At 42.5% G+C, this 277,173-nt stretch overlaps 3 protein-coding genes across 20 annotated transcripts; 2 read left to right on the top strand and 1 right to left on the bottom strand.

Annotated features, from left to right (window-relative positions):
- Window positions 1–26,954: 26,954 nt before the first annotated feature.
- ANKRA2 (ankyrin repeat family A member 2) lies at window positions 26,955–40,753 on the bottom strand. 6 transcript variants are annotated; one of them, XM_043547793.1, is made up of 10 exons: window positions 40,625–40,750; window positions 38,185–38,194; window positions 37,321–37,729; window positions 35,031–35,189; window positions 33,298–33,363; window positions 31,569–31,666; window positions 30,772–30,897; window positions 29,138–29,204; window positions 28,940–29,020; window positions 26,955–27,500 (listed from the first exon to the last, which is right to left on the bottom strand). In XM_043547793.1, the coding sequence occupies exons 3-10, from the start codon at window positions 37,607–37,609 to the stop codon at window positions 27,445–27,447; spliced, it is 942 nt and encodes a 313-aa protein (XP_043403728.1). In that variant the 5' UTR covers window positions 37,610–37,729; window positions 38,185–38,194; window positions 40,625–40,750; the 3' UTR covers window positions 26,955–27,444. The 6 variants fall into 6 exon arrangements, with proteins under 6 accessions (XP_043403728.1, XP_043403727.1, XP_027682693.2 ...); XM_043547792.1 differs by lacking the exon at window positions 40,625–40,750 and adding an exon at window positions 40,416–40,552 and having other exon boundaries at window positions 37,321–37,731; window positions 38,154–38,254; XM_027826892.2 differs by lacking the exon at window positions 38,185–38,194 and having other exon boundaries at window positions 37,321–37,731; window positions 40,614–40,753.
- Window positions 40,754–40,894: 141 nt separating this feature from the next.
- On the top strand, window positions 40,895–57,057 carry UTP15 (UTP15 small subunit processome component). Of its 5 annotated transcripts, none has more exons than XM_037903035.2 (14): window positions 40,895–41,034; window positions 41,581–41,636; window positions 41,900–42,088; window positions 42,853–42,945; window positions 43,031–43,215; window positions 44,300–44,478; window positions 45,530–45,655; window positions 47,908–48,043; window positions 49,104–49,188; window positions 54,093–54,242; window positions 54,644–54,745; window positions 54,952–55,079; window positions 55,739–55,797; window positions 56,360–57,057. In XM_037903035.2, exons 3-14 carry the CDS (start codon window positions 41,999–42,001, stop codon window positions 56,581–56,583), a joined length of 1,557 nt encoding a protein of 518 aa, XP_037758963.1. In that variant the 5' UTR covers window positions 40,895–41,034; window positions 41,581–41,636; window positions 41,900–41,998; the 3' UTR covers window positions 56,584–57,057. The 5 variants fall into 5 exon arrangements, with proteins under 5 accessions (XP_037758963.1, XP_037758965.1, XP_037758964.1 ...); XM_037903037.2 differs by having other exon boundaries at window positions 40,896–41,034; window positions 41,584–41,636; XM_037903036.2 differs by having other exon boundaries at window positions 41,009–41,152.
- A 24,384-nt stretch (window positions 57,058–81,441) lies between these two features.
- On the top strand, window positions 81,442–272,703 carry ARHGEF28 (Rho guanine nucleotide exchange factor 28). 9 transcript variants are annotated; one of them, XM_037903021.2, is made up of 37 exons: window positions 81,839–82,015; window positions 95,904–95,947; window positions 132,196–132,343; window positions 135,355–135,648; window positions 150,966–151,149; window positions 153,103–153,283; window positions 157,339–157,411; window positions 164,537–164,589; window positions 169,361–169,421; window positions 194,064–194,194; window positions 201,841–202,142; window positions 204,646–204,835; window positions 206,498–206,609; window positions 209,439–209,519; window positions 210,265–210,307; window positions 211,782–211,905; window positions 212,944–213,070; window positions 213,443–213,498; window positions 215,176–215,227; window positions 216,706–216,853; window positions 216,946–217,067; window positions 218,048–218,188; window positions 219,898–220,148; window positions 223,092–223,214; window positions 223,908–224,025; window positions 224,941–225,195; window positions 226,246–226,322; window positions 233,405–233,583; window positions 234,619–234,707; window positions 236,878–237,060; window positions 239,468–239,596; window positions 240,386–240,474; window positions 243,958–243,996; window positions 244,083–244,130; window positions 247,275–247,763; window positions 249,427–249,697; window positions 271,575–272,703. In XM_037903021.2, exons 1-37 carry the CDS (start codon window positions 81,910–81,912, stop codon window positions 271,736–271,738), a joined length of 5,277 nt encoding a protein of 1,758 aa, XP_037758949.1. In that variant the 5' UTR covers window positions 81,839–81,909; the 3' UTR covers window positions 271,739–272,703. The 9 variants fall into 9 exon arrangements, with proteins under 9 accessions (XP_037758953.1, XP_037758949.1, XP_043402951.1 ...); XM_037903025.2 differs by lacking the exon at window positions 135,355–135,648 and having other exon boundaries at window positions 81,442–82,015; XM_043547016.1 differs by lacking the exon at window positions 209,439–209,519 and having other exon boundaries at window positions 249,427–249,654.
- Window positions 272,704–277,173: the final 4,470 nt, after the last annotated feature.

Here is a 277,173-nt window from a genome sequence, read left to right as displayed (position 1 = left end):
CCCCCCACCACGTGGCTAGCCCCTCCCCGCTCCCCCCTCCCCGTGGCTCACAGCTGGGAACATTTCTGTTCAGCCACAGGCAAACAGCCCAGCAGGAACAGGCACCTCTGAATGTCCGCTTAAGAAAAGCACCCTATTTCAACCAGGTGACTATGAATGATATCACTCTCCTGAGGATAACACAGAGAGATAAAGAACGGATGTTGTTTGAATGCCAGCAAACATACACTGCAATGCTTTGTTCTTCAATGATTCCCGAGTACGTGCTACTGGCCTGGTGTGGTAAAGTGTCCTACCATGGTGGATGGAATAAGGCTGCCCTCCCCAGAAACCTTTTGCAAAGGCTTTGGGAGTACATCCAGGAGAGCTGCAAATGCCAGGGCAAATTAATCATTAAACATGCTTGCTTTTAAACCATGTATAATATTTTAAAAGGTACACTCACCAGAGGTCCCTCCTCTGCCTGGCGGGTCCGGGAGGCAGCCTTGGGTGGGTTTGGGCGGTACTGGCTCCAGGTCCAGGGTGGGAAACAGTTCCTGGCTGTCAGGAAAACCAGTTTCTCTGGTTGTTTGCTGTGAGCTATCTACAACTTCATCATCATCATCTCCTTGTCCCCAAAACCTGATTCTGTGTTGCCGCCATCTCCATTGAAGGAGTCAAACAACACGGCTGGAGTAGTGGTGGCTGAACCCCCTAAAATGGCATGCAGCTCATCATAGAAGCGGCATGTTTAGGGCTCTGACCTGGAGCGGCCGTTCGCCTCTCTGGTTTTCTGATAGGCTTGCCTCAGCTCCTTAAGTTTCACGCGACACTGCTTTGGGTCCCTGTTATGGCCTCTGTCCTTCGTGCCCTGGGAGATTTTGTCAAATGTTTTGGCATTTCGAAAACTGGAACGGAGTTCTGATAGCACAGATTCCTCTCCCCATACAGCGGTCAGATCCCGTACCTCCTGTTCGGTCCATGCTGGAGCTCTTTTGCGATTCTGGGACTCCATCATGGTCACCTCTGCTGATGAGCTCTGCATGGTCACCTGCAGCTTGCCACACTGGCCAAACAGGAAATTGAAATTCAGAAGTTCACAGGCCTTTTCCTGTCTACCTGGCCAGTGCATCTGAGTTGAGAGTGCAGTCCAGAGCGGTCACAATGGAGCACTCTGGGATAGCTCCCGGAGGCCAATACCGTCTAATTGCATCCACAGTGCCCCAAATTCGACCCAGCAAGGCCCATTTCAGCACTAATCCCCTTGTCGGGGGTGGAGTAAGGAAATCGATTTTAAGAGCCCTTTAAGTCGAAAAAAAGGGCTTCGTTGTGTGGACGGGTGCACGGTTAAATCGATTTAACGCTGCTAAATTCGAAGTAACCCCTTCCCAGCTTGTAGAAAAAAGAGCCTTTAGCATTCTAGGGCTAACATACCTGTTTTCACAGACCCTCCTGCAGCCATCCGCTCTGACTTTGTCACAACAGGTAATAAGGACCTATCTCCTAGATAGAAGCATGACCTCTAATCTAGCATGAAAAGTAGAAAAGGATAGGATTTCTAGTTAAATTGCTGCTTATGATGTAGATGTTTTCACACAATAAAGGCGTAGTGGATTTAAAAAATAGGATTTCCAGTTACATGTTCAGTGAGCAAAGAAACAACATAAGTTAGATTGGAAATATTTTCTATTGCGAGGGAGGGTTGTAATGAAGGAGGCTGCAGGTCAACAATAAAGCGCTCTCTTGGGTAGTTGTGCTACTGTATTTTATTGTGGTGTGTATCGGCACCATTAGTAAATGTGGCTGTTGTCCATGCATAGTTTAAACAAAACTAACAAAAAAATTCACTGCATGTCACAACTGCTCACCATCATTTGATGATTCATGAATTTGTGTTTGTCATTTAAAACCTAATACTCCCATTATTATGGGCCTGGTCTGGAAGCTAGTAGGAGTTTTGCCTGAGTAAGGGACTGTGGGTTTTGGGCTCCTTTTCCTCTTATGGTGAGGAGAGGAGGAAATTAAAGTAAAAAGGGAGAGGAAAGCTACCAAAGCAGCTGTTCCAGCTGAGGATTTGGGGTATCCTGAGATTTTAAAATGAGGTGCACAGATACCTACTGCTACAGTGATGAGGTCTGTATACATTCTGATGGATAGATGGATGTCAGAAATGTATGCTGGGGAAGGAGCCAGGGAGCCACCGCTCTGCAACACCCTGCACTGTTCTTAGTTCCTGGCAAAGCCTCCCACTGGCAACCCTCCCACTCTGGAACTGCATACAGTCTCTGGCTCACAGTGATACATAAACCATTCATACCCTTAATACACTGTGGTCCCTAAATATTGCATATATTGTGGTTGCAATATGTGTCTCTGTAATCCCGTGCTAGATCATTCACTTATACTGAAAAACTCATCAAAGGAAGAGAGAGGGCTTTTTAAAACCTGTGCAATATTATTGTAATTTAAGGACCTCTCATTGATGCAAATGTTGGGCACATCTTGTGTTTGCATAAATGCATGGAACAAGGTTGTCTACTTTTCTAGACTGTTCTTTATACCTGTTATACATCCCTGACTTAGGGCTTGCTGCAGCACCCACTGAAGTCAGTGAGCATTAGATCAGGCACTTAAAGCACTTAATGGGATTTGAAAGTTCTAATGAAATCTTTCTGTGGAGAAGGAACTGAAAGTAAAACTCTCTACCCATGTAATCTGAGTGATACTGTACATACAGTGAAAAAATATTGATCTTTGTGAATCAACTTGGATAGTTTTAGAGAAACTGAAAAGAAAGAGCTAATTTTGTAGCTGTGGTACTGAACAGGACTTTATCTACCCTGATTCTTTTGTGTACTAAAATCTGATTTTAAGCAGTAGTTTATGGGTTAAAGAGCCCTTAGGCTGAAGCACTTAGCAGAGCAGAATACGTCCTTTTGACTTTTCTATTGTCATAATAGTCACTCTTCTTCTGTAATTACTTTTCATAAATGGCTCACCATTAGGGAATGATGGTGCCCAGCAGAAAGAAAACATTTACATAATGACAGGTTTCAGAGTAGCAGCCGTGTTAGTCTGTATTCGCAAAAAGAAAAGGAGGACTTGTGGCATCTTAGAGACTAACAAATTTATTTGAGCATAAGCTTTGAGCTGTAGCTCACGAAAGCTTATGCTCAAATAAATTTGTTGCCCTCTACACTGTGAAAATTAATATATTAGAGTGCCCACTTAATTCAGATATTACTGGGTTATAGCACAGTTTGGTAAGAAAGGAGTACTTGTGGCATCTTAGAGACTAACAAATTTATTTGAGCATAGGCTTTTGTGAGCTACAGCTCACTTCATCGGATGCATTCAGTGGAAAATACAGTGGGGAGATTTATATACATAGAGAACATGAAACAATGGGTGTTACCATACACACTGTAATGAGAGTGATTACTTAAGGTGAGCTATTACCAGCAGGAGAGCTGCTGCAGTCTCTATTCAAGCCTAAGTTAATTGTGTCCAGTTTGCAAATTAATTCCAATTCAGCAGTCTCTCGTTGGAGCCTGTTTTTGAAGTGTTTCTGTTGAAGAATTGCAACTTTTAGGTCTGTAATCGAGTGACCAAAGAGATTGAAGTATTCTCCGACTGGCTTTTGAATGTTATAATTCTTGATGTCTGATTTGCGTCCATTTATTCTTTTACGTAGAGACTGTCCAGTTTGGCCAATGTACATGGCAGAGGGGCATTGCTGGCACATGATGGCATATATCACATTGGTAGATATGCAGGTGAACGAGCCTCTGATAGTGTAGCTGATGTGATTAGGCCCTATGATGGTGTCCCCTGAATAGATATGTGGGCACAGTTGGCAACGGGCTTTGTTGCAAGGATAGGTTCCTGGGTTAGTGGTTCTGTTGTGTGGTGTGTGGTTGCTGGTGAGTATTTGCTTCAGGTTGGGGGGCTGTCTGTAAGCAAGGACTGGCCTGTCTCCCAAGATCTGTGAGAGTGATGGGTCGTCCTTCAGGATAGGTTGTAGATCCTTGATGATGTGTTGGAGAGGTTTTAGTTGGGGGCTGAAGGTGATGGCTAGTGGCGTTCTGTTATTTTCTTTGTTGGGCCTGTCCTGTAGTAGGTGACTTCTGGGTACTCTTCTGGCTCTGTCAATCTGTTTCTTCACTTCAGCAGGTGGGTATTGTAGTTGTAAGAATGCTTGATAGAGATCTTGTAGGTGTTTGTCTCTGTCTGAGGGGTTGGAGCAAATGCGGTTGTATCCTAGAGCTTGGCTGTAGACAATGGATCGTGTGGTGTGGTCTGGATGAAAGCTGGAGCTATGTAGGTAGGAATAGCAGTCAGTAGGTTTCCGGTATAGGTGTTTATGTGTGTGTTTATGTGACCATCGCTTATTAGCACTGTAGTGTCCAGGAAGTGGATCTCTTGTGTGGACTGGTCCAGGCTGAGGTTGATGGTGGGATGGAAATTGTTGAAATCATGGTGCAATTCCTCAAGGGCTTCTTTTCCATGGGTCCAGATGATGACGATGTCATCCATGTAGCGCAAGTAGAGTAGGGGCATTAGGGGACGAGAGCTGAGGAAGCGTTGTTCTACATCAGCCATAAAAATGTTGGCATACTGTGGGGCCATGCGGGTACCCATAGCAGTGCTGCTGATTTGAAGGTATACATTGACCCCAAATGTGAAATAGACAGAAACAAACACCCCCCATCCCCCACTGTTCCTCAGACATTCTTGTCAACTGCTGGAAGTGGCCCACCTTGATTATCACTACAAAAGTTTCCCCCTCCCCCCCGCTCTCCTGCTGGTAATAGCTCACCTTAAGTGATCACTCTCGTTACAGTGTGTATGGTAACACCCATTGTTTCATGTTCTCTGTGTATATAAATCTCCCCATTGCATTTTCCACTGCATGCATCCGATGAAGTGAGCTGTAGCTCACGAAAGCTTATGCTCAAATAAATTTGTTAGTCTCTAAGGTGCCACAAGTACTCCTTTTCACTTTACATAATGATATTACATTTCCTGTTGCTAGATTCGATGCCCTTGTGAGAAGTATGTTTAAAGCAGGAGTGTTTATTGCTGTTACCTACACACCACACTGAAGTTCTAGCTTGGCAAGACCTGAGTCATCCTCATAAATAGTCCTCTGTTCTGCAAGGATTAATGACACTTTTATGGCATTGGAACTACAGCCCAAGCCCTTTGCTTTACTAACGATTCTGAACAAATCTTAGGCTAATTAATGTTTGTAAAGTGCACTGAGATGCATAAGTACTATCATTATAATTCATTGTGCATCTATGCCAATTATGATTATGTAGGTTTTAGAAATTACAGACTCTATCCTCCCTCCTGCTCCTGGGCCAGTTGAAGATCAAAATGGCCTGGAGTAATTTAAAGCAACCTAACAAGGTCTCAGATGACATGCAATGGCAACCTCTGTGTCACGCCGAACCCTCTTTCCAAACACATTGGGTAATGCATTTCTTCCGCTGTTTCACAACCATCATGTGACTCTTTGTGCACTGCCTCCTGGTTCCATGTTTGAATGTCAACTATTCACAGCTGTTACAAATATGTTATTAATATTTTAACAATCCTATTAATTTAAAATGCAGAACTGGTGTGTTCCACTTCATTTTTTCCCAAGCTAAGAATTCAAAGCCATTTGAGAGTTCTGTCCTGCTGCATGTGACAGGGTGTACCAGCCCCACTCTGGTTCAGCAGGGGTTAATCCTACTCTGGGCAAAGGAGGCCATGCTCCCTTGGCTGTGCTGAGCATGCTCCAGTTGGAACCAGGATATAATAGGGAGCAACTCAGCTCAGTCTGGGCTGACTGCCAAAGGGAGTGGAGGTGCAGTTCAGTGCAGGCTCCTGTGGAAGGACTGCTGACACTTCAGGATTTGGAGGCCAGCCAGATGGTGGTGACCCATGGCCCCCAGGCTTCTGAGGCCACAGGGGAAGGAGAGACCATGAACTCGGAGATGACGATCTGCAGAGAAACAGGTAGGAAGTAACCCATAGGAATTTAACGGGGAATGGGTGGTAGAACCAGAGATTAGCGTGGCAGTTTTTTGGCAGGATCCCTGCCAAGCTGGTGGTGGGCAACCCTGCCACCGCCAGGGCCCTGGGTTGGGACCCAGTGGAGAAGGCAGGGCCTGGGCCCACCTACCCTGGCCACCACCCACTTCAAGGTGGCAGCCTATCCCTCCAACCCATCAGCTGCTAGGCCTCACAGCCCTGACAGAAAGAGCAGCCTGTGGTGTTTCGATGTTGCTTGTAATTATTAGAATTGGGAGCGCTGGCTGTTGGGAGTCTGAAAGGACAGGAAACAGAAAGGAGGGGGGAGGAGTTGAGAGGCTGGGAGAAAGCTGCAGAGAGTACAGCAGCAGCTTGGTAAAGAGGTCTCCACTTTGAAAATAAAGTCCTGTTGAAGCTTGTTAGTACCTTGCCTGGTTGATACAACACAGCCCTATTGGCTCTGGCCACTAGACCACACAGCCCTGACAGAAAGGGCAGCCCTATTGGCTCTGGCTGCTAGGCCATACAGCTCTGAAAGAGGAAGCCCTATTGACCTCAGACATTAGGCCACACATCCCTGACTGGGAGGGCAACTACAGGGAGTCTGGTCATTAGGCCACCCAGCCCTGACCGGGAGGGCAACTATTTGGGCTTTGGCCATTAGGCCACTCTGCCCTGACAGAGAGGGCAGTCATGTTGACTGTGGCCATTAGGCCACGCAGTCCCATGTGGGAGGGAAACCCCATTGCCTCTGGCTACTGAGCTGCACAGCCCCGCATAGGAGAGCCACCTTGTCAACCCCAGACATTAGGCCATACAGCCCTGAAATTACGGGCAGTCATTCAAACTAACCCACAAGACCAGAATGCCCCTCCACCTCTCCCACAAAGGGTGATGGGGTGTACCACTCTCGCGACACTGCAGTTGAAGCAGAAGAAATCTCTGGGTCCTACAGGAAACAAAACCGCAATACGGGTTAAATAGCTGATTTGATCCAGTGGTTTAAAAAAAAAAAAAAAAAAAAGAGCCACTGAGAATATAGAAATGTATTGACTATAGAAACTCTGCTAGGTCGCGGCAGGCCTGAACCCTGTTATTTCAAGAGAGTCCATCAGTAATGGAGGAGCCGACTGTCTAAGACCTCTTTTACACTGGCTTTACAACTACATTTAAACACAGTCAGTGTCAGATCTGCTCTGAAAAGTGACCTTTAAGTGACAGTGTGAGGTTCCATGTTTGTGTCTCAGTGATTTCTATAGCACCTGTGCTCCATTTACAAGTAAAAAGATATTTTAACTGCCAGTCCTGAAGACTCAATTGGGATCTAAGAGTTAAGCTGCGGTCTTTGCTTCTCATGCATTAGGACCCATAATAAAGGTTCTGCAGGCAAAATCAGACCCTCAGCTACATCTACGAAGCCATATCATTGTCACATTATGCCTGCAGTCATAATCGCTGGGTGAAACTATCTGCAACTTAATAAAAAATTATGTGGATAAAAATGCACAAGCTAGAATAGAATCCAGCTTCTCTGTCAACTGTGTTGTCTCTGCAGGGCTAACATGAGTAAAAAGCAGTGAAAACTCATTTTAGCCACTAAATGGGGCAGATATGCCTCTGAATACCCAAAGGAAGGATGTAGGTACCATTTTTATAGTACTTTTTTTCATAGTAGAACCCCACTTTAAGGTCCATTGCTGTCAAACTGGTTTCTAAAATTGCTTGGCCTCAACTATGCAGGCCACTCTGCCAACATTAATATTCTTTATTACTGCATGATGGCAATTCCCAAAGGTGCCAAACAAAATTGGGCCTTGTATAAGCACATAGTGAGAGAGAGTCACTGCCCCACATATTTTACAATCTAAGATCCCGATCCTGTAAAGTTACACAGGAGTGTAAGTGTTTGCAGGATTGGGATGAAACCAAAAACCAGATTAAGTGAGGGAGAGCTGGACAAAATATAATACCGAAGTGATAAGGGACAGAGCATGTTAGTTCCAGCTTTTGACTGGGCATTTTTATTTTTGTTCCCAGGACAAGGGACAAACAAGGGATACGAGACAGAGATATCATAACAATGATCATCAGTCACCCTTCTGGCTGCTTTGCACTGCTCAGACAGCACACAGGAGCTGGAAAACCTGGATTTGTGCTGGAAATGGCCCACCTTGATTATCATGCACATTGTAGGGAGAGTGGTCACTTTGGATAAGCTATTACCAGCAGGAGAGTGAGTTTGTGTGTGTGTGTTTTTTGAGAAAAAAAAGGGGGGGGATGAGAAAACCTGTATTTGTGCTGGAAATGGCCCACCTTGATTTTCATGCACATTGTAAGGAGAGTGGTCACTTTGGATAGGCTATTACCAGCAGGAGAGTGAGTTTGTGTGTGTGGTTTTTGGAGGGAGGTGAGGGGGTGAGAGAACCTGAATTTGTGCAGGAAATGGCCCACCTTGATTATCATACACATTGTGAAGAGAGTGGTCACTTTGGATGGGCTATTACCAGCAGGAGAGTGAGTTTGTGGGGGGGGGGGGGCGGAGGGTGAGAAAACCTGGATTTGTGCTGGAAATGGCCCAACTTGATGATCACTTTAGATAAGCTATTACCAGCAGGAGAGTGGGGTGGGAGGAGGTATTGTTTCATGGTCTCTGTGTATATAATGTCTTCTGCAGTTTCCACAGTATGCATCCGATGAAGTGAGCTGTAGCTCACGAAAGCTCATGCTCAAATAAATTGGTTAGTCTCTAAGGTGCCACAAGTACTCCTTTTCTTTTTAGGAGCTGGAAAGTTGCCTTATAGAGGCAGCTGGGGATCCCTCTGGTACAGGGGAATTATTGGATGGTGTAAAGCCATCATAGCCAGCTCTCTGCTAGCCAGTCACTCTTGTCTCCAGCAGGGATAGGGGCCGTGATTGGTGCAATGTGGGGATACGATGAGACATGACTGGAGTGTATTATGCGCCAGTAATCTCCAGCCAGAGGAATGGTCTTCAACAGACTGTTCCTGCCAGTGTAATTTAGAGCAGCCTAAAGGTCCCAGGATCGGTGTAATGTAGAGAAGTGCTGGCAGATTAAACATACTAAAAGGGCTACATGACATCCATCATTCTCTGGCTGATAATGTTCTGGAAGGGTTGGTGCATTCATTACATATTATCCCAGGATGCGTGCAAGAAAATAACTGGATTTCAAAGATACAGTATGTGAAGAGAATGCCAGCCCTAAGGCCACATTTTGTGTCAGTGAAATAAAAATGCTAACATATCATAAAATTGTGCTGGCTATGAAAAGGTCTGTCATCCAGCTGTATTCACCACCCTTTCATGCAGCTGTTCCACAGAACAAATGAATCCAAGTAACTTACCACCCATACAAGCAGTGCTGCTTGTTGGGTTTCTAACAGTTCAGAATTCCTTTGAGGTACCCAGGATTACTTAGCCTCCTTCAGCAGGAAATTCACAAAACATACAAATATCTGTGTGTGGATAAACTGCTGCAATTCACCTTCCTGGCCCTCTTGCTGCTGTGGCTACTTTGTGCTCCGGACTGTTTCTTTCTTTTCACCTAGTTTTGCTACTCTCCCCAGATCCTCTAATTTTCTTGTGTGCATGGTTGACTTCATCAGTGCTTGTCTGTTGAAGACGGATGTGCCCTTCCCTCCTGTATGCCTAAAGAACTGCTAGCTTCATTTGGTGACAAATCAACCTCAACTGAGAGATCTATTCAGACATCTTCCCTGGGAATAACCCCTAACAATATCTTTGATCTTTAACGTTCCAAGTGACTGGATTCTTAATTCACCCAGTTGATACATTCATTGCCAGACATTGCAGTGTACTTCCTGAAAGCATACATGTTGCACAGCAGGAGGTGCATGCAAGCGGAACTGCTATAACAATACTAATGAAGATCTGTCCAGTGCCAGGCTATGTCTACACTCCATGATTTTATACCATTGTTTGGAGAAAAAATTGCTGTCCACAATGGTCAGGGAAACTGTGCTGGAATGCTAACAACCATCTTTCTGATGTAGGAGTGAAGGACTGGAGCAGTCATCACATGATCAGCCTTTTCTTGTTTCCATCCCCCTGTCATAAGAATGATGAAAAACATTTTCTTTAGTGAGTCATGAGGCTATGCAGTCACATGTGGTTCATTTTGCAGTTTATATACAGCAGTAAATGAACTATTTAGGAGGAATAGATTACCTAGAATTGTGGAAAAACTCTGTTTGACTGCATCTTTCATTGGTGATAATATACTGCTTCCAATATGCTTGTCCAAAAATGAAAGCAATCCTAAAATAAAAATAAGAGCAATAAAATATCTTTGTCTCTAGTTTATTGCTCTCTATAAATGTTCTCAGTTGATTCAGGACTCAAAGCTTGCTTCAAAATCATATAAAATCAAAATCATATAAATGATGAGGCATAAGAAAAGAGGCACCTTCTCTATGGAAATCTAAAATTAGTCCTAGTTTGTCATGGCTATAAAAAGGGCAGCTCGTTAATGACTGACAATGAGATTGTCCTCAAGGCATGTTTACTCTGTGGAGCCTGCTTGAGATGGGCCATTTTATTTGCACAAGGAAACATAAGAGGTATAATGAAAACAGGCCAAGAATAAAGGATAGGAAGTGGACAGTTTTCAAATCTGGCTCACAGGATTCCTTGTATGGATACCAAACTACTCTTTTATTACTATTTAATGGCTGATTTTAGTCCCCTCTAGAGATCCGTAATCAGAATGTTTCTTCAGACCTGGATAACATTTGTAGACAAATGGTTTGAACTAGCTACAGGCAGTGAGCTAGATCATCTCTACATGAGAGACTGCAGAATGGCCAGGGAGTGGGACTCACAAGTTTTCCTTTACATCAGCCCTTTGGAGCATAGCCTACTCCCGCTGGTACGGCCAAGGGTTGTGGTCTTGCACCATGGATCTCAAGACAATGTGGAAGCCTGATACTGTGCTGCAGTACTCCCATTGGCTCCCCACCCATACCAAACCTATCCTTGGCTGGAGGGAAGGAGGAGTAACAGCATAGCATGCTGATAGGTTCAAAAACATGATGGAAAATCCACTCAGGGTTGAAGGGGGAGGAGGCCACAGGTCAGCAAACACTGGCTTCAGCCCCTCCCGGCTCTGCCACATCCCCACCAAAACCACCAAACAGCAAGCACGTGGGAGGAACTACCATGAAGAAAATGGTATATGGTTAAGACCCTACCTGAATCATAGGATGATCTTCAAATAATTGCAGCTGAGTTGCAGACAAGACATGGAAAATCGCAGATAAGTAATAATGGACCTTTATTAATAGAGGTAATTTGGAAAAGCCACAATAGACTTATTTATTTAAGAAAAAATTGCTGGAATGATATAAACACTCAACTATTATTATACCTGTGAATTTTTTTGATAACCAGACAATCTGGTGCATCTATATGACATTCATTTAAAAAAGTGACCAGTACAATATAAAATTCAGAAGACTGAAAGTCTTAACACAACTGCTGTAGAAATTGAGCCCAGTCACTTTAGCCATTTACATTTTTCAGGCATTGAATGTTAGTGCAGTACACCCTGCTATAGTGGTTTCCTTCATGCCCTGTCTTTCCTTTGTGAAGACTTGTCTGTACCGAAATACTGCACGCTCGGCCTCCACAGAATTAGGCAAGATCAAAAGTGATCCCTTTGCTGTCTCTAGAAAATGCTGTACAACTGCAGGTGAATCCCAGAATTTTCCAAGATCATTTAATGTACTAATGGGGGGAAAAGTGTGTGTTGCAAACCTCAAAATGTATGCAAAATTGTGAACTAGGCAAAGTAAGCCCATTTAAAACGAAATTGCAGTGAAAGCCTAATATTGCGGAATCTGCAATGTTTGCGATATTGTAAATGAGGTAGGACCTTATATATGGTCACTATAGATGGAAAGCCTTAAGTGTAGGAGGAGAGGGAGGGAGTTTAGAATACATTAACTGGGAGCTTTCTGAAGGGTACAGGGTACGTGAAAGATCACACCAAGCTGGGAGTGGATGGATGAATGAGGCAAAGGAAGCTAGCAGGAGAGAAGTTAATTTTGTGCCTTCTGCTGCTCCCATTGAAGCCAAATGACAAAGTGCCCACCTGGCTCCGCAAGAGCAGGGCCCTTTGCTAGTACAGGTCTTTAATAATCAGACTTTAGAGAGAGACTTGCCAGCAATGACATATATTGCTGTACTGTGCCTTGCCATTTCATCACTGACATCCACTCCCAGCCCACATCCTGATTCCCCCCTCCCACCCCCTAGATATAGACAAAGTGTTAAAAAAAAAAAAACCAATAAAATGCAAATAGAATAAGAAGTATCTCTAATCTGACACTGTTGTGACCCTTTGTTTGTCATCCCAGGTTGTTTTATTGTGGTTGGCCTGTGCATGGGTGCACATGCAGGGGAGCCAGGAGCCTTCTTTTCCCTCAAATGCACAGGCTAAGTTCAATTGCATTCTTTGCACCGGGGGATGAAAGACCGGCTCCCTCGAGAGGCCCAGGAGGCATGAGACATGGCAGTGGGGAAAGGGTAGGAGAGGTCATGTAGCCAGAACCTGCCTCCAACTCCTAGCTGGCCCCACAAAGGGTATGTCCACACTGCAGGTGGGAGCACGCCTCCCAACTCAGGTAGACAGACTCATGCTAGCAGGCTTTGAGCTAGTGCACTAAAATTATTGGTGTGGATGTTGAGGCTCCAGCAGTGATTCAGGCTAGGTGGCTCAACTCCCTATGGCCGGAGCCCCAGGGGGCCACACTGGAGTTACTCAGTTAGGGTGAACTGCAAAGAATGGGGCAGACAATCCCCAAAGCTGGTGAATATTCCAATATTTAGATTTAACAAACCAGTACAAAACAGCTTCTTTAATACGTTACTGGTTATCCAGAAGCCTTAAAGCAACCCAGTTTTAGGCCTCCACCTGGACACCCTAGTCAAATATGATGAGGATTACTGAAAATTTTATTCATAAGAAAGTTCTACCAATCCCAAAGGATCAGACACATTACCTCCCAGGTTAATGAATATTCCAGCTCTTACCCAAATACATGCTTACAGCCAATTCTAATTAACTAAACTAAAATTTATTAAAAAAGAAAAAAGAGAGGGTATTGGTTAAAAGAACCATATACATACAGACATGAGTATGGTTCTTGAGATTCAGATTCATAGTAGAGATGGTGAGTTTTGTATTTGCAAAGAGTTCTTTCAGAATTAGTTGATAGGTCATCGTCCAATGTTTATATTCAGGGTGATTCAAGGTTAGGACTGAAGATCTTAGCCTTTTGGCTAAAGCTTCCCCTGCATGAAGCATCAAGCAGATCTGAGATAAAAAGGATGAGGACCCCAGACATTCTTATACAGTTCCAGGTCTTCTTTGACAGCTGGGAGTGCTCAGGTGCACAATAGGCAATTATGGAGACTTTGAAATAGACCTGTTTCCTAAGCATCACTGATAATTAGCTATATAGCTTAACATAAGGCAATTGCCCATATTCCCACCATTCTCTGGTGATTTGCTATACATTTCAAAGAGACGCATACCGTGATTTACTATGTTTACAGATCATTTAAATGTTAATATTTCCTTTTGATCTCTGAATTAATAGCTATAGTGACAGACAGGAACTGTCTGTTTACATGGCTAACATCTAACACGATATAAATACACACACACAGTTAACATCGCCTCCAATTCTCTAACAATACAGGTTTGCACTTCAAAGTTCTAGCCTATCTAACAAGGAGTGGCCCTAATGACCATTTATATACTTTTCTAACATGGCTCTACTGGTTGATTCTGGGTCATTTAGCCTGCAAGATGCTTAACCCTTTCTGGCTATATATTGCACTTTGAATAAGATTCGTTGCAATTATATAACAGTGGAAGTAACAATGATTTGCATGGTCATATTCTAATTAAATAACGACACATCCCCCCAGGCTTGAGCTCAGGTGGCTAGCCCAAGTCTCTGCCAGAGCTGCAGAGTCCAAACAGATGTTTGTAGCGTCCCAGCTTGAGCCCCACTAGTGTGAGTCTATCTACCTGGGCTAGGAGGCTTGGCGGACATACCCATACGGGCTTACTCCAGCCAGCAGCAGGAGCTGCTTAAGGACACAAGGGGAAACCCCAGAGACTACCTTTGGAAGTGTCTTCTGTTTGGCTGGTTGCGTGTACCTGTCTCATAAGCACAAGTAATGAATTCAGAATGGGAGGCTGATGGACCAAGAAGGCAACAGCGTAGAGCCAAGAGTGCAGGGCCCCAGAGCAGAGAAGCAGCAGGGTAATATATACTGCCTAGCAGTTTTATAAAGTGCCTAGCACACTTTGGACACTAAATAAAAATAAAGTTACTCCCATTACTTGTGGTTGAGAAGAAATTTCCATAATGGACAGATTCCCCGCACCCCCATTAGCCATTATAGGGATTCTTGCATCTCCTTCTGAAGCATCTGTTACTGGCTCCGGTCAGAGACAGGAACCTGGACTGGATGAAGCACTGGCTCTAATTCACATATGCTAAAAGACTGCATGGTTTCTTCAGGCCTGCCAGTCACTACAAGCTACCACAGGGAGATGCATATGGATTTCAGAAAAACAAGTTCTTAAGTTTTATCTTTTGTATAAAACTCTCTTCACAGGATTGTAATCTCTTGTGATGTAAATTGCGTATCTATTTATATTCTCTTATGAGGACTATTAAATGAGACCTTATTTTTTAATAATGTAGATATTTAAAGTGTTTTATTTGCATTTATTCTTTACTTTTTATCTTTCCATCAGCTCTGCCTTCTCTCACTACTGCTGCCCCTCTAATCATGACCACAAGCCAAATAACAGTTCCCCTATCTAGACCATTAACTCTTGAAATGACATGGAAAGCAGAAGTGTTAATTTTCAGTTGATGTAACTAGTGCTGTATTTACTGCTGCATTACATGAACAGAGCTTCTCTTTTTTCTTTGGCTTTCATTAGCGTGTCTTTAAGATAGCTCAAGGCTGTCTTCCGCTGCCAAGTGAGCTCAGCCTGTCACTAACAAAGTAGCAGCTGTCAATGTATTGCAGTCACGTAATTTTAGCTCTAATTAATGTATTATGTGCCCTACGCAAAGTAGATCACAATACACTGCAACTTGGAAACATGGATGAACAGGAGAACGGCTTTACACTGCTCTGGAAATGTATTAGTTACTGCACCACATAAAACTGTAACAAGCAGTCTGTCCTTTGTGAGGCAGACTGCAATCCATCTAGGAAGGAAGAGCTGCTCTGGTGGTAACAGGTCCATGGTATGCAGAGTAGGGCTGGTCAAAAATTTTCTGTTGAAACTATGTTATCAGAAAACTGGGTTTTTGACTAATTTTTTTTTTTTTTGCAAATTATCTACTTTCCAAGGAAAATTTTGATCTTTTTGTCAGAAAAACAAATACCCCAAAATCAAAATATTTCAACTTGGACATGTAGCTCCAGAGCCTCATGGGAGTTGTATTTTAGGGAAACAAGGCAACTGTTCTCCTCTATAGGCTGAACTCCCTAGCCAGATTATGTCTCCCATGATACACCAGGGTCAGGGACTCCCACTATGCACCACTTCCCTTCTCAATATGTGAGACTGTGGTGTACCATGGGAAACAGTCTAACCAGAGAGCTCAGCACGTAGCGGAGACTTGGAGCACAAGGCTCCTGAACTGCAGTTCCTGTGATACACCATGGCAATATTTTCAAATAGAAATATTTCGTTTTTTTGAATTTCTTCAGAAAAAAAATCAGTTTTTCTGTGAAAAAACATTTTTGACTAACTCAAATGCAGAGTGGCAACACTGAATGTAACACTTAGAACTGTGCAGGGAAATTGTTTTCTTGTGCCATGAGAATCTGAGATATAAAACAAAACCCTCTCTCTCACATCAGGATGGAATGTTAAAAACTTGAAAATTTTTCCACACCAAAAATCCAAAAAGTTTTTTGGAATGGGTCAGTCAAAACATTTTGTTTCAATAATTTCTACATTTCCTTTAGATTTTGACCTTTTAAAATTTTATATTTTTCTTAATTAAAATAAATTAAATAATGAAACAAAAAAGGTTTTCAACCAAAAATGGAACTTTTTCTTTCAAAAATGCCAAAATGGGACATTGACAATTTGAAAAGAAAATCCAAAATGTTTTGAAATGGGAAATTCATCAACACCAAACTTCTCCCATGAAAGGTTTCAGTTTTGATAAATCGGCATTTTCCAACAAAAACATTTTGTGGAAAAATTCCTGGCTGACTACTAATTTGCAGCACTTCACAGTATGTTTTGAGCTTGATTTGCTACTCTCTCACATCAGCTTTACTTCATTAATGTCACTGGGAGTTTTTGCTGATTTACACTGGAAAGAAGGAAAATCCTTCATTTTCAAAGCACTCCAGCATCCTTGTGAGGTAGGTAGGGAAGCATTATTCTCATTTTCCGTATGGAGAGACTGAAGAAGAGAGATCAAGTGAGTTGGCCAAAAGGCACAGAGGGAGTCAGCATAAGAGCTGCAATCAAAATTAAGAACCTTCTGGTTTCCCAGTCCTATGGCCCAATCATAAGATACAACTATATTCAAACCCAGGATTTGGCTCACAGGTAACCAGTAGTACCATCAGAACCATATGACCCAGAAGATGAAGGCTAAAGAAGTCATTTATTCTATCAAAGCAAGTGTGGTGGCCTAACTTTTGGAATGTCAGCAACTGTATCAGGGTTTCTCAGCTTGTTCCAGTTTTCCTCCTTTAAGGTACAAAACAAACCCTTTTGTATTTTGTACCACTGTTGTTTTTTTATACTGAGTAGTGTTTACACCAATAAAAAAAAAAAAAAAAAAGAGAGCACTTACATGTGGACTAGGGCCACCCTGTTGAATACAGAACAGTAACAGATGTCTGCACTTTTTTTTTTTTTAAAAAAACTCAAATAAAAACAGTACAATAAAGGTAGAAGAGTTTTTTGTTTTCACTTAAACTCTCCCTTCCCAGTTCTCCTGCTCTTGACGGAGCCTCCCCCAGGATGCTAGAAGCATAGTTCATGGAAACACTTATCTATTCCCTATAGTGCCATCACAATTGCTACTGAGTGAAATTCAATTCCAGTTGCATTACTCTAACAGCAAAAGGTCAAGCTACAGAAAGCGGCCCTGACTTCAGAAAATAGGTAACTTTCTAAAGATGAACATAGTCATAGGCATTTGTATGACATCACTGTACAATCCACCAAATGGTTTGAAATTCTACAGCAAAAAAGGTAAAGACAATTAGTTTTTTCTACTTTGTTGCTTTCCATTTATTCTATCTTTCATCCACCCAATCTGAAAATCCAAGTTAGGTGAAATCACATTTTAAAACTATTGGACACCAATAAATAAATGTATTGATTCAATTTATTCAGTACCAACTGAAGGTTAAAACAAAATGTGAAACAGCTATTGAATGCTTATACTTTAAATGACCCCCTTTCTGTTATATAAATCCGCAGGGAAAAGGATATTTTTGTTCTTTATGCATATTTATATACCATAGATACTGTGACAGGGTCAGGCCAGATGGCTACAGGAGAGTAATTTTTTTTTTTGAAGCAAAAGATTTTTTTTATTTGCATAACACACTTACAAAGTAAAAACAGCAGCATATGCAATGTGTAACACAGCTACCAATCACAATTGTTTTCTCATTAGCTTCAGGGGAGGGAAGTGTTCAAGCTTGCCTGGGCCCAGAGCGGGGGGCTTCCTCGACTCTCGTGGTCTTCCACCACCTCGAGTTACCTGGCGCCACGCCCGAGCGTCACCAACAATTCCCTCCTCTGAAAGCACCCAACAAGAGGGGCAGGCTGTGGGGTGGACAATCCGGGGGCGGGGGGGGGCATGTGCACCCACATGTGAAAGGACCACTCTAAGGTGGTGGTGTCTGCAGCAGCAATGGCTGGGGCTGGGGTCCCTTACTCTCCCCCAATCAAAGGGTCAAACAAAGGGACCCGGACGGGGACACCGAGCAGAGAACCTCAGACAGCACCCACCGCTCCTCAAAAGCGTCAAGGGAGTCGGTGGATGCCGCCCAGAGGAACTCCGCCCGGATACGTGAACGGACCGAGGATCGGAAAACAGCCCCACAGTCACAGGAAACTCCATCGGCCAACCTTCTCTCTCTGGTTTTATAGATAGCCATTTTAGCCAGGGCCAGGAGGAGGTTAACGAGGAGATCCCACGACTTTGTGAGGCCACGGATGGGGAGTGCATAAATAAAAAGGTGAGGGGAAAAATGCAAACAAAAACGTAATAGGAGATTTGTGAGAAGCTGAAACAGGCTGCAGCCTGGCGCACTCCAAACATACGTGCGCCAGGGTTTCCCTCACTCCACAAAAGGGACAAGTATCTGGGACGGGGGCGAACCACGCCAAGTACGTGCCCGGGCTCACAGCTCCATGAAGGAGCCGCCAACTGATGTCCCCGACGGGCCTCGGAACCAAGGGGGAATATAGGCTGGCCCACTGGGGCTGCTCACCCTCCAAAGGTGGCAGAAGGTCTTGCCACTTTGTGTCGGGGCGGGACACTAGGGTGAGGGCGTGAAGGGTGTGGAGCACGAGCGTGTATAGATGTTTCCTTGGCGCGTTTTGGAAGCGTTCCGGCTGCAGTTCGTGCAGCCGGCTCGCAGTGAAGATGTGAGGGGGTCGATTGGGTCTGCGGGGCAGGGTCCAATTAAAAGGTCCGGCGGGCCTGGGGTAGAGGGTGGGCGGGGCGTGCCCTCGAGCAGGACCTGGTCGAGGTAAACTCGAGCAGCAGGCGGCAAAGCAGCCTTCGCCTCCTGAAGTACGTGCCAGGGGGTGCGAGGTCTGGAGAGCCCCATGCGCCGGGCGAGCGTCAGGGGATTCAGCCAGTCTCCCCGGGCGTAGTCCAGGAGGTCTCCGACTCTCGTGACTTCTGCCAGGATCAAGCTCTGGCGCACCGAGCGGGACTCCGCCACCTGCGCACGGAAATGGGGGCTGTGTAGCAGGGGCTCCGTGAGGAGATCTACCTCCTCGGTTGCGGCAACTTACCTGGTGGTTAAAAACAGTTTCCAAATCCGGAGGAGGTCCTGGTAGAAGACCGGCAGCCCCGAGAGGTCTCGCGAAAGATCTCCCGGACGGAGATAAAAGAGCTGCCGGTCATATCGGAGCCCATGGAAGCGGCGTAGGAAGGCATGCGCCAATATGCTCCACGTCGAACTACCTGCACTATAAAGGAGCCTCTGCAGGGCCTGGAGGCGGAAAACGCGGACCTGAGTGTACAGACACTTCAGGCCCTGCCCTCCTTCCTTCAGGGGCAAATGAAGAACTCCAACAGGGGCCCAGTGCAATCCTGACCAAAAGAACTCCAGAATCAATCTCCGGAGGTGGGACAGGAAACCCGGGGCCGGGGCTAGGGTGTTGAGCCGGTACCAGAGCGTGGACAGGACTAGTTGGTTAAGCACCAGTGCTCTCCCCCGAAGGGAGAGACATCGGAGTAGCCTCGTCCATTTCCTGATCCGCTCAATCACGCCGCCTTCCAAATTTTGCCAGTTCTCCGGCGGAGAAGGGTGCGTGGCAGAAAGGTAAACGCCGAGATAGAGCAGAGGGCTGGCACTCCACCGGATGGTCTGGAGCGCGGGTGGGAGGGAGCTTACCTGCCGCCAGCCCCCCACCGCCAAGCCAGAGCTCTTGACCCAGCTGACTCGGGCGGAGGAGGCTGCTGAATAGATGGCTTGGCATGCCTCCACTCGCGCCAAGTCGCCCGGGTCCTGGACCACGAGGAGGACGTCATCGGCGTACGCCGACAGGACCAGCCGCAGCTCCGGCTCCCGCAGCACCAACCCCGTCAACCTCTTGCGGAGGAGACAGAGGAAGGGCTCGATCGCCAGAGCGTACAGCTGGCCCGAGAGGGGGCACCCCTGCCGTACTCCTCGCCCGAAGCTGACCGGTTCGGTCAGGGTCCAGTTGAGCTTAACCAGACACTCTGCGGAACTGTACAGCATCCAGAGAAAACCCACAAACTGGGGTCCGAAGCCAAACGCCTGCAGAGTGCTCAGGAGGTACCCGTGGTCCACCCTATCAAACGCCTTCTCCTGATTTAGGGACAGGAGGGCGAACGACAGACCGTCTCTACGCCTGAGTTCCAAAAGGTCCCGAACCAGAAATAGGTTATCAAAGATACTGCGGTCCAGGATGGTGTAGGTCTGGTCTGGGTGGATCACGTCCGCCAGCACAGACCCTAGCCGCAGCGAGACTGCTTTCACTACGATTTTGTAGTCCGTGCTGAGGAGCGAGACAGGACGCCAATTTCGTAAATCGCGGAGGTCCCCCTTCTTCAGCAGTAAGGCGAGCACAGCTCGCCTGCATGAAAGAGGGAGGACCCCACTCTGCAGAGACTCGGCCCAGACGCTGACTAGGTCTGGGCCGAGGACGTCCCAAAACACGCGGTAGAACTCCACCGTCAGCCCGTCCATGCCTGGAGACTTATTAGTGGGCATACGACGGAGGGCTTCCAAGAACTCGGCCAGAGTGAGAGGCAACTCTAGCCGGTCTCGGTCACTCGCGCTGACCGTAGGGAGCTCCTCCCAAAGCACTTTGCAAGCACTAGGGTTGGTCGGGTCCAGGGAGAAAAGACTTGCGTAGAAGGCTCAGGCTCTCCCGCACATCTCCGCCAGTTCCGTGAGGGGGGGTGCCGTCTTTAGCCAGGAGGCAGGTGACATGTTTCTTGGCCCTCCTCGTTTTCTCCAGGGCATAGAAGAAGTGGGAGCCGCAATCCATCTCCCGAAGGAGGCGGATGCGGGATCGAACAAAGGCGCCCCGGGCCCGATGGTCCTCGAGGGCCCGGAGCTCCTCCCGCTTCTCCCGGCATGCTCCGCAGAGGAGCGGGTCTTCGGGGCTAGTGGCCAGATGCCTCTCCAGCTCTAAGATTCCAGATGCCTCTCCATTCCAACTCCTCTATCGCCGCATTTCTCCGTTGGCTGGTGCCGCGGGTGTAGTCGCGGCAGAAAAGCCTGGCGTGCACCCTCCCCAGGTCCCACCATCGCCACGCCGAGGCAAAGGCGCACCGCTGCCCTCGCCAGGCCAGCCAGAATTCCCGGAAGGACGTCACGAAGCCCTCATCCTCCAACAGGCTGTTGTTAAAATGCCAATAGGCCAGCCCCGGCCTCTCCGCACAGAGGGAGGCTGTCACAGTGGCTAGGTGATGGTCAGAAACTGGGGCCAGCCGAATGCTGGAGAAGTGGGCTCGTGAGAGATGGAAGCGTGATAAATAAATGCGGTCCAACCGGGAGTGGCTCGACCGATGGGCTTCCACCTGGACAAAGGTGAACGTGGAAGTGTCATCCGGGTGGTGGTCACGCCAGATGTCCACGAGGGAGTGATGTTCAACTATCTCCCGGAGGGTGTCCGCGGCGGCCGGGCTCTGCTCGGTCCCCGAGTGGTCTCGCTCCTCGAGGGTGGTATTAAAATCCCCTCCCAGGACCAGGCACTCGTGAGGATCTAAGGTGCCAAGGAAAGTGGACGCCTGCTGATAGAATTGCAGCCACTCTGGGCCCGATGTCGGAGCATAGACGTTAATGAGGTTAACGACAAGCCCCTCTATACGGACCCGGAGATGCAGCAGGCGACCCGGCACAGCCTCGGCGACCCCTAGCATCTCGGGCCATAGGTCGGGGGAGAACAGGGTCGCCACTCCAGCTTTCCGAATCGTGGAATGGCTAAAGTAGACCCTGTCCCCCAACTCCAGCCGCCAACTGTCTTCGGTGGTCGGATCCGTATGGGTCTCCTGCAGGAAAATCACAGAGTACCCTCCCTCCCGAAGGAAGGAGAGCGCCTGGGACCTGCGAAGAGCCATCCTACAACCCCGGGTGTTCAACGTTGCGATGGTGAAAGGTGTCATGGGGGGGGCCGGGTGGGATTCCCACTGGCAGGGACGCTCGCATCCCCCAGTGGGCCGCGCAACAGTCCTTGACCCATCCCGTAGGTGAGTAATTGGTCACGGAAGACACGGACCCGCCAGTAGGCCGCAGCATCCTGCTTCCCCGTCCCTTTAACTTCCCCCATGAGGGCCCTTGTGGCCCGGAGGATTTGAAAAAAATCCCCCTATCGCCGGAGAGCAAGCTGTACCTTGTTGCGGGAGCCACAGACATCCTCTAAAAACTTCCGCAGCTCTCCTTGCAGCTTATGGGGGGGTGGGATTACGGTTTCCCGGTTGTTCCCCAGCGGGGCTCTTGGTGCAGCCCTGTGGTCCACTAAAACGGACAAGCAGGGTGCGGACCCCCGACGGGGTGCCTGATGGGCTGGAGCTTCTAGGCCCGCCTCAAGCTCTGGGGCGATAGGGGGTGGTAGAGGGAAAACAGCAGCTCCTAATGGATTGGGGCAGGAGAACACAAAGGCTGCTCCCTGGGGGTCATCAGTTGGGAAAGGGAAGGAGACAGCCCCGGGGGCGGCAATGATATTGCAGGAGGTAAATTGGATAGGGGTAGGGACAGGGGCAGAGGCGAGGTTCTGGGTTTTGGGAGGCAAGCAGCTGGATGGTGGCGCCTCCCGATCCGGCTCAAGGGTTAAGGGGGTGGGGAGGGAGCTCTCAGTGACACTGGGCACGTGCTCTGTGGTAGATTTAGTGGCCACAGCATCAGGAGGTGGATTAGCTTCTGTAGTGCCCCCGCCCGGGAAGGAAGTCGATTGCTCCGCACCAACGAGGGGTGCCCCTGGCGACTCGTGCCCCGGCCGCATGGCGCCGGCTGTCACCTGAGCAGGCTCGGTGGTCGTCAGTGGGGTGCCAACAGCGGCTGGGTCGGTGGAGGAGTCCAGGGGCTCCTCGGAGGTGGGAGCGGAAGCAACAGTTAAGGGGAGGGAGCATGGGGAAAAGAGGGGTGGAGTGAGGTCGCCCAGATCGAGATTTGCTGGCAAAAGGTCGTCCTCCCCCTGGGCAACCGGGGTCAGATCTAAGGCCTCGATCTCCTCGAACATGGAGGAGGAGACACTTTCCACCGCCCCGGGGTTCTCCCCGCTGGCACCCGCCACGATGGTTGTCTCGGGGTTCACGGGGGCTTCGGGTAGCGTCAGGACAGAAGGGGCTTCCTCGAGGGTCTCGGAGGGGAGGGTCTCCCGTGGAGGGCAGACACTACCCTCCGGTGCTGCCCCGTCTTTCCCGGCTGACACTGGTGGATGGGACGCACTCGTGGGCAAAGCGGAAGGTTCGGCATCGGTGCCCCCCTTCCTGGTCTTCCAGGGGGCCTCTACCTCGGGTAGATGAGGCGGAGCTCGAGCCTTCCGCTTGCCTCGCTTCCCCTGGACTAGGGCCCAGCCCTTCATGGCGTCATCTGGGGGCTGGTTAGCAGGGGTCATGTCAGGGGGTAAAGGCGATGGCTCAGGAACTTGTGGGGGGAAAGGTGGGGCAGTATAAGGGAGGATTCTCCCTGGGGCAGGCTCTCTCCCATGCCTGGTGGTATCTACCACACCCTCCTCCATAGGCCTCACTAGCTTGTCAGCAGCAAGGGCGGGGCTCTCCCGCTCGTCTGGGCATTGTAGGGGAGGTGCCCCTTGGGCCTGAGCAAGAGTAGCGGTGGTCCGAAGAGGAGGGGGGGCGCGTTCGGGTGGCCAGGGGCGTCGGCAATGACGGGGCCGATGTCCTGCCGGGTCTCGGGGATCCCAGGTCCCCCTCTTTGCCGGGCTAAGGGGCAGTCCCTCCGGACATGCCCCGACACCCGGCAGAGGTAGCACTGGGCTTCCCCCATGGAAAAGTACACCCAGTAACAGGTCCCCTGGTGGGGGACTAAGAAGGACCTTTCGAGTGCCACTCCGTCGTGCGCCGCCGACAGCAATAAAAGTTGCACTTGCCGGCGGAAGGAAAAAATGTGACGGATGGTGGGGTCTCTGCAGCCCAACGGGAGAGGGCTGATAACAGAAACAGGTTTCCCCAGGGTGGAAAGGGCGGGTAGCAGGGCAGCATTGAGGAGAAAAGGAGGGACAGAGATCAGGACCAGACAGACGCCCAGGTCCTCTAGCGGCTCTAGGGGGACAAACACCCCCTCCCCCCCACTACCAGGCCCCTCTCCACCGCTTCCTAGGTGGCAGCCTCCGATGCTAAGAAGAAGACGACCTTCCCGTACATTTTGGAGGCTGCCACAATGGCCGAGGGCCCTACTACCCTCGCCAACGCCCGCACGTAGGTCTCCACGTGGGACGAGGCAGGCACCAGGAGGCATCGGACACCGTGCTTCCTTGTCATGGTGGGAAAGGGGCCCCGGCCGCTATTGATGGTGGCGGAGGCAGGGGGTGGGAGAGACGATGAGGCAGCAGGCGGGGGGGCTGCCGCCACCCAGGCATACGTCCTGGGGGCTGAGGGAGGGACATCCGCAGAGCTGGTGGAGGGGGCAGCGGGGGAGGACGCCATGGTTGGTGGCGGGGTCGCAGCAGTGGGGGTGGCCCCTGCCATGGAGGACCCAGTGGTTTTAGCGGGGCCCTTCCCCTTCTTCTTGCCCTGACCTTTCCCGCCGGCTGGAGGGGCTTCCCTGGAGTCTGGGGAGGCGATGGGCATGGCAGCGGTGGAGGTCACCCCGGTGCCCTCCATTGCCGATGCCCCAGCGGGGGTGGTGGCAGGTAGTTAACAGGAGTTGGGGTCAGATAGAAAGGGACAAGCTGTGGGGTGGACAATTTGGGGGGGGTACATAAACCACCGTACGCTTGTCCAGAGAGTCCTGTTTGGTTGGCTGGTGCTTCTGGTCCACGTGGTGGAATCAGGGCGAGCAGCTGAGTCTAGAGGCAGATGTTAGATAGCTAGCAAAGATGGCGGCGGGGGGGGGCGGGGGCAGTGAGGAAGGTCGTAGTGTGGGGGTTGGGAGGACACAGGTGGATCAGGGGGCAGCTCCGTGCCACACCCCCCGTGTCCCTACAAACACAATTAAGACACAGTCAAGGCCTCTCCCCACACGGGAGCACAGTTCGAAAGTTACTCAGTCTTAGCCCCCTTCACGGCGATTTGTAGATTCCCCGGGTGGTGTTCCTCTGGTGGACGGCCTTTTTTCTGTCCATTCCGGGTTTTCTTTTTTTCAGGAACAGCATTCCAGAAATGCCGGAGTAAGTGATAAGAATCCTCTCGACCGAAAACGGGTCCGCACACAAACAGCAAGCGGCTGGGTCCGGGGGCTGGGTCCTTCCACTCCCCCCCTCTGGGGAGTGGGCCAGCAGGCCCACCCTCTCTCGGGGGAGGGTTTCAGCTGAAGCAGCAGCAGCGTCAGAGGGCGGGCGGGGGGGGCCAACAGCCGGCCGGCAGCCGGCCAGCACTCTAGCAACAGCAGGAAAGAAAGAAAAAAAAAGAAAAAGGGAGGAGAAGTGGGGGGACTGTCTGGCCTGGTCAGGGGGGGAAGCCGAAAGCAGGGGCAAAAAGCAAGGAAAGCCCAGGCCAGAGGGCAGCAGCAGGAGAGCAGGCTAAGTAGGTCCCTTTTCCCTGGGTAAGGTGACAGGGAAGGTTCTAGAACAATCAGGAACCTTCTGGAGACAATTAAGACAGGCTGATTAGAACACCTGCAGCCAATCAAGAAATCAATTGCTAGAATCAATTAAGGCAGGCTAATCAGGGCACCTGGGTTTTAAAAAGGAACTCACTTCAGTTTGTGGTGTGCGTGTGAGGAGCTGGGAGCAAGAGGCGCTAGGAGCCGAGAGTGAGAACGTGGACTGGTGGAGGACTGAGATGTATAAGCATTATCAGACACCAGGAGGAAGGTCCTATGGTGAGGATAAAGAAGGTGTTGGGAGGAGGCCCTGGGGGAAGTAGCCCAGGGAGTTGTAGCTGTTACACAGCTGTGCCAGGGGGCACTCTAGACAGCTGCATTCCACAGGGCCCTGGGCTGGAAACCAGAATAGAGGGCGGGCCCAGGTTCCCCCCAAATCCTCCCAACTTCTGGTCAGACACAGGAGGACTCGACCTGGACTGTGAATTCAGAAAAACAGCCAAGCTGAGGACTGCCGTGAAGCTCCAAGGCAAGCAAATCCGCCAATAAGCGCAAGACCCACCAGAGTCTAAATTCTGCCCTGATTTACACTTGATACCACTTCAGTGAAGGTACAGTGTAAATTAGGGGAGAATTTGGCCTGGAATTCAAGCTAAATTCATTTAGCTATTTAAATTTGCCCTCTTGTGGTTCATTCACTTTGAAACAATGAAACCAGTATTTGTATTTTATTATATCTCTGGTTCTGACCCAAGGACTGGTCTGAGGAGGTCCATGAGCCTTCCCAAACTCTTTGTTCTGAGGCTAAGTGTATTATACATTTTACATGGTGTTAATTTCCTGTTTTCATAGTGTCCTGTTACATTTTTGAGGATAATTCTCAAACAGCGCAGTGTAAGGCACATGTAGTGGAAAAACAGTGCTAAGAATCGGAAGCTTTCTAACATTCTGTTTCAGAAGTTGATTTGTTGTTTGTGCAAAGATAAAGAATCACATTCTTTGCCTACTAGGGAGCCAGTTACAGCTTCCTGATTCTCTGCCTTTCCCCAGTGCAGGTTAAATCAGCTTAACAACTGCTCTAACTCTTCACCAGCTGGCAAAGAGATCCTCAAGGGACCATCTCAGCTGAAAATAGATGGGTTACAGTGCACTTTAGGCACTCTTCCGCCCACCCCGATGGCTGACATCCACTATGCCAGGCACTGTGAAGAGGGTGGTTTATGAGCCAGGTGTGCTGGTCTAAGACTGCTGGGGACTCCCTCATGCCAGGGGAATCCCAGCTAAGGGGATGCTGTCTCTGGGCCACTTGATTGGCAGAAAAGAAGCAGAGCAGAGAATCTGCCCCAAAGGTTTTAAGGACCTAAATCAGAAAAACTACTGAGCAGAATTGAGCCCATAATGCCTAATTGCTTCCCCACCCCAAAAAACCCCCCACAGTTTAATCAGACAAATACAGATACTGACCAAGTATTTTAATTCAACTGCATAAGATTTTGTAAACAATCACACACTGTGCACTTTTTTTTGTCCTATAAACAATAAAGAAACTAGTCTTCTGTGGTACACACCTAAAAATCTAAAACAAAGTCTATGTGGATACCATATCATTGACACAACCTAGTGGAATACTCTGTAGAAAGTCAACTACTGTACTTAATGTGAACATTTACACAGATATAATTATATTTTATTGAAGGTTTTCATGCAGCACACTGATTAATTTTTTTAAAATTTACATAATACATTTACAAAAGGATCAATCATCACAGATTTCTATGAACATCAGTGAAATACATAAAGAAAGTGTACTAAAAATCGTACTAAAACCAGAAAATATTTCCACTGAGGTAAAGTTAAATAAGTTAACAAGCCTTTATCACTGATTGTGGGGCTAAAACACAATCCAAATCTTCAGGCATGGAACAATTTTCTATTAACAGCAGGCCATTACTCCTTGATATTTTGAAGGAGCTGCAATAAATGAGCCTCAATAACCTGTTGAACTAAAGTGGAGAAACAACCTAGTTAATTACTGTTCAATGATTTCCAAATCACTCTGTGGTTGTATTTTACTGCCAGATGCTGACTTGTTTATTTTGATTAGATGATTGTACAGGACATGAACTAATGCATTACAGATTTGCATCACCTATGAAAATTTAAAGCATTATATAATGCAAAACAACGAATACACTAACAGAGGGCCAGTATGTTGAGTGAGAATGGGGGAAGCCATGGTCTGCGGCCTGGTTTGGAAATGCAGATGGGATAGGTTAAGGTAGGGCATGGGGGGATTCTAATCTATAAGTGGAGAGTGGGGGAGTACTAGGGGGTAAAATCATAGTCACAGTTGGAAACTTTGTAGTGATTTTCCTCAGTGTTCAGAATTTACACGCTGAACCCCTATGGGTTCCACATCTGAGTGATCCATGAAGTTATCAATTCCAACATAAGCCCAGGGGCTTTCAGCAGTTACATGCATGGGTGGGCTTATTTTTTATTCAGTTCAGGGGTTAAAAAACAAACAAAGATTTCACATGGTTCAGAAGCCAGGGTGACCACTGAAGAGGCCCCTTTTTGACTCCATACAACCCAAGGAGTGAAAGTGGATAGCCAAACTTTCCAGCCTACCGTGCAGGACCCCGGAAGAAATGCCCCCTCTCCCAGGGAATGTTTGCGGTTTTAGATGAAAAAAAATAATTTCAAAATAGTTCACAGAGGTAAGTCCAAGAATACTGTGGCTATTTAATGTACATGACAGCAGAGGCCTGGCCCAAGTGTCCAAAAAACCAAACAACCATGTCCCCCTCTCAGAGAAAGCTGGACCCAGGCTGAAAGTCTGCCTGGAGTGAGAGGGCAGCCTCAGCAGACAGGGCTCCTGTGTATCCCAACACACAGTTTAACGCTGTCTTCCTATGACCAAACCCTTGGGGGTGGTAGAGTCACTGCGCTCTCCTAGAATAAATCCCCCCTCTGGTACAGTTGTCTCCACATTGACAGAGGAGTTTATAAATTAGATTCACTGTTCTTGAGCCATGTCTTTAGGCACAGTTGGGAGTGTCTTTCTCTCACTATTGACCTGAGCTCATGAACTAGAGGTGAAAGACTCCTTACCTGTTACTAGTTCCTTGAACAATCCAGGTCTGTCCTCTAAATTACATATTGTAAGATGTATACAGCGCATGCTGCTAGAGCTAACATTTTAATGGACTTTGAAAGCACAAGTCAAGCAAATAAAACAACGTGAGTTTAGTCAATTAACATTTACATAATTAAGATGTTTAACTAGCCCATAATCAACTGGAAATAACAGCCTAACAGCAATCTAACCCATTTTGTGGCAGGGACTTTTGTCTTCTTACATCCGTAAAGCACTGTTACTGTAACTACATAAACAAACTGCAATAAAAATAGCCAAACCTAAAGGGCTCTAAATACTCACCGCTCCGATGGCCTAAAGCCACAGCCAAATCCATGGAATTATAACCAGAATCTGTCTCAATAGTTGGATCAGCACCATTTTCTATGTAAAATAGAAGGAAAAACCCCCTAAATTATGCAGTTAATTAATTAGTTGATCATTATCAGTAATAAAATTATTTTAGGTTTGATTTCTTAATGTTATCCTTAATGTGCTCACCTAAGAGAATTTTCACACATTTCACATGGTTTCCATGTACTGCATATAGAAGAGGTGTCCCTCCATTCTGCAAAAGAAGAAAAAAGACTTAGTCTTTGATAGCTGGAGTTCATGTATCTAGTTCAAAAACTGAACAGGCTGTATTGGTAATTCCCTCCTGATAATAAGAAGTACACGTATGTGAGTCCTTCAGAGAACAGTGGTCATAATGTGCAATGAAAAGGTCACCAGCTCTTCTCCAACTGTGGTTTTCTGTGTCCCCCATCTTTTATGGGTCTATTTTTAGGCCACAATCCTGGAAGTGGGTTGTGTCTGCAGACCCCTGTCCCTGTGAGGAGTCCTAGTGAAGTAAAAGGAGCTTTGCCTGGGCAAATCTGTCCCTGTGGGTCAGACTGCAAAACCTGGTTTGTAGACTCTTCAAGACAGAAACTGGCCCAAATTGTTTGGGTTTCCATGAAGGCTGTTCTAAATTATAGCAGCTTCCAACAGCCCAAAGGGCAGGAATTAGCAGATCAACTCCTACACAAGGGGTGATCATTCCAGGGCTGGTTATGCCAGTTCTATGCCCAAACTCTAGCATGGCACAAATTAACCAAACTACATCTCAATTCTGGGTCACTGTTTTTACTGCTATTGCTTAATACTGAGCACACTGTTGATGCGATATAAATAATAAATTGGCAGACATTTTTATTGCATTAATATGGAAAATATTTAACTTGTACAAAATCTTCTGAAGCACTGATCATGTACAAAAATTCCAGCCACTTTAGAAAACTGTCTGTAAATTCAAAATCTGAAAACTGAAACCTTTTCAAATGTGACTATTAACCTGAAATACATTCTCATCTCTTATTTATATTTTTTACTGCTGATATTGTTCTAAAGGAATCCTATGGTGAAATGTAAATAATTCAACAGTAATATTCATCAAACCATAAAAATTGATTAACTTGACATTTACGTTAAAAAAGGGAAAATTGAATAAGTGAATATTTTTTTAACGTAGACCTTTTCTCTGGCATGTTATGATGCAGGCTTTTTTGCCCTGATGTTTCTGACAGTGCAGTTTAATCAATGAATGACATCTCCTTTGAAATACAAAATTCACAAGAGTCAAAGGCCAGTTTCTGTCTTCTAAAAGCAATTACATTTGAAAGGTTACCTCAGCTTTTGCTCTCGTCCCAGAGATATTTTTTTCCTGGCTTCAAGGAGTAGCCCTCCCCCGTGCTGATAATATCATAGGTAATTCTCTGTAGTTTTCTGCATAAGGAACTCTTCTACAGTAAGTACTACTATAGCAAAGTTCTTCTGTGGCAAGACCACCTGGGTAGGGAACATCCCATAGTTTGGGGAAAAACAAACATTTCACCTCCCCAGAAGGTCCATAGGATGTTCTGGGGTGTGAGGACAACACTCAGGGTCCCCAATTCACAGCCAACAAGTGAGCCCAGGAACAATCTCATCTAGCCCTCCTATTTCGGCACAGTAATTAGTACACCATATCCTAGGTTTTCCAAGCTTACATTTCTGAAGACTTAACATGGTTTTCAAATCCATGTCAGTTCTAGAGTTTTGAGCAAATTTCTGACCAATGCACACTAAGATAATGTACACTCCAGTGACAGACTTACCCAGTCATATTCATTTACATCAACTCCACAATCAAGCAGCATTTTGACAATATCCGTGTATCCCTTACTACAGGCCAATGACAGTGCACTTTCTCGCCCTTTCCCCAAAATCTGAGCATCTGCACCCTGAAGAAAAAAAAAAAGGTTTTAACAGTCCTATTTAAAAACCTTACTGTCACAGTCTGGAGGGCCCTTTAAGACAAGCTGGGATCAGCCTTGCCCCTGATCTAGCCACAAAAGGGCAATTAGTGATCCCAGCTGGGTGCACTAGAGTTAGAGTGACAGACCCCAGCTGCAGCTCTAGAGACTACAGAGGAAGCAGAACTCTACTGCAAACAGAAACCCAAGGGATGGAGTGGGGGCGTAGTCCTAAAGAGACCCATAGGGAGTAAAGACGGCTCTTGTGGGGGTGGCCCTGAGATAGTCTTTTACTTACAAATCCTTCAGTAGCTGAATGGAGCAAGAGCTTTATTCAGATTTGTTTGGATTTTCATTTGGACCTTTCAGTTACCCAAAAGGGGATTTAAGCTGTATATGACTTGGCTGGAGAGCTGAGCCACAGAAGAGCTGGTGAGAGAAAGATACTTGCAGGAAGTGCTGCAGCTCACGATACCAGTGACATTATGCACTGATATAAGTCAAAGCTCCAAAGGTGAGTATGCCCCCACCACACTTGCCTTTTATTTCCCCTTTGTGGGGCAATTAATGCTATTACTTTTAGAGATGTAGTAGCATCTGCAAACTTATCAATATAAAATGAACTAAGGATTTTGAGAAAAACTGTATTTTCTCCTTACATTCTGAAGCAGAAACTCTACCACTGCTATCTGCCCATGTGCTGCGGCCCACATCAGAGGGGTAAAACCTTCTTCATCTTTATGGTTGATTACATTTTCTGTTTAAAAGAAAAATACAGTTCAATGATCATTTTTGCTGCTGTACTGCAAGTGCTGTTAGAGTAAAGTTTGTGTCAACATTTCTGTTATGAACAGCTACGTTTATAATTCTCCCATAAAGTCCACTCTGGCCTGACATTTTACATACAAAATCTAACCCTGACAGTGACAGAAATACACTTATCTATGCTGAATGTGGAGTCGGGGGAGGGGGAAGAAAACCTAGCTTCTGAGAACTCTCACATTTTTACAAATAAAGCTGCAATATTTTAGTATAAAAATAAAGGTCATTTGTCCATAATGTTGGCTATGTATATTCTTGGAGATAGCACAGCAGATGCCCCCAAAATAAACAAATGTTCCATATTAATAGTTTTTAGGCAATCTAAAATGTGCTTTTCCAAGGTAGTGAGCCATTCTAGTCTCTCAAATAAATAACATGTAAATCTAAGGGACTAGAATAAAGAATTGGCAAATTAATGTATTTGATTGGGGTTTTGTGCAGAGGGTTAAGTGTGTTCCCAGAAATGAAGGAGGGTGGCAAGTGTGTTTTTTGTAGCTGATTCATTGGCTGGATGAGTTGAGTTAATTTGTTCCTGATGGACGTTTGTTTTTTTCTAATACTGCAGAGTATATTTACATTGTTGTAAGATAAATTAGGTGTCAGGGTGCCCAAAGCTCTTATACAGGTAACTTTTTTTACCATTAGTTAAATCTAAATAAATATATGCTCAAATTTTTAAAAATGAATTTGCTTTCTCTGGATTCCCAATCCTTTGCTTCCTACAAAGGCGAGGCAGTTTTACTTGCATGAATGCCCAGAGAAAGCAAATTTGTATATTCAAGCATACCACCACCTTAGGCCAACAAACAGATTTCAGATGGTAATGACTTTCAGTGACTGCCTACAACGGCCAGATTCGTACCAGAGAAGTTTAATGTAAATGCTTGTATAGTCTGTTGAGCCAGCCAGTGAGTCTTCCATCTTCACACTAGTATAATTACTTAAAATGAGTGATTTACAGTACAGTGGATGCTATTTCACAGTTTATTTTACAGAAAATATCCATTATAAAATTACAATAGTTTAACTGCAGGATACTGCATAACTCAGATTTGGCATGATAAGCAGTGAAGAGCTGACTGAAACTACAATATAATGCTGTATAGGTTAATTGATAAAATTATGAGTATAAATACACTCACTCACTCTAGTAGGAATTTGTTTCAAACTATAAATGCAGTAAAGAACACTACGGTTAAATCATCCCAGAACTCATTTGCAAATTTTTGCATATCTCACTTTCACATTTTCTCTATATGCAGTCTAAAGGATTTTTCCCCCTGCTTCAGTACAGAAAATGGGAATTACATGTAATTCCCATTAACACTAGTGTTACTTTGCACACCCAAACTGCAGATATGGGAGAACAGACAGCTTTAAATGTACAGACAGGTATAAAAAAAATCCAAGTTAATAAAGAATAGATATCATGAGTTTATGGGGTTTGTGATAGATCTGTGGGGGATATTCTATGCAGCTCATGCATGTCGGGGGATAGAATCCAATGTAACAAGGTTAAAAATCCTCCTAAGAAAAGAGGAGGTTTAAAGCCCCTCAGACTCTCACCTTGTTCAATACGTGTGGCCAAATAAAGCATTTCCCCTTGAGCAGCCAGCTGGTGAACTGACAGAGCTGCAAAAAGAGCACAAATATGTATTATGTGCACATAAGGCATGGTCCTGCTCCAGCTGAAGCCAATGACAAAAGGAAGTGCTCATATTGATTTCAGGTTTGCAGTCTTCTTAAAAGTGGTTCCATATGGCTTAATATTTTTCCACCTATCCTATTAGAAGGGCAAAATATTTTCCATTGATGTTGAATTACAAACTCTGTTGTCAATATCTTCCTGAGATGGCTTTTTGCCACCCAGCTTGTAATTTAATGTCACTTTGCCATCAAGATTATATTGTCTTCAAGAATGTTTAAAGGAAAAAAAAGATTAAAAATACCAAAATCACTGATACACTGAGGACATGTTCTTTTCAGTTTTGAAACTATTAACCAATGTTTCCTCCAATGTTCCTTCCTTTCTGTTTAATTCTTAAATTTATCTCAGGTTTCTTCATCAGCGCTGAATTTTTATAGAGACCTGCTGATAATGGTTAGACAAAGGGAATACTCTCACTTGTCTTAAGAAAGCTGCAAGCACTTATCAAACTCTTTGTTCATTAGAATATCCAAAACACGCTGTGATGGATCACCTAGGGTTCAGTATGAACCTAGTTGACTGCCTGTTGAAGTCAACAGCATGACTCTCATTGAATAGAATAAGCACTGGATCAAGTCTTTTGTAAGCATACACAACATGACCTACTTTTCTACTGGAGAGGAAAATATTTCCATTAACTTCCCTCCCCCCACAATCCCCTCCCACAAAAAACTTGTGGATGGAATCAATTACAGCAGAGTGCTTTAATAATCTAAGAGCAAACATTTAAGGCCTTGATCCTGCAACATGCTTTGTACAGGCAGAGGGGTCTGCCTATGTCAAGCTCACTGTGGGTGTGGAGACTGAGGGTACAACCATTCTGTCTTGGGGAAAGGCCACAGTTATACATACTAACTGATAACACTTTGTGGTGTTTGCCAGTGGTTATCCATTAAATAAATGTCCATTTCACTGTTAGTTTGATTTCTCAGAAAGGATACACCTTTTATTCAGAAAAGGGCATTCTATGGTATACCTCTATATTCATTTGCCCAACAGGAAAGGGGAAATTTTGTCATCGAACTTGCTGAGTTTAAGAGGGATGTATGTTTAAGATTTCAAACTGTGGCCAGTTGTAGGGTGAAAACTCTACCACATTATCAGTTTAAGAATTTAAAAAAAATTAATTAATTTTACAACTTCCTCTGTCAGTCCATCTTCTGTCTCCTTAATTATAATGGCTACAGAGCAGAGACTGGCTGAATATTTATTATATAACATCCAGGACATTGTTGGCACTTACCGATTAATTAAGTTCTACTTGCTGTACCTACACTGATAACAGATTAACAGGGTTTTTAAAAAAATCAATACTTTCATTTAAAGACTACAAAGAATTAGAAAGGTCATCTGTAAGGTCTTCAGCTCAAGATTTGGATACTTTTCTGGAAGATGTGCTTAGCTAAAGCATAACTCATTGGCTTCAATACAGAGTGAATGGATGAAATTCTATGACCTGTGCTATGCAGGTCAAGCTTGATGGTCTATTCTGGCCTTATTCTATGAAAGGTCCCAATGAAAAAGCCAAAACATCTGACAAGCAGTAATTAACTTACGATTCACAACACTTACTATACCACAGAATACTTACAATTTACAAGGAGAGGTGTTGTAGAGACCTCATTTCCCCTATGTTTGTTAGTTAAAGTAGTTGACTGTTTTATGGGCGAAAAATGCTTAGTTGTTGATGGAGTGTAGACATGTCTTACTTGAATTCCAGGAGAAGGGGAAGTATGGATGTTGCATTCAGCTAAATTCAACAGGGAAAAAAGATAAATGGTTTTAGTGACTGTAAGAATGCTAAAAGGAAAGCTACAGATTCTAAATCAAAGTAGGATATGCTGATGTTATAGAATATTTAAAACCTGAATTAAATAAGAGTGATGGAATGTATTTCTTTCCACTATTAATTACATGTACAGAATAATAAAGTGAAAGGGCCAAATTCATCCCTAAATCAATGATGCTCTAGGGATGAATATGGCCTACAATCATCAAAAGGCCATAATGCAAATTTTCAGCCACCCGTCTACATGAATGGTTTCCTTGTTGGTACAGTTTCACAATTGCTTTAGCAAAACTACAACTGCATTGTGAACAATGTCTTATGACTATTGATCTAAGAAAATGGAGACCTCCCAAATTAATTGATGTCTAGCTGTTATAGTGTGAGGAAGCTAGAGTCCTAAAGGTCACTCTATGCCATGTTTTATCTGCACTTTGCACAGGCTTATTTTCCTAGCTTTCCATTAGATGAGCATAGGAACAGTAGTTTAAAATGTTATTTTATATACATTCTACTTTGGATCCCAATTCTTAGAAGTGGCTATATTACTTCTGAGAACTGAGATTAGAAGCCACAGAATTAAAAAAACAAAACAAACCCATCCACTTTAAATGTCAGAAGTCATAACTAGGATTAAGTTTCATTACTGGCTGAAGTGATTTGGCATTAGTGAGCAATAGTAATTAAATTATTTGAGGTTAATTAACGTGTCCAGTAACTCTGTAGTCATATGGTAAAGAATTTCATGGTTACAAATCTGAGCGCAAATTCAAGAAGAAAACTGATTAAAAAAAGCGTGTGACCCTGGGGCAAATGTAGTTCAAACAAAATTACATTTTACTTGTAGGTCAAACAGCTGCAGCTGTGGTTACAAAGTTAAATGCCCTCACCTGGTGGCCAAACTGCAGCCAAGTACAAGAGGGGGAAAAATGGAAACCCATAATGAGTCAAAGCTTGTATTCATTATGGCAAATTGATTAGATTCAACACCATGACAAGATTGATCACTGATAGTTTGATATAGTACAGAAATGTGAAAACTAAGTTTAAAATCACATATATTTAAAAAGTAAGACATAAGCCTCAGTTCTGCAAGCTGTTGTGTGAGCAGCCCAATGCCTGCACAGAGCTCCCCTCAACCTCAATGGGACTGCACACACAGGTGTTAGGGTCTGCCCACATGGAACCGCTCACAGAATTGGACCCAGAATCACTAACCACTTTCAGAAATAGGTGAAAATGACTCAACAAGGCAATTATTGCAATGACTGCACGTCTAGCAGCATTATACTGACAAAACAAGATCAAAAGAGGCCACTGTCAGCAACAAACTTATTTTATCAATATTAGGGAAAAGATAAAACTCTCTGAACTTCCCCCAGAAGTGTATTAAAGCTAACAACTGATCCTGCAATTCTTTCAGTGGGGCACTGTGTGGATAAAAGAGTCTACCTGTGTGCAACACATTGCAGGGTTGGGGACTAAGCCAGCAAAAGACAATTATATTCTCAATATGGCAGTATTTAATTTTTCCAAAAATACAGACATCTGCCTCAATATAGACTCATGGTCTAAGTACATTCATTTATGACTTTTCTTCAGTCCTGTTGCTTTTTTTAAAAAAAAGTCTGAAAGACATGTATATTTATGTACTCTCAGGCAGGAAATGAGTTTTGAATTAAGCCATTTTTGAACTGGATGTATAATAGAAATGTTAGGGAATAAATTATAGGAAATTGCTAATGATTAAAACATCAAGAGGTTAGGCAAGATAATTTTACAAGTCAGCTTGCATGCTTTGCAATGGAACTTGCCTCCTGCACCCAAAATTTTCAAAGACTTTAATGGGAGTTTTGGGTGCATAAGGAATACAGGAATGGGCACTACTTATATTTCCCTATGGAATCTTTTGCAAATAGAAGACAGTAGCATAATCATCCTGAACTTTGTTTTTTAGTTTTAAAACCACTCTAGAATGTTAGGAAACTATATGAATTGATCTATAATCCTGAGGACAAGAAGCAAAGAAAATACTGAAAAGTGAAGGGGGAAAGGGGAAGATACTCCACACACAACTTGTACCATAAAGTTCAACCTTTAAATAAGACAGACGCCACTTCAAGGTCAGAGTTGACCTGGTCTTGAATATTTTTACTATCTTCTTCATTCAATGACTTCACAAACCGAGAACAGACATTCATATCAAATCTATTAGGCAAAATGAATTTCATTCCCATGGCGACACTCTGAGCTGGGCCTTCTTCTGTGGTGGAGTCAAGCTGATGCTCTACTTTAATGTCTGTCATGCGAGACAGACTATAGCTGCTGGTGCACTCTTCCACAATTATCTGTGCCCCAACGTCTAGATTTGTTGAAGATGCCATGATTTAAATCTCAACTATGTAAAATGTTGCTTCATGGTTTCCAGTTGGTAGTGGTTTACTAGCATAATTTCCAACCAGTCAAGCAGTCTTTGAAGAGATCTGGACTTCAGAATAACCTACAACTGAACACAAATATTCTTCAAGTTTGAATATAATGTCACAACTTCATAATGAAATAAAAATACATTATTACGACTACTTTTAAAGTTGCTGCAATTATGTTAATATGGATACAAACTTCAGACCAAATCACAAAATCTGTCTTAGATTTTATTTAGTTTTTATTCAAACAAAATTCAGATTGAAGCAAACAACAATTGTACCTAAATAAGGATTTCAGGATTGGACCTTTTAATTACTAAGATTACAGTCAGCTCAGTGCAAAGAAATAAGACATAACATTGTTGATAACAAAGGATTTTGCTACTCTGACTATCATTAAGCTGTCCCCAGCTATCGCATGGAAAATGTGGTTTGAGGAAGCACTGAAAATGCGTAGTCTGAAACTCTGATTTATTACTATGCACCTGCCTGAAACACTCACCCTTTTAGTGGATACTCATCTTGTGAAGAAAGGATTAGGTGCATTTTATGACTCACTGAGGGAGGTGGTTCACTTTTTCCCACATGGACATAAGTGACTCACTAGAGAAAGAGAATCAAGACTGAGCACTAATGAGGTAGGAATCCTAGAATCAGCCACATCTCAGGAGAAGTCTTAACCTGAACTCTGTTGTTAATTTCTGTATTAAAGATATCCGGGGGAGGAGGGTGGAAGAGCTTGGTCTTTCTGACTCTATACAGTGCATAAACTTTGCTCTAAAGTAGCTTGAGAAAAGCATCTCCTCCTAGGGCCATATCTTGTAGGCTTCATTAAGAGCTTTGCCTCAGTAAGAACTGTAGGATTTGGGCCTAAGGCTACATACAGAAGGAAATATTTTTTCTTTGATCAGAAAAGAAAATTGCTCAGGAAAAATGTACCGTTTCAGTGTTTGGTAGTGGTTGTTTTTCTCTCCCATAGCATGACTGTGTGTCTCGGGTAGAAAACTAATCCTGAGTGTAGCCTGCTGGTTTATAGTGAAACTGCAACACAATTATTGGGCCTGATTCTGATCCACTCATGGTTGTTTTACACCATTATAACTCAACTGACTTACAAAAATGTAAATCAAAAATTATTTTTTTCTGATATCAGGACCAGACACAATGCTGTTAAACAAAGCTTCTAGATTTCAATAAGCATAATAATTCATTGAACCATGTGAGTTAAGTGACTTTACATCTCACAGGACTGTATCCTAAATCAAAGCCTAAATTGCCATAGACAGGATCCAGTTCGTAAGTTAGCAAGAAACAGCTAGATTGTCCTTTATCGTACTATATGTCACCTTGCAGAATCAAGAACTTAACAGAATTACTATGGCTTAGGTGAAACAAGCGGCCATCCATTTCACTGTACCTAGGAAAACCTTTTCCAGCTAATTTTGCTCTAAAGAAAGTGTATGTGAATTGCAATACATTCAGAACTAATTCAAATCTCTAACTTGTGTAGACAAAATCCAGACTATTATTAAACCAGAACAGAGTTCAGGATTCCAGACGTCGTCATCTTTTCTTCTAAATAAACAAACAAATAAATAAATAAATAAATGAAATAAACTCCAAGTGCTGGATCCTATAAAGGAGGAAAAATAATTTATGAGTTAGGGCATAGGGCTTGCAGTTAGGAGAGCTAAATTCTATTCCCAGTTCTGTGTTATCTTCGGGAAGTCGCTTATGTAAGTCTTCCTGGGCCCGTGTAAAATAAGGATATTTCCCTAACTTGCAGACATATTACAAAGCCTAATTTGTTAATGTTTATGAGCTACTAAAAAACTGTCACAATCAGCACTAAAAATGCCTATATGTAAATTAGACTGTGTAGAATTACATGTTTAGTTCCTCCAAATTCAGAGTCTTCTGTAATTCAGTCTTTCAGAGAGAACAAAGATGAGGTAGGAAGGAAAAGGAAAACAACAAGGTGGAAAAAGATTGTAAACATAAGCACAGAAAGCCTAAAATGGCAAGAATTTTTAATAATCATATGTTTTATTTTTATTGTATTTAGAATAAATAAAAGCACTCCTCCGCACATTGAACCCCCTACAATTATCTAAAATTATAAAAACAAAACTCAATTATGTCAGCTCATCCTTTGTACTAGGCAATTAAATACTAATACCCCCACTGGACAGAACTTTAGTTACTAACTCTCTTCAAAGGTCAAGTGAAACAAGCCCTGAAAGATAGTAAATCCAAGCTATTTCAGATGAGGGCAGAAAGGCAGTCCAGAGTCCTGGGATCCTTGTTATTATTCTAAGGTGGACTTGGCATCAGTGCCTCCAATGATTACATCTGCAGCAGTGTATTATGGAGGCAGGCTAGATTTAGGTTATTTATGACTCTCTCTCTCTCTATATATATATATATAAACCAACACCTTAAAATTTACCTGGAAGTTCACAGATCCTGAGTATAGGAGTCAACTGATCTCTATAACGTGTCCTGCTTCGTAAGCAAGCAACCACTTTCTACCCCAGTTCCAGCTTCCCACTCAGGGTAAGCGGTGACCTCCTGCAAACCACACTGCAAGACTCCTTAGGCGTGAAGTGACAAAGACACTAGCTAACGGCAGCGTGATCAGCATCCGGAACAGAAGTTCTACCCGCTGGGCCACAGCTTCTAAAGCAGCTGTTAATCTAGCAAGAGCCCCACGTTACAAACGCTGGTTGCACTGCACGTAGTTTCTGGATACAGCGATTGTTACCTTATTACGGCAGCGCCGCTGGCAGAGACTCGCCCAGCGCTGCCTGGGGCGAACCCTAGGCCCGCTACCGCCCGCTCGCAGCCACTTTAATACTCGGCCGCGAGCCTGGTGTCCCCGTTATTCGCACGGCGAAGCAGGGGGCGGGGAGCGAGCTCTAGGCGCGAGCCGCGGCAGGTCTCTGGCGTCGGCCTTTCTCACCTGCGGCTTCTAGGTATTATTACCGACGTTGTTGTTGTTGTTGTTGTCAGTAACGTCACTTCCTCTCTGTTTACAGGCTCCGGAACAATGAAGTTCCTCCCAACCACACGGGGCGCGCGGGTCCTGGAAGGACGTTCCCATTCACGTTACCAATAACGCTCGGAGCGATTGGACACGGATGGTGCCCTTTTCTCATTGGGCCCCTCAAGAGGTCACGCGGGTCAGAGACGTAGGTGTGAGAGGCGACGCGCTGCGTAGCGTAGCCCTGATGACGCAGTTCTTCGGCGACAGGACCGACCTGATGCTTGATGGCAGCCGCCGCGGGACACAACGTGACTTCTGTCTGCTGAGCCGGCACTAGGCTCCTTTGTCCGGAGCTCCCCCCGTGATATCCGGTCGGGACAGAGGATCCGGCTCCGAGGTGGGGATCGCGATGAGAGCGAGCAGCGCCCCGCCCCCCACATGCCCGGGAAGGAGCCGCGCCGCTCGGCCTGGAGAGCAGCCGGGCCCCGGTCTCTCCCGCCCGCCTCCTGAGGCTGGTGAGCTGCTGGCTCGTTCTGCTCCGGCCGGCGCTGCAGCTCCGCTGCTGGGGTAACGGGCCTAGATACCCCCGCCCCGTGCACAGCGCGGCGTGAGCCGGGCCCGACCGGCGTTGGGCTGCCCCGTCCCTTGGCCTGCAGGCGGGGCGTGCTGCCGAGCGACGGGGCTGCTCCTGTCCCAGGCACCAGGCGGGATCCCGCTACTGCGCGCGCCGCTCCGCTCCGGCAACTCCGCAGCTATTAGCTAAGCCGGAGTCCTGCTGCTCTGCCTGGGGAGGGGCGGTCACGGTGTCTGGGGGCGGGGAGGAGGTAGCCGGGTGGCGTGGAAAGCGGGGCTGGGGGTGGGGAGGGGAGGTATCACAGTGGTTGCGTTGTGCAGGCGCTGACTAGTGAGTCCTTAGTCTGAAATGTATCTACTATCTCTTCAGCAGTGCTCAGGGATACTGACATGTGTCTGTTGTGAGGAGCGTGGATGGAAGCTAAGGTGAGTGCACGTGTGATCTGATCTGATCCAGCTGCAACACTCTAGATGTAAGGTTGCTGTATTAACCTACTGCGTCCCTCCCCACTGTCCCCTTCAGCCTTGGCCCTTGCCCCCAAAACTTAGAATCAGGAGGCTGGATAAGATATTTCAGCACATTCATAATGGAATGTCACTTGCATTTTGAATTATTTCTCAAATACATTCACATTTGTTGTGTTGTTACGGTTCAAATTTAAAATTTATTGTAAACTCTTGTTTTTCAGCTGCACTTGCGATAAAAAGAGAAGTACCACTTTTGCTTTACCGAGAGTATAAAAGCAGGGGCTGCACTTGCTGCTTTTGGAACCTCACTATATGAAATAATGGCTAGTTATAAACCTGTAGTGGTTCAGTCATTTCCCAAGCTTGGTAAGAAAATCACACAAGATACTTTGTATTGGAAGAATTACAAGGTAAGAATGTATAGTTAATATATGGGGCTATAACTTAAGTGTTTTATGTAGCATTTTTTGCTTAAAGGTTTTTGTCTTGATTTTATGCAACAGTATAAATGGCCAAAACTTAAAAACAAAAAAGACTTTCCCATCCATTGTCATAACTGGTTGTCTAACTCTATGCACTTAATAGCAAAATAGCTTCAGTAGGGGTGACAACCTGACTATGTTTTTTTTTAAATCAAGTATCCATCTTACTTATGTAATGGGTTTGTCAACACTACAAGATCCCAGACTGACTTGAATCTCAAATTGCTTCCTATAATATATGCAGTTCACTCTAATAAAATATAGTCTCCTTCATTTATCTTATTGGCAATCATTACAATAAGTTTGTTCTAGTATTTTTTAAAATGAAAATGTATACCAGACAATTTAGGTATAATGTATATATCAGCATTTGAAAAGTACATATTTATACAGTATGAGCATGTTTTGCATTTTGGCAAATTCCCTAGTAATGAAGAACATCATGTTTAAAACATAAAATTAGAAACAAAAATTTCCTAAAGCAAAAAAAGAAGTGAAATTTGGGGAGGGGGAAAAACTTAAAAAAAATACAGCCATGATTTTTTTCTGTTCTAATTTATAAGGATTTTGTAAGTCAGTTTAGAAACTAGACCATGGTAGAGTACCATGTCAAGCTTTCATGTTTAAGACTACAGTTAATAAAAATCTTCGGTAACAATTAAATTTCTTTAATTTCACTTCAATTCATTTAGACTCCTGTTCAGATAAAGGAATTTGGTGCAGTGAATAAAATTGACTTCTCTCCAATTCCTCCACATAATTATGCTGTCACAGCCTCTTCAAGGGTAAGTTTTCATAATAAGTCCTATATCTCTTTTCAATTAGTGTTGTATGAGAATGTACTAATTTAAAATTTGTGATTTTTATTAGATCCATATTTATGGTCGGTACTCTCAGGAGCCAATCAAAACATTCTCTCGCTTCAAAGATGCTGCTTATTGTGCTACGTATAGAGATGATGGCAAGCTACTTGTTGCTGGCAGTGAAGAAGGTGTCATTCGGCTATTTGATATCAGTGGAAGAGCAGCACTGAGACAATTTGATGGTCACACTAAGTAAGACAACATGGCTTTATTCATTGTGTATATAAGCTTTCTCCTTTGTAAATTTTATGACTGAAATACCATGGAATACTTTGTGAAGGCCAAGACACTAACAACGTTCAAAAAAGAGCTAGATAAGTTTTATTACCCTAAATTTTAGATGCCAATTAAAATTAGCCTACAATAGTGTTTCTGATTTAACGAAAGGGAAACAAGGTTGCGGCCTGCCCTAAAGGAATTGCCAGGATGTTACCAGGCGGCTTGTCTCTGACCCGCAGAGTGCTCCCCAGAGCAAGCTAGTCTTGCTAACCCTTGAAAGGATACGGTTTCAGCCTTCCGTTCAAGGATGGACACACAAGCAGAAATTCTTCGAAAACAAAAGAATTAATTATTTATTTAAAAGAAATAAGTGGTTACAATATGTTTAATAAAGCAAGAAAGCATAGAGCATACTAAAATGCAGTAGAATTACATTTAAAGAATCATATAATTAAAGCAGCACACCAAAATAAAAGACACAGATTATAGTTCTAGATGTGATATAGGAGTATTCCGAATAATGTGATTACATTTAAATGATGTTACAATTTGATATTACCATTCTGCAAGCGGGGGCCAACCAGTCACAGAATGGAATGGGGTGGATGTCACTCAGACGCAGGCATCCTGCTTTGACAACCATACCCAGGCACTCCTTAACAAGAAATAATAAAAGTAGACTAACACTCACACCAAAATCCCTTACAACTTTTGTATAGAATTACTAGATTCCTACCCTATTTGAATCTTCCCTTTATAGGCAAAAGAATATGTAATTGTCCGTGATGGAGAGTTGGGTGGTGTTTAATGCTTATTCTAAGAAGAAAGTCAGTATAGCCTGCATTTTGTGATCTGTGCTTTTAATATAAGCTTTGAACCACTGAAGGAGTATCTGACTTGCAAGCTGCTGCACTATATCTTCCAGTAGCAGATATTTCATTAGTCAGTTTATCATATACCACTTCAGATTAAGTGGACACATTTTCCTATAATAACTCTGCACTCAAAGTTTGAAGCACTTGTAGTAATCTTGGACATTGTTCATTCTGGTTTCTAGAGCAGTACATGTAGTGGACTTTCTGTCTGATAAATACCGTATATTCTCTGGTGCTGACGATTATACTTCGAAGTTGTGGGATATTCCAAGTGCAACAGAAATTGTGTCATACAGCGAGCACACGGATTACGTGAGATGTGGCTGTACAAGTAAACTGAACACAGATCTTTTTGTAACAGGTTTGTTCTGTAAAATACTCGTCTGTCTTGAATTGGTCTCATATAAGGGACTCAAAAAAGTAGTTTCTTCTTGGTCTGGGTTCCACATCTTAAATGGCACTAATTCTCTCTCTTTCCTCTCCCCGGGATTCTCCTGCCTTTCATGTGTCATCTTTCCTTGATTTTTCTGTTTAAAATCTTGATTGTTTTCGCATTTATCTTTACAGGATGACTCTTGTTACTACAGTAGGACAGTGGGCTTGCCTCTTATACCAGTTCTTTGGGTTTTTTTGTTTTTTACCATGTTTCATCGTGAGTAGAACAGTACTCTAAGTCCTTTAAGGTTAATGATTCTGCTAAAATACTGATTAGACTATTTCTTTGGGTTCTTAAGAATAAGTAAGCAAGCATTCTACTTACCTAATACATCAATGCAATTGAAATTTTTTGCTAAGGCTTTAGGAAAAGATGGCACCAGTGAACATGGCTTGTGTGGTCTAAAAGTTGAAGTTTCAAAACTGGAATAAATGCAGTTTAAGTAGCTATTAGAACCAACTACTGAGTTTCCTGATATTTTCATCATAATCTAGATTAAATACCATGCACACTTACAGCACGATACAACTGATAACTCTTAACCATAACTTTACGTTAGTTGTGTTCTGCGTATCAAACCACTGGTTGGACTATAGTAATGCTTCATTACACTTGAAAGCTGACATTCCAAGTTTGTACATAGTATAAAACATTGGCTTCTAGCTCTAGTGGTTCTTGTGATAATTGCTGCTAGATTCATATGAATTCAAGGGTGGGTAGGAAGAAAAGTGATCTGAATGACATGGTTTGGAAGGTCCAGTGTCTTAGTAGGACTAAAGGTGAGATTCTTATACCATCTAAAAGATGAAAATTCACTTATGTAAGATACTGGCTAAGTGCTTTTCTGTTGGTCAGCAGTTCCTATGGACTTTGGTTTGAGACTGAACATTTCATCTTAAATGTGTGCGTGGGGTTTTTTGGTTCTTGAACTGTTCTGGGTTCTTAAATTAAAACTGTTCACTGGGGTATTTTTCAGGTTCATACGATCACACTGTGAAAGTATTTGATGTACGGACAGAAAAAAGTATTATGACTGTAGAGCATGGACAGCCTGTGGAGAGTGTTCTTCTCTTCCCTTCTGGGGGTCTTCTAGTGTCTGCAGGTATTTGAACAGAATGAAATTTCTTTCCTTTTCTTCTCCCCCTTAACCCACTCTGTGGCTGCAAGATATTGCATTTGTCATTGCTGAGACTGAAACACCAAGGCTGCATGCTTCAACTGCGTTATGAATTAATAATGTATTGAACTCTCGATTGTCATGCAGCTAGCCATAAGTGGCCTGGTACCAGCTGTCTCCGAGATCCCACTGTAGTAGTGAATTTGCTGTCTGTCCCAAGAGCTAAACTCAAGGAGTAGGTAGCAGGACATTCTCAGGAGAGGGTCTGCTCCCACTTGCTGTTAATCAAAACTAAAAAAGAAGCCTTTAGGACTGGAAACTGACTCTCATTGGCGCAGTGCCATATTGTGCAAGGGTGGAGGAATGGGATAAATTGTTTCATGGGACAAAGATTATTCTTGAAAGATGTGACTTTTTCCACCCCTGATCTGAAGAGCTAACAATCTTCATCTCCTTCAGGGTCTTTTTCCCCCATACTGCTTGAACACAAACAGAAGATCCCCCAACTCCAAACTGAGCCTCCATAATATTCTTATAGAGCAGGGGTTGGCAACCTTTCAGAAGTGGTGTGCCGAGTCTTCATTTATTCACTTTAATTTAAGATTTCGCGTGCCAGTAATACATTTTAATGTTGTTTAGACGGTCTCTCTCTATAAGTCTATATATTATATAATGAAACTATTGCCGTATGTAAAGTAAACAAGGTTTTCAAAATGTTTAAGCAGCTTCATTTAAAATTAAATTAAAATGCTGATCTTATGCCGCCGCCCCGCTCAGCCCGCTGCCAGCCTTGGGTCCTGTTCACATAGGATGGCAGCAGGCTGAGCGGGGCCTACGGCCAGAACCCTGGCTGGCAAGGGACTGGCAGCCAGAACCCCAGACCGGCAGTGGGCTGAGCGGCTCAGCCTGCTGCCAGTCTGGGGTTCCGTCCGCCGGCCCCGCTCAGCCAGGGTCCCAGCTGCCGGCCCCGCTCAGCCCGCTGCTTGTCTGGGATCCCGGCCCTGCCAACATAGAATGGGAACCTAGCTTCTCCCTGGTTCTAGCCCATTCTCTCTCTCTCTGCACTGAGCTGAGAGTGGGAGTGCACTGAACACAGGGCTGGGGGTGAAGGAGCAGGCTGGGGGATGGGGTGTAGGGTCTGGTCAGGAGCTAGAATAGGGGAGGGGGCTCAGGGTTGGGGCAGGAAGTGTGGAGTGCTTACCTGGGCAGCTCCCATATGGTGTGAAGGGTGCAGGTGGAATGTGAGGGGAGGGGGGGTGCAGGAGCTCCAGTTTGGTCCTCAGGGTGGGGGTGGGAATGTGGGGGGTGCAAGAGTCAGGGCATGGGGTGTGGGGGGGCTGAGTATGTGTGGGGGGGTGTAGGGGTCAGGGCTGGAGGGTGTGGGCTAAGGTCGGGGGGGTGCTCACAGCCCTCTTCCCAGAGTGGCTTATGGTAGGGGGCTGGCAGGGATATGCCCCGTCCCCACGGCCCCGTCCCCACCTCTTCTCCGCCTCCTCCTCGGAGTAGCAAGTGCGCTGCAGCTCTGCTTCTCCCCCTCCTGCGCAAGGGCCATCAGCTGATCGGCGGCAGGGAGGGAGAGGAGGAGGGGCAGGAACTCAGCACACCGGCGGAAGAGGCGGGGGAGGGGAGACCTTGCCTGCCCTGCAGCAGCAGCTGGCAGGACCAAGCTTCTTCACCCTGTCCCCGCGGGGGGGCGAGGCAGAGAAGAGTGGGCCGGGGCAGGCAGGATTTTTAATGGCACACTGCTGCCTGCCGGGGTCCCAGCCGCCAGCCCCCCACTGCCGGCCGAGACTAGGGTTCGGCAGTGGGCCGAGCAGGGCCAGAGGCTGGGACCCGGCAGGCAGCAGCGTGCTATTAAAAATCAGCTTGCGTGCCATCTTTGGCATGCATGCCATAGGTTGCCGACCCCTGTTATAGAGGGAAGTTACAAGTTTTCTCCTTTTTAACATCTCTAATAGACCGTGATTGACACCCATAGCTGCTATAACCCGAGTGATACAATGTTTTTCCTCCCAGTTGCTTCTAGAGGAAGTTCATGTCTCCTGTAGAGTATAAACTCAAATTGTTCCACAGCCATAATCGTAAGTGGACAAGGGTGGAGGCAGTAAACTTAGTGTTAAAAGGAAACCATGACTTTTTGCTAGTTTGTTCTTTTGTGTTCTTAACTTGAAAACTTATGCAAAGAAGCTTAAACGTGTACATGTCAAAACTGCTTTGCATGTGTTTCCTGTTTATAGGAGGCCGGTATGTTAAAGTCTGGGACATTCTAAGAGGAGGGCAATTATTAGTATCACTGAAAAATCACCATAAAACTGTAACCTGTTTGTGCCTCAGTAGCTCTGGGCAAAGGCTGCTCTCAGGATCATTAGACAGGTTAGTGTCTTTCACTATGATGTAACTTTTTAGGGGTTTTGTTATTTTTAAATTTGGGAAAAACACATTGTAGTTATGACTGCTATAGATCAAGGCAGGAGACTTAGGAAAACGCCAGACTAAAGTAATAAAAGCAATATTTTTCATAATAACACTTCAGTTACTGGTGCAAGTAATTTTGAAACACATTCTGGGGCCTTGTTCTACTTTTAATTGTGCACTTGTAATTCCCATTAAGTGGCAGATGCATAAATCATTCTGAGGGCCACGCACACAATTGATCCCATTTTAATATGAAAAGATAGCAACACTTATTAGTGCCTCTGATTTCAGTCTAGGTCAGAGTTGAGCCTTACATCAAAAATGGCAACCTCCACTCCACTCTTCATTCACATTAGCAGTTGTTCCCTACCCCCAAAAGTGGCTGCTCTGGTCCTTCCTGTCTACTCTTGATCCCTGGATTTAGTGACAGTTCAGCAGAAGAACTCAAAGGGAAACTATCTCCTCAACTTTATTCTGAGTATTTCCTTCTAACTCACTAGCAAGAGCGGTCCAAACAGGCAGAAGGAAATACCTAATGCAAGAAGAGCTTAAAAAGATAAAAGGTTCAGATGACTGAGCCATTGTTTCTGGCTTTTCCTTTGGTGCCTAGGGAAGGCAATAGTACGCTGACACTCTGTTCATATTCGGAAGATTATTTGAAAACTAGAAATTGAAATATTATTTTAAATGAAAGTTAGTTTCCGCAGAATCTGCACATCATAGACCACGTAAATATATCATGTAGGCCAGGTCTGGACCATGAGCCAAATGTTTGAACCACTACCATATGGTACAGCAAGTGTGAGAATTTGAAAGTATGAAATCCTTCTACAGGCAAGAGATCTGAAGAGACTAGTAAAAGCAGAATCTGTTGTACAATGAAGGAACTTTTATGTAAAATTTGTTGAAATCTCTGTAGACAGGTCTGTAACATTTGTAAGAGAGGTGAAATTACTGTAAAATATCTAGTCTGAGACATGGAAATGTAAAGTTGTAAATAAGTTGCTCTTCTGTGCAGGCATGTGAAGGTTTACAGTACAACCTCCTACAAAGTAGTCCACAGCTTTGATTATGCAGCGTCAATTCTGAGTCTTGCATTGGCTGTAAGTATAATATTAAAATTATTTTTTTAGGCTCTTTGGGAACTGGTGTATTTAAAAAAAAATTGTAAGTGGTCTACATAACTCACTTTAGCTTTTGTTGCAATTTCTAAATGTCAGAGGGATTCTGTGTGTGCAAGGATCACTGAATGAATTCTACACCTACAAATATTACCCGGAGACTTTGAGTATTACACATTAGGCTGCCATAACAGTCCATTGGCTTAACATGCTGTCCTACAGCTGAGTCTGGCACTTGTCTTAGCATTGTACTCTGAGCTGGGAGTGTCTCAAGAGCAGTGAGCTCCCCCAAGGAGTAAGTGATTGGGAATGTTGCTGTGTTCTGATCTTCACTTTATAAAGAAGGCTGTACTCTTTCTTGTTGGGGAGCCTTCTACAGCTCCAGCTGGAAGTGGACCAGTTGTTGGAGCTAGTTAGCAGCTGTGGAGTTGAGGGGACATGCACTAGGAGCCTTTTAGACATGGACCTAATCAAATAATTCACCTGCCGATACCTTCCTCACTCTCCATACAGGCTTCCCCTGTGCTGAAGGGTTAAAGATAGAGACATTAGAAACTAGTTTCCATAGGAGGAGCTATGGAAAAACAACCTCCTGGAACAGATTGCAGGGCCTGGCTTTGCTTTTCTCTGGCTGCCTGACAGCTCACTCCTACTGCAGGCAAAGCAGGCTGGGGCTGCTCTCCTGTCAGAACTTCTGCAGAGGAGGAAGGGAATGAGCTGCTTGGCAAGCCACCCCTTTACATTCCCTGCCTGAGAGTCAAGGGAAGAGCCAAATTCTCTGCTTGGTGGGGCTGAGAAGGTTGGTCAGACACAGCTCCCTTCTCCCACCCCAGTGGTAGTTCAGAGGGCCACCCTGATAGCTGGTAGAGAATCTGGCATCAATTGACTACCTCTTCTCCTTTCCCATAATGCGCACACCTTTCTTCCCCCCCACCCCCTTTCTCTGGCTCTTCTGGGGGTCTGCTTGTCTTGGCCCCCCACAGCCATCTCTTGGTGCGTCAGGGAGTCCTAGGGGGTCTGTGGTATTTAAATAAATCTGAGCCCAAAGAGTCAAAGGTGTTAACATGACCCTGTAACTGTACAAGATTAACAGTTTTAAACAAAGGTCAAGGTTCAGAGTATAGAGACCTCAGTCTGTTTAGTACCATGGCAAACATAAGAACTACCATACTGCGTCAGACCAATGGTCTGTCAAGTCCAGTATCCTGTCTTCCATCGGTGGTCATTACCAGAGCTTCAGGGTGAGTGTACAGAACAGGGCAATTTTGGAGATATCCACCCCGTCTTCTGGCAATCAGAGATTTAGGTTTGCCCTGAGCATGGGGTTACATTCCTGACTATCTTGGCTAATAGCCAGTGATGGACTTATTCTCCATGAACTAATTTAGTTCTTTTTTGAATCCACTTATACTTTCAGCCTTCACAACATTCACTGGCAATGAGTTACACAGCTTGTGTGAAGTGCTTCCTCTTGTTTGTATTAAACCTGCTGCCTATTAATGTCATCAGGTGACCCCTGGTTGTTTTTTTTTTTTTTTTTGTATTGTGGGAAAGGGTAAATAAATAAGGGTAAAATTTCTCTATTTTTTTTCCACACCATTCATAATTTTGTAGACCTCTATCATATTCCCCCATAATCATCGCTTTATTAAGACGCCCTAATCTTTAGTCTCTCCTCTGGAAATTGTTCCATGCCCTTGATCGTCTTTTTTTCCCCCTTCTCTGAGCCTTTTCCAATTCTAATATCTTTTTTGAGATGGTGCAGGCACAATTGGATACAATATTCAAGGTGTGGGAATACCATGGATTGATATAGTGGCATTATGGTATATTATCTTATTTTCTGCCCATTTCCTAATAATTCCTAACATAGTTAGCCTTTTCGACTCCATGCACAGCAGCAGCTGAAATTTTCTGAGAACTATCTACAATGATTCCAAGATCTATCTTGAGTGGTAACAGCTAATTTAGAAACCATCGTGTGTGTAGTTGGGATTATCTTTTTCTACTGTGTGTTACTTTGCACTTTTTAATGTTGAATTTCATTTGTCATTTTGTTGCCCAGTCACCCAACAAAGATCCCCTTGTATTTCTTCACAGTCCACTTTGGTCTTAACTAACTTGAATAATTCTGTATCATCTGCAGATTTTGCCACTTCACAGTTTACTCCATCTCTAGATCTTTAATGAATATGTTGAACAGCGCTGGTCCCAGTACAGATCCCTGGGGGACGCTGCTATTTACCTCTCTGCATTGTGAAAACTGAACATTTATTCCTACTCTGTTTCCTGCCTTGTAACAAGTTACTGATTCACAAGAGGAACTTCCCTGTTATCCCATGACTACTTAGTTTCCTTAAGAGCCTTTGGTGAGGGACCTTGTCAAAGGATTTCATATAGTCCAGGTACAGCAGGACCCGGTTTATCCAGTGTAATTGGGATTGGTGCCAGATTGGATAAACAAAAATTCAGATAAACCGGAGAATGAGAGTGCAATGCTACAGTGCCATCTAGCAGCCACAGGAGAGATCACCCTTTTCTGGATCTGTGTGTGCTGGTTGTCTGATTAACACAGACAGATGGATAATAGAGGGTCGGATGAACAGGGTTCTACTGTACACTATATCCACTTGATCACTGTTATCCACATACTTGTTGATACCCTCAAAGAATTCTAATAGATCGGTGACGCATGATTTCCCTTGACAAAAGCCATGTTGACTCTTCCCCTAACAAATCATGTTCATCTATGTGTCTGAATTATGTTCTTTACTATGGTTTCTACCAGTTTGCCTGATAGTGAAGTTAGACTCACTGGCCTGCAATTGCAAGGATCGACGCTGGAGACTTTTAAAAAAAATCAGCGTTACATTAGCTCACTTACAGTCATCTGATACAGAGGTTTTGTTTTTGTTATTTCAGCAGTAGGTTACATACTGTAGTTAGTAGGTATCCATATTTGAATTCCTTCAGAACTTTTTGGTGACTATCATCTGGTCCCCATGAGTTATTACTATTTAATTTGTCAGTTTGCTCTAAAACTTCTTCTATTGACACATCAATGTGGGACAGTACTTAAGATTTGTTACCCAAATCAGAGCTGTTCTTTTTGGGCATCTCCCCTGCATCCTTCTGCAAATAATTCATTTAACTTCTCTGCAAAGTCCTTCTCTTCCTTGAATGCGCCTTTAGCACCTCTGTCATCTAGTGGTCCCCCTGTCTGTTCGGCAGGTTACCTGCTTCTGATGTACTTTCAAAAACATTAAGACATTTTTGAATTGTTTCTCAAGTTCTTTCTTAAATCTTGTCTTAGAGAAAAGGAATATTGGTTAGTCTCTTATTCGGTCAAGGATCTGTCGTCTTGCTGGGGAAGAAAGGGTTCATTCTGTTCCGTCTTGTTTGGGAATTATAGATGCTTTCTTGCTTTCAACAAAATGGACACACAATTGGGAGAAGAGGTAGGATACTAAAGATGGCTGAAATACAGCTTTTGTTGACATTCTCAAGATAGAGGGTGGCTAGTCAGTCACAGATGGGTGCTTTGGGCTGGCAGATCAGCCATGACAGCTGTTACTGTGGACCCTGGCTCAAGTGCTTGGTCAGAAACCTCATCTGGTTGTTTGATGAGGCCTCTCTACTTGACGGTCTTTCTCAGGCCAAGCAGAGATGCATGGGCCATTTCATCTCATGCTGGTGCCTTGCAGTCCAGTTGATTTCAGGAACAGGTGAAACGCTAAGAGAGGGGGCAGGAGGAAGATAAGGGGGCACAGAAAGGAACATATGAGAGAGGAGAAAACAGAAGGAATTCATATGTATCAGGCTGGGGTCCTCACTGGTGCAGTGGTGATGGTCAGGTGTCACCAGTGGTGTGTCCGTGTCTGGATGTCACCATAAAAAAATCCCGCAGCAGCTGTTGTATGGTTGGTAGTCTTTCCCCTCCCACAAGTCTCCAAAAAGGGGTGATGGGCTGAATAGCCCATCTTCTCATTGCTTTGTCCACCAATTAGGCCTAATTTCTGGTCCCACGCTTCTCATGCCTTCCAAACCTAATCTTAATACAGTCCTCAGGTGGTATTAGCAGATCTTTGTTTAAATTAATTCTTTCTTTTTCCTCTTTCTTAAAGAGTTGTGTGTAACAGATCACTGACAATTTGTGAATGTTTACCCACTTTCCTCCAGATAAGCTTACAATTGGAGTACGATTCTTAGGCCCCAGTTATTACCAAAGGAGATATTTTGAATATCAACAGGAGATAGGGTTTATTCCTCTCCTCAAGTTTTCTTTTAGAGATTGAGAAAGCTAGTTCCATGTTGGGCTACTGGCCCTGACAATTCTTTACAAAGTGAAGAACATTGGGGTGGGATGAGAGTTAGGACGAAACCATCCTGTAGCTCTTTCAGGGTCATCAAAACATTTAGTGTTTAAAGCTAGATCTATTTATCTAAATATTAAGTGATAGTCAGAATAACACATATGTGGAAAGCAGTATTTTGAATAACTTTCATTCAGTTTTAAACTCTGCTATCCTAATAATCCCTCATTCATAACGGTTACTCAAAACGCCTGCTTTGTATTACAACTGTTTAATATATCCTCTTATGTATAAACTGGTCTCAAGAATCTGGGTATATGTTATACATCCTATATTTTTAACTTATGTATAAATATTCAAAGTAGCGTTCAAAACCTAGAACAGCAGAGGCTAATGCGTCCAAAAAATTGTGCTTAGATCAGCAGGCCTTAGTACTTGGGGGGTTTTTTATCAGACCTGTTTCATACAAAATATATTAACAATGTTTATATAACCTGAGAACTCTTCCTGCTATAGAAAGCTTCATCACAGCAAAAACATTTTGTTACTAAGTCAATTTCTTGTTTATTTTAGCCTGAAGATGAAACTATAGTTGTAGGTATGACCAATGGGGTACTAAATGTTAGACACAGAAAACACGAAGAAAGCAGAGAACGTTTTCCAAAGAAGAAACTGCCAGGATACAGAACCTTTGTAAAAGGAAGAAACTACATGCCAAAGCAGGTATGGGGGAGAGGAAGAAGAGTGTGTGTGTGTGTGTGTGTGTGTGTGTGTGTGTGGTAGCTGCATTCTGTATAACTCTCCAAAATAAAAATTGCTTTTAAAAAAAAAAAAAAAAGTCTATCCACCTAATATTAGTACGAAGGGTTTTAAAGAGAATAATCTAACTAGCTGTGCTGACCACTGTATTTTTAACGTGACTTTCCAAATACACAATTTTTTTTTCCCCCTGAAAACTTTCCCTGAACTCTGATAAGAACAGAAAGCACCTGCTGCGGCAAATTGCAGCATCTGGAAAAACAATATAAAGAAATTGAGAAGCAGTGTTAATGCTAACAAAACACTTAAAAAAAAAAAAAAAAAAAAAAAGTTTGCTCTATCCTGAACTGTCCTTTCAATTCTAGGAGGATTTCTTTGTCAGTAAACCTGTGAGAACTCACTTGAAAAAGTATGACAAACTACTAAAAAGCTTCCAGGTATCCAAGGCTCTTGATGTAGTACTTGAGGTAAGGCCATTACTGCTTTGTGTGTCAATACGCAGTGCATTCATTTGAAATTTATATTTACGGTACATATTATGAAATAATATAACTTTGAGACAGTGCTAGAAAGGGAAGAAATCTCTTTGTGTACATAGACCTGCTTATGCCTATGTAGATTTCATTTCATGTTGAAGATGAGCACTGGTACTAAACTCTTTACATACACTTAGGCCCGTAACAGGACACCAGAAATTACAGTTGCAGTCATGCGGGAGCTAAATCGCAGAGGAACACTGAAAAATGCACTTGCGGGACGAGATGAAACACAACTTAGCGTCCTCCTGGCTTTCTTGATAAGGTATCACTCACCTAAGTTACCTCTGACAAGGCTATTTCATAAGGCAGATGTTTCTTGTTGCCAGCTTTTGCCACACTTACCTGCAGACACCTCTTTCAAGACCATTGGAGTGAAACCCTGGCCCAACTGAAGTCAACAGAAATTTTGCCACTGACCTCAGTGGAGGCACAAATTTCGACTTTACCCCTACCATTCACAATTACTTTGTGTTCTTAATAGACTTGTATTTATATGGTAACTACACTGCCTTTCATTTATAAAATGCATGTTGATCAAGTTTGCTGCTCTGTCTCTTTAGAGGAAGTCTGAAACCCACCAAAAAGAGGATGAAGTTTCTTTAAACTTGCCACCTTGCCCCTTTGCCTGAAACCCTCCCACTCCACCATAATGAGTCTTGTTGTCTGAAGTTTGTGTTTTATCTTCCTTTATTTAAAAAGAATATTGCCACCTTTCGAAGCCCCAGTGCTTTTCCCACTGAGGGGTTGCCACGTGTGACTTCCTGATTATCCCATCCCTGGGACTTCTTTTACCCCTTCTTGTGAATGAAAAGTTGTCTAGTTAAACTTTTGTGTGGTAAGTTGTACATAAGTATAGGAAAACTGGTGGTATGGGAATAAATGGCTAGTATCTTAATTTTAAGAATTGCTCTGTCTCTGCAGGTATGTGGTTGAGCCAAGATTTTCCCCTATGCTGATAAAAGTTGCAGAAATGATTATTGGTAAGTACTGTACCAAAAGGAAACTCCTAGTATTACAAGCTAAGCTTACGCTATTCCAGAGAGTAAAGTTCTACATTTTGCCTAGACAACCAGCGTGGAATTTAAAACTGATATAATAAAAAGCCAGTGATCAAAGTAGAGATCAGAAAATTCCAAGCTTTATTTTTTTTGCCAGATGATTGATCAGACTATACACTTCACTTTGATTAATGCTCACTATAAAAAAGAGCATCCGTCCCAGGCTCTGAATGCCCTTGGCACTATTTTTATGTAGTTGTGTGGTATGACTAGCTTCCCCAACTTCTCCCAGTACATAATACCACAAGTAGTAAACATGTAAACAAAATTTAAGCCCCCTTCAGGCTTACTAGCCTGAAAGTTACTATAAGACTATATCAATAACTTTTCAGAAGGCTATTAAAATATTCTCCATCTTGCCACAAAGCAAAACTTAACAGAAATAACTATATATTTAAAAAGTAAAATATATGCTTATAAAATATGAACCAAGTGAAATGGATATCCACACATAGACTAACTTAAGTAACTTTCCTTCCTCCAGATATATATCTCCCAGTGGTTGGACAATCAGCAGTCATTGATAAACAATTCTTAAGACTCCAAGAGATCATAGAAAAAGAAATTGATTACCAGGCGGAACTACTTGAAGTTTTGGGAATGATGGATGCACTGTTTGCTACCATGACAAGGAAAAAGGCCACTTCTCTAGAGGAGAACAAAACTAATGGTATTTTGAGGGTTCTGGAACAAACTACGAGTAACTAACTGTCTAATTCCATACATCATATTTGTGGACAATTCCTTGGATTTGAAATCTGCGAAGCTTTCCCCAGATAACTTTTTTTTTCTGTAGCAGCTTTCAAAATACTACTTTGCTTCAGGAAATGGAAACAACTCCTGCAGAATGTGTTTTGAAGAGACTGGATTACTGATGACAGAAAGAATGGACCCTTTCAAGACAAACTTTCCATGTAATTTTTTGACCACCAAGATTTTAAAGTTTTATTCCAAAGCTATTTAACTACTAAAATACATCTTGCGGATCAGTACAAAGTGAGACTTTGTTCCTCCAAAAACGTCTATGAAATTCATTTTATATTGCTCCTTTTTTCTCCTCCTCCGTCCCCCCCCCAAAAAAAGATTGTTTAACTTTAATATACATCAATCCTGTAAGAATTGGTATATCTCAAATCTCAGGTACTTGGCCACAGGAATAAAACTAAGTATGACTTTGATATAGCTTGACTGCATTGTGGCGTTTTTTTCATTCCCTTTTCATTTCCCAGTTCAAATCTTTGGTATCTTAATAAAAAGCAATTCTCTCTGTCTCAGAAAATAGTGGATAATAGTGAAGCATTTTTTAAGGGTACAGGAACAGTCTGAGCTCAGTATATTGAAATTCTTGCAATGTATTCACTTTTGAAAAGTGAATGCTAACTCATAAGAAAACTCAATTCTAGGCAAAATAGGTTATTTGGATTAAGTTTTTCCCTTAAAGCAACTTAGATTTATTTTATTTTATTATTTTAAACTAACTAAATGACTCATCAGTGAGGAAATCCTCAGTTCCAGTTCCAGTATCAATATTAACTTTTGCTCCTTCCCCTCCCACTCTCCCCATATCTGCTGAATCCCTTCACTTACACTGTGCAATGTACTTAAATCTGCCTTATTGCATACGTGAATTGTTTGTTATAACCTGCACCACCCTTCAAGCTTCTCTGGAGTGATTGGGAAGGGAATTTTTTGTCTATATTGCAACGAGGCTTCTGGTGGTCAATAGTGCATATATGTAGGTTGTGGTGAGGACACAAGTTGATTTCTAACATGCATCTGCTCTGACCTGGATATGGAGGGTGACTGGGATACAATATGATCTGAAGCCTACAAAGGGTGGTACACATGATCTCGGTATCTTGGCCCGATGTGGCAGATATAGATATTAGTTGTAGAAATAAAATGAAAAGTTCATGTAGATTTTAGCTAAAATCCTGGATATCTTGCAGTTTAGAGCCCTGATTGAATCTCCAGCCTGCGTACCCATTAACATGTGCAGGCCAGTGTGTATTTTACTTATGGACAGTACACAGGGAGGGTGAAGGAGAAAGATTACAGTTGATACTGGGACACTGAAAACTTTGATTCCTAAGCATTAATTTATTGTATTTTGTTTGTTTTTGTTTTTTTAAACATTCCTGGAAACTTAGTCTGAATGGTGACGTCATTTTTTTTTATTTGGAATTCAATACATTATAAATTAATTACTTTAACATATTAATTTAATCCAGGTTCAATCACCTTCGAGACTTCATGTGAGTTGCAAGGGCTGCTGGCACACAGCTGGTGGGATGTGTAATTTTACTCAGGCCTCTTAGTCCGTAAAGTGCTCTTGAAATTTTGCTCACGTAATCCCTCTGGTGGGTGAATTTGAATCACAGAGGGGGATGTTTCTCTTAATAGCCAGATATTTTACGGTCTTACTAGGGAAAACATCTTGGAAAGCTGCTTTGGTGATGTCTAGTTTCAATCTCCTGTGTAAAGAAATCTGGGCCTGTGAAGCAGGTATCTGGAACTCCAAGACACACTATTATATGGAGAGCAGAGCCACAGGAAGAGGAGGTGCAATTAAAATGGTGGAATAACCAATAGCCCTGCTTTGGTAATTTAATGTGAAAAAAGAATTGGTCATCAGTGGATGTCTTAAAGATGAGCTTCCTAAGTAAAACAGTGGAGGTAGAGTGTAATTAGAAATATATAATTAAAACAGAAGCATGGTTTTCTTGTACTGCTAATGATATTTGAGATCTTAATTTTAGGAAGATTACTTAAATAACCTTGCAGGCTTTTGAGTGAATTTTTCACTGGTACAAGATTGTACAATCCTAAGATTCATGTCATCTTGCTTGAGAGGAGTTTCTCACTAATGGTAAGTCAGGTGGGCATTGCTATTCTGACACAACAGCACTACCAGAAACTGGGAGTATCTGGGTTGTCATCAGGTTCACTGCCCCGTACGGCATCAAGTTTCAGCTGGCTGCGCGTGTCTAATGTGATGGCTGCACCCACAGCTCCTACTACTTAACAGGATTGTGTTCATGCTATTCTGAAAATTACCTCAAGTCATCTGTAGTTAGCAGGATTTTTTTTAATACATTTACGTTTTTCTCTCAGCATCTGTAAAGATCAGGGTTATTTGTTACCAATAGGGCTTCTGTAATTTGTTTTCTAATTTTAGCATTCTAATAGGAGAGACTATCAAACTGAACAAATGACTGAAACAGATATCGACCAGTAAATGTCTACAATGGTCTGTCTTTATGTATGCTAGCATATGCTTTTTTTAAAGCACTAATGCATTGTTGATTGCAAATGTAAGCATACTTAAAGAGAAGCTAAGATTCTCATATACCATTAATCTTCCTGAAGTGCATGTACTACAGACTAATATTGTATGCCTAACAATCTAGTAATCCACAAACATTAGAATGCAGTAGGATGGCTTTACGTTGCTATAAGAACACTAACCATGTGTGTTGCCTCTTTAATGTAGCTTTCTGGGTGTATGTATGGGGCTTTTCTCACCCTAAAGGGGGCAAGAGGAAGAAACCTTTCATGTGCATGCTCCCTAGACCGGCAGGTCACTTTGGTATTACCAGGTTGGTACGTCTTTGAAATGCACAATTAATACACTTTCACCAATGCAGTTGTTATACAAAATGTGCATCTACCTGATTTAGGAAGGCTTTTGGTGGGATGTGTTCTGCAGTTGCCTCTTTCAAATAGCTTTTGCATCTTATACATTTGGTCCTCCCAAGCATGGATAATGTGGAAGGATGACAGAAGAGCGGCTACCAAGTCCCTTCTCATGCACCCAAAAATGATGCTGGGTTTGTGGGTAAAGTGTTAAACTTGTCTCTTCCCTTTCCTTTGTCACTTGAAATGCAGGGGAGGAAGGAGCGGGTGGGGCTGTTCTCTTCTCTGCCCCACCCCCAAGTTTACTAAAGAAAGCATTCGTCAATGAGAATTCTGACCTCACTTCAGTGGACGCTTTTTTGTGGCGCAATATGATTAAAGCTTTTATTGCCACTAAGTGTTCTAAAATTCTCTAGGACCAGCACCTTTTGAATATCAACTGTCGTCCTTTGAATGCTGTTACGTTGGACTATACTACCTTTAATCATATTACTAAAGCTACTTAAAATGGGGAAGTTGTAATAACTTAGACTGTAAATAAATCTATTTTTCCCCATAACATTGCTAGTAGGCTATTTGGAAGACTACAAAAATAGGAAACAACTGAAAGACTTCAAATCCCATTCAAAAGAACCATCACAAGTAAATATTTCACAAGTATAGTCAACTTAGCTTACCTTATTAGCCTCATGTTTTTTATTTTAACCCAGATATTAAGACCTTAGATATGTCATGCTGCTTGATCTAGAGAAGTTTCACAAAGTGTGATCTGTGGACTACTGCTTGTCCATGGAACACTTGCCGTTGGCCTCTATAGAGCTAGCTGGTTATGTTGAGTGTGCTCTTGTTTTCAGGAGCTAAACTTCTTTAGGCTAGCCAAAAATACATTTACTGCTACTCCTCCATGTGAACAATTTCAGTAGTTGCCAAGTGGATGTTACATGAGCACAATTGCAGCAATGGTGATGATTTGAGAAACCTTGGCTTTGAGTTCTTTTTTTATTAGCAATATTAAGCCCTTGTTTCTTTTGCCAGCAAAATGGAGTAAAATGGTGATGTCGCCACAATGGCCTGAAACACTGAACTGATACTTTGTTCTCTAATGTGGGCGTAGAGTACAAGCAAGTGGAGAAAGGGACAGAATGGTAGATATACACTTGGAAAGATGCAGCTCAAGTTTCAATCTATTGTGATAACTTCACCCTAGTCCATTCTTCCAAAGAGTCCTCCACCAAGAAGAGGAAAGTAGGGACCTGCTATTTACATGGGAAGTGTTAAAGCCTGTGTGAACCCAGATGCAATGGAAAAACTGTTGAGCAGCAAGAAGGAGGGGAGAAAAGTCCTTGGAAGAGAGGAGGTTGTAAATCTTAGTTAGATTAAGACTGGAAATTAGGGTGAACTGTCTTAAATTGGTTTTAGCTAAAAGACAGTCATTGGCAATGACATCGCTTATTTATTGAAGGGTGTAAAAAGTAAACTCTTAAAGGGTTCATTGCTAATACTTGCATGACTACATTGGAGCCAACCAGTACAGGTCTAAGCACACCTGGGTTTAGCCTGTTTGTAAGTATCTTGATCAAATGCTTCTAAATGTTTTGTTACTGTTTGGATGTAGTAAATTGCTTATTAGTTAGGCTTTTTAGGCATGTTTCGAGCAAGTGTATAAATACCATTTGGCCTTTAGATTTAACAAAGGAATGTATGGTTAAATTGGTGTTTGGCTTCTCATATCAGTGTTAGAATTATTAATATCTGAAATTAACAGGATCTTAAGATCACACCACAGCAGCTCATGCTTTAAGTTCTGGAGGCTCCTGGTTCAATGCCTGATGTGTTGGCCAAGATGGTGCCTGTTACATAAGCATTCTGGGCTTCTTTGGAGAGCAACTGTCATTTCCCATGCACCTAAGACAGAGGTCCCCAAAGTATGGGGGCGTGGCAGGGCCTGGGGGGGGAGGAGGGAGCATCACCCAGCCTCTTCTTGCCCCCAGCTCTGCTCCAGTCCTGCCCTAGGTCCCGGCCCTATGCCTGGCCCCGTCCCCTGTCTTGGTGCGGCTCCACTCTCAGCCGTGCACCAGACGCCAGCCTTGGCCGCTGGCTCCGTTCCTGGCCGAGGGCCAAGGCTGCGGGCAAGAGGGAGCAGAGCTGCACTTGGCTGCAGGTCCAGCTGCTAGCCCCCACTGCAGCCCAGCTGCGGCTCTGTTCCCACCTCAGTCCCTGGCTGCAGCCCTGCTCCCAGCCCCAAACCCACTCCTAGCTGTGGCCCCAGCCTCAGCCCCCTTACCCCTGTCCATGTCCCTTCTCTCCCCCTCCCCCCCAAGCCACGGCCCCTTCTGGCTCCAGGGGGGAGTGCCAAGAGGGGTAAGGGGGGGCATGACCCTCAAAAGTTTGGGGACCACTGCCCTAAGGATAAGAAGTAGGGTGTGATGCTGCTCAAAACGGTGATATTTGATTTGATGGGAGGAGGCTTCAGGGAAGTTGCATGAAGTTGTAAAGACTGGGCAAGGTGGGGGTAGTTCAGCATCCTTTGCCTTCATCACAGGGGTGCAATGGAGAGTCTATGAGGTTCCACGCTGACAAAAGGGAAAGCTTAGGGGCATTGTGGCTGAAGGATGAGAAACCAGAGCCTCTTAGCCTCTGGGTTTGTATTTCTAGTGAGAACAGCAAATGGCACCACTGTCTCTGGGTGAATGGGAGTCTCCTCTCCATGAAGCTTTATTCACTTTCTGATGTACTCGAATAATCTAGTCTTAGTTTTATAGCAAACCAGTGTGGACTGAGAGACAAGGCCCAACACCACCTCTGAGGTAAATCAAGTAGGTCAGTTGCTGGCAAGAGAGCAGTGGTGTGGCAGAGGAGTAAAGTAGTGAAGCCATATTACTCATTTTTAATGGTGGAGAGCTACATCAGCCACCCCCATTCCTGGGCTATCTGCCTCTGCTTCTTGCTCTTCTCAGGACATAATGCTATTAATAATGGTGCCATAAACCTCATGGCCTGGATTTAAAATCTCACGCATTCAGTTTGGTTTGCTGACTTTTGAGCTCTACCAAGTGACAGCCTGGCAAACCCAAATCTGGGAGCGTTACACCCAACTCGGGGCCACTCTCACTCGGGGTCCATCCTCTTGTAGCCTTGGAGCATGATGAAGCAGACATAAATTGCATTTTTCACTCAGGGAATGCCTTATCATACTCTGGTATCCTGTCTTTTGATTGTTGGAAAACAATCTTTTCCTGATCTGCCTCACCGAAGAAGCATCAACATTATATTGCACAGGTTTATCTGTACTAGAGACTTGTCTCTCCTATCACCAATTTGGGCATCATAATACCTCGCGAATACTGTCTGTGCATCAAAATGCTCTTAATGTTGCACAAACGCAATCAGAACTATTAACTACACTGCAGCTGGAGGTTAATTTCCAGACGGAGATGCACACGGAGTAGCTTTGCTTGAGTTAGGACACTAAAAATAGCAGTGTGGCCATAATGCCACAGGCAGTGTCTAGCACTGCCATAGCTACACTGCTATTTTTTAGTGCACTAACTTGCTCACAGCTAGCGCATGTACGTTTGTCTGAGCTGGCAATTAACCTCCAGTGTAGCTCTACACTCTTGTAAATACCTTACTTGTGTATATCATATGTTCACCAATAATACCTTTGTGTACATAGTCACCATCTTCTGCAGTGTTGTGTAAGCTACTGTTTTCTCTCTGGAGTTGCAATGGTACCTTCTGAAGTTCCTATCTTTTACAGCAGAGCCTTTGAACCCTTGGGCCTAGAGTCACAGCCTGCTGCTAATAGGTATGGTGAGAATTTGGGGAAAATAATCTTTCAGGCAGGGTATTGTGCTGTATTCCCTTTACTATGCAATATTTCAACATAAACATTTAAAAGAATTAAATTGCTGGACGTGTGGCGTGACAAAGTTCCTGCTCTACCTTGGGGGGTCTTGCGCTTATTGGCGGATTTGCTCACCTTGGAGCTTTATGGCAGCCCTCAGCTTGGCCGTTTTTCTGAATTCACAGTCCAGGTCAACTCCTCCTGTGTCCGACCAGGAGTTGGGAGGTTTGGGGGGGAACCCGGGCCCACCCTCTACTCCGGGTTCCAGCCCAGGGCCCTGTGGAATGCAGCTGTCGAGAGTGCCTCCAGGAACAGCTGTGCGACAGCTACAACGCCCTGGGCTACTTCCCCATGGCCTCCTCCCAACACCATTTTTATCCTCGCCATAGGTCCTTCCTGCTGGCGTCTCATAATGCTTGTACACCTCAGTCCTCCACCAGTCCGCGTTTTCACTCTCAAGTCCTAGTGCCTCTTGCTCCCAGCTTCTCACACGCACACCACAGACTAAAGTGAGCTCCTTTTTAAAACCCAGGTGCCCTGATTAGCCTGCCTTAATTGATTCTAGCAACTTCTTGATTGGCTGCAGGTGTTCTAATCAGCCTGTCTTAATTGTCTCCAGAAGGTTCCTGATTGTTCTAGAACCTTCCCTGTCACCTTACCCAGGGAAAAGGGACCTACTTAGCCTGCTCTCCTGCTGCTGCTCTCTGGCCTGGGCTTTCCTTGCTTTTTGCCGCTGCTTTCGGCTTCCCCCCCCGACCGGGCCAGACGCTCCCCCTGCTTCTCCTCCCTTTCTTTTTTGTTGTTTTTTTTTCTTTCCTGATGTTGCTAGAGTGCTGTTAGCCCCTCTGCCCCCTGCCTGCCCTCGGCCGCTGCTGCCGCTTCAGCTGAAACCCGCCCCCCCTGAGAGAGGGGGGGCCTGCCGGCCCACTCCCCAGAGCGGGGGAGTGGAAGGACCCAGCCCCCAGACCCAGCTGCTTGCTGTTTGTCTGCGGACCCGTTTTCATTCAAGAGGATTCTTATCACTGACTGCAGCATTTCTGGAATGCTGTTGCTGAAAAAAAGAAAACCAGGAATAGACAACCAAACAGAACTCTCTGGACAAGCATACGGTGGTTTATGTGGCCCACCGCCCAAATTGTCCACCCCACAGCTTGTCCCTTTCTATCTGACCCCAACTCCTGTTAACCACCTGCTACCGCCCCTGCTGGGGTATCGGCAATGGAGGGCACCGGGGTGACCTCTACCACTGCCATGCCCATTGCCTCCCCAGACTCTAGGGAAGCCCCTCCAGCCGGCGGGGAAAGCCAGGGCAAGAAGAAGGGGAAGGGTCCCACTAAAACCACGGGGCCCTCCATGGCAGGGGCCACCCCCACTGCTGTGACCCCGCCACCGACCATGGCGTCCTCCCCTGCTACCCCCTCCACCAGTTCTGCAGATGTCCCTCCCTCAGCCCCCAGGCTGTATGCCCGGGCAGCAGCAGGCCCCCCGCCTGCCTCCTCGTCATCTCTCCCGCCCACCGCCTCCGCCACCATCAATAGCGGCCGGGGCCCCTTTCCCACCATGACAAGGAAGAGGTGTCCGATGCCTCCTGGTGCCCGCCTCGCCCCACGTGGAGACCTACATGCTGGCAGTGGCGAGGGTGGTGGGGCCCTCGGCCATTGTGGTGGCCTCCAAAATGTATGGGAAGGTCGTCTTCTTCTTAGCATCAGAGGCTGCCGCCCAGGAAGTGCTGGAGAGGGGCGTGGCGGTGGGGGGGAGGGGGGTGTTTGTCCCCCTAGAGCCGCTAGAGGACCTGGGCGTCCGCCTGGTCCTGAACTCTGTCCCTCCTTTTCTCCCCAATGCTGCCCTGCTACCCGCCCTTTCCACCCTGGGGAAACCTGTTTCTGTTATCAGCCCTCTCCCGTTGTGCTGCAGAGACCCCACCCTCCGTCACATTTTTTCCTTCCGCCGGCAAGTGCAACTTTTATTGCCGTCGGCGGTGCGCGATGGAGTGGCGCTCGAAGGATCCTTCCTAGTCCCCCACCAGGGGGCCCGTTACCGGGTGTACTTTTCCACAGGGGATGCCCGGTGCTACCTCTGCTGGGCGTCAGGGCATGTCCGGAGGGACTGCCCCTTAGCCCGGCAAGGAGGGGCACCTGGGATCCCCGAGACCCGGCAGGACATCGGCCCCATCATTGCTGACGCTTCTGGCTGCCCGGTACCTGAACCTGCCCCCCACCCCTTCGGACCACCGCTACTCCGCTCAGGCCCAAGGCACCTCCCCTACAATGCCCAGACAAGCGGGAGAGACCTGCCCTCGCTGCTGACAATCTAGCGGGGCCTATGGAGGGAGGGTGTGGCAGAGATACCACCAGGCATGGGAGAGAGCCTGCCCCAGGGAGAATCCTCCCTCCCTTATGCTGTCCCACCCTTCCCCCCCCAAGTTCCTGAGCCATCGCCTTTACCCCCTGACATGACCCCTGCTAACCAGCCCCCAGATGATGCCATGGAGGGCTGGGCCCTAGTCCAGGGGAAGCAAGGCAAGCGGAAGGCTTGAGCTCCACCTCATCTACCCGAGGCGGAGGCCCCCCGGAAGACCAGGAAGGGGGGCACCGATGCCGAACCTTCTGCTTTGCCCACGAGTGCGTCCCATCCACTGGTGTCAGCCTCTCCATGGGAGACCCTCCCCTCCGCGACCCTCGAGGAAGCCCCTTCTGTCCTGACGCTACCTGAAGCCCCCGTGAACCCCGAGACAACTGTCGTGGTGGGTGGCAGCAGGGAGAACCCTGGGGCGGCGGAAAGCGTCCTCCATGTTCGAGGAGATCGAGGCCTTAGATCTGACCCCGGTCGCCCAGGGGGAGGATGACCTTTTGCCAGCAAATCTCGATCTGGGCGACCTCACCCCACCCCTCTTTTCCCCATGCTCCCTCCCCTTAACTGTTGCTTCCGCTCCCACCTCCGAGGAGCCCCTGGACTCCTCCACTGACCCAGCCACTGATGGCACCCCGCTGACGACCACCGAGCCTGCTCAGGTGACTGCCGGTGCCACGCGGCCGGGGCACGAGTCGCCAGGGGCACCCCCCGTTGGTGCAGAGCAATCGATTTCCTTCCCGGGCGGGGGCCCTACAGAAGATAATCCACCTCCTGATGCTGTGGCCGCTAAATCCACCGCAGAGCACGTGCCCAGTGTCACTGAGAGCTCCCTCCCCGCCCCCTTAACCCTTGAGCCGAATCGGGAGGCGCCACCATCCAGCTGCTTGCCTCCCGAAACCCAGAACCTCGCCTCTGCCCCTGCCCCTATCCAATTTACCTCCTGCAATATCATTGCCGCCCCCGGGGCTGTCTCCTTCCCTTTCCCAACTGATGACCCCCAGGGAGCGGCCTTTGTGTTCTCCTGCCCCGACCCATTAGGAGCTGCTATTTTCCCTCCACTGCCCCCTATAGCCCCAGAGCTTGAGGCGGGCCTAGAAGCTCCAGCCCATCAGGCACCCTGTCGGGGGTCCGCACCCTGCTTGTCCGTTTTAGTGGACCACAGGGCTGCGCCAAGGGCCCCGCCAGGGAACAACTGGGAAACCATAACACCGCCCCCCCCAATGAGCTGCGAGGAGAGCTGCGGAAGTTTTTAGAGGATGTCCATAGCTCCCGCAACAAGGTACAGCTTGCTCTCCGGCGATTGGGGGATTTTTTTCAAATCCTCCGGGCCACAAGGGCCCTCATGGGGGAAGGTAAAGGGACGGGGAAGCAGGATGCCGTGGCCTACTGGCGGGTCCGCATCTTCCGTGACCAATTACTCACCTACCGGATGGGTCAAGGACTGTTGTGCAGCCCGCTGGGGGATGTGAGCGTCCCTGCCAGTGAGAATCCCCCCCGGCCTTCCCCATGACATCTCTCACCATCGCAACGTTGAATACCTAGGGTTGTAGGATGGCTCTCTGCAGGTCTCAGGCACTCTCCTTCCTTCAGGAGGGAGGGTACTCTGTGATTTTCCTGCAGGAGACCCATACGGATCCGACTGCCGAAGACAGTTTGCGGCTGGAGTGGGGGGACAGGGTCTACTTTAGCCATTCCACGATTCGGCAGACTGGAGTGGCGACTCTGTTCTCCTCCGACCTATGGCCCAAGGTGCTAGGGGTCGCCGAGGCCGTACCGGGTTGCCTGCTGCATCTCTGGGTCCATATAGAGGGGGTTGTGGTTGACCTCTTTAACATCTATGCCCCTACATTGGGCCCGCAGCGGCTGCAATTCTATCAGCAGGCATCCTCTTTCCTCGGGACCTTAGATCCTCCCAAGTGCCTGGTCCTGGGAGCGGATTTTAATACCACCCTCGAGGAGCGAGACCACTCGGGGACCGAGCAGAGCCCAGCTGCCGCGGACACCCTCCGGGAGATAGTTGAACATCACTCCCTCGTGGACATCTGGCGTGACCACCACCCGAATGACACTTCCTCGTTCACCTTTGTCTGGGTGGAAGCCCATCGGTCGAGCCACTCCCGGTTGGACCACATTTATTTATCACGCTTCCATCTCTCACGAGCCCACTTCTCCAGCATTCGGCTGGCCCCATTTTCTGACCATCACCTAGCCACCGTGACAGCCTCCCTCTGTGCGGAGAGGCCGGGGCCGGCCTACTGGCATTTTAACAACAGCCTGTTGGAGGATGAGGGTTTCGTGACGTCCTTCCGGGAATTCTGGCTGGCCTGGCGAGGGCAGCGGCGCGCCTTTCCCTCGGCGCAGCGATGGTGGGACCTGGGGAAGGTGCGTGCCAGGCTCTTCTGCCGCGACTACACCCAGGGCACCAGCCGACGGAGAAATGCGGCGATAGAGCAATTTGAACGGGAGGTCTTAGAGCTGGAGAGGCATCTGGCCGCCAGCCCCGAAGACCCGCTCCTCTGCGGAGCGTGCCAGGAGAAGCGGGAGGAGCTCCGGGCCCTCGAGGACCATCGGGCCCGGGGCGCCTTTGTTCGATCTCGCATCCGTCTCCTTCGGGAGATGGATCGTGGCTCCCACTTCTTCTATGCCCTGGAGAAAATGAGGGGGGCCAAGAAACACATCACCTGCCTCCTGGCAGAAGACGGCACACCCCTCACGGAACCGGCGGAGATGTGCAGGAGGGCCCGAGCCTTCTACGCAAGTCTTTTCTCCCCGGATCCAACTGACCCTAGCGCTTGCAGAGTGCTTTGGGAGGAGCTCCCTATGGTCAGCGCAAGCGACCGAGACAGGCTAGAGCTGCCTCTCACTCTGGCCGAGTTCTTGGAAGCCCTCTGTCGTATGCCCACTAATAAGTCTCCAGGCATGGACGGGCTGACCGTGGAGTTCTACCGCATGTTTTGGGACGTCCTCGGCCCAGATCTAGTCAGCGTCTGGGCCGAGTCTCTGCAGAGTGGGGTCCTCCCTCTTTCGTGCAGGCGAGCTGTGCTCGCCTTATTGCCGAAGAAGGGGGACCTCCGCAATTTACGAAATTGGCGTCCCGTCTCGCTCCTCAGCATGGACTACAAAATCGTAGCGAAAGCAATCTCGCTGTGGCTAGGGTCTGTGCTGGCGGACGTGATCCACCCAGACCAGACCTACACCATCCCGGACCGCAGTATCTTTGATAACCTATTTCTGGTTCGGGACCTTTTGGAACTCGGGCGTAGAGACGGTCTGTCGTTCGCCCTCCTGTCCCTAGATCAGGAGAAGGCGTTTGATAGGGTGGACCACGGGTACCTCCTGAGCACTCTGCGGGCGTTTGGCTTCGGACCCCAGTTTGTGGGTTTTCTCCGGGTGCTGTACACTTCCGCAGAGTGTCTGGTTAAGCTCAGCTGGACCCTGACCGAACTGATCAGCTTCGGGCGAGGAGTACGGCAGGGGTGCCCCCTCTTGGGCCAGCTTTAAGCTCTGGCGATGGAGCCCTTCCTCTGTCTCCTCCGAAGGAGGTTGACAGGGTTGGTGCTGCGGGAGCCGGAGCTGCGACTGGTCCTGTTGGCGTACACCGATGACGTGCTCCTCGTGGTCCAGGACCCGGGGGACTTGGCACGGGTGGAGGCTTGCCAGGCCATCTGTTCGGCAGCCTCCTCTACCCGCGTCAACTGGGTCAAGAGCTCTGGCTTGGCGATAGGAGACTGGCGGCAGGTGAGCTCCCTCCCACCCGTGCTTCAGACCATCCGGTGGAGCGCGGGTCCGCTGCTCTACCTCGGCGTTTACCTTTCTGCCACACATCCCTCTCCGCTGGAAAACTGGGAAAATTTAGAGGGCGGGGTGATAGAGCGGCTCCGGAAATGGACGGGACTACTCCGATGTCTCTCTCTCCGAGGGAGAGCGCTAGTGCTTAATCAACTAGTCCTGTCCACGCTCTGGTACCGGCTCAACACCCTGGTCCCGGCCCCAGGTTTCCTGACCAACCTCTGGACATCGATTCTGGGGTTCTTTTGGTCAGGAACGCACTGGGCCCCTGTAGGGGTTCTTCATCTACCCCTGAAGGAAGGAGGACAGGACCTGAAGTGTCTACATACTCAGGTCCGTGTCTTCCACCTCTAGGCCCTACAGAGGCTCCTCTATGGTGCAGGCAGTTCGGCGTGTAGCACACTGGCGCACGCCATCTTGCGCCGCATCCGAGGGTTTCGATATGACCGGGAGCTCTTTTATCTCCGTCCGGGAGGTCTTCCGCCACACCTCTCTGGGCTGCCGGTCTTCTACCAGGACCTCCTCCGGACTTGGAAACTGTTTTTAATGACCAGGTCCGTGGCGGCCACCGAGGGGGTAGATTTCCTTGTGGAGCCCCTGCTACACAACCCCCAGCTCCATGTGCAGGTGGCGGAGTCCCGCTCGGTGCGCCAGAGCTTGATCCTGGCAGAAATCACGAGAGTCGGAGACCTCCTGGACTACGAGCGGGGAGACTGGCTGAATCCCCTGATGCTCGCCCGGTGCATGGGGCTCTCCAGACCTCGCACCCCCTGGTGTGTACTTCAGGAGGCGAAGGCCGCTTTGCCGCCCGCTGCTCGAGCTTACCTCGACCGGGTCCTGCTCGAGGGCATGCCCCGCCCACCCTCTACCCCAGGCCCGCCGGACCTTTTAATTGGACCTCTGCCCTGCAGACCCAATCGACCCTCTCACCCCTTCGCTGCGAGCCGGTTGCATGAACTGCAGCTGGTACGCTTCCAAACTGCGCCAAGGAAACATCTATACACGCTCGTGCTCCACACCCTTCACGCCCTCACCATAGTGTCCCGCCCCAACACAAAGTGGTGAGACCTTCTGCCACCTTTGGAGGGTGAGCAGCCCCGGTGGGCCAGCCTATATTCCCCCTTGGTTCCGAGGCCTGTCGGGGACATCAGTTGGCGGCTCCTTCATGGAGCTGTGAGCACGGGCACGTACTTGGCACGGTTCACCCCCGTCCCAGATACGTGTCCCTTTTGTGGAGTGAGGGAAACCCTGGCGCATGTATATTTGGAGTGCGCCAGGCTGCAGCCCCTATTCCAGCTCCTCACAGATCTCCTATTACGTTTTTGGTTGATTTTTCCCCTCACCTTTTTATTTATGCACTCCCCATCCGTGGCCTCACAAAGTCGCGGGATCTCCTAGTTAACCTCCTCCTGGCCCTGGCTAAAATGGCCATCTATAAAACCAGAGAGAGGAGGTTGGCCGATGGAGTTTCCTGTGACTGTGGGACTGTTTTCCGATCCTTGGTCCGTTCACGTATCCAGGCGGAGTTCCTCTGGGCGGCGTCCACAGACTCCCTTGATGCTTTTGGGGAGCATTGGGCGCTGTCCGAGGTTCTCTGCTCGGTGATCCTGTCTGGGTCCATTTGTTTGACCCTTTCATTGGGTGAGAGAGTAAGGGACCCCAGCCCCAGCCATTGCTGCTGCAGACACCACCACCTTAGAGGGGTCCTTTCACACGTGGGTGCACGTGCCCCCCCCGGATTGTCCACCCCACAGCCTGCCCCTCTTGTTGGGTGCTTTCAGAGGAGGGAATTTTTGGTGACACTCGGGCGTTGCGCCAGGTAACTCGAGGGGGTGGAAGACCACGAGAGTTGATGAAGCCCTCTCACTCTGGGCCACCAGGTAACTCGGAAGGGTGGAAGACCACGAGAGTTGAGGAAGCTCCCCCCCTCTGGGCCCAGGCAAGCTTGAACACTTCCCTCCCCTGAAGCTAATGAGAAAACAATTGTGATTGGTGGCTGTGTTACACATTGCATATGCTGCTGTTTTTACTTTGTAAGTGTGTTATGCAAATAAAAAAAACATCTTTTGCTTAAAAAAAAAAATTACTCTCCTATAGCCATCTGGCCCGACCCTGTCACAGTGGTTACTAAAAGATATCTAGGCTTTAAATTCTATAGGGATTCACTACATTTTTATTGCAGAAAGACAATGGAATATTTAAAATATGGTGAAATTTCTGTACCGTCTCTGTGAAGGGGCACTCTCTTACTGTGCCTTTCTTAAAAAGTGAGTACAACTCAGTTTAAAATAAAATGGATTCAAAACTCTTCCCATGTGAGCTTTTTAGAAATGCAGGCACACAAATATTCTGTCATTTCCATAATAAAGTATTTCCTAGATTTTTGTAGAAGAGTAGGGTTTTTTTAATCTATCTACACAACCTGTCACAAATTGTGCAAACAATTGCCTTAATGATGAAGGGTGACTTAAAATGGCAGTGCTTTTTAATTAACAGGTTTCCTGTGATGAGAGTTGTTTCTGGAGCACTCTGTGTTGCAAATTTTAATTCCCAAGTGGCGATTAGTGGGAGCTGTTCTCATTTTGAAGCAAATTAAGCCTGTATCTCATGTGCAAGAGAAGAATGACCTCCCTACTTTTGTAGCAGTCCCCTTCTTGGGGTAATGTACTACTTCATGAGATGAAGAAATGATCCTGTCCCCCTGGCCCACAATGATATGTTGATTATGTAATACTATCTTAAAAAAATAATTTTGAGTAAGGACTCAATTTACTTTTGCAAATTGAATCAATTAACACTCAGCAGATCAAAAGTTTCACTTTAAATGACAGGTGGGTTATTTCATAAGAGGCATCAAAGAAAAAAGCAGAGCCAATCAATCTGCATAATTTTTTAATGCAAAATTGCATAATAAAAAAAGGATTGTCCATTAAATTTGGCCTGTTAAATGGAGCCAACAACTCTTCTGTTCACCCACATAAATATTGCTATGTGACACCTTTATTTCCTTGGCTGTTATTCTCTAAATAAAGTAGAGACACACAGTGCCTGTATTATGGGAGTAACAGATATGAATGACCTTTACTTCCATATTTGCTGTGCAGTAAAAAGACATTCTATACAGCATGACAAAATTAAATAAGCATTAGTTAATTACATTTAACTGCATGATAACTCAGGTAACTTGATGCCAGGAACACTGCAAGCAGTCTATTTATCAAATATCCTGGATCTACATGTGATAAATACATATTTTAAATTGGGGAATGTACTTTTGAGTTAGTAATGCTAAAATCTATATTATCTCCCGGTAAACCGCCTTGAGCTGTGGTCTATGTTAAGCAGAAATAAATCTGGTCAGCATTTGTTTGTCAGCATTTGTCAGCAATGTGCAACTTTCCACTGTCTGGCACCCTGACTTTTGGGAAGTTTTGGCAATGAATAATTGGGCAGAAACAAGTTGCACAAGGGTGACTGGAATGAGGGGTCAAGTTCCCATCATGCAACTTTCTCCACCCCATAATGCCATCTCTATCCCATAATTTTCATGCCTGTTTTGAAAATGAACCTTTGTGGGACTTGTCATTGTCTGCCATCTCTGACCGAAGCATGGAGTGTGTGGAGCTCTGCACTATTGTTGTTAGCGTTGCGAGCACAGAATGTACAATCATCCAGTATTTTCAGAGCTGCAAGAAGAGCTGCGGGGAACATGATGATTTCCTGGAGGGCAGACTGCTGTGGGACAAAGTGAAAACCATTTCAAGGTTGTTGGTGGCATACATGAAGCAGCTACAAATGGTAGAGAACCACTTCTGGGCCCAAGAAATAAGCACTGGCTGGTGGGATAACATCATAATGCAGCTATGGGATGATGAGCAGTGGCTGCAGAACTTTCAGATGCACAAGTCCACATTCCTGGATTTGTGTGCTGAGCTTGCCGGCCCTCCAGCACAGGGACATGAGAATGAGAGCTGCACTGACAAGAAGTGAGTGGTGATCACACTGCGGAAACTTGCAATGCTGGATTGCTACTGATCAGTGGGAAATCATTTTGGTGTTGGAAAATCCACTGTCGGAGTCATTTGTCATGTAAACATGCAGGGCCATTAGTTGTCTGCTACTACACAGGACCGTGACTCTCAGCCATTTGTGGGACATAGTGCATGGATTTGCAGCAATGAGGTTTCTGAATAGCAGTGGAGTAATAGATGGCATGCATGTCCCTAATTGGGCACCAGACCACCTTGATACAGAGTACATCAACAGCAAGGGCTATTTTGATATGGTTATGCAAGTGTTGGTGAATCACTGGGGATGCTTTACTGATATCAGTGTTAGATGGTAAGAAAGGTGTATGAAGCCTTCATCTTTAAGAACACAGGATTGTTCAGAAAGCTACAAGAAGGGACATTCTTTCTCAAGTGGTGGATTACCAGTGGCGATGTTGAAATGCCAATAGTGAACCTAGGGGGACCCGGCCTACCCCTTACTACCCTGGCTCATGAAGCCATACACCTGCCACCTCGACAACACCCAGGAAAGACTTAAATACTGGCTCAGCAGGTGCAGACAGTTCAATAAGCTTTTGGCAGATTGAAGGGATGCAGGCATTGTTTACTCACAAGAATGGAACTCAGTGAGAAAAATATCCCAATGGTTATCGTTGCCTGCTGTGTCCTGCATAATATCTGTGAAGCAAATGGTGAAAAGCTGCTGCCAAGCTGCAGGATGAAGGTGGAGTGGCTGTCTGCTGAGTTTGATCAGCCAGATGCAAGTGCTATTATCTGAAGAGCTCAGCACAGAGCTATACGGCTCATGGAGGCTCTAAAAGAGTACTTTAAGAGAGCCACAGTAATGCATTGTGGTGTACTATGCTCTATCAGGCTTTGCAGTTTGGGGGCGTGTTAGGAATTGCGTGGTACTTGGTGTACCTCTATGAATATAAAACTGACAATGCATCTATTCATTTTGTGGTGTTTGCTGTACATTTATGATTATTACAGAGTGTCACTGATCCTATGAGTTGTATCAAAGTATACAATCGCAAGTAAGTTGGTGCTTTCAATACCACCAGACAGTCTGCAGCATATGTTGGGAACTTATAAAAATGACTTTGTTTTCCAAACAATAGAGTTCTATTGAGTAACAAAAACATTTTAAAAAATTCTGTGCAAGCTAAAAGCAAAGACATTAAAACTTTAATTTATGGAACAGAGCTTAAAGCAGGGGAAGGAACATTCATGTCCATTTTAGCTACACGTGCATCAACCGTGGCTTCTCAGGTCAATGTATATGAAGTTGTGATTGTCCTTAATATCCCCCTGGTGTGGAGTGGTAGGAGCAGGGATGCGTCCCCTGATGCCACATGGAAAGTTGAGGGAGGTGCTAGCCTGGAGCTCTCCAAGGGCTGCAAAGGGAGGTGAGTTCAGGACTGTTGAACTTGCAGGTCCACAACAGTCTGAAGTATCTGTGTTTTCTGCAGAAGGAAACCCCATTATGTCCTGGTACGTTATGTCCCTCTCCAACTCCTGGGCCTTTCTCCTGTCTGCTCTTTCCTTCTACATACAGTCTGCATTATTCATCCTCCAGGCCTTCTGTTCACAGCCTGATGCATCACTGGCTTGCAGGATCTCACTGAACATGTTATCCGGAGTCCTCTTTCTCCTTATCTGGCTCGGGCGTTCCATGGGTGTGGAGCGGGAACCCCTCGAAGCTGCACTGGCAGCTGCTACAGATAAAACACAGAGGTACCATTGTTAGTATAATCTCCCTTCTCTTGCTCCCCCAAAGTTTTAAACAAGACATGCTGATTGGCACTTCTCCTTCAGAGTGCTTTTTGCATGGTGTCACTCATAGCACCAGCCATGGTGAGTATGGCCTTCCAGAGGGGAGGGAATTGAGCTAATGTACTCAATGCTTTTTTTGCCTCTGTCTTCACTAACAAGGACAGCTCCCAGACTGCTGCGCTGGGCATCACAACATGGGGAGTAGATGGCCAGCCCTCTGTGGAGAAAGAGGTGGTTAGGGACTATTTAGAAAAGCTGGACGTGCACAAGTCCATGGGGCCGGACGAGTTGCATCCGAGAGTGCTAAAGGAATTGGCGATGTGATTGCAGAGCCATTGGCCATTATCTTTGAAAACTCGTGGCGAACGGGGGAAGTCCCGGATGACTGGAAAAAGGCTAATGTAGTGCCAATCTTTAAAAAAGGGAAGAAGGAGGATCCTGGGAACTACAGGCCAGTCAGCCTCACCTCAGTCCCCGGAAAAATCATGGAGCAGGTCCTCAAGGAATCAATCCTGAAGCACTTACACGAGAGGAAAGTGATCAGGAACAGTCAGCCTGGATTCACCAAGGGTAGGTCATGCCTGACTAATCTAATAGCCTTCTATGATGAGATTACTGATTCTGTGGATGAAGGGAAAGCAGTGGATGTATTGTTTCTTGACTTTAGCAAAGCTTTTGACACGGTCTCCCACAGTATTCTTGTCAGCAAGTTAAAGAAGTATGGGCTGGATGAATGCACTATAAGGTGGGTAGAAAGTTGGCTAGATTGTCGGGCTCAACGGGTAGTGAGCAATGGCTCCATGTCTAGTTGGCAGCCGGTGTCAAGTGGAGTGCCCCAGGGGTCGGTCCTGGGGCCGGTTTTGTTCAATATCTTCATAAATGATCTGGAGGACGGTGTGGATTGCACTCTCAGCAAATTTGCAGATGATACTAAACTGGGAGGAGTGGTAGATACGCTGGAGGGCAGGGATAGGATACAGAGGGACCTAGACAAATTGGAGGATTGGGCCAAAAGAAACCTGATGAGGTTCAATAAGGATAAGTGCAGGGTCCTGCACTTAGGACGGAAGAACCCAATGCACAGCTACAGACTAGGGACCGAATGGCTAGGCAGCAGTTCTGCGGAAAAGGACCTAGGGGTTACAGTGGACGAGAAGCTGGATATGAGTCAGCAGTGTGCCCTTGTTGCCAAGAAGGCCAATGGCATTTTGGGATGTATAAGTAGGGGCATAGCGAGCAGATCGAGGGACGTGATCGTTCCCCTCTATTCGACATTGGTGAGGCCTCATCTGGAGTACTGTGTCCAGTTTTGGGCCCCACACTACAAGAAGGACGTGGATAAATTGGAGAGAGTCCAGCGAAGGGCAACAAAAATGATTAGGGGTCTGGAACACATGACTTATGAGGAGAGGCTGAGGGAACTGGGATTGTTTAGTCTGCAGAACAGAAGAATGAGGGGGGATTTGATAGCTGCTTTCAACTACCTGAGAGGTGGTTCCAGAGAGGATGGTTCTAGACTATTCTCAGCGGTAGAAGAGGACAGGACAAGGAGTAATGGTCTCAAGTTGCAGTGGGGGAGGTTTAGGTTGAATATTAGGAAAAACTTTTTCACTAGGAGGGTGGTGAAACACTGGAATGCGTTACCTAGGGAGTTGGTAGAATCTCCTTCCTTGGAAGTTTTTAAGGTCAGGCTTGACAAAGCCTTGGCTGGGATGATTTGATTGGGGATTGGTCCTGCTTTGAGCAGGGGGTTGGACTAGATGACCTCCTGAGGTCCTTTCCAACCCTGATATTCTATGATTCTATGAATTGTTCAGTTGCATGAAGCTATGAGTATAGAGAACTGGTACCCAATACTGGCACCATTTTCAATAGGCAGAGGTGATTTTAGCTGATATTTCACTCCTGAGTTTGCAGCTTGGCACCGGATCATCTGTTGTTCTCTTTGGCCTCCTGATATGCCTGATGCATTACCTTTGGTCTCACAGCTGTGGAGAGAGAGCTCAAAAACTGAAGGCAAAGCAAAAGATACAGTAATTATTTTTCAAATGTAATGCTTCTAAAGCCAATCTTCTGACTTTTTTTCTACTGTGAGAATTAAATGCTTGAGTTCACAATTTGTAGGCCCATTTATTTCACTGGGACTGCTAACAAGAATAAAGTTATGCAAGTGCTCAAGTGTTTGTCGGATCAGGGCTTAAGTGACACTTCTCTCTAATTCAGTTATGAACCAATGTCCCAGCCTAATGCTAGAGGCCACTGTACTGTTGGAGATGAGATGTAAATGAAAGATCCTGAGCACTTATTTTCAAGAAAGTTTCCATAGCACTTTTTGCAAAGGGAGTGGGGAAGGGAAAAGAGATCTTCATTTGTATAAGTAATTCTTCACTTGCTTCATAAATTTTAATGAAGTGTGCAGGTGCCAGATGGATTGCTTGCAGATGAGAGGTGGCTGGATTTCAATGGTGGTGAAACGATCCCTCTGTATGCTGTCTGTAAAGCACATTGGGATTGGTTTGGATGAAAGATCCTATATAAATAAGTTGTTCTAGTAATGATTTTGCTGCAAGTCATCATCCGATTGTCTTATTCCTCCATGGATCTGACTCTTATGTTCTTTTCACTCTGAATTTACACCATAATTTATTCTCTTTTTCCAGCTCTGACATCTAAAAGACCTGTATGCAAGATTACATCCTGGTCCCACTGAAGTTAATGGGACCTCACTGTACCCTGGATTTGGCCCAGAGAGCACAGGAGGTGACAAGCTTGGTGTTAAGCTACAAAGAATGGAGGAATGAATGATGATCAGCAAATTCTGAATGCAGGTTTATTTTTCCTTGTGGAGGGCAAGGTTCCTGGCCTTGCAAATGGTGAGTACATCACCTTGTTCTGATCTCCTTGAGAAATCCAATTCATGTGGGGCAGGGCTGCCTTTCTGAGCTGTATTTTTGTTGCAGCAGGGTGATAAGTCTGCTTCTTTAAACGGGATGGCAAAACTATTTATTTTTAAATAAAAGAAAATGATGGGCAAGTAAGCCAATTATTACATTGAGGGCATCCTGTGCAAATAAATGAGAAGCTTGAGTCTTCCATTATATAATTTGAGTCTGGTAATGACCTCATGTTCTTAGCAAGGAGCCTCCAGTGTATTAACGTTCTTGGCCACAACTTTTCTATAAATTAATTTAATGTGTGATGTGTGGCTCTTGCTTTTAACACTGAGACAATTTTGGACCTAATTCTGTAGCTGCTCTCTATGCAGAATGTTTTGTTTTATTTATTTTGTGCATGCAGACAACTTACCAAGTGCTGTACTAAATGCAGACATCCTTGCTGCAAGGGGCTGGCAGTCTGAAAGGCACACAAAGATCAGACACAATAGATTGGAATCCTTTGAGCCTGGTAGTACATACGCTGCTTTTCAGTCAGTGGGTTAATATTGTGAACCTTGCAGAAGTGGGGTTTCAGGAGAGATCGGAATGAAGAGAGTGGGCACTTGGCACACTGGGATAGGGAGAGCACTGTAGGCACGGGAGAAAGAAATATTGCATATGCAGCAGGTTTATAGTGATTTCCCAGGCAAGGAACCAAAGGAGGACAATTGCTTTCCAGATAATTTTTATTTTTTAATTCCAAGGGAGGCTCCCACAGAGCAGTGACAAACCTGTAGCAAAGTGAACTTGTTACATTAGCATCTGTGCGTAGTGTTGGAATAACAGAACCTGTAAAAGAAACATAAAAATATAAATAAATGCCTGGTAAGGAACCACTTTCCCAGTTCTGCATACCTTTGGTCCAAGGTACACTATAAATTATACCCTTTGGGCTGATTGGTTACTACAGACTAATGCCCTCATAGGCTTAACGTGATTTTGGTGATGCCTGTGTAGATGGGACCAAACCATGTCTTAACTTTCTTACCAAACTGTGCTATAACCCAGTAATATCTGAATTAAGTGGCCACTCTAATATATTAATTTTCACAGTGTAGAGGGAACAAATTTATTTGAGCAAATTTATTTTAAGTGGATTTAGCGGCCACAGCATCGTGAGCTACAGCTCAAAGCTTATGCTCAAATAAATTTGTTAGTCTCTAAGGTGCCACAAGTCCTCCTTTTCTTTTTGCGAATACAGACTAACATGGCTGCTACTCTGGAACAGTGTAGAGGGTGCCTTTGGCCTACTGCCAGGTCAGCCACTTTGCGGAAAAGTCAACAATCAAGTCTGAGGGAAGGCTGGGAGACACTATGAGGATTTTCTCTTTGTCAGATAGAGGCAATCACAAAACATAATACAAGCAGTTTGAATGCGAGGTGAGCAATACCAGGGATAGGCACAACAGAGTCTGTGGAAGATTCTGTAGGGAGTACTTCCATCATGATGGAAGAGGTTGTGAATTCATCAGGACTAGTTTTCCAGCAAATCAGGTTAAGACTTATGAAGTAAGACACTAAAACTCAGGATAACCATAGTAACCTTTTAAAATATGTTACAAAATGAAAATTTGTGTTAAATGTTTGATTATTTTAATAAAACAGCTGATCCAATACCATTTTAAAAAATAGGTATGAAATCAAGAACAAAAAATTTGGCCAATTTGGTCAAGAGGACAATAGGTTATTTATCATTTTATTATCTATTAAAATTGTAAACATTAATAACTGATTTAAGACATCCCTTATTCTGCCTATTCAATGACACTGCAGTGGACCATTTCATTTGGGGATGAGACTAAAAAAAAACAACACAGGGAAAACTGTTAATGGTGGGCATGTAAGTGACTATTTTCCTTGAAGTTCTAACAAGCAGCTGCATAACGTAGTACAACAGAGATTGAGATTTTGTTGCCCATAAGGGCAGGTTGCCAGGGTTAGTAGGTGACTGTTAACAAAAGTTTCACTATAGTTGCACCTGTTGTATCATATTAGGAAAATGCCACAGACATTGACCAGTTTATACCTAAATAGATAATTTATCACATTAGCAGTACAAAGGGCATATATATACCGTACATGCAGGATGGTATGGAAAGCAAAATGTAACGTGATCCTTTAGAATGAAAGTACTATTATGTAAAAGACTATTGCATTATCTGGACTCTAGGGTATATTTTGCAAAGCCACTGTGTGGCTTTGAGCTAGTCAAGAAATCTTTTTGTATCTGTTGCCTTGTCTGTGAAGCAGGGATAAGAATATTTCTACACCTCACTGGGGCTGAGGGGCATAAGGATTAATGTTTGTGTGGTGCTCTCTGTATTATAGAACACAAACCATGCAATGATTAGTAATAGTATGGCAAATCTATGGCATTCGAAGAACGAACATTTCTCACTATGCACTCTAGCTGCTCAAAAGGTGATGGCGGACTGCAGGATTTAGAACTTTGATCCCAAAGCACAGCCTCCTACAAATTGAGTAAAAGGAAAGAAACGCTGCTAGATATATACAGACTATGGCATACAGTTCATCCCTCATGCCTTGTGAATCCATCCAGTAGAGGGCAGTGGTACCATCCTAGACCATGAATTACAAGCACAGCCATACTAGAGAGACAAGGTGGGTGAGGTAATATCTTTTATTGAACCAATGTCGGTTGGTGAGAGAGACAAGCTTTTGAAATAAAAGATATTACCTCACCCACCTTGTCTCTCTAATATCCTGGGGCAAACATGGCTACAGTAACACTGCATACAAACATAGCAATAGTTTTTTTAAAAACATTAACATAGCAATAGACGATATATAAGTTATTTTAGGATTAATAGGGCTTCCTTAGGGTTCGATGAAGGACATTGCGCATCATTGAGCTTTGTCTCTCTGGGTTGATGGAATAAAGGTTGTAACATTTCAGAGCAGAGACTGTGGCCCAGACCTCAAAGGTATTTAGGCACAAAACTCCCATAGAAATTGGTGGGATTTAGGTGCCTAAATACCTTTTGAGGAGCTGAGTCTGTCTGACTATGCATTTACAACAGTGTCTGTAACAATGTGGCTTTTGTGTGCTACCACAGTACAGCTGGAGCTAACCCTCCTTAACACAGTTCCTGACTTCCAAGAAGGGAAAATGCCATGGTGCTGCTCCCTGTAACCTTATTGCTCATCTCGTGATAGTTGATGGTTTTTCTTAAAGCCCCAGCTTCTGGAGGCTGGTGATTCCCTGAGGCCCTCCAAAGCGCGGGTGTGAGGGGGGGAAAAGGAACCTTTGAAAATGATTGCAAACCAGAAGGCAAACAAAGAATACTTAGTTTGGGGCCCTTTTTAATAAAGAAAGAAAGAAAGATAAAATCCCAGGATGCCTGGCAGCCTGACTCAAGAGTTTTAAACGTTTGGGGCCTGCCATGCCCCGCGGAGGGGTGCTATAGAGGCAGCCGGCCCCTTTCCCGACGTCTCTGTCCCCCTAGCTGGGCAGCGACCAAAGCTCCCCAGGAACTGGCAACAGGTCCAGCGCGTCTCGGGCGCTGGAGAGGACTGAGCGCGTCCCTCCCCCCGCTCAGGCGCGGGGGAAAGGCGGCGGCGCTCACACGCAGCGGCAGGTCCGCTGGGCTGTGCAGTGCCCGGCTCCTCCCCTCGGCAGCGGAGCCCGGCGGGCGCCGGTCTCTGGGCAGTGTAGGGCGCCTTCTCCATGAGCAGGTCTCCAGCCCGGCTTCCCGCCTCTCCTGCAAAGACCGGCCCGCCTGAGGCGGGGGCAGCCTGGCCGCCCAGAGCGGGGCTGAGCCTCCCTGCCGCAGGTAAAGGTTGCAGCCTGGCGTTTGCGCGGTGCCGGGGGCTGAGTGTCCAGCTGTGGCCCTCGGTCAGGTGCCTTCGCCCGAGGCGGCTGGTCTCGCCTCTGCTGCTGGTTCGCGTCCCCGGGTTGGTCAGTGCCCCCCGCCCAGCTGCGCTGCTGCATTGCGGGGCGAAGGGCTGGGGCGAGCCGCCCCTGGGGCAGTGTGACATGCAGGGTGCGGGGGGCAGCGCTGACCGCCACTAGTACTGGGGTCCTTGGAGGGGGTGGGAGGCTAAGGATGTGTTTGCCGGGGAAATCGCACACCCGAGGGAGGGTCTGCTGCTGCTGAGCCCATCACCTCCCTTCCAAGGGCGGGTCCTGCTAGGGAGAGCTCACGGGCCAGGTGTCTGTCCTAGGCTCTCTGTTTTTGTAGCGCGGGAGTCCCAGGATATTAGAGACACAAGGTGGGTGAGGTAAGATCTTGTCCTGGACCAACTTCTGTTGGTGAGAGAGACAAGCTTTGGAGCTACACAGAGCTCTTCTGTAGGCCTGGGAAAGGTAATCCCAGTGTCCCAGCTAGATGCCAGGTTGAACCGATAGAATATGGTAAACCAGGGGCAGTCCATTATTGTTTGTCCAGGTCTAAATTTCTTGGTCAAAGTGTAGTGAAGGGCCAGACTCCAGAGAAAATAATAATAATAATAATAATAAAAAAACAACAATGATGATAAGTAAATAAAAATATTTCAGGGTCCATTCAAAAGCATCTGGTGGTCTGGATTTGGCCCGTGGTCCACCTATTGCCTACCCCTATGCTAAGCTAAGGGACGATTCAAGGTGAACTGGCCTATTAACACCATAGGACAAAAAAAATCATAGGACAAAAAAAGGGGCTTAGTGGCTTATAGATTGTTGTAATAAGCCATGAATCCAGTGTCTTTATTAAGACTGTGATTTCCAGTGTCTAGCAAAGTTATGAATTTAAGCTCTGAGGCTGGTCTTATGAGTGTGCAGCTCTGACTGGGCTGTCATCGGGACAGCTGGTGAACCAGGTGCTGGCTTCCAGCCAACAAGTGGATTCCCAGAATGATTCTGGCTGGACTGACCCAGGGTGTGAAGGAAGCAGCAGTTATGCTCCTGATAATTTTTCCCCAAGTTTGAGCTAAGCACCAGCACTTTTCTTGTTTTGATAGTATCTCAATTAACAATTGAGTAGCAGAAGGCAGAAATAATAAGCTAGGACTTTCAGCGAGTCACTTACATTACAGCTGTATTGAAAAATGCTTATACTGGTACTTCTGAACTGGAGTCAAACGTTGTTTCAGCTGAACAGCAACAACAACAAAGATGAACCTGGAAAGCTAAAAGAAATAAAATTATGAAAGAAAACAGGAACAGTTTATTTGAGACTCTGATGGGAATGATAGGTTTCAGAGTAGCAACCGTGTTAGTCTGTATTCACAAAAAGAAAAGGAGTACTTGTGGCACCTTAGAGACTAACCAATTTATCTGAGCATAAGCTTTCGTGAGCTATATTGGATGCATGCCGTGGAAAATTTTCCACGGCATGCATCCAATGAAGTGAGCTGTAGCTCACGAAAGCTTAAGCACAGATAAATATGTTAGTCTCTAAGGTGCCACAAGTACTCCTTTTTTTTGTGTGTGGAATAGGATCAGATATGAGAATAGGTGTAGGAACAGGGCATTAAGTCTGGTGTCACTCTTGGAGGGAAAGAAAGGGACAACGTGGAAGGAGACAACATCTGCCATGTAGGATGAGAGAGCTGTGCCAAAGCCTTGAAGGTGAGGATGAGATATGTCAGCTTGGTGCGGTGTACAAGGGACCACCAGTGGAGGAATGTTAAAGGGCCATGTGTCAGTTTCCTACATAGACAAAGAGTTATCTTTGTCTTCACAAAACTGTACACATTAGCAAGCCAAAAACAAAAATTAGAGACTGGTATTTTCATAAATGTTTATACTAAAAATATATGTTTGTTTTTTTGGTTTTCTTCTTCCAGGGCAGTTTTTGTGTACTCGATGATAAAATAATTAAATTGATGAGCAGATCCTATGGTCTGGTATGTTTTAAAAATAAATGATCAGGTAATCTCCTGGTCTTCTCAGTTAGGCAGAAAAGCTTGAGTTAAAGACTAGGTTTTGAAGCCCACTATCAGTTATTTAATATACAGGAATGTTCGCCCAATGAGCTTAAAACTGCTGTCCTAATTCAGCCCAAAATCCTATTGGCTCCACTGGGAGCTTCCCCTGTGGAGACTTCAGCATTTGGGCACCAGGGACATTTCAGAAAACTATGGTTTAACTTTCTTTTAATCCAAATAGTAGTTTTTAAGTATGTGCTTCAGGGATGATAGGAAGGATGGTCTATGGCTAAGGCGCTGGGCTGTGATTCAGAGATCTGGCTTCAGTTCCCACTTTTGCCACAGACTTCCTGTGTGGCCTTGGGTCAGTCACTTAATACTTCTGTGCCCTAATTTCCAATCTGTAAAATGGGATGATGATAATACTGTAGACTCTTTGGGGAATATACTCTTACATAGAATGCTTAGTAGAAAGGGGCTAGTAGGTGCTATTGTAACACCAATAATAAAAATGATACCTGTACTGCTAGGTTTCATCTTATCATAGTCAAAGGTTATGGTCAAGTGATGAATTTCTGGAAATATTTATTTACACTGAAAGATCCTTTATTCTAGCAGCACTAGTTGGTGATGACATGATACTGAACCCAGGTTGTTCAGCAGGCTCTTTAGGTTTATTAAAAATGCATTGAACTGTATTTTATTGGTCCAGTATGGTTTATTATTATTACTATAGAGACGTAAGGCTTCCCAAGTCACCAGAATCACAGCCATGCTTCGTTGCTTTTACTTGCACAAGCAAGACTTTGGAGAAAGCTGCTGTAACTTGTGGCCTGGTGCAAGGTAAAATATAAAAGAAACATAAGACAAACCTTCTGTCGAGTGCCCAGCTTAGATCTGGGCTATGCATTGCACAGATATAGGGAAGAGGGCAGGGGGCTCAAGGGAGGAATGCTCCCTGTCCCCACCAGCAGCTGAGCCATTCCAGTGCAATGTATCAGATAGCCTCCATGGGCCCTTACGTAGCTGTGCTTGGTGGATGATGGGAGAACTTGCATGCTGCTATGCAGGCAGCAACACAGAGCAGAGCTCCACGCTGTACACAGGGTGTACATGCTTATACATCTGAAGTCCTTAAAAACACAGGAATTTTCCTATTGACTCTTCAGATCCTGCCTCAAAATCTCTCTTCAGCCTGGCACGTTATTACTATAGTGAACATTAAACGTTAAAATCCTGGTCTCTGAACAACTCCATTTCCCCGACACCAATTCACTCTTCATGAATCATTTCCATTTTCCAGCCAGCCATACCGCTTCTACAGATGCTAGCTGTGTGATATACTGCAGCCTGCATAGATGCCTTGTACTTGCATTTATAGACTGTAGTCAATTGTGATGAGGTCTGTGATATTTTCATATACGAGACCCAAAATAGGTTACAAAACAGTTTAACAGTACTGAAGGGAGAAGTGCATCCAGAAATAATAGTTAGAAGGATAACTTAAAAGGCTCGGTCTCTGCACCCAGCTCCTATTGATAGCATTTGGAGCTTCTCCATGGAGCAAGAGCAACACATAGCTTTAGGGTTATATCCGCATCACCCAGATGCTTGCACTCATTGTGGAAGTTATATTAACATTCACTGTGCCAAGGTGGGTGAGAGAACCTTCACTACATTTCTAGAACCTAGATATTTTTAGACAACAGAAAAGATGATTTCTTATTCCAGCTATCAACTAATGTGTGACTCCCTTTGTTAATATAAAAGTAAGAGGTCACACAACTCTTGTTGCCTGCTTAGGTGATGCCGGTGTCTGAGACAAAATTAAGGAAAGAGACCATATTACGAGGAGTGTGTGGTGTGTATGGTAGAAATGGATCTATTTTACTAGTACCTTATCTAGAGGTTGGGAAATGCTATTGTACGTCAAAAAGCAAATTCACTTTTGTTGCATTAAGATCATTTGAGCTGAGCTACATAGTTTTGAAAACTATGGACCCAGTTTTCAGAAGTGGCTGCCTAGAATGCAGATTCCTCATAATCATTTGCATGCATATATGAACGCTTAGGTGGACAGTTAATCATTATGTACACCCAGGAGCCCATTTGCAAATGGGATAGGATTTGCACATGCATTTCAGATCTACATTTGACAAGTTCTGTCTGTCTATACCCAAATATTTAATTTACAGGGTAATTTTGTAATGAAAACTGTATTTAGTATACTTTTAAATCATCTCATATATATTGCTACAACCACAGCTTTTCATGCATCTAAACTTCCTTAGATGTCACTTCTCAACTCTATTTACTGATTGTATTTTACTCCTTTTGGTTCTGAATGGCTTTTCTGAGCATCTTGACACTTTTCAGATAGTTTCAGTTTTTTCTTCAAAGTTGTACATTGATAACTTTAAAAATATATATTGATTTTTAACTTACTACAGACTCGTTGATACTTACAGTCTGAGTATCATTAAGATGGATACTGAAAGCCATAAACCAGGGGTTCTCAAACTTTATAAGGGGGTGGGGCCGCACTCTTAGGCCTGCTGTGTGAAAGAGGTCATCAGTACAAAAGTTTGAGAACCACTGCCATAAACAACAAGCTGAATTGTATTTATGATCAGAAAGAGACAATTTAAAAATAATGCCATCTTGCCCAACAAAATCTGCTCCCTATGACACTGAGTCATATCTGATGACTTTACTGACAAAAATGTTACAATTACTTACTCCTTAATTGCTCTGGAATGCTAACGTGGCCATGGGAGAGTGAGCAGAAATCCGTTCTGCCTCATACATCATTAACATAATTGTTTAAGCAAGTTTAAATTGCAGAAATGTTATTACTAAGGATGGTGGTGTGAATAAAACAACCACACCTTGATTCTTAGAGCTCAGGTTGGATTTGCATTGCTGGCAGTTGAGGGATGGGGGAGGAGGAAATTTCCATAGTGCTGCCACATTTTAAGGAAGATAGCAGGTAGAGTTGTAGATTAGTCTGCTACAGTCCAGGACTGAATATATATCCTTTGTGAGCCTTCGTACATGTACAGCTCACGCTAAGGAGGAATGGATTTTCCTCCAGCACTTCTTGTGGAACTTTCAAAGCTTGCAGAGCTCATGGGCTCCCCATTGGGAGAGGGAGGAGCAAAGGGAAACTTCATGCTTCATCCTTAAGAAATTAGTTCTGCAAGAGGGGGAAGAGAATGGGAGGGTGACTGCAGGAATAGCTTGTGGATTTTGAAAAACCTGAGGGAGTTTCCTAGCAAACCTCCCCCTCCCCCCCCCTTCACCCAGCAGTTAAAATTGAAAGCATGTATCGCTTTAGCCCAGGGGTTCTCAAACTTCATTGCACTGTGACACACTGCATGATTAATGCATGTCCCAGGTCGGGGGGGGGGAACCAAAGCTGAAGCCCGAATCCCATCACACTGGGGTTCATCCCTGGGTGTGGGGACTGTAGCCTGAGCCCTGCCGCCCAGGGCTAAAGCTGAAGCCTGAGCCCCGCCACCCAGGACTGAAGTGAAAGCATGCAGATATATAGCTAAAGTCACCTAAACACCTTAACTCTGTTCCATAGAGTCACCCTCAGAACAAGACAGAATGCTGAGACAACTTTATGTCAACATAGATGTATTTCAGCAATTCCTAATTTAGACAAATAGCATTCCCAGAGCAGCCTTTTCCCACTGCTCAAAAAGGCAGATGAACTGCATATTACAGAAATGTGATGAGACACACAGCTAGTATAGCTTGGTAGAGAAACCTCCTAAACTTTATTCATGAAGTTAGAGCACTTATGTGGAAAAGTCAAAGGTTGAAGAGGTGATGAACCATCACATTTAGTATTGGATTATATGTTTGAACACAGTTAGAAAAGCATTGCTCTAGCATTCACTTATTCAGTATTCTTACCAGTGAACAGTACAAGGGCAGAGTTTTTATGATATCTCCTGCCTATGACTGTGAGCTTTGTGGAACCTTTATGAAAAATGATGAAGAAAGAAACATTGGTTTTAATGGTGGTACGAAATTATTGCCCCAGTACAATGGCTTCTTTAGTATTTAAAATATCTTCATCAATAGTGTTAGCAAACAACACTCTTAAAAAGTAACACAGCTTCCAAAGCTGGTACTAAAGGAACATTTTTATTTTGGCTCTTTAAATATTTTCTCTGCAGTGCAACACAAAATAGTGGTGGCTTTAACTAATGAAAACACTAGTATTTTAACTGAGCAGTGAATTGGGTGATAATCTTCAGGAAGATAAGTGATCTTTTATTTTAGTCCCAAATAAGATGAGAAGTGTGTTTCTCTTGTTGATATGAACGGTGTTTGTAAAAGAAATTTTAATTAAGTTTCTCAAGTTCTCTTGATTTCAAGAGCAGACGAGTACAAAGTGAGGTGATCAAGACCTATGCAAGCTGCTTCATTATACATTTATAGGTAAGGGATTATTTTACTTCTCACTTTGAAAAATATTGGAATGAAGTAAATGACTGCAAGGCTGGTAGCTGTTCCCCACTCCTCCCCCCCACAGTTCATGCTATGCATCTTCATCAGAATTAGAATTAAGACTGATTTGAAAAACCTTGGTTATAATGGTATAAAACCATGCATTTTGGAATTAAGTACTCATCATATTCTTGCTTCAACTGGCTACTTTTTTTCTGTCACTGAATTATTTTAAGATCTTTTAGTTTTGGTCCACGGCAAGAAGCTGTGCATAAAAGTACATTCTGTACTGACTAAGAGTTGATCTCTGTGCAGTGTGTCCTGACAGGAAACAATGATAGTGCCTTTTGGTATATAATGTATTGTGGTTCAAGTTGCCACATATGTTGCAATAAAACAGTTCCTGCCAGCAGTATTTTACTAGAAATCTCTGGTTTTATAAGCACCCTTCAGAATCGCATAATTTTGTATAAGGGGCAGTAAGGGTATTGTGGGGTGAGGATGGGGGGTGTATGTGCACATATGTGCTCAGTGGAAGTATTTTCTTGCCTGCTATTGACCTTTACATGGGCCACTATTGTTAAAATACAAAGACTCCTTTTGTTTCATGTTGCTCCGTGTAGCAAATTGAGACTCCCTGGCACAGCGCCCCTGCTGGTGATCTTAGGAATTAGCTGTTTTCCAGCATATGGAGCTCCCTCTGCAGGCCAGTGTCTCGCCTGCTGCTGGCCCCGTGTCCCTCCCAGACCCCAGTGCCCTTTACCTCAGGGTTCTGCCTCAGCAGTACCCCACAGTCTGGGTCTCTCCTCCCCAGGGAACCCCCAACCCTCTAAACCCACCTTGCCTAAGTGGCTACTGCCAGTCGTCATCTAGCCCCCGCTCACCGGGGCAGACTGAAGTCTGTAATGGCCACTCATCATTGGCAAGGGGTTAGGACCTGCTGCCTTTGCCTATTTCCCAGGCCGTATCTCTGCAGCTCCAGTACCTCTGTAGGCCTTCAACAAGGCTTGCAGCCTGGGGTTTTACCAGGCTAGAGCTCCCCAGCACTGCTCCAGTTCAGGTACCTTCCTCTCAGGTAGCTAGCCCTTCTCCCTCCAGGGCTGGAGAGAGACTCTTTTAGCTCCTGGCCCCCAGCCCTCTTATAAGGGCCAGCTGGGCCCTGATTGAGCTGGCCACAGCTGTGGCTGCTTCCCCAATCAGTCTAGCTTGGCTGCTTTTAACCCTTGCCTATGGGAGCGGGGCAGTCGCCCCACTCCACACTCAATCGATCAAAATCAAATTTGGGGTGCTGGCCTCTAAAATAATAATAGGACTTGTATTCCTCAAAGTGTTTTACAAACATGTATTAAAGTATGGGGCATCACAATCATGGAAATGAGATATACATTCCAAGGTACTCATGGCTTTTAACTGCAGGTTTATTTTCACAGGTCAGCATTTTGATTTTAGTAATTTACAAATTATGGGATGACAATAGATCTGTGTGGTACAGAGGTGTTGGACCATTATGCAAAAAGGAACATGTAAATGTGTCTACACACATAACTTTGTATTCTATATACAGTTTAAAAGACAATAGAAATATGAATTTAATTTATCTTTTGTACTATACTTTATTCTGAAAGGCTTACAAACACTAAATGATGGGTGCTCCAATCCTGATTCTGAATCTGATCTAGGCAGTCAAACTGCTTACCTGTGTGGAGCCCCAAGTTTAATGGTGCAGCAGTTTGCCTCTCCTGGATCACAGTGCAGGACCTCATTTTTGGGGAAGGCAAGGCTCAAATACTGAGTTGCAGGCCAACTTGTGGGATCAGGGCCTTTGACTTTGGGTCAGAAAATATGTCCTTCTCCTTTTAGAAAGCATCTGTCACACAGTAGGTGCTGCTGCAATCCAAATAAGATTCAGAAAATTCTCCTTGAAAAAAACACCATTAATAAAGTAATGTCCGATGATCACCTTGTCAAGCACGATAAAAGGCATTATTACTGGAATTTCTCCTGTGTACTTTCCATTATCTAATTTCTCTAGTATGTACAAACTGAAAAGGTTTGATAACAGAAACCTTTTCCATTAACATGTTCTCCTCATGACACACTTCCATTCACATTTTCCAGTGACAGATTTCCTTCCTGGGTCCCTTATTAAAGGTACCTTGGTATTTGGAAAAAACACAGTTTTAAAAACTAAAAGCAGTGGTGTATTTAAAAAAAAAAGAAAAAAAGAAACTGAAATATAATTTAAGATTCTTGTAAAGTAAATAGGTAAAAATTGTTAAAATGTATCTTTACTGCGATAAAAGTAATAAACATTCTTAACCATCTCAAGTAAGTTAGGACACAAAAAATTCAATTTCCCTTGGGGAAAGTGGCAAACTAGACATTTTCAAAACCCTTTTTGGGTAAATTCTATTCTTTTAAACTTTGGGGATAATCACTGATAGAATTTACCTACAACAATTCTTAAATTCACAGATTTCCCATTTGCTCCAGTGGTAAGATAGTGTAAATTGATGTACTTGGTGCAGATTTTCTTAGATAAAGCGCAGATATTCAACTATATTGGACAACAAGCCTGTGCCTTGGACTTCTCCAAATTATGGCACATAATCATGTGCATTTTTTGTCAAGTTCACTACTGAACTGACTCAAATTTGCGTATAATGAGGAAAGATCTGATTTATAGGCTGATCCTGCGGCTATTGAAGTTTAATGGGAGTTTAACTTCAGTGGGAGAAGGCTGAAATTGGAAATTGTGGTTTTTTAAGTCCAAATCCTTCTCAATTTTCTCTCCCATCACCCAGATTGACCCCTGACACAAGGGAACTCATGTAGCTCCACTATGTGGAGGGATGTGTGTATAGCAGTGTAGCTACTGTCAGTGTAGCTACTCGTAGTCAGTGTAGCTACTGCCTAGTGCCTCTCAGTGCAATTGTGCAGTTGGTCTGTGGTGGCAGTTTGGCTTGGCATTGGAGAATCTGCTGCTTCATGAATCCTCCAGAGATGGTGGGTGATGTGGTGTCAGGACCCTGGAAATCTCCTCCATTCCTTAGGCTGTAGTAGTGACTACAGAGCAACTTTGTTCTGGTTCCATGGCCACGGTGGGAGGATTTCTTCTGTAGTCATAGAATGATAGAAATGCAGGGCTGGAAAGGACCACAGGAGGTCGTCTAGTCCATCCTGCCATGCTGAGGCAAGATGAAGTACACATCGACCATTCCTGAAAGGTGGTTTGTCTAGCTTGTTCCTAAAACTTCCAGTGGTGGGAATTCCACAGCCTCCCTAGGTAAACTGTTCCAGAACTTAATAGTCTTATAGATAAACAGTTTTCCCTAGTATCTAACCTGAATCTCCCTTCCTGCAAACTAAGCTGATTACTTCTTAACCTATCTTAAGTGGACAGGGAGAACAATTGATTACCATTCCCTATGTAACAGACCTCAACATATTTGAAGACTGCTATCATGTCTCCCTTCAGCCTTCTCTTCTATAGACTAAAAGTGCCTAATTCTTTCAACCTTTCTTCATATGTCATGTTTTCCAAACTTTTTATCATTTTTGTTGCTCTCCTTTGAACTCTTTAATTTGTTTATATCTTTCTTACACTGTGGTGCCTGAAACTGGACACAATACTCCAGCTGAAGCCTCACAAGTGATGAATAGAATGGAACAATTATCTTCCATGTCTTGTAGGCCAGTGTTTCTCAACTTTTTTATTTCTGAGCTCCTCCCCCGCAAAACATGTTATAAAAACTCCATGGGCCACTTGTGCCACAATAACTGGTTTTCTGTATATAAAAGACAGAGCCGGCATTAAGGGGCACCAAGCATGGTAAATGCCTGGCGCCCCATGACACAGAGGCCCCCATGAAATTACATTGCTCAGGCTTCGGCTTCAGCCCTGGGTAACGTGACTCAGGGCTCTGGGCTTCAGTCCCATGTGGTGGGGCTTTGGCTGTCTGCTCCGGACCCCAGGAAATCTAATGCCGGCTCTGCTTGATGGACCCCCTGAAACCTGCTTGTGGCCCCCCACAGGCAGGATGCCTGGTTGAGAACCACTGTTGTAGACAACACTTCTGCTAACATATCTCAGAATGACATTTGCCTTTTTTGCAGCAGCATCACGTTGTTGGCTCATATTCAATTTGTGATTTGCTATAACCCCCAGTTCCTTTTCGGTAGTACTACTGCCTAGCTAGTTATTTCCAATTTTGTGGCTGTGCACTTGATTTTTTCCTTCCTAAATATAGTGCTTTGCATTTGTTTTTAGTGAATTTCAGTGATTCCCAGCAGCCAGGTGAGTGACTTGGGCTTAGCACTGGGGGGAAGACTTGGATCACTTGAGTGGAACTTTTTCTAAACAACAACTGCCATCAAAACAAATGTGAAAAAAAAACAGCAAAGCAGAACTGTTTGCTTAGAACATTATTATTATATATGTTGATGTTAACAAGTTCCTATGCAGGAAGTGAAAAGAGGATCAATTAAGTGCCCTTTTGTTTCTAAGAAACATCATTAAAAGTTGGTGATTATAAAGTTTGTTTATAGACAATCACAAGTATGTTTTAAACCAGTACAGCCAGCATTCTACACCACGTTTAACATTTTCATAAGGCCAGGCAGTTTGCAGGTTATGGGTATTTATTAGAAGAATATAAAAATACTAATAGAACTGTCTGCTTGAGAAATTGATCTTTTGTGTAAATAAATTTAAAATTTAGATATTATTGAATTCTATGAGTTTGTTCTTGTTAACTCAGTGACACATTAGGGGTTCAATAAAAATTGTGTGTATTTTTGATCTTCATATGGGTATACATCTCATGTGAGCAAGATCATAGGTCAAATTCAATGCCTCATTGGAAATGTAAAAGCTTCTTAGTATGTTAATTGTGATTTACATTTTTGAAGTGCTATACAAACGATCATTAACCAATTAATCCTAATAACTGGAAGGCTAGGTTAGTAAACATCATTTATTAGGGGAAATTGCCATTCAAATGACCCACTGTATTTATATTATTTATTGTCTCTATGGCATCAACATTATGCTAGACACTTTACGTGTGGATATGAAGAGAAGATCCCTGTCCTGAAGAGCCTATGATCTAAATAGCATATAAATAAAGCATGAGGAAATGTGTGTGCTAGGTCCATGTTTAAAGTGAATTTTATTTATTGTGTGTGCTGTATACATGGTATGAACTTCACTTCCTAATAAATTAAGAGTTGTACAAGTCTGACCATTGGCACGACCATAATCCCCAAATTAGGTACTAAATTATGCCTCCTCTTGCATAAGTGCACTAGAATAGGAAGAGGACATAGGGAGCCCTGCCTTTCCCATCCCCCTGTGCACTCATGCAGAACGAGAGGGGGTTGGTGTATATCTCTTGGAATTATATCTATTGTGTGACCATAATTAGATGCATGTTTTGTTTTATTGAGATGCTACTGCGATTTATGTGAGGGTCAGTGTTCATGTTGTAAAAGAGGTTGTGTGGGTTTAAGTCTGATGGTCTATGGACTCCTTTATCTACATGGACAATGGGAGATTAATAGATTCTCCAGAAAATAGAAGAGAAACGTTGTGGAGATTCTGTTAGCTGGTATGTTGCCGCTCAAAAGCAGATGTGACATGCCTTTCATTTCATTGTCATGCATGACACCAAATGATGCAGTTCCTGCTGACTTGTTTATAAATATAACATGTTGGTGGCAATAACTGTGGCTTGATGAGAGATCCAAGATAGGAGGTAATGGGCTTCATCCTTTCTGAAATATGACACTTTTGGAAAACCAGTGTGTTTGATAATTCCTCAAGAAACAATTTTTTGCGTTACCTTTCGTAACCCTCTTTAGTCTACACAAACACGAGTGTGCTTCAGATGTTAATCTCAGTTTGGGTCAGATTCAGGGCTGTCTGCAGAATAACTAAAGAACCTTGTCTGTGCTTGGCAGTCAGAACAAGGCACCTTGAAACCAACTTCCTCCTCCTACCCCCCCCCCCCCCCCCCCCAACAAAACAAAACAAGAGCTTCTATCTGAATGTAGCTATTGACTAAATATTGACTTCATTTGACTACTGTTTGGGAGGGGTTAGCAGGCAATGCCTGACCTGTTAATCCAGACGTTGGTTTCAGAATGAGTACGAAATAGGGGGAGATCTACAAAGCTTATGGTGTGAAAGACTGGCCTTGGTTTGACATTTGTGCTCAATGTTCTTGCAAAGGATTTTGCCTTTTTGTCAAAATTGTGTGAAAATCAAAACATAGCAGCATGCCCAGTTTTGCTTGTGTGCATATGAAAAGATGGGTTGTATGAGACTAGTATAAATAATCCATTTGCTAAAGAAGTTTTTTGTTCATGGTGGAAACTCTGTAAGTAAATTTTGCAGTATGTAAAAGGGGAAACATTCCAATTATATCTGACTCATAGCAGGCTATCCATATGCGTGAGCAGGCTATGCACAACATGATCATATTATTACTGGAAAGGGTTCAACTTTAACAGCACAACCACATCTGAGTTGAGACAGCCTTCTTTTAGGACAGGCTTTCTTTTCTCTGTTTCAGTGAGTTGAGGAAGAGGATTTGTAAGTATATATGTCCGCCTGGGCTTTCTAAAGGCTTGGTTGCTTCCAGTTTGATTTTTTTCTAATTTTTAAAAAAATGTTAAATTTAGGGAATGGTCTCTGTGGATGCATTGGAAAAGGAAATCAAAATATAATACTAGAAATCAGTGTTATCTTGACTATATTAAAATAGTAATAATTGAAATTGATCATCTAAAATGCATTTGTTAAATTACTCTAAGCTTGTCACTTTACGTGCTTTTTTAGGTAACCAATGACAGACTGAAGCCTGTGGGGTTCTTAAATAAAGGAGTTAAAAAAAAACACACCCAAAAACCAGACACTTGATTTATGGTGTTAAATACAAGGATAGGTGCAACTACATCCCTGGATCAAATTTACAATTCCTTTCTCTGCCTCTGATATACTCAACAAGTTTTAATACTTCACTTATTGTCAATATTAACATCTTGGTGGCTGGACTCAGAAATGTTCACTGACCTGTTTTGTTTAGTTTACTGTGTATAGTATTGAAAAAAACACACAGCATATTAACTAGAAACGACCCCTCCTCCAGAAATACACATGCATTTCTTTTTCCCATGAGGTAAGAAACTGGAGAAGAACTGCACATTTGATAAAGTTAGTCTCTTAATGTCCTCATTCTGAGGATATTCAGACACCATGGTGATTGGCGTGCTATAAGAACCTAAATAGTATCAGTGCCCTGTGATTCAGTGTGTGATAATTACTCTGGTTTATTCTGTTTGTAGATGCTGTAACAATGAAGCTGAGCTGCACTGAAGTACCTCTTTATGTAAGTTCTACAACATTAGGCTTTTGCCCTAAGAGGCTCTTTCTTTTCGATAACAGCTTATTCAAGGCAGAATGAATGAAACAGAAAGCTGTTCTCTGGTTGACTGAGACTTTAGGCCACTGAATGTTGCTGTCTAATTCAGGCGTTTCTGGGGATAATACTCTTTGAATATTATGGCTCCCATTGCTGAAGTCAGTTTAAAATTCCCTTCATGGTCATTATTTTAGATTTTCTTAATTTCAATACTTAGAAACATAGATAATACTTAGGGAGGGAAACCAGCTACTCCATAGTTTAAAGTTGCAACTGTGTTTCTGCTATAAACCCAAATTTTTCATTGTCGTCCTCCCCCCCACTTTCCTTCCTCATCATATACAAAAGTCCTCTCAGCCTCAAAATTGGTAGTTTATATTTGGGGCTAAGGAACAGTTTTTCAACAAAATGTGGAGCGATTGGACAAGAAGTTTTTGCATGATGACACCCTAAAAATAGACGCACTCACCAGAGTTCAAAAAGCCATCTGACTTTGAAGCAAAATAAGACATACAGTGAATAAAATTTAGTTTACTGGGCTCCTTAGCTGTGATCTGGTGTCCAGGATGAAAAGTTAGAGGATTAAACTTTTAATTTCAAAAGTTATTAATGTTCAGATTTGTAATGGTGCTATCTGCTGCAGCAAGCTTAGTATTTGGTCATCAAAGGACTGCTGGAGTTCTGCTCTTTCATTAACAACAACAATATCTCTTTTCCTTGTAAATGTAGACCTCCAAATGTTGTAACCTGTTGAGAGCCTTATTGATGGAAGAAAGAGAAAATGGTTGCAAAAAGGCTTGCAGTGGGGATGATGAGCCTCCTAAAGCTCTCTGGGGGTTCTCCTTTTCCTGCAGACCTCAGAAAGTTCACAAGAAAGGGGGTATCCTTCTGATCCTCTTCTTTTCCAAGCCCTCTGCTCAGTCTAAGGGGCTGTAGAGAGCAGGGTTTGGATTGGTGGTTAGGGGCCAGGCATTCCCTCTTTCCTGTGGAGCTACTGAGCTTTTCAGGAGAGGAGAACCAGTAGTGAGCCTTAGGGGGGCTTATCAGCCCCCTGCAGGCCTTAAGAGGCTTGCTGGGTTAATCCCCCAAACTTTAGAATCAGTGAGTGCCCGTCACTATATTTGAGCTTTGGGAGGCTCATTGAAGGTCATCCTCAACCACACATAAACCTTAGTGGATTTCTTAGTCCCAGATAAGCCTATTTTGGCTATTTGGGCAGGGATGGTGTCAAGGTTCCTTCCCCACTCTGAACTCTAGGGTACAGATATGGGGACCTGCATGAAAACCTCCTAAGCTTATTCTTACCATCTTAGGTTAAACGCTACCACCACCAAAGTGTTACACAAAGAACAGGGGAAGTGCCCACTTGGAAACGTCTTTCCCCCCCAAAAAATATCCCCCTAAGCACTACACCCCCTTTCCTGGGAGAGGCTTGATAAAAATCCTCACCAATTTGCATAGGTGAACACAGACCGAAACCCTTGGATCTTAAGAACAATGAAAAGGAATCAGGTTCTTAAAAGAAGAATTTTAATTGAAGAAAAAGTAAACAAATCACCTCTGTAAAATCTGGATGGTAAATACCTTACAGGGTAATCAGATTCAAAACATAGAGAATCCCTCTAGGCAAAACCTTAAGTTACAAAAAGATACAAAAACAGGAATATACATTCCATTCAGCACAACTTATTTTATCAGCCATTTAAACAAAACAGAATCTAACGCATATCTAACTATATTGCTTACTAACTTTTTACAGGAGTTCTGATCTGCATTCCTGCTCTGGTCCTGGCAAAAGCATCACACAGACAGAGAGAACCCTTTGTTTCCCCCCCTTCCAGCTTTGAAAGTATCTTGTCTCCTCATTGGTCATTTTGGTCAGGTGCCAGCGAGGTTATCTTAGCTTCTTAACCCTTTACAGGTGACAGGGTTTTTCCTCTGGCCAGGAGGGATTTAAAGGTGTTTACCCTTCCCTTTATATTTATGACAGATGGTGTCCCTAGTCTCTTTGCTAGAAGCTGGGAATGGGTGATGGGATGGATCACTTGATGATTACTTGTTCTGTTCATTCCCCCTGGGGCACCTGGCTTTGGTCACTGTCAGAAGACAGATACTGGGCTAGATGGACCTTTGGTCTGACCCAGTATGGCTGTTCTTATGTTCTTATTGGAGGCCCCATGAGCATAATTTGGTTTGCAATTGGACAGTTGCCAACTATTCCTCTGAGGCTTGCTGGGGTGGTGGTTGTGGTTTGGGAGGGCACTAAAGATTCCCGCCAGGGTGAGCGATTGTGAGTCTTGCACTTTCTAGGATTAGTGGAGGGAGCTCCTGGAGCAGCTAGTGTCCTGATGAGTTTTGTAAGTTTCTCAGAAGCTGGAGTTCAAGACATCCCTGAATAGCCTATTAAGACTGGCATAGAGGGGTTGGGAGATGAAAATCTTCTAGGGCTCATGGAGGACCCTACATGCCTCCTTGGGCCAATGGGGGAGAGAGATGGTTCCTATAAACTGTAGGTCTTGGGAACTCCCTGACAGGCCTCATGAGGCTCAACAGGAGGTTGATGCAGTTACTCAGGTGGAGTCTATTTCTGTGCACCCCCCGTCAGATTCACAGGCGACAGGCTTCTTTCCTAAGGATCTTGCCAGTCATATTTTTCCCTGCCTGGATAATTTTCAATTAGATCTGAAAACAACCAAAAAGTCTGTTCTATCCTCTATGAAGGAGCCCTTGAGTAAGGGCATTTTCTTTTAGCCAGGTCCAATTAGTGTACACGTGCTCTAATAGAAGGAACTTCCAAGACGCAACTCCTGCCTTATTTGCATGGCTTTCATGGAAATCACAATCTAGTCAGTATTTAAACTAGATGTGAAAGTAGTTCTTTTGTCCATTTTCACGAAGCAGTTTTCTGGCTTTTTGAGTTTGTCTGAAATACTCTGATTTTTGGTCTCTTAAGAAGACTCTGAAGAAGTGCCTGCGGTGAGTTTTTGCATTAATTAGAAAAATAATGGAATTAATTGAGTTTCTCTCTTTTGAAGGAGGTTGGGGGCGGGAGGAGGGAGAGGGGGACACAGAATGAAAAATGATGATGCTTATATACTGAGCACATGTAACTTGAAAAATTCAGTGTTACATTGTAAGGTATTATGTCCAATAGGAGTAGAATTATTTTTAGCTCAATGTCTTCTCCACTCAGTCTGTTGGAGAATCTCACAATGAAAACTGGCAGAAAAGGAAAAACACACTGGTTGTACTTCAAGACTGACTTATCTACTTCGTATTAGTAGAGCCCTGAAAATACGCAGATAGCTATGCACCATTTTTGCGACTGGTGGATCCGATGCAGATACAGCCACGCAGGGCTCTATTTGCTAGTGGCACCTGGCCTGCGGCATCTGTCTTGGGCAACCCGGGGAGCGCAGCACACTCGGGGCTGGCAGCCAGTGGCTGGGACTGGGCAGCAGGTCGGAGTCGGGGCTGTCCAGCACCCACTCACCGCGTCACTTCCTGTCCAGCAGCTTGAGCCCCGTAGGGAGCACCAGTGTCCCCACCATGGCCTGGCCCGGCAGCACTGGCTAAGCACCTAGTCCTGGGCCTGGCCCGCCGGCTCCTGGGCAGCCAGGTGCGTCCCTGCCCATTGGGATTGGAGCAGGCGAGGCCCCGGTGCCCCACCCCTCTGCCCCACGGTGAGGCAACACGCACTGCTGCTGCCATGTGCTGTCATTTGTGAGCCCCCAGGAGCAGCACACGATGCAGTGCCCCTTTCCCCCAGCCCCCCGCTCTATGCTGCCCCTTCTCCTCGGGACCCTGCCCCTTACCCTCAGTCCCAACCCTCGCACTGCCTCTTCCCCACAAGACCCCGCCCCCCCCCCCACTCGCTTCTTTCCTCCTCGCCTCTCTGCTGCCTTCCCCCCGCTTCCCTCCACCCCCCCAGTCACTAGACCTTGTGAGACGGCTTGCAGCTGCAGTTGTGGATGTGGATACAGGTAAAAGACAGCTAGTGGATCGTGGGTCAGATTGCGGGTTGATCCTGGTGGATGCAGATCCACATTTTTGTATCTACGCTGGGCTCTACGTATTAGGGCTAAATGGGCCCATGGAGTGTTTGCTTTTCAAACTCTTTCCCGTTATTTTTAGCGTCTGTGTTCACTGGTATCCACTGGACTATACTGCCTCCATAATATGAGAATATCTGAAGTAAATATAAGACCGCCTCAGTGATGTATTCTAATAATGAATAATAATAATTAGAACAGAATGATCATAGGGTACGTCTAGTATTATGTTATCCTGTTGTAACTCTAATAATCATGAAGTTCAGGTAGGAGGTGAATTTTTAACCACCTGTGTGCAAGCTATCATTAAAAGCCTTCAGGAGGCTTATTGAGATTGGTATATGTAATGGAGTGTTATTAAGAATAGTCACTCAATACCTGAAATTCTTTGCAAGTCTAAGATCTTACCAGCATAGTATAGTCTAATCTGGTCAAATGAAAAATGACTTCTGTTTATTTTTTGTTATTTAAAAGGAAATATATTCAGAAAAGTCAGTCAATGTTAGGTTATCTGATTTTATGTGAAGTATAATGAAATACATATGGTCCATGTTATTCCTCAGTTTGGAGAATGCATTATCTTGATACATTTTCCATATACATAATTTCAGTGACAGCAACAGGATCATAATCTAATTACCACACCTATAAACGTCATGGTTTCAAAAATAAATTATAATGAAAGAGAAAATTAGAGGTTTCAGGCACATGTTTTTCAGCTAATTGAAAGACCCGTTTCCAGCTTCTCAAGAGCAAAGTATTACTGTCCACATTACAGAAGTTTCCCTTGTAAACCACACAAATGTTCAGGGTTACTCAAACCAATAACACCTGATTAATAAAATAACATCATGTGATTCTGGGTAGTCCATCTGTCCAATAATTAAGATACATCATTTGAGTCAATGTAGTTTTACAATGTAGGTAACTTGAACTTGTAATAGTATCTTTGTTTTCTTCTCTTAAAATTTATTATTTTAATTTTTATCTTGAACAGAGTAAAGTGACAGGGACAAAACCAGCATTTGATGAAACACATGCAAGATGTTAAAAGTAGGTCTGCCAAGTTATTAAAAAAATTAATCGCGATTAATCACACTGTTAAACAATAATAGAATACCATTTATTTAAATATTTTGGATGTTTTCTACATTTTCAAATATATTTATTTCAATTACAACATAGAATACAAAGTGTACAGTGCTCACTTTATATTTATTTTTGATTACAAGTTTTTGCACTGTAAAAAAATAAGAAATAGTTTTTTCAGTTCACCTAATACAAATACTGTAGTGCAGTCTGTGTATCATGAAAGTTGAACTTACAAATATAGAATAATGTACAAACAAACTGCATTCAAAAATAGAACAATGTAAAATTTTAGAGCCTGCAAGTCCACTCAGTCCTACTTCTTGTTCAGTCACTCAGATAAATAAATTTGTTTACATTTGCAGGAAATAATGCTGCCCGCTTCTTGTTTACAATGTCACCTGAAAGTAAGAAGAGGTGTTCTCATGGCACTGTTGTAGCTGACGTCACAAGATATTTATGTGCCAGATGCGCTAAAGATTCACATGTCCCTTCATGCTTCAACCACCATTCCAGGGGACATGTGTCCGTACTGATGATTGGTTCTGCTCGAAAACCATCCAAAGCAGCGCAGACCGATGCATGTTCATTTTCATCATCTAGTCAGATGTCATCAGCAGAAGGTTGATTTTCCTTTTTGGTGGTCCATGTTCTGTAGTGTCTGCATCGGAGTGTTGCTCTTTTAAGACATCTGAAAGCATGCTCCACACCTCGTCCCTCTCAGATTTTGGACGGCACTTCAGATTCTTAAACCTTGGGTCGTGTGCTGTGGCTAACTTTAGAAATCTCACATTGGTACCTTCTTTGCGTTTTGTCAAATCTGCAGTGAAAGTGTTCTTAAAATGAACAAAATGTATTGGGTCATTATCAGAGACTTCTGTAACATGAAACATATGGCAGAATGTGGGTAAAACAGAGCAGGGAACATACAATTCTCCTCCAAGGAGTTCAGTAACAAATTTAATTAATGCATTTTTTTTTTAACAAGCATCATCAGCATGAAAGCATGTTGTCTGGAATGGTGGCAGAAGCTTGAAGGGGTATACGAATGGTTAGCATATGTGGCACATAAATACCTTGCAATGCCGGCTACAAAAGTGCCATTGAAATGCCTGTTCTTGCTTTCTGGTGACATTGTAGATAAGAAGAGGACAGTATTATCTCCTGTAAATGTAAACAAATTTGTTTGTCTTAGTGATTGGCTGAACAAGCAGTAGGACTGAGTGGACTTGCAAGCTCTGAAGTTTTACATTGTTTTGTTTTTGAGTGCAGTTGTGTAACAAAAAAAATCTACAGTTATAAGTTGCACTTTCACGATAAAGAGATTGCACTATAGGACTTGAAAGAGGTGAATTGAAAAATACTATTTCTTTTTTTGTTTATCATTTTTACAGTGCAAATATTTGTAATAAAATATACACTTTGATTTCAGTTACAATATGGAATACAATATATATGAAAATGTAGAAAAACATCCAAAATATTTAATACATTTCAGTTGGTATTCTATTAACAGTGTGATTAAAACTGCAATTAATTGTGATCAATTTTTTTGAGTGAATCGCGTGAGTTAACTGCAATTAATCGACAGCCTTACTCAAAAGTTTTGAAATAAGGGAAGTCTACTATAGTCCATAACTGAAAATAATTGCTAACCTACAAAAAAGCAAGTGGCTGTATATAAGAAGCCAGGCTTTTTATTTAGCAGTAAGTAGCTATTTTTTAGCAATGTTATTGATTCTCCATATTAATCTTTAAGCACTGGTAGAGTAAATACTTCAGAAATATTTCAGGAAGTGTCATGCTGCTATGGGGGAGAGACGGTCATGGGGACAGTAAAACTCACAGAACGGAGACAGAGGGCTCAGAGAAATCTGTAAAGTACACTGCACTGAGACTCTGACAGATGCTGCACTCAGGGGGATGGGGTTTGGAGGACAGTGGAAGAGACAGGGGCATGTCCTTGAGATCCATCAGGAGAGAAAGCTCCAGTCTGGTAGGAGGGCTGCAGAACTGCATGGTGTCTCCCTCCCTTCTCACCTCCAACTGCACCTTACTCACTAGATACCTTTGGTCCTCAAAAAGTGCTTTCCTGAAATACCATACTGCTGTTTTCTATGACCCTATCGCTTACTCTGCTGAATTGAACAAGCATGGGTCATTGGTTCCAAGTTTCCCTTGGATTCTGACATTCTCAGTCAGTCCCCTTAGCTTATGTTTCTTGCATTATGGGAGGATGTTTGTAGTTTCTTAAAACTTTTCAAATGATTAGACGTACTTTGTTATTTAAAAACCAGACTTCCGGTGTTTGCCAGCTGTCCATTTAACATTATTCAGTGGTGACACTGTCATCTTTATTTATTTAAAGTACAGTTAGTCAGAAAAGTGAGTATGTAGAAATGATACATTCTTACTCAACAGACCTGCATCCTGTGTGTATCCACTGCCCTATATGCTTACTTTAGGGCTTAAGGCCCTATGTTCCCCTCTGCTGATGTGCATGAAAGGGAACAAATTCCTATAAAAACCTGTTGGAAACTATTCAGGTAGTGAAGATGTGTTGGCGCCATTGTATTCTCCCACTTCTCCCCTCAAGTCACTCTGGCCAGCTTTGAAGTCAGAGCTCTCCACAAGTTGTGGAGGAGGTATGCTGGGGCTGCAAAGGTGCTGGAGGCTCTAAAGCTGTGTCTACACTTATGGGGCCTGTGAAGTATATACACTGCATGCCCCCCAGCACAGGTATAAATAGCAGTGTAGACAGTACACCTTAGGTGAATAGAGTAAAGACATGCCAGAACCTTAAGGTATATACCCTACACCGCTCCCTGCATGCCCAAGCTGAGCCTCCCTTGTCTACTCTGCTCTTTTTAGCAGGTAGTGTCCTGCTGACTCCCTGCAGTGGGGAAAGGCTCCGGCAGCAGGAAGCTGCTGGAGCCTTTGCCCGCCACTAAAAGACTTCAGCAGCAGGGAAGGTTCTGGTTGGCAGAGGCAGGGGGAAAGTCTCTGGCAGCTGCTGGAGCCCTTTTCCCACTGCCAGAGCCTTTCACTGCTCTGTGTAGCTACATACCACAGTGTGGATGCAGCCTGCCTTTTACTGCTGCATGTAGGTACATGTACCCTAGACGCCACCACCACCACTATACACAAGGCCTGAGGCACCATCAACTCACAAAGTTGCAGATATTTCCTTGTAGAACATAACAGTGCCCCAGTTTGTATAATCAAGCAGATTCACCTTCTGTGCTGTGAAATCCTCTTCTGCTTCTGCGAGGCCGTTCTCCAGAAGGAGCCATGTTGCTACAGGGGAGAAGAGGCCAGGAGAGCAATTTGGAGATACTGGGTCTTTATGACAGGTTTCAGAGTAGCAGCCGTGTTAGTCTGTATTCGCAAAGAGAAAAGGAGTACTAGTGACACCTTAGAGACAGACCAATTTATTTGAGCATAAGCTTTCGTGAGCTACAGCTCACTGTAGCTCACGAAAGCTTATGCTCAAATAAATTGGTTAGTCTCTAAGGTGCCACTAGTACTCCTTTTCTTTTTGGGTCTTTATGTAGCTGTCTTGATATCCATAAGATTCCCCTACAACCCATAAGGATTGAGTAGGTCTCTCTTCCATCTTGTTTGGTAGTGCGTCGATCCCGTCCCTCCCAAAGGAACATTGGGACACTAACTCCAGTTTTTTAAATTCATGATGTTTCCTTGGTACTTTTGTGGGTTTTTGCCACACAGGAGACAGTTTGCTCCTGCAGTCAGTCATTACTGCTTTGTACTCCTGTAGCATTGCAGAGCCAATACAGCATTGTTTAAATGACCTGTTCCTCACTGATCATTAACAGAATTGTTAAAAGGAGAGTGTCAACTTGAAATCTTGTCTTAAAAAAAAAAAAAAAAAGGAGTTAGCAGAAGCTTCAGGTACTACATCTGCCCCTTAGTTTCCCTGACAATTTTTATGATTTTACAATCAAACTCTCCTATTTAAAAAAAAAAAAAAATCCCATTCAGTTCTGCTGTATTAAAGACCCATGTAAGCAACAGAGGAAATTGGCTAACAGGCTATACCAGGCAAACAGTGAAACTGACCATTAGAGCTGGTCAGACTTTTTCTCACAATAAACTTTCCTGCTGGGAAATGTGGTCTTGTCAAAAAAGTAAAAAAAAACACCAGAGAGATAATATAGATTTTTTTTTTAATTAAAAAAGAAAATAAGATTTACCACTTGGATAATTGAAAATGAAAAATTTCATTCTGATTTGACACTAAAAATAAATGCATTTGTTTTGTTTTGACAACAAAGTCATTTCGTTTTGGATTTTTGGAAACGTGTTTGTAAAAATGTGTTTCCCTTTCTGATTCTGGGGGCTTTCACTCACTTTTTTTATTCCCGCTCCTTTAGCTGTTAGAAGAAATTATGGAAAGGCCCAGTTTTCACACTTTTTACTCTGTTCCAGCTGGTAAAAGTTAGAAAATGAAGCAAAATATTTCATTTTGTTTCAAAAGTCTGAAACAAAATGACGGTTTTTGTTTCGAAATATCATTTTAAATCAAAATTAAGTGTGCCATCTAGAACTTGCTCAGAGCATATGTAGACAATAGTATGGTTAAAATGCTGCCAGCCATTAGCAGCCTGTTTGATGGAACTTTGCTGCTAGTGCAAGGGATGGGAAATTAGAAACAAAATGCTAATGTAGCCAAGATTTGTGTTGGCTGTTTTTCTCAGGAGTCAACGTACATATAGCCTATCCCTATAAAGGCATCTCTATATATTACAACTTACTTCAGTTAATTATAACTTGAGATACAATCTTCATTTCCTTCTGCAACTGTACAAGCATTTCAAAGTTCTTTTGATCTTTGATACCTTTTCAGAGGACGTTTTCTCTCTCCAGGGGTGCTTGGGCAAACACCTGGGCTAGTTAGGTTAATTAACTTCTTAATTATTTTCTTCTTTCAGGATATTTCTTTCTGGTAGGGTGAGTGGGCATAGTTCCTTAAGACCCAAACTGAAACCCATTACAGGTGTGTGTGAACAGGTACCTTTATAGTACATGGTATCGGAATAAGAACATACACAAAATTATGCCTGATTTTAAAAAAGTTAGTTGGCGGATCTTTTCCTAAAGATACGAGAAATGAAAAATGAAATAAAGGGAAAGTTACATCAGGGCTCCGCCCCAGGCCACCTGGGATAGAGAGTGAAAACAACAAATTCCTTGACTGACTGTCAAGGTTTTTGAAAGCATAGGCTGCCATACTCATGGGCAATTTTTAACTACCCAGATATCTGGTGGGTAAGAAACACAGCAAAACATGCATCAACCAAGAGAATCCTTGCTTATGAAAAGGATTGTTTTGTGAACAGTAAACACAGCATCATACCAGGGAGAAACGATAATGAGTCTACTCTTTGAGAGGGAGAAATTGTTTGAAAAAGAGAGAGTATGGAATTTTGGTACTAGTGACCATGAACTATATGAATTCATCATTATTTGTGTCACAGTATCCTCTAGGTGCCCCAGTCAGGGATCAGGGCCCCATTATACTAGGCACTTTACTCACATACAGTGAAAAGATTTTTCCCTCCCCCCAAAAATCTTACAATCAAACTACAGTATAATAGGGAATGGATGTTAGATTTCAGGAAAGCACATTTCCCATTGACTTCAATGGGAATTTTGTCTGAACGAAAACTGAATGAAAAAGTGCATGAGGACTAAAGGAGATTACCCTTTGGACTGGATAACCAACTCCTTCAGAAAAATCACAGGGAAGAAGGAGGATGTCCATGAGAAGGGGGAAAAAAAATGGATATGATATAATTCCACACTTGCCATTTACAGTGAAAAATTGTGTAGGCAGCCATTATACTTAGACCCATTTGGTAAATTAACTGCTGTTGTACATATGAATAAATTAAACGTGAAAACATTTAGACACTTGTTTTCATATTATCAAATAAATGGTTTTGGATTAGTAAGAGGAGCCCCTCTTAGAAGGAACAGAGCCCATAGGAAGGGATGGTGAGCATAGGCGTGTCACCTTGGAGTGTCACCTCGGAGTCACAGTTCCACCCAGATCTGTCCTATTGTACTGGGGAGGGTAACTTGTGAGATCGCTTTATGGGGTACAGCACACTTCCTCCCTCATGCTCCCACATGTCCACCCTATTCTGTTGGCCAGCACTTGAGGGGACAGTGCCATAACTCTGCCTACTCCCTGCCACCTTTCTCCTGGGAGACTGAGGGAGGCTCCTCTCTCCTTTTTGCTCCTGTGCTCAGCTATGTTAGGGCCAGATACAATTCTAGCCAATAGTTTGGATGTTCAACCAGCCCAAAGTAACTGTCATATTTAAGGGTGATTTCAAGCTGTACAAATGAAAAAACTATTTAATATACCTTTTATAATGTATGTTAATCTCCCATTTACATTGACTGATGCATAGAGCCCCACTTGCGGGGCTTGATCCAGCTCTGATTGAAACCAGTGAGTGTTGCTATTGACTGCTGGGTTGGGCCTTTAGTGGGTAGATGGGTTGGTGTGAACACAAAAGTGCAAACATGGTTATTGGCCTATGTTTATATGCAAACTCACTGCCAAAATAAGACATGCAGAGGAAATATATTTAGAACAATGGGATCTATTTTACAAGAGAAGGAATTGGAGCTGAAAAACCATGTCCCCCATCACCCTGACCACTTTGCTTGTATGGTGTATCCCTTTCCCTTCCCTTTTATTTAATATTTGGTCTTTAGATTGTAATCTCTGCAAGGCAGGGACTGTGTCGTCTTATGTATTTGTGCAGTGCGTAGCATATAGGGGCCCTAATAATTACTGGGGACTTTTTAAAACTATCACATTATATAATAATAAATAATCAAGGTTATCCATTTACAATGAAGTAAACTGAAGACGATAATCTAGCTAATGAGTCGTCTTAATTATTTCAGCTAATAGTAAAAATCAGAGGGCACATGTCTCTTCATGGCCCTTTTGCAAATCAAAAAGAAAAAAAAAAGGGTCTCTGATGGTTGGCAGTAAAACAGGTGAAAATTAGGGAGACGGGGAATTTTCAAAATTCCTCTCCATTATGCATTAAATATCATATTGATGGACACTTTCTGGCTGGCTGTTGTCAACAGCTCATTCATAAGATTCTTGAGGTAGCTCTTTTGTTTCTTAGATATGTTTCTATACATTTTGTATGATTTAGTCTAGGTAGTGTGTTTTAGCTTTTATTGGTGTTGTGAGAAAGGAAAGGAGAAATCTTGAGTGATACTTCTAATAATGAACAAGATTTCCCCCAAACTGTGTACTGAGTGGTGTGATGTTTAAAAACTGGTTTTATCACAGACAGAAAAATTGGGCTGGTTCGTCCAAGGCCTCCAGGTGAGCCCCATCTTCAGCCCGCAGCTCCACTGGAGTTAGGACCTGGCTGCCCTCTTCTCCAGCTATATTGATTACATCACCAAGCGGGAGAATCTGAAAACTCCCTGCTCCTTTCCCCTCAGACTAGCTGCCATTTATACCTTTAGCAATGTGAATAGTGTTGTTTTATGCTGGGTTTTTTAAAAAGAGATTACAGGGAGAAGCTGGTCATTGAATATTTCGGAACGATTTAATGGGCGCATCTGTCTGCTTTTATTCTTTAATAATTTTGTTAATGTTTGTGGTTGCTGTTTCTTCCCTGAGGCTGGACCATTAGCCTGTATTTTGAGTTTAAATAATGCTGACATAAAAGATCTTCTGAAGAGGTCAGGCAGCCTAAACAAGTCTGTAAGACACAGAGATCACTTGGCATGAGTCTTACATTTAGAGAAGTGGCTCCCGTGGGATCGGCTGTAGGTTGGTGGTTTTTAACCAGGCCTTTGTTGTATGTCATATGTTCAGTTGTTTAGAACATGAAAGACATTTGTCTTTACCTTGTTATAAAAATATCATTTTATGTTTTCTGAGCAACCATTTCCATTAAAGACTATTCCACACAGTGATGCCAATTCAAATATTACTTGGGGGAGAGAAAATTCAGGTCCCTCCTGCCCTCTGGCTGGGACCTTATTCTGGTCCCTGCTTGTCCCCTCCCCGTCAGGGACCTCGGGTCTCCCTCGGCCAGGGAGTCTGCCCTCTCTCTTATCCACATGGTGCACGAGCTGGTGCCGCCAGGATTCCCATGCTCTCTGCCATATAGGAACAGACTCCCTGTATGTAGGTTGCAATCCCATTTTGGCTTGGTGGTCTGGGCAGAGGTACAGCTAGGCCATATTTGAGTGTCATTGTGACCACATGCACCAGGTCGCAATGCCACTCACTGCAGTTTGCCCTGGCCGCCTCTCTGTATGGAGGGGTGGCCGGGTCAAATTTCTGTGGCATTGTGACCATGCAGCTGGAGCAAAGCTTTGGACTGCTCTGGCAGCAGCATACTAATTTAAAATGGGACCATTGGTTAAAAGTGGTCAGGCAATGCCTTCCCGTCTCGTCTCCTTGACTTATGGAACTTTGAGCAAACCCAAAAACCTTGGGGTTAGGGGAGAGGGTGTTTGTTCCCCTCAGCCCTCCCTAATTGGCTCCACTGATTCCACAGCTGAATGCATCTGATGAAGTGAGCTGTAGCTCATGAAAGCTTATGCTCAAATAAATTTGTTAGTCTCTAAGGTGCCACAAGTACTCCTTTTCTTTTTACTTTCACTAAGTTTTCCTGGATGTTCAGCCTAAATTTCTGAAGTTTGTCCCAGTACTCCCTGTTATATCTCTGTGTATCACAATAAATAACTCCTCTGCATCCTTGAGGATTACACCTTTTGAATACTCATAAACTACTAGGTTTCCTTGCCATCACCTTACTTGACACTTGTACAAGTTGTACTCTAGGAACTTAAGCCCTCAATCTTCCATTATGTATTGATCCCTTCAGTATCCTGGTAATTTTTATTGCTGTGCTGTGATAAATCAGAGGGATTTCAGTGTTTAGCTGGTAATGTGATGCCCAGACTTGAGTGTAATATTCAGGGTGTCTCCACACCAGAGTCCTATGCAAGAGGTCTTGTTACCTTCTTGCTGCATGACACAGTGTCCACCGTTTTTGTGTGCAACCATAATTAATTGTAAATTCCTGTCTTGTTTGTTTGCGTACTAAATCTCTCCCAGCATAACTGCTCTACATGCAGAAGGAGTGACTGAGCAGTGAGGTGGAACAGCAGCCCAAAGCTGGAAGGAGCAGGGTGAAATAAGGGGTACACCAGTTTAAATGGGACTGATAGAGTGAGATAGGGCCAGGGCATCCCCAGGTTGTGGGAAGATGGTGCTGTGGAGAGTTAATAGCTGGGTAGCAGTTGGTAATTAGGGATGGGGGTTTGACAGTTGGAATCAGGACCAAAGCGGGAACTTGGGGGTTGGGTTGTGGTGAGGAGTTTGTTTTTGTTCTGCCACTTTACTTTCCCTGAAAGCATTAAGTGATCTCATTTGTTGTCTTACTTTTGTTTGTTGCATTTTCAGCACAAATTTTATTTTAACCTCAGACCTTTGACACTGTGGGAATGTCTTCACTGCAGCATTAACTGGAGCTATCTATGCTTGAGTTACTTCTCTCAAGTTAGCCTGGCTTGAGTGAGGGCAGCTGCACAGAGAAATAACACTCGAGCTGAGGTGTCCACCCTGGTGCTGCACTCACTCATGTGTGGCACTAAGACTTCTGGGGGCTTTTCCTATGAGTTTTTTTGCACTGCAGTAAGTTGAGCAGCTCTATTATTTTTTTCCCAGTGAATTGTGGGAGAACTTGTCTGTCCTTTCCGTGCACATGGAGAATTGTGGGAAGGGTTTGGAGGACTTGTAGCACTCTAGCACGTGCACTGTTGCAGAGTGGTTGTGTTAGCAGCTGACGAGTTGTGCTAACTACAGCTTTAGCTTTTACTGGGGTTCTCAAACATCATTACACTGCAATCCTCTTCTGACAACAGCAATTACTACATGACCCCATGAGGGGGACTGAAGCCTGAGCCTGCCCAAGCCCCACCGCCCTGGGTAAGGAGGCCAAAGTCAAAGCCCTGCCATGCAGAGCTGAAGCTCTTGGGCTTTGGCCCACGGCGGTGGGGCTTGTGCTTTCGCCCTGGGCCCCAGCAAGTCTAACTCCAGCTCTGGTGACCCCATTAAAATGGAGTTGTGACCCACTTTGGGGCCCCAACCAACAGTTTGAGAACCACTGGTCCATACATCCTGCCAGGCCATCCAGCTCGAGTTAAAAGCACCATCACACTTCTGTTAAGGATTTTTGTGTGTGGATAGGATGTGAGTTGAGACAATACTTGTTATATCTTGAGTTAACTTTGCAATGAAGACAAGGACAAAGTATTAAAGCCACATTGGCTGGTCCTGGATCTCTTCCATTTCAGAGGAATTGTGTTAGGTTGTGCCATAAATAAATGGTCTTTTACATTCCTCTTGTCTTCTATGATTTTAATTCCTCCCTCATTGAATCTTCCACATGAAGGGCTAAATTAGCAGTTCCCAAACTGTGGGTCATGACCTCAAGTGGGGTCACTTTATCACCCGATGGGGTCGTGGCAATCCAAAGTGTGTGGAGGACACCATTTTATACAATGGCATCCTCTGCATAGTGTAACCTCAGATGCAACGTATAAATGAGGTCGTGCGGCATGAAAGACGCTATTTTGCTCTACAAAATGGCGCCCTCCATGCAGCGTAACCTCACACACACTGTATGCGGGTGAGATCGTGCTGAGCGGAGGATGCCATTTTTAAATGGCATCCTTGGTGCTGTCTGGGGTCACAGGAAGCAATATTTGTGAAAATGGGGTCACGCAGGGAAAATGTTTGGGAACTGCTGGGCTAAATCCTGCAGCTCTTAGGTGCGTGAGTTCCTTTCTACTTCTGTGAGCACATGTGAGCCTGTGTCAGCACTTCTCGGCTAGGTGGTGGGTTCAGCAAGCAGGAAGTACGGCTTGATCTGACACACCTGTTGTGGGAATATGTTAGTTCTCTCCACATATTTCTAGGACCAGTGAATGAGTGGACTTCACTGAAGATGATTTTAGGATACAGTTTGAGAAGAAATAAGGTTTGTGGTTTTCTTTTGTAAGAACTAGACGTGCTGCTGCTGCCAATCTGATCTTGCTTATTAAACGTAAGTAACATAGCTTCTTATGTTCACTATTTACACGATGAATGACTGCTTAAAGAGTGGCTCTCCGTCGTCTCTGTGCACATACATGCCAGCTTTCCCTGTGCAAATAAATATTTATTCAAAAGGCCTCTGGACGTGGTGTTAAGTAACTGACATGGGAGAGAGGTGGCAACAGCGACTGCAACATTTATTTTTCTTTTTAATGTGAAATAAATCAAAACCAAACTGGTGAAATTCCATATCAAAGGGCATTTTATGGGCCTTTAGCAGGAAATTCCTCTGCTAATGCTTCCCGACACAAGATAATACTGATATGTTATGCTCTGAGAATTGTAAGGATCCTCCTCACTCCTTTTTCTCTCTGTTTTGACATGAACTATGAGAACAGCTCTAAGCCTCAGCTGCCAGTTATCACCACTCTTCCACCTCAGCATCTTCTTGTGCAAAAGGGGAATTTTTCACTTATTTGAAAGAGGTTTCTATGGAAATTCTTCATGTAAATTTCATTGCAAAGCTTCATCATTGTGAAAAAGCATTTATTCAATCCAGTGCTTGATGTGTACAGCTCATGTGTTATTTTCAGACCCACCCATATGCTTGTAAACAAAACACATGCTCGAGGCTTTTTTTTTTTGTGAGTGCGTATCTGGAGCATACTTCTTAGTGTCTTGTGCACACGCTCACAACATAAACTCCAAGAGTTTGATTGTTAGCTGGTGTAAATCAATGTAATTCTGTTGACTTCAGTTGAGCTTTGCCAATTTAGACCAGCTGAAGATGTGGCTTTCATACACTCAAAGGACCATTTGTATATTACTATTTGAATTTTTGTAATAAGTGCATATGAGTAAACTTGTACAATTTATAACACTATTTCTGACATTAGTGTATCAAAGTGCATCCCCTGTTTCCAGGGTATTTGTGTTTATAGTTGATAATGCTTGTACATGTAATTTGGATGTGGAGGAACTTAGTTATTAGGGCTGTCAACCAATTAAAAAAAATAATTACAATTAATCATGAGATTTAAAAAAATAGTCACGATTAATGTCAGTTTTAATTGCACTGTTTGTAATAGAATGCCAATTTGAATATGTCGTAGAAAAACATCCAGAAATATTTATAATAAATTCAGATTGGCATTCTATTATAAACAGCGCAATTAAAACTGACATTAGTCGTGGTTATTTTTAAAAATCTAGTTAATTTGTTTTGCGTTAATCAGATGCATTAACTGCAATTAATTGACAGCCCTATTAGTTGTATTTATTCATTTCCTTTTTTAAGCAACAGAAACGGGGAAAAAACTCTTTTAAACTTTATGTAAGATATTATTTGTTATACTCTGCTCCTAAGTCAATGACTACACAACCTGTTGGGCTGTTTTCTCTTAACTTCTGGCTTGCTGGTCTGTGTTTAATTTAATACTCTTCCTCTTTATGTGTAGTTGTTGTTTTAATACCTGCTTAGCCTTGTATCCAGTTACATTCCATTCTAAGAGGTAGTCACATGCTTTTTGAACGAATCACCAGCAATTGTTTACTAAGCTTTAGCAGCAAAGGAAAGCATGCTAAACGTTATAAATGATCCTAAAGATATAGGTCATGTTTTTATTTTTGTCCTTGTTTTTAATTATTAGTTATAGAGCAGACAATATGCTTGGTTTGTGTTAACTAACCTTTGTTACTTAACCTGGACAAGGAGTGGCAGGTATTTGTCTCCTTTTGCTGGCTCAGGTTTTGTTCAGGTATTGTTGTAGTAACAGCTAAGCTTCGCTACAAAGGTCTTTGTGATGGCTCAGAGAAAATATTTTGACATTTTAACGCATTCTTATCTGACCAAAAAAATCACTGAGCTAAAATTTTTTTAAGTGATTTGCTTTAAAATATTTAGTAAGGCTGTCAAATGATTAAAAATTAATTGTGATTAATTGCACAGTTAATAATAGAATATCATTAATTTAAATATTTTTGGACGTTTTCCACATTTTCAAATATATTGATTTTAATTACAACACAGAATACCAAGTGTACAATAATCATTTTATATTTATTTTTTATTACTAATATTTGCAAGGTTAAAAATAAAAGAAATAGTATATTTCAATTCACCTAATACAAGTACTGTAGTGCAATCTCTTTATAATGAAAGTTGAACTTACAAATTTAGAATTATGCACAAAAAATAACTGCATTCAAAAATAAAACAATGTAAAACTTTAGAACCTACAAGTCCACTCAGTCCTACTTCAGCCGATCGCTCAAACAAACAAGTCTGGTTACAATTTGCAGGAGATAATGCTACCTATGCAGGGCTGTCCTTAGGCATATGCAGCATAAGCTGCTGCATAGGGCACCGGGAAATTTGGGGCACCCCTGGGTCTTGGTGTCCACCCATCTGCCTCTTCCTGTCCCTGTTCTGACCCTTCCTGCAGGCTCCCACAGCTAGCTGCTGCAGCCTGGTGACTCTTATTCCGGAGGAGATCAGCCTTCCTGCCTGCCAGACCTGTTAGCACAACACTGAAACTGTTAAAGAGCCATTCAAGTGGTAATGAAGCCATTTACCATGAAGCCATTTAACATGAAGCATTTGCCAACCCCTATGTATATATTGTCCGTTTCTGAATTTACTGACAAAAACAGTTGTGCATTACTGTAATATTTACTCAGAACATGTTAGTCTACAGGACCTTAGTTTAAAATTTGCTTTAAAAATATTTCATTAGAAGATTGCTGAAGATTATAAAATCATATCTCTAAAAAATCCTTGCATAGATTTTTAGAGCTACAATCTAAGCATTCATCTTTAGCCGTAAATGCTTGGATCTTCAGACACACAGTTTTTTTAAATAAATCCTTCAAAAGACCACTCTTATCTAAAATACACATTTTAATTTTAATTACTATAGTACAAAAAACTTGCTTCCTGTCCTTTCTGTCCATCCCTTTCTCCCTCCACCCTCCTGCTGAAGAGCGGCTAGCCCTTAAAGGGACAACACCCCTTTCCTTCCAGATAGCCGGACAAACGAGTTTCCCTTTCTTTACTTCTGATTATTGGATTAACTAGTTTTAAGAGAACCCTCCAGCAAAATCAGTACCTTCGTAAAATATAAAATTCTTTGTTATGCCTAAAATCTTTGGAAACGTATTTTTTAAAGTAAGTGAAATTTCATAAACATATCTGTAGTTATGGAGGTCACACAAAGTAAATTAGTGCTCCCTTTTTCTAAAAGCAATGAACATTATTATGATCACACTAAACCTCTGTGACTGATTAATTTAAAATAATGTCTTTCCTTCAGTGAGTTAAATACGAAGTAATCTGGAATGATTACTTTATGAAGGTTTAAGATGGGGTGGCCAACCTGTGGCTTCGGAGCCACATGCGGCTCTTCAGAAGTTAATATGCGGCTCCTTGTACAGGCACCGACTCCGGGGCTGGAGCTACAGGCGCCAACTTTCCAAGGTGCCGGGGGGTGCTCCCTGTTCAACTCTTGGCTCTACCACAGGCTCTGTCCCCATTCGCGCCCTCTCCCCTGAGCCTGCCGTGCCCTTGCTCCTCCCCCCCGCCTCCTGCATGCCATGAAACAGCTGATCGGAAGGTGCGAGGAGGGTGCGGGAGGCGCTGATTGGTGGGGGTGGAAGGCTCTGGGAGTGGAGGGGAGGTGCTGATGGGGGGGCTGCTGATGTATTACTGTGGCTTTTTGGAAATGTACATTGGTAAATTCTGGCTCCTTCTCAGGCTCGGGTTGGCCATTTAAAGAGTACATTTAAGAGTACATTTAAAATATAAAATCAGCTTAGAAATACTGATAAAGAAAATGTAAAACAGAGAAGAGCTGCATCATGTATTCCATAATACTTAATGTTGTATTCAGCAGGGCATCTGACTTGCCCTTACTACAAAGTTTTTGCAAATAAATCTCTGACAAATTTCAGGGTATATCAAAATACCTGTGACTGACATTTTTTATTCCCAAGTTTAGTGCTTTTAATTAGGTACCTTCTGCATGTCCAGTCTTCACCTTCTGGCATGCAGTGGAAACATGCTCCATTTTCTTTTGAAAAAACCTCTCTTCTGCAATTTCTTTCTCATGTCATTTGCTTCATTTGGGTTCAAGGATTTGACTGGAAGGGGGGTGAGCAGGGAGGGGGAAGGAAGGAGGGAGACAGTGGGGAGGGGCGGGGCCTGGACAGAGTCGGGGCAGGGCCTGGAGCAGAATAAGTGGGCTGGGGAGCTAGCCTCCCCAAGCAGCAGCTTCACCCACCACCCATGACAGCAGGTAAGAGTGGGGTGGCTCCTGCACACCCAGTGCACACTGCAGTCTCCTTAGGCAGGGGCCATATGCACAGAGCCGAATGCGCTCATGCCGCGCATTCTGTGTGAGGGACATATGAATGTTTAGCATATCTGGCATGTAAATACCTTGCAAAGCCGGCTACAAAAGTGCCATGTGAATGCCTGTTCTCACTTTCAGGTGACATTGTAAATGAGAAGCAGTCAGCAGTATCTCCCGTAAATGTAAACAAACTTGTTTGTCTTAACAATTGGCAGAACAAGAAGTAGGACTGAGTGGACTTGTAGGCTCTAAAGTTTTACATTGTTTTGTTTTTGAGTGCAGTTATGTAACAAAAAATCTACATTTGTAAGTTACACTTTCACGATAAAGAGATTGCACTATAGGACTTGAAAGAGGTGAATTGAAACATACTATTTCTTTTATCATTTTTACAGTGCAAATATTTGTAATAAAAATAATATAAAGTGAGCATTGTATACTTTGTAGTCTGTGTTGTAATATAAATCAATATATTTGAAAATGTAGAAACACATCCAAACATATTTAATAAATTTCAATTGATATTCTGTTATTTAACAGTGTGATTAATCATGATTAATTTTTTAAATCACAGTTAATTTTTTTGAGGTAATCATGTGAGTTAACTGCAATTAATCGACAGCCTTAATATTTAGACTCACCTAAATGGTTCATTACAATGCTGGAGAAGTATTGTAATGCTCAATTTAAAACAAAATAAAACAGCCTTCAGATTTCAGCTGGCACAGTCTCATACTATGTATATGAAGGAATTATTTGGTGAAATTGTCTGACCTGTATTAGGCAGGAAGTCAGGCTTGATTATCCTAATGGTGACTACTGTCCTTGAATTCTAGGCATGTGTGTACAGCACCAGCACAGTGGGGTCCTGATCTTGCTTAGGGCCTCTGTATGCTAGTGTAACATACATAAATACATTTATTATTATTAATAAAATGAGGTGTCCCCTGATTAAATAATGAAATGAGCTTAATGCAATCAGTAAACCAGGTTTATTTTAGCATACTGATGGTGCACAGATGCCTTAGTTGCTGGCTTTAAATATTTAAAATAACTATTCCTTTTTGGTGAGACTGCTTACAAATCAATCATGGAATGCAGTGGTTAGTATGTGTGTGACTATGTTGAATTCTAATGGCTGGTTACAGCTTACAGGGAGGGTAAAAGTTCCAGTTCAGTTAAGAGCTTATGGGAATTCTCCTCAAGTTGTTGAGTTCCGTATTTCTGGAACAATGAATATGTTCTACCCAATGTATGGAGCTATATCTTCCATACAGCATACCACTGCAAGTTTACAAGGTCTCTTCTCACCTTTAGAGGTGCATGTAATGTTGAGAGAATACTTTCCTTAAAATCTACAAAGTTTATATATAATGTCTCAAGCTATACCTAAAAGAACAATAATTTTTTCATATAGTTCAGTGAAGACATTTGTTGGGTAGTTTTAGGACTCATGCTAGGGGCATATCAATAGGATTGTAATTGTGTAATATTGTCTCCTTACATAGTAGAGGCTAGATTTGTTAAGGCAGCTGGGCAAATGTGCAGGCAAATATGAGTGGGAGTCAAATGCTTAATTTCCAGAGTAAGGGTTTATCTACACATGGTACTGTTCCTGATTATCTGTATGGGGTTATGGTAAATAGGAAGAAGGCACTCTTGTTTTGGAATAGGAGTGTCCATCCAGGAAGCTAATCAGAACCAACTCCAGTGGTAGCAATCCTTTGGCAGATTCAACCTGCAGTGCACACTGAAGGGTTGCTACACCCAAAGTCCAAAAAAAGGGGATGATCCCATAAAATTAGACAGCTGGCAGTATATATTGAGCACCCCTACAGATTTCTTGGGACAGCTATCTCAAAAAAGGGGCAATCCTGGGAAAACCTGGACAGGTAGCAACCCTACTCAAGTACAGCAGAGTGGATATCTCTTTTGCATTACATTTTTTTTCAACCAAAGAAAGGAGGGTGAAGCAAATAGAAAGGAAGAAGGAAAGGAAGGTGACAATATAACAAAATCAGTCCAAAGACGAAAATAAGTTTTTGGTTCAGTTCAGGATTAAGGCTGAAATTCAAAGTTTTCCTTACTTTATAATAACTTGGGGTAATTTAAGACAAAGTGATGTCCAGACCCATCAAAAATCTAGTAGTCCCTTCTCAGTCCTGAGGCAGTTACTCTTCCCCAACTCTAGTGTGTTTCCCTTATTGTCCCTCCCCCTTGCTCATGGGGAGAGGCATGTCTGCAGCCTCCCATTTGAGCAGAAGTGTTCCCAAACACTGCTGAGTCTTTTTGCTGACCTCTCTGATCCGTGTGTAGAGGGAGCTGACTACTGAACAGCTCACTCTGCGTTCTGAGGGATGAGCTGCTGCTCTCACATTATTGGTGCCAGATGTTTGGAGTTCCCTGGTTTGAAACTTCAGAGGCTCAGAACTTGGTGTTCCAGGAAGCTTGCCTTAATCCGCTCCTGGCAAGAACCAGTTCGCCCATCCCTGCTGTAAATTACCATCAAATTCCTCACACAGACTAAATCAATCTATATGTGTGAAAAACCTGTTTTTTCTATTTGATTAAAAGAAAGAGAATGCCTGGCTCTATAAATCCTGTTAGATGCATAAACCCTTCTAATCTCTTCTTTGGCTCCAGTGCCATGGCTGCATTTTCACTAATATGAGGTGTGCTCTGTTTTTTAAGCCCCAAATTGAGGAAATCAATGACACAGTTGCTTAGTCATGGATTTAATATGTTTAGAATTCGGTACATATGTTTATAAATGCTCAGTAACTTAGCCCTGCCCACACTCTGTCCATTCCTTTTGGTGTCTTAAAACTCTTTGAGCATTTATGTACTTGCTTGCACAAGTTATGAAGCTCTTTGGTTCTGTGTGAAAATTTGTTTGCCTCTGTATTTTCTGCCACGTGTATGTCTGGAACCAGGTTCTGTTCTTATTTACAAGGAAGGGAAGTCAATGGAGTTGCTCCTGATTTACATAAGTATTATCAATGAATTGAGATCAGATCTCTGTCCATCGTGTACGTATGTTTGAAAATGTAACTCTTGCTTCTCAGCTGGAGAAACTATTAGTAGTTTGCAGTAATATTTTAATTGAATTTAAACAATGAAATCCAGCCTAACTCTTGGTGACGCTCTTTGTTATTTTAGAGAGGACATGCTTAAAATTATAGGGTGCCAGGATTTCACCCTATAAGTTCAGGGCAAATCCCCATTCACTTAAAGAAGGCTAGGATTTCATCCATCTTCTCTAAATGCTATGGCTTCTTCTATTAAGCAATTTTTGGATGACAGCAGGCGGTCTGTGGCTGAATCTAGATATGTTGGAGCTGATGCCAAGAGGCTTGGAGAAGGGTTGGAAGGAGGTAGCCGTGTTGGTTCCTGCCTCTGCTGCTGTAGGAGTTTGATTAGTCTACTGTGTTTTCAAGTTGTTTGTAAACTAAGAGTCAGCTTGAATCCCTGGCTCCTTCTGGAATTCCAGGTAGCGCTGGTGGTCAGTACAGCCTTTTCTCACCTGCACCTGGTTAGGCGTTTGCAAACCTTTCTCTAGATCCAGACATTGCCACAATGCTCTGTGCCTTTGTGGCTTCCATATTGGATTACTACAGCAATATGCTCTGTATGGAAATTAGCTTGAGGACCATCTGGAAGCTATAGCTTGTGCAGAATGTGACTGCTCTTGGGGTTACTTGCAGGAACACTGTGTAAAACTGCATTCTTCAAAGTTCCCCTGACTTCTGTGTACATTTCTGGGTTCTGATTTTGTTGTATGAAATTCCATATGGCTAGGGCCCTGGTGGTCTGAGACACCTCCTCTCTCACCATGTGCTCCCAGGACAGCAGAGGTGCTCAGATTATAGTCCCTGGATGGAAACATATGAAGGATGATGGCAGAGTGTTTTCTGTGGATGGCCCTTGGGTCAATTTGCTTCCCAGCTAGGTCTGCCAGGACTAAATTTTGAGTATTCAAGCATGATACAAGGCCCCTTTCCTAGGCATTTGCCTAAGAGACTGAGGGACAAGAAGGCAGGGGACTAAATTTATTTGGTGGGTACTGAGGGGTGGGGTGGGCATGTTATATATGTTGATTGAACATATTTTTATGCATGAATAAATGAACAATGAAGATCTACTGGTACTACGTTCTTCCCCGTTAATCAGGAAACAACATAGATGTGCTTGGCAAGGGGAGAGGAAAGAGAGAGAGTTTGAATCGTCAATAGACAAATGAACTTGTGAAAGTAGTGTCAAGAGGGTATGTGATCAATTTACTAAGCACCATGCAAGTTCCTAGGAATCTGGCCAAGAGAAGTTCTGTGCTGTCCACAGTATCAAAGCTGCTTTGTATTCAGGCCACTTGGCCAGTTTTTCAGTAGAGGAGAGATCTGTGTGGCTTTTTTAATTTGGGGTTTTGGTACCTAAAAAGAACACTAGTAGTTTTAGATCAGTTCTATATCTTAAAAATGTACCCTTTGTGCAGAATAAATATGTCAATAAGGAAAACTGCTTAGCCATAGTGTCTGAAACAGACCTTGAAATACCCTTGGTTTTCAGGATGCACATCTGCCCATGAGTTTAAGGTTTACAGCATGGGATATTTCCTTTTAGTCTTCCTTTCTATCGGGCTACGAAGGAGTGGAAGATAAGTTCTGAAAGTATTAAAAACTTGATGCAGCCTCAAAGGAGTATTGGTTCAACAGAGGTAAGAGGATATAATAGTTGGAGTGTTCTATAATTTTCAATGTAATGCACAATGACAAATGTTGTGCACATCTTTAGAGTGAAAATATTGAGGGGGGGGGAAGGTTTTCTGTACTCTTTGTATTTTAATAACAATTGTAATTAATAAGTGAAGATTAACTTTTTTATTACATCTTTTCATTAGGTCTCTGCACCCTAAATGCACATTGCCCCCCATAAGTAATAACCACTTGTTTTACAGATTATATTTTAAAATAAGTCAATCATTTGAAGTATCAATTTCATGTACTATACATGCTGTAGAACTTTACTGTCCTTTTCACTTTTGTGTAGTGATTTGTTAAGGTTGTTTAGGACTGAATTGCATCCTTTAAATGTTCAGAACCCTGACTTTGCTCACTTTGCACTTTACAGTTCATGGGCTGAGACCAGATATGCTCTAGCTCAACCAAGCATAATGGACTAGATGCAGGAATCATGAGTGAAATTATTTGGCCTATGTTATGCAGGCTATCAGACTCACTAGGTGACTATAAAAGTCCGTACAGGTCTTAAAATCTATGCATCAGTGCCTTCATAAAGTTCAAGAAGTGAGTTACTAATGGCAGCATACGAGTTGCATGAGTAGTGGGGTGGCAACAGTTCTCAAACTGTTTCCTTTCCTGATTCTAACAGACAAGAAGCACCAGCAGTACTAAGAACATCACCTGTAAATAGGGCTGTCAAGAAATTAAAAAAATTAATTGCGCGATATGCATCCGATGAAGTGAGCTGTAGCTCACGAAAGCTCATGCTCAAATAAACTGGTTAGTCTCTAAGGTGCCACAAGTACTCCTTTTCTTTTTACGAATACAGACTAACACGGCTGTTACTCTGAAACCTAAAAAAAAATAGAATACCATTTATTTAAATATTTTTCCATGTTTTCTACATTTTCAAATATATTGATTTCAGTTACAACACAGAACACGTGTACAGTGCTTACATTATATTTATTTTTGATTACAGGTATTTGCACTGTAAAAAAACAAAACCAAGAGAGTATTTTTCAATTCACTTAATACAAGTACTGTAGTGCAATCTCTTTATCATGAAAGTTGAACTTACAAATGTAGAATTATGTACAAAAAAACTGCATTCAAAAATAAAACAATGTAAAATTTTAGAGCCTGCAAGTCCATTCAGACCTACTTTTTGTTCAGCTAATCACTCAGACAAACAAGATTGTTTACATTTGAAGGAGATAATGCTGCCCGCTTCTTGTTTACAATGTCACCTGAAAGTGAGACATATGAATCCATTTTCTCTGATAACCATGTCTCTTCCATACTGAGTATCTGCACTGAACATCTGTCACAAGTTTTACTTATTAAGCTGTGACATTATAACCTTACTCCACCCCACCGGGTCCCAAACTCTTTTGGGGAAGGTGAAAAAACCTCGACTTGGCCAGTTGGGCAGCACAAGAAAAATTTCTTCCCAGCCCTCAGGGAAAAAGGGCGACTAGCATGATGCTCACAGTGGATCGTGAAGGGACTTGGTCCTTTTTTAGATTTTAAAGATCAGAGGGTAGGTGCTGCCAGCCCAATCCAGGTGAAAGATGGCTCCCTGGGACTGTATGGGTATAAATATCACCACCACCACCTGGTCAGCTGGAAGGGCAGTGCCCCTCCCTAACCTGGTCAAGCTGTTTCCTGTTGCTCCCTGCTCTGCACAGGTAAATTTTCTGCCTTCCTCCTCTCTGCTACTAGTTGTGGGGGGAGCCCTTAAAGGGGCAACAACTACTTCCAGACAGCCGGACTAAGGCCCACTACATAAAGTTGTGTGAGCACGATAGTATATAATACGAAAAATTAGCTGATGGCTGAACAGCAAGGCTTGGGAGAAATCCAGTCTCCACTGAAGTCAGTGGCAAAACTCCCATTGACTTCAGCGGGCTGGGACTTCACCCTGTATTTTTAATATATTGTTCAGCTTCTGAAAGCATCCTTAGATCATTAATAATATACAAAAAGGGTATATATGTAATATTATTATTTAGCAGTTATATGGTGCATTATGTTTTCAAATCACTGTGTGAAGAGTGCTGATATTAAAAAATAAAAGTCAGGTTTAGAACACGTGAGAGATGAATTGTGCAAACACTATGTGAAACTTTTCCTACCAGTTTTGCAGAGCTCTGACACATGCACACTGATTCCACTTACAAGCTTAGAAATCTTCAGTCAAGGTTATGGGGACCTGCATGAAAACCCCCTAAGCTTATTTTTACCAGCTTAGGTTAAAACTTCCCCAAGGTACAAATTATTTTACCTTTTGCCCTTGGACTTTATTGCTGCCACCACCAAGCGTCTCACAAATATATAACCGGGAAAGAGCCCGCTTGGAAACGTCTTTCCCCCCAAAATCCTCCCCAAACCCTACACCCCCTTTCCTGGGGAAGGCTTGATAAAAATCCTCACCAATTTGCATTGGTGAATACAGACCCAAATCCTTGGATCTTAAGAACAATGAAAAAGCAATCAGGTTCTTAAAAGAAGAATTTTAATTGAAGAAAAAGTAAAAGAATCACCTCTGTCAAATCAGATGGTAAATACCTTACAGGGTAATCAGATTCAAAACATAGAGAATCCCTCTAGGCAAAACCTTAAGTTACAAAAAGACACAAAAACAGGAATATACATTCCATTCAGCACAGCTTATTGTATCAGCCATTTAAACAAAACAGAATCTAACGCATATCTAACTAGATTGCTTACTAAGTTCTAAGACTCCATTCCTTTTCTGTTCCTGGCAAAAAACAACACAGACAGAGAGAGCCTTTGTTTCTCCCCCCTTCAGCTTTGAAAGTTATCTTGTCTCCTCATTGGTCATTTTGGTCGGGTGCCAGCGAGGTTATCCTCGCTTCTTAACCCTTTACAGGTGAAAGGGTTTTTCCCCTGGCCAGGAGGGATTTTAAAGGTGTTTACCCTTCCCTTTATATTTATGACACCTTCTAATCAAATGCTGTAAAGTAAGAGAAACTTAGCCATTAGCTGACTGACATTGCATCACATAGGAATAGCTTTGCATCACAAGTAGTTTGCACTAAATGAAGACGTTTCTAATTACCCAAATAAAATAAAATACATTTTGAAGAGCAGCAGTAGTCTCCTTTATTACACATGTTTTCTAGGTCCATCATTAAAGGCTAAAAAAAGTCACAAGGTGTAACTAACATTGCTTTAGCTTTAACAAAATTATTAAAGCTAACATGGAAATAATATTAAGCATGTCTATAGCACAGTAAATGAACCTTATAAAACATAGACTACAATAAGGTCCCTGACTTGGAGAGCATACAGTCTAACACAGGACAACAGTGAAGATAAGAGGTTGTATTTGGTTCTTAATGAGACCCGTAGAAGAAGAGTTGTTTGATAGACAAGAAGTGGGCAACTGTGCTGTGCAGAGGAGAAGCACGATACAAGGCGCAAAGGCAAGAGTAGATGTGACCAAGGGAGCAGTAAGGAGGAGAGGATTGGGAGTAGCATGGAGTGAGATGGTGAATAGAAGGAAATGAACTGAAATGCAGAAGGGACATAATTATATAGGGTTTGAAGATGAGTCAAAGGTGCTTGTATAAGAGGCAGTAAGAGATGAAAAGCAATGGAAGGGATTCAGGGTGGTGAGTAGGTGATAACACGGATGGACCAGATTGGGAGATTCCAATGATATTAGCAGGAGTATTTTGGGTAGAATCAGGTGGGAAGAGGAGAGGGATGGTGTTACTGGAAAAGAGACATTTATTGTAATCAAGACACAAAATTGCTACTGTAGACATGGGTTTTACCAGAGGGAATAAAGACTAAAAAGATTTTTGTGTTATTAAGCAGGAAAATATGAAGAAAGAATCTGGATGCGAAGGGAGGAAAGAGAAGTTTGAGACTTGTATGTGAAGTACCTGGATCCAGTGCCAAACCAATCAGCCATCACCAGAAAATCTGGGGCTCCCGTTCCTCCTCTAAAAGCCCACTTTCCCTAGCATCTTGAATTTTCTGTAGTAACACATAGTGAAGTCTTCTTATTGCAGGATTTTCCAAATGAATAACCTAAGTGTTTTCCAGATACAATGTAGCTACGAAGATGCCTTCTTCCTATAAAATCTTTCCTTACAGTATTAAGCAGATTCTTCCTCTGTAAGGTACAGGCCATGAAAAATCAGTATCTTATCCTACATCCATTAGTTGTCCACTGCTTTTACTTCCCTTTTTTCCCTTTCCCCTTTTTGTTTTGGTGAGTTGTCTGTGAAAATTCTGAGCATCAAATAATATGATTAGTGTTCCCCATATCTTTCTTCTACCTTTATGTAACCTAAGTGTTTTTAAAGAACAGAACAATGTTGGCCACTGGGTACAATAATAAGCTACATTTTAAAATTAGAGTAGATTGATAAGACTAGAAGTGCTGTCATGCTGCATCTCCCTTGTGCCAGTCTGCTGTTGCAAAGTGGGTAGCTCTGGCCAGCTGGCCATGCCTGAGGGGAATCCCCAGGTGGTATAGCACTAATACAGGGAAAAGGGGGCAGGGAAAAGGGGACATGGCTGAAGTTTCCCTGTGCTCCAGTGATCTCACTGGATCAGCCCTTAGAAGACATAGGCATTCAGGTGTAACGTAGAGCAGTTCCTGAGGTGCTCTAAGTTATGCCAGGGACTGGTCCAGAGAAGTGAGTCACAAAGTTGGAGCTCATGGCTAAAACGGGATGTGGGATGTTCACACCTAAAGATCAACAGTTTGCTGAGTATAAACAAAGGTGTACAAGCCAAGCGAAAGTAGGAGAAAGCACTTCACAGGCGCGGCAATGTTTCAGACTAGCCTTGATACGCTAACAGATTGAGAGGTAGGAACAGATATGTATGTTTGTAGGGCACGTGTACACTACAAACTTTTGGTGACACAAGTTACTTTGGCATAAAGCTGCTGCAGTTAGTACATGGCTTGTGTGCCTGCATACTTTGCTCCTTGTGTTGGCACTGTGCATACTCACTAGGAGTGCTTGTTTCAGTGTGTGGTGTGGTGCCCCAAGAATAGGTACTGTCCGACTTTTGGGAAGATCCAGTAAAGCACAGTGGGGCAGAAATGAGTCGCACAGGGGTCACTAGGATTGCGGGGTCAAGTTTCAATCATGCTACTTTCTCCACCCCATAATGCCATTCCTATCCCATAATTTTCATGCCTTTTTTGAAAATCTCACAAACCCGAATAGGACTTGCTGTCTCTGACAGAAGCATGGAGTCCACACAGCTCTGCACTATTGTCATGAATATTGCAAGCACAGGGCGTGTGATCCTTGGGTATTTGCAGAGCCACGGGGAATGTGACGATTTCTTCAAGGGCAGATTGCTGTGGGACATAGCGAGAACCGGTTCAAAATTGTTGATAACGTTCATGGAGCAGCTGTAAATAATGGTGTGCTGCAGAAATGAGCACTGACTGATGGGATCGCATCATACTGCAGGTTTGGGATGATGAGCAGTGGCTGCAGGACTTTTGGATATGCAAGGCCACATTCCTGGATCTGTGTGCTGCGCTCACCTCAGTCCTCCAGCACAGGGACACTAGAATGAGAGCAGCACTGGCAGTGGCAGAGCAAGTGGAGATCGCCCTGTGGAAACTTGCAATGCTGAATTGCTACTGGTCAGTGACAAATCATTTTGGTGTTGGAAAATCCACTGTGGGGGCCATTGTTATGCAAGTGTGCAGGGCTATTACTTACCTCTGCTACTCAGCACTGTGACTCCAGGCAGTGTGCAGGACATAATGGATGGATCTGCAGTAATGGGGTTCCTAAACTGCAGTAGATCAATAGACAAGATGCACATCCCTATTTTGCTACCAGACCACCTTGCTGCAGAGTACATCAACTGAAAAGGCTATTTTTCTACGGTTATGCAGGTGCAAGTTGGTCATCGGGGATGCTTCACTGACATCAGTGTTGACTGGTTAAGAAAAGTGTATGGCGCCTGCATTTTTAAGAACTCAGGACTGTTCAGAAAGCTACAAGCAGGGACTTTCTTTCACAGCCAGTGGATTACCAGTGACAATGTTGAAATGCCATTAGTGATCCTAGGGGGACCCAGTCTACCCCTTACTACCCTGGCTCATGAAGCCAGACACTGGCCACCTTGACAGCATCAAGGGGAGATTCATCTACAGCAGTGGTTCCCAAACTGGGATTCGTAAAATGTTACAGGGGGTACTCAGGGAAAAATTCCCTAATGGTGGACAGAGCTGTCCCTAGGGACTCCGGGCAGAGCGGGCCAGCAGCCCGGAGCCCCTGGACTTCCAAGAGCTAAGCAGATCAAAGCAAGAATATTTATCACACTGAGGAGATTTAAATTTCAAGACTCCTTATAAGAAATAGAAATGGAGGTGGATATTTTTTGGAGTTTTTAAAATTAAATAGGCAGCTAGTATTGTTTTTAAAATTATTATGAAGAACAAGTTTAAGCTTTGTTGTAACATGCGTTGTTTGCCTGGACTGCTCAAGACTTGAATGCTTGTGTAGGAGGAACTCTTTGACTTGGCTTCTTAAATACCTTCATGCTGTTTCACATCTGATACTCCTTGATGAAACATAGGAGCCTTGTCTTATAATAGGCTTATTCAAAGTGATACAAGCTACGAAAGTGAAATCTTGGAAGACTGTTGCCGTTTTCATAATGTAATAAAAATACTGTAATGATAAATAATAATAAATAGTGTGTAATAAGCATGTCATAAAAACAAATTTTATATTTCCAAGATCACTGCTTTTATAATTTATACTCCGGTAAAGGAGAGAATCCCTGGAAATATTCATTTTTAGGAGGGGGTTCGCGAGACTTGACATTTTAGTGAAAGGGGTTCACAAGTTGTTAAAGTTTGGGAACCACTGATCTACAGGCTTAGCAAGTGCAGAATGACAGCTGAATTGGCTTTTAGTAAACTGAAGGGATGCTGACATTGCTTACTGACAAGACTGTATCTCATTGAGAAAAGTAGTCCAATGGTTATAGCTGCCTGCCATGTCCTGCATAACATCTGTGAAGTAAACGGGAAGAAGTTGCCACAGGATAGAGGGTGAAGGTGGAACAGCTGTTTGCTGAGTTTGAACAGCCACAGAGTGGCTCAATGGTTTAGGGAGGCTTTGAAAGAGCACTTTAACAGTGAGCCATAGTAATGTGTTGTAGTGTACTATGCTCTACCTGGCCCTGCAGTTTGGGGGCCTGTTAGGAATTATGTGGCGCTTGATGCTCATCTATGAATATAACACTGTCAATGTATCTATTAATTTTGTGGTGCTTGTTGTAGATTTATGATTATATCCTTGCATGTGTCACTCATCCTATGAGTTCTGTCAAAGTATACTAGTACAGCTAAGTGGGTGCTTTCACTACTACCAGGCATTCTGCAGCATATATTGGGAACTAATAGCAATTAATTGTTTTACAAACAATAGAGTTTTATTGAGTCATGAAAATACTTTAAAAATTCTGTGCAAGTTAAAAAAAAATACATTAAAACTTTAATAAATTTATATCACAGAGTTTAGAGAAGGGGAAGGAACATTCATGTCCATTTTAGCTACACATACATTAGTCATGGCTCTCACAGGTCAGTGTGTGTGAAGCTGTGGTTGTCCTTAGTGTGGAATGGTAGGGACAGGGGTGCCATGTAGAATAGTGGAGGGAGGCATGTAAAGAGGTGCTATACTGCAGTTCTCCATGGCCTGCAAAGGGAGGTGAACCTGACATTGAATCTGTAGGTCCACAAGAGTCTGCAGCATCTGCATTTGCTGCCAGAGAAGCCCCATTATGTCCTGATGCAGCTTCCTGGCCTCTTCCTGCTGGGACTCCTGGACCTTTCTCCTCTCTGTTCTTTCCTTCTCCGTAGTCTGCATGATTCATCCTCCAGGCCCTCTCTTCATGCTTTGATACAGCACTGGGTTGCAGGATCTTGGCTGAACAGGTCATCCTGAGTCTGCTTCTTTCCCCTCCTTATCTGGCTCAAGTGTTGTCATAAATATAAAGGGAAGGGTAACCACCTTGCTGTATACAGTGCTATAAAATCCCTCCTGGCCAGAGGCAACATCCTGTTACCTGTAAAGGGTTAAGAAGCTCAGCTAACCTGGCTGGCACCTGACCCAAAGGACCAATAAGGGAACAAGATACTTTCAAATCTTGGGGGAGGGGGCAGAAGGCTTTTGTTTGTGCTCTTTGTTTACACATGTTTGTTCTCTCTTGGGACTGAGAGAGGCCAGACAGAAATCCATCTTCTCCAATCCATCCTAATCCAAGTCTCCAGTATTGCAACCAGTATAGGTAAACCAAGCAAGGCGGATTAGTTTATCTTTTGTTTTATGTGAATTTTCCCTGTGTTAAGAAGGAGGTTTATTCCTATTTTCTGTAACTTTAAGGTTTTGCCCAGAGGGGGATTCTCTGTGTTTTGAATCTGAATACCCTGTAAAGTATTTTAAATCCTGATTTTACAGAGATGATTCTTTTACCTTTTAATTAAAATTCTTCTTTTAAGAACCTGATTGCTTTTTCATTGTTCTTAAGACCCAAGGGTTTGAGTCTGTGTTCACTTGTACAAATTGGAGAGGATTATTATCAAGCCTTCTCCAGGAAAGAGGGTGTAGGGCCTGGGGGGATATTTTGGGGGAAGACGTCTCCAAGTGGGCTCTTTCCCTGTTCTTTGTTTAAAATGCTTGGTGGTGGCAGCATATTGTTCAAGGCCAAGGCAAAGTTTGTACGTTGGGGAAGTTTTAACCTAAGCTGGTAAGAATAAGCTTAGGGGATCTGTCATGCTGGTCCCCACATCTGTACCCTAGAGTTCAGAGTGGGGAAGGAACCTTGACAAGTGTGAAGGGAGAACCCCTCCAGGCCACAACGGCAGCAGCTATAGATAAACCAGCTATGGATAAACCATTGTCAGCACAGGCACAACGAAAAGCAAAAGTTAAGATTCAGAACTCCCTTCTTTTGCTCCCACAAAGTTTTAAACAAGACTTGACACTTCTGCTTGGGATGACTTGTGCACGGCACCGCTCACAGCACCTGCAGGGTGAATAGGGCCCGCAAGATGTGAGAGAAATGAGGAGGAAATTGCTTGGTTGCATGAAACTATGAATATAGGGCAATGGCACTGGATATTGGCACCATTGTCCCGCAGGTGGTGGTGATTTTAGCTGATATCTCACTCATGACGGTAGCAAATACATAGAAAGCACAGCAGCTGCTGGCATCTCACAGCTGCCCGCACCTGTATGCTGCTAGTCTGTTGACTGCAACCGGGCCTGCCAAAGTTATCAGCGACTGGCGCAGGGAAAGCGTCTTATTGCGGAGACAGAAAATACACATTTAGCGACATGTTAGGACAATTCTGTCTGTGGCTTATTAAAAGTAATCGTGGCGACCAGCAACCCTTGTGAAGCAAGCTGTTCTTCTCTTTTAGGAAATGCATCTTCATCTAAATTTCCTCCCTCAGACGTTGCAGACATTTGTTATTGTTTGCTGCTTTCAGATCCCTTTCCTGTGCTTTTTTTGAAGCTATTGTACAGTGGCTTTTTCTTGGCTTGTTACTTTCTATTGATTATTTAAAAAATAAAACAAAAAGGGTGGCTATCTCTGGGACTTATATTTCTTCGATCTTGCACAATTGTACTAGAGCAGTGGTTCCCAAACTGGGGTTCGTGAAATGTTACAGGGGGTTCTCATGGAAAAATTCCCGAATGGTGGACAGAGCTGTCCCTAGGAACCCTGGGCAGCATGAGGCTAGCAGCCCGGAGCCCCTGGACTTCCAAGAGCTAAGCAGATCAAAGCAAGCATATCTATCACACTGAGGAGATTTAAACTTCAAGACTCCGTATAAGAAATAGAAATGGAGGTGGATATTTTTTGGTGTTTTTAAAATTAAATAGGCAGCTAGTATTGTTTTTAAAATTATTATGAAGAAAAATTTTAAGCTTTGTTGTAACATGCGTTGTTTGCCTGGACTGCTCAAGACCTGAATGCTTGTGTAGGAGGAACTCTTTGAGCTGGCTTCTTAAATACCTTCATGCTGTTTCACATCTGATACTGCTTGATGAAACATAGGAGCCTTGTCTTATAATAGGCTTATTCAAAGTGATACAAGCTACGAAAGTGAAATCTTGGAAGACTGTTGCCGTTTTCATAATTTAATAAAAATAGTGTAATGATAAATAATTAATAATAAATAGTATGTAATAAGCATGCCATAAAAACAAATTTTATATTTCCAAGATCACTGCTTTTATAATTTATACTCCGGTAAAGGAGGGAATCCCTGGAAATATTCATTTTTAGGAGGGGGCTCATGAGACTTGACATTTTAGTGAAAGGGGTTCACAAGTTGTTAAAGTTTGGGAACCACTGTACTAGAGGGAGATATTAGTGCTTTTTTTGGTCAACCAAGTGTTAACAATAAGATTGTTTCATTTGAAGAAAATTCTGAAATAAATTAGCATAAAATAAATTTCAGAATGCAGACATTTTTTATTTTTAATAGAATGTGCTCATGAATATTAAAATATACTGGTTGATTGGCCTACTTATTTTGACACACTTATTTATGCTTGGTTAAAAGTTGGATATTCTTCTGTAGGTATGAACTGCGATTACAGGAATTAGTTAAAATATTTTTAAAAATTAATCCTATCCATTACAGTTTGATAAATATAGTATTGCCTTCTGAACAGGGATGGATAATAGCAGATTTTTATTTGAACTACTGTTTTGTTGTAGAGCTGAAAAATAACCAGTAAACTTTTAAAATCTGAAATATATATTAGTAGGCTTATTGGCTGTTAGAACACTGCTGGGTGTATACAAAGTTATATTCCCTTTTCAGGGACAGATGACTGTGTATGCAAAGTTTGACAAAGATACTTACCTCCGAGAAGATGCTGAATGTTACTTTGTTTACAATGGATCCACTCAGAGACACATAACGTTTGCGGAGCGAATTAATGATAGTGCTCTTCAGTCCATCATTCCAGGTGAGCACTGTTGTTATATCATGTTTTTATTTCTCTGTCCCACTCCCACTTTCCTTTTTGATGTGAATTAAAATCTGATAGTTTGACATAGTTGTGTTTTCTTATTAAGTTTTTATAATGGGAAACATGGTACGGTGAGGTGGGCTTTGGGGATGAGTTTGTGTGGTTAGTCTTGTTTCTGCCCTCTTGTGCTTTTTGCAACACTATATATTGTTTGCAATGGGGGAGCAGTACAGTGCATGTGGTCTTCAGATGTGACTTGATGATTAAGCCTCTGTGGTGTCTACAAAACAAGCCAAGTCTTAGCTCAGGCCTTTTGCTACTGGACTTCTGAAGCCTGCAGAACCCCTCTGTGTCAGTCTGTGGGCCATCCCAGGATGTAGTGGTTAAGATCGTCCAGTTCTTCAATTTTGGCTTGATCTGGGGATTTTACTGAGAACTGTGGATTTGTCCAGGTCTGGGTTATGTGTGTGCTGCTCTGTGGCTTGCTGGGTATGGGGTTTTGTGGACAATTCCAGCCTGCATCGTATCATTTGACAAATGATATGAAGAGATTATATTATGGGAGGTAGATCCAAGGAGGCAGCGTTCAGGTTAAGTGCCTAGACCTGCCTCTGTATTTTAAGTGCTTGTTTTTATGGCCTTGGCCTTTCAGTGTTGTTTCTTTGGGTTGTGGGGGAAGGCAGAAAAAAGAATGAGAAACACACTTGTCGGTGAGCAAGTAAACCCTCTTGTTTCTGGTGGGGTGAGAAATGCCCATACTTATTTGACTTCTGGAATTGTTGTGGCGCCCATGAATGTAGTGCTACATCAAGACCTGGGTTGGAGTCACCTTGCAGCTAGGGCCACCATCCCTAAGAGCAGGACTGGGGAGCATCACTTCTTAATTCTCTTCTGATTTGAAGTCTTGTAGTAGGAAGTCATCAACACTTGTATTTGGAACATTGCCTAAGCTGATGATGTATGTGGAAGAGGAGTGGGATGCAAACATATGGTACTGGTGCTTCACAATGAAGGGTGTGAACCTGGACTAGCCTGACACCCCATTTACTGCCTTAAAAAGAGATTATCTCCTTGGCTGCTATAATACGGAAACTGATTGGTTTTTAAAAAAATATTATTTGTGAACTTTCTGTTTGTTAGTAAATAGCAGATATAAATACAGTCTTCCAGTGCAGTAGGCTCTGCTTGTTACTTGTTCCTATTTACTTATGCAATAACTAGAGGAGATTTAGATTCTGAAAACAGGCAGTTGATGAAAAGGAAAAATTCTGTGCTGTCCCATGACTGCTTCTTTAATTCACTAAATGGGAAGAGATAATCATGGAATAAAATGGAAGAAATGTCATGTTTTATTCCAGGGTATCAAACTAATTTTTTTATAGAGGAATGAATTTGTTTTTGAACAAGAAATAAAAACATAAGGCCATAAACTACACTCAACCTGCTGTCTATTCTTACAGAAAATAATGGGTGATTTAAAACGAAGATTGAGGGTTGAATAGTCTTTATATTGTAACAAAACTTTACTAAGCAAAGTTGTCAAATAAAAGTACTTTGTATCATTTTATGTTTAAAGACGACTGCTATCACTGTTCCTTGTTTACTTGCCCATTTTCTTGTGTATTTAATTTACCTGATTTGTATGAACAATTGTAGTATGCAGAAATCAGATGCATACCTACATTGTTTTAAAATCTACCCTTTAAAACTGTATCAGTAGGTTTCAGCATTCACTCATGTGAGATGTATAAGAACAGTGCACAGCTCTTGTAGAGATATTTCTAAGACATCACATTTAGATAACTATCTTTGAAACTAACCCTGGGGTTATCAAAAGAGCCTGAGGGAGTTAGGTGTCTAGGACAGTGGGCTCCTAACACAGCTGGGCACCTGTGAAAATTCTAGCCATAAATTGAAAACTTAAAATTGCTTTAAATCCGTGTTGTCAAAAATGTGGTTGCATAAATAGAGACATACATTTGTGGAAAGCTTCTGGGGAGGTTAGTGGGTATAAAATCCATGTTTAAAAAAAAACTCCTGGTGCTCCCACTCCTTGTTCCTCAGGAATCCCTTTTTTGCTGTCATCATTTTTCTTGCTTCTGACCCAAAGAACTGTTTCTGTGGTCGGTGACAGCAGTCACAAATAAAGGGCTGATCTTGCTAGGAGAGCAGAAGGGAGGTATAGAAAAAGTTGCCACTGGGGGCGAGTCACCATCTATACTGGTCCTCCACTGAAAGTTGTGATTTTTCCATTCATATGACTGCTACATCTTTAATTTACATGTCAACATCTGCTACCCTGCAGGTGACATCTGCTGCCCTGTCCATTCACTGCCCTCGGTTCTCTTCCCCCCTCCCTACTCTCACTCACTGTGACCTAGCAGATGTGCTTTGGGCATGGGGTTGGAGGTACCTAGCTGTGCTTGGTCCCAAAATGTGCATGCTGGGATCTGTTCAACTAGCACCCATGCTCAGATGCGGTCTGCCAATGACCACTTACCCATCTCCCACTTTCAATCCTGCTGATGAATACTGAGGACTTTGCAGGGTAGAACCAAGACTGTTAAGGGAATTCTAGGACTCAGATAATTTAAATTTACCATTTCACATCTCTTTTTTCTTTTTTTTTCTTAAATTACTGTAGGTGTTGAAATGCCCTAAGCCACCTCATGCTTTTGAATTGGGGCATTCAGCACTTACTGTAATCTGAGATGTGTTTTTAAGCAGACCATCTTAAAGTACCCAGGACTGGAAAGGCTGGTTTTGAAACCAAATACATCCATATAACTGGGAGGACATTTGTTATCAGTATAGTCAGTTTTAAATTTGTGACCAAATGTGAGTGATAGATTCCCTTTAACAAATGCATTTAAATGGAGGGAAATAAAATAAAGCAATGTCAGATACATTTTCGAAGTATTTCTTAGGTTAAACAAGAGATGAGGGAAGAGCAATATATATTCTAAAAGTAGCTAATGTGTTAATGATTGATCTACGTTATATTTCAGGCCATGGATGCCAAGAAACAGTTTCAGTCTCTGTGTTCATGTACACGAAGGGATATTCACCTGTGACCCTGGGCTGCTGCTCTGTCACTTACAAACAGAATCTGTCTTGCAAGTTATCTCATTTTCTGGTTAGCCACTTTGACTGCGTCACTTCTACTAGTCACCAGACACTACTCAGTAAGTTTGGGCTAACTGTGGAAGACTTGCAGTCACTGGATCATGATATGATGCTGGCCATAGCTCATGAAGAGCTGCCACCTACATGGAACGTCCTTGGAAATTGTTCAGAAGACGGTAGGATTTTTCACTGAAAAGCTTTTTACTGTAATTTCCCTCTACCTGTACAATTCAGACTAGTGTTTGTGACCTTTCATAGCAGATTCTGCATCCCTGTGGTTTTATTTTACTGTTATGATGGGCAACTTACATTTCAGAGAAGGGAAATCAAGGCTTCAGTTTGTTCCTGTATCATCACATTGTTATTGTAATTCAGTCTGTCAAAGAATCTTTTGTACCTTGACTCTCACTGTGAATTTAGTCCTTTTGATGAATAATGCCTGTCTACAACTGATGACAATTTTGGTGCTTCAAAAAAACCTAAGGATTATTATAATGCTTGCTGAGCAGGACCGGCTCTAGGCACCAGCAAAGCAAGCACATGCTTGGGGTGACACAATTCCAGGGGCGGCATCATTCCGGCCATCCTTTTTTTTTTTTTTTTTTTGGCTTATGCAGTTGTGCTCTCGGAGCTTGGGGGAGCAAAAAACCTCGAGCCGGCCCTGGTGCTGAGGAGCGTGAAATTTTTCTTTAGACCCACAAAAAAAAATTATGATGTCATGAAACAGGCAAAAGAATGTCACAGTACAGGAATTCTAACTAGTGACTGTGCATATTGTTTACCACGCTACAGTTAATAGTGATGCCTCACTTAGGATTGCATTGACCCCTTGAAGAATACATATTCTATAAGTTTCAGGGCTACCCTATACAAGATGGACTCCTCATTAATATATTAATATGCTCTGCTAGGGGAGCATGGGATTTTTTAGTGGCCGGTTGTGTGCTGAGAGAACGTAGAATGAAAAATAGCCATGGTACTTTATTTGAGCAGTATTACTAAAACTTTTGTCATGAAATCAGGTGAAATGTCGGTTTCAGGTTTATTTACAAACACACAACTAGGGTTAGGTTTGCTGAGGAGCATGAACTTTTTCTTTAGACCCAGCTGATTTATAGCTTTGCTTGTAAGCCATGTGAAATTTCATGGCTTCACGTGTTTTCCACTGATGATCTGGTACGTTTGGCTGAGTTTTGTTTTGAGTATTTGAAATTGTTCAAAATTTGAGGACAAGCACCCCATGTGAACCTAAGCTGAAAAAAGACATTTGGGAAACACAACCACTGAGTTTCAGCCAGTTATATTTATTGCACTCTCTGGGTGTGAATTGTTTCAAGACTTTTCTAATTCCACTATGTGTGTAGATAGTAGTGGATTTCATACTGCTCTGGGGTGTTCTTTTTGAAAAAAAGTTTTTCAGGAGATTGGAAATCTGTTTTAAAAAATGGTTTTAATTCATAGGATATTTTTCCCTACAAAATTTGATATTAGGGATATACCTGATTAGAGTTTAAAAAAAAAAAAAGTAGAGTGGCTTGTGTGGTGCATTGAATTAGTGCATGCATGTACGGAGAGTTGCTGGCTTAGGCAATAAGAAAGTGTGTGTTCAGTTGTTTCCTTCTCATGTGTAGTAAACATTGGTTCACATCACTAAACTACATTGTAGTTGAGCATAGTTTCTAATCAAGGGCTTGAGCCAAGGCCACATAAGGCCATGGGAATCCTCTCATTACTTCAGTGGGTTTCAGTTTGGGGTCCTAGCGAGGCCCATGTCTAAAGTATCAGTAGGCATAGCTATATTCTGAGGTAGAAAGCCAGGGCTGTGTTGGGACACTTGCATGGCACCTGCCCACACTAAACGTGCTGCAGCTTCAGTTACTTCTACTAGGCCGACTGAGTTTTAAAGTCATAGGGTCATGAGACTGTCTCAGCCAGTATTAGGCACTCCTGTGAAAATAGCAGCTTCCATCTAAATATCACTGGACTCTTCCTTTAATTTTTAATTACTGTCCAGCAAGTTTACTTCAAAATGCTCCTTTCATTCCGAATATTGCACTACTCACTACCAGAAGAGTCTGAAAGGGCTTCACTTTACCTTTTGTTTTCATACCTTTTGCACTTGCTTTCCACTTTGTTTGAGACTGACAAGCCTCAAATGCAGTGATAAAGCTGGGAAATGTGTCCCAACTACTGCATTAAATGTAATTGTTTGAAATATGTGATCACTTTGCCCCAAATGTGTTTCATTATCAGTTATATTGTGTGGATACTTTCTATGTTTTAGATTTTCCTTGTAATCTGTGTTTCTGTTTTAGTCAGTAACTAATGGTCAATAGCTAGTCCAGGGGTGGACAAACTTTTTGGCCTGAGGGCCACATTGGGGTTCCAAAACTGTATGGAGGGCTGGGTAGGGAAGGCGGTGCCTCACCAAACAGCCTGACTCCCGTCCTCTGACTACTTCCATCAGAACCTCCGACCCAGCCAACCCCTTCTGCTCCTTGTCCCCTGACCGCGCCCTCCTGGGACTTCCTGCCCCTTATCCAATCCCCCCCCGTTCCTCGTCCCCTTACCATGCCGCTCAAAGCACCAGGACTGGCAGCCACGCCGCCGCGCAGTGTAGAGCACTGTGGCAGGCTGGAGGCTCTCACAGCTGTGTTGCCCGGCAGGAGCTCGCATCCCCGCTGCCCAGAGCGCTGGTGGCACGGCGAGCTGAGGCTGCAGGGAAGTGGGGACAACAGGGAAGGGGCTGGGGGCTAGCCTCCCCGGCTGGGAGCTCAGGGGCTGGGCCGGACAGTCCCACGGGCCGGAGTTTCCCCACCTCTGAGCTAGTCAATCTTCCTTGAATACCACATGGAAGCATCAGCATGTGCAGGATCCCTCCCACCTGTGCATGGTGAACTGTTCTGAGCACATAACAGCTTTACTTAAAGTTCTGTTCTGACTTCCCGTTTGTTTCTGGGTGCATTTCAAGGCAGTGGTGACAGTCTCTAATGTGGTACTTATCTATCTGTGAAACCACCTCTCACCTTATACCTGTATCATGGTTGTTAAAATTAGCAGTGATTCTCTTTTTGCTGGTTCCTGAATAAAACTCCCCACAATTGGTAGCACGATTGGTGAGGGCCCTCACTTCTATAGTCATGAATGTAGTACTGCAAAGGCTTGAATTGTATTTATTTGGCAAGATAGGGTATATTCTTCTTTATATGTGTGCAAATCTCTTGCCAACACTAATAGGAATTACATACATAAATCAAGAAGAGAATATATCTATTCACTCAGGAAAATGAACTCTGATTACTCTTGTTGATCCCTTCTGATTTGGAGTGTCCTGAGCAGCTTTTCTCACAGTGCCACTGTTCTATACAGCTGTCTCTTGTTTTGTTTTTTTTTGCACCAGGGTATGTACACCAATGTAGCTACAGCTCTGCAAACCCCACATTGTAGGTGCACTGCAATGGTAAGATGGACCTGGCACCAAGGTGACTTGCTCTGCTAACTTACTGGTGTAAATTGCAGCAGTGCAATTCCCGCTTGTACTGTTGCAGTGTCTCTGCATCATGGGCATTTGTATTAGCTACATTGTTGTAGTTATACTGGGTTGCTTTTTCATAACCTATATGAGCTCTCTTATTCTTGACCCTTTTTAGCTCCAATGAAAAATGTCTGAATGGGTCCCTTATTATTCATTATTTGCATTTCATCTGTGCCTGGGGACCCCTCTCCAAACATGGATAATCAGGGTCCCATTGTGCTAGGCTTTGTGTGAACACCCAACCAAAAGGTAGTCCTTGTCCCAAAGAGCATGTAATCAAAATTGTCAGGGAGCATCTCTCTCACACTACTTGACAAGCTTACAAATTCCTCAGCAGCATTTTGTGTGTGTGTGTGCGCGCATAGAATTATAGGACTGGAAGGGACCTTGAGAGGTCATCTAGTCCAGTCCCCTGCACTCATAGCATATCTGCTGATTGACTTCAGTTCTGTCAACTTCTTTGTCTACACTGCATGTTTTTTTTCCTTTTCCCTTCACTGTGTCCTTTTCCTCTCATTTCTATGTGTATGGTTTTATTTTGTTTCTTGTGTTTCTTTTTAAAAATTCTTGTATAACTAATACCTTACCTTTCTCTTATCCCAGGCTGAGAACTGCTAATATACATGATTTGTTCACTAATTGGTTGCTTATCAGTTACTGAAAGAGTACCTACGTTAGGACTACACATTTATCAGACAAAAGAACTGTTTGTTTGAATTGTTAGTTTTCAAAGGGCTGCTGTTATCTATTTCCAGAGTGTTTATTCAAAGAAAATGACTTTAGAATGACATTGATGGAGGAAATTATTCTACCTTATGGTGTTTTTGGACCTCATTTTTTTTAATCAGTATTTAGAGACATATGGTTTGATGGAAATACAGTCAAAAGAATAATTTATTCATAAGAGTTTTGGTATTTGGAACCAGTTCTTGTAATCCCTTTGTAAGGTATAAAATGGGTTGGATAAAGGGAGGAATTGAATTGGCTACTGAGTGTTCTAAACAATCCAGGAATTTAATACAATCACACAGGTCAGAACTTGTTAGCCGCATTATTTAAACTTGAAAAAAGGAACAGTTAATAAAAACATGATCCTTTCAGGAAGCATAAATTATTATTGTAATATGTGGCTGTTTGTACACACAGAAAGCAATGTCACCAGCTACCGACATACATAATACATGAGGGGTCATGATGTTCTGCTTCACAGTCGCAGCCAGAGCTAAGGGAGACTCCATGCATTCAAATACCCCCCCCCTTTTTTTTAAAAATAATATGTAGCCTTTATTTCTGAAAAAGAAACCCTGCAGGATGCTAATCACTAATGTTGACTAAGGCACAGCATTTGTTAGAACTGGCCAAAAAATGAGAAAACGTTTTTCTTTTTGGTCAATTTTTTTTTCAAAAAATTGGATTTTTTCAAGCAGCTCTAGAATTCATATTTTAAAATACTTCCTGCGATAGGTACTTTTTATTCCCTTTATAGAAAACCCCTGTAGAGCAGAATAGAGATTAAGGGCTCTGTAGAAATTGCTGAAAAAAACCTATCAGCCCAAATAGACCCGTCTCATGGGCAAAAATCTGTGGGAGAGGTCTGGGCCAGGCGAGGAAATCTCCGCAAGGATCCCTGCACAGCATGTCCCCTATTTTGTTGGTGGGGTAGAATTTGTGGGGAACAGGCTCTGGGACTCACCCATACATTTTGAAGACCCATGGGTGATGGATGGATGTCCTCAGGGGTCTGCTACAGGGTGGAGTTAAGATTGTCTGGATGACTGTAAATGTGCTATTAATGAAATAATAATTTCTACTTCCTTTGTCACAAACCATAATAATTTTCAAGGTAAATAATGTTCTTTAAAGTTTGGAACCATTAGTAGAAGCAACATAATTTTCTGTTTCTGAATTTTCATGAATGTTATTCACCTTGAAAATCAATTATAGATATAGCAAAGGAAGTATCCTATGCTCATGTTTAATTTTCTAGCATAAACAACATTGATTTCCTGTTTCATAAATATGTCATAATTATTTCTTAGGAATAGCTCTTGTATGAGAAGCTGGTAGAGAATTCATACCCATTGCATTTATCATCTACTTTTCTGAACAGTATTCATTATTTCGTGACATTTTAGATCTTATCTACTTTTCTTTGTTTACTGGCATAATTCTCTTTACTAGTACTTCCTGTGATAGCAGCCATTCCTGATAAATCTCATTTATTCACACCCAGCTTATCCACATTGTATCCTTGCTCTAAATTGAACAAAAAAATTGTGTATATGACTTTTTCGCTTAATTTGTGTTAAAATTTGATATTTTGAGAAAGAAAGGTGGAGGAATTGGCAAAACACATGTATTCTCCTTCACGGATTTGGGAAAATATTGGGAATACTGGATGCATAATTTAGTTAGCATGGAAGACATTTCTGGTATCCCCCACTCCATATCCCACCCCATTTCAGATTTTAAAGGGCTGTTCGAAAAGGGATTGGACATTTGTAGAGATAACAAAAATATTGAGAGTTACAGTTGCTAGTGCTAACAAATTTTGAAACAGGCTTCATATTTCAGTGTTTAAACCAGTCTCTGACTACTGGGGATTAGAGGGTTTCTTGCATCTTCCTCAGAAACATCTGGTACTGACCTCTGATGGCGATGGGCTATTGAACTGGATGAGCCTTGGGTCTGCTCCATTATGGCAGTTTCTATTTCTTCTCGGTATTTGTTTTCGAGATCCTAAACTCTCTGCATTAGGCACATTTTCAGTGCTCAGTAGACAATAACAGCAATAATAATAAGCTAGACAACTTCTGAGTGTTTGGCTACTATAGAAATGGAAGGGAAATATCATTCTGCTAACAGACCCCGTGTTGCCTCACAACTTGTTGGAATTGCCCAAACAAGCAAACATAACTGAAGCTGTGGCTACACTAGAAAAGGTTTGCTGGCATAGTAGCAAACCCTCCTAGTGCAGATGCAACAACCAAGTGCTTTTGCTGATATAGCATATATCTGTTCCCTGAGTGAAATAAACTATACAGGCAAAAGAACTATTATGTTGTATAACTGTAGCTACACTAGTGGCATTTGCTGGGATAGAAATGCCACAGAAATTTTGTACCTGTAACTGACATTGCTATACTGGGAAAAGTTTCTAGGGTAGATTTGGCCTGTGTCTGAAATCCCCTGATGATTGCATGCGGGAGATTTTGTGCTGTGCCTCTATTATCATTAGGGCCCTACCAAATTTGTGGTCCATTTTAGTCATTTCATGGTTGTAGGATTTTTTTAAAGTGTAATTTTCATGATTTCAGCTATTTAAATCTGAAATTTCATAGTGTTGCAATGGTAGGGATTCTGACCGAAAAAGGAGTTATGGAGGGGTTGCAAGGTAATTGTAGGGGGTTGCTGTGCTGCTACCCTTACTTCTGTGCTGCTGGCGGAGGCGCTGCCTTCAGAGCTGGGCAGCTGGAGAGTGGCGGCTGCTGGCCGGGAGCCCAGCTCTGAAGGCAGAGCCACTGCCAGCAGCAGCGCAGAAGTAAGGATGGAATGGTATGATATTGCTAACTTTACTTCTGGGCTGCTGACTGCAGAGCTGGACCCTCAGTCAGTGACTGCTGCTCTCTGGCCGTCCAGCTCTGAAGGCAGCGTAGAAGTGAGGATGGCAACACCGCGACCCTCCTAAAATAACCTTGTGACCCCCTTATCCCCGTAACTCCCATTTGGGTCAGGACGCTCTAATCTGAGAAACGTTGGTCTCCCCCCACCCCCCTGAAATCTGTACAGTATAGGGTAAAACACAAAAGACCAGATTTAATGGGGGGAGAGCAGATTTCACGGTCCGTTTCAGGATTCCTTCCCCACTCTGAACTCTAGGGTACATATGTGGGGACCCGCATGAAAGACTTCCTAAGCTTATTCTTACCAACTTAGGTTAAAAACTTCCCCAACGTGCAAACTTTGCCTTGGCCTTGAACAGTATGCTGCCAGCACCAAGCGTTTTAAACAAAGAACAGGGAAAGAGCCCACTTGGAGACGTCTTTCCCCCAAAATATCCCGCCAAGCCCTACACACCCCCTTTCCTGGGGAGGCTTGAGAATAATATCCTAACCAATTTGTTACAAAATCATCAAAGACCCAAACCCCTGGATCTTGGAACAATGGAAGAATCAGTCAGGTTCTTCAAAGAAGGATTTTATTAAAAAAAAAAGAAAGGTAAAAATCATCTCTGTAAAATCAGGATGGAAAATACTTTACAGGGTATTCAGATTCAAAACACAGAGGATCCCCTTTTGGGCAAAACCTTAAAGTTACAGAAAACAGTAATAAACCTCCCTCTTAACACAGGGAAAATTCACATAAAACAAAAGATAAACTAATCCGCCTTGCCTGGCTTACCTATACTGGTTGCAATATTGGAGACTTGGATTAGGATGGTTTGGAGAAGATGGATTTCTGTCTGGCCTTTCTCAGTCCCAAGAGAGAACAACCACGTAAACAAAGAGTACAAAACAAAAGCCTTCCTTCCCCCAAGATTTGAAAGTATCTTGTTCCTTTTGAAAGTATCTTATTGGTCCTTTGGTTCAGGTGCCAGCCAGGTTATCTGAGCTTCTTAACCCTTTACAGGTAACAGGATGTTGCCTCTGGCCAGGAGGGATTTTATAGCACTGTATACAGAAAGGAGGTTACCCTTCCTTTAAATTTATGATAGTCCGTGATGCATTTTTCATGGCCGGGAATTTGGTAGGCCTCTAATTATCATCCTCATACAGGAATTTGCTATACCTATATAAATCACCTCATATTCATATTCATATAACTGTGTCCACATTAGGGGTTGCTTTTGGAATTGGAGAGTCCTATGGCAGAATTTAGACAAGTCCTGGTGAGACTGTTCTGTGGGCCTCAGCACCGCACAGACTCACTGCAATACCATAAGAACATAAGAATGGCCTTACTGGGTCAGACCAAAGGTCCATCTAGCCCAGTATCCTGTATTCCAACAGTGGCCAGTGCCAGGTGCCCCAGAGGGAATGAACAGAACAGGTAATCATCAAGTGATCCATCCTGTCGCTCATTCCCAGCTTCCGGCAAACAGAGGCTAGGGACACCATTCCTGGCCATCCTGGCCAAAATAGCCATTGATGGACCTATCCTCCATGAATTTATCTAGTTTTTTTTTTGAACTCTGTTATGATCTTGGCCTTCACAACATCCTCTGGCAAGGAGTTCCACAGGTTGGCTGTGCGTTGTGTGTGAATATATACTTTCTTTTATTTGTTTTAAACCTGCTGTCTATTAATTTCATTTGGTGACCCTGAGTTCTTGTGTTATGAAAAGTAGTAAACAACACTTCTTATCTACTTTCTCTGCACCAGTCATGATTTTGTAGACCTCAATCATATCTCCCCTTAGTCATCTCTTTTCCAAGCTGAAGAGTCCCAGTCTTATCAATCTCTCCTCATATGGAAGCCGTTCTGTACCCCCAATCATTTTTGTTGCCCTTTTCTGAACCTTTTCCAATTCCAATATATCTTTTTTGAGATGGGGTGACCACATCTGCACACAGTATTCAAGAAGTGGGCGTACCATGGATTTATATAGAGGCAACATGATATTTTCTGTCCTATTAGCTATCCCTTTCTTAATTATTCCCAGCATTTTATTTGCTTTTTTGACTGCCGCTGCACATTGAGTGGATGTTTTCAGAGAACTATCCATAATGACTCCAAGATCTCTTTCTTGAGTGGTAACAGCTAATTTAGACCCCATCATTTTATATATATAGTTGGGATTATGCTTTCCAATGTGCATTACTTTGCATTTATCAACATTAAATTTCATCTGCCATTTTGTTGCCCAGTCACCCAGTTTTGAGAGATCCTTTTGTCACTCTTCGCACTCTGCCTGGGTCTTAACTATCTTTAGTAATTTTATATCGTCTGCAAATTTTGCCACCTCACTGTTTACCACTTTTTACAGCTAATTTATGAATATGTTGAATAGGACTTGTCCCAGAACAAACCCCTAGGGATACCACTATTTACCTCTCTCCGTTCTGAAAACTGATCATTTATACCTACCCTTTGTTTCCTTTCTTTTAACCAGTTACCAGTCCATGAGAGCACTTTCCTCTTATCCCGTGCAGCTTACTTTGCGTAAGAGCCTTTGGTGAGGGACCTTGTCAAAGGCTTTCTGAAAATCTAAGTACACTATATCCACTGGATCCCCTTGGTCCACATGCTTGTTGACCCCCTCAAAGAATTCTAGTAGATTGGTGAGGCATGATTTCCCTTTACTAAAACCATGTTGATTCTTCCTCAACAAATTATGTTCATCTATATGTCTGACAATACGGTTCTTTATTATAGTTTCAGCCAGTTTGCCTGGTACTGAAGTCAGGCTTACAAGCCTGTAATTGCTGGGATCACCTCTGGAGCTCTTTTTAAAAATTGGCATCACATTAGCTATCCTCCAGTCATCTGGTACAGAAGCTGATTTAAATGATAGGTTACAGACTACAGTTAGTAGTTCTGCAATTTCACATTTAAGTTCCTTCAGAACTCTTGGGTGAATACCATCTGGTCCTGGTAACTTACTGCTGTTTAATTTATCAGTTTGTTCCAAAACCTCCTGTAATGATACCCCAATCTGGGACAGTTCCTCAGATCTGTCACCTAAGAGGAATGGCTCAGGTTTGGGAATCTCCCCCACATCCTCAGCTGTGGATGTGAGGCCTTGCTCCCCAAACACCCCATTTGCCAGGGCTTGTGCGTGGTCCTCAATAGGCAGCCTCACAGCCATTTTCTGCCATGCCTGCACCAGGAAAATCCTTCCACAGCCCAAACTATCGATTTGTGCCACTCTGGCCCTTTTACACTCTGTGTGTGTGTGTGTGTGTGTGTGTGTGTGTGTGTGTGTGTGTGTGTGTGTGTGTGTGTGTGTGTGTGTGTGTGTGTGTGAGTGAGTGTGAGAGAGAGAGTCTCACCCCGTATGACTTCGTTGGAAGAACTAGTGAGAATTAGTATCTTTAAGGAATCAGTTCTCTTGATACTTTCCAGGCTGTTGGGTGCTGGTTTAAAAAAAAAAAATTGATTGATGTAATCTTAGACAGGTTAGAATGATCTCTGAGAAAAATATCAGTTTGGACTCCTACTTTAACTGCAATGCCTAGAATGTCAGAGACCAATATTCAGGCTGTTTGAACGAGCGTTTATCCAAACTATATGCACTACTTAGATTGATTAAAGGATGTTATTTGATAGATGTACGATAGGCTAAAAGATGCTGTAGCCTGCACTACCCTTAGGAATGAGGGATAAGTGACTTATCTCAAAAAATGGAAGATACAATTGGGAGGACTATGGATCAATATTGGACAAGCAGAGGTCATCCAACCTAATCACATGGCACTAACCAAGGCTCTGATCCTCCAAAGACTTACTCACGTGCCCAGCTGTGATTAGTCCCACTGAAGTCAACTCACATGACTGTTCACAGTGTGTAAAGATAAGTATGTGTGTAAGTTTTTCAGGACTGCGGTATACTGAAGAACATTCTATAAACAATCTCTTTACCTAATATAAAGGCCTGACAATGCATTAGGAGTTCATAGGAAGATGGAGCCAGGAAAAACTGGAATCTGTCGGCCTGTTGTGGTCTCCGTCTTCTCTTCAAGTTACAAGTCTGGAGTTTTCAGTCTCCTTCCAGGAAATGAATGAGGTTCATAGCCCAGAAAGAGCTTAGTCATTTCTGTCAGAGAGAAGTATTTGTTTTGTTCTTTTATTGTTTTGGACAGAGGAAGGGATTCAGGTGCAAGTAAAAACAAAAGGATTTATTTAATGTTTAAAACAGATTGTTTGGCTCAGATTTTTATCACTTGAACACAGTGTTTTGGCAGCAGAATCAAGATCTGATGCAAAACAAGATCTAGCTGGCATATCCCCTCCCCAACACCACCTGCTTTGCAGCATCTAGGCCTTTATTAAACAACTGCCATACTCTTATGCTTAGAAATGGTTGAAAACTTTCATTCAGCTCTTGGAGGGGAGGGGGAATAGTCCTTTAATGAAAAATGACCTTTTCTCAAAACTGAAAACTTTTGCAAAAAGCGTTTGCCTTTTCAAATCTTTCCATTTTTTAATCTAAACTTTCCCCAGTCTTTTCTTTTCTTTTCTTTTCCTTTTGCAACTGAATGCAATACAATGAATGATGCTCAGGTTTGGGTTTTTTTGTCCCACCCACTTTTTCATTTTTCTTTCTTTTTTCATTTTTCCTCTTGCCAGTCAGTAAATTTTCAAAACTTCCTCAAGTTCTCCCATGCTGCCGTCACTTGGTGTGAGTTTTGGCGTGAGTCTTTGAGCACTGAGCAGTCAGAATTTGACCCTTGGTATGGAAGCAGATTATCTTTCATCTTCTAAGAAGACATGAAAATCCAGGATTATTAAACCTATTAAAATATACTGATAAAACAGGATAGTGCCCATTTAAGCATTATTCTTTTTCAAGGCAGAAAAAAAATAGACTAGAGGTGGCCATGGCCATTCTCAAGTCCTCTGAGATGTGCTTAGAGGATATGGCATGGAAAGACTCATTTCCTCTTTGTTCTGGGCGGTATTGGTTGTCATCCCTAACTTTTCACAAGTGATTAGTTCATCAGTTCAGAGTACCTAGATTTTTGGGGACTTTTAAAGGAGCTCAGTATTGTGAAAAATCAGGCACAAGGTGTCTCAGGGTGGGTCACCCAAAAATTGGGGCACCCAAGCACAGTGGTTGCTTTTGAAAACTTCCACACTAATAGCAGTAACTACCTAGCTTACCTGAAACTTAACCTAAGGAATGATTTTTTTAAAACTTCATTTTCCTTCCCCTAGTGCAATTATAGTGGGCTTTGTTTTTGTTACAGAGCCAGGTGCATTGTTCAAAGTGTTTTCTTTAAGTGGTAGAAGGTGATTAATGTTGAGCCAGTCATGAAGTTTGACTGGCTGAATTATCATGTGATTTTTAAGTAATAAGTGCCTTATAATATAAAACATATTTTTGTATGTCTTGAAGATACAAATAAATAAGTTACCACAATGCCTATGGTAAGTTATAAAATATGTCATTATAGGGCAAGGGACTGTTCACTGTATTGATGGTAGAATCCGTCCCACGCTCAATTCGGAGTCACTGTAGTTGTCTGTTGTTACAGTGATTGCACTGGTTGATTCAGCAGTATTCTTGGGTAATATAATTAGTTGCTTCTTTCACCAACTACCCTGTCTCTCTCTTTTGAGTCATCTTTCTGTCACTCTATTTGTTGTAACTATTGTGGTGGGGCATAAATTTTACAAACTGTGCTGGTCTTTGTTAATGGATTATTCACCCCCACCCCACTCCAATCAAGGATCACACCTTTCCATTGTCATTGATGGAACGGTAACCTATGATTCTGCTCAATTTTCACAGTCATTTAGAATATAACTGGAAGGGACCTCGAGAGGTCGTCTAGTCTCCTGCATTCATGACAGGACTAAGTATCATCTAGACCATCCCTGACAGGTGTTTGTCTAACCTGCTCTTAAAAATCTACAGTGATGGAGATTCCTCAACCTCCCTAGGCAATTTATTCCAGTGCTTAACCACTCTGACAGTTAGGAAGTTTTTCCTAATGTCCAACCTAAACCTCCCTTGCTGCAATTTGAGCCCATTGCTTCTTGTCCTGTCCTCAGAGGTTAAGAACAACATTTTTTCTTCCTCCTCCTTGTAGCAACCTTTTACATACTTGAAAACTGTTATCATGTCCCCTCTCAGTCTTCTCTTTTCCAGACTACACAAACCCATTTTTTTCAATCTTTCCTCATAGGTCATGTTTTCTAGACTTTTAATCATTTTTGTTGCTCTTCTCTGGACTCTCTCCAATTTGTCCACATCCTTCCTGAAATGTGGTGCCCAGAACTGGACACAGTACTCCAGTTGCGGCCTAATCAGTGTGGAGTAGAGCAGAAGAATTACTTCTCGTGTCTTGCTTACAACACTCCTGCTAATACATCTCACAAAGATGTTCGCTTTTTTTGCAACAGTGTTACACCGTTGATTCATATTTAGCTTGTGGTCCACTGTGACCCCCAGATCCCTTTCTGCAGTACTCCTTCCTAGGCAGTCATTTCCCAGTTGGTTTGTATGCAACTGATTATTCCTTCCTAAATGGAGTACTTTGCATTTGTCCTTAGTGAATTTCATCCTATTTATTTCAGAAAAATGGATTTACTTGATGAGATAATGTTTACATTGAATTGTATAAACCAGTGGGTCCAAAATGAGATTTTTGTTCCTTCGGACTTTGATGATTGTTGTTATGAGGACTGTAGACTGACTAAACTGAAATATCAAACATATTAATAGTTCTAGCCGTTCATTTAACTCCGTGTTGAAATTAGAGTGCAAGATGCTGGTTAGAGGAAAATACTTTGAGGAGTTTGCAGGCACAGTGCAGTCTCTGATTGAAGGTTCACTCCACAATTGATTAGTTCAGTCTGTAGTCTTGGATTCCTTGCTCTGCTGAGCTCTCTCAGAGCAATGGCTGTGAGTGGAGTTTTCCATCATCTCCAGTTGTATAGGACACTCAGTCCCACCCTGTTGGATGAAGACCTGGCCTCAGTTGTTCATGCCTTCATCACCTCTCGGCTGGACTACAGCAATATGCTATACCTGCGCATGAAACATTCAGCACTTAGGAAACACCAACTAGTACACCATGTTGCAACATGTCTCCTCAACAACACAGGCTACTGTGAGCACATCGCACCTGTCTTCCACTCTCTGCACTGGCTGCCCATAGAATCCCAAGTTCAGGGTCTCCCAGTCCTTATCTTTAAAGTGCTTCATGGCTTGGGCCCAGCATACCGGTTAAAGCTCTAGGATGAAGACTGTGATCGTCAACTTCACTCCTCTGGCATAATGGAACTGTCAACAATAAAAGTAAAGCTCGCCTGTGCCAGAGACCGAAACTTCTTCAGGCCGAGACTGTAGAATGAACTCCCTCAGGAACTACAGACTATCACAAACCTCGCCACTTCCTCAGTGCGAGGCATATTTGTTTGATCTCCCCTCCCCCCATGTAAACACATAGCAACAGGTATATTTAACAAAACCAACCTCCACTACACACACTTCTCTCTCTGGATAGAGGATGAGAGAACAACCAGCATGTGACAGGTGTGTGGTCACATTGCTTAATCCACTACGGGAAGGTACTTAGATACTACGGTGATAGATGCACTCTAAAAACCTGTGTAGAACAGAATGGAAGAAGAATCTGAGCTGCCCGCCTGCTTTTTTCTTTTTTTTTTTTTAATTTGCTGCCCGAGCATTTTCTTTATGAAGTGTGAGGGTAGGACGTGATGGAAAGAGACTCAGTCTGTCTTGTTCACTGTTTCTTTTAAGCTTCACCTTTCATTGACCTTGATGTTTACATGTGAAAAAGCAGAGAACAAAGAGGCAGGTGAGAGGAAAAACAGGCAGGTGAAGCCACCATGTTGAAATGAGAAATGAAAGAAATGCATCCTGTACATTTTATCTGCATGTCTGCATCATTAAGAATCTTTCGCTGTATTTATAAACAGCCTTACTGGATAAATCACATGCCTTGTAAAGAAACTGCTTTATATTCTTGGTCCCAGCTGTGGCTGTTTTGTGCTGTTGAGGGAATGCGAAGCAGCTGGAAAGCTGCCTTGTTATTTACAATTTGTAGTATAGTAGAGCCTAGAGGGCCCAGTCAGCAATCAGGGCCCCGTTGTGCTAGATGCTGTACACACGGAGAGAGTTGAGATGTAGAAAATACAGACTCCGACTCCAAGCATTTTCTTTAACTTTTGGAATAAGTGGATCTTTGGACTATATGTATTTTGTATTTGCACAGACTTTAAAAAGATTTGTATGATGCTTACTAACAAATACACATGTGTTTTTTAGAGTCTAATCAGAAAGAAACGCTGCTTCATCTCACAGTAAGATTGGGCTTGGTTAAACTCTCGCAATTCCTGTTATCTCAGCCTGGTGGGCCATTGGCATTAGCTTTACCTAATGAAGCTGGAGCAACACCATTAGATTTGGCTTCCCAGAATGGGCACTCCAGACTTGTTGAAATCTTCATGAAGTGAGTGTAATGGCCCGTTACTTCTGTTAAACTATTAGCCATTAAAACTGAACAGCAAAATGTTTATTTCAGAATAGTTTAAACTGAATGTTTGTTTCTGTTCTGTTGGTTGTTGTCAGCGTTGTGTTTTTAGGTGTGAAATCTTGTATTTCTTGTTAAAAATAAGGGTTTCATGTATATCTTCCATTCTACGTCTGTGGCAAAATTGGTAACATTTTTAACAGTAATATAATGGCAAACATATGAACCTAAATTTGGTTTAAACTCTGGGTTGATTAGATATTTACATGAGGGAATTCTTTTATTTTTCCTTTTTGGAATAAATAGTTTAGGTTTGGCATCTGACTTAAGACTGTTGCTTTAAGAATTAATATTTTAAAAATACCACTGTTTATTTTGGATTTGTGGGACCTCATCACAAAATTGTACAGTAGCACGTAGTCATTTTTCCATGATTATCTGAGTGTTTATAGCCTTTAATATACTTTTCTAGTCTGAAAAGTGACGTAGAAATGGCACACTTTTTTACTCCTCTGAGCTGCTCCCTCTGTATAGTCAGAGTTATATCTGCTTAATTTAATGACAAAAATAAATTTTTACTGTTGTTAGTCTTGCAGTACCAATTTATTCCTTTTTGTGCATTGGCAAAATTGTTTACTTAGTCCCAATTACAAGTTTTGGTGGGGAAAAAGGGTGTTATAAAAATCTGTTATTCGTAGAAATGCTTCATGAAATGGGAAGATAAATTGAAAACTGCTTTTTGGCTAACTTTAAACATTCATGCCCGTGTAGTGTTTGCAGCCCAACTCAAGGATTGCCACACTGGTCTAGTGCTAGTGCACCAGAACTAGAAAATAAAGTGACTCCTCTCAAAAGTGGAAGTTTATTTTCATTGTCCAACTTCTGGAGATGCAAAGAAGCTGTGAAAAAATATACACTGTTAAAATGGTGAAAATCAAAGTAACTTTTTACAGGTTTTTGTTTTAATAATCTAAAGTGCTGTTAGGAACTAGGGCAAGGAAATTTGTTTTAAAAAATACAATCAACCCCAATTTTACAAAGGTCTTGAAGCACTTTGAAACATCCATAAGACAGAGGTTTGGATAAATGAAGGTGCTGAGTATCAGCCCAGCAGGGCTAAGTTTCTGGAGTTGCCAGGCAGCTTCAGCCCTGACCAGTAACTTGCAGGACTGAAGCTTCCAGACCTTAATTATCTGAAGTTTCAGATGTATGGAGTTTAGGACCTCCATTGTATTTGTATTTGTCCTGCAGTACCAAATAATCATATTCCACCATCAGAAAGTCCCCATTAGAAATGAAAAGCCACAAGTGAACAGAAAAAAAATACATGCAAGAATTCAGTTACATTTTTGTTTTGGAATGGAGCTCTTTTGTTTATGGCTCTGCACAACATACAGTTTGTGTGAGTATTATGCCTACTTTAATTTGCATGAGAAAATGACTTACAATGCTGGTACAGTACATTTTGTTATGAATGTCTCATTTGTTTGTAACATCCAAACAGTGCAGCGCTCCCTTGAGACACTGTCTGTTTTTCACTGTAATCGGCTAGTAAGCCTGCCAGTTCCTTCACGCTACTATATATGGCAACATTAACAGGAAAAGGTACTATTTCTATTTTACAATAGTAGGGAATACTAGATGTTGTTTAGTGTCGCTGTTTTATTTTGCTGCCATTATTCCTAATGTAACCATTTTTTCATTTCGATGGCTTGAAACAGCAGAATTTTCTTATGGTGAATGGATTCACTGGTAACTATTTGTTTTCCCAGATGTGTTTTTCATGGATGTTTCATATTTTCTGCCTTAGATTTTTTTTGTAGAATTTTGAAGTGCTGTGCACCAACGAGAACAGAAAGTGCTGTGTGTTTATATTTTCATTAAACCTGTGCACAGAGCATATGTTTTTATTTAAATAGTGTGTTATTTCAGTTTTCAGGGCAGTCATTCGTTTGACATTTCTAGAGCTGAGATCAGTGAGTGTGCTTTCCTACAGTTTGTTCATTCATCAGGAACTCTGTCACTGACATTTAATCACACGGCAGAAGGTTTGTTGGAGTCTGACATTAAGCTCTTCAGGAAATACTTCTGGGATAGAACCTTTCTTTACAAGGTAGGTGCCAAATTAGCAGAATGCAAAAAGCATATATACTTTTTGACAATTTGCACAATTTGCTATTCATACTCAATATGTTTTTCTTGGGTAGCACTCTTTCTTAGTTTAAACTGTTCAGATTTTAGGGATGGTAAGTGTGTTGGTCTTGTAGACAAAGGATTATTGTCATTACCTTTTCATTTGTGCCAAAGTGGTTGTTTTCACACATGAAACTGAAGTGTAGAAAAAATGTTAAAGGAGTACTTGATAAAGCTCTTGTATTTCCAGAGATGTTTTTAGAATGGCCCTATGGTAAATACCTTTCTTGTAAAACCCTTTCTCTCTGGTTTTTAATCTTGCCTTTTCCATTTGTGTTCATGTTTTGTAGTGGGAGGTATTTTTTTTTAAGTTGTTGTTACTAATTATAGCAGCAAGCAGCCCCAGTCATGGACCAGGACCCTATTGTATGCTGGAATCAGTCATAGAATCATAGAATATCAGGGTTGGAAGGGACCTCAGGAGGTCATCTAGTCCAACCCCCTGCTCAAAGCAGGACCAATCCCCAACTAAATCATCCCAGCCAGGGCTTTGTCAAGCCTGACCTTAAAAATCTCAAATGAAGGAGATTCCATCACCTCCCTAGGTAACGCATTCCAGTGCTTCACAACCCTCCTAGTGAAAAAGTTTTTCCTAATATCCAACCTAAACCTCCCCCACTGCAGCTTGAGACCATTACTCCTCATTCTGTCATCTGCCACCACTGAGAATAGTCTAGCTCCATCCTCTTTGGAACCCCCTTTCAGGTAGTTGAAAGCAGCTATCAAATCCCCCCTCATTCTTCTCTTCCGCAGACTAAACAATCCCAGTTCCCTCAGCATCTCCTCATAAAAATAGACATTGTACAAACACAGAGAGGAAAGATAGTTCCTGCTCCAAAGAGCTTACTTTTATATTGTATTTGTTGTATGATATATTGGTCACTTTAGTCTTGATTCAGTGAGGTACGTAAGCACATGCGTAACTTTAAGCATGGTGAGTAGTGTAATTGACTTCAATAGGAATATTCATGTGTTTAAAGTTAGACATGTTCTTAACTGCTTTCCTAAATTTGGGCCTTTGTCTGCTGTATCAAATTATTGGATTAAAAGGTTACATAAAATTATTATTATTTATTGTTTTTCCCTTTCTTGCTATTAAATTTCCCTTCTGTTTTTGCTTTTCTTTTCCATGTTTTGTTTTTCTATTTAATTATTTTTAAGCATTTATCAAAACGGTTATAGGTTTTTAAACTAACAATGTGCTACATGATATGCTTTGACCTTTGCACACCAGTTTTGTGCGTTTGCTTTATAACACAGCCATTCCTATTTAGTCATTCCCTAGATTTCTAGGCTTTCCAATATAAAAACTGGTCCCAGATTCATAGCTCTAACTTGCGTCCAGCAACTTTCACACAGGTGCCCTGATTTCCTAAGGCAAAAACAAAATCATGACAAATATTGTAATATTGTTTATACCCCTTGCACTCATCAAACCCTGTGTTTTTTTGCAGCACTTGGGAGGGAAAAAAGGGAGAAAATGGTAATCAATGTGCCATATTGAAAGTGTCCATGGCAAAATTCTTAGATTAAAGGTGGCAAAACAATTATTGTTCTGATCAGAAAAACATTCCGCCAGTCATCCACTTGGGTTTTCCCTCTTCCTGAAGAGACAGATGCAGATCTGTTCTGTAGCTTAGCTCCTCCTCATTGGGAAAAACCACTAGAGATCATCCTTTCAGTGATGCAAGATTTTTAATGGTAGGCTTACTGAAACCTAGGTAGAGAAACAAGCCACTGTACCAAAGCACATGATCTTTTTATTTAAATATTATACGGAGCCTAGGAAATCAAATTGTCATTAACTCCATTTGAGAAATTGTCACCCCAAGTGGGTGGGTCAGCTTGTCTGATCTAGCTAACTTAAGCTAAGGAAAGTACAGGGTAAATACACATTTTTCTTTCTTTGTCACAATCAGGAGGACCACCAGTCCTCATAATGGGATTTTGACAACTTTGAAAGCTAAGGGGTGCGGGGAAGAGCAGTGAACATTTCAATGTAGCTACTTATATTGTAATAGATGTAGAATTTACAGCATTCAACACTTCTACCACAGGCTGAAGATTGCATATTTAACATATAGTGTCTTGAGAATTTATGGATAAATGAGCACATGGATGCTTTATACATTGCTCCACAGACAAAGTGTATAACTATGACCCAGGAAGCAGACATTGGCAGAGCAGAATGGGCTTTAATCCATTGTGGTGCCAAACGTCCTTTGGTTTTGTATGTTTTCCTGTGCATAAAATGGCTGCTGATAGCTTTGAGGCTTACTTTACCTCAGTTGCTAGAACTAGTTCATGCCATTCTGTCTCCGTTTAGTGAATGGACTGATGTTGGGCAGTGTAATGGAAGAGAGATTTCCTGAGATGGTGGAGAACGGAGTACAGTTTTGGAATGAACAATGGACCCGTCCTCAGAACCATCTTATCCCTATGGAAATGACAGTATTGATACTGCTCCCAATTTTGAGATGTTGTGATTACATTATAAACAATTCCATTTTGACAGCAAATATAGGGAGTAGGGGAAGTCTACACCAAATGTAGGGGAAGCCTGAGTGGTGGGGCTCAAAAGGAAGCTCTGTTAGGGAGTCCAGGACAGGGTTGGGTTTTCATCATGAGGGACAATGGATGTCCTGCAGGCTGAGTAGCCCTACTCCCTTTAAAAAATGTCTGACTGCACGGCTGCTATGTTTGGGTGTATCAGCTGTTGATACATTAGTAAATGCAACCAGTGTGAGGAAAGAGGACTCTATGGAACATCAGTGGAGAGAACAAATCCTGTTTCTAGTGACCAAATTTAAACAGTAAAATGGAAAGGGGACAGATGATGCATTAGATCATTGTTTCTAAAGGTTCTGCATAGGGAAGCCCTTTTGTTGCCTAGTATCAGAAAAATCAAGTGGTGCATCAAGGAGGAGCTAAGCTGAGTTGCTGTTTCTGTTCCTTAGCTGCAGGAATAGGAAAAACTCAGACTTGGGTTGACAGTTAATGGGATTTAGGCTCCTAAGTGCCTATCTCACTTTTGAAAATGAGATCTGGGCTCCTATATCAGGTAGGCATTGCCAGTGCTGAGTGCAGCATTACCAAAATGCTATTTAAAATCTGGGCCAGAGTGCACAGCAGTCCAGCTCAGCCTCATCTGGTGGGGTAGTCCCGCTGAGACTCCTGCAGCTGATGTAAAATTGAGTAGTCCTTAGGCTGCTTGCTCTAAATTATGTGAGGGCTATTTTGGCTCCTTGATCTTTCTGGGATCCAGAGATTATAAAGATGGCAGTGCAGTATGCATGTGATTTAATGTCTAATGCTCTTATAACTTGGAAAATACTTGGAAACAGGTAACTTTGTATATTTGTTAATCCTTTATTTAATTGTGTAGCATCACAGGATACAAATTCAAACTGACTACGTGACACACAGAGTTCAATTCAATACCATCTTTATATGGATTTCCATGGTACGAAGGAATGAGCACAGAACTAGGAGTCAAGGAGGTTCTGAGTTCTAATTCTGGCTCACCTACTCATTCATTGTGTAGCCTTAGGGAAGTCATTTCACCTTTCCATCTTAGTTTCTTCAGCTGTAAAATTCTTGTACCTTACAGGACAGTTATGGGGGTTAATTAGTACAGAACTTTGAACATACGAAGTGTTATATTAATGCAAACACTATTCTTTTTTTTCCAGAGAGAGGGAGGAGAAAGGGTGTGCTACATAAAATACAAATCTTAAATCTGATATGTTACACAACCTATATATTACAAACACAAAGTAAATTTTCCCCAAATATTTTTAGTTTAAAATATTTTATAAATTTCTCTCCCCAAAATATATGTAGAAATTTTTAATATTAACTTAAATGTATCTATTTGACTTCCTTTGGTTTGTGTGTGTGAGTGCATACATGTATGGGTTTATTACTATGTATGGGTATCCAAGAAAGTTGTTGTTTGAATTTGGTGTTTTTTAGAGTCTTAATTCAAAACAAGCTGGGACAGTGGAAGGACCACAAATGCCCTGCAATTCAACAGATTCTGCAGAAGGTACAGCTTTTCATCTTTGGTCGTAATAGCTTTCTAAAGTCCTAGGTAAGGTAGCATGTGTCCTTGTGCCATATATTTATTTAGGAAGATTGCTTTGTATACATGATATCAGAGAGCTGTGCAATAGATAATGGTAAAATACATAAGACATTTCATTATAAGGGAGGTATGAAATCATGCATTCTACAGACTTTTGAAATAATTAATTTACCAGTGTGAACCTAAAAATGTTCACAAGAATTTCTAATAATTGTTAAAAAATTGCAACAGCTAAATTACAACCTCATTAAAATTCCAGAAGAGGGCAGTATTCAGCTGAAATAAAAACAGGTCAACTTGCAAGAAGTTCCAGTGAAGTCAAAAAGATCTGATTAATAAAGATAGGAGTGAATTAAAGAAGAGTGAATTAAGCATTTTATGAACAATTTTAGTGGCCAGTCCTGAACTCTTTACTGTGGTATAGAATCATAGAATATCAGGGTTGGAAGGGACCTCAGGAGGTCATCTAGTCCAACCCCCTGCTCAAAGCAGGACCAATCCCCAACTAAATCATCCCAGCCAGGGCTTTGTCAAGCCTGACCTTAAAAACCTCAAATGAAGGAGATTCCACCACCTCCCTAGGTAACGCATTCCAGTGCTTCACAACCCTCCTAGTGAAAAAGTTTTTCCTAATATCCAACCTAAACCTCCCCCACTGCAACTTGAGACCATTACTCCTCATTCTGTCATCTGCTATCACTGAGAACAGTCTAGCTCCATCCTCTTTGGAACCCCCTTTCAGGTAGTTGAAAGCAGCTATCAAATCCCCCCTCATTCTTCTCTTCCACAGACTAAACAATCCCAGTTCCCTCAGCCTCTTCTCATAAGTCATGTGTTCCAGTCCCCTAATCATTTTTGTTGCCCTCCGCTGGACGCTTTCCAATTTTTCCACATCCTTCTTGTAGTGTGGGGCCCAAAACTGGACACAGTACTCCAGATGAGGCTTAACCAATGTCAAATAGAGGGGAGGGGAATGATCATGTCCCTCAATCTTCTGGCAATGCCCCTACTTATACAGCCCCAAATGCCGTTAGCCTTCTTGGCAACAAGGGCACACTGTTAACTCATATCCAGCTTCTCGTCCACTGTAACCCCTAGGTTCTTTTCTGCAGAACTGCTGCCTAGCCATTCGGTCCCTAGTCTTTAGCGGTGCATTGGATTCTTCCATCCTAAGTGCAGGACTTTGCACTTGTCCTTGTCCTTGTTGAACCTCATCAGATTTCTTTTGGCCCAATCCTCGAATTTGTCTAGGTCCCTCTGTATCCTATCCCTACCCTCCAGTGTATCTACCTCTCCTTCCAGTTTAGTGTCATCTGCAAACTTGCTGAGGGTGCAATCCACGCCATCCTCCAGATCATTAATGAAGATATTGAACAAAACTGGCCCCAGGACCGACCGTTGGGGCACTCCGCTTGATACCGGCTGCCAACTAGACATGGAGCCATTGATCACTACCCGTTGAGCCTGACAATCTAGCTAGCTTTCTATTCACCTTTATAGTCCAATCATCCAGCCCATACTACTTTAACTTGCTGGCAAGAATACTGTGGGAGACCGTGTCAAAAGCTTTGCTAAAGTCAAGGAATAACACATCCACTGCTTTCCCCTCATCCACAGAGCCAGTTATCTCGTCATAGAAGGCAGTTAGATTAATCAGGCATGACTTGTCCTTGGTGAATCCATGCTGACTGTTCCTGATCACATTCCTCTCCTCAAAGTGCTTCAGAATTGATTCCTTGAGGACCTGTTCCATGATTTTTCCAGGGACTGAGGTGAGGCTGACTGGCCTGTAGTTCCCCGGATCCTCCTCCTTCCCTTTTTTAAAGATGGGCACTACATTAGCCTTTTTCCAGTCGTCCAGGATCTCCCCCGATCGCCATGAGTTTTCAAAGATAATGGCCAATGGCTCTGCAATCACACCCACCAACTCCTTTAGCACTCTCGGATGCAGCACATCCGGCCGATGGACTTGTGCTCATCCAGCTTTTCTAAATAGTCCTGAACCACTTCTTTCTCCACAGAGGGCTGGTCACTTCCTCCCCATGCTGTGCTGCCCAGTGCAGTAGTCTGGGAGCTGACCTTGTTCAAAATGCAAATGGTTTTAAATGAGTCTCCCATATTGATTTCAATTGCAAGTTTGCCTGTATAAGGGTTGTAGGATATTATTTCATTACCATAATTACTTTTCTTTACCAGATAGATCATACTGAGCTTTACAGACCTTGTAATAAGAAGGTCCTAGCACAAAAGAGTTATAAAAAAAAAAATCACTAAAAAGTCTATAATACTCTGGTCTGGCATTTAGTTGACGGCTATCCCAGATTCAAGGTCTCATTGTTGCATGCACATTAGTGTCTATCTGTAAGAAATGGCTAGTATGCAGTGGCTAATTCTACAGGATAAGGCCCTAGTCCTGTAAGACATGCACATGCTCTTAACTTCATACACTGTAAGAAGTCCCACTGAAGCCGACATAAAGTTAAGCAGTTGCATAAACGTTACAGGGCCAGGCACTGCATGATGATGTAAATAAGAATTGGATTCCAAAGGTATTAGCTAATTATTCTGGGTGAGTTAATAGACTGAGGAAGTGACCTCCTTAATAGACACTAGCTCCAGTTTACATAGTTAAGAGTTCCTTACATGTGATTGTCACCAGTAAGCTCTTGCTGGAAATTTATGCCCAACTACTCCAGCAACCCACAGGCAATTAACATGATAAAGGCAGATCTAAAGTCACCATCAGCAATAATCAACGTTGACACTAACAGTCTAAAATCTACTTTTGTAAATATAAGCAACCATTTATAATACAAGGAATTACAAACTTTGCTATCAAAAACTTTATTATCTTGGGTGCAGATTTCTCAGAGTGCTCCTGGTCAGTGTGATCTTGTACCTTCTGCTGTGTGTCACTAACAGCAGGTGAATTCATAGCAGCAGCTTGGGCAATGCATGTCATGCCTGGTAGTTTTTCTTAGTGCATGTCCAAGCAGTCTGACTTGGTGCATGCAAATAGCAAATATCAATAAATATTGATTTTGCACTTCAGGAATCATTTAATTTCTGACTATACCCTCTCATTTTGGGTTCAAACCTGCAAGCTGATGCTGAGCAACTTTGTGTGGTGCTGAGTGCCTTCAGCTCCTGGCACTCAGCCATTGCAGGAATTACTCATCACCTCAGCAGGCTGAGTACTTTATGCTCATCACAATTCAATGGCAAAGAGAGTTCCATCACTCTTCATTAGTGCCAGTTCTTCACTACAAAGTTTTGCCAGCATAGCTGTGTTGGTTAGGAGTGTGGAAAAATCATATAGACACAGCTTATACTGGCAAAAGAGTCCTTTAACTGGTATAGCTTATGTTGTTCGGGGAGATGGTTTAACTATAGTGGCAAAATAATTCCTTTTGCCAGTATAAGCCGCCTGTCCACTAAGGAGCTTTGCAGGCATAGCTATACTGCTAGAGATATAATGTAGTGTAGACTAGCCCTATGACTTGAATAAATACATGGTTATCATTTGACTTTTGCAGATCTGTGTATTTGTACAGTGCCCAGCACAGTGGGGACAGAATCCTGACAATGGGACCTTTGGGTGCTACCACTGTAGAAATATATAATAATAATGAATCAGTGTTTCTGTATCTTCATATAGTTTTGTACTGTCACAGATGTTCATATTTCTATCAGCTGGCAAAAAGGAATATGTGTAGCTCTAGCTATTTGGGTGTTTGTTGCTTTTCATACAGTCATTGAACCCAGATACCTGAAAATCACTAACATAATTGATAACTTTGGTCCATGTTCTACCTTCTGCTAACAAGAGCTAAAGAGACAAAACAAAATTTTTGTTGGAAACAAAATTAATTTTTTTTGCTGCTACAAACAGAAATCATGTAACAAATGGTCCATAAAACTCTTTCTACAATATTCTACTAAATACTTTTGTTAATTGAGGTGCTAAGCTTAGAGCAAAAAATTCTTTGCAGTAACTTCATAAAGGGATGCCCCTTAGAGTTTAAAGCATCTATTGTTCCAATAAGTAATACGTATTCACTCCTGGGTGGGCCTAAAGTCAAGATCAACAGACCTTTAAAGCATAATGCTATCAGAAGCTCTGAGCTATTATCTACTGAAGGTTGCTATAGCAATACAGCAGTTTGATTGCATTTCAGGATGGGCAACGCAGTGGGTCAACGTAAGGTGATATTGCTAGCTTAACAGTGGATCTCCCATAGCAACTTAATTAAATTCAAATACACAGAATGACACATTCTCTAGTAAGGATGCAAAATCAAGTACAAATATATTTTACTTTGATTATTTCAGCCATTCCTATGTTATAAAAAAATCTTGTGGTTTTCTAATTTTGAAGGTTTGTCGCAAGTAGTAATTGTGCAGAATATTATTATTTCGAGCCATAGCCAATTTATGTCTACATATTAAATCACTTACTGTATAGTAAACAGTGTTTCCCCAAGTACTGTAAGAATGAATTACAGTAATGTCAACTGAACCCCAGTAGTATTAGAAAAAATTTCTAGAGGAATTTAGGGGAGCATTCCCTGGGCGTTGTCTTTCTAAAGTTCAGCTCTTTTTCTCCATCTTGCTTTTTAAAATTAGTGTATGTCTCTACTGCAGCTGGGAGCAAGCTAATGGAGCTTGAGCTAGCATTAGCAGAGTTTGAGCTAGCGCATTAAAACTAGCAATGTGTATGTTCTGGCTTGGGCTCTGAAGCCTAGGGGGTCGGGTAGGCTTGCAAGCCCAAGCTTCCGCCCCAGCTGGAATGTCCACACAACTATTTTTAGCACACTAGCTTGAGCCCTGCTAGCACATGTCTGTGTATCTGAGCTGGAAGAATTGTTCCCAGCTGCAGTGTAGACCTACCCAGAGTTACCATGGCCATCATTCTTTATTCATGGTTACTACATAGTAGTGTCTGAGATGATCTGTTTCCATACTGTGGGTAAATATTACGTTATTGTGGCACCTGTTTTATTGGGATGGATTTGTTGTTTTATAGAATTGTTGCCTGGTCCAGAAACACCTTTTGGGAATCTTGCCTTTAGACTTTGGCACTCATGAGATTCGATGCGACAATTGCAGGAAACAGTACCAGTGTTCTGTCTAGCTATTTATATTTGGCCCTTATCCAGAGCATCTCCTAAACATGAGAGAGTTTACCTCTGTGGCAGGAAGATATTATTGTCCTCATTTGAGAGACAGAGTGGTAAAGTGACTTGCTTAAGGTCACATGAGAAGCCTGAGGCAGAGGCAGGAAGTAGAGTAGAAATGTACTAATGTTTAGAGCATTTTCTCACTCGTAGTGCTAATAGTTACTACAGTAGTCAGTTGAAATCGCTGCTGCTGTTGTGATGCTTGTAACTTGTACCTCTGCGCCATCTGCAGGTTGTTTGGAGCTTGTGCACTGTGTACCAAGTGGGTCCTGCCTAGCATGGAAGACAGCGATCTCTCTGCAAGACAAGGACTGTCACATCTTCCCACATTCCTGCTGCATTTCAGTAGGAACCCTCTAGATGGGGTCGGGGAGTAGGGCGAGGCACACATCTGGTTGCAACAGAAGATAACGATTAAATGATTCATTAAGAAATTAATCAGTATGCACCCAATCCTGTGTAGCCTTTATGTACAGAATGGCAAAACTCCTATTGACTTCAGTGGGGCCAGGATTTCATTCCCAGATAGTTTAATTTGAATAAGGTTTGAAGGATTAGGCCATATTATTATTGCTGGAGTCTGCAGCTGGACTTAAATACCAGGCAATTGTTCCTGTGAGGGGATGGATTGGTACAATGTTATTGGTTTGTAACCTCTCCCTGAGCTCTGCACAGAGTTCAGGATGAGAAAAGGTATAGCAAGCATCAAAGGGCTATGAATGATATTCCCCCCAAATACTAAGATATACATGATTTTTAAATATTAAGTTATGGTTAAATTCATATGCAGTAGCTGATTTTACAAAGGTAAACTGAAAATGCAGCTGCATATCTGTGTCTGGCTGGAGAGCCTTGCCCATGTGCTTAGGGTCTAACTAATCACCATATATGGGGTCAGGAAGGAATTTTTCCCCCGGGTCAGATGGGCAGAGACCCCGGGGCTCTTTCGCTTTCCTCTGTGGCATGTGGCATGGATCACTTGCAGGTTTAAACTAGTGTAAATGGTGGATTTGAGGATTTCAGTGACTCAGCCAGAGGTTAGGGGGTCTATTAAAGGAGTGAGTGGGTGAGGTTTTGTGGCTTGTAATGTGTAGGAGGCCAGACTAGGGGATCATGATGGTCCCTTCTGACCTTAAAGTCTATTAAAATATCATCTGAGTCTATATCTGAGGGCAGACCTGAATCTTGAGTTACAAGCCTCAATATACAAGAAATAAAACTAAATATCAGGAAAGATTGTGAAAATGGGAGTGTTTATTTTATTTTAACCAACAAATGTGACAGTAGCTAACAGTTCTAGGAAGCCCTGCAGATGCTTGTTGTGCTTCCTTACATGCAGATTACTCCTGCTCTGTTTGCTGTTTCACAAATGTCTGTGCTTGGGCATATCCTGCAGAGTTTGAACATGTCTTTGTGTTCAGTTTGTCCTTTCCAATTGTCTTGAGCAGAAGCCATAGAAAGGAGAGCGACAGAAATGAAGTTTTTTATCACATTTTCTTGAAAATGCCAGGACTAATTTTTAAAATGCATAACATGTCTTTAGGACAATGCACAGCCGTTGGGATCTCCCATAGTTTAAGGCACAACTTCTGATTTGTGCTATTGTGAGGACCGCTTTGCACATCAGCAGCCTCGTCTATGAATCAACATATATTTTCGCTGTCTGTTCCTTTAAGCTCAAGAGCCTGTTTACAATTGGTCCATAATAACATAACAGCTTGTTGTACAACCATCTAGTATTCTGCCCACTGGTATGCTAGTTTGGGGGGATGTGCATGCTACAAAAGTACATTGTTCTGTGTTGCTTGCTTGCTTGCTTCATTATTTTTTTCCCTTCCTAGTTGAAAAAAGAGTAAACTTCCATTGTTTATCACTAGAAGTTGATTAAGAAATCTCACTTTTACAGATCCCATGAACTTGGCATCTGATGAACCAGCACCTGGAATTGAAGATGTGAAGGTACAGCTTTATCCTTGTATGAATAACTAGCCTCTGTCTAAGTTCTCCTGCTGCACCTTACGTTGTGGTATCTGAGTATCTTCCACAGTTAAAAAAATAAATAAGGTGACTAATGCCTGCCAAGTGACATTTCCTTTCCATTTCTGCCCCAGGGAAAAGTTATGTGTATGTATGTTTATTATTTACTTCAATGAATCTATTATGTGTTGGTGGGCTGGAAAGCCAGGTCAAAGAAATGAGGCTTACGTGTGGACTGGAAAGTCATGATGATTGTGGTAATTCCTACGGGAGTGTGTTCTACAGCCTTGGGACCAGCTGAGGTGAAGCCCCATCTCCTACGTGCACCAGCTTCCTCCTTGATATAGAGAGTTCCATTGTTCACGAGGAGTGGAGCTGAGGAGGGCAGTGGAGGTCCAGGAAGGTGAGGTGATGTTTTAGGGTAATCTTGAGCCTGGGAGATAACATGGGGAAACTCTCATTAGCAACATTTGCAGGATCATACACAGAGCCTGTTAGAGACTGACAGTGAGAAATTCTGGCATAAAAAATACTGATCCTGCTTGGGATTACTTTTATGTGGATCTAACATAAAATAAGATATTTTACACTTGATAGGAGAAAGAGAAGCTGTGATGCTTGCATATAATCCAATTTTGATTAGTCAGCTCTATTTGATGTCTGTTTTTATATCATGCTTTATATGTATGTCTCAGGTTGTGCCCTAAGAAATCCTTGGTCTCAATTTTACTTTTTCTAGTTTACACAATTGAGATTTGGGTGTGGACGAGAGCTAGCTGGCTGAGGCTCAGAATGTACAAGGTTGAAGTGATATTTGTAGGTTGAGAAGCAACTGGAAGATATGGGTAGAATAATATCTTCCCCTTTTGTTAAGGCCTGTGCCTGTTGTTTGTCCATTGAGTTTGCAATCTGGGGGTGGTGTTGGAGCTACACATGGGCACAGATGATTATAACACCTAGTCCTTCCTTGAGTGCAGGAGACTGGACAAGATGACCTCTCGAGGTCCCTTCCAGTCCTGTGATGATTCTGTGTAGCAGTGGTGGCCTTGTTCATTTTCTTTTTTCTATGTCTGGCCAGGAGACTGACCATTTCTTGTGGACACAGACCATTCTACCATAATCCATGCCTTTGTCATCTTCAGATTTGATTACTGCAGCTACATAAGGCTACATGTTAAATCAACCTGGAAACTGAAATTGAGGCAGAATGCAGCAACCCACCTATGTTGCTGGGAGCATGTGACACTAGTGATCCCTCATCTGCATTGGCCACTTGTTGATTTCTGGACGGAGTTAGAGGCATTAGTTCTGACCTGTAAAGCTGTAAATGGCCTGAGACTGCCTCTCCCTGTATGATAAGTTCACAGCTTTGGTCATTAGAGATCTTTGAGCTGGAGCCCGCTCGTTTTAAACTTATATCCCACTCTGCTCCAAAACAGTCTGTATTTGTTGACCCTTCAAGGCACAATAAAGCCTGAGCTCTTGTGGAGGGAGGGTCACCATGAAGGCTAGTGCTTGCAGGGAGGTGGGGTATTGTCTGGGTTTGATTTTTATCTCTCATTGGTTATTTTTTGTCTGGAGGAGAGGCTGCTAGTTTTATCTTTTAGGCAATTGTATTTTTAATGTGTCGTTGCCTCTTTCCACCTCAGCTTGCTAGTCAAAGTTCAGGGGATGTTCCAGTTGGTGGAGTCTGGTATTTTCTTTGATGCAGTTTTGTTTATTTCCAAGGGATGGACAAAGTCCTGCTTTTCTGAATGCAGGGGGAAGCAAGAACAAAAGGAGTGTAATGTCTTATTTTACAGCCCCAAGCTCCTTAGACCCAAAAGTTCTGTCTCTTGCTTTTTCCAGGGTCACAGGCCACTGCTTGGCTTTCTTGCTTTTTGCCTCTGCCTCACTCGCTCTTCTGTCTCTTCTCAGTTTCTGGGTGTTCTGACTTGGCTTGCATGCATGCACCCTGGTCATGATACCCAGTGGAGCCCCCTGCCCATTTTTGAGCAGATTCTATTAGGCCTTGTTTTAGGTGTGTCCCCTTAACTGTCTCTTACAGCTATCTTAAATAAAGGGCATTTTCACACACCAGTTTTAGAATAAGATTGTAACTCAACCCATAACAAGGTTTTACCCAGCTCATAATGGCATTAAGGGTTCACAAAGCCTGGGGTAGGCAGTTCTTTTATTTTCTGTATTTATTGTGTAACCCTTCTGCCCATCAGAGTTGGCAGCAACAAGGGCCAGGTTCAGTATCTAGGGGTTCCATTTCAATAACACAATGCAAAACCGGCTCGAGCCCCCACCCAGTGACCTGGGACAATTACATACCACCCCCCTGGGCGCCTCTAAGAGGCAATATTCCCCTCTCGCAAGCACAGAGTCTGAGTGTAGCAAAAGCCTTTTAATAAAGGAGGGAAATAATGTGGCATTATGTTGGGGAAGCACCACAAACAGGATTCATAACACCAACCATGAGCAAAAGACCCACCCCCAAGTAAGTTTGGCAGTATCCTTTTCCCCTCAGGGTCTTAAGTCCAGCAACCCAATAGTCAGCCCCCTCCCGCCCAGTTTCTGTCTTTGGTCAGTGCAGCCCCCCCCCTCCGCCCCCCGAGTTCAGAAGTTCATCTGCAGAGTTTACCTCCCAGCCTGGGTGGAAGTGGAGGGAGGTGTGGGGGGCATCTTCCATGCTCCGCTTCTCAGGTCGATGGCTGAGTGCCACGCCTCTCCATGGGGTTCTGCTATAGTCTTCACCATCATCCGCGCCTCTCCACCAGCCGCCCTGCTATCTGCTCCACTCTGTTCGCTGTCTGCTCCTCTCCACCACCGCCTGGTTATCCACTCTGCTCTAGCTGTCTGCTCACCAACTTGTCTTCAGGCCCCCCCCCACTTAACACAGCTCTCAGCAACTTAGCTCTTTAGTGATTTCAGCTCTCAGTGATTTTTAGCTGGTAGTAGGGGAGCACCACTAGCCCAAAGTAGGTCTAATGCTTAGAGCTAGGTATCAGTGATTTCAGCTCTGCAGCATGTAACAAGACTCCTAATGGAACCAAAATTAGCTCTGTTATTACACCATGGGGAGAGAGGAGGAGTCAACGTAGTGTTTAGGGCCCTCAGAAGGGGCCCACACTACTAGGTACACATACCTTTCCCCAGCCTCTCTCAATTCACTGGGTTTTGGAGTCCATGTCCCTTGCCTAGCGATTGCTACTTAGTTGAGGGCGAGTCCCTCCATCATAAAATGCCAAGTACAGTTCTACTGTCCTTGATTCACATAACCAGGATAACAACCCTTTGTTACTCCTGCCCCATAATAGAGAGACTGGGGATCCCACAGCAGCCAATGTGACCATTTGGGCAAGGAGTCCATCAAGGTAGGCAGGGTGGGTGTGCCCAGTGGTGAGCTGGAGCCGGTTGTTAAATTTAGAAGCGCTTTTAGAACCGGTTGTTCCGCGAGGGACAACCGGTTCTAAAAGGGCTTCTAAATTTAACCGGCCAAAAGTGGCGCCTTAGGCGCCGACTCCACAGGTGCTCCAGCCCTGGAGCACCCAAGGGGAAAATTTGGTGGGTGCAGAGCACCCACCGGCAGCTCCCCACCCCACCCCTGGCCCCAGCTCACCTCCGCTCCTCCTCCTCGCCTGAACGTGCCGCCCGCTCTGCTTCTCCGTGCCCCCGCCCCGGCTTCCCGCGAATCAGCTGTTCGCGCAGGAGGCCGGGGCAGGCTGAGAAGCAAGTGGCGGCTTCCCGCTCAGGCCCAGGGAGGTGGAGGTGAGTTGGGGTGGGGGGGGCGAGGAGGGCCTCCCGCGCCACAGCAGGTAACCCGGGGGGGCGGGCAGAGGAACCACTCCCCGCCCCAGCTTACCTCCGCCACCCTCGGCCTGAGCGGGAAGCCGTGGCCTGCTTCTCAGTCCTCCCCGGCTTCCCGCCAAACAGCTGATTCGCGGGGGGCCGGGGGAGCACACGGAGAAGCAAAGTGGGGCGGTGGGTTCAGGAGAGGAGGCGGAGCGGAGGTGGGCTGGGGCTGGGCATGGGGAGCTGCCTGTGGGTGCTCTGCACCCACCAAATTTTCCCCATTGGTGCTCCAGCCCCAGAGCACCCAGGGAGTCGGCGTCTAAGGCGCCACTTTTGATGTGATCAGTGGGGGAGTGGCTGTTCCCCTTGCTCCCCCCCCAGCTACGCTCCCCCGCCCCTAGGAGCCAGAGGGACCAGCCGGATGCTTCCTGAGTGCTGCCCCAGGTAAGCACCGCCGAGACTCCGCACCTCACCCCCTGGCAGGTGCCTCTGGCTCTTAGGGGTGGGGTGGGCACCCATTACGGTGGCTCACGAGACCCTCCTACCCAGTTCTGGGAGCAGTCAGGGACAGGGGAGGGAGGTGGATGGGGCAGGGGTCTTGGGCGGGGGGCGTCAAGGAACGCGGGGGGGTTGGATGGGGCAGGAGTCCCGGGGGGCGGGGGTAGGCAATGACCCCCTCGAGGGTTGAGGAGGGAACCCGTTGTTAAGATTTTGGCAGCTCATCACTGGGTGTGCCCATGCAAACGAGAGTGCCCATGCAAATGAGATCAGCCCCTGAAGTCCTTTTTCACAGCTCACCACCAGATGTCAGATTAGAGGTCATTCTGACTCTGCTTACAATTGAAATAAATGAAATGAACAAATGGTGCTGAAAAGATTTAAAGAGAATTCAGGAAGCACCAGGCACTGTTTGTAATGAAGTTCAAACTTGACCATTCAACTTAAAAATCTAGCTCAAATTTCCTTTTTCTAGCCTTTCAGAGATCCTCTGGTTCCGTCAAGTGAAAATGAAGACCAGGTCTTGTTGGATATAGGTAAGAAATTTTTAGCAGTTTTCACTCTTCGAAAAGTGATTGATCTATATGCTACAAAGCTATCATAGATCCAAATACATAGCAGACAGATAGGTGTCAGACAGTTTCTCTAAAAGAAACAGGACAACTAACTTTAATGAGCAGCACCACAGGGCTGCAACCAAAGGGCTCACTCAGCCAAATTTGTGTTATTTGGAAGGAAAACTGTATCAGATTCTTCTATTGTATTTAGGTCCTTGTGTCCACCTGTGATATACTAGGACCTTCCAGCAACGTAAGTGGAAATAAAAAAGTTGAAAAGAATTGATACAATTAACTTAAATGAGTGAAGATTAAATGAAACACACGTAAAGAAATGTCTAGATACTATGGGGATGGATGCATTATAGTTCCCGCAGATAGATTAAGGATATAGCTAGGTAAGCCCAGCAGCCAGTAACACAATCAAATACAAGCAAAACAGTGAGGAAAATTTCCAAGTTTGGGAAAAGCTACAGTAACAAAGTGCAAACATCAGATAACACAAAGCAGAACAAGAAGGAAGTGGGCAAAGAGTCAGATAGCTCAGCCAATGAGAGCTGGGATTCCAGCCAGAAGTAGCCAGGCTGTTTTAATTTGCAATAAGGTACAGTGGCATAAATGGAACAGATAACTCAGATTGTCGATACTCAAACAACCAGTGTGCAAACTTAACAGACCTTGCTACAGAGATAAGAGCCGCCTTGTTTTTTTATGTAGGGCAGTAGAGGGAATGGGTCTGATTCTGCACTGGTGTAAATCCACAGATGACAGAGATAATATTCTGGCTCAATATTTCTAATAATCTCTTATAATAATCCATTCTCTAATCATCAGTATTGCAAATCACAATTGTGAGAGATGCTGTCAGTTCAGTAACTTTAGCACACATATGTTGCAGCCATGTATTGCCTCCCTGTCCCAGGAATGTAGAAGTTTAACAAGGGAATTAAGAGTATGTTGGGAAAAATAATAGTTTGTGTGTTTGTGACTTGGGTGCCTTTGTTCATAGACCAGATTCATATTCTGGAATAAGTCTAAGAGCCCTGCATAAATAATAATACTGTACAGGTATGTAAAATGATAGTGTCCACATGATCACATTCTGTTTTGTTAAGCAAAACCAGTTATTGGACTGGATTTTAGCACAGGATGGCGTGAGCCATCAGGGAGCAATTATCGCTCACTAATTTTGAAGCCACATCTGTTCTCGTTCCTGCTCTGGTTACACCAGCTGCATATAGTCTTCAAGGGACTGTACAGCAGCAGGTAATTGGTAGATCTGTGCTCTTCCCGGCAACTGACTCACCCCTTTTCACCCTTGATATACTCTGTCCCTCCACCAAGACACCATCTACCCAATGGTTCTCAACGGTGGTCTGCGGGCCACTTGCAGCCCAGTCAGCACACAGTTGTGGCACATGTGACATCCTCAGAGCCATAGAGGTAGAATATTTATTGTGTGGGTGCAGCCCACATATCACATAGAGAGCTGCATATGTGGCCCATAATTGTAAATAGGTTGAGAACCACAGATCTACACTGAGCCTAGAGGCAGCTGTCTGAGGAGCCAGTTCTGTGGGCTTTACAGGAGCTCAGAGCTCCCCCACACACACAGCTGAGAGAGAGAGAATGCTCGATCTGGCCACCTGCAATGTCCCATCTCCAGCTGTGGTCATCTCCTATTTATTTCAATAGGGCCTGGACTCCACCCCCAGTGTGAATTGTATGTGAGATCTAATGGGGTTAATCCATGAAGTGTTGTGGTTGCATGCTAGGAGAATTGAACAAAGGGTAAGATATAGCATAGAAATAATGCAGGAAAGGAGGGAACTGTATTTTTAAAAATATTTTGAATATTAAATTAAGGTGGTTTGATGGGTTTATTTAACAATAAAAATCTGTGCATGTTTTAACTTGAACCATACCACAATAACTGTCAAATGTCACAATTTTATTGTCCTGTACTGCTTTAGACTGGTTTTTGTTGTGTTTTTTTGGCATTGTTATATTAATGGCTGTGTTTTTGGCAGGAGAGACACGCAGTGGGGGATAAGGAGAGAGAAAAGGGAAGAAGAAAAATAGAGTGAGATACTGAGGGGAGATGTGAGGGGAGAAGAATGAATAGAAAAGAGCAAGCTGTAGAGTGTCTCTAGGAGGTAGGGATGAGCAAAGCAATGAATACATTTAATGGTGAGACTATGTAGTTCTGTTTGGTCATTTACATGTTTCTGAATATCAACCAGCTGATGAATATTAGCTTCTCCCTTCTCTGCTCCATTTCCCCCTCCCACATGGCCCCTCTTTCCAAAAACTCTGTCAAAAATTAATACTAATAATGGCAGCTCCTGAAAGGACTCCCAAGTCCTTTTCTACTTGCCTGGTTCAGCACCCTGCTCTTACACCAAACCCCTCAAGTTCTAGCAATACCCTTCTCCCAACAGGTATTTGCCTTTAAGGTATTTTGAGGTGTCCACAATGCCTTCTCCAGAATCTTCAGGGGAGCTAGGTCTCTTTGTCCCTCCTATACATTTTTTGGGGGTGGGAGCTGTGACCACATAGGTGCCTTGTGGGATTTTACCTTGCACCCTACAGAAAGCTTTTGCTGTTCTGCTTCTGTCCAGCAGGGGGAAGGTTGGCTTTCTGCCTCTCAGCAGCCCGTGTCAGGATTAGAGAGGCAAAGAAGCTTTCCCCTTAGTCCTCTGATCCCCCTCCCTACAGAGTGAAGGTTGGGGGTAGCAGTCTCCTAATGCCCACTGAGCATCTCTGGGAGCGTATGAGAAGCCATTTGAACTGTGCAGACATCTAACTAAAGAGTCCTAAATATTTCTGGAGGCAGTGTTTACTGTATTTTGAGAATTGGTGGGGTAGGTGCAAGGTGCTGGGGGAAAGGAACTATTAGGTCAGGCTGAAAGTTGGATTATGGGAACAGCCATACCCAACAGTCTCTTCATCTCTCTCTCCTGGGAACTGATAGAGATCCGGTCTATGTAATTAAAAACAAAAACATTACCAATACATCTTTCTTTATTCAGTGAAAGAGAGAGAGAAAAAAACTGCACAGGATGGGAGAGAAAAACGAACAGGGAATTAGGGAGAGTGAGTAAAAGATACAGAAAAAGGAAAAAAACACAAACAAAAACAAACAGAAAGGATGTTTTTTAGATTTAATGTTAAAACATGTGTCCTCACAGTGCATTGTATTTCTCCAGTTCCGCAACTCTTATGTTTTTGGGAAGGAGTCTGGGAGGTGACAGCTGAATGCTTTTACTGTTTGGCATTTAACTGAATTAACAGGGCATGTATTTTTAAACATTTATAATTCCTTCCTGTTTTGCATAACTAGTTTGAGAAGGATGATGTCCACAAGGCCATCTATAAAGCTGTAAAAGCTTCTTTTTTCAATAGAAATATTCTACTTTTTCCAGAGAAATATAAACCTTTTAACAAACGTAAGTGTGGACTTTCTTCTCAAAATATCAATTAAAAACATGGCGGGAGGAAGAAGTTACAACTTTTCAAAATATTTGTCTTGCTCAGATAGTCATAGTGCAAGTGACCTGGCAGTGGGTTTTGTATGTCTCTAGTCTACCCTATTTGCATTACTGGCAGCAAGAAAATGAAAACATAAATAAATTAAAATTAATTCTGCAGTCCACATTCTGCACTTCGAAAGATAAAAACACAGAAGCTAAATTTTTGACAAATCTATGCCTGATCAGGGCAGCACAAAACTTTTAGTAGATTCTTGTCCTTTGATTTTTACAGCTTTCACAGAAATCCCAGTTTAACCATATATTGTCTTAAGGAACTGAACATCATGATCTTTTCTTCTATATAAACCACTACAATGTAATCTGTATAAAATCTGGTTTCAATGTTGCTGTTTTGTTTGTTTTAATTAGCTTTCCTTACTGCAGTTGGTAAGATTTAAAATGTTTTCTTTAGAAAGAAATTGATCTGCTTTCTTGATGTTCTCCTGTGCTTAAATAATATTAGCCTTTAGAATTAGTGTTAGGTCTATAAAGTAATTACTACTACTGGTCTGGATAAAATCTCTTTTTATTTATTTATTTATTTTTATAAAAGATATTACATATGTGCTGTCAGAGATGGGCAAACTATTTGTAACTAAGGCTTTTATAATCAAATATGCCTGTTTTTGAGTTTGTGACCATAGGAAGTAATGTTTTAAAAATATGTAAAATTTTATTAAATATTGTCTGTTGAGATGACTGAGAATTTTGTGACAAATGTGTTATTTTTTGTTAATTGGCACTGTTCGTTCCTAGTTTCCCCCACTTCTGCTTCATGCAGAGTTGACACTTTAGGAAGGTCCCTTTCCAATATGAAGAGTCTCAGAAACGCCTGTCTTTATCCAGTTTTATGGAAGAGGCATATTCTGAAAATTGCAGAACAACATAATAACTGAGGAAACCCATGATTCTATTGCCCTAGCAGTCCTTTAATGTCTGTGGAAATTATGCACCACTCTTGTTTGCAGGGGTCTCAATGTTCTTTAAGAGTTGTTTCTGGAATCTTTGCAAAACCTCAAGGAGAGTGCTACTGCCCAGTGAAGAGTGCTTTAGCCTGTGGCTTCTCACAGAACCTTGCCAAAAGCATTCTTTAAACAATGGATAGGTGATCCTAGTTTATTTCAGTAGAGAGACAAAGTGTATGCATGCTTATATGTCTATAAACAATCAAATGTCAGGGTTTACTTAACAGATGAGAGCTGAAGAAGACCTGAGAAGTAAGCTCTCTTTTATTACAAAAATCTTCCTAAGTATGTGAGCCTATAAACACAGCTTAATTAAAAGTTCATGAAAAAATCTCCAAGCATAATATTAAGCATTAAAATATGCAGGCTTTTTTGTTCTTGGCTCTCAAGTTTCTCCCTCTTTTCTTAATTTGTCTCAGACGCTATTATGCAAGTAAATCTTTCTCTCTCTCTGAATATAAATATAGATAGAGAGAAAGAATCATAGGACTGGAAGGAACTTCGTGAGATCATCTAGTCCAGTCCCCTGCACTCACGGCAGGACTAAGTATTATCTAGACCAGTGGTTTTCAAACTTTTTTTCTGGCTACCCAGTTGAAGAAAACTGTTGATGCCCGTGACCGAACAGAGCTGGGGATGAGGGGTTTTGGGTGTGTGGGGGGGTCAGGGCTGAGGGTGCAGGCTCTAGGGTGGGGCCGGGGATGAAGGGTTCATTACATACACTGTAACAATGCTGGTTCTGGCAGGATCCAACTGAGAGTGCCAATTTAGGACAAATTACTTAAAGCAGGGCAGTTACAGCCCAAGGCTGTGGTTTTTGTGCACACGAACGCAAACCAAACCAGCCAAACAGAGAAGGCTTTGGTTTTACCCCACTGACTAACCACAAGTCACACAAGCAATTCCCTTAGACACCCCAGTTTCCCAGTATCACCATCAGTGCCGCTCGTTATGGGGACAAATGGTTATAAAAACCAATACCCCAGTAAAAGAAAAAAGGTTCTCTTAATCCCAAAGGACCAAGCCCCAGACCCAGGTCAATATATAAATCAGATCTTACCCACAAACCATGCTGTTGCCAGTCCTTTAGAATCTAAAAACTAAAGGTTTATTCATAAAAGGAAAAAGATATAGATGAGAGCAAGAATTGGTTAAATGGAATCAATTACATACAGTAATGGCAGAGTTCTTGGTTCAGGCTTGTAGCAGTGATAGAATAAATGGCAGGTTCAAATCAAGTCTCTGGAGTTACATCCACAGCTGGGAAGGATCATCGATCGTCCTTTGTTCAAAGCTTCAGTGTAGCAAAGTTCCTCCAGAGGTATGAAGCAGGATTGAAGACAAGATGGAGATAAGGCATCAGTCTTCTATAGTCTTTTCCAGGTGTAAGTACACCTCTTTGTTCTTACTGTGGAAAATTACAGCAAAATAGAGTTTGGAGTCACATGGGCAAGTCCCTGCATACTTTGCTGAGTCACAAGGCGTTATCTGCCTTCTCTCAATGGGTCAGTTGTATAGCTGATGGTCCTTAATGGGTCATCAAGCAAGTGAGTCAGTGCTGACACCAACTTGTCTGGGGTGTCACCCAGAAGCATAGCATAAGTTTGAAATACAGACAGTATAGAGCCAATATTCATAACTTTAACTACAAAAATGATACACACATATAGCCCGCATAATCATAATCAGCAAACCATAACCTTGTCTTAGACACCTCATTTGACCCCCTTTATATAAGATTTGATGCCACTACAGGACCTTGGTTGCAACAATGATCTATACAGTCCCAGCTTATGTCAATAACATCACACATGTCCCCTCTCAGTCTTCTCTTTTCCAGACTAAACAAACCCAATTTTTTCAGTATTCCCTCACAGGTCATGTTTTCTAGACCTTTAATCATTTTTGTTGCTTTTCTTTGGACTTTCTCCAATTTATCCACATCTTTCCTGAAATGTGGCACCCAGAACTGGACACACTACTCCAGTTGAGGCCTAATCAGTGCAGAGTAGAGTGGAAGAATTACTTCTCGTGGCTTGCTTACAGCACTCCTGCTAATACATCCCAGAATGATGTTCGCTTTTTTTGCAACAATGTCACACCATTGACTCAGATTTAGCTTATGGTCCACTATGACCCCCAGATCCCTTTCCGCAGTATTCCTTCCTCAGCAGACATTTCCCATTTTGTATGTGTACACGTGATTGTTCCTGCCTAAATGGAGTACTTTGCATTTGTCCTTATTGAAATTCATCCTATTTGCTTCAGACCATTTCTCCAGTTTGTCCAGATCATTTAGAATTTTAATCCTATCCTCCAAAGCACTTGAAACCCCTTCCAGAATGAATGAGTTGCAAACCTATGCTATCTGGCCTCCCAGAACATGTTTTCCTCCTCTGTCTAAATTCCCCCTCACCCCCCTTCACTTGATGAAATAAATTCTTCAAAAAGGAGGATCCCTTTGTTCTGATGTTTAAATCAGCTTCTTTGCCTGTCTTCTGCCTGCTTGGTCTCCATTTCACACTAAAGTAAATAAACAACTTGGGATCCATAAAATGTGAAATTAGCCTTCAAGGTATTAAACATTATTTCTGGAATATAGTTATGGAACAGAGTTAGAATCTTTGCATTCCATATATGGACACATACCTCTTCTTTCTTTCTCTTTGACACCCAGTTTGATTATCCCTGCCCTTGAAATCTCCCGATAAAACACGAAAAATACTAATGAAATTGTTATGCAGTAATCTTGTTTCCAGTACTGCAGGTTACCAATGTAAGCATAGACTTGCTTTCTATTGCAAGCCCATTAGCTAAACTTCTGTAAGGACTAGATCCAATTAAAGCTCCATTTAGCTTTCATGCAAAGCTATGCAAGCTCTAAATGTTGTTGGAGACTTTGGGCCTTGCATAAGCCTTCACTGCAGGTGTTGGAAGGAGGTTTTTTTGCTTTGCTTTGTTTTGTTTTCATTTTTATAATCGACTGTAGCCCTTAAGACTCAAGCTTTTGCAAGATCAAGGGACCTTTTCATCGGAATCAGGGACAAACAGCTAATAGCTTTCTGTCCATAGCTTTACTGTGAACCCCAACTAAGTATATCCTACTGTGGATTTGATGTGAATTGACATTGAACAAGAAGGGTATTTGGGCAAATTGTATCAGTGTATATATTTTGTTGGATTTGTTTAACAGCAGCCACAGGAGTCAGTGGATCCTGTCACCTGAGAGTGGTATTAATGTGTTGTTGCCTTGACCAATGTGAGGTGAACGGGGCCAGAAAGTAAAGACCAGAGTCAGCCCTAGGCTCCTGTCACAGTTATCTTACAAACTAAAGGCTCTGGAGCCAAGAAGAACTGTGAGCTCACAAAATTGTTGCAGTAAATGGAGGGGCAGATCCTGAGCTGGTGTGATTTATCATGATTTCTTTGGAACTATGACAAGTCACACCAGCTCAGGATCTGCCCCTCATTGTATATGGTGGTCAGTTGACTGCAGCACTGCTTTTCTTCATCCTAATCACATAGATAGTCATCTACAATTTTGGAGCACTGCCATACACTTATGAAAAGCTATTGTTCTTAATTTCAGTCCTTGCTAAGGTTAAACTGCTCTTAAATTTTGTGAGAGAAACAAGACTATTGAATACAGCTCCTTACAAATGTTGGTTTTTGAAAAGAGGGTATGTGTGTTTGTATCAGACCACCCATAGCATACTCAGGAGGTTCCTTATTGCTTTTCTTCTCACTGCACTTTTATTTCTCTTTGGTTATGTCTACACTAGAAATGCTACAGTGGAAGAGCTGGGGCACTGTAGTGTGGACACTTATTACAGTAATGGAAGGTGGTCTTCTGTTGCTGTAGTAAATCCACCTCTCTGAGAGGTGGTAGCTAGGTTGATGGAAGCATTCTTCAGTTGACCTAGCAGTGTCTACACTGGAGCTTAGTGAAAAATAAAATTTTTCACAGCCCTGAGCAATGCAGTTAAGCCGACCTCACTTTGTTTGCATCCGATGAAGTGAGCTGTAGCTCACGAAAGCTTATGCTCAAATAAATTGGTTAGTCTCTAAGGTGCCACAAATACTCCTTTTCTTTTCACTTTGTAGTGTAGACCAGCCCTTAAGTGGGTGTTCTTGTTTTTCTGTCATGCAGTGACAGAGGTGCTGGTTCTGAATGCTGATGAGATAGTACTTGGTGCAGTCCCAGTCTGTCGTATTCTGGGTAACATCAGCAACTGTTAAACACCCAGCTCACCTTTCTGGATACTCCATCATGGAGTTCAGCTTACAGGCTGCCTGTGGGCAGTAACTGTACACATTGGTGCCCAAGCAGATCAGTTATCCAACATCCACCCACCTCTAGACAAAACAGGAGATAAATCAGCCAAAAGAGAGAGCTCTAGACTGAAATAGTCAATTATACATCATAATTTTTTTAAAAAAATCTTGACATTATTTAAAAGAATAGCACATTAAGTATTGTGATAGAGAGGGCAGCAGTTGGTTATACATGAGTTTTATGGCATGTGTTATACAAATGGTTAGATTAGATGATCTAGTGGTCTCTCTTCTGGCCTTAAAATCTATTAATAAATCTGTAATGTTTACTTTATCTTTTGAATTATGTATCAAATTCATACATATGGTAGGTAATCGTCTACCAATGCAGGTATATATTTTATTGACTTCTTTGTTCCCCAGCATATTAAATACACCTGTTCTCAATGATACGGAGAAAAAAGAGTGGAAAGCAGCATGAAGAAGGAACCACATTCACACCAACTTACTCAGATGATGGACTCAATTATAAATCCATAGGCTGAAACCATAAGTACTTTTTTTTTAAACTCCAGATTTTGTGGTGTTTCTCTAGTAGGTCTGTAAAAACAAAAACCGCTTTAATGTAAACGTCCATCAGAAGAACCCTGGTATTGCCAGGAGCAGAGCAAGTGGTAAAAATGTGATGAATAATTGTGAGGAAAACTGGTAGTTCTACTGTGGTAATTCTCCTGTCCTGCAGCATAGAGAATAATAAATGCCTTTGTTCTAAGCAGCTGGGAGTAGCAGTAGATTAGAGGTAGCTTTAGTGAGTGGCTCTGGCTGATGGCATTTTGTCAAATTACACTTGTGGAATTTTGAAATTATTGTTAAAACATAACTTACTTATGTGCAGTTATTTACATTATCATTTGTGGGCTTTATCCAGGCATGGTGGCTGATCAGGAGCATTTGGCCTAGTGTGCAAAACCAAAGAGTCAGGTTGGGGAAAGCCATGCACACCTAAAGATTGCAGAGCTCTCTGAAGAGCACATGTAGATGAGCGCCTCACCACTTGTGCACCATAAGTCCCTGTGCCATATTCAGCCCTCTCACCTCTAATTCCCCACTGAGGCTGCAGTATAGGTGCTGGTAACTGCAGGCTCTACTGCCTCCTGGACAAGGTGAAGATGAGGAGAATTGCAGCTGTCTCTGTTTTTGCAGAATGAAACAATATGCCAATCTTGGGTGGGAGAGTGTGGGGCAGAGAGCTGTAGCTTGGGAAGCTCCTGCCATGCATAATCGGAGATTATGATGCGGGCCTCATCTTCAGCTGTGTTGGTGGGGTCATTCCCTGTTGAAGTGTCCGCTCCATCTTCCATGCCACGTTTACCATTTGCGGGGAGGTGATTTCTGACTTAATGGATTTCTCTCTCTCCTTGACTGAGCTCTCAGTCAGGGAGATGGGCTTCAGCCATGCAGTCCATTTAAAAGTTTTCTCGTGGTGACTGTAAACCAGAGGGGAGAGAATCCTCCTCCTTTTCTACTGCTCCCTTATCAGGGTGTCCCCTGAAGCTTGAGAATTTGCATGGTAGATAAAACAGCTGCTTCTGAAAGTGCCATTGGTGACTTCAATACTCCATGTAAGCTAAGAAAACTGGTTACATTCCTGAGCTTCCTTCTCCTATTACTGCAAGTTTAGAGACTACTCAAACAATAGACAATAGGCTGTAATGTCTGCAAAGAACATTCGTATCATGTTGATGTGTCTTGGCAAGCACTGGATGTAAGAATTTGAAACTTTAAGAAATTAGTACTTATCATATATTTATAAATGATCCTGAGAAGGAGGGGAACAACGAAGAAGCAAAATTTATAGTTGACACAAAATTATTGATCTTAGTCAAGACTAGAGAAGACTCTGAGGAACTTCAAAGAGACCTAACAAAACTAGGCAAATGGACATTGGGATGGCAGAGGAAAATCAATGCTGGCAAATGCAAGGTAATTAAAGCACGTTGGAAAGAATGATTTGAACTGCTGATATACATTACCAGGTTCTAAATTAACTCTAATGATTTAGGACAAAGACCTGGGTTTCACGGTGAACAGGTTGGTGGAAACATCTAATCAATGTGCAGAAAAATAAACAGAATGTGAGCATTCAGAATGCCGTTAAATACATCAGTTGTATGCCCTCACTTTGACAGTTGTGTTTGGTGCCAGTCACCCGTTCTCAGAAGGAACACAGCAGAGTAGAAGGAGTTCAGAGGATGCTGATGAAAACAAATAAATGTATGGCCTTTTATAATAGTATAGACTAAAAATGTGAGGAGTGTTTAATTTAGAGAGGAGATGAACAATGACACATTGTAAAAGTATGCAAAATAATGAATGGCATAAAGAAGGGAAATCAAGCCCTCTCATTATTTACCCTTTATCATAGAAAGAACAAAGGGACATTTGGTGAAATTAAAAGGAAACAAATTTAAAACTGACGAAAGGAAATACTTCTCCTGGTGCCCATTAATCTGCATTTCACCCATGAAACTCTCTGCCACTGGGTATCATTGAGGTCAAGAATTTAGGATACAAATTAGGATTAGATATTTGTATGGGTAATGAGAACATCCACAGTTACACGAGACTGGATAATTATGTATAAGGAGTGAATCCTCTTGCTTCTGGGCAAAAACCAACCACTAACTGCCTGTGGATAGGGAAAAAAATTTCTTCTGTGGACTAAAGAACACATACATATCCATTTTGTGGTTTCTTGTCCCTATTTCTGAAGGAAATGGTAGTGGCCACTGTTGGAGACGGGATAGTACCCTAGATGGTACTCTAGACAGGATAGGTTTCAGAGTAGCAGCCGTGTTAGTCTGTAGCTGCAAAAAGAAAAGGAGTACTTGTGGCACCGTAGAGACTAACAAATTTGTTAGTCTCTAAGGTGCCACAAGCACTCCTTTTCTTTAGACAGGATAGTAACCCTGGTGCGAAATGGTATGGCAGTTCCCATGTTCCTGTATATCTATGGGATTTATCAATGCAATATCAACCTGACATTCCAGGAGGTCTAGGTATTCCAAAACTGATGCCTATACCATCCATTTAAATCAGAGTAACCCTTCTGAGGTCATCCACGTCTTATTCTAATTCACTGGGATCATTAATGATACAGATGATTCAAACAAAAGGTGTATGGTGGTATTTAATGTTGAAGTAAAAATCCAACACTTGCAGCCTTTGAGGAAAGTGTTCTTCTGTGGCCTAATAAAAGTAAACAGAGATTCAGTTGAAGCAAAGAAAGAACGATGACCCATTAAATTACATTTTGCACAAATCAAGCACTTTATTCAGTGCTTGTATACTGCTGCTGTCTTCATCCATGAAAATTGATAGGTGTTTGTATAATCGCACCTGTGAATTGCATTTCAATTGAATTATTTTCTTCCAACAAATGTATCATTATCTACTACAAAAATGTGGATTGGGGAATCACTTGACACATAACACAGAAGTAGCCCTGCAGACCTCAACAGTCCGAAAAATAATTGAAGTGAAGTGAGGAATGTTAACAAGCTCAAATGTCATCATCTTCCAAACCTGACATTTAAACTGCATCACATATTCACGCTTCTCCTTTATGTAGAATACAAGAATACCTACATTGTCGGGTAATTAAAAGAAATGTTTAATGGAGTTCAGCAAACAAACAGTGGACATGTCATTTTTGGGTTGGCTCTTGTACAGCCACATTTGAGCCTGTTTATAAAATGTAGTTTGTGTAGTGTAAAGATGTTGGGGGAGGAGGGGATAATGAGTTCCTGCTGAATACTAATTGCCTACGAGTTGTTCAGGGAGACTGTATAAGAATGGAGGATTTGTTGTAAATTAGTCACTAGCTCTATTGTGCATTGCTATGAGGTTAGACCAGTGCTGTAAAGGTGCCAGCCTTACAAAATCCTTATGATTCATAGTCTCACTTGGTGACAGTATGAAGGAGAAAATGCTATTCAGAGTAAATATTATTGGAAAGAGAGCTCCCCTAATGGCTGTATAATCTTTCTTTACAACATTTACGCTTCTAGCTCATTTAGATTTGGAAAGATGGGAGCTGCAGCCTATTGAGTGGGTTATTGGTGCTTTTTTTCAGCTGCAAGATCCAAAGGTCTGCTGAGACTGATGGGGCACTATTGCTCTGGAGAAATATATAGTCCAGCAGATTGATTACTTAATGTTATTAGCTTACTTCTCTAGATTTCTTAATCTTCTGCTTCTAAAGCTCCAACTTTTAGCATAGCTTTACATGCAATCGTTTTATTAAAAATTATAACACAGAAACAAGGTTTTGCATTTTGTTAAAAAACGTATTGTAGTAGGGTTGTTTACTTTTGAAACACATTTTCTCATTCCAAACTTAACTCCTATTGTTTTCATTTACATCAAAATGAAAAGGTGGGTTAATGATTCATTGGCACACAATGACCTTTCAAATAGCTGTGGACCATGATGTGGCAGCACTACTCTGAGTTCTCATATTTTAACCTCCTTGGGTCTGCCTTCATATTTACAGCCTGATCTGTCTACGTGCCTGGACGCCTGAAGAGAGCAAACATTTACAGCTTCTCCCTCCCCTGTGTTTAGAAGGCAATTTGATCCTGCCTTGTCCATTCCTTTATTTTTCATCACTCTTGGACTTGACTTGCTTTTGAATACAACTAAGTGCAGTTTTAAGTATCTGCTGTCTGATCTGTTTATTTTGTAAAAAGAATGGATTCAGATTCTGATTCACCTTTTAATTATTCTTGGCCTTCCTTACCCAAAATGAGGATTCGAAGAAGGGGAACCAAGCAAGGTAGAAAAAGCTGTCTTCTTTTAAACCCCTGTTCCTTAATAGTTCTACCTCCTTTTCATTGTCTTCTTGCTGATCATGTGCAAGTAGATGTAAAAAGCCTTCTGGAATGAACAGATTTTTCTAGCTTTTTGCACCCTCATTGAAACTTGCCTTTTTGAAATCAGAGACACTCAGTTTGTTTAGTAAGAGAAAATAGTTTTATCCAAATTACATGTTGTGATTTTCCCTCTTGTTTATATTTCTTTATATGCCCAGTGAATTTTTCTTCGGGTTACAAGAGTTCTTTGACTGAGCAGTTCTGACATACTAAGGACTTACAAAATAGTATTGCAACAACTGTTATAAACAGATTCTCTGTATGTATAAGACCTGCCTAAAGTCCTGTTTTGATTTTCGGGGTGATTTGTAACTTAACTGTGTAGCAGTGGTCAACAGCTAGTAGGGAAATATTTAGTTATAGGCAAAAATCGGAGGACAGAGGAAAATTCTTTTCTGTCCATAAAATAATAGATGACAAGGTCATCTTTACTTTGAGTTGCACGAATCCTTGTTTAATTTTAATGTTTAATGTTCTTTGCAGAGAAGGCTTTGGGAGGTAAGTGTTATGAATATCATTGTAGCAAGGTGGTGTTGTAGAGAGCATAAATTCCTTAAAAGAAATTGTAGATGGAAGGTAGTAGGTTTATAACACAGAAGATTATCATTGAAAATCTTACTGAAGATAGCTAACTTTTACTTCATTCTATCAGAAGCAGTAAAATAATTGCACCAAAGGGAAACATGTAATCTTTACCCTTTCCTTTCATGAAGTTGTTTTTTAGGAAAGAAAAAATAAACAAGAAAAATAAGCTGTAATTAAAATCAGTGGAACTAGGCTGATGTACACCTGCTGAGAGTCTGGCCCCAAGTTTGTTTAGAGCTCAAAATGTTTATAAAATGAACATTTTAAACCTGGTGGGGGATGGGAGCCTTTTTAGTTTGCTACATTTATTCCTTTCCAGGAATGTAGAGTTTTTTTCTCATGTGTGGGTATGTATGAGTTCTGTCAAGAAGGTGAAATGAGTTTTTGAAGTCTCATGGGGGTATATTCTCTGTTCAATAGCTCATGAAGACCCACTTTATCTATGAAGTGTCAAGCTGTAAGCCCACACTCTGTCATGGTTTTATAATTGTTCTTTTGCCTTCAGACAGTAAAAATTTTGGGGACTCTGTTGCTGTATTTATGCATCACATTTTACCTGCTGCACAGCACTGGGTACACCTCTGATGCTATATATGTTATAAGTATCTTCTCTCCTCCATAGGTGATTTTTATCTCATTAATGTTAATAGTATACCAGTACATCTGTCTGTCAAATGCAGACTAAGTCATATGTGTGGTGGTTGCCTTAGCAAGAATGCATTACTTTATAGTGTGAAATGTATTCCACCTGCATAAATGCCAAGTACCCAGGTAGGCTGGGGAAGGGAAATCCAACACTCTGCTCCAAACCAGAACAGGTCACTTCTATAGGAGGCTACTGGTTCGTGTCTCCTCCCTATTCACCTCTGGTCAGCCTCCACTGTGTCCTTCTAGGCCAAACCAAGTGGTCCCAGTACAGAGACCCTTTCTGTGGTACATAGGTGGTGTACAGGCATCCCTGCCCAGCTGCAATCCCGATAGTGCCCCAACTCAATCCTTATGTGTTTATGGAGCTTAAGTGGTGCAAAGAGCATTGTGCTTCCCTTCTTGCACAATGTGTTAATTCCTCTCAGATTGAATAACAAAGTAAACAGAAACACAAATGGTTGGAATAAAGCTGTGGACATTTTTTCTGAAAATTGCAGAGACGTCATTCTGTAACTTGAAGATACTTTCCATCTGGCTCTGTGGTGATTTATAAGGGATACAAAATATCAAAAAAGACCAGGCTTTCCTACGGACGGCTTAGTGTGATCAGATACACTTTCAGCAATTTTTCTTCTGGCCGATATGAGTTAAAGAGAATTACTAATTGCTGCTACCACAACCAGCAAACCATAAATCATAGGCACGTAGCAGGCATGGTGAGACATCAGTAGTAGGAACCGGTGGGGCCTCTCAAGTGTGCTACAGCTACTCTACAGCTAACTGGTTTTAGTAATAGGAAACTGCCCTGAAAAAGTGATGTATGCAAGTTTCTGCTTATTTTCCAAGCTCAACCCTGCTGAACTACATGTCTCTCATGAAAGAAGCATGTTGAAAATTATGGTCAAGATTTTCACACATGGGTGCCTAAAGTTAGTCACTGAGGCCCCTACTCCTTAAGCTCCTTAAGTACATGTCTACCTTTAAGCAGGCGAATAGTTGCACTGAAGTCAGTCTGCCCCTTAGACTCCTCATGTGCTTCAAGTTAGACAGAAGCTTAAGCACCTTGCTGAACTGGGGTGTGAGGGCCAGATTTTCAAGAGCTGGCCACTTCATTTGGGTGCCAATGTGGGAGCTAAGCTCCTTCGAAAAATCTCACTCCATTTGGGGAGCTGAGTACTGCTGGAAATCTGGATCCAAATCTGGATTAAAATGCTTAAGCACCCAGGTTTGAAAAGGTTGGCCAATGTGTTTAATTGTCTGATTTTTCCTTCCTTGTTCCATAGCTGTAATACTTCAAGTTATACATTAATCCATATTCAGATTGCTGGAGGTAATTCTGGTGAGCTGTCTGAAAGCTATTTATTGTATCCACAGAAAGGAATTAGTCTTTTTTTTTTCCTGGCTCCCAGTCTGGGCACATTGATGCATTTCAGTTCTCTCTCACTATGCATGCTCTTTTAAAACTTCTTGACATAGGTTTTGACTTGAGTGGAAAAAAATCTTCAGTGTTGTTATGTACTCGCCATTCTGTAAAGTAGGTCATTCAAGGCTAGAGGTTTTCTTGTGCCAACACAAAACACATTTGAAATTAGTGTTATTTTGAAGCTCTGTTGTTAAAAATGAACATATTTTTGTTAGCTTCCCTGCTTGCTGAAATGTGCGACTCTTAGGTAGGATGGCAACTTAACGTGATGGAGAATAAAGTTAGATGATGCACTGTGTTTCCAACTATCACTTTTTTAACATTTGGGCATTATTATTTCTGTCATCCAGCAACATTTTTTTTTTGCCTTTGGATCTAAATAACAATAACATTCGTTGCTGTCATTTAAATCTTCATTTACCATGTCAATGATGTTGATCTACATACTCTGTTAATAGAGAGAAAAGGTGGGTGAGTTAATATCTTTTATTGAACCAACTTCTATAGGTGAGGGAGACAAGATATTACCTCACCTGCCTGGTCTCTCTAATATCCTGTTAACGATATGGCTACAACAACTCTGTTAATAGAGACAGGCATGCTTTTTTATACTAACTTTGCCTATTGTCTTGGTACCGAACATGGCATAATAGTATTGAGATTTGTCACTTAGACCAACCCAGCAGCCCTGCTTGAAAGTTGCATTAAAAAGTGAGGGCCTTAATGACCTCTAGGTTTTGAATCTGTCAGATTTTTCTGGGTAAATAAATCACAACCCCTTACAACAATCTGTCAGACATATAAACTTTTTAGGGCATATTCACCATCACGCTAAACACCAACTGCTGAGTTTTCACCAGTGTATGTTGGCTTAAAGGTGTGGGGGAAGCTCTGGGGTAGCAGAAACTGTGTTGAGGTACCAGGTTGTGGCCGCATAAAAAAACCATAATGCTGTTTACAGGGCAAGAGGACTACAACAGGATCACACAGCCTGAAAGCAGGCAGTGCTGAAGCATGTGTGTCTAGGATGACCCACAGTGTTACCAATTGTGTGACTCTTCTTAGAGTCTTCCACCTTCGGAATTCATACTGGAAGCAATGAAAGCTCCATTCTGTAGAACCCACAGTGCCAATCACAGGCAGATGGCATATGCCATCTAAAGGGGTGACTCAAATACTATGATCTCATAGGATTCACCATATTTGAATACACATAGACATACATCCTTGCACCAGCTTTGTGAATTTGGCCTATTTATTTTAATGGTATTTTACCTTGGGTGTTCAGTCATAGCAACAGTGATAGGGTAGATGGGTATTATTGAGGTATTTTTGTTGAAACCACTTTTTTAGTTGGCATTTCTAATTTTTCAGTGACGTAAGTAAGGGCTTTCAGCATGTTAATATTGGCAGCTAATTTGTAATGGGCCAGAAGTTACTTCCATCGAAATCAATAAGAGTTTTGCTATTGATTTCTGTGACATCAGGATCAAGTGCAGTATTTGAATTGTAACTGATTGCATGTCAGGCAGAAAGCAGTGAGTGAGGCTGCAGGAATCTGGTGCATGACATGTACTTGCTATGGTTTTGACTGTTTAAAAAAAATGACCTGGCCTTTCCAGAGGAAATAAGTTACTAGCGCGGTCAATGTATAATTATTAGTGCTCTCACATGAGTTCAGCAAAGTCTTGAAATACTTTTCCTGTTATGAAGTTAGACTGACTTAGTTGTCTTTTCATGCACGTATGAAATCAGTGGGAGGTTCTGCTTTTGTAAGAGCTGCAGGATTACATTATATTGGAAAGCCCAATTAATCCACTGAGGTTTAATTTTTAGTTAAAAGCCAATTGGACTATTCAGAGACTGCAGCTTTAAAAATAAACCAACTGAAACATCACCAGCAAAACACATTACCCCTATTAATTAATAAATTGCTATTAATAAAGATTTAGTGGCTGAAAATATCCCAAAGAATTATATATTTTAATATGTCCATGTGTATTCGCAGCAGCTCTTTGTTGAAGGTTTCTGCACCAGATTATTACTCCCTTACATAGTAGTAAAATCATGTAGTATGTGGTATTAAAAGTGCCCTATGAATAAAAATATAACATACGGATTTGTCTTCGGCTTGGGATGCATAATTTGTAGTACGGTCAGTTACCTGATTGTAGCGCTGCAGCAGTGGGGGCTGTTGCTTACATGAGTAAACCATCTCAATAGGAATTGGCTCTGATTTGCACATTGATTCAAAAAGGCCTGATACTTAGACTCTTATTCAGAACAATATATCAACTCTATCCACTCGAGTGTCTGAGTATTGCCCAAGCCAACTTCAGTCGAAATTTTATATGTACTAGAGGGGGAGCATATTGTGGAGAGTAATAAGTCTGTAAGAAGCTGTGCAGGGCTCATTATTTTTATTTTCTGATCCATGGTTCAGAACCAGCACTCTAAAAGTTTACTTGCCACAAAAACATATTTACTGGTTTGCCAAATACCAACATTTTCCATGTGATTTTAACTGCCAAATATCTGCCAAACTGCTGTAGAAAACAATGATTTATAGGGATTTTTAAAACAGGGAGTCCAGGTTTTAGTCAGGCATAAAGAATTGATTTATAGCTCCAACAGTTCTCAAGATGTCAGTCACTAAAATCATTTTGGAATTCAAGCAGGAAGGAAAAGCAAAACGGTAGTATAAAGGATGTGATTTTGTGGTCTGAAATCCCACAAACCTGCCAGGGTTAGAAACCAAATAGTTTATAGTATACCATTTAAAAATTGGAATTTTCAACTTCCAGGTGGCAAGAAGATTTTTGTTTCAATCGTCATGGGTTGTGAGAGATGAGATTTCACAATGATGTGAAACCTGCATTTGATCAGGACATGCAGGTGAACCAATGACAGATGTGGGATGAGTTTTAAAGGGCAGACCACAACTTGATTTAACAATGCGGAGGGGTGTTATGTGCCCCACCCCCCATTCTCACATACCAGGCATTTAATTGGGTCCTCGTGAGTTACAGGGCTCCTACCATATAACCAGTAACCCAGGGAATACCCCTTGGCCTATGCCTAGGACTCAGTTCACTTCTGAATCCATTCCATCGCTCCACGTCTGCCCCACCTTCCACCCCTCCAAGTGGAGGGGTAGTAAAGGATCCAACGGGGGGACCTCAGTCTGCAAAGACTTCAGGTCTCCTTTTTCTCCCATAGGTAAAAGGACATAAGGCCGGGTCTCATTTACCCCTTGGCAATGCTCCCTTTTAGCCTTATCTGCACTGGAACACTGCCTACAAGTAGAGATGAGCTAAGCAGTCCTTCCTAATATGAACCTTCTAAGTCTTAATGCTGTATCCTGACTGTGATGATGTGTCCTGACCATGATGTTGTGAGGAAGGCAGGAAAAAAACCCCACCAGACCTCTTGCCAATTTGGTTCAACAGGAAAAATTCCCTCTTGATCCCAAAACAGGCAGTTGGTCAGACCTGTAGCATCCTAAAAACTGCAGCAGCTACACTGCAGTTAAGGAGAAGGGAGTACTGGGTAAGTAGCAGGAGCAAGAGACTTTTGAAAAGCCTGCGAGAGTTTAAGTAAGTGTGGGAGGGGGGCACAAAAGCTGATTGGCTAGCCTGTTACCCCATCCCCAGCCAATGGGAAGGAGGCTGTTTGGGGTGGGGCAACCCCCCTCTCCAGCCAGATATGTGCTCCAGCGTTCACTGCTCCCCCTCTCCTCCCAGGCACTGTGTACATCACCTGTGGTCCATTCAGGATCCCTCTTCTGTTGATTGTGGGGTATGGGCATGGTTCCTGGGTCTAGCATTGCTATTTTGGCACTGGTCCTGGATTTAATAAAGCAAGTCCCAGACCTTGACCAGTGTAATTTCTAGTCATGGCCGTCACATCTTATCTCATGTCTCTGTGCACTTTGAGGGCCACACAGCATCCTCCAGAGGCAATTGCATTGTTTTCTTTGTTTTTCCACCTATATCCGTAAATCTTTATTGGTTTCCTCCTCCTCCTCTGCTTTGCAGGAAATAGGTTGTAGTCTGTAGAACTGAGTCTGTAGAACAGAGAGGAAATTGCTGTATAGTTTTTGATGCCAGACAAACTTGGGTCAAACCTGTCTTTACTGAAAATTTTTATACTTTTAAAAATTAAAGAGCCTGATGTGCCTCTCAGTCAGTTTTACATCAGTGTATTGCCATTGATTTCAATAGGGAACTCCTGATTTTACATGTTTTTTTTTGGAATGTCACCTTTCAAGTCCCTGACTGCCCATCCTGCCTAAAACTGAACTGGCTGGCACTTTGTGCGCTGTTGCTCCCTGATAGTTTTCAAATTCAGCAATCAGCTGCTGAGATGAGGCTACATTTACCAACTTGACTAATATTTAGTACTATCCAATTAGGCAGATTGGTCTGCTAAGTGGTGAATTTGTGCGTGAGCCCTCTCCTCAAAAGCAGCTTGAAAAGCAAGTTGTCTGCAGAACACACTGAAAATGTTTCCATAGCTGAGATAGGTTTTTCTCTTGGATAAAACAAAAAGGTATGGAACCACCATCCAAAGCTGTGGGTATTTTGGTAGAACCTGAAGTAAAAAATGTGTGTGTTATAGGTACAGTAATTTAGTATCCTTTTATTAATTAATCATGGAATCAATAAGTTGTTATAGTTTCAAAAGAAAAACATGCACAGCCTTCACTGACAGTGTCTTACTGTCAGGCCAAGTCCTGATTTATTACAACTGGTGATAAATGGTCCCTTATTAACTTCATTTTATTGATAGGTATTATTCATATGACTTACCGTATATTGGGTCTTGCAAGTTTGTTTATGTCTCCACATATGTCTCAGCACTCAGTCACACTCCTTTGACCTACTTGAGAATGTTCTGAATGCAAATATTGTGGCTATGACTGATTATTGTCATTGGTGGCACCTTGATACCAAGTGGAAGTAAGACTGTATCAAGTGTCTTCCACTTGCATCATGCACAAGTGGGCAGAGAGCTGAACATAGTTGTCAGTGGTCAGAGAATAAAGCATGATTCCTACCCAGTCAGTCTTGGTGTCACGTTGGATAGAACTCTCGCATAGTGTGACCATCCTACAAAGACAGCGACTAACGTCAAAATGTGCAACAACCAGCTCGGAAAACTGGCTGGAACAACATGGGGTGCCAATGCCCAAACTTTACGCACTCCAGCCTTGGCACTCTGTTATTCAGTGGCCGAGTAGTACACTCCAGTATGGGCTCGCTCGTCTCACACAATGATGATCAATTTAAAACTAAATTCCACCATGCGTATTACTTCAGGCACACTTAAATCTATTGCTCTACCATGGTTACTGGTTCTCTGCAATATTGCTCCATCCAGTGTTTGCAGAGAGGAAAGCGTAGCAAAGCTTGTGACCAAATTGCTTGATATGCCACATCTGCCATTAATTAAAAACTCATTTAATCCACCACATGGTCATCTGCCCTCATGCCGCCTGTTGTGGATAAGTTTACTGGGTGAGGGATTTACAGTAGAGGATCAATGGCAAGCTTTATGGTCTGCAGAGAAAATGACAGATAATTATTTTCTCTTGGACCCCACTCAACGTCAACGTGGGTTTGATTTACTGCAAAGGCAATGGAGCCTTCTGAACTGGTTTTGTACCAGACATAGAATTTGTGCTGCAGCAGAATTTCGGTGATGTTTCAGAGACAGTCCACTATGTCAATGTGGGCAGCCACAAACCATGACACGTATTGTTGAGGACTCCAAAATGACTCAACTTCCTGGAGGTCTTCGTGCCTTGAACATCATTGATAAGAATGCTGTGGCTTGGCTCATCCGGATTCCATATGCCAAATAAATAATTGATAGGCATTATTTATCTATTTATTTTTCTACCATATTGGAAGTAGCATAGTAGAATGATAGAGAATATCTGAGAAAATGAAGGCATTGTTTGAATGTAAATGTGTAATGTCTTTTTACACGAGAAGTTTTAGACCTTATTTAATATACCATAATTACATAAATTCCATCCCAGTCCCAAAATCTTCTCACCTTGTATACCTTTCAAATTCTGTCACTGTATATCAGGAACAGAATCCTAATGCAGTTCCAAGGGCCAGGAATCCTTGTTTTTAAATGGCATAAATCATTGTTTTCTGCTGAGAATAATAGAACATCAGGGTTGGAAGGGACCTCAGGAGGTCATCTAACCGACCCCTTGTTCAAAGCAGGACCAATCCCCAACTAAATCATCCCAGCCAGGGCTTTGTCAAGCCTGACCTTAAAAACCTCTAGGGAAAGAAATTCCACCACCTCCTTAGGTAACCCATTCCAGTGCTTCACCACCCTCTTAGTGAAAAAGTTTTTCTTAATATCCAACCTAAACCTACCCCATTGCAACTTGAGACCATTATTCCTTGCTTCTGATAGCTTGTCCAGATACTGGTTTCTAAAATCATGTGGGAAAGATGGTAGTTTGACAAACCAGTAAATACGTTTTTGTGGTACGTAAATTTTTCCCAGTTTTTTTTTCTGAATCATGGATCAGAAATAGAAATTGCCAAGCTCTGCACAGCTTTTTGCATACTTATCATCTTCCATAGTATGCTCCTCCCACATACACATTTTTGTTTAAAGTTGACATGGACAATCATCAATCACAGAGCTAGATTCCTATACCAATGAATGAATTATGCTGATGTCTAAATATGGATCTTGTCTTGGAGGCTGGGGTGGACTACAAGGTCTTTCCAATTTGTATTTCGTTATTATGAAAATAATAATGAAAGGCTTTCTGTTGCACCCACAGCACTAAAGGTGCAGCACTCCAGAGTATTTAAAGATGAATGAAACTATGCCGTAGTTAATGCCGTCAGTCATTTCATTACAAAGCATACTATTCTATATTTATAAACTGCCTTTATATGTCCTTCTGCAAAAATGTAAAAAGGAAGTTATTATCCTACATAAGGAAAATCCTGGAAGTAGTACACTGTATATCTGGCTGGACTGCACACTGGAGTCTGTGTGGAATCAGGGGAGAAATGCTTTCTCTGGGCTCTGGCATGGCTGCTGCTATATTCTGGCTTCTCCATCTGTAAAGTGGTGGTAATTATGTTTACTATAAGCAAAATCTGAAAATATGTAGGATTTGAGATGGTCCGCAGTGCCATGCTCGGGTAGCAAATAGGTAGCTACTACTATTCTCATTTGCAGTTGATTGAGCATTAATGTGTTGCTAGAGCTGTGCAAGTAACTGATTTTTTTGAGAATTTTGAGAAATCGGAAAAAAATTCTTTTGGATCAACCCAAAACTGAAATTTTTCAGAATTTTTGGCCAAAAATGGTTTTGGGTTGAACAAAATGTCCTGTTTTGATTTCAGGCATGCTTAGTGTTTTTTAATAAAAGCAAAGGAAATTTTGAACTGAAGGGCTAGATTCACCAAGGGGCTTAGGCACTGCTCACAAAACAGAGGAGATGGTGGGGGTAGCGGTGCCCTCCTTGTACCTAATAGCTCATTGGCTAAGGCATTCACCTTGGAAATGGGAGACCCAGGTTTGAGACCCTGCTCTGAAGAAGGGATTTGATCCCCCGGTGAATGCCCTAGCCACCAGGTTGTTGGCTCTTCTGGCCTGAGTTTCTCTGTTTCTCCTATTGAAGCCGTTCCAGTATGTGTAAATAATAAAATATTCATTGAAGTAGGGACTAGAAACCAAGTGTTCCTGCTCCTGGTGATTGCTCTACCCACTAGGTTCCACTGCCTCTTCCATTTTATCAATGGCATGTAAATCTCTTCTTGAATCATGCCTGAAAAATCAAAATGTTTCATTTGGAAAGTGTCAAAATGAAATGTTTCAACATTTGTGGGGAAATATTTATTTTTTTGACTGAAACAGTTTGGCGTAATTGGCAAAATGTATTGGTCAAGCTGAATCTTCATTTTTTGGAGGAAAAAAAAAGTTTTTGGCCAAAAAATGTCACTCAGCTGTATTTGTTACTCACTAATTTCCGTTTGACAAATGTCGTGAAATCAGGTGGTTTGGCAGAGAGCTTCTGCATACAAATGCAGATTTTTGAATGAATGCAGAAATGTTGTCTTAAATGTTCTGGGCATAACTAATAATAGTCTCTTTAAAATGTGATGCTTAATGACGAGACTTAGCTATTTTTATGGCAGAATAGAGAAGAGAAAAGGAAGTGGTATGAAAAAATAAATTCTGTATTTTCCCATAATATTTCATTTCAGAGCAACGACATTCTACACTTGATGTCCTCAAGAAATACCCAAATCCACCTACCTTCTTTGCTGCACCCACACGTACTGCCATGCTGAATGGAAGTGATGAAGTGTATGCAAATTGCATGGTAGTGGATCAAGTAAGATAGTCTTGCATCTTTGTGCTCTCAGTACACTGCTGTTCATTGTCTCCTGGTAAAATATATTATTTGAATTTTAGTAAAATGTGGGTCAGTCGGTAGAGCCGTCCAGTGTTTTATGTTTATAAATACTACATAGGTTTGTTAGGGCTGTTGATTAATTGCAGTTCATTCACACGATTAACTCAAAAAAATGAATCACGATTAAAAAATTAATTGTGATTTATCACAGATTTAGTCGCAGTGTTAAACAATAAAATACCAGTTGAAATTTATTAAATATTTTGGATGTTTTTCTACATTTTCAAATATCTCAATTTCAGTTACAACACAGAATAACAAGTGTACAGAGCTCACTTTATATTATTTTTATTACAAATATTTGCACTGTAAAAATGATAAAAAGACAGTATTTTTCAGTTCACCTCATGCAAGTACTGTAGTGCAATCTCTTTATCGTGAAAGTGCAACTTACAAATGTCGATTTTTTTTTTGTTACATAACTGCACTCAAAAACAAACAGGGTGGATTTGATTTAAATCAAATGGATTTAAATCACTAGTCAGGAAGACTCAATTTAATCATCGATTTCTACAGAAAAGTGCATTCTTGTTGGTTGTTACAACTGTAATATATATTCTTCAGAACTCATAGATAGAGATAGGTTTCATTTTTAGAAGGTACACACTATACATTTTTAAAGTGATTTATTTTGAAAACTTTTCAGTTTAGTTTTACAGCTATATCAGAAAATGAATGATTGTTTGGTTATTTCATTTACCAAAGGTAACTGAAGCAGATATTTATGAAGTCACTGGGAGGTGAACTATCTCCAATTCAACAGGTTAATCATTAATATTTGGTGGATTTTCTTGCCAGGCTGTATTAGGAGGAGAACATCACCAGATAGACATTTAAATTGTTTTATTTAATTAAAACAGCAACATTATGTATTCTGGATTTTTTTCTTCAACAGCAAACATAATATTTTTAACAAAACAAGCGTATGAATTTTTGAATTTAAACATTCAAGTTTTTTAAAATCAGGTTTCTTTTTGTTAAAATTGTTTTTAACTAAAATAGTTAAATGAAATATTTAAAAAAAAATTAAATGGACTATGTCAGCCAGGTCAACATGAGAAACTTAAAATATTGGCTTCTGCAGCTAACTCGGTCGTCTTCACCTTCATTTTCCGGTTTGTTCATAATCTGGAAAAGAAAAACAAGCTTTCCTGCTTTTTCAGGTCCCAAATGGTTTCTCAATTTGGAATGAATTAGTCCAAAGAAAGAAAATATTCTTTCTACACCGGCCGAAGAAGCTATTGCTGTTAAAAGTGAGATTATCACTTCAACAGTCTCTGAATCCAAGTGCTTAAGTGACTTCCACCAGTTCACTGGTGTGACTTTCTTTAAAACATCATCAGCAAACATATATTTCTTGAATGGTTCACCCTTAGCTCTGAAGTTTATTATAGTTGGCATTATGGAGGGATGATTGCTGGATGTCCATGTCATAGCCAACTCCTCTTCTTCAGCAGTTAAGGTTTGATCCTGGTACCGAGTATTGAGAATATTTGCAAGAAAATGAGCTGGAGATAGTGCTTGTCCCATAATTTTTTTAAATACTTGTAATTTAACTCTGTCATTGCATATTTCTCTTTTTAAGATCTCACTCAGTTCCTTCCAAATTTCAACAGCGTCAGCGATAAAACAGCTATTTCCCTGCATTTTGTTCAAGGCTCCAGAAATAGGCTTCAGGGTTCTCAGCATGTGTTCAACTTGTCTCTTAAGCCCAATGTTGAGAACTTTGGCTGTGACAATGCCGTCTATCTTTTCACTATTTTGTTCACAAACTGTCATCAGATTAGGCCAGTTCTTGATATAGAGCTCAAAACAGTCCACTACTGAGTTCCATCACACGTCTTGTGGGAGAGTTAGCTTGGTTCCTCCCACTTTTTTCAGAGCAGCTGCTGCAAAGTGGTTGTTACAGAAGTATTTTGCAATTTCAACAACATTAGCCTCTATTTCTGAAACACTGAAGTCTTTGGCTAGGAGGTGCATCAAATGAGCACTGCAAACATATGTTATTAGCTTGGCACTCTCTTCACTCTCTTCTAAATAATTTCTTCTCATCTTGGATACATTTGCAGCATTGTCTGTGACCAAGCTGTGTACTAGACATTTGAATTTTTTTCCCCACAGTTTGTTATAGCTTTTACTGCTACTTCTTGTAAGTATTCTGCTGCGTGTGCATTTCCTGATGTATCAATTGTTCCTGTAAGGAAGACATTCCCTTCTTCTGTTGTCACACAAGCACATACAATAGGATCACTGTGGACATTGCTCCACCCATCAAGACGCAGGTTAACAATTTCACTGTCTAGACCTTTTGCACACTGCTCAATTTCTCTTTCATACACTATATCCAGCAATTTGCCTGCGACATCTGTTCTGTTGGTGGACTGTATCCTGGTCTTAATGACTGGACCATGTTAATGAAATGTGGGTTCTCAATCATACAGAATGGAGAGTTTGTTGCATAAAGAAACTGGGCAGTTTTTTCATCAATTACCTCTTTTTGTAATCTGCTGGTTCTTATCACAAACTTATCTATGATTGTTTCTGGAAGATGGAGTTTTTTTTTCTTTTTGCTACAGGTCATATATACTGTGGCTATGTGAGATACATGATGTGACTGAAACACTATCATTGGCAGATAACTCTGAAACTGTAGATGATGGTGATCTTGAAGGTGGATAGTCTTCTGAATCCTGTATGTTGAGGATGGATTCTCCTAAACAAAATAAGTCAGTGCAGTTATTTAATTATTATTACCATATTGCTCATTTAGTATTACTCTGTGCATTCACTGACATGCTGTACTACTTTAAAGGTGAATTTGTAAAAGGAAGATCTGCCTGTTTCAGCTATTTATTTTTTATCACAACTGCATCTAAAATGACAGTATCATAGAGTAACAGCTATATTTTTTGCTCAAACATGAGAATTCAAGAATAGTCCAGAAGGAAGACAGGCAGTCCTTAAGAAAGAAGGTTGAAATAAAAAAATTTACCAACCTGAAGATCCTGCATGTTCAGACATGTTCCTTTCATCATCTTCAACGCAGCTTCCTCCTGAGAAGGAACACTTCTCATGATGTCATTTCATTCGGGCCTTGCATTTCTTTGTTGCACTGTTTGCATTTTGCACGCATGCCTGTCTTACCCACAGGTAGAGGAACTTCATTAAAATATTCCCAAACTGGATCTCTTTTACGGCCTGCTGCCATTATAGGTTTTCCCTTCTAGTGAGAGAATTGTATGATAGATCTCAAATCAATGAAGGCTGCGCTCAGAAAGACATCAAGACTTCTGGAATATGTGGCTCAAACAGTTTCACTTTTGTTTCTACTGCCTGTCCCTCCCTTCTCACATTTATCTCCAGACTTCTTCTCCTTATCCAGATCTATTCCGCCCCCAACAATCTTCTATTCATTGAACTTTTTGAGACTTTGCACTTTTAAAGAGAGGTAAGGGATTGACTCTGTGTACACAAATTTGCAGAGGGACAATAGGGTTCAGGTCTGTTGTTTCTCACTTCTATATATTATTTACTTATTTATATATTTAAACACATTTTTGCTGTTAACAAGCATGTTATCTCTGGAGACACACATCCACAGTTTGAGAACTTCAAAACTAAGCATCTCTGATAGTATCTTCTAGACTGAGCACTGAGTCCCATTGGGTAGATAGAAAGATTAATCTAAATAATCTATACAGGAGCCCCTGGAACCCCATAAGATTGGGTCCCTAATTCTTGAACTATTGGAACTCATTTACAAAACTTTTCTTAAACATTACATGACTATATTGTCTCGTATTATAGAATTAGAATTTATAATCCCTATTTCATGATGAGATATCTTTGAGTTATAATGTATCTTAATTAAAACTGTCTTTAGATAAGTTTTTTCCTCAAAAATCATTTGATCAAAAAATCCGATTTAAATAAAAAATCTATTTTTTTTAAATCATAGAATTTTATCCACCCTGAAAACAAAACAATGTAAAACTTTAGTGTCTACAAGTCCATCAGTCCTCCTTCTTGTTCAGCCAATTGCTCAGACAAACAAGTTTGTTTACATTTATGGGAGATAATGCTGCCCGCTTCTTATTTACATTCACCTGAAAGTGAGAACTGGCATTCGTATGGCACTTTTGTAGCCGGCATTGCAAGGTATGTACATGCCAGATATGCTAAACATTTGTATGCCCCTTCATGCTTTGGCGACCATTTGGAGGGCATTCTTCCATGCTGATGATGCTTGTTAAAAAATAATGTTTATTAAATTTGTGACTGAACTCCTTGGGGGACAATTGTAAGTCTCCTGCTCTGTGTGTTACCCGCATTCTGCCATATATTTCATGTTATAGCAGTCTCGGATGATGACCCAGCATATTGTTCATTTTAAGAACACTTTCACTGCAGATTTGACAAAATGCAAAGAAGGTACTAATATGAGATTTCTAAAGCTAGCTACAGCACTCAGCCCAAAGTTTATGAATCTGAAATGCCTTCCAAAATCTGAGAGGAATGAGGTGTGGAGCATGCTTTCAGAAGTCTTAAAAGAGCAACACTCTGATGCAGAAACTACAGAATCCGAACTACCAAAAAAGAAAATCAACTTTCCGCTGATGGCATCTGACTGCACTGCTTTGGATCATTATCAAGCGGAACCCGTCATCAGCATGGACGCGTGTCCTCTGGAATGGTGGTTGAAGCATGAAGGGACATATGAATCTTTGGTGCATTTGGCATGTAAATATCTTGCGACACCAGCTACAATAGTGCCATGCAAACGCCTGTTCTCACTTTCAGGTGATGTTGTAAACAAGAAGCGGGCAGCATTGTCTCCTGCACATGTCAGCAAACTTGTTTGTCTGAGCGACTGGCTGAACAAGAAGTAGGACTGGGTGGACTTGTAAGCTCCAAAGTTTGACATTGTTTTATTTTTGAACATAGTTATTTTTTTGTGCCTAATTCTACATTTATAAGTTCAATTTTCATGATAAAGAGATTGCACTACATTACTTGTATTAAGTTAATTGAAAAATACGATTTTTTATTTTTACAGTGCAAATATTTATAATAAAAATAAATATAAAGTGAGCACTGTACACTTTGTATTCTGTGTTGAAATTGAAATCAATATATTTGAAAATGTGGAAAACATCAACAAGTATTTAAATAAATGGTATTCTATTATTGTTTAATAGCGTGATTAATTCGCATGATTAATTTTTTTAATAGTGCGATTAATTTTTATGCAATAACTGCAACTTTTTTCCCTTGTCTGTCATTCTTGATTCATTTATTAGATGCTTTTAATAAGCAAAATAAGTTATGAAAATGTAGATCTTTAGCTTTTTTGTTTTAGTTTTCTATGAGCTGAACAGCTCCTCTTCTTTGATTATTTGCACTTAAATTCCCTCTTATCTAAAACAGGGTCATGTTTCCTGATGTTTGTTAATTAACAAGTCCCTCAATTATCAATTCAACAGGAGTAAAAAATAAGTGACCAGACAAACCCATGTCCAATTATTGTTATAGGGTACCACAAAGTTGGAAGTGCTTTCTGCCAGATGTGATGTAAAACTGAGGTTCTGGCCACTTGTGATTATTAATTGTGCTATATTACTTATCACAAGGAGACTAGCTCCAGTAGATTCTGGCCAAACTACATTTTGGGTAATTGCATCCTACCTATCTAAATTTTCCCCACAATCTCAATTCAAAGTGCTGTTCTTCCTCACTTCTTATCCTACTGTAAACTGTTGTGGGTAGATGCTATGTGTTGTAAAACACCTGCCAACTTCCAGCGAGAGGTGGCTGCATTTCAGTGGTGGTAGAAGTGATTCTTGTGCAGTAGAACCTCAGTTACAAACACCAGAGTTACGAACTGACCAGTCAGCCACATACTTCATTTGGAACCGAAATACACAATCAGGCGGCAGCAGAGACCTTCCGCTCCCCCCAAAAGAAAAATACAATACAGTACCTTATTAAACATAAACTACTAAAAAAAAAAATGGAAAGGAGAATTTTTCTTCTGCATAGTAAAGTTTCAAAACTGGATTAATTCAATGTTCAGTTGTAAACTTTTGAAAGAACAACCATAACGTTTTGTTCAGAGTTATGAACATTTCAGAGATACAAACAACCTCCATTCCCGAGGAGTTCACAACTGTGACGTTCTATTATATATATAGTGTGACAAAGTTCCTCCTCTGCCTTGGTGGGTCCTGCGCTTATTGGTGGATTTGCTCGCCTCAGAGGTTCACGGCAGCCCTCAGTTTTGCCACTTTAGTGGCTCAAATCTGCCGTTCACTCAGTTAGCCTCATCACTGGCCAGCATGGGGAAAAGGAAGAAGAACAATCCCCGCAGTCTCTGCTGATCCACCTAGTGGATCGGGGAACAGGCCAGAGACCTTCCCCTCTGGTGGAACCCACAGTCCAGGTCAACTCCTCTGGTATCAAGTAGGGAGTTGGGGGAATGGAGGGATGGGGGGGACCCCGGACCTGCCCTCTACTCCAGGTTCCAGCCCAGGGCCCTGTGGATTGCAGCTGTTTATAGCTACAACTCCCTGTACTACTTCCCCATGGCCTCCTCCCAACACCTTCTTTATTCTCACCACAGGACCTTCCTCCTGATGTCTGATAATGCGTTTACTTCTCAGTCTTCCAGTAGTACGCCTTCTCACTCTCAGCTTCTTGCACCTCTTGCTCCCAGCTCCTTGCACGCACACCACAAACTGAAGTGAGCTCCTTTTTAAAACCCAGGTGCCCTGATTAGCCTGCCTTGATTGATTCTAGCAGCTTCTTGATTGGCTGCAGGTGTTCTAATCAGCCTGTCTTCCTTAATCGTTTCCAGAAAATTCCTGATTGTTCTGGAACCTTCCCTGTTACCTTACTCAGGGAAAAGGGACCTACTTAACCTGGGGCTAATATATCTGCCTTCTATCACTCTCCTGTAGCCATCTGGCCAGACCGTGTCACAATAGATATAGATATATGTTATAAAATAGTTTGGGATCCTTCAGGATGAAAGGCAGTATATAAATGTAAGAAATTATTTTATACTGTTAAGTGAAAATCTTGGAAGAAGGCAGAGATATTGAAAGTGCATCTTCATATTCTTTTCCCTCTCATTGAAAAAGTCACCCATCGCATTAAGAGCTGATATTGTTCTTTGTGACCGACACAAAGCATGTAGTTAGGGCCAAATTTTCTCAACTGAAAGTCAGTCATGACCTAAAATGTCCAATAACACCCCTTTGATCGCCACAATTCTGCATAAAACTACCACTTTTATGTGTGCAAACTAAATAATGGCACATGCAAATGGCTACTTAGGTGTGTGAACAGCCATTTGTATCTGTATTTATCCAAGCTGCACATATACTCATGACCTGGAGGCCTGAAAAACCATATTAGTTTGTCTCCAATTTCTATGCCCCAGAAAAGTAATAAGGGAAAAAACGGTGCTACAGAGAAGTGTAGTTTGAAGAAAGATCACTATTCTCTAGCGATACATCGTTATTTACTTTTCAGTATCATTAATACATATCTATCTCATGCTCCAGGTTGGAGATTTGGATGTTAACTACATTAACGTAGACAGTGTCACCACTGAAATAGGCACGGATCAGACCCACTCATCCCCGACACCCAAGGGCTCATCATCTGCCTCACTTAAGGAAAGCAACCAATATATTTATGCAGAAAATGAAGATAACCAAATGGTAATGAATAACATAGACAACGTAAGCACACAGCCTTTCACTTCACCTTCAAATCTGTATGCAGCAGGTTCATATCTACCACTCAAGTCTCGTGGATTTAATAAGGAACGAAGTCAACTTTATGCTGACATGAAAAAAAGAAGGTATGGAGTTGTTTTGATGGTATTGTCAGGAAAAGACTAACATTTAGTAATATGTTTATATATACACACACACACAAATGGCATTGCATGGAACTATATTGTGAGGGTGGGTTTTCGTGACTTTGAGAAGAAGTGCGTGGAGTAGCTGGAAGCACAGTGCCAGGCCTGGTAACAACGTGCAGCTCAATCAGAACAGCTAGGCAAATAGCTCTGTGGCCAGTGATATAATTGGTCTATGGAGTCACATGAAGACCCATTAATACAAACTTTGATTGTTGACGTCATCCTCGAAATCAAGGTAATCAGCATCACGTTTTGTGTATATGTGTGTGTTTATATACACACACATATATATACACACACTAAGTATATTTTAGTTCAGAAAAATAAAACAAAACCTGGAATATTAACATCTCTACTGAGAGAAAGTCTGAAGTATCTTCAAAAAACTGTCCCCTAGTCACTTATATCCCAAATTTTATGTGGTGCTTTATTTAGTTCTGTATTTTTATAAATTGGTTATAAAGGGTTCTTTTGGGGTTTTTTCTGTTTTTCTTTGGCTTTTGTTTCTTACAAACTGTAAGTGGTTTCTAAGCGACTTCATACTTTTTGGCGTAAATTGTGGTAGGTGCTGCAAAGTGTGACACTTGCTAGAAAAACAGAACCAGGCAACTATTAATTTTGTGAATTTTCACTGAGAAATTTGTCAGAACATCATAAACCGTGAAAGTGAAGCATAAGCCAATTTATAACTGTTGTTCTCCACTGAGGGCATGTTCCAAACAGACCCTAAAGGAATTGTACATTCCTGAATGCATATGACTTTTGCAGATTGACAGTCACTGTGCTACACTAATACCATGAACCCAAATCTCTGGTGTGTTTGGCCTACTTTGTGCTGCTCCACTGGTAAAAAGCAGCCCAAACTCAGCAGGTCCAGCCACTGGAGGATTCTCCCACAGGCAGCTCTATGTTATGCTGGGAATAGGACCTGCTCCAGGATTGGGGAACACAAATATGGTTTAAAGCTACCTTTACACACACACCACATTCTTTCTGAGCTGTGCTTGGTGTTCCCCAGCTGCAGTGATGATCTGTCCCCTATTTTAATGTGTACTTCAAAATTATCCCTCCCTAAAACATTCATTGGGAGTTTTGCCTGAGTACAGATTACAGGATCAGATCAGGTATGAAGTAATGCTACAGTAAAATAATACAAATTTGTTGTTAAATAACATCCTCATTCAAGGACCTCAGAGTGCTTGGCAAACATTAATAAATCTTCAACACCTTCATGTAGGTCCTGTCTATACTGGAGAAATTTGTGCCCGTGCAACTCCTATTGTAAATTACTGTAATAAGCCAGGATAGACTAAGTCTTGCTTCACATGGGTGTAATATGTCTACACTGGGCATTTGCATGGTGTAACTTCATCAGCGTGGTTGCAATGGTGATGTTTTTCTAATGTAGACAGGGCCATAGGTAAGTATGGTTATCCCCATTTCACAAATGGGGAAACTGACATACAAATAGCCTAAGTAACTTATTTTTCCAATGTCACATGGCACATTTGTGGCAAATGTGGGGATGGATAATATCCAGAAGTCCAATGATCAAACAGCTTTGGACCTTGTTGAAAAAGAAATCTTTTAATAAGGTGAATTCTAATGCTGTGTTACAATGGAGTTACAGTGCTACAATTCTAGCTTGGATCTGTAGTTATTGAGAAATACCATGCATATTCTAAACGTTTTGTCCTGGAAGACTGGAATGTTGTTGCAAGCAGTCAACCATTCAGTTCAGTCACATTAATAAAGAAACCATGGGCTTATGTATACAGATAAAGGGACAAAAAGATTGCAGAGAACACCCCTGTGGTGTTGATACTTCTAGGAAATCTCATTGTAATGTTATATGCAAGAACATCTGCAAATCAAACATTCTCTAATTGTGTTCATCTTTGATTTCGTGAGGGTTGAGTTTTTTAAGCTTTGTCATGTTCCTTCATTTTTCTATCTTTTTTAAAAAAAGAAGGATTAATTTATACACCTTAAAATCAGACTTACTCAAAAAGTGGCTTCTAGGAAACTCCTTCAGCATACCAGATGTTGGAGAAAACAGTCTGAGCATTGCCACATTATATAGGCTATTCACACTTTTCCTTATCATGCAACTTCTCACTTAAACTTGACTTTGAAGTTCAGAACCAAAAGAGGAGCAGATATCTAAGACCCTGTTTACTCTACAAATGCATTCAGGTAAGGACCCCTGGTTCTAAGCCACTTGTATCTGGGCCTGGTTACAACATGACCACATTTTAAAGTATCGGCAAGATGCAACTGGAGTAAAGCCATGGGCATGAGAAGGGGGGACCACAAAGCTGAGAGAGGACTAGAGCATGACTAACCCAAGCACCATTTACTAGACTGTTCACTTTGCTTGTTGCATTAAGTCTGATAATTAGATTGCTTTACATTCCATACATTTTGTTGTATGCTTTAGTTCTAGTCTTGATGACCTTGAAGTAGACAGTGGAAGTGAAGGGATTTCTGACAGATCCCACGTTCGCTACCCTTCTCTCAGTTCTTCAGTGACCGTGGCTGGCAGCAGGCATGAATTAGATTCTTCTGAGACAAGCACTGACCTAGATTATAGCATCCACAGGATGGACTCTAACAATCTGCAGTCAAAGGTATTCGGATATCATTTTGGTTTTGTTTATTTTGCTTTCAACTAAGTTGTTGAAAATATATAAGAATTTGTATTTGAAGGGCCACATTCACCTCTCAGTTATATTAGTATAAATTCGGATTTACTCCATAGAAGTCAACAAAACTTATCCCAATTTACACTGGTATAACAGAGAGGAAAATTTTGCTCCGGTATTCTCTATGGCACATGAGGAAGGTTAATGCCTTTGCAAACAAGTATTTTTTTAAAAAGACAGTCATGGAGGAGGGTCTAGTTGGCTGAATTTTGTACACTGACTAATACAAGCTCCTTTCTCTGCTAATGCTTCCCACAGATATTCTGGCTACTGTAACTTCATTGAACCTTTGGCTATTTCTGGAAACGTCAAACACATACACAGAGTTCTTTTCTCTTTTATTCATAGGCAAGAGATTTATTTTTATTTGATCAAACAGATAAAAAGTCCTGCCTGCCACTGGGCTTTACCTGATCTTTCATGTAAGGGGAGGGGGAAAGATGATACCAGAGGAAAAAACTACTAAACCTAAATGCAAGAGAGCTATTTTTAAAAAACACTGGTTTGTTTCTATCAAGCAGTTTAGCAAAATTCTCAGTTGAAGCATAAATGGTTTTACCCCCAGGTGTTTTCCAACATGCTCAGTGGTATTTATCCTGCGAATCAACATACTGTTTTCACAATATTTTGGAACTCAAGGCTGCTTCAGAAAAGTTTTTTGCAACATGGAACTCTTTGCTGCAAGTGCACGATGGAAATTTCTGTTAGTATTTCTAGGCCAAGTTCATTGTGAGCAATGCATTTGTAAGGCAATGTCAATGCTATCTATGCCGATGATTTCAAATGATGGCCCTCAGTAGGGGTGAAAAGTAGTTCAGTTTTCATGCAACAGTGACTCAGTCACATAGTGTCCTCTTTGGAGAAAAGACTGCACTTTATGCTGCATATAGTCATTGTTAGTGTCATGATGGAAGCTTCCATCTGATAGAGCGCAGACCATCACTATTGTTTCTTTCAGAGCTTTAAAGTTGACTTCAGATCTGGAATTGAAACAAACAGAATATTGTTTTATCTGTGAAGCCACCTTTGCACTTAGCATGTCAATAACATATCTGTATAGTAGTGAAAATATAGGGTTTTTTTTAATGCAAATCCGTGTATTTAATGAACCACAAAAATCAGATAATGTTAGCTTGATTTAAATTCTCAAAAGAAATGGGTTTTGCACAGGTAATTATGACTTTGCTTTCAAGGCATATCAATAACTAATCACCAGCTGGGGTAGGAGATTTCCAGTCATGGTATCCAGGCACAATTAGATAAACGTAAGGGAAAGGGAAGAGAGAGATTAATTTCTTCCTCTGGAATATCCAGATCGTAGCTGGAGACAGAATACTGGGCTAGATGGAACACTGGTCTTTTCTGCTCTGAAAACACTATGTTCAAGTACCATCAGAAAAAGGCAGGGAAGATAACTAGCCGTCTGATATAGTAGAATAACATCACTGTTCAGACTTTGGTCCCCACCAAATTGAAATAATTTAGGATTTTTCTTGATCTGATTTTGCACACACACACTTTCCTGTAATACCAATTGCCTTTCCTTAAAATTAATGTGCTTTTCCCCTTCATTTTGATTTCTTCTAGGAATCGTTACTTTCTGGAATCCGGTCACGTTCTTATTCATGTTCTTCACCCAAAGTTTTATTAGGGAAATCTCGCTTTGCACGTGACTTCACAGTTTGTGATTCAAATGAAGGTGAGCATTAGTTCTACTCCATTTGTGTGTATGGAATGCCACAAACTCCATGCTTACTACAGGCCAAATGCTCACTTCTTTACTCAGGTCTGGATTGTCTCCCTGCTATCCGTGTAAAGAGTGGTCCCCTATGTGTGCAGCTCTCCACCAGTCCATGTGGAAGTGGAGCTTAGCTGCCTCCACATCATCCCTCTTGGCTCTTCAAAGGACACTCTATAGGTCCAGAGCCTGCAGTGTGGGAGAACATAGAGACAGAGCTGCAAGGGAGAAGTGGGCAATCTGGAGGTGTGGCTAGGAGGGAGACACGTTGTCCCTGCTCCAACCCTGCAGAGCTTAGTCAGAAAAGATAAGGCAGCCTAGGACACAACTTTCTTTTCCAGAGTCCAGCAGAGAACCAAGGGAGAGGCCAAATTTGGTGCAGAGGCACAGGCCCTTTGTGCTGAAGGTCCTCACATCCTGCAGATCCTTGGGAATCTGTGAGGTCTGTGTGTAAGCTGTGGCCTTTTCCATAGGCAGGGGAGCAAACACCACCCTCTTCATGGGATGATGTGTGGATTCATTGTGAGGGGATTCTCACAAACCCGCCTTCCCTCTGTTCCTATTCTGCATGTTTTACCATGGTAGGGATAATCTGATCCTCCGCTCCTATTCAGTCCTAACTCAGACAGATTTCCATTGAAGTTAGTAGGTATTTGCTCATCCTTGGAAAACTTGTAAGAACCTTACAGCGTAGCCTCATGTTACATAATTGACTGTTCTGCTTATGTGCTGCCTGCAAGATGTTAAGAATTGTTTCTAGCAGCCTTAGATTTTAAGGGTATTTTTGTTTGCTTGCTTGTTTTTAAGCTTAGCAAACAACACAGGCCTTCTTTGGAGACAGCTGTGTAACATGCTACATTAGAAATCCATGGAATGATATAAAGTATGAAATATGTACTCGATCTTATTCATGATCACATCTCTGAAAATCAGTTAATTTTCAATAGAATCCATTTTCTTTGTTTTTTTTTTTTTAATTATTTTTGGGATAAGAACAAACCTGATTTTCTTCCAAAAGGAAAATTCATACTTCAGGCTATAAACATGAGAAAAGATGGGCTGGAAATTGACTGTGTATTTTTTTTTCTAATAAGTGCTGCATCATTTAGGAAAAGCATCCTTATTCAAGACAGCACTTAAGCATAACTTTAAGTGTGCGCTTAAAGTGAGGTGTGTGCTTAAGTGCTATCCTGAATTGGCTCCAGAAGCTTCATTATTTTATTTAGGCCTGTATCCTGGGAAGACTCACGCACAGGCTTACCTTGCTGTACCATTGATTTCAAAGTTAAACATGTGTTTAAACCTTTGCAGGGTTGGGGCATTTTTCACATGATGCTTAGTAGCAGAATGCAAAAAACAGCAGCAACAATCTTGGTTAAAATGTAGGTGAACATTTTTTCAAATTCACTGGGTTTTGTCCCTCAAATCCACAATAACGCTTTGTTTCTACTCAGAACTCTTTTTTGTGCACTGTCTGCAACACTGGGATGTTTGCAAGTATTGTTATTGTTTTTTTTTAATGTAACTTTATTTTTAACAATTTTTCATCCTGCAGATTAGCTGAGAAGTCTTAAAAAGCAGATGAGGAACAAGGGCATGTGTCCCATAAGATCTAAAGCCCTCAATTCAGCAAAGCACTTAAGCATGTGTTTAATTCCTGGTAATGTCAATGGGACTGAAGCACCTGTGTAAAGTTAAGCACATGGTTTAGAGCTTTGCCCTAATCAGTCCTAAACCCTGACCTCCTATATAAAGTCAGAGTAAACTAATAGGAGTTTACATGGGGCTTGGGAGAGCTAGAATTATCCTTCTTCCCAAGCTATGGGACACAAATAGTCACTTTGTAGCCCATCAAGGCTGCGGCAGTGTCTGTAGTCACTGTGTTCTCCAAGCATGGGGCGATTTGGCCAATGCATTTGTGTCATAAGTAGGGCTACGATTATGTCACGGAGGTCACTGAAGTCACACAATCTGTGACTTCCAGAGACCTCCGTGACTTTTTCTGCCCTAGGGCTGTCAGCAGGCAGCCCTGCAGCTCTCAGCCACTGCTGGTGGAGGCTCCCAGCAGCTCCTAGCCGCTGGGCAGCAGGGGGACCCTAGAGCTCCAACTCCCCAAGGGTAGCTGTGCTCCCAGCAGCTGCCCAGCCATGGCACGGGTCACACACCCCTGCCCCAGAAGCCCAGCTCTGGCGGCCGGCAAGGGAGGACGGGGAACCCCGCAGCAGACAGGTCACAGGCTTCCCTGAATTTTTGTTTACTGCCCCTGACCTGTCTGTTGTTTTTACTAAAAATATCCCTGACAAAATCTGAGCCTTAGTCATCAGGGATCTGCTGAGCACATTGCTGGCCCTCCTTCTGTCTCAACCTCTCGCCTTCCCACTGCAACATGTTGGCATGGACAGTGCTGCTACATGGAACTACTTTGCAGCAAGCAGGAGAAGCAGAGATTTTCAGGTGCAACTTCTCGGCAGCTGGGAACTCCCACGGCTCCACCACTTTAATGTCTTGTTTAGGATTTGGCCATAAATAAGGGTAGAAAATCTGATCTTGTAAATTAAAATCCAATCTGAGTTTGCTGATTTGCATTTTTGAGTCTAAAAGGATTAACCCATAATAAGAGAGTTTCATTCTTGCATCATGAGCTGCAATCTAGAAGTAGGATATGCACTGCCTACTGCCGTAGCAATAACCAAAGCTTTTTTATACACATTGAAATAAAATGGCTACATATGTGTTTAAAGGAGGATATTTCTAGTATGTAACTGTAAAGAATTTGTCCCTGCTGTGTAGATGGTGTGTTCATGAACAGTGGTCGATCCCTTCTCCAGGCTATTTCACTCTCTAAATCAGTGTCTCTGCTCCATCCCTGTAGTAAGTACTGCAATGGCGACCCAATGGTGCTATTTTGCATGAAGCTATCTTCATTTTTCTATGGGAACATGGCCTTTATTTCTTCAGAAGAGCATCTTGTTGCACATGTTTGGTCTGGCAACTAACTGAAATGTGATTTGATTCTCAGTTCGTACATGATAAAATATGCTATCTTACTTGCTGAACTGTCGGGTATTTTCTTATATGGGCCCTTTTTCAACAAGGTACTTGAGCATGGACCTAACTTTAAGCATGGGAATAGTCCCATTTAAGTCGTTGGGGCTACGTACGTACTTAAAGTTAGGCATATGTTTGCAGATAATCTCTACAAAGCTAAATAACGTCTGGTCTCAGAAATAATAGAAAAGAATCATGTATGTGTTTTACAACAGAATAGCTAAAAAGCAAAATGAAAGATTGAACCATTCAAAAAACCGGGTTGCTCAGAAAAAGATCAATATTAATTTTCTTTACTTCTTAAAAGCAATCCATCAGTTTGCAAAGACTGACATTCTCTGATGTTAACCCAGATCCAGGCAAACTCTGTCAAATACAACCTGTTTAATAAACGATGTGTATTATCCCGGGCAATGCTGCTTCTAATAATTTTTGCTTTCTAAATTCCCAACCAATTGTGCTAGAATATAATGACTGAGCTTACGTCCTGGTGGAGGTTATGTGCTTCAGACAAATAAATATCCCAATATAACCACGTTAGTTTTCATTAACTTTTTGTGTTTTGTAGAACAACGCGCATACAGCTTGCCAGAGCAATTGAAGGAAAAAAGGTATTGACACTTGCCACAGATGAATTTCTGCAGTGTAATTTTTATCCGTCTACCATTATTTACGTGTTAATGCTACTAGTTAAACACTAGTAGCAAAGATCTTTGTAATAATCATCATAACTCAAAAGTAGCAGACTCAAATAGACTAATATACCATGTTCTCTTGTGGTGCCTTTTACTAATGGAATTCAGAATGCTTCTCTAGGTTACTGTTATACTCCATACTAGTGTGAGAGTTGGATATAGTCTATAAAAATGTTATATTTGCAACACATTTGTTGTCTGACTGTGCAACTTTAAAGTTTGGCATTTCTTAAGTCCATTTGGCATACACAACCTTAGCTCTCTCTGTCTGTGCAATAGTCTTTACTTCTGTAACCGCTTACTGTTTGTTGAATATAATGTCATGCATTTTTCCCTAAAACCGTTAAATGTAGGTGTGCTGCATCTACTGTTACTCTACACATTATTTTGTATGCCAGACAATGGACACCATGAGAGCTGTTTACGTACGAGGTGCATACTGAATGAGGAGAGGGTTTCCATTTACTGTGCACCTTAAAAAACTGTCGAAAAAAACCTGAGTGTTCGTGTTAGTAAAGACTGTATTATAATGAACACACACAGGGGAGCAGAGTTACAGTTTCACAGGCAACCTTAACTGGTACCTCTTGACTTTTGAGTTCTTCATTTTGCAACTTTTACTGACATTTCCTTTTACCTTTATTTATTGCAAATAAAAATCAGTTGCATGTTCTGGATCGATGTGGCTGGATACCAGGGAACCATCCCATTCTCTGTGAAGTGCAGGAATCCAAATCCCATCTTTCCTTTAGTCTGGCAGTGACACTCCCAGCAGGTCCCACTGCTGTGTCATGTGCTCTATCTGATCCCCAAGTCAGGACTGCACCGTGACTTTGTTGGCTGGCTGAGAGAAGCCTGTGCTTCAGTGCCATCTAGGGAGAGAAGGAGGGAAACAGCACACATCTATGACCAATTCAGCAGGCCACGCAGTATTCAATAGAGCATGTGCTAAAATGCTGTGCTGAATTGGGACCTATGGGGCTGGTGTTCATGCAGAAGAATCCCTGGCTGCTGCAGCCCCAGCTTCTTGTTTCACAGCTGACTGAGCTCAGACATAGCAAGGAAAAGGAGTTAATGTGGGAGCTACCCAAAGGAACATGTAAAATAAGGGAATATACATGCTGAGGGGTTTGATAACAGTATAATTATGGCAAACTTGCAGTATAGTTCACATTATGTACAGTACCCATGCATGTGTTCATAATTAGTATTATGCAGGGACTAATGTAACTTTTTGGTTTGATGTTGACCTCTTAAATAATTATGGTTTAAACCTGAATACATCCTGGGATTGTTAAAAGCAGCTGAAGCAGAGTATCAGCCAGGTGCTTCTCCGTTTTAAGGTGTTATGTCCAGTGTAATGAGTTGTATTCACTGATTTACATTTTAGGATTCAGGAGGAGGAATGGGATAAGTATATTATACCTACAAAATCCGAGTCCGAAAAATATAAAGTGAGCCGTACTTTCAGCTTCTTGATGAACAGAATGTCTAGTACACGAAATAAGTGCAAGGTAATTCCAGATCTACATATAACTAGGTGCTTGTTAGCATAACTGAAATGCATTATAGCTTGGGATCAGATCTGCTCGCCTGTTAAGTAAAGATAAGTGGCTGATTTTTGCAATTATTTAAACAGTATTTATAAGACATTTTAAATTTAAAACTTATGACAAATATGTTGACAGTGTCCTTGTATAGACAAACAATATCGTTCATTTTTTAAAGTAACCTTGTTTTCACAGTACTGAATTCCCTTGCCACTTTTTAATTATTATTACTTATCTCGTGTCTTGATTTAGCTCAAGTTCAAATGTTTGCAGTATATTTGGAAAAAGTTTTCTTACATGATATACAAAAATAGAAATATTAGAAAGTATATGTCTATTTTTCTTATTATCCACAATAAGGGCTTGAATCTGTAGGATTTATTCATTTGAGTAGTCCTATTTGAACTTAATGCATGAGTAAGTGCTGATGAGCATATGTGAGTTTTAGAATCAGGGCCCAAACAAAGTGCTAAGTGTAAACACAAAATTAATTGTGAAAAGTAAATCTGATACTTTCAGTGTTTCATTTTTAATAATCTAAAGTCTAGATTGTGCAACATATGTCCATGCTGGTGAGCACTTACTCACATAGTAATTCTATTAATGTTAACTGCCGGGACTACTCATGTGAGTAAGTGCTCCCAATGTGACTCAGTGTTGTACAATTTAGCCATAAGATGCTATTAGTAACACAGGAAAGGAAACTTGTTTATTTCAAAAATAGATGATTTTTAACCTAGCAATGTCCCTTTGAAGATCAAAAACTGAGTTGTAAAAACTAATTTTAAAATCTACCTTTAATTACAGGTGCATGTATTTGTATGTCAGATTAGGTTAATGGAGGGCACAAATCCCCACTGTCTCTGTTGTTACCAGAGAGAGGAGATAAATGTTTTAAAATCCATTTTCTCATAAGAGAAGAATGTTTTAAAGTTATAATATTATGGTGGTTATTTATCTATTTTAATCTCTCTCCTTTTGCCTGGTCTGTTGGATCTGAAGACAAAGAATAAGGATGCCAAAGACAAACTGAACAGACATCAGTTTATAACTGGGAACTTCTCAGGCAGTATCCCGTGTATGGCATGCGACAAAGCCCTCTTAGGGAAAGAGTCATTGCAGTGCTCTTGTAAGTAGCTACTGTCTTTTATGCAGCTTTTATGTAACTTTTGAAAATCTGCTGAAAGATACTTGCTTAATATTCCATTTCAAGAGCGACAGTATCTGGATTTGAAAATACATACTTCTCTACCTACTCAGCCAGGGTCCCCAGGCCTCAGGGAGAGGGGACAAAAGTGATGGCCACTTGTTTCACAAGAGACTCCTGCTAGTTGATTCCTGAATCAGTCCTGGAAAAAGCTAAGAGAAAAATTAAAGCCGTCTTTGTGGCTATTTAGCATGTGGGTCTGAAGGAGGAAAAATGATGAAGTCCCAGAATAAAGTGCACTACAATGTTTGACCCCTTTCAATTTCAGGCTTTGAGATCTGTTTTTCCTTTCAGATTGCAATGCAATTGTGCATAAAAACTGTAAGGATTGTGCTCCTGCATGTACAAAGGTAACTTTCTATGCCTTACTGTTCTTACGATGTTGTTGTGTATATTCTCTCTTTTATTTTTTAAATCAATCTCCACAGTTTCTTCTGTGGTGATTAGCGTATGCTGTGCTTATTCAAAGTGTTTGAACAGTACCTTGTCTTTGTAGGCTGCTTCATAATAGGTTCATGTTGATTGACTTACTTGTTATATGGAGACCTAGAAATAATTAGTTACTAAAACAAATAAGATGCCACAAAATGAAGCTGAGAAAGAAACAGTGCAGAAATGATCCACCCAAATGTTTGTACACAAAGGGCTGAGAGTTTCAGAGTAACAGCCGTGTTAGTCTGTATTCACAAAAAGAAAAGGAGTACTTGTGGCTGAGAGAATGCCAAATAAACATCTGACACAACCAATAGCAATAAGCAATGTCCTTGAGCAAATACTGTATAAAAGGAGTGAAAACGGGTAGGGTCACTTCCTTTTTATCTTTGAAGCATTGCAGGATAAATTGGGATGTGTAGTTTGATTTGCATTTCTAAGGTGTACTTAAAAGGGCTGAGCTGAAGCGTAGCAGAGCCCCCTGGAGTGTAACAACCAACGTACTTCAGTAGGTAACCCCCAATTAAAATGAGGGCTACATTTTCAAAACTAAAGGAGTACTTGTGGCACCTTAGAGACTAACAAATTTATTTGAGCATAAGCTTTCGTGAGCTACAGCTCACTTCATCGGATGCATTCAGTGGAAAATACAGTGGGGAGATTTATGTACATAGAGAACCCACTGTTCCTCAGACGTTCTTGTCAACTCTTGTCAAACCTGTCATTTTCAAAACTGTTCACTGAAGGGGGCTTCTGTTTTTTAGGAACTAACAAGTGATTTGCACTGGAATCAGCCACACCAGTGCAAGTCACTTTTCAAACTGTTGCAGTGCATATAAACAAGGGATTTGCACCAGTGTGGGTCTATCGGAGTCGCTGTTGCAGTGCACAGATCTTCAGGGTAAACATGCCCAAGGTTGCACTTATAAAACACGCATTTTTTATTTTATTTTATTTTGTCTTTATCAGTGTACACCCACTGAATAGCCTCTGGGCAAACTTACAAAAAGGATCTAAAACGTAAATTATAATGCTAAATCAGCTGCCTCTAACAGGTACTATAACTACTAGGACTGGTGGATGTTTACCAGGAAGAGACAATATCCCCAACCAATCATCAAGAGGATAACAGAGGAAAAACTACTTACTTGCTCTCCTTAAATGCAACACTTGTTTAAGCATATAAGCCTTGCACAATGTAGCAAAGGACACAAATTCTGGCTCAGACTGACTTAGAGTCAATTTCCTGCCTCAGGTCTCTTCAAACTCATTTAAAAAGTGTAGCCCTACAAGTGTAATTGTTTTCTTTAAGCCCTCACAAATCATATGCATGTTGCAAAAGAATAATTCCATAACAATACAGTAATTTGAAAGAAAATAATTTGAATTAATTTTGTATTATAATGTGGCTGAAATTCATTATCCTTTTACTTAGGTTTGTTTGTCAGCAGCAGAAATTCAGGATCATAATTCAGTATCAAAATGCAGTTTGCTTGAGGGCTCTTCCAGATGATTATATGAAAGTAGATTACTGACTATTCAGTGTGTAATCAGCGGTTATTTCATTTTAATAAGATGAAATTCTTCTTTACCAGAAATTCCAAGAGAGATACCATATTAAGACCAGACCACAAGCTGTCCTAACAAGTAAGTATTATAGAAAGCAAGCAAGCTAATAGGCATAAATCTATTATTTTAAAGTTTAGTACGTTGCCTGAATAATAAAATAATAGGACAGTTTTGTTCTTTACAATTTTGTATGTGTGAGAGCATTTTTACATGTGACTCCCATATCTACTGGAAAACAAGTGCATTTGCTAGTATCTAATACGTATAAGGTAGGATTTTCGAAAGCACTCATAATTGGTCTAACTCTTCTCCCATTGAAGTCAATGACTTCACTGCATATTAAGCAGTGGCGGCTGTTGTTTGGTTGGAAAAGGTGTGTGCTCCTTTAAGGGCTAGAGAGTCAGAGTGTGTCTTGCTGTGGCAGCTTCATATCCGGTTAGCATGGGGCTGTTGACCCATTTCCCCCTGGCACCAGGTGACTGGAAAGGGGGTGGGAACTATTTAGGTCCATGCCAGTGCAGGAAAAGCCCTCTTTTACCTCGACCAGGCAGAGCAGCACTCACCCTCCCACCCCTGGATGTAGATAAATACCAGGTTTTATCATGAGTGGCGGTGGGCATTACACTAGTTGCTCCTTTCTCTGGCAGCCTGGAAGGAATGTTCTCTCTCTCTGCCAGATTGGCCAAGGTGGGGTGGGGTTTTATTCACCTTCTCCACAGTGATTTAGGGGCTTAGTTTGGACATAAATTAATTGCGGGTTAGGTTGTGATGTCACAACTCCTTATGTATGCCTGGGGCAGATGTCCAGTGCAGTACTCTGTAGGGAGGGGATACAGTGATCAGACAAAATGGATTGGTAAAGGATTTAAAGGAGGTATTCTTTAAAGGAGCAGAAACGGGGGCAGGGTTGGGGCTCCTATGACTGGCACAGCAAGGAGTCAATCCACCACTCCTTTATATCCCCCGCAACCTCATTTGGATGGGGACCAGGATGGGTGAAGGGGGAGGGCTGACAGCAGCATCCCACCACACCAAGTATGTGTAAATGATTATGGAATTACCTGCACTGCACAGTTTTGTCTGCTGATCCACCAAGACATTTAAGAACAAAGTTGTGGCCTAATTAAATCACATCCCATTTCTCCTGTCCTTCCTCCTGCATAGCTGGACGATGGAAGTTTTACCACTGATAGCAGTGAGAGCAGAGGTAAGCCAGTGTTGAGTGCTTTTGAAAATCCTCCCCGTCATGTACCCCCAATGTACATGGTTTAGCCATGTGTGAGTATAGGTGTGGGTGTGATGTAAGCATGTCCATAGCTTAAACTTGTTCTCTAATTGACAGTGTGGGCACCAAAGTCACTCAGCTTCACCTTGTGGCTTGTTTTTCCATCCAACTCAGGAAAGAGCACAGTGCTCTTGCACCATAAGAGAATATGCCCAGTGGCATGTATTAATCTACAGTATAAGAGAATTGTGTAGTATTTCTTGCTATAATCATACGAGGCAATAACATATGAGGTTTTCTATAAGACTTACACATATATTTCACTTCACAGATTCATCATTTAGAGATATTCCTCAGCCCATGTTCTCCTCAATGCATCCGTCTTCCTCAATGCCCGTTGGACTTTCTTCTGTAAGGAAAGAAGTCTCACAGCAACCTCACTCTTTATCCAAAAGTGTTCCAAGCACCAATTTTGAAAGGTAGAAGGCACCTACCAGCACAGTACGCTAACTAGATTATTCAGCATTCCTAAGTGAGTTGTTACAATTAAATGCTTTTTTTTTCATTGCAGAAGATCTATGCCATCTTCCGACCAAGACACTGATAGTAGCAGCTGGATGTCCAGCTCACACTCTGAAACGCTGTTACAATCTATAGGGACCCTTCCGTCAATGGATTCTTTTGTAATGGAAGGTGAGACGTAAACTGAGAAATCTACATGTTGTAACCTATGCTGCAAAATGCAAAGTGGAATAATTAATTAGTAAGTCTAAGAATACTACTTCCTGTATCAAAAGAAAATGTGTGTGTAGTAATTTAATTATGATTCTGACCACCATTAAAATGACACCATCAGATAAATGAGAATTAAAATTTGACCCATGATACCTTGCAAGTGGGTCTAAATTAGTGATGAACTCTTTGCTAATTTAAGTGTTTTTTTTATTTGTTGTCATTATTAAAAATTAACAGGTAAAAACTTTTATCCTGGGCTTTCAACATCCTTGCCACTAATTAAAAAATATAATATAAAAGAGATTACAAAACCAAAACAGCCTCATATTTCTTTCTGGCACTCAGATAGCCAGCCCTCTCCCGCCCTCACTCAGCACACACATTACAAACAGTATCACCCATCACTCATATTCCTCCCACAACACAAAAATCCCACCTCCCAACTACCCTCCTCCATCCACCATTCATGTCTGGAAAGTCAACAGATATGGGCTATTTCAGAAAAGGGGTTGGGGGTGTGAATTCCATAGCTGAAGGGCATTCATAGAGAGAGAAAATCCAGCACAAGGATTCTCAAGTTGGGTACGCATAAATTTGAGGCACCTCAAATCAGAGGGCACTTCTGAGGAGGTATTTCAAACAATGGATCCAATCCTGAAAAAAATATTCCCTCTGATCCCCAAATCTCTGCTTGCCTCCACTCTGTTCTGTTTACATTTTAATGTGTAAGATAGTGATGCTGTCATCACTGGCAGGTTTTGTCTTTTCATTTGAATCTTTTCTCAGTCCTGGTTAGAATCTTTAATTAAGGCTTACTTCAGTTCAGCAATATACTCACTGAATGAATAAACATGCATGCACATGAGGATCTTCCCTTGCTGTGATACTGCCAACCTGTTTGTGCGACCAGTGTTTACAAGGTTTTTATTTTGTCATAGATGATGTGGATGCCTCCCTGTGGACTGACCTCAGCACAGAGGCACAGGAGTTTGAGGCAGAATCTTGGAGACTTGTTGTAGATCCAGCATTTTGTAGCAAGCAAGAAAAGGATGTTATCAAAAGGCAGGATGTAATTTTTGGTCAGTGTTTCAATTATTTTTAAAAAGTTGAAAATAACTTGGCACAGGCCATGAGGTAGGATACACAAGTCATATAACTGGAAGAAAATTCTCAGTGCTTAGATTTGAATATGAATAACAAAGAATATTTAAATAATATGTTGTCACAAATAATAATGTAATGTATAATAATGTAGAGCTAACAGAATATTGAAGACAATTGCCTAAAAATATTCATTTGGATTTTAAAGTTAATTTCAATTTAACGGTATTCTTGACGCATCCATGTCCACCTTCTGTGAACACTTGAGTACTCAAACTTTACTAGCATGTATATTCCTGAGAAGTGAATTTTAAACTCAAATGTTGGAATAGTAATGAAAAGCAAATTTTGAATTGTGTACTCAATTGTAAAATTCACAATTTGCACTGTTTGATAGATATGTAAATTATCCAGTCAGGGAACAGAAATTATAGCCATATGACTTGTGTAACTAACCAACACAACATGAAATACAAATAATTGTGGTGAATTGTTCATGGATGAGCTGCACACCAAAGAATTATTTGCTAAAGAAAGTTACAAATAATTTTGAATAAATAATACATTTGAGAAGTTCACAACTTTTCCCTGACAGTTTGTGGGGAAAAAAGTGACAGGAATTCCTTACCTTACTCATTGCAAATTATTTCCTCTGTTCTCTTGTTTACTTACCTTTTATTCTTCAGAAGTCAAAGTAAAGTTCCTAAAATGCTTAAATGTTCAGTATTAAATAAATCTTTAATAAAAAGTGCTTTGAAAGAGAAAGCTAGTAGGTATCTGTAAGAATAAAATATCGAAGATCAACGTTCAGACTTATAGATGAAGTGAAAATAATAATATTCTTTGCAGAAAATTGATATTTTTAAAAAAAACATTTTGGGGCCAGTTTGGAGATCCTTACTCAAGGTTTTATTCAGTTCTTACTCAAGTAATCTTCCAGGGACTTCAGACTCACTGAAAGAGTAATGACTTCAGGATCTGGATGCCTATGTATTAGTGTGCAAATACAGACTAATGTAAAGCAGACTAATGTAAAGAATCTTGGTATTCAGTTACATATGATTCCTAATGTTTACTACTAGGACTTGAGAGATTTAAGTTTAATGTAAGTTGTTAATATTGTAGAGGTTGGGAGTTTCCATGTTTGAGTTGACACGCTTTGCATTAGTGCAGCATATCAGTAAGTTCTAACTTTTTGATGTTAAAGTCAAACTATGGTGAAAAATTTAACAAGAATCGGTTCAGGCAAGAATCAGATTTCAATATTTCTGGCTGTGGCTCTGCTGACTTGGGCTGTGATGCTGTATGGTTCAGCATAGTGCAGTAGAGGGAGCCAGAGGAGCTTTTTGCAGAGTAGCTGCATGAGACACCTGCCTGTGTGACAATGGTATTCTGCTCTCTGCATGTGTTCCTGCATGGAAACGCCTGCATTGCCCTCTTCGTTATCTGCCTCCTTCAGACCCAAAATTTGTGTCATGGGGCAGAAAGTGTAAAAGAGGAACTGGGCTGGTTGGAGAGTACATGTAACCATAGCTAGGGCTGTTTTATTAGTTTTAATGCTTATCATGGAAGAAATCATATTTATGTCCATATATTTGAATGTAAAACTATGTGATGCATGTCAAATAATGTGAGGGAAAATGTCTAGTTGGATTATTACACTGTACCATCTTCCTTTAAACTACAGAGCTGATGCAAACAGAAGTGCATCACATCCACACGCTCTTCATTATGTCTGAAATATTCAGGAAAGGAATGAAAGAAGAATTGCAACTAGATCACAGCACTGTAGACAAAATATTTCCCTGCTTAGATGAACTGCTAGAGATTCACAGGCAATTCTTCTGCACTATGAAGGAGAGAAGACAGGAATCGTGCGAGGGGAGAAATGAGAGAAATTTTGTAATCAACAGAATTGGAGACATCCTTGTGCAGCAGGTAAAGAGATCAGCAAAATTAAATCTTCACATATTCAAGACCAAAAAAAGATATTTATTGAGTTCAACATTTTTGTGGGGCAGAGAGATAACTAGATCTCTTAGGATTGGTTAATAGGATGCAAAGATTTTCATCTCTTGGTTATTGCTTCAAATTCTTCTAGTGTGAGAAAATTATTGATAATGTGGTGGAAAAAAACACTGATGACAGTTTTCATAACCTATTTGAGTACTGATGGTCTGAGTCAAGTTCATAGTGGACAGTTGCTCCCATCACTTAATCTACCACCGAAACTGACACTAGCTGACACATTTGTTAGAGAGGCAAAGGATTGAAAGAATGAATTATCCTCTCATCTCTTGAAGAGGGTCTTCCAGAACTGTGTCGATGTATGTGGCAAGGGTATATGGGGCAGCTTGTGCTACTGCTGCATGTGTTGACCTGTACTTGAAAGTGAGTGAAATAATATCTTTTATTAGACCAAGTTCTATTGGTGAGAGAGACACAAGCTTTCTAGCTTACACAGAGTTCTTCTCCAAGTCTGGGAAATGTACTCACAGTGTCGTATCTAAATACAAGGTGGAATAGATTGTTTAGCATAATGCATATTTTAAAGAATCATTCAAGGTGAAGTGAACCGTTAGCACCTCTCCAGTCATAATGGGGAAAGAGGAAAAAAGCTGGCAGGGTGTGTGTGTGTGGAGGGAAATAAATGGGTTGTAGATTAGATTTTTGGCTCATTACAACACTGTTTTTATTCAGTCTCTGATTTTTAGTATCTAGCAAAGTATCTAACAATCTGCCAACCTCTTCATGGACTAACTTGAAGAATTTCTGGTTATGCACCACAGAACCAATGATATACCTGAGGTACATCAATGATATTTCCATCCTTCGGCTAGATAACCTAAACTCCCTCATAGATTTCCATTGCAACTTCAACAACCACCACCCTTCCATTAAACTCTCTCTAGAACACTCCCCAGTTAGCATCAACTTCCTGGATATCATGATCAGCTTCAACAATGGAACACTACAGATAGCTTTTTACAAGAAACCCATGGATCACCACACCTGTCTTCACAGATCCAGTAACCACCCTAAACACACCAAGAAATCCTGTTATCTACAGCCTGGCACTCAGATATCATAGAATATGCTCTGAGGAGAAAGTTTGGGATATATGCTGTAACACATTTAAAAGCACCTTCACCAAACAAGGACAATCCACTGGGGAAGTAAGTAGCATCAGGGAGTGGGCCACCCAAATACCCTGAGAGAACCTGCTTCAGTATGGAATAAGCCCTGTACCGACCTCACATCTCTAGTTGTCCTCTAGCTCCCCACAGTGGAACCCATATGACAAGGTGCTGGAACAATTTGTATAGAGCGGGTGCTGAGAGCCATTGAACCAAACTATAAACCCTGTATATGATGGAAACAGCTTTAAGTCAAGTGCAGCACCCCTACTTCCAGCCCCTATACCATACGGGTTAATTTCAAACAGTTACAATCCATACTTGGTGGGGACCACATTCTGAAAGAAACCTTTCCTCAACCTCCTCTTCTGGCCTTCAAACAACCCCCCAACCTCACCAAGCATGTAATTAGAAGAAAGCTCCCCACAGAGCAGGACTCACCAACTCAAAGTGGCACCTGACCTAGCCAGAATAACAGATGCAAAACTGCAGACATATCTCCAACGCTACAACGATCAACACACTGTCCAAGATTCATGGGTCCTATCACAACATGCCTATCACAACATGTGGTGTACCTCATCGGTGCACTAAATTGTCTAATAACAACTATGTGGATGAAACCAGATAATCAGTGCACTCTTGAATGAATTCACATAGAAAAATGATAAAAGCCAAACAGTATATCACCTGTGGGTGAACATTTTCACAAAATGATCACTCTGTGGCTGATCTCTCAGTCCTCATCCTCAGAGGAAACCTGCAAAAGATGAACCTGGGAGCTTAAATTCATAGTTCTGCTAGATACCAAAATCATGGACTGAATAGAGACACTGGATTTATGGCTTATTACAACTATCCATAACCCACTTAACTCTACCCATCCCCAGCTTTCTCCCCGCACCCCTATGACTGGAAAGATGATAACGGGCCACTTCACCTTGAATGGTCCCTTGAAATATGTGCTAACTACTTATGCTAAACAGTCTGTTCCACCTTGTATTTAACTGTGATGCTCTGTGTACATTTCCCAGACCTAAAGAAGAGCTCTGTGTAAGCTTGAAAGCTTGTATCTCTCACCAACAGAAGTTGGTACAATAGAAGGTATAACATCACCCTCGTCTCTCTCATATCCTGGGACCAACATGACTACAACAACACTACACACTGTACTTGAAAGTGACAGCACAAATAATGGTTAAAACAAGTAGACTTCTAAAATTCTCTGTTTTATTAAACTAAGGTAATATTAATAGCAGAGCTAAGGAGATTTGTTTGAGGTTTAAAATTAAATATATGGGACCACATCCAATTCACCTTACTTGTGTGAGTAGTTGTTTTTACAGTCAATCTGCTATATATATTCCTGCCTCTATAGGCCTGATTCTACATTCCTTGTACAGATTCGGAGTACTTGTGGCACCTTAGAGACTGACCAATTTATTTGAGCATAAGCTTTAAGTGAGCTGTAGCTCACGAAAGCTTATGCTCAAGTAAATTGGTTAGTCTCTAAGGTGCCACAAGTACTCCTTTTCTTTTTGTGAATACAGACTAACACGGCTGTTACTCTGAAACTTGTACAGATTACAACGCCCATTGATTTATAGGATGCAGTGTCAGGATCCTGTATGTGGTTTATTTTCATTAACATTGATAGGAGTTACAATCAATAGTATGCAAAATCCTTAAACATACTCTTTACAGTTAGGTATATTGTTGAGTAAAATTGTATTATTTTCATCAGTTTTCAGAGGAGAACGCCAATAAAATGAAGAAAATATATGGAGAATTTTGTAGTCATCAAAAAGAAGCTGTTAATCTCTTTAAAGAGCTGCAACAAAACAAGAAGTTCCAGAATTTTATTAAAGTAAGCGCTTACAAAAATGTGACTGTTAACAAAGTGGCCAGAAAACATGTTCATAATTTGTAGCTCTGATTTAAACAACGCAGGACCTGAGTTTAGGAAGCAACCTCCCATTTTATTCATGCAATCTTGTGGGCACAAATAATTGTAGGTGCAAAGTGGGAAATTGGATTGAGTTCCCTTTCAGAATCAGGTCCATGGTATTCAATAGAGCTATTGCAATAGCTTATAAAAACCAGAGAGTCCTGCTTAATCAGAGAGTTGGTAAATTCCAATTTTGTTTAGATTAGAAAAAACTTTGGACATCAGTCTATAATAGACACACATTCCAGTTATGAGCCACCTCATCAATTACACCTTTCAGACATCCAGCTAAACCACCTCTGACTGTATAGGAAAGACCTCCACACTAAACAAAGGATTATATATCAATGAGGCACAGATAATGAATGTAAAGCTTGGTTTTGTGTATAATTTGCACTTTTTCAGCATTAATTGAAAATGTAGCTATAGACTCAATAGTTGGGAGTATCAGGATGATATCTGACATTTCACTGTGGATAGGGCAGATAATTGAACATTTTTTTCAGTTTCAATTTATTTAGCACATGTAGAGCTAAGGCCTTTTGCTAGTAAATTATTCTTTCAGTATAACTTTCCTACTTACAATAAAATATGTGTAATTATTTTTTAAAGCTGCGAAATAGCAATCTTTTGGCTCGACGTCGAGGAATCCCAGAATGCATTCTGCTTGTCACTCAGCGCATCACAAAATACCCAGTTCTGGTAGAAAGGATACTGCAGTACTCAAAAGGTGAGTAATAGATTCAATCTTGCCTCATATCAGAGACAAATCTGGAACCTTAATACATCTCTTGCATAATATATGCAACATAGTCCCAAAGCGTGAAATTTGAAATTGTGCTGAGAGCCAACAAAGCCTTTGTGCATCACTTAAGCTGTCTACACAGGGTAAATGTCACCCGAACAGTATGTGTGGCATATATATTTGTTAAGAATGGGAAACGTTAAAAGTTTAAGAGGTCAGGTTCAGATAAGCCTCAAAAGTCTGAAGAGTCTAATTGTTTTAGCAGAAGATCTTGAATGTCAGATGTGGAACTTTTTTGGGACTAAGCCTGGAAAACTCTTCAAATGAATTCAAGGAAGTGTCTCATAACTTCTTCTGGGCAATAAAATAGTACAAAATGTTTTCTGTTAATAGTCATACAAAGTTGCTTCAATTCTCTCTGTGCCTTCTTTGAATATTCTAGTGATCAATAAACTCACAGGCATATTTGTAAAAATGGAGAATATGCAACTATTCATGCTATAAACCAGATTCGAAGTTATTTTCATCCAGTCACGAGACACAACATGCCATGTGATCTATGTGTATAATCTAAATTTTCCATCTTGAATACTGCAAGTGAATTGCTTGTAAAGGATCAACAGTACATGAATTATTTGCAGAAACTATCTGGCAAGTAATTTTAACTATTGACTAAATCTGAGATAATTATAAACTGCTCAGGGACATTTCACAAACACAAAAAAGGTAATATTTTTCAAATAAATTACTTATTGGAAATTAATTTCCCAAGTCTATTTACAACATATCAGTTGATTTAAGTCTTAAACTGTGTTAATCAGATCATATAAAATCAGAAAAAAATGTCATCTCTTGAATAGGGTGAATACTGTAATGTTGTCTGTTCTTTGCTTCACACAGAAGGAACAGAAGAGCATAAAGACTTATGCAAAGCCCATTGCCTGATTAAGGACATGATTGCAGCAGTAGACTTGAAAGTCAACGAATATGAGAAAAGGCAAAAATTGCTGGAGATTCTCAATAAAATTGAAAACAAAACTTATACCAAACTGAAAAATGGCCATGTTTTCAGGAAGCAGGACCTGAAAAAGAAAGAGAGGACACTTTTGCATAAAGGTTTGGTGTATTGGAAAACTGCTACTGGACGTTTCAAAGGTACCATATCTTTGCAAAGAAATTCCATAGCTTTTTATTTGCAAATAATGTATAAAGATTAACATTTGGGTTAAAAAGATAAAATAACTTGTAACAATAGTTCACAAGTGTGAGTTTGTGGGTAGTGGAATTTAAGGTACCATAAAGGAACAAGAAATGCTGCTAATCGCTGACACGGTAATTCTGGAAGGTGTTGTGGTTTGTATGTGATGCACAGCACACCTAGGCATGGAGCCAAATTCAGACATGACATAACCAATCACACAAGATTCTTGCACTCTGCTGCTATTTGCATTTCTTGCCGCAAACCTGCCCCTCTGCACCCATATCATGCAGTTTACACGCACACTGTCTCATGTCATGCTGACATGTAAATTTACACCACCCAGTACTTCACATCTGATTTTGGCCCCTGGTGTCAAAATCACACTCACCTGCACTTGCAACACCTTCATTTGAGAGGAAAACTCAGGATCAAATTCAACTGGAGCCACATATGTACATCTAATTACAGAATTTGGTCTTCAGTGTTTTATCATACACAGTTTTCTTTTTTGCTGTCATTAACGTTCCATTAAAAAACATCTGTTCATGGTTTGTCTTATAAATTAGAAAAAAAAATTCACAAATGCTTTTACCCATATTTCCTTGTGCTGTGATTATATCAAGCCTCCCAAACATCAACAACAAGAAAATAAATTAGGGTGGGTCTGTCCTTGGATGCGGTTTCTCCAAAGAGCACCTAGTCACTTCAGGAAGAAGGGCTGGCAATTTGGTGAGCATCCTTTTTTTCCATCCAAGTTAGTACTTACTGATCAAGTGCTCCAGCATTCTATTGCAGAAAGGTGGCAGCAAAAAGTGCTGTCGTTCACACAAACTGTAAAACAGTAGCCTGAAATTGCTTTTGGCAGATTGTGATGAGATGCAGATATTTCTTACTCAGTTTACTGTAAGAATTCTTAAGTTTCCTTTGATCAGGATTTGTCTTCAGATTTAAAAGGAGAAATTGATTGTGATGTCTTTCATTAAAACCACTCTCTTTTTTAAAAGATAGTTTAGCTCTGCTTCTAACTGATGTGCTGCTGTTTTTACAAGAAAAAGACCAAAAATATATATTTGCAGCTGTTGTAAGTATATAAACAACATTTTTAATAAGTATTTTAAATATTTTATTGCACGTTTCTTAAAAGTTAGATGATCTTTAGGTTTTGTTATCCAATTATACTGATAGTAACGTTGTTTTTTTTCTGGTGTTGGGAATCTTGTCTGAGCAAAAATGTATTTGTATACGGAAAACTAAGAATATTTCCAATGTTAAAGGAAATGTTCTTCTTCGAGTGCTTGCTCATGTCCATTCCACATTAGGTGTGTGTGCTCGCCACATGCACCAGTGCTGGAAGTTTTTCCCTCAACAGTATCCATAGGTGAGCGGCTCTGGCGCCCTCTGGTGTGGTGCCTGGATGGCGCGGTATAAGGGGCGCTGCCAGCTCTCCCCACCCTCAGTTCCTTCTTGCCGCCAGTGACTGTGCACGGAACGTATGCCACTCTTACTAGCATTGCTTAGGCTTCCTTTGTACGAACTAGAGTTCTTGTAAAGGTTGTGTACATAGTAATCAAGTTAGTTAGCCTGTATCAGTAGTTAGTTTTGTTAATCCTGTCGGGGACTTAGGCAGGGGACGGGGCATGCCCTGGTCTCCAGACTTTAAGCACCACGATCGCTGCAAAAGGCCCATGCCTGTGAGCGATCCACATAGTAGCTGTCTCAGGTGCCTCGGTGAAGAGCATATAAGTGGTAAGTGTCGAATCTGCAAGTCCTTTAAACCTAGGACCAAGAAAGAGTGTGAGACTAGATTCAAAGCGCTCCTGATGGAGTTGGCGCTCACTCTGACCCCAAAGCAAAGGTCCGACTCAGAACCCAGCACTGCAGCATCGGTGCGTAGTGCCCCGCCAGCACTGTTGACGAGCCGGCACCGATCCCCATTCACGGCTCCAGCCAAGAAGTCAAAGAAGGCCGGTAGGGGACGGTCTACTCCCTGCAAAGAGAAGGAGAGAGCTGGGGCTGAGCTAAGACCTGCACCGGGCGGCTCATCTCCCCCGTCGGGAAGTCGGACCTCAGCTCACGCCGAGCGATGCAGCCCTCCCCGTTCCTTGCCTGGAAGCCTGGACACAGAGGCGAGCCTTGAGCAGCTTCAAGTGCCATCGATGCCTGAAGCGCTCCAGGCTGCGCAGGAGATCCTGACGTTTCTGATGCCACCCGTACGGCTCCGTCGGTGCCCAGACCTAGGGGTAAGCCTGCCTTGGGACCTTTCCGTCCGCCCTTGCCTCAACGGTACTGCTCCCCATCGCGGGGAACGTCCCACCACCGTTCACCCACTTGAAGCCGTCATGCCTTGGAGTTAGGGAGGAAGATGCATCGGAGCCCTCTACGGTCACCGGACCTTGGGCACCGGAAGTGGGTTTCGAGGTGGACTTCGCCGGTGACCTGGCGCAGACCCTTGGAGGCACCTGCTCCCCGGCAGGAATGTCGGGACTGGCCCTTCGCGTCACCAGAACACCATTACAGATCCCGGGAACGATCGGAGGACTGCAGCCATGGGCCCTGCCGACGATCCCCGAGACAGGTGTCACCATATTCTGGGAAATCCCCCTGGCATCAGGCCCGCAATACCTCCAGGTCATGCTCCTCGTCCCGGTACCGGTCTCAAAGCATGAGGCATGGATTGCCAGTCTCCCTTCATGGATCTGCTGAGCGCTGCTGGTCCCCGTAGAAGCGCACGTTCTGCTCGGACCAGTCCTCCTCTAGACGCGACTGTGAGTCCTGGTCATAGGGCAGCAATCACTCTGGATATGGCTCCAGCACGGAGCAAGGCTTCACATCTGCGGAGCAGCCTCCCAGACCCTCAGTGCCTCCTGCATCGTCGGTACCGAACCGAGGCCCAGTGGCTGGGCCCATGGTACCCCTGGAACCTGTGGGGGTTCACCCAGCCCTCCCATCCTGTCTGCTTGGCATCAGGAGCCTCGGACAGGCCTGTGGCGTCGACCTCACTCCCTCTGGTGCCTGAAACCCCGGGGGATAAGACCCAGCAAGTCCATGTGGACCAAGGGGAACAGCCTTCTGGACCACCAATGGGTGTCATGGAACCTGCGGTACCGGCCTCCTCCTCGTCACTGGATGAGGCCATCATGGAGCCCCTCACCCGGTTCCTCTGGATGACGCTAAGGTGTACCAGGAGCTGTTGTAGAGGGTCGCGTCCAGACTTGGCCTGCAGGTGGAGGAGCTGGAGGAGCAAGCGGACTACCTGTTTGATGTCCTCTCCTCCACAGCCCCAGCTAGGGTAGCCCTTTCCCTTCACAAAGGGGCACTGAAGTTATCCAGCGCCTTGTGGCAAACTCCCTCCTCTCTGCCCCCCATTTCCAAATGGGCAGAGTGTAAGTACTTTGTCCCAACTAAGGTGCACAAATACCTTTACTCCCATCCTGCCCCAAATTCCCTGGTGGTCGAGGCAGTTAACGACAGGGAATGCCAGGGGCAACTCGTAGCTACCCCAAAAAAATAAAGACTCCAGGAGACTGGACTTGTTCAGATGAAAAATGTATTCCTTGTCTAGCTTACAGTTGAGGGTGGCCAACCACCAGGCCCTCCTTGGCTGCTACGACTTTAATATGTGGCAGACTGTGGCCAAGTTTGAGACTGCCCTCCCAGAAGGTTCCTGCAAAGGATTCCGGGTGATCCTTGACGAGGGTACGGCTGCTGCCAGGGCGGCTCTTCAAGCAGCATCTGACGCTGCAGACTCTGCCACCCATACCATGGTGTACGCCATTTCCATACAGCAAGTATCCTGGCTGCTCTTCTCCGGGTTGTCCTCCAAAGCTCAGCACTAGATTCAGGATCTCCCCTTCGATGGCCAGGCCATGTTTGCAGTTACATGGGTTGAAGGACTCCCGTAACACCCTGGGGTTCTACGTTCCGGGGCCCAGCATGTAAGCGGTTCAAACTGCAACTTCCCCAGGGGTAAAGGAGCCAGCCCCGGCAGGACCTGCCGCACAAAAAGCCCAAGGTCTCCAGATGGTGCATGAGCCACCTGCCCCCACCCTCTGCCTAGTCGGGCTTGACCAACTCCAAGCAAGGAGCTAAAAAATCATTTTGAGGGTGTGCCCAGGGGCGACCTACCAGTCTGTTTCCTGGATCCTATTTTCCCAACTTTTTGCCACCGCCTTTCCTTTTTCCTTCCGCTTTGGTCGGCGATAACTTCGGACTGCTGGGTCCTCAGTATGGCAGCGCAGGGCTACGCCCTCCAATTTACTTACACCCCTCCTCCCACACACCCTGTCCCTCTTTAAGGACTCTTCTCACTAGAATCTTCTTGAGCAGGAGGTTCAGGGACTCTTACAGCTGGGGGCGGTGGAGGAGGTCCTGCCTCCTTACCCGAACAAGGGTTTCTATTCCCAGTACTTTCTGATTCCAAAGGCCAAGGGTGGTCTGCGTCCCATCCTGGACCTGTGAGACCTCAACAGATACCTAAGGAAGCTAAAGTTTCTCATGGTCTCCCTGGCCTCCATTATCCCATCCCTGGATCTGGAAGACTGGTATACCGCTCTTGACCTGAAAGATGCATACTTTCACATAGCAATCTTCCCAGGACACTGATGCTTTCTCTGTTTTATGGTTGGCTAGGCCCACTACCAGTTTACGGTCCTTCCATTTGGCGTGGCTACAGCACCGAAGGGTGTTCATCAAGTGTATGGTGGTAGTCGCGGCCTATCTCAGACGTCGGGGTATCCAGATTTACCTGTACCTCGATGACTGGCTTGTCAAAGGCAGCTCCAAGGCTCAGGTCCAACGTGACATCACTATACTACAAGCCACATGCGGCTCCTTGGGACTACTGGTCAACCACGAAAAGGCCATGTTAGTTCCAGTTCAAAGGATAGAATTAATTGGGGCCATGCTCGACACGACCTGGGTGAGAGTGTGCCTGCCTTTAGAGATGTTTCGGGCCCTCATGGACCTCATTGTGGATGTGTCCATGTTTCCCCTGACAACAGCCAGTGTGCCTGCGCCTGCTAGGCCACATGGCAACTTGCACATATGTGGTCTGCCTTTCCAGACTCCACATACGGCCACTGCAGCAATGGCTGGCGTCGACCTATTCCCAATCCAAGGACCACCTGGAAAAGATCGTAACCATCCCTCTGGTCATTCTCACCTCGCTGCGGTGGTGGACTGATCGTGAGAAGGTCCTGGAAGGAGTCTCATTTGACAGTCCCACTCCATCTGTCGAGCTAGTGTCGGAACATCTTGAGGGGTGCACCTTGAACATCTCCAGACCCAGGAGATGTGGACTCCGGAGGAGACAAAGTTACATGATAAATGTCAAGGAGCTCAGAGCGGTCCAGCTGGCCTGCGGGGTCTTCCTGCTGCACCTGGCGGGCAAAGTGGTGAGAGTCCTGATGGACAATATGGCCTCAATGTTCCACATCAACAGGCAAGGAGGAGCGCGCTCATTGGCTCTCTGCCAAGAGGCTGTCCATCTGTGGGACTTTTCATCGACCACGGCATCCATCTGAAAGCTGATCACCTCCCCAGCATCAGGAACGCCCTAGCAGATCACCTCAGCAGGGACTTCTCCTCTCACCACGAGTGGTCACTCCACCCAGAGGTGGCCTGCATGATCTTCCAGAAGTGGGGAACTCCCCAAGTAGATCTGTTTGCCACCAGGCAAAACAGAAAGTGCCATCAGTTTTGGTCCCAGCAGGGCCTGAGCAAGGGCTCCCTCTACAATGCTTTCTTCCTGTCGTGGGCCGAGGGTCTGATGTATGTGTTCCCTCCGATCCCTCTGGTCAGCCGGGTCCTAGTGAAGATCAATAGGGACAGGGCACGGGTTATCATAATCACCCCTGCATGCCCTAGCCAGCACTGGTTTGGCATGCTCATGAATATGGCAGTGGCCCCTCCCAGGCCCTTTCCCTACTGCCCAGACCTGCTGTCACAGGATAACAGTCGGCTCCTACAATCCAGCCTGGAGTCTCTACACCTCTCAGCGTGGATGCTCCGTTGTTAAACCCAGAGGAGCGTACCTGCTCGGAGGAGGTCCAGCAGGTCCTTCTTGGAAGAAGGAAGCCATCCACAAGACTAACTTACCTGATCAAGTGGATGAGGTTTTCCCGCTGGGTGTCAGAGCACAGAATTTCTCCCTCGCGTTCTTCAGTGCAGTCCATCTTGAACTACTTACTGCAACTCAGGACACAGGGTCTGGCGCACTCTTCCATTAGAGTGCACCTTGTGGCCATCTCCGTGTTCCACCAGCCTCTTCTCACAACATGACTGACAGCTTCCTGAGTGGCCTTGAGAGGCTTTGCCCGCAGGTATGGGCCCCGTCCTGCAGTGGGACTTTAACCTGGTCCTCTCCAGGCTCACCGGCCTGCCTTTCAAGCCGCTGGGCTCCTGCTCCCTTTCCTACTTGTCCTGGAAGGTCATTTTCCTGGTGTGGTGACGTTGGCGAGACTAGTCTCAGAGATTAAGGCCTTGACCTCAGAACTGCCTTACACAGTGTTTTATAAGGATAAGGTCCAGCTGCGGCCCCACCCAGCCTTCCTACTGAAGCGTTTTCTTCCACACCAGCTTCAGTAGGAAGGCTGGGTGGGGCCCATTCGACTAGAGCACAGGCGTCTTCGGCGGCCTTCCTGGTGCACATCCTATCCAGGGACAGGACATCTGTAGAGCCGCAACGTGGTCCTCGGTCCACATGTTCACGTCTCATTATGCCATCACTCAGCAGGCCAAAGATGATGCTGGGTTCGGCAGAGCTGTATTACAATCTGTGCAGCTGTGAACTCCTACCCACCTCTACGGGAACTGCTGGGAGTCACCTAATATGGATGGACATGAGCAAGCACTCGAAGAAGAAAAGACAGTTACCTTTTCCATAACTGGTGTTCTTCGAGATGTGTCGCTCATGTCCATTCCACGGCCTGCCCTCCTTCCCCACTGTCGGAGTTTCCGGCAAGAAGGAACTGAGGGTGGGGGGAGTCAGCGGCGCCCCTTATACGGCGCCATGTGGGCGCCTCTACAGAGGGTGCCAGAGCCACACCGCTATGGATACTGCTGAGGGAAAAACTTCCGGCACTGGTGCATGTGGTGAGCACACACACCTAATATGGAATGGACATGAGCAACACATCTCAAAGAACACCAGTTACGGGAAAGGTAACTGTCTTTTTTTAAGGAGAGGGAGTTGAGCAGAAAAGAGAGGGGAGAAATTGTTTTTAAGTTGTGTCTCACCTGATTCTGAAGGTCCATAATAGAGCAGGTTCTTTTAGTTTTTTTATAAAAATAAATTTAAAATCTCTAAAGCAAAACTGAAGATTTATTTTAATTGCAAATATAGTAATAAATACATTATATGTCAAATATATAAAATGTCTGTGGGTAAACTTTTCAAAAGCACCTACATGAATTTGGAGCCTAAATCTCATAGAAAGTCAATGGGACTTAGGCTTCTAAATCGCTTGGATGGTTCTGAAAATTTTACCCTTGAGGAACACTACACAAGCCTATGCAATTAGACATCAGGGAAAAAGACAGAAACATTATTACTAACCCAGGTAGTCTATATGACACTATAGAGTCACATTTTTAACATATAAACACCAGTTTTAGCCGAATAATTTATCACAAGGACAGTGTAAAATAAATTGTAATTTGACTATTGAAAGGAATACTTGATAGAATATTTGTTTGCCTGATCATTCAAAACTTGAGCTCACCAGCTGATCTTTGGCAAAATCCACTTAGGGCTTGTGTACATTACCTGCAGGATCGATGGGCAGCGATCGATCCAGCGGGGTTGATTTATCACGTCTAGTCTAGACGTGATAAATTGACCGCCGAGCGCTCTCCCGTCGACTCCAGTACTCCACCAGAGCGAGAGATGCAGGCGGAGTCAATGGGGGAGCGTCAGCTGTCGACTCACCGCAGTGAAGACACCGCGGTGAGTAGATCTAAGTATGTCAATTATTCACGTAGCTGAAGTTGTGTAACTTAGATCGATCCCTTCCCTCCCCCCCAGTGTAGACCAGGCCTTAGAGAGTGACCATAAAAGTCAAGACTAAGATTAATTTGACAAAGTAACAATTGTGCTTTTAAAAATACTTATCTTGTGTAATAGGATAATTTTTCTTCTGCATATGTCATGATTATTTTCTATAGGACCAGAAGCCTTCAGTTATATCACTTCAGAAGCTGATAGTAAGAGAGGTGGCCAATGAAGAAAGAGGGATGTTTCTGATTAGTGCTTCATCTGCAGGGCCTGAGATGTATGAGGTTCATACAAATTCTAAAGAAGAACGCAATAACTGGATGAGGCAGATTCAAGATGCAGTGGAAAGGTACAGGAAGGTGTCTGTATTTCTTTTTACCATGCAAAGCAGGAGCATGTCTTATGGCAGGAATTGTATATCACTAGAGCTGTGCCAAGCCTGTCAGTTCAGGCTTGCATGGAGCTCAGCAAGCCATTTTGCTTGTTGGTTTTGTTTCACGTGGATTTTCACCCCATGGCCAAATTCAGCAATGGCATAAGTGGGCTCAGGTTCATTTGACATCAGTATCTGGCTCCCACTACTCTATGTCAAGGTTTAGTGCATTGCCAAATACTCACGGGAGTTACCCATATGTTTCAGTTGTGAAATGGAGTTTTTTTCTTTGAGTTTGGGGCTCACATAAACCCCCAAACCTCAGAATGAAACTTGGCCAAACAGCTGAGTTTCTCAGAGCTTCCATCCTTTCCCTATGAGATCTCATGTGCAAGCCAGCTCAGGTTCCCTTTCCTTAGTCTTTGGTAGTCATGATATTCTGGGGTGTTGTAGATCTCCAGACCTTCTCATGTCCTTGGGAAATCGCCCTCATATCTTCCTAGGCTGGCCAGCTGGCCTGCTGCCTCAGGTTTAGTTGACAAGGTAAATCGGCTCCTCATAATCCCCCAAAATATCTTTACAGTACCACAGCTATGAGGGGGCCATCCATTCATTCTTAAAGACATTGGAGGGAAGGGTCAAGGCATACTATTATTCCACAGAATGGGGACATGTAAGAAGTAGGTGTGGTCTCAATCTTTGCCCAATTTGCAAATCTCAGTGAACTCAGGTTGGACTGAATATTTGCCAGGTTTGAAGATTTGTTATGACATATTTGCACAGCTGTAGCTCTCCTTTTTTTTTATTTTTGGCAGTCCTACTGTGGTGAAGAGGAACAGAGAGCTTAGTTTTGAACTACTTAATTTTGGAAGAAGTTGCAGAAGGTCTGCTTCTCTGTTAGAGCAGAAGTTGCTAACGTTGCATTTTATTTTTTACGGCTGAAAAATTTCTGTGTGTGTGTGATATACAGATTTTACTTTATCTGCCTTTGTTTGCATTTCACCATTAAAGTTGTCCAGAGGAAGAAGGAAAAATTAGCGAATCTGATGAAGATAGACGGATAGCTGAGGCCAAAGCAGCCAAGATTCAAAAATGTCAAGGTACAGTGCCTCTCACACTACACTTAAAATTCCACTGCCAGAGAGTTAGGAGTGTAAAAAATAATCTGCATTACTGACTAATAAAGGGATGTACAACAGGTGCTCAGACACAACAGTGATGACTTCAGGATGGTTGGATTGATAGATTAGCTTCAGAAGTGGTAAAGCAAGGGAGTGCTTTGATGTGTGTGACTTGAGCCTAGACATATTTGTTTCTTTGATATTTCATTGTATCCACCTGTTTTATATTTTTACCCCACTGCAATCAATACAAGAAAAAGTATTGAAAAAGCCAAAGAAATTGATGTTTTCAAATAGGCATTGAACAGGTATAGTTCTTTATTTACCGAAATAGCCTGAACCTTCAGTAGTTACATGGATTTGTATCTCTTTATAACTACTCATCTGTCACTACTTCGTTGTATATTATCTAAACATGCAGCACTTAGGCCTAGGCTTAGCACTTTTGACACAGTGAGACACAAATTGCACATCTTTTCTGCTCGATTGACTCCAGGGGAGAGTAAGTGGTAGAGTTGCTAGCATTTGAGTATTACGTTCCAGGGGTGTAATCCAGACCTGTGAGGGGTTGTCATTGCCTGCCCTGCAACCATGGGTGCCTCACAATGTTTTGCTGCTGTCGCTCCAAACCTGGGCTGCTCACAGACAGCCAAACAGCATGCAAGTCACACCCTGTGTGCCTGTGTGTAGCTGCAGCCGGCCAGCTACACACCAGCCACATTCTGGCTTCCAGCAGCCTTGGTAACCACTTTCAGGGTCACCTCAACACATTTCCAGTCCCAAACTTTCCCCAAATATATGTGTTCTGCACTGTGCAGCCCTCTCCTGGACAGTTCCAATATTACAGGTCTGTTGCCCCTGAAAAGGGTCAGTGAACAACAGTTTGCTACTTTAACTGCAGTTACCAAACAATTCAGTTTAAACACTACACACGATTAGTTTTGATTAAAGCAAGTTTAACTACAAAGAGAGAAATTTTAAGTGAATATAAGTACAAGGTATTAAAGTCAGAAATGGTTACAAGAGAAATAAAGATAGAATGTTTTCTAGTAACTAAAACTTAACAAACTAGACTTGGTTCAAGGTAAAATTCTTACCACAGGTTCCCAGCAATATTGTTGATCAGATTTTATTGTCAGGATCTCTCACAAAGTCCAAAGGCTGGTTCCTTTCTCTTCTTGGGAGAAAGAGTGAGTGAGAGAATCTGGGGAGTTTTTGCCCCTCACTGTTACAGTCCAGGCAGCCTTTGAAATGCATTTTCCTGAGGGTTATCCCTAGATAAAGTTCCTTCCCACTGTGAGGATTGAGACAAGAGTCTCGTGGTGAAAGAAGTTCCATGTTGTTGTTAGTTAAAATGAAGATTGATCTATTCCTACCCACCCCCTTCGCTGCCAAGGAATGGCCACTTAATGGGTGATTGTCAATCAGATTTGATGACATGTGGCTAGAGGTGCCAGATTGTCTTTTGTCTTTGAAAAACAAGTTTCCCGCCTCTCACCCTGATTTGTCTGGTAGGCACATTTCATTCATAATTTCAGCTTATGTTCATAAATTTACATATCATGTTGCTACACACATTTCACCATGATATTATTGACCTGCAAGTTATTGATACCTCACAAGGCATATTTTGTACAAAGATTACAATCACATGTATGATATGAATACTGGGGTGCATTTGGTCATAATGGGGAGGACAACTTTAGATCTCCACTTGGACCTTTGTGGTGGAGGCTGATTAGATATGCACAGAATCCTCACTTCCTCTAGCTGCCTTAGCCAGGCCTGCTTCCTGGAATTTGCCCACTTTGAGGGCTGCATCAGATGGCTGAGGGGCCCACAGTATAGTCAAGATTGCATCATCAGAACTCCTCAATGGTCAGACTTTCCGCCACTGTGGGGACTTTGTCAGAATCTGGGTCAACTTTCATCAGTGCAGATTATGGACGGAATGAATCTTGTCCCTTTCAGTTTACAAAAGGTATCATGCAAACTGAGTCATTCCTCGGCTTTGTTTGTAAGTACGTAGTAGCTTTGAATTAGCAACGATAATGTGGCAGATGGATAAGAGGAGGAGTGGGGAGTGTACTTTACCTTCAGAACAGAATGGTGTTATTGCTAACATAATATGTCCAAATTTGATTAATAGAATCTCTGAGTAGCCAAGACCAGCAGATCTGCAGTTATTTGGAAGATAAGTTGCATATCTATGCAGAGCTTGGAGATATGAGTGGATTTGAGGATGTCCATGTGGAACCACATCTCCTTATCAAACCTGACTCTGGAGAAATGCCACAGGCTTCCTCATTGTTGGCAGCAGCACTCAGGGAAGGTGAGATTGTCTAGAGGGAAATGAAGCAGCGACTGTGTAGATCACAGATGCCAGCTTCCAACTTTCCCCGGGGTGTGCTTAACCCCCCCACTCAGCCCCGGGCCCCGCTCCCACTCCACCCCTTCCCCCAAGCTCCCACCCTGCTTCTTCCCACCCTCACTACACCCCTGCCCAGCCTCTTCTGGCCCAGTTCCTCCCCCTCCTTCCCAGCGCCTCCTGCACAGCATGGAACAGCTGATCCGTGGAAGGCGGGAGGCGCTGGGAGAAGAGGAAGGAGTTGATCAGTGGGGCCGCCAGCGGGCAGGAAGTATTTCGGGGGAGGAAGGGCATAATTTTTTTTCCGTGGGTGCTCCAGCTCCTATGGTTTAGACAGGCCCCAAGGGTGGTATTTGAAGTAAATAATCCATTGATATCCACTTAGTTTGCAGCCAAATTGCTTTATGGTATGGTTTAGCAAGGTCTCAAAAGCTCAGCAGGGTTGAGCTACGTGAATACCTGGATAAGAGACGTCCAAGAAACGTCTACTCTCGTGCTGTGGGAGGTGATGCTGTGGGTTGCATGTTTTATGGAGTCATTGAAATGTAGAGCTGGAAAAGGGACCATGTAAACCTAGACCATTCCTTACAGGTCCAACCTATTCATAAAAACCTCCCATGTTGGGGATTCTATGACCTCCCTTGGAAGCCTTTTCCAGAACTTGACTACCTTTATAGTTAGAAAGTTTTTACTAATATCTAACCTCCCTTGCTGCAGATTAAGCCCATTACTACTTGTAAAAAGAAAAGGAGGACCTGTGGCACCTTAGAAAGTAACAAAGTCCTCCTGTTCTTTTTGCGAATACAGACTAACACGGCTGCTACTCTGAAACCTGTCATTACTACTTGTGCTATCTTCAGTGGACATGGAGAACAATCGATCAATGTCCCCTTTATAGCATCCCTTGACATATTTGAAAACTGTTATTAGGTCCCCCCCTCAGTCTTTTTTTTTCAAGACTAAAAATGCCCAATTTTTAACCTTTCCTCATAAGTCAGATTTTCTAACTCTTTTACATTTTTGTTGCTCTCTTCTGGGCTCTCTCCAGTTTGTCCACATCTTTCTTAAAACGTGGTACCCAAAGCTGGACACAGTACCCAGCTGAGGCCTCACCAGTGCAAAGAAGAAATGGACAGTTACCTCCTGTGTCTTACATACAACACTCCAGTCAATACGCCACAGAACGATATTAGCCTTTTTCACAACTTCATCATGTTGGTTCATATTCAGTTTGTGATCCACTATAAATCCCAGATCCTTTTCAGCGGTACTACTGCCTAGCCAATTATTCCCCATTTTATAGTTGTACATTTGATTTTTCCTGCCCAAGCATAGTACTCTACACTCTTCTCTATTGATTTTCATCTTGTTGATTTCAGACCAATTCTCCAGTTTCCACAGGTCATTTTGAATTCTAATCCAGACTTCCAAAGTGCTTGAAACCTCTCCTAGCTTAGTGTTCTCCACAAATTTTGTAAGTAAACGGTCCACTCTGTTATCCAACTCATCAGTGAAAATGTTGAATAGTACCAGATCCAGAACAGACCTCTGCAGGACCCCACTAGATACATTCTTCCAGTTTGACAGTGAACAATTGATCACTACTCTTTGAGTATGGTTTTTCAACCAGTTGTGCACCCGCCTGATAGTAATTTCATTTAGATCACATTTTCGTAGTTTGCTTATGAAAGTTTCATGTGGGGCTGTGTCAAAAGCCTTACCGAACTCAAGATGTAGCACATCTACTGCTTCCCCACGTCCAACCCTGTCAAAGGAGGAAACTGTGACTGATTATGGGTGAAATCTGTAGGAAAAAAATTGTCCAGGTTTTGGAGGTGTTCATGGATGGAAGAATATTTTCTTCTGTTATTTCAAACAAGTCATATTTGAATTAAATGTACTGTCTGACTATAATGTTATCATTCTGTCTGATGAGAAATACATAGATTTACAGTGGAAAAACCCCAAGTTCTCAAAGTAAGTTCATCAGTTGCCAAGAAGGTATTACTTAGATGCTGGAAAGATGTATCTCCGTTTTCATAGTGGAGCCTGACCTCTCTGAGGGTGCATCTTATGAGAGAATTATCTCTTGGTTATAGGGTAAAAACAATAATGTATATGGGAACCCTGTGTAAGTCACTTACAACTAAGTATAATAGAGCATACACACATCCTCCTTTTTCTGCCCATTTTTAATTTTGATTTTCCTTCCCACCTCTGTTGCTCTTGACTGTGCCTTAGACATCCGGGTTTTGAGTTTAATGTTACAGCAATTGCCCAGGGGATCACTTTCCAGTACCAAAATACTGTAATTATTTATGCAGAATGCAGCTATTTCATTGATTTTTGTAACACACATTTTCTTCTCCAGCTGAAAGCCTCCATGTTGCTGTAACATCATCACAAGCAAATGATGCAAACAAGTCATCAGAGGCGAGTTCTGGAGATGCAAGCTTGACAAACACACTTAGTGCCGATGAAATATTTGAATCTCCGACTCGTAAGTAAAACCTGACACTTTTACTTGCCCCGATAACAGTACTAATTGTCTCAGGATGTTTCCCAGCCTTCTGCAATCCATAACAGTCTAGGATCAATAAAGAACAATATAGTAGTAATAAAAAAATACAACAAATCAGATCATCAGCTGGTATACATTGGCATAGCTTCATTGAAGTCAGTGGATCATTTACACCAGATGAGGATCCGCCTTGATGTGTGCCTTCCTCCAGTCCACATTAATATTTCATATATGTATAAAATACATTATCTTGTCTTTTCTGTTGAACTCCATAGCAAGCATATATTGCCTTTTAAATAATTTCTGCTGACTTTCATGAGAGGCCCTATACATCAATTGATGTGCAGAGCTTGACATTCCAATCATTAGAGCCATTATACAGTATAGATTTCTTAACCAGTTGAAAATTCTGGTACTAAACCCTGTAAAACTGCTAATACAGTAAAGTTCCAGCTATATTTATTTCATAATGTGTTTGTTGGGGGTTGGTTTTTTTTTTTTTTTTTGCAAGTTGGGCATTTCTTATTTTTTGAGATAGAAAAGGAAGAAATGCCACTTTTTCTCTCACGGTTGTATTTGCTCATCAGCATGTATATATGGTTTGGGGGCAATTTATGTAAATCTGAAATTTCAGCATACTGTAGGTTTAACACACACTGTGCTGTTTGTTTCTCTATTCAGAAAAGCAGTGTACTGTGTAATGTTTAGCATTTTTCTTATTTTTCTCCACCCCGCACATTTTGTTGGGGTTTTCATCACTAATTACAGAAATGAAAAGAGACGAAGAATCTTGTGACTTCAGTCCCAGGATTTGTCATGCCGTGAATGAAGAGGCAGGCTCTCTGATGGGGGATAAGGTACTGTAAATGATCTGTCTTCCTGTGTGTTTGTATAGCACCCACCCCAATGGGCGCTGCAATCCAGACTGGAGGTTCCTGCAGTGTAGATAAATAAATAATAATAATAATGTGATATTTAAGGACTGTATTTGTGCCCACAGCACTGGATGGGTGCATTTTATTAACCCCAAATAAAGAAATGAAGGTCACTGGGTCACTGTAACTAACTGTGACAGCCTTACAAGCCTGTGGGCTTGGAGTAGCAGCTGCAGGGCCACTTTGAGCCACTTGTGCAATGTTAAGGTTCCTGGATCCATCCTGACCCGCTACTTAACACCAACCTATGTTGGGCAGATAATGGCACTCCCTCCACTCCCCTCTCTGACACATGGTAGTGAAAGCCCCTGCATGGAATAGATCTCTGATGGCACAAATAGGACTTGTGCTGGCTGTCCTTACCACGGTGACTTTCACCTCACTACCAACTCCCATATAAAACAGACTTAGTGTTCTTACAACAAATCACTATTGAATTTTAAGTGGACACAAAACAGAACAATTTCAAAATAAGAGAAACTACCAATATTTCAAAATCCCTTAACTCTTTAAACAACTCATGCAATTAATTCCAAACTGTTGGACTCAAAAATCTCTCCCTAATGGAGCATACATACGAAACAATTCAGGCAGCAGCAAGATGCTTTTTCAGAAAGTTAGAACAGGGATTAAAATTGGGCAAAAACTAAGGCCTTCCTATAGAGAGAAGGGGCAAACTGGGAGCTTTACAGAGAAGCAGAAAAAGGGGGAAAGAGGGAGAGAGAGAGAAAGATGGGGGGAAAATCTTTAAAATGGAAAGCAAAATTGTAAAAATGCTTAGAAATGGCAGGGAAAAGACAAAAAGGAAAAAAGAGATCAGAGGGGTAAAAGTGAGAGAGAATGGACAAAAACTAGGTGACATGCACCAATCCCACCTGGGGTTTGAGGAGACACATTCAGACCCATTGCAGACTTGGGGCTTCCAAGGCAAAACAGCTGGGAACTAGTTTCATGCTTTGTAGTAAATCAGCCACCAGGAGGTGGCAGAGCAAGCACACACAAGAGAAGAGACAAGGGATTTCAAGGGCAGCCGATGTTCTCAAACCCTTCTTAGAGCAGTGGTTTTCAAGCTTTTTTTCTGGCGACCCAGTTGAAGAAAATTGTTGATGCCCAGGATCCAACAGAGCTGGGGGGTTTGGGGTGTACGAGGGGCTCAGGGCTGGGGCAGTGGGTTGGGGTGTGGGAGGGGGTCAGGGCTCTGAGCTGGGGATGCAGGCTCTGGGGTGGGGCCGGGGATGAGGGGTTGGGGTGCAGGAGGGGGATCTGGGTTGGGGGGGGGGGCTCAGGGATGGGGCCAGGGGTTGGGGCACGGGGTTGGGGCATGGGCTTACCTCAGGTGGCTCCCAGTTAGCGGCTCAGCAGGGGTGCTAAGGCAGGCTTCCTGCCTGTCCTGACACTACAGAGTATGCTGCGCCCCGGAAGCAGCCAGCAGCAGGTCCAGCTCCTAGACGGAGGCACGTAAGTGGCTCCACGCAGCTCTTACCTGCAGGCACCGCCTCCCCATCTCCCATTGGCTGGGAACTGGTCAATGGGAGTGCGGAGCCAGTGCTCGGGGCAGGGGCAGCACACGGAGCCCCGTGGCCCCTTCGCCAAGGAGCCAAACCTGCTGCTGGCCACTTCCAGGGCACAGCAAGGTGTCCGAACAGGTAGGGACTAGCCTGCTTTAGCCGGGCAGCACCGCCAATGGGACTTTCAACGGCCCAGTTGACGGTGCTGACCAGAGCCGCTGCGACCCAGTGCCTTACATTCTGTGACCCAGTACTGGGTCGCGATCCACGGTTTGAAAACCACTGTCTTAGAGGATGGTCATGGGCACTGATTGTCCAATGCTATGTTCTGATTGGCCCATTCGGCACTTTTTAGTGATGTCAGCTGCCAGCCGGGCACAGCTGTGATCTCAGTTCCATCTCATGCCCATCATATGGAATTTAAAAGGTTTAATAAGAATAAACAAGGGAGAATGATTGGTCATCTTTTCCCCCATAGACACTCCATTTAACATAAGACCTGTAGGATTTTATAGCAATCCCCCTCTGCCCTGCCTTCTGTGCTAGCTTTCTCTCCTGTCCTTCTCTTTCCCCTTCCCTCCTCCTTGTCTCCCTTTCGCTGCCTCATGGTCCCCCTCTTTCCCACTGCAACTTCAAGCAAAGGAGCCCATCTTCTTCTTCAGTGCTACTCAGCTCTGCAACCGGGCCACAAGGGCTGGCAGCAGCTCTTCCATTTTTTAGTGCTCCTGCCGCATTAGGACTTCAGCAGGGAATCTGCTGCAGAGCTGAGCAGCACTAAAGGAGCAGCTTTTCAGCTAAAGTGTTTACAGTGGGGAGGGAAGACAGAAAAGATGGAGAGGGAAAGGGAAGGGGAAAATGTATCGAGTTTAATGTTTCCACTTCCCCCTTGACCTTGGCTACATTCTCAGCCGCAGCTTGTGGCCTTTCCATCATCACTTTTGGTTATCAAAACTAAATTAGGCCCCTGATTTACTCTTTATAATAGAAAGTAAGATCAGCAGTGAGTTTTGGTCCACAAAGTGCTGTTGAAGATGCTGCTGTTGTCATGGAGAAGTGAGAGCGAGTCCAGATATTCTAGGCAACCAAAAACAGCGTAACAGTGACCACATAGCAAGTGTATTCAAAGTAGTTTGGAAAGGATTGTGTTTGGCTTTTTCTCTATTTGTTTTTCCTCATCCTTCTCATAGGAGCTGTTTTTCATGATAAAAGGATTGTGGGTAACTTCTCCAGCCCCGCCCACACCCTTACTCCCAAATTTTAAAAAGGTTCTTAGAAAAAAATGAAATGTAGAATTAATGACCCGGCTCTAATAGCAACAAGCTTTGACAGGATGCGTATTAGTAGGCTATTGATGTCCCTTTCAGGAGGCTGAATGCACTCACCCTTCTGCTTCATGCCTCATAACACATCTAAGGCATTCACCCTAGTTTGTTAATATAAACCCTGTTGTGGTTTCTTGCTGTGTTAGTACATAGCTTGTGGTTCTTCAGAAATCTGTTACAACTGACTGTAAGTAACACAAGTCACTCTACTGTACATACTGTAATCAGGATACTGTATTTGCAAAATTGTCAAGGAAACAAAGTGTTAATGGAAATATAATTTCTCTGCAGGAGTTGTCCACGTGGGGATTAAAATTGTGGATGAAATACTTTTGTTTTTACAGTTGTCCTTGGGATCGCTAGTGATTTCCAAGTAATTTCTGGTGTTGGTGAATTATTAGTCTTCATAGATTACTGTTTCTGTCTTTTGTCACATGACACATAAAAAGGTTTGACTTAGTATTGCATGAGTTAGCAATATGAGTTTTTGGGCTAGGAAAAAACATTATCTAGAATATCCTATTTCAAAGTTTATAACAGATATTCACAGCTATATGTATTTACATTTATTGTAGGTAGAACGCATGAATTTCTCAGGTTCTACACCGACTGAGGTGAGTATGAAGTCCAAATATGAACGTATTATTTAGTTAAACTTTATAGTTTTCATAGTTTTGAAAATCCTTCTCTTATTTTCCAGATTGTACAAGCAATCCAGAATTTAACCCGCCTCTTGTACAGCATACAGGTGAGTACTCTGTTAACTTCGTACAGTAATACATCTATTAATGTTTCCCTTAAGAAAAAGTTTCTTTATCTTCCCCTACTTTCAGACACTGTCACCATGTCACAATCTATTGACTTTTTACTGTTGCGTAATTTAAATAATAAAGTAATATAACACGTGTTGGTTTATATTATGCTACAATGATATTCTCCTTCCAAGAATTCAGAAGAATACTTCTTTGGAAAACTTCTTCCAGGAGAGGCGTGTACAATCCAAAAGGCTGTGGAGAAATTAAGATGGAGGATCTAAACTAATCAGTCAAATTGCACCTTATCTCCTTTCCAGATACCATTCAGAATCTTGGAAAATTTGGATATTTAAATTAAAACACTCCCCAGATTATGTAAATTGCACAGATAGCTCTTGCATAATAGATTCCTGACTCCTAACAACAAAGCCAAGACTTTGAACAGTTTTTGTCTAATGCGTAGAGTAACCTGCTGGGAGTTGGACTTCTAGGTTCTGTTGCCAGCTGTATGATCTTGGCTATATTATTTAACCTCATAACTGTAAACAGGGTACAATTACCCAAACTGGTCAAAAAGTGGAATTTCCATCCCACAGAAAAATCCCGTCTTTCAACATTAGTTTTCATCTCACATCAAGACAAAATGTTGAAATATCAAAAATTTTGCTGGAAGGAAAAGTTTTGAAAAATTTTGATTCAGAAACTTTGAAACACAAAATGTTGACATTTACAATCAGAATGACACATTTTTGACATTTTGAAATGAAATTTTTTTTGTTGAAGAAAAATTGAAAAAAAATTAAAAATGACGTTTCCCATGAAAAATTTTAATTCTGATAAAACCACATTTTCCTATAGGAAATTTTTCAGTCCAAAGATTTGGACCGGCGCTAATAATTGCTTGGCTACATTCAATGGTGTTGTGAGGCCTAATTAATTACTGTTTGTAAAGTATCTGAGGTTACTTATAATTTACAAGCGCGACAGTGGCATAGCTGTCTACTCCACAAGCATCTGCATGGCAGTAGACACGTCCTGCAGTAGTGGAAAGCTTTTTCAGTTGATGAGGTTAATCCATATCTCCAAGATGCAGTAACTAGGTTGGTGGAAGAATTCTTCCATTGACCTAGCTGTATCTACATGGGGGCTTTGTCAACCTGTCCATGGCAATCAGGGCTCGAAATTTATCACAGTCCTGAGTCTACATGCAACCGACGAAGTGGGTATTCACCCACGAAAGCTTATGCTCCAATACGTCTGTTAGTCTACAAGGTGCCACAGGACTCTTTGCCGCTTTTATAGTTAGGTGGATCTAATTTTTAAGTGTAGACCAGGCCTGATACTTTTGAATGAGCGGCCCTATATACATGCACAGTTCTGTTGTCATTTATTATAAGATTTAGGGCATTTATGGGCAGGCAGAGCAACTGATCTTTTCCCACTTGCCAGAGTATCTATCTATTTTATCTAATGGCTAAAGAATTTCCTTCCCTAAAAATTTCAAAATACAATAGTTTGGCAAAATACGAAATTGATAGTTAATTATTTTATCATTTCTACAACTTCAGTATTGTAGACCCAGACCGGGCCTGGCAGTGGGTGAATGTTCCTGGGTGAGGGCACTGTGATCTTGCCACCCCTTAAATTTCTGCACAGGGGCCAGCCATAATCTCTCCCTAATGTTAAGAACTATGATAGTTTACTTCTGTTGTAGTAGCAACCATATGGAGCAGAGAGGAGCAAGGAGAGAGAACCATGGCCCTCCCCATCTTCCAAACTAGGCAATGCAGCTAAGCCAATATAGTAAGCAAGAGCCAGGAATTACAATGGAGTCACTTGGAAGCCTCAGATGATTCCTGCTGGAATGGATTCCCTTAGCCGCGCCAGCCCCAATGCAGGGTGTTGCTTAATTGCTTAAGTACAACTCTTAGTGAAAGAAGTAGTTACTCTATAACAAAATAAACAGGGCTTTTTTCATCTATGTACTTATGTGGACCTCATCCACAGTCATTAATGTAGTTATCCTCACAACACTCCTGTGAGATAGGGAAGTGCTGTATGTCCCCATTTTACAATGAGAGAACTGAGGCACAGAAAGGCTAAGTGACTTGCCCAAGGGCACACAAGAAGTCTGTGGCAGAGCAGGGACTTGAACCCAGATCTCCGAAGTTCTAGGCTAGTGCCCTAACCACTGAACCATCCTTTTTCTCTGTGAGCTGTTTTGAGACAAGGATTGTGTGGCCTACTGGATAGAGCACTTGACTGGGACTCAGGAGACCTGGGGTCTATTCCTCACTCTGCCACTGGCCTGCTGGGCAACCTTGGGCAAGTCTGTGACTCTGTGACTCAGTTTCCTATCTGTAAAATGGGGATGAAGATACTGACCTCCTTTTGTAAGGCTCTTCGAAATCTACTGATGAAAAGCTGCATTTCAGGTTTATCTGCGTAAGCTCTTTCTCTTTATTGTTATTATTACAATATAGCATCTAGAACAATGAGGCCCTGATCCTAATTTGGGTTTCTGGGCATGGCTGTAATATAAAAATGAGATGATAATATTCATCACTAACTAGAAACTCCCTGAAAAAGAGTGAAATGATTCAGTTCATTACAAAATGTCTCTCAGAACATGCATGAATACAGAATTCTGTACTTTTAATAGGCAGCAGGTTTAAAACAAACAAAAGGAAGCATTTCTTCACACAACGCACAGTCAACCTGTGGAACTCCTTGCCAGAGGATGTTGTGAAGGCCAAGACTATAACAGGGTTCAAAAAAGAACTAGATAAATTCATGAAGGGTAGGTCCATCAATGGCTATTAGCCAGGATGGGCAGGGATGGTGTCCCTAGCCTATGTTTGCCAGAAGCTGGGACTGAGTGACAGGGGATGGATCACTTGATGATTACCTGTTCATTCCCTCTGGGGCACTTGGCACTGGCCACTGTCAGAAGACAGGATACTGGGCTAGATGGACCTTTGGTCTGAGCCAGTATGGCTGTTCTTAGGTTCATGATGAATAGACTCCAAAGAAGCACTTGAGTGCTGACGCTTAAGGAAAATAGTAATATTTTTACATAATGTTTATTAAAAAAATTCAAAACCAGGTGGAAATTAATATTTGGTTTTGGTGACTAGGCAGCCTTAACCATCCAGGACAGCCATGTGGAGATCCATAAGATAGTACTGCAAGAGCATGAAAGGACCAGTCGGGGTCACAGTTCTCGTGGAAACCTACTGCTAGACCAGGAAAAATACCGAAATTTGGAAAAACAAAGGGAAGAACTGGCAAATATACACAAACTTCAGCAACAATTTCAACAGGAGCAGCAGCGTTGGTCCCGCGAGTGTGACCAGCAGCAACGGGAGCAGGAGATAAGAGAGAATCAGCTGCAGGAGAGGGAGAGAGATTGCCTATGTCAGGAACAGCTTCTTCATCGGAACCGGGGAGAACTGGAGCTTCAGCTGCAGGAGTTCCAGCAGAACCTGGAAAGGCTTAGGGAGGGCCAGAGGATGGTGGAAAAGGAAAGAGAGAACGTGAAGATGCAACAAAAGATATTGTGGCACTGGAAACACAGCCGCCAGAGCAGTCTGCCTGTAGCATTTCCATCTTCAGGGAGCAATGAGGTACATGATTTCCCTTCGATAATTTTACCCTAAGCCAGTCTATATTATTATAGTGACCTACCCTTAAGATGCTGAAATTGCAGAAAGTTTTTTCTGAGACAAATCTGATACTTCACTTGGCAACGTATTGAGTTGGTGTGTATGGGACCTAGCTTCAGAAGCATCCAAGGGTTTCCCAAAGGCTGGGAGCGCTGCAGAATGACACTCGGCCCATGGGTATAAACGTGAGGAAATAGAAAGAATCATCATGTCCACATTTTACTCAACCACTTCTGCTTTCCCATTAAATAGTTGGGGAAATGTTTAGTTTTCTGGAGCAAGAGAACATCCCTGTTTCTCAGAGGAAGGCTATATCCATGTGTGGGGTGCAGACTGTCTAGAAACTTCTAAGGGACAGATCCTCAACAGTTGCTCCAGTCCCTTTGCAACAGTGCTGGCTCAAGTGAGCAGCTGGGGCTTTCCCCAGTGCGGGAATCCCTGGCGGGTATAAAACCTGCTCTGTGTCACCCTCTCTCACAAGCAGCATCTCAGATGCGGGCAGGAGGGGTTGTGCTTCAGGCCAGCAAACCTTGCTGGTATAAAGGCCTGGTGGGGGCCATTGTCAGTTGACACAATTTGCAGAATCTCTGAGACTGCTCTGAGCTATGAAGGGAACCAAATTCCCGCCCCCAACAGTCCTGGGAGTTGGGGGCAAGAGAGTGAAAAGTTGTCAGGAAATCACATATGTCCCTGACCAGCCCCAGCTGAGGCTCGGTCCAGGCCGGCGCTAAAAGTGAGAGGTGAGTGAGGGCCTCCTTCCACTCACCTCCCTATTTGATCTAACCTTGGTGAAAGCAGTGTGAATGTGAGTAAATCTGTATAGTTACCAGTCTGAGCACTGGTGCAGCTGGAGAGTATTTCAGTTTCCAATGCACGTTGGTTCACTGGGCAGGACTTACTAAAAGGGATGACAAAAAGAGTCTGTCCATCAACTGTAATGGAGGGAGTGGGGGTGTCTATTTGAATGTTTTAATGGGTGGGAGAAATGCTAACAGACTGTGATGGAGAGAGAGGAACACCAGAGCAGTCTAGGGAGCCCCCAGTATCAAGTTCCTGCTTCCCATTCCTTTAACTAAAAGCTATAAGCTCCTCATTGCTATGGCTGAAATTCAGTCTTTGTCCCCGAAGGCTGTCTCAGTGGTGGCCTCATGTATTAACAAACCCCCTCTGCCTGTTGAAAGAATGACACTCTCAAGATCTGCTTGAAAAGAAGACACTGATGACTTTTTAAAAGCTATGAATTTGCAACTGGAGTGGTTATCTTGCCATTTCTGCTCCTTCTTTCTAAGTGACATGGTCCAATGTTGAGCAGAGGGACAGAGTTTAACCCCTTCAAAGTGAACAGCAAAAGCTCAGCTCCTCCCTGGATCTGGCCCTTTGTTGTTTTCCATTTGGCAAACATTAATTTGTTTTCTTGTATTATGAATGTAGCTGAGACATTATTTAGCAGACTCTTGCTGATTATTCTTATACAACACAACCGGCTTAATGTGTTTCTGATGAATAAAGTGGGCATTTGTTATGAATTTCACCCTTACTGGCAGCTAGTATAAGAAGGGGACTGATGATGTTAGGCAAAGGTGAAGTGGTTAGCTACATGTTTTCCTTGTTTTCTCTTGTTCAGATAATGGGACATAATCAATCGGAGAGCTTAAGTGCTGAAAATTCATTCTTCATAAATGAAACTCTAGTACAGATGTCACTAAACAGTCTCAACAAATCAAATCCATCTCTAGTGTACCAGGATGGTGTATATGGGATAAACGTCACCAATTCAGATATAACCAGGACTAGTGAAAATCAACCAGCCATCACCAATGAACTCTGGAAATCTACTGCTCCCTGCCATCAGGTATCCTCCTCCTGCAAAAGCAACAAGGATGCTTGTAATAATGGTAATTAAACACCTTAAATCTGTATCTAATAGACAAAACAGGCAATCCATCACCTCTCAGAGGGATTATTCCTAAAAAATGAAGGCGATTCCGTAGTAAAAACGAACACTAATAATATTGCAGTGGTGAGTTGTTGTGTGTGTGCCAATGGACGCATGGCTGATACTTGATCACGATTTGATTGTGATGTGTGAGAAGAGTTGTTAATACAGTAGATTTTATTGAGACAACTCTATTACGCTAACTGACAGGAGAGGAGAAAAGGAAGTCAGAGGAATGGAACAAAAATAGATGAATAACTCAGTCTTTGCGAAAGCTATCCTGTGTGTCACCAAATCAAGGCCTTTTTTCAACATGCTAAGGTTTGCTTGCATTTCACATTACTGTGTAAAATATCAAGGCTGCAGACAAGTTGCTACTGCAAGAAACTTCCTGTTCAATACTTGAAATTTCTCAGTCAGAACAGATTTTAATTTATAACTGCTAACTGATGATTAGTGCTTAGAGTAATCCTTGCACATATCCTTTGCTTCAGGACCTCATTGAGGATCCACTGAGAATGGCATTGAAAGACTCACCTTAATCATGGAAAGAAAAACACATAACTTCAGAGAGTAAAGGAATCTTGAAAAATAAGTAGTATGAGTTTGTGAAGAATAGCTCTTACTGTATGACCTTGATTACGCCCATTCCTGCTCCCCAAATGCAAAATTACTGGATGCAGGAAAAGTTGTAGATAAAATGTTTGGATTCTGTTCCTGCAGTTGATACTATTTCATGAAATCTCATACTCAATACAGGCAAGCTTTAGCAAGAAGCATTGTCCTATGGATTGAAAACTTGTTGAAGGATTTAAATAAAAGTTAATGATAAACTCCAAAGTATCAAGTTTTCAAGGAAGCAGCTAGCTGGGGTGCCTTCAGGTTCTGTGTCAGCTCTGGTCTTATTTAGTATCTTCATTGATTCATTACAGTTCGTAAGGCACTCTGATGAACCTGGTTAAAAAAGCCAAGAAATAAATAAGATCTAATAGATGTAGGGGACAAGCCGGCACTGGCAGGGAAATCGATTAAATGACCTAGTAGGGTTTTTACCCCCAACACTAACTTCTGTGATTCCAAGTGAAACAAGGCAATTTAGCATTACTGGGTGAGGTCTGAACACATTACCTCCTGCCAGCTCAAAGAATAAAAATATCCTGAGAACTGGATCTGAGCCTGGTTCATGGCAGTGCAGAAAGATCACTCTTTCTACAACCAACTGTGTAGGGGTTATGTTCAAAACAGGGCAAAAAAACAATGGAGAGTGGAACTGAGTGTGATCAAAAATTGAAAACATGCATACGCACAGTGTTATTTTCATTAATCTTGGGCGAAATCTTAAAGTTGTTACTCAAACAAGAATTTCTTTGACCAAGGAGTTGGCTCCTTAATTCCCTTTTTTATGCATGAAAAGAGAATCAGCTCAAGTCTTACTTGAGCAAACATTATCCTTAACACACTTACTTCCCATATAGCAATAACGATCAGTCACCCTATAATAATCAAAAATGGGCCAGTTTAGTCTGATCATTATAACTGTTTTAGACTGTGTAACAAAGCAAATCAGCTTAATTATTAATACATAGGGCCCTACCAAATTCACAGCCATGAGAAACATGTCACGGACCGTGAAATCTGGTCTTTTGTGTGCTTTTACCCTATACTGTACAGATTTCACAGGGGAGACCAGCGTTTCTCAAACTGGGGGTCCTGACCCAAAAGGGAGTTGCAGGGGGGTTGCAAGATTATTTTAGTGGGGATTACAGTATTGCCACTCTTACTTCTGTGCTGCCTTCAGAGCTGGGCGGTCAGAGAGCGGCGGCTGTTAGGCGGGCGCCCAGCTCTGAAGGCAGCGCCCTGCCAGCAGCAGCGCAGAAGTACGGGTGACAATACCATGCCATGCCACCCTTCTGTGCTGCTGCCTTTTGAGATGGGCGGCTGGAGAGTGGCAGCTGCTGGCTGAGGGCCCAGCTCTGCAGGCAGCAGCGCAGTAGTAAGGATGGCAATACCACACCATGCCATCCTTACTTCTGCGCTGCTGCTGGTGGTGGCTCTGCCTTCAGAGCTGGGCTCCCGATGCCAGCAGCCGCCACTCTCCAGCTGCCCAGCTCCAAAGGCAGCAACACCCCTCGGCCCCATAACGTTGTGATTCCCCCTCAACTCCTTTTTGGGTCAAGACCCTACAATTACAACACTGTGATATTTCAGATTTAAATAGCTGAAATCATGAAATTTACTATTTTTAAAGTCCTATGACCAAAATGGATGGTGAATTTGGTAGGGACCTATTAATACAGGGTAATATTTTCAAAAATGCCTAAATGACCTAGGCCTGGTCAAGGTTGTTCCAGTTTAACTAAAACTGTGATCTTTATTCTGATGTAGTTAAACTAATGCAACTCTATGTGTCAACACTTATGCCGGATTAAATGTATGGAAATTTATTTAGCTTGCATTGATAAATGTGCAGGTGCAAGCTGAACCAATGTAACCAGTATTAAACCTACAGAAGGGAATACATGCCAAAAGTTGCCCTGGTTTGATTAAATTGATTTTACGTTATCCTGGTGCAACTTCTGTGTGTAGACAAGCCCTTGGGCTCCTAAGTTACATAGGCACTTTTAAAAATGTTACCCATAGTGTACTGTTAGAGCAGGTGATGCGTTGAACCCCGCAAATAGATATTGTATGATATTCCATCATGTCTGTAAAACAGATGAAAGGTATTTTGTATTACAGTCCTACACTGCGTGAGTCTGAATGATTCAGGCCTCGCTCTGTCATTCATCATGTGCTGCTGTACACAGAGTACGGCATGAGAAGAACTTTAAACTTCTCTGCTGAAAGACAGATGGCATTCTAAAGCAAAATCAAATGGCTCAGCACATGGAAATGAAGTAAATCACCCAACATAAAATAAGCTGAGTTGTGTGGATATTTCATATCAGGAAACTGATTTTTTTCCCCATGCATTTTGTTAAACTTGCAGAGTTCAGGGAGATCTCTAATCATATGCACACATTTCCTGATACCTCGTCAGGATAAAGTCAGTTCTGCTCCGTAGTGTTCCAAAATTCTGACTGACAGGTATGGCGGTATCCTGCAATATCTTGGACAGACCTCATTGAATTAAGTTAAATCTTACTGTGTTAAATTTATGTATCACTGTGGGCCAGGTATTCTATGTCATTCCATGGGGTGGGGGACCCTAGCTTTCCAAGAACTAAGAACAATGGGGTATGATTAGACAAATACACTCAGATTGTAAAAAACCTCCTGAGAGGCACCACCACCTGGAGAGACTTGCATATACTGGTTCAAACTGGCTTCTCCAGAGACCAGCAGACAAAGAATGGACTTTTGGATAAATAAACTGAGTTTAAACTGACTTGGGGCCTTGGTTCTGATCCAGCAAATGGGCAGGACGTTCAGTCCAAAGGGAGGGCCCAATCCTCTAGGGAAGAGTTGGAAGTACTGACACCAACCAGAATCTTTGTGGAGTTTGGGGGAAGGGTGTGATCTCTGGTAAGCTTATTAGGTGTTTTTTTAATTGTTTTTAATATGCTTTTCCTGTAATGCTTTTACCTTAAGAATAAATGTGCTTGCTTAGAAAGAGCCAGGTCATAACAACTGTGGGTAACTACCCTGTTTATAGCCTCTAAGAAGAAGGCAGAGGAGGCCTGCTTAAACAGTCTGGCTTGCTCGGGATCTCAGAGTGTAGGTAGGAAACTCTGCAGCCTGGGAAAACCCTGGTCAGGATGGAGAGAGAGAGAGAGACAGGCCTCTGTCCAGAAGAGGTGCTGGCTGGGGAGCCAGAAGCCTGAGAGTGGGTGCCCTTGCTTAACCGTGGAGGAGGAATACAAGTGCCATTGCTCTTAACCATGACATCACCCAATCAGAAATGTAGGAAAACAAGAGTTAGTGAAAACTTTTCGAATTTTCAAAGTTTTGACAAAATTGTGAAAGGTGTTTTGAATTTTTCAGCCATTTCTATTGAAAGCTATTGTGAATTCTTATAATTCTCTGAGGAAAAAATACACACAAGTTATAATTATAAGTGGAAATAGAATTAAAAAACAACTGTTGAATATTTTGTGTTTCTAGTTGACTAGAAATGGCAATGCACAAATAATTGTATTGCATGTACAGTTACGATTTTAACAATTGACTGCATTTAGGCAATTGCTTTTACTGCATTATTCAGTGTTTTGTAATAAGTATGTAGGAATACTGGAAAAATAAGATATGAAATAATTTTCAGAAACAAGATATTTAATGCCGATAAATATTAACAAAAAGCTAATGATGCTCTCTTCTATGGTGTATTACCTGCCACACAATTTAACTTTATAAATATACCCACATGAAAATAGCTACATTTCTTTACTGAATAATACTGAATTAATATTTTAAAAGGTAAGACATAGGGTTTCTTCACATAGCTGACACGATTACAAATCGTGTGTGTTTGCGAGAGAGTGCTTACCAAAGACCTAGGGCAAGTTCCCTTAAGCTGTAACTGGCATTAGTTCCCATACAGTCATTTAGTAGAAGGAAGAAAATGATTGATAGAAAAGTGTCTTCATACTCTAGGGCAGGGGTGGTCAACCTGAGCCTGAGAAGGAGCCAGAATTTACCAATGTACATTGCCAAAGAGCCACAGTAATACGTCAGCAGCCCCATATCTACTCCCCAGCCCCCAACGCCTCCCATCTGCCGGCAGCCCCCAACAATCAGCGCCTACTTCCCCATCCTCCCACCTCCTCCCCCCGCCCACTGCAGTCATCTGTTTCACATGCACAGGAGGCTATGTGGGGGAGGAGCGAGGGCATGGCAGGCTCAGGGGAAAGGGTGGAGGGGGGGCAGGGCTTTGGGTAGGGCAGAGGGGTGAGCAGTGAGCATCCCCAAGCACACTGGAAAGCTGGCATCTATAGCTCCACCCCAGAATCAGTGCCTAGGAAGGAGCTGCATATTAACCTCTGAAGAGCCGCATGTGGGTCTAGAGCCACAGGTTGGCCACCCCTGCTCTAGGGTAATTGTTGTCTTCTTTCATGCAGATAATTTAACTACTTCAGCTAATTGGAAAGAGGAAGAAAATATAGTTCTGTGTCTGGATAGCTTGAGAATTGAATAAATTACTTCTCGGAATTCAATTGACATGTTGGGGTACATATCCACAATGATGCCTCAGGATTTAGCCATGCATAGTACTGAATCGTTATCTCTTAGATTTGATTAATGTGTACACTTTGAACCCCTTTTAAAGTCTTATATGAACGCTTCAATATAAGGTGCTGTAGTGTATTTTCTATTCAGATGTTATCTGTACCAGAATTGTATTGAAGTCTGTACAAAGGATAAATCTGGGGGGAAATTGAAGTTTGATTTTTTATTTTTTGCAATCTCAGCACAAGATATGTCCATGTACTGTATGGTGTACTGAAAAGTATAACATAAATATTTCTTGGGAATGTGCCAAAAATTACTGATATCATTCCAAACAAGTAAAAGATTAAAACATTCATAACACCATTTTACTTATACACGTTTTTCACTATTATTCATTCTGACACTTCTGAGAGCATAAAACACCTTTTTGGGGGAAGGATGAAAACCTCACATCTTGAGTTGTTTTCTTTAGTGATCAGAGACAATTTTGAATGGATGCACCAATTATTCATCCCCTCTCATTTAGCTTATATACATGGGTGGCAGGTATAATAGGCCACAGGAGGCTCAGCCTCCCCTGGCGCAGCTGCTGCTGCCGGATGCTGGTTGTGGGTTTGGTGGAAATTTTTGCTTATTATTATGCCCCGTGAAGGTTCTGAGGTGGCCAAGGAGGCAGTATCTGCTATTCAGCTTCCTGGGTTCTTCACTAATCTCTCTGGACTTCAGGGAGATTGTTGGTGAACACTGTGAAGCTGCATAACACATACTGCCTCCCCAGCCACCCCGGAACCTGCATGGGGCAAATCAAAAGCTCAGGTTCTTCTTCCAGAAGAGAAAAGACAAGAGCTTTTCCTGCTGGGCGGTTTTGGTTCTGGGAAGGTGTGGCTTGGCTGTGGGGAGCTCTGTCAGGCCCGGGGCTCTTTTGGCCATGGGGTGGGGGGAGGTGCTCAGGGCTGCATTTGGCCCAAGGCTCTCCTAGCCGAGGTGGGGGACTCAGGGCTCCTCTGGGTGTGGCGGGGGAAAGGGCTTGTGGGTCCAGCTGTGGGGGGGGGGAAGTGGGTCTCAGGGCTCTGGCTGTGGGGGGGGGGGGGCAGCACAAGCAGAAGGGGTGCAGCCAGGAGCTAGCCTCCCTGAAGGGGATCTCCACCCACCGCCCATGCTTAAATATTCACAATGCTCCTCTCTCGGTGGCATCTTGATCATTTTCAAATTATTGCCCAATTTAGCCATCATTTCAAAGTACAGAAGCCTAGCCATGGTGGTGGGAACCCTTGGCTTTATTGCAACAAACATGTTTTCAGGGATTGGGTAGTGTACCACGAGCTGAGTGCCTCCTAGCTAAAATTCATTCCTGTGCAGAGGGCCAGCTCAAGACCTGTGCACCACTTAAATCCCACTTGTGCTCCCCCAGGTAGTGCTAAAGTGGGCTTTAAGTCAATTTAAGGCTTTGTGCCACCCCTCTGAATAGGGGTACACTTTACCCTATGATGTGCTGAGTGCCCGTAACTCCTCTTGTAGTCAAGCTAAGGGCATTCAGCCCCTTGCAGCATTATCCCTTTAGTGAGTTGACCCAGGTAGCCTCATAAATATTCAGGTGTTCTAGATAGAAAAGAGCAAAGTATGTTGGAGGGAGACTCAGGTGAACCATTCGAAGTCTAGCTGGTGAGTCCCAGGCCAGGGAACTTAAATTCACAACTTTGCTAGACATTAAAAATCATGGACTCACTAGAGACACTGGTTTTATGAATTATTACACCAGTCTGTAGCCCACTAACCCTCCTTTGTCCTAAGACTGCAGAGGTGTTAATTGCTCACTTCATCTTGAATGGTCTCTTGCAACTTGTATTAACTCCTTATGCTTAACAATCTGTTCTACCTTGTATTTACCTGTGACGCTCTGACTACCTTTCCCAGACGTGGAGAAGAGCTCTGTGTAGCTCCAAAGCTTTACCAACAGATGTTGATCCAATAAAATATATTACCTCACTTACCATTTATCTCTTATGCTGGGACCAACATGCCTACAACACTGCAAACTCTATTATTAGACTTTCTATCCCCATCCAAGGAGGAGGTTTTCCTTTAGTTATTTTTCCAGTCCGTTTGCCTTTTTTTAGTCTCTTATACTTTTAGATACTCTTAAATCCTTTTAAAAAGTTGCTCCCTGAGGCAAAGAAACTGATGATTGTTTTGTTGAGCCCACTCTTAAAGAGTGTGAACCAGTTTCACTTGCTTTAATCTAGTATTTAAGATGCAGTGTTTAGTAATATGTTGATTTTAATAACCTTAACATTAGATATGACATAGTGAGATGTATTTACATATCATTTTCTGCAGTGTGCTTTCCATCCAGGAAATTAAAAATGCACTGAATGGGCATGATTAGAATTTACACTAGTGTAAATCAGGAGTAATTCTGTTGAAGTCACAGGGCCCACACCATGTAAAACTAACATAAGTATGATGATCAGGTGATATTCACTTTATATTACATAGTGTTAAACACATTCTAAAAGTGCTCATACTGTCTCGCCAGGGCTCCAAGTTAGCAAAGCCCTGATTCTGAAAACCATCACTATTCAGAACAGCACTTGGGTACATATTTAACTTTGAGCTCATGTTTGAGTGCTTTATTGAATAGGAGTACTTGTGGCACCTTAGAGACTAACCAATTTATTTGAGCATAAGCTTTTGTGAGCTACAGCTCATAGGGATTCATTTGTCAGTTGGGACTTTCAAGATGTTGAGTAACTGTTACAAAAATGTCAAGTACTGTATCGGGGGTAGCCCTGTTAGTCTGTATCCACAAAAACAACAAGGAGTCCGGTGGCACCTTAAAGACTAACCGATTTATTTGGGCTAAGCTTTCGTGGGTAGAAAACCACTTCTTCTGATTCAGTTCTTCAACACTGGTTCTCCACTTGTGAGGTAACTTCCTTCTCTTCATATGTCATTATATAATGCCTGCAGCTGTAATTTTCACTCCATGCATCTGAAGAAGTAGCTTTTTACCCACGAAAGTTTATGCCCAAATAAATCTGTTAGTCTTTAAGTGCCACCAGACTCCTTGTTATTACAAAAATGTCATCACAGTTCCTTTATTTGTCTTTTAACTGTTTATTTTTAAATACCGAATTTTGTATCGAAACATAAACTTCTTTTGCATATATCATACTGTCGCTTACATAACCCATCAACAATGAACCAATTCATTTGAAATTATCAGATTAGGAAGTCATCTGGTGCAGCAGTCAACATCTGCATTTAAAAAAAAAAATTGCACCCAAGTATAGTACACACTTAACAGGATTTCTGATTTCATTTAGGGAAATCCTGTATGGCAAACAGCAAAACAGGAGCTCTGAATATTCCATCTGCATAATTTTAGCAGGGAAAAAAAATGCAGATTAGCATGGAAAAATACCCTTCCCTCCCCCCCCCCCAAGTTTGCTTACTCTGTGCATTTGACAATATTGTATATTGTCACTTTTTACTGTTTGCCCTGTATTCCTCCATTGCTTTTATAGGTCTTTCACCCAGGAATAAGGAGGAGAAACACTTTTTCAAATAGAGGAATATGTGGTTGCAAACCCACAAAATTGACATGGAGACTCATGGGCAGGTGTGGTATCTGAAACTACTTTTAACACAGTTTTTGAAATTGACTAGATGCCAAGTTGACAGCATTCCATTAATTCTAAGATGAGTAGTTTGTGTCTTTTGTTCTAGACACATTCCCAGTACCCTTAGTATGAGTGACTGCAGCGAAGGTACCCGTTGCTCAAAGCATAGTTGTAATTCAGCTAATTGAACAAATATAGATATTTGTAAGACAAGGTAATTCCATCAGTGCTAGCACTAATATTGCACAGATGCATTAATGCTAGGAGATAACCTCACAGGCAGAATAAAATCGTCTTTAAATTTGAAATTGGCAACAAGTTTTAGTCTTGTCTCATGACGCAGAACACAACGTTTTATGTTCAACTTTAATAAAGCAATGTTTGTGGGATGCTTGGTGGAAGTGAATCATAAGGGAAGTATGTTTTCCTCTTGGGAATAACATCACCATTTGTTTAAAGCAGATGGCAAAAGGGATTAAATCACATGGCAGTGTGATACCAAAGTGAAAAATATGTCATTATATGTCATCTACAATTAGCATATTTCAACCAACACTTGCTTTTGGCCTCCGTAGTTGTAGGGTCTTATACTTCTGTTACTAATTCTGTCAGTGAAAATATCTTATCTAGTCTTCGAACATAACCACAATGGATGAAGTGGTATTACATAGCCTTATAATTAAGACAATTAACTAAGTGTTGTATTTATAATGTTGGCTAATTTAAATAGAGGATTTCTTGTATAATTTTACTCTTTCCAATTTCCAATGTCCCAGTCTGAGGGTTTTGTTAATTAGGAGATAAGTCTAAAATAGCATTATAATTATGTGGAAGTGCAGCATTCAGATTAATCATCCCCTTCCTTCGGACATACCACTGGCATTTTATATATTTTACATTCGTGGGCACCTCTTACTCAGTGGCGCCTTACATGCCAATTTCTCACACAAAAACAGGATAACGGCCAAACCTTTCTCATTTTACTCACGCATGTAGTTCCATTGATTTTGGTGGAGTGGGCTTTGATGTCAATGGGACAGCTAGAGTAAGGAGAATTAGAGGATTTGGCCATGTAGGTATAAAAAATAAAGGCCATCATCAACCTTTACATATACACTTGGGGTTTTTTTTGGGGGGGTGGGGGGGGTAGATGAGGCACGTGGTTGTTCCAATAGCATAAAACGAATGGAGACAACATGCAAGTTTTCAGTCCCTTAAAGTGACTCTATCCCCGTAGTCTGTTAACTGTAACGATGGCTACATACTTATTTACTTTTATTTATTCATTCAGATTTCTGAAATATAGTTGTATGTGTCCATCCCATAAATTAGAAACTACAAAGTAAATAAAGGACACAGCATCCTTGGAGAAGAGACCAGAAGGATGGGCTTTGTAGCATGGCCAGAAGGTTAGCAGATCTGGGATTTGGAGAAGTGGAGTGGGACAGGGGAACAAGTTCCAACACGGAAGATCCCCACACACACACACACACAACACTCAATCCTCAGCTCAACTTGAGAGGGTCTGCTGATCTCACATGTGACACTGTGTCCCGGAGAGAGAGGTGATCTATCAGGTACGGGAGCCACCGTTCAGTAGAACTTTACTAATTGTTTTTTGAGGTGAAGAAGAGCTGATGGGGAGGCTGTGTTTCTCTTATGCAGTATGATCTATGGGTATAGGCTTGGTAGGGGGCCTTGTTTTAATACATTATTAAAACTGTTTCATATAAATTTTGTAATGCACTTACAGCCTGGAATAGATGCAGTGCACCAGTATGAATAAATAATGTACTCTAATGGCCCAGAGAAACCCTTTGAAGATAATCAAATTTTGCAAAATAGTAAGGATGCAAGTACCCGCAATAAAAGTCTTGGCTACTGAATCACAAAATGTACCTTGCTTGCTTATTGTGAAAAATGCAATCTAGCTTTAATTATTTATTATAGTACTTCATAATATACCAGGAAATGCCCTGTAGCAAATTATATAAAAATAATGGAGTCATAGTAATACGAGACCTCACAACAGTATCTGCTTAATATTTGCTAAGAAATCTGGGGCAGATTGTCTGTCTGTCTGTCTGTCTGTCTGTGTCTTGTACTGCCACCTATCACCATAGTAGCTGAATGCCTTCCACATAAAATATATTGGCCATGGTGAAACTCCTAGTAAACTTCATGGAATCTCTGGCTTGCCTTCCTTATCTGGTTATAGAAAGCTCTTCTTTGGGTAGGGTGTTTTGGTGTGGTAGTGAGCGATGACGGGATGTTGATGGTGTCAGTGTTATGTTTATGGTAGAAAAACTTTAGCACATCAGAAGGTTTTGTAGAATTTTCTAAAGGTAGGTCTACATCTGAGCTAGAAGGTGTAATTTCCCGTCCAAGTAGACATACCCATACTGTACTAGCCACCCGAAGTACAGTTCCATGAGTACTGGGGTGGCTAGCCAAGTACTCATATCACTGTGGCTAGACTGCTATTTTTAGTGTGCTAGCAGGATCAGAGCTGGCACAGGTGTGTCTAATTTCCAATAAGCTGGAAATTACACCTCCCAACTCCAGTGTAGGCATACTCTAAAGGTTGGCCAGACTGGATTTATCTAATCTCCTCTGGAAGTTTGTTCCACACCAGATCCTCTGAATGTGAATGCTAATGAGAATAAGTGAGGTTCTACTCTATAGTGCAATTTTATTTTGCTTAGAGTCTTTCATCCAAAAAAGAAAAACACTTTAAAGAGTAACTGTAAAGAATATATTTCCAGAATTCAATAATAGATAGCAGATGAGGCGAGAAATTGGTCTTAATATATGCTGCAGCACGTCCATAAAAGCATAAAAATATGGAGGGCAATTTTGGACTGCCTCCAGAAGTGACTGGAGAGCCATTGCAGTAGTTTGAGAATGTGACTGATTTGGTACCATTTTTTACTTTTTGGGAGGAGATGGCCTGCATTGTCACCTGATGGGGTCTGGAGAGGCTAGCATTTGGGAAGGTCATAAAGAAGAGGTTAGCAGTAGTTAAAGCAAGGGAACATGAAGTTACAATTGCAGATTACAGCGGAAGTGAAATCAGACCAGCATCGTACATGGGCACTGCTGCAGGATGTGGTGATAGATTTATAGAAAAGGGAGATGAAGGAAGTGCTGATGAATTCAGACTCAAGGGTAAGGCCAGGGTTATGGATAAAAGAGACAAGTGGGGAAAATGAAGGGGGAGGGAGAGAAGAAGAGTAATGTCTGAGGTTGTTCCTTTTGCTCAAGGGAAGCACTTCACTGAAAGGAGTTGAGACAAAGCCACAAGTTTACTTGGTAAGTGTTTTCCCAGCCTTAATGTAAAATATTCCCTTTGGTTTTACGCAAACTTTTTCAACAGCAGTTACGTATTCACAGTGTGTTTATCAAACAATCTAAAAAGAGCCCATTTCAAAGTATTTAATCACACCCCTAAACTTCCTGTGTCCGAGATGCACATAACACAGATTACATGCCAAGGTTCCGGTTTTGCAGTATTTTTTGTAAATGCCCACAGGAGGCGAAATCAACACAGCATGCTTCCTGCCAGTGCTGATTAGAAGACAAAGCAAAGTCAGCAATGGCCACATTAAGATGACTTTCAGGAGATCCCTCACAGACCAGAAAAAGGGAACATTTCCCTGTCTGTTGAAATCAGCAGAGCATGAAGATTTTTTCACTATGACGATCAGATAAGAGGCTTTGATCACATGCTTCCAATTTTAGTGGTGTCCATGGTTTTCCTACAGTAATCAGCAGCTTCTTCCATTAAAGGGTAAGATAAGCACATAATGAATTTAAAACAAGCACTTGGCATTATTTTAGCTACTGAAATGGCTCTTCACATTGTTTTCAGGCCTTTTGTACTCACATCACCTTGGGTTTTGGTCTTGGCAGCTTTTATAAGCTAAAAAGTTGAACTTGGTCAGTGCTTAGGAAATCACCAAGTAAAAACTCTGGTGCTTTGGGAAGTGTGCATAGTACCTCTGTAGAAGGCACTCTTCCTTCTGCATGGGTAATGAATCTGTGACTTAGTATTATATTATGGCAGTATTAGTCAAAGGGTGGGGCACAGCCCCTTGAGGGGCACGTGAACAATGACCTGGGAGGTGGACACAGCAGCTATAGTTCTCCAGGACCTCAGCTTTCATTTTTTAAGTGTCTGTCTTTTATGATTGCAGAAAAGCCTACAAAATATCAGTTTAACCAATGCAGTGATGTCTGCCTGAGTTTGCAGAGAGCCTGAAACGACAGTAATGAATTAACCCTTTCATTTCAACAGGTGCTAATTCAAATGCCAGTGATCACACTTTAAATGTCTGCATTGTTAACGATTTAGCTGTACATTAACATATGTAAAAATGCATCTGATGAAGTGAGCTGTAGCTCACGAAAGCTTATGCTCAAATAAATTGATCTGTCTCTAAGGTGCCACTAGTACTCCTTTTCTTTTTACGGATACAGACTAACACGGCTGCTACTCTGAAAATTAATGTATGTAGGAAAGGAGAGAGAGATTTACTATGATTATCCACACTAGCATTGTAGCCATCACGGAGTGCAAAGGGTTAGCTGAGGTGGCGGAAGATGAATAAATTAAGATGTGTAGGCTTTTAGCAGTATGTGGCAGTGCTGTGGGGGGAAGGTGCAGTTGGTTTGATTTTTCCTGAAGGGGATACAGCTCCCAAAAGTATGGGGAGCACTGTTCTAAGGTGTGGTTTGTTACAGAATTTCTGTTTCTCCAGTGTGAGCTCATACTGAAGCTTTAGCTACCCACTGTAATTTGTTTTAACTTCAGTATCCTGGCTACATTCCAGCTCTGGTGTTTACATTACGTGGGGTATCTACCTGTGTTTCCCCACTTTTATCAGTTGGATAAAATATTCTTTACTTTCTTTCTAAAGCTGATGTTTGTGTAGTGTGCTGGCACAGATTGGCTACTGTGATGGGTGAAATGATCCCTGTATTTACAGCCAGTAACATTCTTTGTGATTCTTTTGTATAAAAAAGCATTCTGAGGTTTTATGATGATTATTTTCTCTTGATCATTTGTGTGCAGCTGTGTTTAATGAGCTGGAAAAGAAGTAGGTCAATAAAATGTGTTCATTGTTCATTGTTCAAAGACTACCCATGGGAACACGTGTGTGTGTCATTAGCCATCTAAAGGTTCAAAGCTTACCACATAGACAACTTAGTAGAGAATTCACACCTAATTAAATTAATATTAAGCAATATCTGACAGCTGGTAGGCAGTGCTCCACACTGAGGTGAGATTAGACATTTACTGTGTAGAAGGGTGTGATTTCAAGTAATACCTGTTTTTAAATCTCTGCTGTCAGTGTCCAATGGAAATACTGTAGAAAGAAAGTGTTTTAAAAGCTGTGCACTTTTTAAAGCCAGCACAACTGTTGACATGTCTATATAATAGGATAAAAACCAAAAATAAATATTTTAGCCTAAAGGAGGTCACCTTCCGCTCAAGAGACCTGTGTATCTGATGCTGAAGATCCAAGATTTGAACCTTGTTGACAACAATGGTATCTGAGAATCTTTACAAAACTGTTTTTAACGACCCCACTCCATAGGTCAACAACATGGAGTTGCACCCATTTAAGCCATGGACTTGGTCCAAAGGCTCTTAACAGAACCTTTCTAAACAACTGGGAGGCTAAAACAAAATCCACGCTGCTTTGTTTAAACTATGAATTGCACAGATAATAGGAATACATAGCCCTGTGACACTCCAGTAATTTTACCGTGATCAACAATCGAAGGCAGAGACAGAAGAAAAGATTATGCTGTCGCAGACCTTTAATGTCATAGAACTAGAACTCTGATCCCTTCGTTTTAATCTAACAACAAAATACTCAAAAGACTGACGAGGCTAATTAACGCTGGGTCTGTTTTGATCTAATTGCTCCTCTGCTTTCTGTGAAAAGATCTCTCATGCAGGAGGACGCTTGTTTGTCTGAGAAATGTAGCAGCTGGTTTTTCTTCTGTAGGACTGGTTAAAAGTAAAGGACAGCATTAAAATTCCTAGGTCGATTTTCAGTCTTATTCAGCTGGTTCAGAAATGGATTAGGCTCCTCTTTCCTCAGTGGTATGAGGGTCAAAATTTTTCTGGGTGTATGAGAGGTTCATAACACTTCCAGTTTCCAGTGTGAAGCCTTTCATGGAGGGACAGTTGAAGTAATGCCAGACCCTCGGAGACACCAAAGGCCTGCTTGTGCCCAGCCCTCTGTGGAGGGGGGGAGTGGGCACAAGAAGCTTTCTCCCTTCTGTGCAAGGTGTGGGCCAGATGCACTTCCCTGAGTGCAGACACTCTGCATCTCGCAATTGCATTGGCACCCAGTAACTCAAAAAAGGGGAAGGAGAGGAGCCGTGGCACCAATCCACCACTCTGTGCCAGGCAGCAGAAATGGCCACACACAGGTAGGGGGCACATCCATATTCTTTCAAAGAGTAGCACAGTGCTCCCCTTGCACTCCAGTTTTCATTTCATTGCCTCCTGGCACCCCAATGGGGCAGCACACTTCAGGCTGTCCTCTCGCATGGCTGGTTGTTCACAGCCACAAGTGAACCCCTAACATGTAAAATCCATTTAATACTGGGAAAATACTTAGCATATAATAAAAATCCAGATAACTCTCAAGTAGAGTGAGTCTGCCCCCCAAAAAGGGAGAAGAGCCAGAGACTCCATGAATCCCACTAAGGACTTGGCTATTGCTATTGATTTCATATGCAAGACACTCAGATACTACGGTGATGGGCAGAAATCTAGACAGGTGCAGTAGCAATATAGGCTGGAATTTTCAAAGATGCCTAAGGGACTTAGGCACTCAATTCCCATTGAATTTCAATGGCTGGTGGATGCCTAACTCCTACCTTTGAAAATCCCAGACTCAATCACATTTACACTAACACAATACTTTTGGCTTCTGCCAATGCTTTCCATTATGTAGGAATGCTGCTTTCAGGGTTAAATACAGTACTTCTGCCATTTCAAATAGCTTTGGGCTGAACTCGACATGTCAGCTGTCAGTCCAGATGAACGTGGGATAAAACCTGGTGCATGGTACAAAAGCTGTTTAGTTGTAAAGGGAAAAATGGAGGCGTTATTGTTTGGTTTTTTTAAGTATTTGATGCAAAAAGGAGCTGAAATGTACGCTGTGTGGCTGTAAAAATCACAGTAACCCCGTTCAGTTTGTTGAACTGGTTCTGCACAGAACATGACAACAGTTGGGATTGGTGGATTGGGGCAAAGGAATTCTACACCTACTCCATGGGGAGGCCACTGCATATGGACCCTAAGGGGACCTAAGAGGAGAGAGGGAATCTGGGTCAGAGCAGGAGGGAGCTGTAGGGGATTTTCTGTTTATATACACCCACGTTTTGTGGTAGGATTTCTCCGTAATTCCCTGACACCCTGTCTGTCTGTCCTTCCTGTCTGCTTACTATGGTGTCTGAGCACCTGAGGCCGACTTGAAGAGCACTGTTTCCAGGACAGAGTGGTGGTCAGGGAGACCATCTGTGGTATTTAATCAATGACATGGGACTGAAGGTGGGGCTTCGGTTTGCCTTACACTGTCCTGTTAGTCGTTTTCCCTGCTGCATTGCCAGGCCAGTCCCTCGAGGTGCAAGTTATGTTCATTTTGCACACGCGCTGCATCCTCGATTGGTGCAAGTTACACTGCTTTGTCATTTGCACCCATTTTCTGACCACTTTACACCTAAATTAAACCACATTTTATATGTCGTCAGGTTTTGGCTCAGAAGTCCATGGGAGCTGAAACCTGCTTATATTTGCCCTCTGTCGTTCCAGTTTGGCTGTACAGAAACTACATCCTTATGAATAAAATGTTCCTTGCACAGTTCATTTACATGCACTTTAGCCAGCTGGCTAATATCTGCTCTTATTTACATTTAAACAGAACTTGGTTCATTTTTAATACTGAAACTGCCTATGTGTTTCTGTGTCTCAATTGTTTGTGGACTTTAGTACTTACCAGCTATTGAAACAGCCTCTAGCTCCTTTTAACATAAATCGTCATTGAATGGTTTCAATAACTCTAGTTTAAACATACAGGGCCAGATCCTCAGCTGAGGAAGAAGGGTGGCTTGAAGCCATTTTTCCACTGCATCTATACTGCAGTGGGCTGGGCTGAAGCAGCCCCCAGTGTAGCATACAGCAGTCTAGGGCTACTCAAAGTCACCCAGTTCCTACCCTTTCCTACCTTCGACACGCCCTCTGGGGTAGGGTAGTTGGAGTAGAATCTGACCAACCCAGCACAAGGGGAGTAGACCTTTTTCTCCTGCTCTCCTTAGCTCTGCCTAGAGGAAATGTGGTGCAGCTGAGGATTTGGCCTTGTGTGTTTAAATAAGAGTTAGTTAAACAGTTATATTTTGTTTCATATCTGAGAAGGAGCTACAGGATGTTTTGAGGCCAGCACCAGGACTAATCTGCTTGAGGGCTCCCCTTTGTCAGGAGGAACCCTCAGCTGCTCCTTCAGGGCAACTTTCCACTTGTTTCACTGGGACCAAGAATCTGGCCCTCAGTTCAGGTTGGCTGCCACGTCTCCTACCTTTCCCACAACATCTGCTTTTGCCGGGGTTACAGTCACTGGGGAAGTAACATCCTGTTCAGCACAACATGGTTATGTGCAATAACATTAATGATGTCAGTGAGAAATAATTGAATCATGAAGGACCTGGTGCTGCCGGGTGCTTATCACATCTTGTGAGGGGCTGAGTAAAAATCAGTGGGAACTGATAGTGATCAGTACCTCACAAGAAGCGCTCTGGTTTAAACCATGTTATACAAAAGAGATCCATGTTGGAGCTAAGCCTCAGTGGCTGTAGTAGAGTGGTCACCTAAAATTTGGAAATTTGCTTCAAAGTTGGGGGAAGGGCTGGAAAATCAGCAAAAAAGATCTTGCTTAATCCTAAAGGTAACAGAGACGCACAAGGAAGATTATGAAACTGATTTTGTGTCTGGTGTAGCCGGGGGAATAAGATGGTACCCACCAAAAGAAGCTCACACAGACAGCCGTCCTGTACCTTTACCCACAATCTGCAGCAGCTTCTTACCTCCATTGCATATCAATAGTAGAGAATAATACTTGACTATTTATTTCTAGCAGTATCCACTTTAGCACTTGACTATTATAATTTCTTCCTTTTGGTAAAGGAACTCTGTCCCAGTGTGGACAGTTTGGATGAAGAGCCTCATAAAGCACTGTTCTTTTCAGCTGTCACTACTATGCATAACAAGAGAGCAGGGTGGCATAACTAAACATACAGCAGGCCCCATTTGTTCAACTCTTCCTACACCTGAGATACTTATTTGCTGTTCCAGGGCAGTTCCTTCATTCTCCCCCGAGCAGCTGCTGTCGTCATGGCATCTTGCTGCCCTCTGGGGTACCAGCTGCTCTCTGGAGAGGTCTCATGGCACTGAAGCATTGAGACAGCAGGCACCCTCTCCATTCATAGACTGATTATGTCATCTTTGGGACACATTGTGCTTTTATTAGGCAGGGCCTATGTTCTGGCCTTTCCAAATGGCAGCCAAGAATGGCACTTTCCTCATCTGTCAGCTTACACAGAGCATTTGTTGGCCAAAAAATACTTGTCACCCTCATAGTGGCTGAAACTTCCCCTATTTGAGACTCATGCTTTCCTGAACTTTGAAAGAGCTATTTTTAAAGAGCCTCATAATAAAGTACTGGCTACTCCTAACTTAGGCTTAACCTGTTTATTCCTTCACAGTTCTTGTGTTCCCTCTCCCCCTGCCTCACGCGTTAGACCCACGAAGTGCGGGCCTTTGGCATAGCATTGTAACATCACAGAGATCACATTCCTCTGCAGCCTGGGGTCACTTGCAGGTTTAAACTAGCGTAAACGGTGAATTCTCTGAACTTGAAGTCTTTAAACCATGATTTGAGGGCTTCAGTAACTCAGAGGTTAGGGGTCTATTACAGGAGTGGGTGGGTGAAGTTCTGTGGCCTGCAATGTGCTGGAGGTCAGACTGATGCCTGTGATGGTCCCTTCTGGCCTTAAAGTCTGAGTCTATGAGCAGGATTCCAAAAACTGTCCATGAATAATTTCTTGCAGTAGTGATGGAGTCAGAAGTGTTTCCATCTGCAGTAAATGTTAATGCTTGCCTCTCATTGTACAAACTGAACCGTTTGTGATCAGAGTTGCAAAATGTGTTCTCAGTTTTACAGATGGGGTTCACTGAGGAAGAGAGGGAAGCAACTAGTCCAAAGTAACAGTGAAAGTCACTGGCACAGCCTGGATCAGGACTCAAGACTTGCTGATGCCAGTGCCATGAGCTGAGTCCTCTGTGCAATGATGCCTCCTCCTTGTGATGATCTCAGAGGATGCAGTTTCCTTTGGAAGATGTTATGCTATTTAGCAAAATAGAAGAACACGAGTTAATCTAGAAAGTTTAGTTTAACCAAATATCTTATCCATCACAATGACACATTTAAAACACAGTATCACGATTGTAACAGTTGGTTTAGAAAGAAAACATGGATTGAAGTGTCTTTGCATCACAGGCAGTTACACTGAAGATGTGAACTGGTGAATCACTTGACTGAAATATGTAGATTTCATTGTTAAACCAGTAAGCCACTCAAATGAATCCAAGCCCACTGCACAATGTAGTATAGTTGGGCTTCATTTTAAGCACACAGAACGGAGGCAGAAGGTAGATTGACTTGTCCGATGTCACACTGGAAGTCTGTGGCTGAGCTGTGAAATCTGAATAGTTATAACTAGACTTGGCAGAATTTTTTATTTTTTAGTAATTTTGATGGATATCAATGTTTTCTTAGATTTGTATTGATTTAAATTTTCACAGTTTTGGGAAATTATGGGGAGGATCAGGCAATTATGTTGAGATACAAAAAGTTAGTTTTATAACCATTAAAACACAAATTGTCAAGATCATATCAAAATATACAAAGTAAATATCCTTAAATCAAATTCTAATCCATTCTCAAGCAGTGTTTTTCTTAATTTGCATTTCTGTACATTTTGATTATTTTCAATAGAAATATTTTTGTCAGTTTGTGTGTGCAGTGAAATTGACGTTTACCACATTTACCGAGAACATCTAACGCTTCCAAGACTCGCTATACATCTAACTGCAGATTGCAAGTACAAATCAGATAGACTTGTAACTGTTAAGGTTTGCTCCCACAATTGGAGTTTCAGGGCTTGGACAAGGTCCCTCACCAAAGGTCTTAAGCAAAGTAAGGAGTCATGGGATAAGAGGAAAGGTTCTTTTATGGATCAGTAACTGGTTATAATACAGGAAACAAATGGTAGGAATAAATTATCAGTTTTCACAATGGAGAGAGGTAAGTAGCGGGGTCCCCTAAGGATCTGTACTGGGACCAGTGCTATGCAACATATTCATAAATGATCCGGAAAAAGGAGTAACCAGTGAGGTGGCAAAGTTTGCGGACAATGCAAAACCACTCAGGATAGTTAAGTCCAGAGCAGACTGTGAAGAACTATAAACAGATCTCACAAAACTGGATGACTGGGCAGCAAAATGGCAGATGAAATTCTGAGAGTGTTGATAAATGCAAAGTAATGCACATTGGAAAACATTCCAACTATACATACAAAATGATGGGATATAAATTAGCTGTCACTACTCAAGAAAGAGGTCTTGGCGTCATCATCGATAGTTCTCTGAAAACATCCACTCAGTGTGCAGTGGCAGTCAAAAAAGTTAACAGAATGTTAGGAACCATTAGGAAAGGGATAGATAAGACAAACTGTCATAATGCTACTATATAAATCCATGGTATGCCCATACCTCAAATACTGCATGCAGTTCTGGTCACCCCATCTCAAAAAAGAGATATTAGAATTGGAAAAAAAATACACAAAAGGGCAACAAAAATGATTATGGGTATGAAACCGCTTCCATATGAGGAGTGATAAAGACTGGGACTGTTCAGCTTGGAAAAGAGATGATGGAGTGGGGAGGGGGCTATGATAGAGGGCTATAAAATCATGAATAGTTGGAGAAAGTGAATAAGGAAGTGTTATTTACCTCTTGACATAACACAAGAAACAGGGGTCGCCCAATGAAGTTAATAGGTAACAGGTTTAAAACAAACTTCTTTAAAACAAAAAAGTACTTAACACAATGCACAGTCACCCTCTGGAACTCATTGCCAAGGGATGTTGCAAAGGCCAAAAATAACTGGTTTCAAAAAAGAATTAGGTACGTTTCTGGAAGATAGGTCCATCAGTGGCTATTAGCCAAGATGGTCAGGGACAGAACCCCATGCTCTGGATATCCCTAAACCTCTGACTACCAGCATCTGGGAGTGGATGAGAGGGGATGGCTCACTTGATACCTGCCCTTTTCTGTTCATTCACTCTGAAGCATCTGGCAGCGGCCACAATTGGAAGACAGGATACTGGGCTAGATGGACCATTGGTCTGACACAGTCTGGCCATTCTTATGTAATTTATCTGCAAGCACAAAAAATGCACCCACAAATAAAATCTCAGTCTGGCTGAAAATACACCGCATTATGTGCTGTGTGACAGTGTAATACCTTTACGAAAGGAGTGGGCTCACTAACAAGGGCAAACAGAATATGTATTATTTACTGTATTCTACCTTCCAAACCCTTCTCTTACAGTTTTTATACCATTCCATAAGTGCACACAGAATAACTACAGGATAGACACAAACTCCTTTTATGGATAATAGTTGCTTATGTTTTTAGTACCATTGTTAAAAACAATGACATCAGCCCAAGCCCGCGGAAAGCAATGGAAAGATATCCATTGATTTCACTGGGCTGTGACTAAGGCCTACATTGTGCCCCACTGTAGGGTGCATTCCTATAGTAACTACGTTTTTCTTTATGCACAAATACTGTACATACACAGTGGTGGTTTAACAAATTGCCAATCACAAAGTAAGAATTTTGTCTGTTAGTTATGAGTCTGAATCAGCTGTTTATTGTACCATGTCCTCTGTATGTGTTACAGACTTAACGGCATCCCAGATCCGGTGTCCAAGAACGCACAGTCTGAATCCCGGATGCATCCAGGCCCAGTCGCTTGCTGATGTTCTGCTGGTGAACCAGCAGCCTCACAGCTCGCAGGATGCAGAAAACGGAGCGAGAGTTGAAGAAAATATTGTTTACCTCTGATTGCGCATTTTCTAATACCAGTAGCACTTTGGGATCAAATTGTATTTTGCTTTTCTAACTCTACGCAGTTGCTCCCTCGATGACCAAAAGGCTCTAAGAATAGTATTTAATATTCAGTGCAAGATTTCCCGCACCATAAATATAACAATTAAGTTATTTTTTTTAAAAGCAATTTTTTGTAATCGTTAATTTATCACACGTGGTTTCCAATGCTTCACAAGGAGTAACAGAAAGAAGGACAAGCTCAAAGGTAGTGATGTTTGGAACTGTCATGACATAAGACTGCTGATAGGAACTGCAAAGATCGGTGTTGCTTTTCTCTTGAGTTTAAAAGTGCAGATTTCCATGTTTAGAGATAAGTGCTTGCTATGTGAGCTTTCATAGTATGAATCAGTAACTTTTTAACAATAGTGATATGATAGGGGAAGATGGACCAGTGAGCGTGGCGGGCTGTAATATTTATAAAAATGTACTCTGCTTGGAAGACTAGATGGGTTTCTGAGTTACTAGCCTTGCAGCTCTGCAGAGCTGGGTTCACACATGGCTCACCTCACAAAGGAGGCTGTTTGGGGGGGGTCTCAACTTAGACCTTAGCAGAGGTCTGTTAACAACAGAGAATCAGCCTGTGTTGGGCATGATTTCTGTGCACAGGTGCTGTAGGTCAGCTTGGCAATGTATTGTAGTATAACTGTGCCCGGTTACAGAAAGTGCCCTTACTTACATCAGCATTAAAATTCACCAAATGAAGCTTTCCCACAGGGAGGGAAAAGAAGAGAAGAACATGTAGTGTCTTTAGTCTAACTGAATCCCATTAAGCCTTCACTGCTTTTCTATAAAGGAGAAAGCCACCTTTCTACTTTCACTCGGTATGTTAGAGAATAATAAACCAGGACCTGTTCTTGGCTTTTGTTCTTCAGAAATATTTGTATACTTCTGTTGGATTTAATAAATATTCTGTACCTCTCTGGAAGGTTTTAACTTTCATGACATTCCCGCACTCTGAACAGAGTTAGAAGAAGAAAAGGAGGACTTGTGGCACCTTAGAGACTAACAAATTTGTTTGAGCATAAGCTTTCGTGAGCTACAGCTCACTTCATCGGATGCAACCTTAGAAGACCTTCTTCTAAAATGTGTGCTGTCCGGTCTTGTATCTGCGCTCTGCTACTGTCAAACACAGCAGTGACTGAACGCCAAACAAAAGATTTACACCAGACTAGCCTAAATTGGTAGATAAACTGATTCACATTTCACATAGGCCTTAGATCAGTGGTTCCAAACTTTTTAGTAAGCAACCCACCAACCGCACTTCGTCTTTTTTTTTTTTTTACAGTCCATCCAGGGGCCAAGGGGGTCACAGGCCAGCATTCTTCTCCTCCAGCATTGATCACCTGCAGCACCACCCTCCACCCTAGGCCAGTGTGGAGGGTTGGGAGCTGGGGTGGGATACTGATTCCACAGCAGCAGCTCCTGTCCCACGGGGCTGGGCTTGGCTTCCTGCTCTGGGTGTTGTGACCTAGTGCATGGGGTCACGATGCTGAGTGGTTGTGTGACCCTGGTTGCCCGGAGCAGGGCCCAGCCCCAAGGGACAGGAACTGCCACTATGGGTTGGGTTCGTTCTCCAACCTTCCCTCCGCACCGGCCCCACTACCCATCCAGAACCTTCCCGTGACCCACAATCCATCATTTGGGAAATAGTGCCTTAAATAGTCACAAACCTCTACCAAGGAGTTGATAGCTTTATAGTAAATTTCTATTCTACCTGCCTGCTGACAGCAGGCCAGTCTTCTGAACATAATGCCTGCACCCTCATTGCAATGACTTGCTTGCTTCCTGTTGTTGTAAACTGTACTTCTAGTGAGTCGGATTAGGAATAGTCCAAAAGTGGCCTTTTTCAAGCTTGATGTCATTGGGCTAGCAGAATGGGTAATTGACTCTTACTTAGACTTAAGCAAATGTGAGGCTTATTCCCCAAGCACATTGGGCCAGCTCCACCGCTAATATTAATTGGTGTAGCTCCATTCACAGCAGCTGAGAATCTGCCCGTAGATCTATTTTTGGGGGTATGTTAAAAGTCCAAAGACAAACTATTGAATTAGATGGGCCACAGTTCAAAATCCAGTATGGTAATTTTTACAAACAGTATCTTTAAGGGGGAAAGATTTTACTTCTCTCATCGAGTTCATTGAGGAGGCTGGAAAGCTCCAGAAGTAGCTGGCTTGTGCTTCAGCTGTTGTTGAAATTCCTCAAACCCGCCCCCCCCCCCCAACATCAAGCAATGTCTTTCGCTCACCTGTGTTTACAATAAAACTTATGAAACTGAAGAAGGCAAAGGCAGGAAACAGGTGGCCTCTGGATTTAGGTATTTGAAATGAAGAAAGTATTTAAAAAACAGGCCAGCATGCCATAGGCAGGTGGTCTTTAAAATGAGATCTAGTGTGCAACCTGACCGCTCGCCATTATTCAGACATTTCTAATATTTAGCTGAACTAAAACGTGAGCTTTTAAAAACTAATGAAAATCAGCTAGCTTAGGCTAACAACAATGAAATCACCTCCCTGAAACAGCACTGTACCTTTTCAATAGCCACCTCAGTAGACACGTTTTCCAGGCATTGTCAGGAGAATATTAATGATCTCTCCTCCGTTTCTCATTTTTATGTGCAGTAGAGAAATGTATTTCAAAGAACTGGTTCCACTTTTTCTCTGACCTTCTGCTGCTGTTTAGTAGTGCAAATCACCTTGCTTGTTATTACGCCATTTAGAGGCAGGTTTATTTTGCAGGTGCCAAGCATTCCTGTCAGAATTACTTTCAGCTCATCAGGTATGGTATTGATTCCTTTTTCTACCATGACTTCCAGAGCAGCTTATCTTTGGCTCCTCAGCATTGACTTTGGTAATACATTTCAATATTGACAATAAAGAAGATTCATCTTACTGAGAGGCACCCACACCGGTGGGGTTCTGTTTTCTCTCTGCTGTTCGAAAAAAAATTTAAAATGTTCCTCAATCATTTAATAAAGGGGGTGTTTCTTCAAGTTAATGCCCGGTGCCTTTAGTTTGATGTGATTATGTGATGCAAAGCAAAGATACAAAACAGCTTGGTAAAGTTTGTTAGTTTTTAAGGCAAACTCAAAACTAAGCTTTTCAGCAAACCTGCAAGTGCTAATAATACTTATAAACAGCTTGGTTATGGTCCAATGACCTTCATGAAGGGCTCAGTCTTACAAGATGCTGAGCATACAATCTTTGGGCACTTGGTACCTGGCAAGATTAGGCTGGAACATACTAAATACTTTATCTTTTTGTCATTTATAGCATAAAATAAAATAAAAATCTCTAGCCACCTATTAACTGTCTCTAGAGCCACATCATAGCATTTGCCTGTGTACAGAGATCGTATTTTTGAAATGATTAGGCCAAACTGTTTTCCAGGAATGTGACTAAATTCAATAAAAAGTTTTGATTTCTCAGTAGAGAGCAGAACTTATTTACTGAGCTGATTTTTAAAATCTCTTATGAGATTTGACACATAAAAACGGCAATATTTCCCTTGCCTGCTGCCCCTGGGGCTGCATGAATTTATGTGCCAGCCCTTAACGTGCAGAATGGAGCAAGACTTTGCACTGCATTTCATCAAGCTGGTGTAAATTCTGTAGTAATGTGCTGTAACACTTGCCAGCACACAGAGTCATGTAGCGATTCAGTCAGAGAAAGACACAGAGAGAGCACATGCTATAGTGAACATACACCTTTAGTACTTGTATTTTTTTAAGGGCAAGGAAAGGTGTTCCTTATGTAATTGTAGTGTTACATTGAGGGAGTAGTTTTCCACATGGATTGACCTTGAGAAATCAGGAGGGCAAGAGACTTCCTTGAGATCTTATGATGAACGAGCTGCTTGGATAAAATTTCAATCCAGGCTCCTCCTGGGTCCCAGCTCTTTACTGCCCACTGAACCATTCTTTATTTTATATATGGAAGCATGATAGCGCATTATGTGATGTTATTACGCTACTTCTCCGGGGTGGGGGGGGGGTTGGATGTCTCATGAACAAACTACTGACCTTTCTCTTTTTGAATCATAGTCCTAATTTCACCTTGCTTCCCAAGTTTAATGTATTAATTCACTAATCCCCAGGAAATAGCCACATGGAAAAACACTGCACAAATAACAATAAGCTGTCCAAATTCGAGAATCTTTGTAATGAGGATAATTACATATTAAGCTCATCTCTAAAAAGGATACATCCTCTCTCAACAACAATTAAGCCATGGGAAGGGACTGTGGTAATGACTGCAAGCTGGTTTCGTGTAGTAAGCAAGTAAAGGCTACTGGACAAGAAGTCGTGATATTTGCAGACCTGTGTGAAACCACACTGGCTCCATCCCTAAGTTCTCTCTGATCGAAACCTATAGGGTTTTCTTACTGCTCAGATGTGACCCACTGAGACATCTCCTTGCTCTGTACCACTGTATGTTATAGTGTGCCTAGTAGGCAAAGCACTGAATATAAAACTAGTTCATTTGAATTAATTCATCTAACAATAGGGAAAAAGAAAAGGAGTACTTGTGGCACCTTAGAGACTAACCAATTTATTTGAGCATAAGCTTTCGTGAGCTACAGCTCACTTCATCGGATGCATACTGTGGAAAGTACAGAAGATCTTTTTATACACACCATCCATGAAAAAATGTGTGTTTACCACTACAAAAGGTTTTCTCTCCCCCCACCCCACTCTCCTGCTGGTAATAGCTTATCCAAAGTGATCACTCTCCTTACAATGTGTATGATAATCAAGTTGGGCCATTTCCAGCACAAATCCAGGTTTTCTCCCCACCCCCCCACAAACCCACTCTCCTGTTGGTAATAGCTTGCTCACAAACAGGGAAGAATTAGTGGGGGAAGCAAAGGTGGACGGGAATCTGGGAGGCAGTGACCATGAGTTGGTTGAGTTCAGGATCCTGACGCAGGGAAGAAAGGTAAGCAGCAGGATACGGACCCTGGACTTCAGGAAAGCAGACTTTGACTCCCTCAGGGAGCGGATGGGTAGGATCCCCTGGGGGACTAACATGAAGGGGAAAGGAGTCCAGGAGAGCTGGCTGTATTTCAAGGAATCCCTGTTGAGGTTACAGGGACAAACCATCCCGATGAGTCGAAAGAATAGTAAATATGGCAGGCGACCAGCTTGGCTTAACGGTGAAATCCTAGCGAATCTTAAACATAAAAAAGAAGCTTACAAGAAGTGGAAGGTTGGACATATGACCAGGGAAGAGTATAAAAATATTGCTCGGGCGTGTAGGAATGAAATCAGGAGGGCCAAATTGCACCTGGAGCTGCAGCTAGCAAGAGATGTCAAGAGTAACAAGAAGGGTTTCTTCAGGTATGTTGGCAACAAGAAGAAAGCCAAGGAAAGTGTGGGCCCCTTACTGAATGAG

The sequence above is a fragment of the Chelonia mydas genome, chromosome 5 (assembly GCF_015237465.2).
Source record: "Chelonia mydas isolate rCheMyd1 chromosome 5, rCheMyd1.pri.v2, whole genome shotgun sequence".
In the NCBI taxonomy this organism is placed as follows: Eukaryota; Metazoa; Chordata; order Testudines; family Cheloniidae; genus Chelonia; species Chelonia mydas.
The sequence above is the reverse complement of the archived record's forward strand: the minus strand, read 5'-3'. Positions and strand labels throughout refer to the sequence as shown.

Coding starts and splice junctions, on each gene's coding strand:
- ANKRA2 (XM_043547791.1), bottom strand. CDS start 37,609: ATGGCATCTTCAACAAATCTAGACGTTGGGGCACAGATAATTGTGGAA. Junction 35,190..37,320: donor GGCGTCTGTCTTATTTAAAG/GTTGAACTTTAT, acceptor TGTTGAATTTAG/CTGAATGCAACATCCATACT. Junction 29,021..29,137: donor ATGTGTGAAAATTCTCTTAG/GTGAGCACATTA, acceptor TATTTTACATAG/AAAATGGTGCTGATCCAACT.
- UTP15 (XM_037903035.2), top strand. CDS start 41,999: ATGGCTAGTTATAAACCTGTAGTGGTTCAGTCATTTCCCAAGCTTGGT. Junction 42,946..43,030: donor CTGTCACAGCCTCTTCAAGG/GTAAGTTTTCAT, acceptor GATTTTTATTAG/ATCCATATTTATGGTCGGTA. Junction 55,798..56,359: donor AGTTGCAGAAATGATTATTG/GTAAGTACTGTA, acceptor TCCTTCCTCCAG/ATATATATCTCCCAGTGGTT.
- ARHGEF28 (XM_037903021.2), top strand. CDS start 81,910: ATGAGCAGGTCTCCAGCCCGGCTTCCCGCCTCTCCTGCAAAGACCGGC. Junction 220,149..223,091: donor GAGACATCCTTGTGCAGCAG/GTAAAGAGATCA, acceptor TATTTTCATCAG/TTTTCAGAGGAGAACGCCAA. Junction 249,698..271,574: donor CAAGGATGCTTGTAATAATG/GTAATTAAACAC, acceptor TATGTGTTACAG/ACTTAACGGCATCCCAGATC.